Below are 283371 nucleotides of genomic sequence, written 5' to 3' on the forward strand. Positions count from 1 at the left end.
CACCCCGGGTCACCCGGCACACACCAGAACAATAGCCACTCACCGGCAACTTTTTTATAAATGATAAAAAAAACAACACATCCAACTTAAAGACCCCCTCCAGCCATGTTTTAAAGTATATAAAAATAATCTGCTATTCCTAATTTTGTTTACCCCCCAAAAAGTTCTTCTGCAGACACACCCGCCGTCCTCTCGTGTCTCCGCTTCCTTTGCCTCACATCTGCATATTCGTCAGCGAGCGATCCGTCTTCTGTACTTGCGACGTACCAAATGTGGTTTGGAATTGCACAGCAGTCTCCTACTCCAGGAGAGGAATGTGAAAACACTTCTATAGTCACCAAATCTGTTCAGATACAAATGCCTATAGTCAATGTCGGTCATTTTAGAGGACAGGAAATTAATAAAAACACAGTTTTGAGTGGAGGGGGACTTTAAACTACGTGGGACTCGCTCTCTTCACAGGCTTTTTAACCGGGGGGTGATGGCCACCTCCAGCCTCACAAGGACATTTGTCTTGTAGACACATAGAGGAGTGGAGGCTGAGAGGGAAATCAAATTTCAAATTCTCGTTAACTTTTAGCTTTTGAAGATTGGACTTTTTCGTTTCTTTGTTTCTAGAGTTCAGAATGCGACTATTTTAAAGATCCTCTTGAAAGACACGTTTGCACATCAAGCGCTATAAGAATGGCGAGCCGACTATACTCTTCCTTCTTCAACTGCTCTTCCAACTCCACGGGGCCTTGTATTTATAGCTCTCGCACAGCCAGTTTTGCGCAAATTCAAATCAAATGCAGATATAGAAAAATGAAGAAGGGGAAAAGAGGGGGAGGAGACAAAACAAACGCGTGTCCATGGAAAAAGCTGGTCCTGCTCAGCTCTGTGGCCTCGCGCCCAGTTTACCAGTGCCCACAAACATTAAGTTCCTTATTTGATTTTCTGTCTGCTGCTTTTTCCTTCCTCTCTTTTTGAACAGCGCCATGTCCAACGCAAAACAAAGACTTCATTCTTAGCTTGTGTGTGTGTGGTGAGAGATGAAACACACGCATCTTATTTCAACTGTCATCCCTGTTTATATTAATACCCACACATCCCATATGTCCCTCTCACGTTTCTCTATGTGCATACCCTCGAATGATCCCTGTGTAAGAGTTTGTTCCTCCGCCCACCTCCCATGTCACTCTAACCCCATCGCCACGCCCACCGTCTCCATGGCTACGGGGATTACCACAGAGCAGTGATGACTTTGCCAGATGCGCATGTGTGGCCGCCATGGAAATAGTTTGGGTGTGGTTGCCATGGCTACGGGGGATACATTGAACCATACAATGTGTAATTACGTACGGAGCGCAGCTACAGTAGCCCTTGTATCCATGGAAACAGTGCAGCATGCTGCGTGTGTCACCGGAGATTTGGAGTCAACCCGCTTCCTGGCAACTGACCGGACAGACGGACTCATTCACAGACGCAGTCCTCATGCAAAACAGATTCATGGTCATGCACTGAGGCTCGTGCTCAGAGCCTGAGTGCTCCAACGCGGAAAATTGTGGACAAAATTGTGATAGTAGAAACTGTTCCCCCCGGGTGTAAAACAATTTAGAGATAAATACATGGTGCAAAAGGCTTTAAATAGAAAAGGAATTTGTGAACATGTTTCTACTCAAGGGGCCACTTGCAATCGTCCCTGTTGTCTTAGCTTGTGTGTGTAGTTTCAATTACTCACGTGTAATAAATAGATCTGTGGGTCAAATGTTTCTTTGACAGCACTGAGGAATGATGGTCCTTTTGAACCGTCAAAAAGCAGCCTGAACTGTCCCTCAGGCTACTAAACCTTCAACGAGACACAATGCAGTGGTGTGCCGTCTGCGCTCCTGGTGGTAGCTGTCTGGGCGTGTGGTTTGTCTAAACGATGTTTGGTTTCTCTCCCATGTTTGAGTGGAAATGCTTAAACTAGATAAAGGGAGACAGTGCTGTGAGTGTTATGCAACTTGGCCAAATGGCTGACTACTACTTACAGCATGAACTCATCTGCAAGAGCTTATGGCGAAGGCACTTCTTAGACTAAGTGTTTGCACCTAGATTAAACCATTATGCGCGGGACGAAACAGAGGTGACAGCAATCCTTATCGAACTTTATCTCTTGAATAATTCAATCTAAACCGCACGTGAGGAATTCATCATATTTTGAAAAGTGAAAAAATGTTTTCCTTCTCTCCGGGGTTCTCCGGCTTCCTCCCACAGTCCAAAGACATGCAGAATGGGGTTAGGTTAATTGGAGACTCTGAATCGACCGTAGGTGTGAATGTGAGAGTGAATGGTTGTTTGTCTCTGTATGTGGCCCTGCGATAGGCTGGCGACCTGTCCAGGGTGAACCCCGCCTCTCGCCCAATGTTAGCTGGGATTGGCTCCACCCCCCCCCCCCAATGCGACCCTTAAATGGATAAAGCGGTAGACGATTGATGGACGGAAAAATGTTTTCCTAGTTTTTTGGGGCAGCACAGTGGTGCAGTGTTTGCACTGTCACCTCACAGCGAGTTTGCGTGCTCTCCCCACGCTTGAAATGGGTTTTCCCGACTATTACACATCATTACCATACAGAGGGAGTCAATTACTGGTAGTTTAAAGCTTGATCAAAGGGGGACTGGTCAAACTGCACAGTTAAGTTTGACTATGCCATCACAGTGATTGTGATAGATGGACAGATGGATAAGAAATCGCTCCGTCCCACACATTCTACTTTGTGTCATATTGAAGTAGTAGCAGTGCAACTCTCGTACGGACCGTAAACTGAAAAGCGTCCACCCCCGTGGAGCCCCAGAACAATAGCAGCAGTGTGTTTCGAATGCCAGCGCTTTACATCCACACGGCTCCGTGGTGCCGAGAACGAGAGCGCGGAAAAGACAAGTCACAGGAAAAACATTGGAGTCGAGCCTGGAAAAGTGAGTGTTTGGGGGTGTGTAGTGAGGGAGAAAGAGCTCAGAGGTGGATTTTAGAACCTGGTCGGGATAAGTGACACTTACGTCAACAAGTGGTATTTGTCAGGCTGATTAAACTCCAGCTTTAGCTGAAATCATGACACAGCTGGTTGGTGAAACCTATGGATGTAAAAGCAGCTGTGTAGGCCTTTGGTAAAAGACGCTGTATGTTGTGTGTTGGCTTTAAGAGGGACAGTGTGTCTACTTGTAGCTGTTTCCGTCTCTTCCTCCGTGTGTGTGTGTGTGTGTGTGTGTGTGTCTCAATAATTATGTGTTTGACCGCCCGTAATTGCAAGTGTCAGGTTAAATCTGAAAATGGTACAAGCATATCTGCTCATAACCGGCACAGCTGTACACGCCGCGCGCTCTGCAGAGTGATTCGTAGTCGGACAACGCTATTGACTAATGTGTGAGAGATCCATTCATAAAAACATACCCTCATCCTATCTTTAGGACGGAAACACACGGACATGTCTGCAGATGACAAATGAATCAAGGCTTTTAGCTTTTGTGCAAGTGAGGAGGTGCGAGTCATGGAGACCCTGCCAGGTGAGGTGGGGCTTCTTGTGTGGATTGACCTCACTATGTAAAGTGCCTTGAGACAATGTATGTTGTGATACGGCGCTATACAAATAAAATTGAATTGAATCGGAGGGTAAAACAGTCGCGGTCGACAGCGTTTGTGACAAGCCCTGCAACAGCAAGACTTTTCACTGAGAACCAAAAAGATGTCATGTTAAGATATTTGATTAAAGACGCAGCAGACAACTTTCATGTTGCTTGCAAAAATCAAGATGGCGCCGGCAAAAATGCAAAATTCGAGGCTTCAAAGCAGCAGTTCACACACCAATGGGTGGCGGGAGAATAACAGGGTGAAACCAAGGCCTTATAGGGACCACTGTAAGTGTGGATGGTTTGGTTTTACTTTCTCCATTACACTTTACAATCAGTCTTAACATCGTACTGACGAGTTTTGGCCAAAAAGTTGTTTATTTCTGCTTTTACTTAAACTGCAAAACAAATTTAAAGTACAGACACTCATCAGGACTTGAATATTCGACATTTTCAACTATACTTGTGCACATTTTAATTTGCGTGTGCGCGTTTGTTTGTGAGTGAGTCAAACAGTCCAACATTTTCACAGAAAGCATCATGTACAATAAATAGACACACACCTCCAGGCATCACATAGTGACCGCCTCTATGAGGTCGCCAGTCGTTTCTGTGAAGTGACCCCCGGGGCGTTCGCTCAGCACCTCCTCGTTGAGTCAAGAGTGTTTTTTCTTCGGCAGAAAGATGTATGCCTCTGCGGCACGTTGCCCTGGAAACCATGTGTTTTGGTCGCCGTCTGCTGCAGAGACACAGATAAAGATCAGATCTTTGGACAGTCAAGCCCAAGGAGCGACATTCCTCCCACTCCTTCTGCTGTAGCGCCACCCTCCCCGCGTCCGCTGGCATTAAGTGATTGACATGAAAGCATCACATGACTCCACATTGCAATTATGGATTTCAGCATATTTCACTCTGAAGTAAGACTCACATGGCTAGAGGAGGACTACATCATTCTGCTTTTCTTTGGTCAGTGTATTATTGTAATTTGTTGCTTCTGGAGTCGTAATTACAACAGTGTGACTATGAGTCACTCCAACATGTCCTTGTGATCTCCCCGACAAAAAAATTCCAGACTTTGGTAATCGAGTGGATCTTGTGAAAAAATGACATAATGTAGTGAAGGGGTAAAACAAATCGTCGTGTCTTGTGAACTGCTGTTCAACTCGTTGCCTCATTGACCTCCAGTGATGCCGCATGTCGATCCCAAAGAATGTTGTTCTGCAATAAACAAGCATGTATGGTCACAAAGAAGGGGATTAGCGCCAGGACAAATTGTATGAGACAAGGATTATAGCCACGAAGAGCCAGGTATTTATTTTTTCTGTGCGCAACATTATCCTGCAGACAGCCTCCAGCCAGCAGACAGCAGATTAGTGCCGTGCTGAGCGGCACAAGAGCATGTGAAAAGCCTCAGCTCCACAACGTGTTTCCTTTTTTTTTTCACACAGTTTTTCACCATCTCGGATGTGAACTCGGGGGAGCAGGGTGGCTCTCTCGCCGGTGAGCAGAGGGAGTGGGTGAACAGAAGAAAAGAAGTAAAAAAAAAAATCAGCTTAAACTCCTTTTTTTTCCACTCTTCTCTTGTGTGTCATCAAACACACCGTTGTTCTGTAGTGGCCCATAGTACACAGCATATAAGTGCATATTCATGTCCCACCTTGGGACTTGTTTGCCTTGGCCTTTGTATCATGGGTGTGTCTGTGTTTCAACTCGCACACAAGCGTAGGATATACAACGCCTGATTGCAGTGTTTAAGTTGGGCCCACTCTAATGTTTGGCTGCAGATGGAGGCCTTCTTCATGTTGGTGTAGTGTGGGGTAATTTGGGTTTAAAGACAAAATGGAGGCCCCCTTAGTGTGGGTGGCACGGGTGGGACCAGTTGCATGACAGTCTGGACCAGCTCTTATCTTCTGTACACTGCAGTGAATTAGGTCATCATAGCCTATATTGAGGGGGGCCATGAGCGATTCTGGAGAAAGCTGGATTCTCTCTTTGTTGTTGTTGGGAGACGGACACGCCAAGCCCCTGAGTCATAGCGCTTGTCGCGAGCGCGTCTCTCTCAATGTGTCGGGGAGTGATGCTTACAAACTGCACACGGTGTTTTGTGGTGGGGTCCTCACCATTTTCTGGGGGGTTTTCAATTTCGGAACCCCTGTAAGTAGACATGCTTTGTTTTTAAATATTTTGAGTGAAAGCGTTAATTAAATGTGAATGCGAATAAGACCTGTTCATAATTTCTTCATATAATTTAATATGCATTGTTCCCCTTTTGCTTAAACCAGACCTCTGCTCCGTCCCAGTGCTGCGGCCAGAGCATGACAGCGCATGTTTGAGGGTTTTTCAGGATTCATGGACACCACTTTTCTGGCATTCCACACAAGAAAGTCTTGCAGTGTACTGGCGGTACAGTACGCTGCAGCCACGCAACACACCGTGGAACGCAAACTTGTACGACGTTTCACTGTGACGGTACGAATGTGAAAACGCTGTGTGTTAAAAAAAAACTAAAAATTCTGAAGGCTGAGTTCTGGGCTGCGGAGGCATTCTTCCTGACAAATCCTCCTCACTTAGAGAGCGGATAACGGAGCTATGAGAAAAATGCCGGGAAAGGTCAAGCAGAGCCCTCAGTCTGTTCACCATAAAAGCACAAGGCTCCGTTCTGAAAAATGCAGGAAGCACATGAGAGCGAGGGATCACTTTGGTAGCATGCTCCATGATCAGTCCAGCAGTTTGTAGCAAATTATTCAAAATCCCTACACAGCTGTTACGTGGCGATGGCTGTGTGTGTGTGTGTGTGTGTGTGTGTGTGTGTGTTTACCGCAGTGTGAGGAATTCATCGTGGTCGTGTGGCTAAACTCGTCGACTACCTGACGGGGAAAACTGTCGGGAAAAATGGGGGCATTTGGCGATTGGGGCTGAACTCCCAGTAGTTCTTTTCTTTTAAGACACGTGATTGAATGTCACGTTGTGATACATTATATATGCCATCTGGTGTGACAAAGGAGATCAAAGAATTAACATAAACAGAGGGGTAAAAAGGGCAGTTCGACGGCTATTGTGCTCCCGCTAAGGCGTGTCACTTTGGCACTGGGAGAGTGAGATGATCACCGATAAGCTGTCGTTTTTGTGGCCGGTGGAACATGAGCCTCATCAAACAGCCTTTAAGGAGATCGCTTTGGGGCACTTTTGATTCTTGCTCGTTCCCCTGTCCTGCTCAACATCACAATTTGTACTGTGCTTGCAACCAGGAGTCACGTTCCCAAGCGCGGAAACGTGGACGTGGACGTCTCAGCCACCGCATTCCTCCCCAAAAAGCCATAACTTGAAATGTGGTTTTAAAATTAGGCTTTTAACGGCTGCCAAAATAAGCACAACTGTACGTTGGCATGATGAAAGGGGAACAATAAATGAGAAACACAATGGTGTAGCCTAACAGGAGGCGCTCACGAAAGGGAAACGGAGCCGATGTGACTCACTCCCCCATGGCTACTGCTCGGTGAGGAAGAGAAAAAACGAAGTGGCAGACGCAAATTTGGAAAAAAAATCAACAGAGCATCTCCAAATCTAAGCCTCAAATCTGGATGTGAGCTTCCTGTCCTGACCGCGAGTGACTCATAAAGGGATGTTTTATGTGGAGCGGATAAGGTTCTGTGCCTGCCCTCTGTGCCAGAGTTCGCAGACTTTGATGCTGAAGTCTGATGATTTATAAACCAATGGTAATTACCTCACAAGCTAAACCATGAATAGGCTATATGCGATGGGATAAATGAGCAGACTCAGAATCGTTCAAAATAGAAAATCTTCTAAATGAAATGCAAAAATACCAAATAAACAAATAGAATTCAAAATAAACCAAGTCTACTGGAAATTCCGTCAACTTTCTTTCTACTCTTTTTTTTTTCACTTTGCAGTTGCTGGGAACAGTGGGCAAAGACTTGTGTCACCAAAGAGTCTTTGTCCAGAACCTGGTTTACTGCAGAGAGGAAAAGTTGCGGCCCGGGGGGCTTTTGTGAAAAGCAGGTATGATGGCAGAGGATTGGAATGTGCCAAAACTGGCAAATGGAGGAAAAGGAACACAAGGAGGAGGGAGAGAACATCATCAGGGATGGGAGGGAGGGTCAAGGCATGAGGCTGATATGTCAGGGGTGCCATGGCAACAGAATGGGGTGGTGATATAGGTGAGAGTTTGGAGGACTGAGGGGGAGAAGAATGGGCTCGAAAGTTTCTCTGGATGGAAAGCATTACGTGCATTGCACTCAAACTAATGTGCTCCTGTTCTGAGGCAAAGGAAATTAAAGAATGTCTACCATTTTGGGAAATTGAATATTTATTATCAAATCCACTTTCTTCCATTTTATGTGAAAACAGCTACCTCGCTGATCCCGCCGCTAAACCTAGCATAGCGTAGCACAAAGGCCGGGAAGAACAAGGGGCTAGTCCGCTCTCGCCAAAGGAGCGTCGCTGCATCTGAAGCTCGCTAACTTATGGAATACATCTTATTTGTGCAAATGAAGTGTATGAGGGCAGAGCCAGGTTAGGCGTTCCGCCCGTTCCCACTCTTGATGCTACGCCAACGGTCCCCTGTATCCTCCGGGTGAGAGTGCGCGGCATCAGTCTCTCCACATGGCTCTCTGAATGAAAAGGGGCGTTTCCCAAAGTCTCAATCTACCACCCAAAAGAGAGAACAAATGCCTCAGCATTGGCGGCGGCAGTGAATCACAGGCGACAGGGGGAGCTGCGGAGCGCCTCAGGAGAAACGGGAACTGAGCGTGAGAGAGAGAGAGAGCGAGACCTCCCAGCCTCACAAAACTGTCTCCCATGCAAACAGTGGGGTGGGGAATACAAGCGCGGATTATGGGATAAACAGAGGCAGTGAAATGAAGCGAAAGTGCAATAAAAAAAAGAGAGAGAGAGAGAGAGAGAGAGAGAGAGAGAGAGTCAGAGCCGAACAAGAGCTCCAGTGTGGAGGGGTGAGCCAGATTTATGGGTTTCAGGGAAGAATGTGAGGTGTCCAATTCCTCACTTGTCTTCTGCCCACAACCCATAATCCTGCTCGCAGGGGCCGACTGTGGAGGGGGAGGCCTTTTCACCTGAGCAGACTTGCCGTATGACCTTTACCCTCTTTGGGGCCAAAGCTTTGAACACACCGAAAAATAACGCTTTTGATTAGAGACACGGAAAGGGTGAACTCAGCCTCCTCGTCTGTAGACTCACTTTTTTGGACGCCTGTCTCTGCAGGGCGCGGGGTTTGTGCTGCTGGGCTGCATTCGCACCTGCGCTGGCACAACAGTGTTTGGCGAATTAATAGATAAGAGAGATAACTTTTATTATTATACCTGAGTTGCTTTATGATGACTTCAAAAGAAAAATCACAACCGCAAATCGTTTGTTTTGTATTATTAGATACTTCACACGGTGAAATAATCATGAGTAAATAGCAGTCAATTACCCTCGCTTACGCCCTTACTCCAGTTGTAATTCGTCTCATCATTTATTGCATAACTGCTGCATATTCACTTCCAGTGAACTACCACACCTGGTTCAAAAACTAAGTCGCACATTTGGAGTGAATTATTAGTGACTTGACCCACAGCAAGCGGGTCCATCAGGGAGTGGTCTTTGTAGTAGTGTGTGTGTCTGTGTGTGTGTGTGTGTGTGTGTGTGTGTTTGTGTGTGCTGGAGGGGCATTCAGGGGAAAAAAAACCTGCTGCTCTGAACTGTGCGGGTATTACCTAATCTATTTGTTATAGGAGGCAAATCGTCTTTGAAGTCTCTCCCATTGCTTCAACTGCAGCGGCACCTACAACCACATGTGTGTGCTCCACTGTACATGCGCATACTGTATGGACACAGATGCTGACACACAATAACAATGAGACTTGATCAAACTAGTCGGACGCAGAAAAGCAGTTTGACCACTCGACTCCTCTGCCCTGCTAGTGTGTGTGTGAGTGTGTGTGTGTGTGCGTGTGTGTGCGTGTGTGAGAGAGACCTGTCACATCCAGTCACACAGTTTAAAATGAAACACACCCACACACACGTGATAATCCTGTTTGATGAAAGATGTTAAGTTTGCCGACCAATAGGTTAAACCACCTGTTTGAAATGGCTCAACACTGGATTAATACATGTCCTCCTCGGGGGGACAAAAGGGAAATGTAAATTTTTACAATTTTAGTGTGAACACATGTTTAAGGTTAGGTGAATTTAAGTTTTGGAGACAAACACACAATAACAACATGATTAGGGCTGCAACTAATGCATACTTTCATCGATTCATTAATCGATTAATCTGTCGATTATTTCCTTTCGTTTAATTGATTTGTTGTTTCGTATTGCCCGAAACCTCAAGATGATGTTTTGTTTTGTCCACACACTCTGTCATAGAGGAAATGGTGATGAGGAAGAGGAAACAGGTTGACATCCAGGTTCATTTTCATGTTCAGATTCAGTGAGACAATTTCACCTTGAACTCAAAAATCAGTTGCTACTGAATAATGCTCAGAGAAAATGCATGGGGAAGACTGACACGTACTACACGGGGTGGAAGTTCATTGATACTTCAGCTATATTAATTTGTTCGGTGACTCGATGGAAGGGGAGTGGAAATTTTTCTTTTTGCGTTCTTAAGCCTCAACATGACCAGGTCGGGGGTTGAGGGGCCAACGTGCAGCCACAATGATTTATTTGACAGCCGGAGAGGCTGGGTTTTTCGTTGTGTAACCAAATTGCGTAGCTCTCGAGGCCCATCATTCTCCTCTTTAAGTCCTGGAAATACTACTTCTCAAGTACTGGGCGCCGCATCCACAGCGCATCAAAGGAATCCTGATGAGCAGCGGATTTGCCTTCAGTCCACATGGATCATTTTATAATATCTATAATATCATTTCCATCATGCATCATCCAAGGGAGTGATGACAGTTTATCAACGCCGGGTGTGTCACATGACTGCTGCTTACACTCCAACACCTATTGTGGTCTCTCTGCTGACAGTGTCAATTATTGATAGGGGTCTCCACCTGGTCTGTGTGTGTTAACAGCCTCACACCCTGCCATGAATTCATAAAAGCGCCTTACATAACATTGCATTTCAGTCTTGTCAAAAAATAATAATTTGAAAAAAAGATTAGTGTTGGTTCAAACGGGGAAAAACACACACACACACAAACACACACACTATGGTTTAAGAACATAAGTGGTGCAACAGTTTATCAAAGCATCCCATATTTTGTATATCTAACCATTTATGCCAACATCAGTATTGGGAAACCGATGCTGATAGCACTGGGGTTCAGTCGCAGTGCAACAGTTGGACTCAAGTCAATTGTGTTTGCACGTCAGTGTATTCAACATTTTGCAACCGAGTGGCTCTGCACTGTTGCAGCTGTGACGCTTATGCCCAATAGCGTGAGTTTGCTTTTCCACCAGACTTTTCTCTGCTTTCTCAAATACAAGCGCTGAAGACAGGATCCCCGGGCATGAACTCCCAATGGACGATTCTGCAGTTGGAAATGTATCGCAGGACGTAGAGTGTCCTTTGAGTGGCCATTTAAGAAATACAGGCTGCTGGATTAGCGTGTGGCATCCAATTATGTATTGTATGTGTATGGACTGTATTTATAAAGTGCTTTTCTAGTTTTATTGACCACTCAAAGCGCTTTTACAGTACAAGTCACATTCACACACACATTAATATAGTACTGCTATTTACGACGCAGAGCCATCAGAGATCATTTAGGGTTAAGTGTCATAATGCCAACTATAGGGAGGCGGGGATCGAACCGCCGACCATTTGTACTTAAAGGGGCGAGAAGCGGGGTACACCCTGGAATGGAAATGTGTGTAAGTAGGAAAGCAGCGTCTTCACTCTGACTAAGATAGGGACTGTTTTGATAATAATGATAATAATAATAACGAGGGGTCTTGACGTGATACACGTGCTTACCAAATACCATTCATATACGTCAAAGTCAAAGCTGGGGGAAAATGTGGTAAGGGGCTTCATTGAGTCATTTTGACACGCCCATGCCCATGACCCCTAAAATATAGAATTTTTCACACGTCCTGATGCGTTTACAACTTTTCCATCACTTTCAGGCCCTCAAATCAGCGATTTATTTGCATCATAATAATTGATCCGATTACTATATGTTGCCCCCTGTCAACGTCTGCCTGTGGCTCGTGCCCTAATATTAAGGTTGATGCATTTCAAAGACAGGATGTGGAATATTGTACATTTGTGTTTCGTGACACTGCTCCTCCAGTTTCCTCCTCGGAACAGTCAACCACCTAATAAACTTTCTTCTGCTTTTCAATGACATGACCTGATTTGCCAATTGGAACTCCGCCTCCGCCGACTCCACCACTGCGCTCACCCTGCTCCACATTGCGCGGTGCTGTATACTGTTCTGTACTGTGCACTCACGCCCCTTACAAACTGCCACAGCGGCCTAGAGCCACTTCTCATTCTCGGCTACCGGTGCGCAGAGCTCACGGCTGTTTGGTTGTTGCAAACCAGGTGGACGAGTTTCATGGCAGAGGTTGTGGCCTCAGGGAGAATACCTGGAGATATAGGAATACCTGGTAAGAAATGCCCCGCTCACAGTTTAGTACAGGGAGCAAGCTTTTAGTCTGTCTGGACAAGGGGAGGACAGAAGTTTTAAAGGCAAAGCAGAGTGGGGGGGGGGTAACGGTGTTGGCTGCAGCTGAGCAGGGAGGGGTCCAATGTGCAGACCTGTTATTTCCTACTCAGTCAGTATGCCATGTTGAGATAACAGTCAGACACTTTTTTTATCAGCATGTGGGAATGCACAGCTTATTTTTTCTGGAGGAAGGCATTGTTTCGGAAACCATTCACAACACCTTTCATGTTTCTTGCTCCCCCGCTGCTGATAACAACACTGATTCCGAGAACACACACACACACACACACACACACACACACACACAAACACACAGTGTCTGTACTTTAACCTTTGGGAGGAAGCTCAGTGACATAACGCCTTGCCCAGCCCCTCACCCTAACCCTCACTATCAAAACGGACTAAATGCAACTCTAAACATAATTCTAACCACAAGCCTCAAACCAATGATTCACCCTTTAACTTTGCCAAAACAATCGTCACTTCAAAGGTCAAAAAAGTCAAACTGGCCGTCACAACGTGTACACGAACAAGCACAATCACGAATGACCAAAGAGGCGGTTTCTGTGTTTCTTCCATTAGGTAAGCCCACATGGGCACAGGGAGCGGGGCCAAACATTACGCAACATAGGACAGCAAATCGGTAAATCCAAAGGAGGAGCGCAAAGCTCCGGGACGATTCAAGTGGGCTGGGATCAACGTGTTCCTCACCTGTGGCCTCTACCTGTGCACCAAACACCTGCACTATACTGCCCCCTTCTGCCACAGCTGCTGCTTTTCAATGTGGAGCCACCGACAACAGGGAAAATTGAATGTGTGTTCTCAAAAAAAAATTTAAATAAACGTATAGTTGCGCGCTGAATATAAATTAAAGCTGAAGTGATTGTGGTTAAATGTTGCAGGCACAAGTGAAAGATGTCGGTCCATTATTTCCTAGTATGGCAATGTGCAGCTGTGTGTTGAGCACAGTGGCAAAAGGAAATGCAGGCTTTGTGTGGCCCGGCTGCATTTTTTTGCATGTAATCCGATACTGTTATGTAAGGCCTCACTTGGGAGATTTGAGCATCACAGGAGCGAGATCCTGGGGATGTTAAGTCTATCAACGAGAGAATAGGCTGGATGTTTGCAGGAGTGAGCGACATTTCCTATTTTGAGGGGAAGTTTAAGGTTTATCCATTTTGGTCAATGAGTCAGCTGCTACGTCCTGTTTCCATGGAGACTGGTGCGTCCCCACCCCTTCATTTCATGGCCGATTGGCGCAGGCATCCATGACTAAGTACAAACATTCAGCTGCTGCTGAATGTCTGAAGGGCTCTCTCTTTGCAACTGACTAAACCATTGGTACATTACTGAGGGGTACCAGAGTTTTGTGTCGGCCCTGCAAAGCGCCAACAAAGCAAAAAACCAACTGACCCAATTTGCTTTTGGGCCAACGCAAAACTGGGTTTGCTTCATCCAGTAGCCAGTGGCTCCTTTTAAACTTGGATCACAATTTGTTCCTGATTGTTAGTAGCAGGTGTTTCCTTTGCAGTTGTGTCACATGCACATTGTTTCGTACCACTACAAATGTGACAGCAGCCAAGTTTCAATTCAAATGTTGTGCATATGTAAACTGACTTTCCAGAAAAATCCATGAGGGAAATTCTGATCGATGTGCATTTCCGTCCACTGTTACACTAATTCCAGGAGCTGGTTTATTGTTATACTCAGCTGGTGGCGCCAATTCTCCTGGTGGGATCCATTAAAACCTCTGCAGAAGAAGAAAGTGCAATCGAGGTGATGTAAGTGAAGGGGCGGCAGTTAAAAAGTTTGAAGACAGTGGAGGAAATTATTGAAATATGACATTTGTATGTGTTTCATGTAATAATATACTTATACCTGATGTTTTTTTAGCTTCTCCAGTAGAGCAGAAATGTGAGTGGATCTGTAAGTCACATGCTCCATGAGTGTCCCGATTTATCAACTAAATCTTTCACTTTGTCACCTCAAACTTTTATGAGTGGTTCTTAGTTTTATTTTTTCTGCTTCTTTTCAAATGAAATGAATGAAAATGTGAATGAAAAACCTATTTTCAAAGTGAACATTCAAAATAACCATATTATAGTGAAATATATGTCAAGCTCAGCAACCCAACAGTTATGTAAAAGACAACATTATCATGGGGGCGGAAAAAACCCATTGTACAAGGTTGCATTTCTACAGTATTGCATTGATATTATACTGATTCAAATCTGATCTATTTTATATTCAGTTTGTGTAAAACAATTTAAATACTACTGGGACATCTTTTGGCAATTCCTGTCTGGCATTACCAGCAAAGCTGAAATACAATAGTTACTGCATGATGATAGTTTTAAAGCCCCCACCCCCCCACCCCCCAGAAATCAAACCTTGAATCTAATGACAAATCTTATCTTCCTTCCTCCACATATCCCCTGACTGTACTGTGTCACCAGTCAGAAAGCTGTCCTTGTGCAGACACGTTCTTATCAGTCGTCTTTGTTTATGTACAAACAGCACATTTCTGTGGGGGAGACGGGCACGCGGAACAGGATCCGAGCACAGCTCTGCAGCTAAGAAGGTCAGGAAGAGATGGAAGGAGAAGGGGGGGTAAAGAGGGAGGGAGAGAGTAAAAGAAAACACACAGGGTTCAGGAAATCATTAGAGGACTCCCAATACTGCATACGAGATATGGATGGGATGAAGGCGGAGGAAGAGGGGGAGGACAGGATGGTCTGAAGAGGAATGGCCGTGGGAAGAACAAGTGAGCAGAGATAGAACATAACAGCAAAATGTCATCTGTAGTTACAGTTGGATGGGAGACGGTACTCTAGGTTGGAAGCGAATGAGACCAAGGGCAGATAAGAGGCCGGTAGCAGATGAAAGAGGACACAAAGTTGAGGAGCAGGTTGGTCCAGGAAAAGGTACCACAACAACTGAACTTAGAAATCCTATAGAGGAAAGAGAAGGTTTGCCAAGCATAGGGGAAGTGAGACAGTTTTGTGAGGGAAAGGAAGGACGGAGGCCCAAGTCTGGTAACTTCTGCATTCTTCCAATCGGTCCCTGGTCATCGGCAGCCCCTCCCAGGTTAAAGGTCTGGGGAAAAGACAAACAGACTAAGAGTCCACGCCCAGACATTAAACATGCAGTCAATAAGAAGACACACGCTCACACGAATGCAACACAGTGAAAGCTAACAGATCCACATGTGCAAACACAAGCGTAGGAATGGTTGCGTAGGCTTATGAATATACAGTATATATATCAGTATATAATCACAGTGGCCTGTATAATCATGTACTGGACATGCACACTGAACAATGAGCTATAGACCAAGAGAGAAAGTGTGAATTATTAAGTTGACGTGAAATTAAAATTCATTTTTGTTTTTATAAAAATCTGTATATCGTGTATCTCCCTGATGTTTGTCTTTACTTATTTGGCCAAATTGATAATATTGAAATATTTTTCGTCAGACATAATTCCTGCTACACTTTCGCTCAACTGACAAAACTATCAAAATATGCTTTGCACATTACAGTAAAACGTAGCGTCTAAAGCAAACTAAAATGAATAAGAAATAAAAACAAAACATATTGATACAAGTGTATGGTTGTTGTTTTTTTTACAAAATTTTCACTGTAATTTCATTGACATTGTATATCTGTGTTGGAAGGCGTTGGTGTTGAGGTGAACTTGCTCGCGGCGGTCATGACCGGCTGGTTGTTTGCCATCACTATTATCTGGTCTCTATCCGAGATCGCGTGCGCCAGCTGCATGTAGACATCTCCTTTGTATAATGACAAACAGCGCCGAGTGTGCAAAGCTGCCAAAACTCAGCAGGTGTCAGCACAAACGTTGAGCAACACCTAACTGTAGATGATAGCTATGCTAACTAGCTTCCACTTCCTGAGTGTAGGCCAAATAGCCTGTGAAAACTCACAATGGGGCACAATGGGGTCCTCCTCAACACAGTAAAGGGGAAGACAGTTTGGGAAAAAAAGGATAAAATAATGTCTTATATCAATGTTCAGAGGCTATACGGTATGAAGTGCTTCAGGGCAGTCGAGCGTTTCTCCTAGCAACACTGGCCCTTAAAATGTCAGTCAACCACTCCACTGCCATGGGAACCGCTAAGCTAAGGCACGGTGCAGACAAATATTTCCTGACAAGGTTTTATTTTTTTTAATCTTTTATCATTTTTACTTTTTGAAAACTGGAAAATATGTACAAACACAAAGTATCAACATTTTAGTTAACACTTCCTTTAACAAAAGGACGAAACAATTTTAGCTTGAGAGCGTCCAGCGGCTCACATTAAATATTCGGTATTCAGTGATGCAGCCACATTTACTTGTGCCCCACAGTGTTTCCATAGCATTACAGGAAGAAAAAAAACAGGGAGGGGCAACACAAAAGGTCAGCAAAGAGCCCACTGGCTGACTTCCCTACATGTCAACATATGGCTGCCAGACACACAAGAGTTCTCTCTGACCAGACATAGGCAGAGATCAGACATAGGCAGAGGCACTGAGGCGGTGCAGATTGTCACCGAGCATTTTCATACTCGCATGCTGCAGCTCGTGAACATATGCGATATTTATCAACTCGACAAATTGGCCCTTCCACCCCAGCTTTGTTTCTTTCCGCCGCCCCCTCTGTTACTCTCACTAGCTCTCTATGTGTGTGTGTGTGTGTGTGTCTGTGTGGGCCACAGTTGGAGGAATCGTGAAAAAAAACAAAGAGAGCAACGCTTTTCCCGCCATTTGGAAGGAATTAAAACCATACGTGGCCGCGGTGGTGTGGCGTGGAAAAACAGGATGGAAAAAGACAGACCGAGAAGGAGTGGAACACTGTAGGAAGACGTGATAGTTTCCAGACGGTGCATATGGTCGCTGTGGATGTTTGAAGGTGGCGAGGACAAGGAGGGGCTTCCTTGGTTTGGGGATACCCCCTTTTTAGAGGGATTTCCCTGAAGCGTCCTCCCTCCCTGCACGTTTCATTTTCTGTGCAATCTGTGCGGCGACGGCTGGTCACAGTGGAGGTTATTATATGGGAGGAATGAGTCAGCCACTGTACCTAAAATAGAGTCGTTAACTGATGGGACTGATAGACCCACATGCTTTGAGAAGCAATGTAAACAGGAGAAAAATAAGTGGGTTGTGATTCATCTTCCGGATTTTCGGGCTGTTTTAAAGTGTATTGTGTGATACGGCAAACCGGTTTCTCATGAATTGTACTCGATATGGTGTCTCGTGTAATATGCTTTAAAATTGTTCTTACTTTCAGACATTACACTTTGAGCAGACGCGCACGTAGCTGTTTCATGTTATCGCTGACAAGCATCGTGGCAACTGTCACGAAAGGGCAAGTAGATGTGGAATGTCACACCGTCCAAGAGAAAATAGACAAATAATTACTATTTGTCGACGTGAAAGACAAGGTGTGACATTGTGCCTCATTTGCAGCACCACACTCAAAAGTGCCGGACGAGGCCAATCTTGGGCTTCATTAGCTCTAAGGCCTGCAATGGCACAATACGACAAATACCAGCCAACTAGCCATTTTGGGCCGAGTTTGGTGTGAGGGAGGAATTGTTTTCTTTGCACACTATACATGTCGCTGCCGAAGGTGAGGATTTGTTTGAGCGAGGGGTTTTGGCTGGGAGTAGCATCATCATCATTATCATCATCGTCACTACCATCTGACATCAGATGCCTCACCAAATTCTAGCCATTGCCTTAGAGAGGTTATAATTGTTAGGTTCGACTTTATTCAGACTCGATGAGCAATCGATGAGCAATGTTTTGCTGAAACCACAAAGGGGCCACGTAGGGGAGTTCTGAGGCTGGCGAGCAGGTGAGCAGGGCCGAGGCATTGGTTGAGTTGTGCGTTGTGGAGCAGGGCTCTTAAGCCAGGCATACACTGTGCGATTACAGGCCGTTTTTGACCCGATTTCCGAGTCGCACGACTCTTTTTAGAGTCTGACGTTTTTTTCAGCTTCGCCGTGCGTCGTTTGCCGTGCTGTGTATATAGGGCTTGGGCAAGCAGCGATTATTGCTCCCAACCGGCGTTCAGATAAATTTCTTACATGTCAGAAAATGTGGCTCGGCCGACTTCAGCCCCTCGCACGGTTGAAGCAGAGCCATGAGTCGATTCCTCAAACTCGGTGCCTTTTTTCCTGGCTGCGCCTGCGTCAAGTGGCAACATGGTAAATTTGTCTTCAACGATAAGAAAGAAATAGTATATTAAATATAGTTATTAGTCAGTATGGAGGGCCCCTTCGCTGCTGCTAATTTACGTTAATTGGACATATAGTGCGTGCATGAGTCCTTATAAGCAGTCGCCTCTTCTTCGTGCCTCTTTTTTCAGGGTTCGGCACACAGATTACGCAAGTTTCTGTCTTGTCAGCGTTCTTCTTCCATGGTAAAAACAAACTTCTCTGCCCGAGAGGAGCTTTCCGCAGGTGCCAACGGGCATTTCACACGCACAGTGTGAGCGGTCAAGTCTTGGCTGACGGTCGGACCGTACAGTGTGAGCAAATAAATCCTGAGCTTTGGCTTCACATCGCAGGCGATTTACTCGGACAGTGTGAGTTGCAGTTTAACAACAGCATTTGTATGCCCAGCTTTAGACTTGGCTGAGGCAGACTCCAGGGATCCACAGGTTCACAGAAGAATCTATCCTGGACCGAAAACGTGATACTTCAAATCAGGGATGGGCAACTTTGATGATAGGGAGGGCCTCAAAAAAGTTATCCTCACTACCAGAGGGCCAGATTGTGACTGTGACTTCACCAGTAGGACACTGTAACCCCATCATTCTATTAGCCAATTTATAGCTACTAAATTAATGAAGACAACAAAATGTATGACGGCAATCAAAGTTTATTTTACCAACATCTCTGTTTCTCATATTCAAATGCATTTAGTAATGCTCCTTTTCAGAAAAAAAGCTGCCTAATCATGTGTCACAGAGTGGACTTGAACTCTTGACCTCTGGTGTGTGTAAAACAGACTTGCTATCAGGGAGCTAAACCCATAATGAAAGTTTAAACACATTGCCCACGCAGCACTCAACTAGAGCTCTGACCACCGCTACAGGTGCACAACAACTTCAAACATGCAAGAATTAAGTCCCCCTTCCAAGTATTTGTGGCCGGTGACGATTCTATCGGTCCAGTTTTCTTTTTTGGCCGCTCATGTCTCTCTTCGTCGTATGTAGTTGGCCTGAGACCAGACAAGACCGCAGTCGCTTGGCAATAGGCCTCTTGCATTTCGAGGGAGTGCCCTCCAACGATGGCGATCCGGTTCAAATGGGCCGCTCGCACCTGTGAAATCAGCAATTTATTGATATTTGAATTTTTCAAAATTTAATATTTTTCTATTTGGAAATTGACTGGTGGGCCGCCAGTTGCCCATCCCTGCTTCAAATAGAACAGGTTTCAGGCTAGACTGAGTGGCCCTGCACAATACCAGGTAGACAACAGGTAGCAATCAATGGCCGAAAGTTTGAAATGATCTAAGGTTCACCCTGGTCTAAAGTTTGATGTCAGCTATTAGTGTGGTGCCAGTGTTGAACTGAGCAAGGGTGCGTTTTGTCGCCGATGAACTTTTCATGTGTTGTCATCTTCGCGTGTTGCCCAAACGCGGACCCGTGTAATTGGCCTCACATTTAAAAAAGGCCCGCGCTGTGACCAGGAACACTTGCCTCTCACATCGCAAATCAATGGCCGATTCTTTCAAAGAGTCCAACTTGGCCCGTGTTCACATTCCTTGAGACCAGACAGTGGTCATTCTTCCCCTCCGCCTTCTTTTCATTCTTTTTTATCCTTGACTGAGACTGAGAGCGCTTCGGAGAACATTTTTCACACTGTGCCTGTCCACTCAAATGAGCCCATTGTGTCTGAAAAACATGCAGCCCGGCAGCTCAGGCGCAGGGGGGAGCGGGGTACAGTGCTGAAACACCAGACCCTGACTGCCGCTGTGCATTCTTGCACGCGCTTGTGAAATGTGGCGTGTCAGCTCCAAGGAGGCTTTGCCAAGGAGCTTCTATACAGGCCCACCATGCGTGCCCAGTGGGGTCGTAAAATAACAGCCCGAGCGGAGCGCCTTCCCAAAATGAACTCCCCGAATTTGGTTCCCGTCGCCATGGCAATACCATAAGAGCCCACTATGGAACTTTCTTTACCGAGGAGCGCCATGCGTCAGAGGGAGGGACTCTGGGAGCAATTACAGAGCGGGAATGTGGGTTGTGATGGGGCAGAGGAGGAGACGCAGTGGCTAAGGCTGTCTTCAGTGTGCGAAAAGAAAGAAACCGAGGGCTGATTTAGACGGCCTGCATTCACTGTTATTTGTGTGCGAGTGATATACAGTGCGTGTAATTCTCTGGTTCAATTATCACACAAAATGAATTCAAGTAAGGTCCCATGTGTCAGACACTGGCATTGCCCCGCTTTTAAAAATGCTACTCCCATCCGAAGCCCCCCCCTCACATACTGCTCTTCCATACTGACCCAACCCTCCACCCTACAGTATAATGCTCTTCCAGAACTTACACACCCTCCGTGAGCCTTCCCTGCAGCGTCCTTACAAATCCTTTTTTTCCTGGGAGTTAGTGTTCACACACGCTATTTCCGAGGAGAGCATACGTTCCCTATTCGGAACTCTTCCTACTTTACAGTTACATAAACGGACAAGAGCCCTGCTCCTCCCAGAATCCTCTGTAGAATATCTTCCCCATCTCCGCAGCCCACTCCCATTCCTGACATCTAAGTCAATCCACTCCACCCAGAATCGGCCCTAAACTCATCTAACCTTCGAAAGAGCTTGTCTGTGTAAAATGTAAAACCGCGACTAACAATATCTAAATCGTGATTACCTGTTCTGTCGTTCTGTATCAGCAGCTGAAAGCTCTTGCTTGAGGCTCCATGGAAAGATTGTGTTCGATAACTGTTTATAAATTTAGCTCAAGCTAACCAAACCACCATCCTTCCCTAACCATAGCCATGTTTTTTTTCTGCAGCAAGATCTCAGCTGCAGAAAAAACAAAAGTGTTTTTTTTTTGGGGACAAGTTATATTTCCTGTTCAGTTGGTTGAAATGCACGAGGGATATCATTCTTCCTGATAGAATATGCCTTTCTGGTGCCAAGAGCTCTTCATTCAGAGTCATAATCCTTCCGTCTTTAATTTAGTTTCAACTTCACCATTTCAGAAACCAGATGTTTACGGTTGCGCATTTTATTTATTTTTTATATGAACTTCCATGAAAACATTCAACCCATCCGTCAGCAGCGCACCTTTCATGTTATGTTTTCCAGTGCTCCACCCTGACCTCACTCCACCCAGACCGGTGACCTTTCACCTCACCTTTTGCGCGTGTGCGTCCGTCTCTGCTCCTCCTCTCCGGTGAACCTGGAGCCGGTCAACGGTGATGACACCCTGATAAAACCTGCGGCACCTACGTACTTATTTGGGTTTACAGCTGTCATGCTCTATTCTCCAAAGGAAATATTCGGCCCGCCCTTTTTCCATTTGCAGCCATTCATTAAAAAACCTGTTAAAAGCTTACCAAATACTTCTGGCTCATCGCGGCCACCTGTTCCCGTGAAATGGCACAGCCCCGGCTTCCTGAAATCAGGAACCAGCCGTTCTTTCAATCATCTTCAGACTCCATGCACCTTGTTTTGGTTTCACGGGAGCATGAGAAAAACACCCTCTGACATTGTGTCTACGCTTGTCATTTAATCTCACACACACACGCACACACACACACACTCGCAGGAACTGTGACACGAGCATTTCCCGACATCACATTGTGTCAAAACAGATGATTCAGCGCTGTCTGCATCGGGCCACTGCACCTTGTAGGAATGTTCCACACACCTGTCAATTATGCACCCCCCCCCCACCCCACTAACCCCCGCCCCACCTCCCCCCCGGTGAGTCACTGTGAACTGCTTTTCCGCAACGCCATCGCGAGCTGTACGGACGGGCCGCGCCGCATGTCCCCGCGTCCAGTCATAGGGTGTCGCTGTGTCTTCAGATGACACCTTTGACCGGGAGTAAACGAGTGACTGTGTGAGCGAGTGGCGGCCGAAGGCCTCTGTGATTTTAGTGGGAGAGCTGCTGAGGTCACCTGCAGAGGGTTGTCCTCCTACTGAATGAGGTGTTCAGTGACAAATAGCCAAGGGCTCGGTCAGCAGGTGACCCAGGGGTCAGATGCCGGACGATCCCATCCGCCAGGCCAATGGTCGTCCTTTGATTTAGCGCTGTCTGCGCGTGTTCCGTCCACTGAGGTCAGACCGAACAAGGACTGTACAGTCTCAATGAACTTTTTTTTTTCACCCCCAATAAAGAAGAGTTTCAACTCATGAACAGATCATCAAATGACTGTGAAAGAGTGTATTACCTCAGCGTTAGCTTTCAAACGCAACCAAACAGGACACGCATGCCCAAACAAGGAAAGTGACAAGTATTCAGGTGAATTTCACACTGACAGCATGAATACCATGTATAGACACGCTTTTGACCTCTTTCCCGACCCACATATCTGGCAAAAGTGAGAGTGCGGCCAGGCGGAGCATTTCCGACTGCAGGTGCGACTGTCTTGCAACTTCCCACACTCGTGATGCATACTGCTCCATGACATTATTGCATCCCACAGATAAGGTTGATACGGTTGGAGCAGGGTAAACAGAGGCCACGTCCAGCACGCCACACACTGACGCACGCTGCCACTCATTCTGACGTGCTTATCTGTTTTTCCAAACAGATATTTATCTACAAAGCAATACGTGAACATGCGTGTTTGTTTTTTTCCAAATCATACACTGAATCATAATTTGGTTTTCATTTGTCTTTGTAAACATCCAGATTCTCCTCGGTCAAAAATGCCCAGATGTGCCAAAGTGAGCAGACTTTTCACTTACAGTTTTTTCCCTCCAACTCGCCTGAAAATGATTGTTTGTTTTTTTTTACAGCAGGAAGTTGTGTATCCCGCTGTTCCTCGCAGTTTACAGTAAATGGTGTGCTCTTGCAGTAAAAAAACAAAGCCTAGTAAACATTCACAGTGAGTGAAAGTTAGTAGAAAAAGGGGGGGGGGGGGGGGGGGGAGACAAAAATAGATCATTCAAAAGGAGCGCTCCACTTCTGGCTGTATCTGTTCACACAATGATAACTTTTTTACACTTTGATGAAACTTGACTAATATGTACGGGGGGGGGGGGGGGGGAACAACCTGCGGTCTGACCCTTGAAGGAGCTGAGATAAGATTTTAGCTGGGAGGGGAAACCATGTGGTCGATGACTATCAGGGTAATGACAGACAAACATTCTTGACGTTGGGCCAGAACCTTGACGGTAAGTCCCATTTGGTGTCGTTGCCTGACAAAGGAAGGAATAATGTTTCACATCAAACACTTCGGAGGGATGTCTTCAGAACCAGACACCTTTTTTTTTTCCTTTCCATATTTGAAAACCATTACAGAAAAAATGGAGAAAAAAAAAAAAAAAAACTGAGAGAAATGAAACAACCCCTTTGTTCGCTGTGAGTTACAGCTGCAACCGTTTGTGTCTTAAAGTGCCTCGATGATCAGGAGTCAAAATGTCAAGGTAAAAACAAGGGTGGTTTTCCCAACATACTGAACATATATTTACATACAGTAGCTGACGTGCAATAATACCACGAAACCTGAGCAACGAGGAAAGACATTACTGCATTTCCAAACACCTGGAGGAAACGTGCTCTCTTTGCTGTCAGTCCCAGAGAAACAAAGGACATATCTCATTCCGTTCTTTTTACAATTGTTCTCTGGGTGTAAACTGAGAAGATGGATAACGATCTCACGTCTCTGCGTCAGCCGCCGAGCTGGAGCGGGGATGTGGTTAGCTTTGGGCAACAGGCATAATGGGCTTGAAGCAGCGGGGAAACCGCCATGCGGACCGTCTCTGAAGAATGCAAATATGCGTCCCAACACCTCTCATTGACACATTGAGTCCCGTTTATCGCATTGGTGCACAAAGCTTCGGTTTAAGGGGAGTCGTCGCTGCGACTACATGCGTTCTGGATGCTACACACGTCACTTTGTGGTGCCGATGGTCTTCATGAAATGGTTTAAGCCCATAAATGTCTCTAAATAGTCAAATCATTTAAGGGTTCTTTTCGAGAAATGTGATTATCGTTGACCTTTATGGATGTTTGGTAGGCTATAGCTTTTTTCATCCGCCAATGCGTTAGTGCCTAAAGCCTGTATTCTCTGGAATCACCAGCAGAGGGCGACTCACTGATCGCAAAATGAAGTCAGTTTCTATAGAAGCCTATGAGAAAATTACTTTACTTCTCACTTTACATTTTCCTGAGGAGTTTATGGACTCAATTGATCGACAGCTGACCCACCCCCAATTCTATGTTTGGTTGCAAAAAAAACAACATGGCGTTGTTCAAAATGTAAAACTCGAGGCTTTTCTCCCTCCAATTGCCTCACACTGACTTAGTCCAAGCAGGACTGACACTCCAGCCCGCAGCATTCTCCACTATGTATCTTACAGATCCAGCCCGTATGATGCCTTGATCCCATTATGTGCTCAATGCTGCTATCGTCGCTTTATCTTCATCTTTGTTTTCTTTGCTGGGCACGGCAGCTATCAGGGCCAGACCAAAACTCTGCAGTCACCACTGCCGCTCTTCCACAACAAAAACCCTGAATCCAGCCAGCCGTGAAGAAAAAAAGAAAAGAGAAAAGTACTTGTGCTGGTTCTGTCTGTGTTATGGGATGACAAGGATTGAGAAAGTCTGATATTCATCTTAAAATCGAGATCTTTTTTTCCCTCTCTGCAATTCCCCCTTGTTTGTTTTTTTATTCTCTTTATATTTGTCTCTCTCTTTGTCTGTCGCTAACACAGTATATACAACTGTCCTTGTAGACAGATTATATCATAACAAGAACTTATAAAAATAAGCTTAGATCCACTGGTCACCAGTGTCCTTATTATCATAAAACATGTTTCGAGGCAGCCTCTTATGAAGCCACTTTATTGCTGTGCTTGGCAGGGATGCCTTTTGTTTGCCCCGCTCAATGACAACAGGAGTTGTTTTGATTTCATCAGGAGCTCTTTATACTTTAATATCCTGCTGCATGTTCCTTCCCGAAAAACAAACAAGGAACCCTGTGCAGAGGATGAGACTGAACGTGAGAAACGCAGAACCGCAAAGCAGGAATTTTTACTGCAGACCAAGTTGTTGCGGACAGAGGAAAGCGTGGGCAGGCAGGAACATTTTGATTTCCAAATAATCTTGGGTAATAATCAAGTATTGTTGCCTGATGGGTTTGTACCTTGGAAAACTGAATCTGAGCTTTGATGGCAGACAGACAGACATGAAATCAAAAAAAAAAAGAAAAGAAAAGGAAAAGCAACACTGCAAATAAACCAAAAGGAAAGGAAAGGATAGATTCCCGTCCAACAACCAGTCGCTTCATAGGTACAGTGTGTGGAATGTGCTTGTGTTTAAAAAACCTGCAGGGGACTTCTGGAACGTGTTTACTGGATTTGGGAAAAGTCATTGTTCCTACATACCTACCAGGGAGACTGCGGAATTGTTCCTTTGTTTGGCCACATCCTCCATGGGAGGGGGACAATCGGACACCCATCCGGCTATGTCGAATAGATAACACACCGTACTCTACTTAACATCTGGAGCCACCTCACGCCTCACAGACACAGAGTTATCTGATTTCACTCTGACTTTTTGTCCAGGTTTATGCCCCATCCACACTTCAGGAAAAAAAGACACCACTGTGTGTTTCTGCATTTTTTTTTCCTCATGTCGGTTTTTTTTTATGTTGTAATTCATTTTGTTCTGCTTTAGATCTTCAGATATTTCAAACACTTCCATTAGTTACCATTAGTCGTTGTATATATATTCATATTGTATACAAATAAGGAAACCGATTTATGTAAATTCTTTAAAATCAAATATCATTAGGAAAGCTGTTTTCTGGCATTGGCATTAGTTTGCGATGCTCATGTGGTGCAATTCACTGTCTTTCCTGAAAGCGACTCCCGACGTCACGCTTTTCCAGGTGTGACATGAGCTGATCTCACACGCAGTGACTAGAAGCCATGATGACATCGATGACTGAACGCACCCTGAGACGTGTTTCAACTGAATTCTCCATTAGCGACGATTCCCTCCCAGAAATGTCGCGAGTCTCTTTAGGGTGGGGGGAGTGAAGCAACCGAGTCTAATGCGTCAAATGGAGAAATGTTCATCTATGCAACTTTATTTTGGTGGCCCTTGTCGGGGACAGCTGCCTGCCTCACCTCTCTGGAACAGAAAAACCCATTCTCACGGTATAGCGTCATAACCAAGTAACAATCTTCAAGGACGGTGGCTGGCGATCTTTATATTATCTTCTTTATCAATAATTCCCCTGAAGAGACTAAAACTGACGATGAATTCATTTTAACCAACACTGTCTGTGTAGCTGCCTCAGTGCCACTTCATTGTCTAAAAACTATTAAAACAAATAAAAGAAATGTATTGTTGGATTTAATATCTAAAAAAAAAAAGGACTGCTCTTTCAGTAAAGTCAAATTTAGCATCATTCATATCTAATGACAAAATGTCTAGTATTACTTTTCGAAATTCTGCAAATCTCCAAGTTGTTGAATCCCACTGCTTCCTCAGAATTTACCAACTTTGGAGGTTGCGGAGCACAAAGGCATGCTGTGAGCACTCCTGCGGTTTAGGCCTGTGGAAAAGAGGGAGGTGACTCGGGGACAGGGGGAGTGGTCTCAGGGGCGGACCTGAGGGCCCACAAGGTTTATATAGTGTAACAGCTTCCCTCTCCTCCTGCCTTGTGTCTGTGAGCTTCCATTTCAGCCCGCCCAGCCTGTGCCTCTCTCTTTCTCCCAGTCTCTCTCACTGAGTCTCACACTCTACAGCAACAATGAAAACCTCCAAGCAAACTACATACTCAATGCGCTCCTCCACCAGCGGCAGGCCTGCTGCTGTATCAGTGTCCCGTACCTCTGCTCCTGTCTACAGGGCCTCGTCCCTCCACGGCGGGGCCGGCGGAAGCCGCATCAGCATCTCCTCCGGCTTTCGCAGTGGTCTGGGAGCTGGAATGTCCGTGGGCTCCGGAGTAGGGGGCTTCTCCAACAGCGTCCAGGTGAGCTCCAGCGGGAACAGCGGCGACATCATGGGCAACGAGAAGTTCGCCATGCAGAACCTGAACGACCGTCTGGCCAACTACCTGGAGACGGTGAGGAACCTGGAGCAGGCCAACCAAAAGCTGGAGATTAAGATCAAGGAGGCCCTGGAGAAGAGCGGCCCCGACTTCAGAGACTACAGCAAGTACCAGGCCATCCTGGACGACCTGAGGAGAAAGGTGAGAAGGGGGGGCTGGGGGGCAGCGTGGTGAGGGCAGACAGGGGAATGTGCATTCATTAAATGTTGAACAAAAGCAGATGGAGGGAGGATAAAGGGAGGGAGGGTAAGGTGGATGGGTGAATTGAAAGATGAAGCCCAGGGTGAGTTATTAGAAGATATGATACAAGTGTGATTGAACAAGAAAGAAGTGAAACAGACTAATACAGCTTGAAGGCATTTGAACTCAACATAATATTTCCTGAACCCCTGAATTAAATGTCAGCCCATTTGTAGTTATTTTGGAGTTACTGAGTTTCTGTCGATTCCTACGAGGGGGGGGTTGATTCGGGTTTCGGCTGGTCCTCAGCACAAACAGTGCCCACCGTGGGCCTCGGGGGGGGGGGCTGAGGGCTGGACCGGAAACAATCTGAAGGAGGAATGTTGGAGCGACAGGAAAGCACACAGACAAATGACGAGAGTCCAGGGACTTTACCGGCTGTAGAAAGGTCAATTTCGCAGGCCCATACGTCACGACTTCAACTACCTTTTTCCTCTTTGTTGAGTATAATGCAAACAATATGTCAGTAGTCGGAGAATGGGACTGAACATACAGTGCAGTCATAACTACTGTGGATACACAGAACAGAAGCTGATAAGGAAAGGGAAAAGAAGGGTAACTCACTTAATGTGTGATCTATCAAGGTGGCGCTCATTAGGTCAGTGGCTTTTACAACAGATTAATCTGATAATACGACTAATGTCACACTTACCTGATACAGCTCATACAAATACATCTGGCACAGTTAATAAAGTGCAAGAAGATTTTGGAACTGAAAGAAAAATGAGGGCATCACACAACCGGGAAAATCTGTCAGTCATTCGTTCCAGTATTTGCCCCCATTCATTTCACCAACCATTCTTCAATGAAAACTCAAGTTTTCCAGTGTCATTTAAGTTAAGCACAGTTTTTTTTCTCCAAATGGAACGTCTCCACCAGGCCAGGGAAAAAACACCCAAATACTGTTCTCACTGTGGGAATGTGTGCATGCCCATGCAGCATACTGTATGTCTTTCTCTAATATTTTTCCGTGTGGGAGCGACACAAAATAACATCATCGAGGTCAGCTGACTCCTCTTTCCGGATAATTTGACACAAAATAAAATATGGAGGCAAAGAGAAAGGTAAAAATGCGTTTGGGGAAATTAGGTTTTATTTATTCTGCAAACAGCCGAGAGAACTCTGTTTATCCAAATAGCCCAGGGTCGGCAGAGCCCGGTTCTTCTTGTGGCTCGATGCAAAACAAAGACTCTCACGGCAGCATTTAAAACAGCACGCACAGTCTACAGCCCATGCAAAGTCACACATGCATGCACGATCACATGACTGAGCGAGCGTGCCCACACGCACGCACACACACACACACACACACACACACACACACACACACACACACACAACTGCCACCCCCAACCACCTACACCACCTTCCTCATGCAAATCACCTGCCCCCATCCGGCCCTGCTGACAGGACGGAACGTGTTCCTGGGCAGTGGAGGGACAGTTGCTGCCTGGCAGCCACTGATTGGCTCTTGGACTTTGTCACCTGGATGCCTCCCCGGCCGTCCATCCAGCCCTTATCTGTCCCACAGTGAGGGCTAAAGCAAATACCGCAGCCATCTGCTATTTGAAGCCACCCAAATTTACACACACAGAGACAGTGATCAGTTTTTCCTCCAACGCTGATCTTATTACTGCTCAAGTCAGTGTGACGAAGTGAAAGTGTGAAGTACACTAGAACTTCAGGGGGGAAAAAACATTTAAGCGAGTACAAATTTAATCTTCTTTTTCTTCAAACTGGTTGAACAGGTTAAACTGATGACTGTATCACTGTAAGCGTATGAACTCCCCTTCAAAGAATAGTTTGATGTTTTGGAAAATACACTCATGTCTGTATATCCCAAATGTGCAGATAAAGCCAGCAGCTGCTCAGCTTAGCTTAGCATCGAGACTAAAGCCTAGCTATGTCCAAAGGGGAATCGGCCTGTTCCACCACTTTTGTAGTTAACGCATTCAATCCCATTTGTTTCATTCGTTCAAAAACTTGGTAGATTATTATGACAGACTATCGACCAGGAACAGTGACTTTCTGATCTCTTGTTGTCACTGGGAGGTAACCAGCAGAGTCGTCAGTGGACGTGTTGCTCATCGTATTGCCAGGTTAGGCAAACCAGCTGCTGGAAGCTGAAGCTCTTGGTACGCGACAATCCCCACCACCCACTCCCGGCAAGAGGGCGGTCTCTTGCCGTTCAACGGCAAAGAAAACATTCATATTGGCCGTTTAGGGTATTACTACGTGGAAACAAAGCACAACTGACACCAAAATCCCCCTTCAGTCAGCTCTTTGGTTTGAATGTTTACCCAGCTGTTGGTTTTCTGTGCTTGGCCCCTGTCCCCAGTTTGAAATCTAAATGGCATCAATCTTTTGTTCCCGTTGCAGGTGTTTGATGCCAACTGTGACAATGCCCGCCTGGTTCTCAACATCGACAACGCTCGCCTGGCGGCTGACGACTTCAGAGTAAAGTGAGGCCCGCTCGCTGCACTGCTGAGGCTGTCAGACAGCCACGGGAACACCCCCGTTTTGCTGTTGAATGGGTAGCAGGATGAAAACATAGTGTAAAGAGACAGTCATTAGTCCTGTAGTCATAAATCATCACCTTTGCAGCATAGCCAGTGGGGGTTTGGCAGTTTGTCATGGCAAACACAGCTGGCTGCGAGAGTACAACCCATTCCTTGCGTATCAAATCTTGCTGCATTTAAACATAAAGGGGACATTTTGGGAGAGTATATATATATGTAGTTCTATTCTCAGTTAATGGACCAACCGATAGGACTGTTAACACACATGTTGTGATGAGTAGATTTCAATAGTTGGGCCAGTCTTTGTGTGTGCAGCCGCATTGGGCTCCTGAGTTATCCTCACCTCCCTGCCCTGTGCTGCTTAGATTCGAGTCTGAGCTGGCCATCCGCCAGTCTGTGGAGGCCGACATCGTCGGTCTGAGGAAGCTCATCGATGACACCAACATGAGCCGCATGAATCTGGAGAGCGAGATCGAGTCTCTGAAGGAGGAGCTCATCCACCTCAAGAAGAACCATGAAAACGTGAGTACGACAGCACTCGGATCCGAAAGCAGCACCCTGGGAGATTGAATATGAATGACTAAATAAGCAATAGTATTTTATTTAATTTTTTCATATTAACAAGGGGAAAAAAGTATTATAAGTGTCACTAAATTTGAAATTCTGAGATTAAATTTAAAATGCAGGAATATATACAAAGTAGTTGGAAAAAAATTTGATTTGAATTTCCTTCACATGTAACCAGCAACATCCTTCCATCTGTCCGTTGCTTTGTGGTTCTTGATGCACACAATGGAAATAATTTGTTACTTCACTCTCAGGGAATTTTGTCTCACAAATTTATGACTTTACAATCGTAGAGAATATTCGATTTTTTTCTCTCGTAAATTTAATACTTGAACTATTGCCCCCCGCTCTGACCCTTAAAGTCAAATATTAGACAAAGGTTGTGTTCATGTTGCTTCTGTGTTGACATTCTGAGTGCTCCCAAACAAAAAGCACTCTCTTGAACACTTCTAGACATTATTGAAGCAAACACTCACACCTTCGGAAGAGCTGGATAATTATTTGCTTAAAAGCACGTCTCAATAATCCCTTCAAAGGCAACCAGCGTGTGTGCTTAAGTTATATTTGCACTGTGTATTACACGCTATGCCACGACTGGAGACGACCCATCCTGACAGGGCGTTCTTGAAGACAAGTGTGAAAAAAAACTTTCAGTGGGAAGGGGGAGGTCTGTTGAGAAATCTGAAATATCTGTATGTGAATACTGTGGGAAGCCGCATCATAAAAATTGGTCCCATCCACTATAATTTACGTGCACGGGCAAAAACACTACCATTTGTTTACTGAAGGGAATTAAGTCTTTAAGGCCCCAGGCAAAAGTTACGAGGGACCCCCTGTATATTTACTTGACCATAACATGTGATTATGCTTGGAAGAGGCATGGAGTCACAGACAGGTCATGGTTCAAGTCGTTTGCGGTGCAAAGGAGTATTCTGTCCTTTTTGAAGTTCGTGCACAAGAATCAGAATAAAAATATAAAAGTTTGGATTTGTGATTGTGCGTATTGACCCCTCTATCCATTCTGGTGTCTTTAGGAAGTAATGGAGCTTCGTAACCAGATTGCTCAGTCAGGGGTCCGCGTGGACGTCGACGCTCCCAAGGGACAGGACCTGGCTCAGCTCATGACAGAAATTAGGGCCAAGTACGAGAAGATGGCGCTGAAGAACCAGGAGGAACTGAAGACATGGCACGAATCTCAGGTCAATGATTAAAAAAGGAAACCAGCGTCTGAAAGCAGGGAAGTTCCGCTCTAGTACAAAGTCCTAATTTGTGAACTGCAATCCTTATTTCAGATGGTAGAAGTGCAGACCCAGGTCAGCCACAACACAGAGGCCCTGAAGGGTGCCCAGACAGAGGTGAACGACCTGCGCAGACAGGTGCAGACCCTGGAGATCGACCTGGAGTCACAGAGGAGCCTGGTGAGAAGCTCTCTCTCTCAGCACGCACACTTCATTTACCTCAACGCGGGCCTATCTTAGCGCCCTGCCTATCTCAGCACTCATTTCAAGTCTATTGCATTTATTCTGTTGACACAAGCTTCACACTCTGGTGACCCGTCTCTATTGAGCTGTCAGCAGCCATGCCAAGTTCCCTGTAAAACTTTAACCCATCCCCCCCCCCCCCGTGCTTGTCTCGTGCTCACAGAAATTGTCTCTGGAGGGCACACTCAGGGACACAGAGATGCGTTACAACATGGAGATCGAGTCCCTCAACGTCGTCCTCCTGGGTCTGGAGGCGGAGCTCACGCAGCTGCGCAACAGCATCCAGCTGCAGACGCAGGAGTACGAGGCCCTGCTCAACATGAAGATGAAGCTGGAGGCCGAGATCGCACAATACAGACTGCTGCTGGACGGTGGAGACTTCAGGTAGGCAGATCAATGATGAAAAAGAAAAAAAAAGGAACTCTAGGCCACGTTTAACTCTGTTAGTAAAAGTGATGTGACTGTTTTTCTCGGTCATTTTGTTCAGGCTCCTGGACGCTCTGGAAGACCAGAAAACAGTGAAGACCAAAGTGATGACCGTCACACAGACCCTGGTGGATGGCAAGGTGGTGTCCTCCAGCACAGAGACCAAAAATGTTTGAGTGCCTTGAGGCAAACCCCTCAAACAATCCCTTTCATATGCATCATGTCACTAACATATGATCAGGCCAAAATTGTATTTCCATTCGGATCTCCTGACTTTCTTAGTCATACATCACTAACTCTCTCTAGCTGCGATTCGTTCGACTGTCTGGGTACAGTATGTTTGTCTGTATTCCACAGACTGATAAATGAAAAACAAAAAAAACTGGATGAGAGGAAAACGAAATCATCTTTTATTTATTTCATCACAATGTTATTTATGTGTTTGTCTACTGACCAGTGATCAGAATTCAGAATTAGAGAGCCCTGCCGAACTTTGTCAGAACAAAACTGATTCAAGACGCCGAGACTATTTCAAAGTCCAATGAGATGCAAAACATGTTTGTTTTTTTGGGTTTTTATATTTCATCATCTTTGGTTGTTGCCTGTTGTGCGGTGATGCTCAGACATTTCAATAAAGTCCGTTTTGGGAATGTTTTCTCTCGTTGTGAACATTGTGTTTGGTTTGAAACTGAAAAAATAATTTGTGTCACATGAATCAGATTCTATACTAGTAACACGACAAACATTATGAATGAATGGAACAAGCAAAATGACACATACTGACAGCAGATAGTAATAATAGAAATCAGTTCACACCCACTGAACTCTTGACTGCTTGATTGAAAGATAATGCCTCAGAGTTCATGTATAATAAGATTTATATCCTCTCCAATGTAATCACTGCACTGTTCCAAGACCTGCATTTAGTATTTTTAAGCTATGCTCATACCTCACTGTGGGGGAAAGAGCAACAACTCATTTGGTTCAGTGAGTCCAAAGTGCCAACACTGTGGGCCTTGGCAAACCAAAGTCCTGCAACAGCACACACGCTCAGACCAAGCGATTTACAAGAAACTGCACATTCCTGATTGGACAGGGTAATTCTCCTTTTTATGTCTTGGCTGTTCCGATGCAGGATAAAACGACTGATGCCATTATAATAAAATTTTGTTTGTATAGCTCCAAATCACAACACACATTATCCCGAGACACTTTAAACAGCGCGGTCGAGACCTCACAATATCACATTGAAACCCAACAGTTCCCACAATGAGCAAGCAAAACTCCCTTTTGACAGGAAGAAATCTCTAGTAGAACCGGACTCAGTTGTGATAAATCGTATTGGAAACCACAGTGCAGTATTTCGGCATCTTACGCACTCCCGAATGCTGGTTTATAGTCTCCCAGGTATCTGTTCCAGCACAGCCACAACCAGCCGTAAGCCTTTGCAGTTCTGGTCTGAATACCCAATTTAAGGATAAGGAGTTGGCCGGAGTAATTCTATATTCCTCAAATTGCCAACAGATTCCATTCAATACTTTCTGACTTCGCTAAGCTGCCTGTGGAAATGATCAGGTTGGTTCCAAGATGTAAATCCTTTTTTTTTTTTACAACAACAACAATGGGTCACGTAGACACACTTTTTGTTTGGTCACTCTATCGTTGTCCCCATTAGCCTTCACCCATCGTGCACCAAACGTGCATTTGCAGTGCTTCTCCTTTCTCTCCCATGTGGCTCTTTGAGCCGGTCACCACAGACTGTTATCTTTACTAGTGGATTTGTTGGGGCCTGCGGATTGACACACATTTGGTGCTGCGGTGAATTTTTGCAGCATCAGGGTGGTGCATGAATTGTGCTACAAAACAAAAACATTGGTCTTGCTCAGTATGATGGAAAGACAGTGTTACTTTTGTAACATTTCAAATGTTACCCTTGATACAGTTACTGCTCACAATCACTGTGAAATGTCGGCACACCTTTTTGGCTTTGACAGTGGGTGTTGGGGGGACAAAGTCTAGGCATAAAGGCTAAAGGTGAAAATGTAATATAGATAGGAGAGGCGTGGCAAACGGAAATATTGCTTCTCAGAGGAATATATATATAATGTCCCGGGAGTTTCCTCCGTCCTCCACTCTCAGCTGCCAAACTCCTCTGTGCCAGCCCAAACCTCGTCTCCCCCTGATTGATCAGCACACTTCTTTTAGCAATGGAGCACCAGATTAAACGACAGAGTTCTCAAATTCTCGGTGGCAATACAACACCCTTTCACAGACCTCATCTCATGGAGAGGGCTTATGCCCACAGCGTCAGCGGAGGGGCAGGCGGCCACGGGACCAGGATCTCCACCGCCACCTACGGCACACGGGTCGGCAGCAACTATGGCGGTGGGCACGACTACCAGTCCTTCCCCACTTCTGGAACCCTGGCCATTCAGAATGAGAAGGCTACCATGCAGCACCTGAACGACCGCCTTTCCAACTACCTGGAGACCGTCAGGAATCTGGAGAAAGCCAACAGCAAGTTAGAGATCAAAATCAGGGAGGTTATCGAAAAGAGAGGCCCCTTGGAGGGGAAGGACTTCAGCAAGCACAACACCATCATTGCAGATCTGAGGGCCAAGGTAAGTCAATAATCATGCCTTGTTTGTTCTGATATCTTCATGGAAAACATAAAAGGTAGATAAAAAAACATTGCTTTATATCATTTATTTCACAACAGAATGGGGAAAAAACTGCAAAAAGAAATGTATAATGAAAACATTTGTAAATCTGGGTTGGCTTCAGTGTCTTCAAGCAAAGGAAGTGTCAGTGGTCATATAGCGGAAATGTCAATACATGTATTTTATGTTTTTTTATCAAATGGATGCCAAGCTCATGACACTGTCATAATTTTTGTTTTTTTATGAGAACATTTTTATCAGTCAGGTTGTCTTTCCTGTGACGGCCACATACTGCATGGGGCAAAAGTCATTCCAGTCGGAACCACCTCATCAACTGTTGGCACCTTCCGCACTCCAAAGTGCTCATGCATCTCTCTGACGGACTCATTTCACAACATTTATTACCTGTAACCTGATTCTTATCTTTATGTCCAAATCAAGCCAGGATAGATAGTACTTTGTTTTGTTATGAGTTACAGTGTGTTATCAAGGCTAATCTTTCACCTGCACAATTTATCAAGGTGGAAATTACAGTTTGCTGTCCGTCAAAATTGATTGTGGGAAAATAGAATCGTGCCACGAGTCTGCTTGTATTTCACGGACTAAAATAAACAAAACGTTTTTCCCTTCTCACAGATACTCGCCAGTATCAAGGATAACTCGCATCTCGCCATCTCTCTTGACAATGCACGCCTCGCTTCAGAAGACTTCAGAGTCAAGTGAGCGCTTAGCTTTGTATGCAAAATTAAAACTGACTTTCCATCATGCACGAGCATATCTGATATACAGTATGCGTCCCTCAGGATGGAGTACGAGATGTCCATGCGTCAAGTAGTGGAGGCTGATGTTTCCAGACTGAGGAAGCTTCTGGACGACACCAACATGATTCGCCTGCACCTGGAGGGCGACATTGAGTCTCTGAAGGAAGAGCTGATCCACCTGAAGAAGAATCATGAGGCGGTGAGGAACATTAGGCAGAGAGTAATTGCATGATAGTAATTGGTTTACGTCTAATCCCAGTTGGAAAAGGGGAAAAGATATTTGATAATCCCAATACTCTTAGGAATATGAATACACTGCATTATTGAAATCTATTTAATTCTTTAACAGTGCACAGGATAGCCCCACTAACTCTGGAAATCACCCCCTGACTATTTCCTCCTCCGCAGGAAGTTGCAGACTTGCGTGACCAGATCACCCAAGGTGGCGTCCACGTCGACGTTGACGCTCCTAAGGGACAAGACCTAGCCAGGGTCATGGAGGAGATGAGGGCTCAGTATGAGAAGATGGCGCTGAAGAACCAGGAGGAGCTCAAAGCATGGCATGAATCCCAGGTACTTTGGCAGTGCATACTGTATTTGGGGCTGACCAGCTGTATTTGAAAAGTATCGTTCATCTGTACTACAAATATTTCATCTTGTTTCCAGGTCACAGAGATTCGGGTCCAAGTGACTCAGAGTTCAGAAGCTCTGAAGGACGCCACGACTCAAATGAGTGAAACTAGGAGGACATATCAGGCAATGGACATTGAACTGCAGTCTGCACTTAGTCTGGTAAGAGCCTTTGTCCAAGTGGTTACAGTGTCCCATTCAAGCCAAGAATATCCACTCCATTTTTCTCATAGAAGCTGGGTATGCGTGCTTGAAGCTACCATGTGGACTATTCTTTGAGACTTGTTAGTTGTTTCCAGGCTTTGTGTTGAGTTAGGCTAAACAACTGTCTCCTATATCTGACTTGACTGATACCAATCTCCTCATCTATCTCTCAACAAGGCAGCCGGACTTAAATAACAATGTCATTGTGTTTCTGTGCTGCATCAATTTCGGTAATCAAACTTGGTTTTCACGCCTTCACAGAAAGCGTCCCTGGAGGCCACCCTCCATGACATCAACATGCGTTACAACATCGAACTGGAGAAATACAACGCCGTCATCCTGAGGCTGCAGGAGGAGCTGACGCATATCCGCGCGGACATCCAGAACAGCACAAGAGAGTACGAGCACCTGCTCAACATCAAGGTGAAACTGGAGGCCGAGATCGCCGAGTACAGGAGGCTGCTGGATGGCGAAGCGCCCTTAAAGTGAGTATGTGGAGGGACGGCAGGTGGCCAAACAATCAGTGCTCTGTAGCAGCTTTGTTCGTCCAAGGGCATCTCTTTCAAATCCGATTCAAATCAGCTTCATGGAAACATGAGGTGACATTGATATAGAAAGTAAAAGTACTGCATCGGCTTCAATTCAATGCTCTTCCAGTCACTTACATTTCAATTGTGTGGTGTGATTATGACTCCATTTGTTTTAGTTTTATTATAACCCAGGCCAAAGTTGAGCTAATTGTACTCTTTTGTTAAAAAAAATTTTTTCCAGACTGGAGGATGCAATTGATCAGAAGGTCAAGACCCAAGTGGTGACTATCACTCAGACCGTGGTGGACGGCAAAGTGGTGTCAGAGAACAAGGATGTTAAATCCAGTGAAAAGGTTTTCAAATAGACACCTAATTAGAAAACTGAAAAGAATAAAAAAACTTGCAAAATAAATAAAATGAACAACTAACCGACCATCACGCCTGTGACTGATTTTTGTTTGCCGTTTTTTGCTTTGTGTTGGGGAAGGAAGCAATATTTACAACACACAAAGCAACCTATGCACTATCCACAGACATGTATTCCTCCATATCTTGTATTATTTCCTATTCATCATTCATGTCGTTTGACATTGTGGTTTAATATGTATCCGATTTCTTGCCATGGATTAGATTAGAGGGCTGATGCCGGTGTCATGCCACAATACGAAGCAACAGCCAGCAGTTAGCTTAGCTTAGCTTAGCGTGAAGACTGGAAACGGGTACAGTCCACCCAAATGTAAAAAAAAATCACCTAATAGAACCTTCAAAGCTCACGGTTATCTCTTCTGTATTCATGCACACAAAAACCCAGTGTGTAAAAAAGTCACTTTTTTACAGAGGGACTATTTCTTGGTGGGGAGCAGTGACCTCACGCAGTTGCCTGGCAACCTCACAACGATGACAGGTTTCCATGAAGACACTGTCCCTACCCAAGAAATAGTCCCTCACAGAACTCCCTGTGGAACCAAAACTTCAGACAGGCGAAGCTTTTTCCTCATGCAGGTTTCAATCTCGCTACTCTAAGCAGAGTATGGCAGCCAAAATAAAATAAGCTGTTTAAGATTTATTTTTTAAAAAAAGCCGAAAATGAGTTTTATATATAAAAATATCACTCCTGCTTGCACACATACTTTTAAGACAGCTCCCCCCTGTTGTGCATATACACATTGAAGGATGTCTGACCTCTTGCCATCGTCCTCCCACACACCCAAGTCTGCAGTCAGTTCAGGAAATTCTTTCAGCTTCTGAGAAATTCACATTTTGACCTGAAGTTGTTTAGCCTCGTCCCGTTATAGGCAGAGCACCCGCATTCCCATGCCATGTCCCGGCGAACCAGCTCAGTCTGTTTCTCTGCCTTCTGTTTATTTACAGGCGCATTAGACAGCCATATTTTGACACACATCGCCTCCTTGGTCACAGTCGAATCACTGCATAACTTAACGTTAAAGGGAGATGTGGGGAGATTGAGGGTTTCTCAACTGCGGCTGACAACAAATAATAGTTTCCCAATTGGTGGCAGTTAACTCTGTAATATTTTGGTGCCTCCAGCCGCTATAAAGCCGTGCAGCCAGACATTTCATATTCTTGCCACGCTGAGAGATGGTGGGCAGACAAATCAGAGAGAGAGAGGGGGGGGGGGGGGGGGGGGGGGGGGGGGGGTGAGTGATGACAGGACTGAGGCAAAGGGGGGCAAAGATAGAAAGAGCATATCTCTACTCCACCGCATGCCTGTGATTCCTCGGAGGGCCCCCAAAGAGGCCTGGGAGAACAATACCTTTCTGTGTTACCACCCAAAAACAGTGAAGCGGACTGGGGAAGGACTCCTAAATCCTTCCTCTCCAATTGATAACTAAAGTTTTTTTCAAGGTTTCCTCGAAATGTCGCAAACGCACGAGCAAAGACGCCGCAAATGCCGGCGACAGCTTCGCTCCTACTGTAGCCTGATAGTTTCATTTCACTTCATTCTCGTTCAGCCCGACAGTGTGTTCGCGTCAGACGACGTCCTGTTGGACTTGAGGGTTTGTATTGTTTTGTCTTGCACTAACCAATGAGTAGTGAGTGATGCTGACTCCCCATGCTCTTTTCCCTTGACAAGTCGCAAATTAACATTTCAAAGAAATATAGAAAAAAGGCTGTGAGTCAAATGACAAAGACACCGACCCCCTTCATAAAAGAAGATTTCGTTTCCTGGGAATTAGGGTGAAAAAAAAGTGAGGGGTCCTCATTTCATATTCGAGGACTTGACTAGACATGAAGTTGATGTTTTCAGCGCTATTTTAGTTTCACGTGGTTTGGCTGTAGAAGCGCCATATTAGTTTCAGATGGAAAAATCTCAGCGTGGAATTTCTCCCCCACTACTCAGTGCAGTCAGAGGGTATCACTTTACAAGCCAGTATGGACGGTATATATGCATACGGATGTTTGAGGACAGACTTGAAAAGTTCTGAGCCTTAATAAAACTGAATATGCAGCTGGTGTGTGTGGGACACGCGTAAACCACACAGACATTATCATTACTGTAAGTGTATTTCAAGGCTGGCGACGTGCGCGTGTGACGGCCCATGTGTTTTGTCACCGATGTCGCAACCTGTGAATACGTTCGACGTGTTATAGATCAACTCCACACGTACCAAGTGTTGCAAGCCCATTGCATCACCCGGAGCTCTGAAATCCAGCCAACCGCCTCCCTTGTCGTTTGACAGAATTGCAGACCCATTTTGTCCTGCGTTTACAGGAACAGGCCTATCGCGGGGTTATCAGCAGAGATAATGGGCTCGAATGAGCCATCTTGAAAAACGTAGGAGTTCGTTTGTTTCTCAGAGTCGAGGATCGCTCGGTCAAGTCAGGTCAGAGGCCTGCAGCACAAACAGCCGCAGGCTCGTTCCTCTCTCCTCCCTTTTCCATAGTAAAACCGTTAACTGGCTTGACATAGATGAGCCATGAATCATGTCTGGCTCTCCCTCTGTCACATGAACACACATTCTTGATCTTTCCCTCTACCCCACACATCTGCTGGGTGTATCGGGGCGTGAGTCAGTCAGTCACCCAGCCCTCCTGACACAGCGGGCCGGTTCCCAGTGGGAGCAAAAGAGGGGGCGGGGCGGGGGGGGGGACACACACACATCACTTTTCCTTCCAAAAAAGTGTGTGCAGGACACATGACAACAGCAGTGGAGGCGGAATAGAAGTAATATGAAAGAAAGGGGCACGTAATGGATGAGAAACAAGAGAGGTCAAGAGAAAGGAGACGAGATGTTGGGTAAAACAACCAGCCCATTGACTGGAGCCGCAGACGATTCTCAACTCTAATTTGCAGAGTAAGCACTCCGTTTCGGGACACACGCTGCCCGCGGGAAGTGTTCCTAATCAAAACCTGCAGTCAGAATCCAAACAGTGTCGACTAAATTGCTCTGCATGGCCAAAGACTGACTCACCAAGGGGAAGCATTGGGTGTCTCTTGAGTCAACACGCTAATATTACCGTCTGAAAGTGAAGAAAGAGTTGACAAGAGAGCGCAAACGGGAGTGTGGGAGAGCAGAGATTGGGAAGGAGCAGGCGCAGATGGAGTAAGGACAGAACCGGGCAGTGTGCCACCATCCAGCCACCGCTTTCACTTTCCAGCCCAGTTTGGCGGGGAGAGAGCTGGAAGTCCGAGGCCAGCCTTCCCAAACTGAACCGGCTGAACCTTTTTCTTTTTTTCTTTCTTTTTTTTTTCTTTCCGGGGGTGACTCATTCGTCTGGTTTCCGTGGAAACTAACCACTAGAACTTGGTGACCAGAAAGTCGCCCACGGGAGTAGGATGATTGTGGCCTATATCCTCTGCTAAAAATACATAACAGCGCAGCTCTCTGGTGTGGACGAATGCAGCGTGGAACAAAAAGGCATAAAAGCGTCCATCTTTAGGCCAAGACTTCACGAAGAAGCAGAGGGGGTTCTTTTTCCCCTTCCAGACGAGTGAGCTCTTTTGATTCACACGCGCACTTGAACCGCGTTATCTGAATCACTTTCGTTAACCTTGACATTCTCTGAATGAGTAACCAACTCACATTCCAGAGCAAAGGGCACATGATTAAAGCTGCCAGTGAAACTGTGCTTCTGTGAAGATACAGTATCAAACTAAAATGTATACGTTTCCATGCGGCTGTGTTGCAGACCATGGCCCCAGTGCAGCCGGTCCATACAGGATATTTGCTGGATGACATTTTGGTGGTTTTACTGACTCATAAATAATGTGCCGTAGAATAACTTCAAAGTGATTCTTCAAAACCTTAAATGTTGGTGCCGAAGGAACTGTGACTCATTCCCTTGGGAGCCGTTATTATCATACTTATCTTAAAAATGCTGCATTTGCAGCAGTAGTTTTTCCTCTTTCACCAAAATGAAGAAGGGGCAGAGTGTGGGCTGTTACGAGGGAGAGTTGTAAAATAGGCTTTGTGGAGTTTTGAGCAGCACTCTGTGGCAACAAGGAGCTATAAACTCCGCGAGGCCACAGACCCGACTCCACCCTGACTTTCCCCTCTAACCTCACACACACCCTCCCGTCCTCAGGCTTCCATGGCGGCCCCTGGTCGCGAGTGACAGAGCGCACAATCCCACATTTCACGTGAATAGAAACCGTCGCTGTCTGTTGAGAAAAAAAAAACATACTGTAATCATCCTCGTCCACTGCGTGCCCAGCGGTCTGCAACCGCGCACTGATTGGATGGTACCAGCTGTCAATCACGCTCTATCCATGCTCCAATTTTTTTACAAAATGAACATCATGCTGTATTGTCCTTGAAACTAGAGATTGAGACCTTCAACTCCCTGGGAGATGTTTACAGACCTTCATTAATCAAGTGAGTTCTTTTCTCATAGACTTCTACAGAATCGGACTTCTTTTTGTGCAACCAGTTTGTCGCCATCTGCTGGTCATTCCAGAGAATGCAGGCCACCGGCTCCTCCGCAACGGCTTCATTTGCCGGATGCTTCATGGCCAGTTGCTCGCCATGTCGTGATAATGAATATGCTTACACCAAAAAGTCACATGAATCCGCCGTATGTGCCCGTGCCTTTTATCACTGGCGAAAAACGTGAGACCAGACTCAATGACACGACAGCGGCATATGCATCTCTGTGGTTTTCTGAGGGGAAAACTGCGAAGATGCACTGATCCCTGAACAGACAAGAGCAGCTAACAACACCTTGACTAACAACAGCCAACAACAGACCTTAGTTGAATGTCGACACGGATATTGATTCGAGTTAAAGCTGTTTAAGGCAACTCATGCGGTTTTCACGATAAAATGGCGACGCGATTTACGGCACAACAGGAACTGTGTGTCACCTTATTGTGCAACCAAAAACAAGGACGAAAATAGCGTTCTGTATATCTATCACCAAGTGATGGAGATGGCAGATGGTGGAACAGCCTAATTGACAAAAAAAAAAACAGCTCTACAAAACAAAAGAAACCAAAGCAGGTGAAGAATTTGGGTGATGGGTAAAGGAGATGAAAGAAGAGAGAACCTCCACTATTTGGAGAGAGCCCCGGGAATTGAGAGGCTTCATAGTTTGCTTTCTTTCTATACCCAGTCACTCCCATATACTCTCTCAAACAAATCAAATCAAAATGAAATTTGATTTGAATTATATGGATATACTCAGTGTCAACTCGGGACAATGATGAAAATGTTTGGTCGACGAAATGAGATTTAGATGACTTTAACATGTTTATTTAGTATGTGCCTCTTTGTTTCCCTATTAAATATCTCATAATCCGCTTACTGCAGGATGCGGTTGGAAAAGGTCTCTAATTATAGAGATGGTTTGGGAGATTATTTTTTATTTTATCTTTTTGAAAGGAGGAATTCCATCACAGGAAGGGAGTGTCTACATGTGAAGAGCTCCCATGGTTGGGAATGACCCTCTGTCAAAACAGTGTGCACACACAAACCCAAAAGAGACACGCAGGCACACCTGCATACTTGCATACAAAAAAAAAAAAAAGGCCTGTGTAACACAATGCTGACAGAGCTTTGGCTTGTTTCTACAGGCGAACTCTAAACAAAGTGTGTGTGAGAAAGAGGAACACGAGGGGTGCGACCCGAGAGATAAAGATGTTACTGTTTCTTCAAAATCGTGTTCACGATCCACTGAGACTTGGTTGAGTGCTCGCGACAAAAGTTCCGGCCCACATCGTTGTCATGGCTAGTGGTAACTGAAGCGCCGACTTCGTCGCCGATGGAACCCGACACCGCGTCTCTGCGGTCAAACTGAAGTCCATCCATCCATCCATCACACCCTCACTGCTGCGCTGAGATTTCCAGACAACCGCCTGGTTTGACATTAAAAAAATGTAATTTCAAACAGTATAAAAAAACCAAAAACATTTTTCTAGAGGTCAAAGAGAAGTAGTCAATTATTGACTTTGTGAATGAGTACCAACGCCTGCATGCAAGTTATAATGATTTGTGCAAAAGAAAAAAGGTCAAAGTACTCAACCACGGAGAATTAATACCCCACGACAAAGCTGTTTCTAGCCTATTTTGGCTCAGTGGTTTGGTTGTCTCGTAATCCCCCCCCCCCCCCCCCCCCCCCCCCCCCCCCCCCCACACACACACACACACATGTGAAACGAAAGACCAAGATCTTATTCCTCAGGAGTTGATGAAGACCAACCAACAGCCAGCTGATCAGAACCTACAGTAGCTCTATTTGTGGCCTTTTAGTGTCCCCCCCCCCCCTCCTCTCTTACCCAACAGTGGATTGCATCTTCAAAAAGGTGCTTTCGTAATCAACTCATTTCCACAAAATCGGCCATTTCACTCAGCGCTTCGCCCGACATGGCAGGTTCCCATGGCAGGTCGGGGCAGTGGGACTTTCTGTCCCCTATGCACGTTTTGACACAAACACCAAAGACGAGTGAATGACTGGAAGAAGAAAAAAAACAAACACCCACACACTTTTTCTCAGGACAGTTATGTCGAAATAGTCAGGAGGATTCATCCTCTGGGGACCATGAGCGTGCCATGTGAAGATAAACCATCCAATAGTTGTCAGAACATTGGAACAAGGGAGGCAGATTTTTTCCAGTGAAATGACTCAAAGAACTATAAAGAGAAACTGAAACAAGAAACATAGCAATTTCACACGTGCACACACATAAGTACATGATATCAAAATATGCATGTAAATTGACAGCTGGACAACAAGCAGTATCTATATGTACGTCAAATGTTGGGTACTAGATTGGTGGTCTTTAACTGTGGGTCTAAGAAGAGCCTGTTGTTCTGCATCTGACCATTAAGACAGGCAGGGATTTCCCCCCTTCTGGTTTACATATCCCCACCTCTGCTGAAATATTTTTATACGAACGATAAAATCCAAAAGGGACCCCCCCACCGTCAACATCTCGCGTTCGTGAGACAATAGATGATTTACCCAAGGATCCTGGATTCCATCAGCCTTGATCACTCCGAGGCTTTTCAGAATGTCACCAAGAAGGAACATTTAGGAGGCGCATTTCATTCTAGCATGGTTTTTTTTAATCTTTTTGCCCGTGTCGCTGTGGCCCAGCCAGTCGAGTGCGCGCAGTGCAGCGTGTGTCGTGTGCGTCCCTTGGCAGAGCGCCCGTGTCCCATGCGGAGGTCGGGGGTGCGAAGCCTCCCCGGGCGGGACACATGATAGGGTCACAAATCGCACCGTGATGACAGGTAGAATGTGTGCACAGCTACACAGCAGGAAGTCAGGTCGGCTCCCATGTCAGTGTGTTGAAGCGCACAGTACACCTGAGCGGCATTATGAGGCCTGGCGGATGGCGGTGGTCCGAGCAAGATGAGAGAGTTGGTTCAGCGGGGTGTTCCCCCCTTCGCTGTGAAGATCATTGGTCCTGAAAGAAAACAAAAAACAGCATTCGTTTCAATGGGAGGTTTTCTCTTTTCGAAGCTTTTGACTTGCCCATATATTCCCCAAGAAGAAAAAAAGCCACTGGGGGTTCACCTGACATCATTGTTTACCCCGGATGTTTTTGAGGGGGGGGGTCAGAAGGTCTTCTTAGTGAGAACAAGCTCAAAGACACAGAGAAAATGAGAAGCTGTTAATCTCACTTGGGGGGTGGTTGTACAGTTGTGGGTCAAAGGTGAGGTTCACACGGGGGGCCCCTGTTGCGCTGTGTTTACTGGGTTGCCATGGTAACACAGTGACAAGAGAAAGGTTGTATGCTAAACATTGCAGCACATAATGTATTTGGGGTTTTGTTTAGAAGAAAAAAAAAAAGGCAAGCGCCGGCTGCTAAACGCCACACGGACTATTTCTCTCTGTCACCCTTCCAAAGGAATCCTCGACATGTGTCTGTGCAATTGATTACATTTCAGTGTACTTTTGCGTCTGCATTTGTATCTAATTGTGCATGACGGTCCATCCGCAGTGCTAACAGATGACGTTCGGTGTCTGTCATCGCACCGACACATCCCCGTGACCGGGGGGCATGACGAAACTGCCTCAGTCAGTTGCAGACCAGTCGTGCAGAACACCTTCTGAACTCCTGAGGTAGACTCTCACACATACTCACAAAAGTTCACCTGGCCCTGAACTAGTAGTAACTCCGAAATTCTACCATCTGCACGTGTCCATCTGGGATTGTGAATTAGAGTTTGTACTTTTTCTGTTTTGGACTATCAGCGCTCGGTGGTCAACTTCCACCCTTTTCCCCTATTCTTTAGCACATCCTCTGCGGTGGAAGGGTTGTCCCCAAGGGAACCACTTTTAGCAATGACTAACAGACAGGAAGTGCCTCAGTCTGTTCCTTCCTTATGTAAGTGCTCGACAGGATTTGCCGCTGGATTTCGGCAAGTACTACAAGGCAGCACAGTCCACTCTGGCTTGACTCTCATCTCCGAGACAAATGCACAGTTAATAAGTAAATAATGGGAATGTGTCGGGTCAAGCCGCTTTGCACGGCTGTTCATGTGTTGCAAAAATTAGCACGTCACTCCCCCTTGTGTCTGTGTAGTTGCAGAAAGAACCGGCGACGTTTGGTCATATCTGTTTCCCAGTGTTTGCCAAAGACATTACCCGGCACACAAGAAAGCAAATAAAATTCTTCAGATGCCAAAGGCCTCGGGGTAAGATAGAATCTTCTGTTTTATAAATCTTGATTTAATTATCAGGATCTAAACTATTTCCTTGATCTCCAATCTCCAAGGCGGCCCCGCTAAGACAGCCAGTGCATGCCGATGAATTGTGCGAGTGGCAGGTCAAGCAGCATTAATGCAGTTTAGCGCTGAGTCTACAGAGTTCTTCCCAGCAGCTGGCTTATTTGGCCTGTTATTGCTGTGATATGACCAAAAAAGGCCTTTCACTGCTCGCTGCTACTGGGAATCCGGCATTTATCTCTCACCCACAAGGGGTTGGACTGTTGCAAAACGCTGCTGAGGGTCAACACACGCGCTCCGGTAGAAACGGTGACAAACGAGGCGAGACTGGAACGGTCCGACCGAAGGCAACAGTGGTTTTTATTTTGTGCCATCAACATGCCGGCATGTGAAGTTTAGATAAGTGATGATACCGTTCACACCCGACGAACACAGCTCATGTGATCATTAACGCGTCCATCTGATGCAGTGCTGGTATGTGGGAACCACAAATACTGAAGAGTTATTTTATCTGTCTAGGCAAACATTTACAGTCAGAAACCGATTACAGTAACACTGAAAGAGTTACAGGCTTAGATGTGGCAATAATCGAAACCAGGCTCATAAACGCTCCTCTGGTCAATGCCCTCTCTAATCACACCGTGCAAACAAGTCCTTAATAAACCGAGGAAACGACCTCAGAAGAGTGTGAGAGGCTGCGGCTGAGGCAGAGTGAGAGGAAATGGATTTCATAAGGGGACTGCTTGATCTCAGCCTCTTGAAGGAGTATCCAACTTTTTAGTCTTGGCCCAGGAGACGTGCTCTTACGTAAGCAGGCGAAAGAGCGTTCCGGTCTTCCTGTGGAATTTGGGGCCAACTCTGTGCTTCTGAACACAGACAGGACTGAGGCTATGTAAGGGAGACTCCCCCAGCGATCTCATTTCACAGGCATCCTGTATTTATTCGGTCAAGTGAGCACGCCGTGTTGACCCTTTGATGTTTTTCGTCCTTGCTTTCACCTAATCTGGGGACGTTTGGCACCCCCGCCGACTCGCGGCGCCTCATCCCCGTCCGCGCTCAATTTAGGCTGCGTTGGGTAACATCAAGGCTTCCTTATAAGAGCAGAGAGGAGAGTCCAGCCCCGTGGCGCTCACCAATGGCTGGGTGCGAGAGGAGCGGCCCAGTATTTAGTTCACGTCTGACGCAAAAATATGACCTGGACTGTGAAACAGATGTGACAGCAGTAGCACTTCGGCTGTCTCGTTCGGTGCAGACTGACCCGCCATCTGACGCATTTCGAACAGACATGTTCCCAAAACCAGAACCTGATGTGATGTCCGGCAAAAAAGAAACCGCAAAAACACGTCATAGTAGTTCTGTCTGTTTTCAGCTCGTCTGTTCGTCCACTACTTAGTCCAGACTGAAATATCCTAGTAAACATTAACTATTTTGACATGGCATTGTATTGTATAGACATTCCTGGTCCCCAGGGGATGGATCCTAATAACCTAGATGACCCCCTGACCTGACCTTTCATCACGAGGTTGGCATTTGTAGTATACTTTACCATATCTCTACAACTAAAGCATTGATTGTGATTATTGGTCAAAGCAATGTGAGCACACTGACATGTTAGATGAAACATGCTAACAACAAAGCTTAATGTTGTGGTTGTCATGTTAGCCCCACTGTTCGTAATCCTGCATTAATTGTTTTTTTAATTTTTGGGGGGGGCGGGGGGGCAAATGGGGGACGGGGAAACAAGCTTTAAACACAACACTTCTCCTTATTATTACCTATCACTAGAGATTGATCTTAAAATAATTGGCTTTTTTGATCTGAGGAGTTCATTTTGTGCTCTGTTTTTCATTTCTATCAACTCCTGGGGGGGAATATTAGCACACTATTTAGCTGCCAAATGTTTCAAATTGTTTACCAGCTGGTCACCAACTATATCTGCCAGCAGCTCAGGTGCTGAGCAGGTTGTGTATAATCAGCTTCATCAGAGTTTCCCTCTCCCCCCCCCCCCCCGAAAAACAGCTGCCTGCTGTGGCTGAGAATGACCCTGAGAGTGTTAAAAGTGAATCAAAACAGCAAAATCATAAAACCAAATATGCTAAAAAGCTGTGTAGAGCTGAGAGGAACTACTACATTTGAGGATGAATCTCTCTGGGGTTTGTCACTATAATTGTATGTTGTGATCCTTTAAAATACTTGTAGAGCTTCACAGAGTTGCTATGTGTTGCTACTTCTTTTTCCTTGAACAACAGTATAAGAATGAAAACCCTCGCTGACTGCTTGCCTCAGTGTGCCTTGTCAGCTGTTGATTGCGGTGAAGGTCTTATCCCCATGTCTTGTTTTGAATTCATTCACATCCATCACTCGAATGGATCTTCAAAACATATCTTTTAAACTGCATGATGGAAATCCTTTAAATCCCAAAATTGCCACACACACCTTTCCCTTATCCCGTGACTCGCGGAGAAGAACAACACATTTCTTCTTTAGCCTTGAGTCCCACAGTTTCATGGGACCTCGCCCAAACTCAGACCGACAACCCACCTAATCGCAAAGCAATCTGGACGCTGGGAGCTAGATAATGCCGACCCCACCTTCAACTTAAATCACCATCTGCTGTTTCTAGACTCAACAACAGGCCTGGGTTTGTCAGACAACATCGAAAAATGGGCCACAAAAGTCGTGCTCAAGCGGGCAACCAACCGTGACTTCACCCAATGGTCTGTGAGCTTCCATTTTGAAGCCTGGATTGCAACATTTTGGCCAGCGCCAAGAGCTCGTCCACTGTACGTCCTCCTACACCTGTGGCCTGCACCCATTGGACGGTACCAGTTGTGAACGGCGCTGTGTCAACGCCCCAATGCACACTGTGCGTTATCGTCTATTTTACTCTAAATGAGACCAGAATTCACTACATGAATATCACGCTGTATTGGAGAAGATTTGAAACTAGAGATTGAGACCATAAACTACTCCGGAAAATGTTTCCTGACGTTACAAATCAAGTGCCAAGTGGAGTCATTTTCTCAAAGACTTTAATAGAAACAGACTTCATTTTGCGACCAGTGGAGTCGCCCTCTACTGGTCTTTCGAGAGCTTACAGGTTTTAGCCACTTTTACATTGTCTTCCCTTCTCAGACCCGGTGACTACGACCATTGTTTTTTTTATTGTTTATGGTTGTACTATTTTATATTTTGGCCACAAAATTAAGATTGATGAATGAGATTTAAAAAGATTATTCGGGCCCACAGCTTGTTAAATGAGGTGAGCATTGCGTACACCAGTCTGAAAGAGAGTGTTTGCTTGTCACTTAATGAAATAACAACATAAATGTTTCAGAAATCTTTTCCAAACAATGATGTCAGTTGGTGTAACCCCGTACCTTCCTCCCAATGACATCACTATATAATACTTTAAGCCTGCAAGCTTTCTCTGACCTGAGGGGTTCACACGGTATGTGTGTTCACAGGTGATGTAATCCAAAAACATGGCAATGGTCTTATCAGCAGCAAAAATATTGCACTACTAATTTCTGGGAATAATACAATATTTTTACAGGCTTTGGAGTTTTTTCTTGCTGTAGTCAGGAACGGTGGGGTACTTAGACTCAATTCACAGATAGATAAATGCAAAACTATAAACCGGACAACTAAATCCTCTATGCATGTCTTTCGTCATTTCAAGCAGAATATGAGCCAAACTGACATTTCCGTGAGCCGGACCTCTGGAAAACCTCATGAGAGCTGTTTGCTTGCCAAGTTTGTGAAGCGAGGCAGCGAAAGGAGTGTGAGACGCGGAGGGATCGAGTTTGAGGAAGTGTTGAGACGAGGGGAGTTGCAATTATGGTAGCCGTTAATTAAAATGACTTGGTGCCACCGTCAGCCTTTCACTTGAACCGCTTCATGTAAGGCGGAATGAGACGGCAAACAAGCGTCTCTGCGGGGAATCACTGTCAAGCTATAGGCAGCATTTTGGCACGATGTTGTCGGAGCACGTGCACGGTCTATAGATTCGAAACAGCATCTCTGAAGTTCATTAATCGACACCCTATGTGGTTTTAAGCTACGTCAGCAGCATGCAAAAGATCAAGACACGGCTTACGTTGGCAATAACAAAGATGCGAATGATACAGTGGAATAAGACAACTTATCAGACAACTGGCTTAAACTTTGAAGCGAAAAATAGACAACTTTTTGGTTTATAGTTGTCCTTATGATGATAAACCTGATTGCACGGTGTAATGGCGATAGAAAAACCACACTATCTGTGCTCATATCAGTCCTACAAGTATTGCTTTCGCTATGTTACTCTGTTGGCCACCAGGACGCGCTTTTCGCGTAAAAATGGCGACCCGGTTTACGGCAAAAAGAAACTGCTTCGCCCGTTGCATGGCCAAAATAAGGAAGAGAATAGCGTTCTCCTGGTATCTATCCCCAGTGACGGCAAATGGCAGAGGGCGGAACAGCCGAACTGACGAGACAACTCAACCTCAGCATAGTTGAAGACTCAGAGGAACAAAATGGGGCGGAAAAAATGAGCGCGATAGAAAAAAAGAAGAGGGAAGCTCGGGCTACCATTCACTCCACGTAGGAGCGTCGGTGTGCAAACTTCTGTCATCTCCTGCGTTATCCCCAAAGTGTTGTTGACAACTTCCTCAGGAGCCGACTCTGAGGAAAGGTACCCGTGTCAAGACCCAGAGTTATAGATTCTTGGATTTCTGGGGTACCTTTCCTTTAAAATATTGGTTCCAAGGGGTTGAAGCTGACCCCCTCATCATATGGTTCTGGGAAGAAGAAAAGTTGAATTTGTCCTATTTTTGCTCAGAGATGAATAAAAGATACCAACCAGGAAAGGTACCCGTGTCAAGACCCAGAGTTATAGATTCGTGGATTTCTGCAGAAGTGTTCGATACCGTTGAACGCTTAAATCTGTGAGGTTTTACAATACCACGAAAACACTCCATACTAACTGACAGTTATGTATCCTCGGCACACAGCACTGTCTGTTTGTCTGGGCCTTGACCTGAACTGTTTTGATCCAATTTGCTCAAATCCGTCAAAAGTCGAAGTCTTTGACCTTGCGTGTGTTTGTCATCAGATCAATATACACTGAAAGTACATGTAGTACCTCGATACACTTTCATACTGTAAGACGTAAACTGTTCCTCGGTGATGATAAGCAACTCGACATGCGTGTGATAGCATGGGGAACGATGGACAAAATGCAGCCCAGGAGCAGAATCTCTCGAGTGCGTGTCTAGTTCCGTTTGTCATCCTGTCAGAGCTTGCAGTAACTCATATTCTTGCATTCATAGGTTTCCTGTTTATGACTCCAAAACGAATGGATGGCTCTCTCGCACATTTGGGCTGCGGCGACAAATCAGGTGTCTGGTCATTCTGCGCCTGTGCATGTCACGGACGCGTCTGTTTGCATTATGAAATGCTGACACGGGTGTCTTCTGTGGGGCAGAAGACACCCGAAAGGTATGTAGGGACACCCGCAAGTCTCTTCACACAGATAATCTCTACCATCACACTGGAAGTAAGGCAATAGGAGCCTTCCAGGGGCAGGATGTAAAGTGTTTATACCAGCTGGACGAAGTCACATAATACAAAGATCATGCTGTATCCTTACAACCATAAATCTAATGCCAAGATTTTTCAGAGAGCCTTCAGAACAATTTAGCCTCCTTTGTTCTGAATTCGGTCCGTTCTGTAAAATGACGCAGACAATAGGGTTCTTTCACTGCTCGGTGAAAGAACAGAGTGGAGCCTGACTTGCTCAGAGGGGGTGATGTGGTTGGATGAATCTGAATTTCTGGAAGTCCTGCAGTTGGAGTTCAGCAGAGAGCCTTTCTGAACGTGTCCCTGCTGAGGAATCTAAGCGAGCAGACTGCCAACGACCACATAGTGGCCGGACTCAAATCAAACCTCTAAAGGGATGATCACATCTGCGGCCAGTCACCGCGGGACCTGGCGCCTTCATAAACACTCAGTACATTCAATTAAAGTGCAGTTTTTGCCACTGATGGAGAAAAAGGTCAGATCAAGACATTTTTTCAATCCAGATTTGCATTAATATGGGCTATGTTGGATGTTTCTGCACCTCGAGTTACATCCAACAGCGACATTTTGTGCCAATGCACATGGTTGTCAACTCATGATGTTTGTCTTAAGCGCCAACATCTAACCCTTGATCATGCTGCAGTATGCAGATATTGTACGTGTCTTGGACTCTCCTTTTACACCAGATTGACACAAAAGTTGCATGTTAGTATTGCGTCCTTGCAGCCAGGCCTTAATGGAAAAATATCTGTCTCTTTAGCCACTAAATGCTCTGCTAATGCTCACCAGCTATAGTTGTGACTTTGTCATCTGGACACGAGGATGACGACGGTGATGAGAATGACGCTAAACACTTAAAGGGGCAATACGCGATTCAGGAGAAAACTTTTCTCTCTCGGTTGTTGTTGTGATTTACCTGCTCTGGCCGGGATGCAAACCTGGTCCTCGGTATGGGAGTCTGACGCGCGTCTCTTAAAGTGTCAACGAGTGATGTTTACAAACTGCGTTCGCGGTGTTGTGTGGTGCGGTCCGCACCATACGTTTGTTTTTCCGATTTACAGAGCCTGGGCTGTGCTGGAATCACTTACTGCCCCTTTAAGTTGCAGGCAAACCAAAACCTGTGAGCTGTAAAATGCTCAAAACAAAACATAAAAACAGGGGAAATGAAAAGCATCAGAGGGGCGATGCATACCCTGTTTGCATTGTGAGCTACCATATATGCACTACATTTACTTTATTTGTCCCATCACAGTTTCATTATCATCCCCAAAAATGTTTTATACAACATAATGTTAGGTGGCGATGGAGCAGGGCCCAAATGCAGAGTGCAAAGTATTTTCATAAAGGCAAACAAAAAGAGACTTACAGTCTTTCAGGTAATCAAAAGAAAAAACAACAACAATCCACAATGGAAAAAAAAACACTACACCCCTGTGCAACGAAGCAGGATTTGCGGTTATCGCCATGACTTAAGCTTTAACTGTGGGCATTCCGTCCTACGAAGCGGGTTCTCTTCTTATCGGCATAAATCACCATGGTAACTTATGATGAACGGCTAACCGCTCGGGAGCAGGTCATGTTCCCGATACGAGATCGAAACATGTCAACTGCCCCACTACTGACCAATCAGATCACTGGAAACCAGCGTCATCATTCACAGGATCCCGTCGGGATAATAGGAGTTTAGAGTAACGCGACAAATAATAAAGCGCTCATTAATATTAGAGCTTAATTTGAATTCATTAAAGATGATTTGATTCCCGAAAGTTTCATTTTAATAAATTTTTCTATCACTGCGGTTCGGAACAACACGAGGAGACTGTGACGATAAATAGTAACTAAAACTAAATACTATCTCCACACTCTGATCAATATTCCTCATGATCATAGTTCGGTCTGATTAACTTCATCACACATGAACGTCTCCTCTGCTCCGCTTCAGCAGCAGAAACATCCTGACATCTTTTCAAAGTTTAACGTGAAAGGGCTTAACGTCACTTAGTGTGCTAAAGCAGCGATCAATAATCAGCACATTTCTCAGAGATATGCTTTATCATAAACTCTTACACCTGTGAAAAAGATCTGACCCGAAATCCTATAATTATGGACGTCATCTTACATTAGGCATTTTCCCAATATAAGAAGGAAAAGGCTTGATGTGCTTAATGTAAGATAACATCCATAATTATAGGATTTCAGGCTTTTGTTTTTTTATTTTTGTTGTTTGATATATTATGTTTTCATTTCACTTTGTGGAATGCCACTTTTACATGTCACTTTCAGCCTTTCTTTTTTCGTATCATATTAAAAACTTTATTTATGGTTCTGACGATGTCGCTGGTAATTAAAATCTTTCCATGCCTTTTGGAGTGTGTTGTGTCCACACACACACACACACACACACACACACACACAGGCTTTGCTGGTGTGCAGGGTAATAACGGTGTTGGGTGATAATTCCCTGACTCTCTTACAATACATTTTGTCTTTTGATCCAATACCCGACAACTGCTTCACTATCAATACTTTATTTCAAGTCTGTTTGCCACGATTACACACAACGCCGGAGCCGACGCGGGGACAGCTGCTGCACTTCCTGCCGCCTCCCATTCAACCTCTGACACGCAGCTCAACACGTTTTTTGTTCCCATTGTTATCACCTCAGGTAACAGACACTGTCATTCATTGTGTGGCTTTCATGAGAAGATCTAAGATGCAGAGCAGCCGATGATGTGAACTTGCCAGCTTTCAAAATTAGACGCTGTTGTTGAAATGGTCCGGGGTTGGTATTTATTGGGCAGGTGATGACTGAAGCTTTTGTCACGAACACGCCCACGGGTGCCTTTTAAAAAAATCAGATTGACTGTCTCGGGCTCAAATGTATATGCGGTGCCCTGGAATTGTGTCGCTGCGTGAGAGGCTTCTGCTGAAGTTCCATTCTGGAAAGGGAGCAGCGGGGGGGGGGGGGAAAATTACAGAGTCTCAAAACCACTCCGGGAAAGTTTTTCCGCCGAAGATGTAGGCACACAGCCTCCATACACACACGTGGTCTATTCATAGCCCATAATGTGAGTCCATCAAATCCTGAACCCGCACTTCCAAGTGTTTTTGGGGGTCGGTCATCTCACAAGCAGATGAAAGATAAAGACGCAAGGACAAGTATGAGCTCTGGATTCAGCTGGGGCTGGATAAACATAACAGTCACAATGTATTACATTTCACAACCAATGCAGCATACGCTGATTTGATTGTATTTGTGTGTGTGTGCGTGTTCTGGAAGTCTTGTTAACTAGCGCAGCACTGAGAGAGAGAAAGTTAAAGTGCTATTTGTCTCGTCACCAGGAACTCGAACAGAAAACTTTAGAGTTCCACCACTGCTCATATCAGACCAGAGTCCAGTGTCCGGGAGCACAGCGACAAAGCCGTCCTCTGTGCAGTGTACATCACAGAGTGATTAATGAGTTTGGCTTGGGCCATTAAAACACACCCATCTGTATTTGTGTCAAAGCTCCTTTTCTCTCTCTCTCTCTCGCTCTCTCTCTCAGCAAATGTCAAATAGGCCGTGAACAAAGACGTCATTTCACGTTCGACACCGGCGAGGAACTCCGGCGTGCGTTTTGTGCTTTCAAGCGTTGTCATGACAATGCAAAATGAATGGGAAGTACAGTACACGTGACCGTCCTGACTGCAGTTGCGAAACACATCAGTTAACTCGGGGTGAATAATGGATTGCTTTCTCAGTCCAGTGCAGTTTTTTTTTTTTTTTTTTTTTTCCGGCACAGTTAAATTAACTTCCCCCTTTTTTTTTTTCTCTTTTTTTCTCTCTCTCTCTTGTGATGACTGATAACTCAACAGTGTATGATTAGCCAGACAGAAACTGTGAAGGTCAGGAGTGAGTGCTGAGCGGAGTCCGGCCATGCCAAGGAAGAATCTTGGATTATGAAAATCGTACGGAACCGACGAGTCCGCAGTAGTTCAGGCGGCTGCTGCTGGAATGTCCGGGGGAGTCACTGTTGTCAAAACAATGATTGAACTGTTTGGGAGTTACCAAGACTTTCAGGTTTTGGGTTTTGATGACCAGCAGGGAAAGAAAAAAGAACGCGAGGGGAGTAAGAAAATCCTCCTTAGCTGGCGTTCCTTTTGGCCTGTCTCCGGTTCACCCTCATGTTCACACAGATTACCGGCCCCTATAAACACGATTTTGTAGATCTCCCCATTCAGACAGAGACGCATGCTCCTGTGCGCGGACAGCCTGTCCTTCATGAGCCCCGCCGCACAAGCCGCTGCCACAGAGATGATGGTTCGGTTTTGGGCAAAACAGAGCCGTCGCTGAAACCGGTCGGATGCGCCGACGGATGTGTGACACTGGCGTGACGGATTTATTAATATACCGGTGCAGGCGCGCGTGCAGACAGCCGACATAATCATCATGTGCTAGAAAATGAAATGAACCCGACGAACATGTGACAGTGACTCAGCAGGCTGCCTGATCTCGGCCCAGTGTCACGTCAGTTGCAGGGCAAAGCCAAAGCGGCCATACTCTATTTCCTATCACGGTGGCAATAGTTTTAAGAAACCGGAGCATGTCAGCATTACGCACAAATGAGATGTGGCGACATGGCCGTCGTCAATGTTTAATACATTTGTCACGACGCGCTGAATTCATTCAATGGCTACAGCGAATGAAAGGGAGAGATTTGTCAGCACGAGCGGGGTCCCTTCATCCCGCCGAAAGCCTGGCCCACACTGCTCCCTAGTGATAGTTGGGTAAAAATGGCCAATTATCATCAGAATGTGGAGAGGATGCGAGTTCAGCCGGTGGACGTCACTGTTGTGCACTTCCTGCTGTTTTCCCAGCATATGGTTTTTTTTTGGGGGGGGGAGGGGGTGGGAGGGGTCATATTAGGATGGAAAACCCCTCTTTGGTTGAGTGCTCACAGCACGGGACAAACAGAGATGCCAGACGGCGGCACAGTCACAAGACACCAATGTTGGAATCCAGCGCTGCAAAATACACCGTAGAGAAAAATGACCATTTCCCGAGCTAAAATGAAATCTGACCAAGAGTACATGGACTGTGTTTACATATCCCTTTTCTAGCCTCATTGACCACTCAAAGCACAAGTCCCATTCACCCATTCACACACTGCCGGGAGTGTCTCGCCCAAGGACACATCGGCACGCGGACTATGGGGGAAGCGGGGATCGAGCCACCAACCTACGGGTTAGTGGACTACCAGACTACCTCTACCTCCTGAGCAAAGAGTTCCTTATCTTGGAAACAGTGGTTGTCGAAACGACACCACTAGGTCCTGTAGCGGAAGCGTTTGATTTATTTATCCAAGTATCTTCCTTAGTAAAGTTGTCATGGACCATTTGGTGAAATTGTCACCTTCAGTTTTCAAGGTCAACGATGAACTTCTCCTCCTTCGGGACACCACGGAATAGAAAGTGCTCTATATAATAAAAAAAAGTGGAAATCGGAATATCTCTAGCTATGTAATTTCTTCTGCCGAGGACGAGGCATGGAGAAAAGATTTAACAATCAGAAAGTGATCATGTGTGTACTGGAATGGGCTGTTGAAATACAATGTGGTTTCGAAATTACTGGGTTTGTGATTTAAAGAATTTCATAATATACATCTTTTTTATCCTTTCCAATCCTGTCTGACGAAGAAGGACCTTTTTCTATTTTTTTTAAACTGATCTTTTTTTGTGTGAAATGAATAATCAAACGGAAAAAGAAGAGAAAAAAGTCTACAACATGCACAAAATTCAAAAGATTACTAATTGTGTCTCCATCTACTTGAAATTCAGTCCTGCAGACAAACTCTGCCATAGATGCTCGGCTCTCTCCTCCTCAAGGGCCGTCGAGGATTACAGGAACCCGAGAATGCAATGCTGCTCTGCGCCGAGTGGCAAGTACAACGTTCTGCCACAAGGTGGAGATCGTGTAATTTCTAAGTATAAATCAAGTACGGTACGCGTACACTGTCTATTTGAGCTTTACAAGAGGACCATCAGAATGCATAACATTAATATTATGCCTACATTAGATAGCGACAGTGGAAATATGACGTGGTGGGGAATGACATGCAGGAAAGATTTCCCAGAAAGACTCGAACCAAGGGTGTTACACTTCATGGTTGGCATCTTGACACCTAACCCCTGTTCCCAGGGCCTGAAGACAACGTTTACGGAAATTTTGCAAGACGTGAAGTATACGTGGGCATAAACCAGGCAGGGAGGTTCAAACCATGAACAGAAGATGAAATAGGAAGTGTTGTATCCAGTTTTTTAGGAGCCCTTTAAAGATTGTTTTCAAAATTTGGAGCTCTTTAAAACCAGCTCAATTCACGTACTTCCCTAATCACACAAGCTTATTTTGCGCTATAAGGACCCAGGTCGTGCACTTAGCCAGGGAAGAGTCAACGGTGGAAAACTCTGGACACTTCTCGCCCTTCACTGTCGGTGGCCATATATCGGCTGCGCACCGCAAAGCTGAAGGACCACCGATCCATTTTCAAAACTTGTGAAAAAGGCAGCCAAAGTAAGAAGGACTGCGCCATATATTTTTCCATGATGCAAAATGAAAAGCGAGCGAAGAAGCCAGCAGATTCTTTGATGGGTGACAATAGCTGGCAAATGTCGACACCGCCCTGTTCGCGTCAGAGGGTATATTGTGTACACAGCTCAGTTTACATGTCAATCTGGGCGCAGACTATTGGCATTTCGGTGCCAGTAGCACTATACCGGGGTCGAATGCTATGGCTGCCTGAATGCTGGATGTTTCCAGTACACTGGATCTTGCAGTGGAAATTCTCTGACACCTATTGTCCAGATGACCTGTTGAACCTTTAGATTACCTTAAATTGTCTTGCGTCTTCTAAGCATCCCGTTCCGACACGTGTTGACCGCAACTGCTGATAGACTTCGATAGCTATGATCAGTTCAGACAGTTTTACTTCCCCTGATTTTTTCACCCCAACCCGGTTCTGCCAGAGGTTTGATGAGTCAAGTGTCTCGTGCTAGAGGTGCTGATAAGTGTGATAAGTACCACAATGAATTAATGGATTGTCAGGACACTTGGTACACTGGTTTCCAAAATGAACGTCCTTCCGCATGAATAGTAATCACTTTGGTGAACCGTCAACTTTTCATCAAGCTCCATCACCATGCCATATTTACATTTTTCCCCGAATGCTTCGATTTTTGAATAAATAAATCTGGATAAGACAACACATCTGGCTGACCGTGTGCAAAACATGCTGCTCCACGGTAACAACTTCAGCGTTGTGTCACATGTCTGGCCTGTGGTTTACAATCATTATAACTATGTTTTGTTCCAACCTGTTTTTTAAGTTACCAACTGTAATTCTTAGAGTTGGGGTCAGGGTTAAGGCTAGGGTTATAGCTCAGTCAATAATGGAAAAACGACATCAACTACAACAGGAAAACATCCTCAAGGCACATCTGCTGTACATTGTAACAACAGAGCAATTCTCAGAAACAACACACTAACTGGAGCGATACAAGAGAAACTGACTTTTTATATCTGCTACAATCCACGCTGCCCAACTAAGGATTTAAAATAATGTTTATGTTTAACCACTAGAGGGCATAACAGGCTTTCTGAATGGGGCTGGGACGGACAGAAACTTTCTTTTCAAGTTTGAATCCACTTCGAAGGCAAAGACATATTGTTAATGATCAGCTACTTGTGGTTTCAACATGAAATTAATTTCAGTCCCCGGCCAGATTGCAGTCAGATAGCTTATACTTTTACCCAACAACATATGGTCCCCCAACATTCTCTAACGGTCCATGGTGCTCATAAGAACAAGTTTGTCATATACCACTAGACAGCCATGGGAATTTTCAGAGTCACTCCTCGTCATCTCAGCATGAGGCTGTGTCGAAGAGGCCCACATTAACCAAAATGGACGTGAGGAACTTTTACTCACTCATTCACTGAAGGGAAGGGTCATCTCTTGAATGTCACCCCTCAAAATCCTGCAAAGATTCGGTCATCAGTGTAGAATCCTCTTCTTTTTTTTTTTACTTTTGTACCAGCATTTGATTTCATTTCAGATCCTGGTATGAACGTCTTGTTGAATTGCCTAGATGCAGTGAAGGTACAGAGTGGAGGGTATTGGGGTTTGGAGGTGGACGGAGTCATCGCCGATCATGCTCCTGTACATCCTCTGGGAGGTGACACAATAGCATTACAAGACTCAAATCAGGGCCCATCTCAGTACATTACCAACATTGAGGGCGTTTTCACACTTGAAAATAGGTCCGAACCAAAGCTTGTGTTTTTGGTACATTGTATACATTTGATCCCGTTGGTTTTGGTTTCCCATTGCAATTCTGCGAGCGCACCAAAGAACTTAACATGACACACTGTACCTGCGTCTTGTCGTTATCACCAACGTGAGCTGCGTTTGCCCACACTCGACTTTGATTGGTCTGTAGACGGGCGTGACCTCTCATATCCTCACTCTCCCCTCCTCTCAAAAAAAGAAGTTATACATTTCCGCATTGTAACGCATCCGTTTTCAAGTTGTTTTGCGTCGGACCAAATTGCAATGTCATAGTCTCTCCTCATCCTCTTCCCATGTGCTACCACGGCTGTAATCGGCCCGCAAACTGTTTTCACGCTGCCAACAAAGCGAACCACGGCTCAGGTCGATCCAGACTGAGACCACCTCTTTTGGATGAGATTGGACCAAGTTTTGTCCCAACGGGTCCAGACCGTGGTCCGAGGCACCTTTTACATTCATGGTTTCGAACCAAACAGGGTGGGTGTGAAAGCGCCTTGAGTTGTGTTTTTAACTGCAGGAACTTTCCCCAGGAACTAGAAACCTTCCTGCGAACCCTTTATTTAGACCAGGGTCTAAAGTTCCAGGTAAATCTTTTCATCCCCCAAAAAGACCCTGCTCGGTGGGTAGTACTTTGGGGTGAGGCTTTGCGGTGCTGAAAATGCCTGATTGGTCAAGTTCTCCTGCATTTTATTTAAGCCAGTCAATCTGCACAATAACTAATACAATGTGTTTCCTTACTTTAGTTCTTCCAGGTCTTTTGAGTACACCTGTTGTTTGGCGCTTCTCCCTATTCCAGCATTGACTCGATCCCATTTGCAAAAAAAAGTAAATCACGATCAACAGCAGCACGATTTGAATCTCCTCCACGTCTACTGTTGTTGCAGTGTTGCTCAATTTAAATAGTCATCATCGTTGACTACTCTCCTGCATTGGCGCCGCCTGATGGACCGGAGTGCAGCAGCTTTGCTGTAGCCGTCAGTTGATAATACATCAGCTGCCTAATTTGCCTGATCTCCCTTGGACAGTGGAAACACAGGCCAACGACGGTCTGCAGGAACCTTTCAGTGCCTTGAAAAGTTGCATGTACTTTTGGTTGAAACGTGGCTCCAGTAAGAGTTTCCTCAGAACAGATGTATCATCATTCATTTCCCAGAAAACTGTGGACTGGTTTAGGGCCATGGACACATTTTTGTCTCTGAGGAATGGGAGCCTCATCTATTCCACACGTCCCTCCTCCAAGGAATTGTTTGGCATGTGCTTCCAGCTATACTTAGTAGCTTAGATTAGGTTTTTGTGTATTAGTGACAGCCAAAGAAGGTAGTGCCACAATGAAGGACCATACAGACATTAATTAAGTTTTCTCCCATTTATTACAAATGGCATTTACTCAATACCAACCGATGTATTCTGCTAAAACAGACAATGGGTTCCTCACTAAAAAATCACTCAGTCCTGCTTTTTACTGTTTATACAGTCAAATGTTGGCGTGTTCATGTATTTTTATGTACATATTGATTTGCCATGCAGCATCATGATTTTGAGAATGTAATTTCATCATTGACCTTTGGAAAAAGTATTCTTAACAGAATGAATTAAGCTCAAAGGTCAACTTATTGTTGTAGTTTTTTCAAAGCTTTTCCTCAGCATATGGAGCAAATGGTTCAGGCGTCATCCTGTATGCAAGACATCTGATCGCATGACCTGGGTCAACTCCATTCACTGTAGTAAGCTGTGAGATGTGGTCAAAAGCTCTGGAACCAAAAGATAATAAGCACACATTCAAGTTAAGGTAATAAAAAAAAAAAGATCTACAAACATAATGTTCATTGAGATGTATCAATATCAAACATCTCTTCTCTTTACAAATTGATTCTCAATACGCAGAAACTGATGGAATTAATTAGAATTTTTTATATGACTGGAGGGGTTCTTTAAATATGAATGTAGGAAAAAGCAAAAGCACAGTAATATTTCCTTAAAGCTACAGTGTGTTATATTTAGAAGAATGTATTCACATAAATTGGATATATTGTCCATCATTTTGTGTTCGTATATGTATAATCACCTGCAACAAAGAACCGATTTTGTTTTCCTTTTCAACTTTGAATTAGTTAAATATAGTTACATTAGGGGGACCCGACCTCCGTGTATGTCGCCATGTTTCCTACGTCGCGTTGTGCTCGCTTGTGCTGCGTTTCGGTTCCACTGTGACTCGGGAGGTCGGAAAAAAATCACCTACCCGACTTCTGGGGTCCGAGTTCCGAGATGTAATGGAACGCAGCATTAAATACAGATGCAGCAAACGGTCCCGAATACATCGCATTCGCATTGAACTTCCAACGGTGCGGGAAACCGGAAATGGAATTAGCGGGGCGCCACCGTAAAGTGTCCCCTCCTGTCCGGTGCTCAGTTGGTTGTGGTGTGCAACTTTACCACCAGATGGCGCCAGAAAAGTACCAAAATGACACACTGGGGCTTTAAGGCTGTAAACTGTGCCGTGAGATTTGAGATTGAGATTTATGCAGCACTCGACCACTGTACTGTCTCCTGCTGTAGAGGTACAAGTCTACATCCTGAACGTTTACCGGAGGCCACTTTTTACTCGGCCCTTTTGTTTTCTGACGAGACGAGGCAATGCCGCGCTTGACTCAATCTGCTATCTGTCCAGAGAATTTGGAAATGCCACATTTCCAGCCTGGCTTGACCCCCCCCCCCCCCCCCCCCCCCCCATCTTTTCCACCCCGTTTCCGGCTTTTGTGTTCACCGCGAGCGCTGTGTGTCAAATCTGTCGTCGATCCCATAGACGGACGGACGGACTGTAAATCCCTCCGAGCTCAGTGCAAAAGCAACAAGGTCGCCTCACCTGGTGAATGAAAAAGTTAAGGTCTGCGCACACCACATCTTTTCGGAGCTTTCCCTTTCCTATTTAGCCTGAGTTTTTTCAGCTTTGGACTTTTTGAAGGCTTCTACTTCACGAACCGGCTGGCACGGCTCAATTATTTCCCTCCAATAACAATGGACCTTTTTGTTACTTTTCCTGTTCCTAAGGCCGTGTTGTTACCTGGGCACCGTGCCACAGAGGGCACTGCGTGTCACATGGTCATCCTGTCTGTCCCCCTCGAGCCCAACACTGTGCCCCGTGCATATCCCTTTACTGGATATATGTTCAAATCTTGATCAATCACAGTCTAGCTCCATCCACCCCCGCGTTGGTCACTGTCGACAAAGGGAAGCTATAGAATTGAATGAGCCTCATCCTTGAAATGTGCCCGCTGGAGGGCGGACAAAACTCCGACGCGAGCCCCGACAAGCGCAAAAACGATGAATCAAACGTCCGCGCGCGACATCGGAACGGCCTCGTCCTGTCCGTCGGACGCCGTGGGCCTCACGCCTGATGAGATGTGAGCTCAACCAGCGCGCACACACCCTTGGCGAGGAAGAGCTCGGTTGGTCTGTGGCCTGGCAAACATGCTAGTGCTGTGCACATCTGAAACACACACACACACACACACACACACCCAGTGAAACTGTGGTGTATTCCAAGACTGACCCGCAAAGGCAGATGCTTGGACACAGCAAGGGGAGCAAAGGGAGAAAATATGTGAAGTATGTTTACAACCTCCGACGTCGATGGAAGTCTTTAACTCCAGATTTGTGGAAATGAGTCTTCAGTGAAAAGACGCTCCGGTGTCACACAAGGAGACTTGGGCAGCGTCATCTGCCGTCACAGCCGTGTCTATTTTCGCCGCCGCGCTGTTTCTTCACTGTTCGTTTCTTCAATCCTCTGCTCTTTCTCTCCGGTTGTCCCTATTTGGACTTGGTCTATCTTGTCTCCCCGAACTCTCCTCTTGGATCTGTTACCCTGTCTCTCGCTCCGTTCCTCCTCGTCAACATCTCCCGCCCTTCCAGAAATCTGTCACTAATCTTCACTGATCCAGACTGAAAGCGATTTCTGCCAAGTCTCCTCCGCAAGTGCCAAATATTCCTCCGCGTCGTAGCCAAAAGAGACTTTTGATTAGAGATCAGAATCGGGCTCTTGCTTTTCCTTCACTACCATATTTTCTAATCGGACGAAATTGTATTTCTTTTGGCTTTGAAATTAGCCGTAGATAATGGCCGCAAACGGCCGCCTGTCCATAACCCATACTGTCCAGAAACATAACTCGGATCGCGGCAAGGACCTGAGTTGAGTAGAAGGAGTTCATTTCAACGGCATGTAAAAACATGCAGGAGGGGGGCTGGTTGTGAAAAAAAACAGTTCGTGTCTGAGAGCTTGCGTGAAAGATACACATAGAGGGGAAGGGAACCGGCGGAAAGCAAGAGGGGGTTGGGGTCAACTGGAGGGATGGGTGGGTGGTAGGGCATGGAGAGGGAGGAAAGGAAGGACACCTGGAAGGCTTGTCTGGGGCAACGTGCCTGCAACAACAAGACCGCTCCGCCAGTGGTTTCAAGTCTGAAGGGAGAAAAAAAAAGAAGCGGGAGTCACGGGGAGAAAGAAGAAAACAAATGAGGGGAGAGTGGAAACGTAGAGAGTAAATACAAAGCAGGGAGAGGGGGGGGTGGGGGGGGGCTTTTGGAGACTCATCAAGAATTTGCCTTTTAAGGGGTACAGTCTCACTCTCCCACCCAGGCCCTGCAGAGGCTTGAATAAACAACAGCAAGAAAGACTGCGAGGAACAGAGTCACGAGCAATGTCCGAGTCAGCCACGCTCGGCGAGCAGCGTTCTCCTCACGCAGACAGAGGTCACCCAAACAGTGACGAGGACGCGCGTCTGACGCCCCTCCAGAGCGCGCCTCGCGTCCATTGTTGTGTGTCCTAGGCTCGGACCCTGCGGTGAAAGAGACCCTGTCACACGAGTTCAGCAAACAGGCTCTTTGCGTCGTGAAACAAGGGCAGGCTCGGTCCGCTCGGAATCCCTGGCTCTTCTTTTTTTTTTCCTTCCGCGCAGCATCCTCAACAGCTGTCGTCACTTGTTGCGTTTTTTTCTCGGTTGTTTCGCTGGACAATACCGGCGATGCGCTGCACCAGCTCAGGGGGAGAAGCGCCTGCGTCTGGCAGCAGGAAACGGAGGGGAGCTGAGGAGGAGAGATGGGTGGGGGTGAGAACAGAGAGGGAATTGTATATGTAAGAGTGAGGCAACACTAGTCGAGGCAGGAGGAGAGGGAGAGAGGGAGAGACGCGCTCATGGGGCGGGTGGACGGGGAAAGGAGAGAGAGAAAAAGGCCGAAGACGGAGGAGAAGAAATGCAGAGGAGCTTGACGACGGGATGGGAAGATGAGTCCTCGAGCGCCGGCGCGAGGGTCAAGTGCGTGAGTCCAGAGACAGAGGATGTAGTGGGTGTGGCCGACTGGCACAAAGAAAAAACAGAGAGGAAAAAGTCAAAGTTGTGGATTCCTCAGAAAGTTGGGCAGTTTGTCATTGTGTGAAACAAAGACGAGCAGTGAGGGGGGGGGGGGGACGTCCACATGTGACTGCAGCAGGACGGAGTTGGAGAGAGAGGTGTTTTTAAAGTGTGTCTAGAAAGGAAGGGGGGGGTCGGGGGAGGGGGGGGGCAGTGAGAGAGCATGTGTATCCTTCCCTGTGTCCCTGTAGCAGCATTGAACAAGAGCCAGGAAAAGGGGAAGGGCCTCCTCCTCCTCCTCCTCCTCCTCCTCTTCTCCAGCTGACAAAAACAGCTGCCCAGGAGCCCCCGGCTGGAGCCTGTTCAGAGGACGAGGGGGGAGACGGACGGCGCGAGGGAGAGAGGAGGAGGACCGGAGGACCGGTGGAGAGAAAAGAAAAGAGAGGAGGAGGACCGCGTCCCCCCCAGAGTCACCGGACACCGTCCACCTACATGGGTTGCGTCCTGAGCTCGGACGGGTGCGGGGAGGAAGAGGTGCAACCGCTGCCGGTGGCCCGAGACCCGTCTCTGAAGAGACGGAGCCTGGAGAGGAGTGAGAGTGGCAGGATGAGGCTGACAAAGGTCGGTGGGCTTCACGCGAGCGCGAGATTTGGAACATTTCTAGACGTAAACATGTTTCACGATAGCCGAGCGAGCATGATGTTGGCATGCGCCAGCTGTAGTCCAGGTACTGGACATTATATTTCTTCTTCATCTAATCCGTAGTGATGTACAGTGACTATTGTGGAATTGCTGCACAAAGCAAATTTTCTCTTTAATATTAGAATTTACACCTGTTTTTTTTTGGCACATTACTTTTCCCCGAATGTAATTCATCACAATCAGTTTTGGCTGTTCAATACAAATATTCAACATTTTGTTCAATTTTTTTTTTTTTCTTGCATGTGACAATCAAGCAACTCTTTATTGAACTGGACGTAACGACAACAATGCAATATAGAAAACAAGCTAAGCTATCCCGCCGGGCTAATGCAGGCTAACAAGGCCCGACAAAACGGATCGGAACTGTGCAACAACTAGAAACCAAACAAAAAGCCGGCGACTACATCATATTAAGTTGCTTACTCAGACTCACCCTGGGTCCGGGTCTTCAGATCCCGGGATCTGTCGCTCGCATCTTCACCCAGCGGACAGGATGGCTCGACGAGGGCAAAGTGACAAAAATGAGGCGAATGTTTGACCTCTTTTTTTTTTTTGCCAGAAAGTAGGAAAGTTTATCTTCTTTCACTCGAGGTAACTGTCTAAGCAAACAGACTCCTATATAGCGAGGAATATATGTATGTGATGGGGCTGACAACGTGGTACCGACGACGCGATAAGGAGGTCATTCATTGGTTCGCTTCGCGCGCATGCATATTGTCCCGGCGGACAATCGGTGTAGCATCCCATGCATGTTATAGTATAAAGATTTTGTATTAGTTTTAATGCTGCGTTTAACTTTAATCGGTGTTAGGGGTTAGGGTTTGTTGTTGAACGGCTCTGATGTCTGTAGTTCATCAAACACTTGATTGACATTTAGTCTGAGCTCAAAGTTATCAGTTAAGTGCAGTTGCAGGTGGATTCCTAACTGGCGTCTCTCTGACCTACATTCGCTTCCTGGAAACTTATTCTAACCTACCCCCTACCTCTAACCTTTACCTTAACCTAAATCCAGCATAACCTTATCCTTACGTTAAAACATGTAGTGATTTACAGTATGGAGACTCTATTTTTGTCCCCATAAGGAGGGCAAGTCGCCATTAGTGAAAACAGATTTCGATCCCCACAACATGAGTGATGTAGACCACACATGCATCCAGTTCAATGGATATTTCAAAGTTGACGTTTCCAGTTAAACGACTGAAGAACGTCATCTATTCCTTCATCCAAATTCATGCCAACGATATGGATCTGTTGCCGGCATTTCCATCACTGGGGCTAAGCTTCGACTTTTTTGGGGGGGGGCACCAGGCACAAAGTTTAGTGCCAGCTCTTCCGGGAGCCAGCTTCAGACAAGACGATGGCATCGAGTGATGTGAACATGCCAGCACTTCTGTAGAGCACTCTGCATCTCTGCCTGAGGCCTGCAGGTCGAGGCTACATTAGCCGCTGCTAGTTGCTGCTGGCTTAACACGCGCACATCTCAAAAGATTGTTGGCGGTCGAAGTTGAACTGTGGGTAATGCAGACAGCAGTTTGTGCGTGTGTGTGTGTGTGTTTGTGTGTGTGTGTGTGTGTGTGTGTCTGTGTGTGTGTGTGTGTGTGGCGTGCAGGCTAAAGGATGATGTGGATGACGTTGGCATCTCCTCGCCGAGGCCACATCTGTGCAGATACAGTGTCATTGTTGCGATGGCCTCAGCATCATGGTGTAACCAGGCGCAGGCTTGTTGGCTCGGAGCGATGTCAAAGTTCCACGAGCCATCCAGAGAACACGGAGTACCTCATTGTCCTCTGTCCCACACTGTACATGATCACATGCAAGCTCCAGACTCTGTGGCTTTTTTTAATCCAGATGTGTGAACTGTCAGGCTTGTTTGCGTGCATTTCTTCTGAACGTGAAGGTGGATGTTTTCCAAGTGAGTGCGTGTGTGTGTGTGTGTGTGTGTGTGTGTGTGCATGCATGCATGCTTGGCTGCACTAACTGTCCCAGTTGGTCCGTATCACATGCTGAGCAGCGTGGGAATGTTGAGCCCTCTGGACTACGTCATCGGGCAGTGACTGACCCCAGCACATGGGTGTGGGAACCCGCTGGATCCCACTCATTATCCAAGAGAAGGAGATGTTGTCTACTCTATATATGGTTGTCCTTGTTTCCATGGACCTGCGGACAATCATAGGTGTTACAGTTTTAAATGCTATGGCACAGATACGATTAAGGTTTTGAATGTCTTTACATCCTGGCAGGAGCTATGCACATGCATTCCTCATCAGACTAGTGCCAAGGACTTACTGGAAACACTTGGCAGCAGAAAACGATGTTCCACATGCTGCTCACAGTGTGATTACATAATTTGCTTCGTATTATGTCAGTAACCGAAGAGAGGGATGTTTTATTAAAAAATTGTTATCGTTTAATCGTTAACGGATCACTTCAACAACATATAACATTAACCGATTCTGCACCTTTTGACCATATTTGCAGAGGGAAAACTGTGGTTTGAAACACATCTTTCATGCAGCGCTGGACTCCGTTTTGACTCTGTGCCATTGATGATTTTGTGAGTATTGGCGTTTTGAAAGTATTCCACAGCTCATCATTGGACCGGATAGCCTTCTCCTCTCGGTTTCATATTCTCAGCCATCTTACACCGGCCAAAATGTGCTCAGTGCGCTCAAAACACCCTCGTCCGCGCCAAATTTGTCTCCCTGTCCAGCGCTCCTCGGGACAGTTGTTGATGGAGATTAGCGGAGCGTCAATAAACAACCCTCTCGAAATGGAATCTTGAAATAAACCGGCAGCGAGAGCCAACAGCTCATGTGGACAAACCAAACTAGGCGAGCCTCGGACAGACAGAAACTGCCGCCTTGGTTGTATCCTTGTTGTAAAAAAAGACTTCATAGTAAGCATGCATTTAACGTGGCAGTAAACGATTCTGTAGCAATACACGTTTTGTAAAAATCTGCGATTATTTCCCCACGGTCCGCTTGCTGTCGCTATTCTGTGTGCGCGGGAAAACCCCCCAGATTTTTTACGGCTCAGCCCTGGCTCAATAGATCGGGGGCGGGGGGGGGGGGGGGGGATGGTGCGGACCACACCACACAACAATGCGAGTGCAGTTTGTAAACGTCCCTCGTCGACAACTCTGGAGACGTGCTGGCGGTTGGTCTGGTGGTTAGCGAGAGAAACAAGCTTTCTCCAAAATCACTTACTGCCCCTTTAACTCACCGACACACACAGCCAAGTGTTCAAGTAGACGAGCGTCTTTAATTAAATCACTTGAGCCAAGTGTTCAAGTAGACGAGCGTCTTTAATTAAATCACTTGGCAGGCAAATTGAATTTGAAACATATTCTCCCTCACCTCCCATTGCCAGGGAATGGCTGCAATGTCAGCCCGTCAATCCGTTCATGCGGGGCACTTTGGTCCTGACTGAACTATATCTCAGCAGAAATTCAGCAGAGATATCCATGGAGCCAGGAGGTGAGTTTGATGTTCCTTCTGACATCAACTCTAACACCAGCAGCAGGTGATCCTGTCAAATATCTTTACATGTAATGGACGTATTGGCACAAAGGTTGAATGGTTCCTAGATAACGTACCCTAACGGTGTTGGTGATCCCCTGACCTTTTGCACAACTATTGGATGGATTGCCATGAAATTTGTGATGTCCGGTCGGACGTCAGGCGACGGAAGTGTCCGTAGCTGTTCTGAACGAACGACATCAATGGCGGAATGGTATCCCAACACTGGAGGGGAGTCACTTGTTAGAAAAGAGCTGTCTAACAAATGAAAAACGAGGGCTTGAGAGAGAGAGTACCCGGTCGATCCCTGCGGGAACTGGGTGTGACGTCAAATTGTTGATTTTGGAAAGTGGAAGAAATGGTCGGATTCAGCTCCCCCAGGTCAGAGATGTGTGAGGGGAGGGGGTTTCCAAAGCTGTTTGATCATGGCAGTTGCTTGTAAAGCTGTCAATTAAGAAATGTCATTCTGCAGTTTGTCGCCAACAGAACGACAGCGGTTCTACATGTGTTTGTCTCACTCCTCCGAAATTCCCCATGAACAACAAAGTTTAGATTGACCATGACCAATACTGAGGCCTTTAACCACAGGGATCCACTACAGACACACACCCGACACAGGAAGGAACACTGACCGGTTAGGGTTAAATATAGGCCCCCCAACATCCAGAATAGAATAGGATAGAAGTTCTTCACACAACCATGTGTGTTAGGGGAAAGGTGGATTCCTACGTAAAGCCCAGGCTCAGGGGGTGGCTGTCGTAGACGGGATTCCTGTGGCTTGAAAAGAGCGATCTGTCCCGGACCCCGAGCGGGACTTGGGGGAGCGCTTGTTGTTGTGTGTCAGCGGACACGCAGATGAAAGCCGATCGCGGGTAAAGGGAAAGACATAAACCATTTCCTCCCTCAGTAATTCTCTAAAACCCCACGACAAACCCCTGCACCGCCCTCAAAAGAAACACCTCGCCCAGCGAACTGTCCAGCGAGCATTTTCTTTTTCTTACACACACACCAAAAAAAACATCCGTTTTGTTGAAAGGTTTTTGAAAAATGTCTTCTGGGACTTAACGGCGTTGGCAGACATTGAGGATTTTTATTGAACTCAACGGCACAATTACCGAAATGCTTACATGTATTCGCGTCCCCAGTATCGCTCTGTCACCCCCTCTCTTCCCACTGCTCGTTCGCTCCTTCGACAGCTGCTCCTTATCAGCCGTTGGCTTAGCGCTGTCTTGCACAATCCTCCATCAAGCCGCACAGCCCCCTTTTCCAGCCGCCTCCTCTTCCTCCTCCTCCTCCTCCTCCCCTCATTTCCTCTTGGCCTGGGTTCCCACTCTGTCCACCTCTTTCTCATCTACCTCCAAAGATCCAAGCCCCTTCCTTGAGACTCTAAACTCTGTGTTGAAGACAGTCTAGACAGAAACACACCTGCCCCCCCCCCCCCCCCCCCCCCCCCCCCCCCCACCCCCTGTGATATTTCATCCAGTTTTAAGCACCTTGCATCACGGACTAGACTGCGGTCACCGGCTGTCGGGTCAAAGTGCGGAGGAAAATCGTTCTGCACATTCACCGCCTTGAAGAAGCGTCAAATTCTCAAATTAACCCTTTGAAACGTTTCCTCTTTTATCCCCCCATCTTTTCCTTTAATCCACTGCAACTTTGCATCCAACTCTCTCCTCACCTCCATCTTTCTTCCAATGTGACCATCCCCCCACTTTACTCACCGACTCAACCCCTCATTCCAATCCCAAGCACCAGCTTCCTGTCTCTCGTGGTCCCCCCGTATTTTGTTAGTCTCACACGTGACCCCTCCCTGCCCCTCCTATTACCTCTTTTTTTTACCTCACTACTTTTCTCCCCACGTCTTAATCCACCCCCCCCCCCCATTAGTCCTCATTTCTTTTCTGCACCATGAGCCGGAAATTCCTAGGTTATGAGCAAAAGCAATAGACCACATTACTGCACATGTTGTTTGGCAGGGGGGGATTACGGCATACATCATGATTTGACAGTCACGTTCTGCACTGATTGGTGGGGATGTGCTGCGCGGCCTCCGCTCCTCCTTGTCAATCTGACACATATGGAAGTGACTAAGAGACCGAGGCAGCAGACAGAAATAATGCTCTGTGCATTAGCAGTCTGAGGCTGGGGGGATAACACGGGCTAGCTTTTTAAGACGGGCAACTCAAAAGGAATTCACCTTCATGGGCATACTTAAATCTTTGCTTGGTTTAATTATAGAGGATCAGCTCAACCTGCAAGTCTCTTTTTTTCCCCCCCTTTAAAATTTGAAAAATGAAATGGTGCCCTGTGTATTTTCCGCTCTCTTCACGCAAGAAATACCTGAGACTCATGAGCTGAGGAAAAAGTGATGTGAAAAAGTCACAGACAAGCGATTAGGATTAGCATCACCGGGCCCATTTCTCTTATTTCGCCACTAGGTGCTGCCACTTACACACTAGTGCCCCTCAGCAGCAGCAGCAGCAGCGTCAACACAGATGTTTGTTAGGGCACATCTGTGTGTTGGAGGTGCAGAGCAAGTAGACAGGGACACTGACCACACAACGCCGAAGACGAGGGACTGATGACTGTGTTTCCCAACCAGGCTGTACCTCAGTGGGTACTTCTGCAGTAACCAGGGGAGAGGCAACGTGGAAAGATTGCGAAGTAGGTTGCGTCAGGTTTATTTGGGGAAAAAAAAAAGTGGGGGGAAAAGTAAACAGTTTGTTCCCACAAACAGAAACACACGTGATTTCCAACTGTTGAGCTGCTGATCTCAGGAGTACTTAAATTGCTTCCCTCTGTCAGAAGGCAGAGGTCAGTGACCCCGCAACACCTGATCACACGGCGTGGCCTTCAGGGGTGCTCGACGGAGAAGAAGTAAGAATAATGGTCAGCGTGTGAAACATCTGGCGTCTGCCTACCCCGGATGGGGGCAGCACAAATACAAACTCGAGTGAATGCACTGGAGGAAAAAGAATTTACGAGTAACGCAAGTATCCTTTTATACACTCGCAAACACACAGTTTAAATTAGATGAACAGTTAGAACATGACACGTGGTGGAGTTTAAAGAGGGCATGAAGTGTACTCTAAACCTGCACCATGCACATGTAGTTGTTTTTGTCACAGCTATTAACACTGTAAACTATCAAAGTGACTGTATAATATGAGGCTAAAGTGTGAAAAATATCACGGGGTCCATCATTAGGAGCCATGAAAAGGTGCCACACTGGTACAAAATCACCCAGCGCACAGTCTTGCGCTGATCACCTCGATGACAGACTTCAGTCGGAATATTCCAGTGGTCCGTTCCAGCCAATCCGGATCGAGTGCCCCTCGCGCTCCCCTCCGGGAGGCGACCAATCGCGGGACGGGAGCGCAGTAATAGTACTCCGTACATGCTCCGAGCTGCGTGTGGGCCCCGCCCCGCGGGAGGGGAGGACCGGAGTAAAGAAAACAAGTTATCTCATAGAGTCGCAAGCCATGTTACCGACGGCCTCCCCGAGAGCGAGGGGCTGCGTCTGAAGACCCTGCGGATATGATTAGCGGGAAAATGAGCAAGGTAAGGCTGTGGAGTGAGGGGGGGGGGGACGGACGGACGTGTGGTCTGCTGTGATTTGTGCGCGGATTCAGTGATTCAGTGTGGCGCCTGCGTGGGGACCGGACGGATGGTTCATGATGCCGTGACTTTTGCGTGCGCGTCTTTGGTCTGCGCTGTTGCGCACTTTGTGGATTTCTATTAGAAAAAAACGCGTATTTCCGTTGGCCACAGACTGTATAAAAAAAGTCCAAAACAGACTTTGCAATCATGTCAAATGTCGTGTGCGCTCGTGTGTCCACTCTGGTGAAGGATTATTTGCAGTTACAGCAGTGGGTCATTTGCATTTGTGGAGACGGCTCACTGCATGTGTGTGCGCTCTTCATACAGAGCTTTTCATAGGACCTCACCCTGTGTGTGTTTGGACAAATTTTTCTTGCGCCGATCCCACATTTACGCACTCACTAACGTTTTACGCGCGTTGTCCTGTCCTGTCCTGTGGTGCAGTGTAGTGCGCAGTCGTGACGGAAAGGGCGCAGCGAGTTGCGGTGACTTGTTGCCCCCCCCCCCCGACAAGTCGCCCGATGTGTCGCACTTGGTGTAACTGACAAGGACATGCTCCGAATGGGGTCACACGATGCACTGAGCACCAACAACCCCCACCCCCTCCGTTGTTAGTGCGTCAGAGCCAGCCACCTAGAGTGTCGGGTGATTCTCACGAAAGCGCGCGCGCAAAGGGTTCCCACGGGCAGGTGAGAAGGGTGACAGGTGTTTCGTTTCTGGTGTGTCTGATTTGCGGCGCTCCCTGCCCTGTAGATCCAGCGCAGTGCTGCGAACCGGAGAGGCAGTTAGGATCGGTTGCCCCCTCGCTCATACATCGACCCTCCTGCAGTGTGATGAGACCCGACGTTCGCCTTCAACTGAGTAACGCGTCATTTGGTTAAAAATGACATGCCTTGTTAGTGTGTGTGTGTGTGTGTGTCACCTTCCTTCCTTGTGGACTGCCTAACAAACACGTGACCCTGAACTTAACCAGGACCTAGGGGAAGAAATTTTGCCTCATTAGGAACAGACTTTGAACAGGCATGATGGCCCAACAAGGTGGTTAGCACTTTTCGCCTCACAGCAAGAAGTTTCTGGGTTCGGATCCCGGCTCAAACCAACCAGGGCCTTTCTGTGTGGAGTGTGCATGTTCTCCCCGTGTATGCGTGGGTTTCTCTCCGGGTTCTCCGGCTTCCTCCCACAGTCCAGAGACATGCAGAATGGGGTCAGGTTCATTGGAGACTCTGAATTGGCCGTAGTTGTGAAAGTGAGAGTGAATGGTTGTCTGTCTCTGTATGTGGCCCTGCGATAGGCTGTCCAGGGTGTACCCCGCCTCTTGCCCAATGTCAGCTGGGATTGGTCTCCATGCGCCCCCCCCCCCCCCCCCCCCCCGCGACCCTTAACAGGATAAAGCGGAAGACGATTGATGGATGGATGGGCGGGGGACGTGTACAGTTATCCCAAAGGTCACGTTAAGAGCACAAGCTGACCAATATGTGTGAACAAAAATCTCGTGTGTGTGTGTGTGTGTGTGTGTGTGTGTGTGTGTGTGTGTGTGTGTGTGTGTGTGTGTGTGTGTGTGTGGACACTGATTAATGACTTTTGCCAAAATGCCAATTAGTGTTGGCTCCATATCATGATCCCGTGTCAGAGTTCCTACCAACAACACCCCCCCCCCCCCAACACCCCCGGTCGCACCGTGAGGAAAACAGCTCCGGATTAACACCTAGATAACATTGTCCAGCCTCCTCCAACCTTTCCTTTAGCTGATAACAGTGTTGCGTTCATTAGCGTTTTTTGTCCAATGTGAACTAAATGTAATTTAGATAAGTGTTGGCCAGCCTGCATGTTCATCAGATTGAATGGAGAGCTTGTGATTAAAAAAAAAAGAAAAAAAGAAATGTTCTGGGAAAACTTTTGGGAAATTCAATTTATCAACGCACCTTTTCCACCAAGACACCCCCCCCCCCCCAAAAAAACAACCCAAAACCAAAACCAAAACAAAACACTGTTACCTTTGAGCAAGGCACTGAAGCCAGCTGCTCAGTGACTGGCAGTACAATGCAACAGTTGTGTTCAGTGTACAGCAGGTATTCTATATTTGTAATTATTGGGTGTAACTGAGAAGTTTGATGGCACACATGATGCTTGTGTTTACTTGGGAGACCCCCCCCCCCCCCGTTTGCCGCCAAGCCGGGAGAGGCTGAAACAGAGGCTGGCTCACATTCCCTTGTGCCAGATGCAGTTACTCCGTCGACAAATCTACAGTAGCAGTTATTCACTCTTACCTGGAAAATCTCCCACCATTCAAAACCCAGACAGATGCGTCTGAATCCCCTCGACCCGGGGCAGACACAGCGACAGGGTTTCATTGGCATGTGCTTGACACGGCAAGTGGGATCAGATCTGGTCCAATAGGAGCACGCGAAACCATCGCTCAATCATCATCCCTGGATGATGTCATCCACTTACAGATGCCGCCTCGTAGTAAATGGGTAACATTATGAGGCCAAAACAGATGGTGCATTTTGTGAGTGAATATGAAAAACTGCAGCAAGGGGTGTTGGTGGCCCTGCTGGAGCAAAAAGACCATCCTGTGTGTGTGTGTGTGTGTGTGTGTGTGTGTGTGTGTGTGTGTGTATGTGTGTGTGTGTGTGCGCGTGTGTGTGTGTGTGTGTTTTTCTGTTTGCAGCAGGAGTCCAAGGGAACGGAAGTGTAACATGGCGGCACACTGACCTCACTCCAGGAACAGGCAGTCTCTGTTCCCTCCACTGCCTGTCCCACCCTTTGGACACATGTGTGCACTTACAAACACACACACACACACACACACACACACACACACTCACACACAAACACACACACTGGCCCAGATGCCAACAAATGATGCAGGAACCCAGATATGAGACTTTGCGGGACTCTCTCAACGTAGGGTGGGATTTAAGTACACAACAAGTCACAAACACACCACTGAATGGCTGTGTGTGTGCGTGTGTGTGATGTTGCTCATTGCAAAATTATAATTTTTTGGGGGGTTGTTGTCCATTTCTGATGGATATTAAACTTCCCCCGCAAAGCGAAAGGAGAATCAGGTCATTGCCACTGAAAACTGCGGGTCAAGTCTGTAAATTCCTTTCGAGCACCCGAGAGTGTTTCCTGCTCATCGCAGAAGACGGAGTATGTGATCGTCAGTCGGGAAAACCTTGCTTTGCGTTCGCACCATTTGCTCAGCAGATGCGGTTTGACCTGCGAAACAGTTCATCTCTATTCGTCACGGAGCTGAAAACGATCGACCGATATGTCAGCTGACACTAAATCTGCAACTGTTTTGATCATCGCCAGCAAATGTGAGAGTAGACTACATATCTTAAGTTTTTAAGAGTTTCAATGGTAATTTTCTGCATTTGATAGACCAAATAATTAAAAGGAAACCAGGGATTTTGAGCCGTGTGAGGGCCTGAAATTAAAACAATCTGAGTATGTGACATTATAAAGAGCTCAGTAGATTATACCTCATCTCTGCTTAAGACTAGTAGCTCGAGGCTGGCAGCATAATACACCCAAATCTGTACAGTCAAGTGAATCAAGTCAAGGTGCATTGTGGGTAATGTACGGTGCCAAGGTTTTGACAGGGAAGACGAATGTGATGCTGAATTGATTTAAATATACTTTTTCTTTTTTAATTGTCAATCATGAGTGTGAGCGCCACGCCAGTGATGGACAGAGGAAAAGCGAAGATGGTTGATTTCATGCACTTTGGTTTCGGATTATAGGTTCGTCAAAGGACAGCTTGATATGATATTCAATATTCATTTCCACCAGTGCATCACGGCAGAATACGCTCTGAAACACCTGCCACCACTGGCAGTGTGGTGTGGTTGTGCCTGGCCTGTGAAATCATGATCCAAAGAGCTGGAGACAAAGTCCCATTGTGAGCTACGGTCGCAGAGATTTCCTAATGACAAAGTCAGTAAGAAAAACTTTCCCCTCAAGGGCACTTTCGCTCAAGTTCCCCTCGCTGACCATCTGCAGGCAGAAGCCGAGGTCAGTGCCCAGTCAGTGATGAGCCACTCCCCTACAATGCCCATCATTGTCCAAATATCAAGACTATATTTAGAAAGAAACAAGGGGGCGGAGGTTAAAGAGTTTCCAAGGCCGCGTATGTTGTGTTTGTGCTCGAATGCCTCTCTTTCTCTGCGTATTTGTTTTAACATTTGTATCCATAAATCTCGGGCCTGTGTGCATCACTTGTGTGTGCGCGTCCGACCCCTCCCTCGCTCAATCCAGCTACTGTTCCGCGACGGGAGGCAGATGTGCTGCGACGAAGGGGCGGGATCATCGGTTAGAAAGCATCTCTTTGACTCCAGAAGCCTCTGGTTCCCTTTTTTTTTTCTTCTGCCGGGAGTCTAAAAATGTTATAAAAAGGGCTTCTTGTGCGTAGCACACGTCGCCTTGGCGGAGGTGGGGTCTGTCCTGGCACCCGGGGGGGGGGGGGGCGGGGGGGCACGGGGCACGGCGAGAGGAGAAGGGGGAAGGCTTTTCTCTTTCCACCGACTGTCCGAGGGGATACACGTCTGCACGTGAGTCAATGTGTGTGCCTGAGTGTTTTCTTCCCGAGGTCGCAGGTGGCCGCTTGCAGCTCGTGTCGCTGATGTGGAAAATTTGGGCCTCGGCCGACGGAGGCTTTGTTCGAACTGACGGCTTGTCCACCGCTGTTTGTCAGTGATTGGCAGACGGATCTGGTGGGGTCGGACTGTGTGGTTGAGGAAATGTGCATCTGCAGTGTGAGCGAATAAAACACTTTCTGCCAAGTGCGCCAATGGACTTGAGTCCGTTACACCCTGTTCTGTTCCCAGCTCTTTTGCCGCAGGCGGCAGAAGTGTGACTTTCTTTATTCGCTCGAGAGTGCCGGAAAAAGCGAGCAACACGTTCTACCGCGTGAAAATGTTTTTTATCCAGCACAGCAGTGACAGTAATTACTGTCCCGGGGACCGGGTTTTAGCATCACAGGTTTGTTTTTCAGTGCTCACACACACACACACACACACACACACACACACGCATGCACACACGCACACACACACTGAGACTCTGCCAGCTGTTTTGTGCTTCCTCTGTTGGGATCTGCCTTTAAAGTTGTGAACCTCCTCCCCTGCGGTTTCCTCCGCTGGACTCCCAAGTTGAGTGCAGTCGCGTGTTTTCAGTAGATTTCGGTTCCCCAAGATTCTTTCCCTAAAATAATCTGTGGATACATTTATACTTTGTGGGACAATCTTCGTCACAATATGGGACTCGTGAAATTATAGTTACTGCCTCAAGTTCAGGCTGCTGAACTACGAAAACTCTGTGTCTCATATTCTTGCCATAATTGCACACGTTAATGTTCGCTGCTCTACTGTGCCGGAGCTGATTGTGAATGTGTAAATGCGCCTATTTTTTTTTTTTTTTCCCACCAGTGTAACGGCAACTGCAGTCTTTTTTTATTGCGCCGTCAACGCAGTCATGGAACACAGACGTCGCATAAATGTTTACAGAAAAAGTGAAAATAGCGATAAAGGAAGAGAATGAAGATGTTTGAATAGGGTCGAGATAAAAAAAAAGAAAAAGGCAATGTTAAAAAAGGAAATCTGTCTTAAGACTTTATTTAAAATGGTTCGACGTCTTCATACAGTGTCACCCTGTTTTAGGGGTCGGCAATGTCACAGCTTCACTTTCACTGCAGTCGCCACAGCCGCCCCCAAATTCTGGGCTTCACGTGTACTAGTGTCAATTGTGAAACGGAAACAAAAGACTTTTGTCGCATCAGTAAAAGAATGAGAGCTCAACATTATCGGTGGCAGCGGGTTCCGTTGTCCTCCACGTAGAAGGTGGACACCGCACCGGTGACGATTCACCCTCCGGTTGCCTCGCATGAGCTGGAGCGCAGCAGCTTATACGGGTGTCAGATAGGAGACCCTGTGCAGCGTTCAGTGGCAGAGTCCCGTATCGCCGTCTGACCACGATTGCCTGTGGTCGGACCATAGTGGTCTTGATTGTGTCTGCAGCAGGAGGAATTCTGCCAACACCTCTTCCGCGTGTTTATCTCTCAGCCCACATCACCATTGTGGTTGAGCTGACAGTAACTGGTTGCTTTTTTTAAACCTCACCGTGGGCTCCGTGTGCACACACACACGCCGACACACACACACACACACACTCACGCATACTTCACTAGGTTATTGCAAAAGTTCCTAGAGGAGAATGTGGGCATACCATAGACAGAATCCTCAAAAACACATGCAAGAAGGAGCTGGAAGTCCATATGACGAACTCGACCAATGCGACCGTTTCCTAAGAAAGTGAGACAGGAAGATGCTTCAGTTTTATTTGATTTACCAACCTTGTAAAGGTAAGGGTGTTGGTTAGGGTTAAGGTGACATAGCACAGAATCAGCACGATTACTTTACAGAATACAAGCAAATCCATTTGAATACGCAAACTTGGACCCACCAGGTCCACTGCTGACCTTTGCGACCTTTAAATCGACAATCATGGTCGTTTTTTGGTGGAGGACAGTCTGTACTTTTGTGACAGTGTGTGTCGTAGTCCATATCTAACATGCTTGGTCAGGAGGCATAAATGTCAAGGCAGAACTAACGAGCAAGGGCTACATGGACTAGTTAAACTGGTCATGAGACCAGGGGCGGTTGTTATGTTTGGGGTTCAGGAATGGGTGCACATGTACTCGCCGCAAAGGAGGAGAGCCAAATCAAGGACTCCATCCGAATGGGATCAAGATAAGACAAGACAACATGAAAGTTAATCAAACCCGTGTGGATCGTGTTCCTTTCACTGTGAGAAAAAGCGTAAACGGGAACACGCCAAAGTCATACCGAGTGGAACAAAAATAACGAAGCTCCCGACGTGAAACAATACACAGCTTCCCAAGGCAAAGGCTGCGCAGTTTTTTTTTTGTTAGAGGGGGACGCCAATCCCCCTGACCGCACCGCGTTGCATAACAAGACACCGGGCCCGCCGCCGGCCCCCGCGCCACCCAGCCGGCCCGCCTCCACCGTCCAAGGTGCTGCGGTCATAGTACACTTGTACTGGCGCGGGCCAGCAGCCGCCGCGCGCAGCTGGCAGAGGGTGATGCCAGGCAGGCAGCTGTCCAAACACTGGCCGGTCCCGAGAAGCAAAGAGTCCGAGCGGTGGGATAATGGAAAACGTGTGCAAACAGCCGCCTTTCTTTGTTACCGAGGAGGAAAAGCACACACCGAGGAAACAAAAAGAAAACCCCTTTGTGCGTTTCTATCCGTTCAATCATACAGAGCTATGGAAACACAGATTCAGAGTAGCCTCTTTTTTTTCATGCCGACGATGTTGATGGGGTGTGTTTACTTCGCTCCCATATTTTCTCTTAAAATGCTTTAACAGAGAAAGACCTTCTGGCCCAAATCCCATCCTTATGACTGGATAACTTTCCAGCTTCCAGAATATGCGTGCTGCCTCTCAACATGACATTGCACATATTGGTGTCCCCCCCCCCCCCCCCCCCCCCCCCCCCGCCCTCCCTTTGTCTTCTATTATGTATCCATGCATGAAAACATGCAAAGCAATCCCCGTACTTAGCCCGTTCTTGTGTTCAAAGCCTCCTTGGAGTCATGTCAGGCCCAGTCATCTGTGGATCTGATCCCATGTTGGGAAACAGAGAGGCACTGGCTGGGAAGAGCTACCACACAAACTCACACACACACACACACACACACACACACACACACACACACAAGACATACTGTATGAACATGAAAGGGTAAAGTGGTAGATCTCTTTTTCTTTCTACTTCTCTTTTAAGAGAAGTCCAACACATTTGCTCTTTTTTAGGTCCCAAACCTTCACACACACACACACACACACACACACACACAGGCACGCAATATATATGGATTATCATGGGTTATGGGCGGGAACCACAAGGATTATTACTGGAAGACAGTTACACAACCAGAACAGAGGTTTAAGAGGCAGAGCGAGTAGAGAGTGGACGGTGCCATAGTTGTACACATGCTGAAAGCCTTTCCCCTGAATCCTGCTCCACTCTGCCTGTCTGAGGAGGGATTAGAATTATTCCTTTGTATTGACAGTAAACATATTGATATGCAGTTTAGAGGAAAAATGTGTTCATGGTAATCTGTAGAATATTTAACCATTACTGACAATGACACTCTCCAGTGACAACGCAGAATCCTGTATTTTCCTATGCTGTCTAAAACTTCTCGCATTTACTGCAGATCTTGCATAGGTTCGACCCTTAATTAATAATAGGGTTTACGTTATCATATCATATTATTGATCCGTCTTATTATGCCTGCCATGCAATTGTGAAGCACACATCTCTCTGTGCGGTGAGTGGTAGAGAGGCCGAACAACAGTTTGTCACCCAAACGGCGGCTGTTCACCGTGTGAGAAAGCAAAAGCTGCCTCTGCACATCATGCACTGCCATCCTGAACGTTTCCCAGACTTAACCCTGTATGTGTGAACGCAACTTTCCGAATCGGTTGAAGCAGACACAACAGATAAGACAACAGACCTGTAAATGAACACTGGCAAAATCTGTGTAGTGACCGATTGAGCTTGCAAACAGCACTGCACGTCGTAAAAGTACTCTGGCATATCACTGTTCCATAAACGGTTTTCAACTCCATTCCTCAATTTCACACGTTGACCATATGCAAGGTTCTGACCAAGTCTTATGTGGAAAGAGTTGAGAAGTCATGTTTTCACGCCATCAGAAGAAAGTGTGTAGATGGTTCGACAGAGAACAATCAACCTCTGCCAAGTTAAACCCCAACTGAGCTGCTAACTAATTCAATTTTTCATTTTCTGTGTGTGTACGTGTGCAGGCGGGCAAAGGAGAGCCCCACGTCTTCAAGGAGAAGACCTTCAAGAAGAAGCGCCAGTGCAGCGTGTGTCGTCAGAACGTGGACCACGTGGGCTCCTTCTGCAGAGGTAAATGTCTCGTGTGCTGTTGTTCTGCGTGTTGCAAGTGTTGGCAACTGAGTTTGCGTGGATGGGTTTACAAGAATATTTCAGTTGACAAAAAAAGTCTGGCTGAAAGTGCAGCCCCTCCAGACGACACGATGACTGAGCAAAGAACACCAGCCGCACACGGGATGCACGACACAGTATTCAAGGGCATTGATAGAAGATGTGGTTTGAGTTTAACTGTGCAGTCGTACGGTTGGAGGATACAAAGATTTAAACTATGGTTGTGAGGTCCAACTTGTTGATTCTATTTGTCTCTCTTTCTTTTTTTCCCCTTACCCCTGATTCCCTACTCTCATTCTTCTAAGTGTGCAAGACAGCCACCCACAGGAAGTGCGAGGTCAAGGTAAGAATCAAGCTCTGCCCGTCGCTTCTAAACGTGGTCTTAAGATGAAAAGAATTAACCAGTTGTATCGTCATGGACAGTGATTTCATCAGCTGGGATAGAGGAACCGATTTCTGATGTCAACCTACATTTGTTGGTTCTAAAAGTGAAAATACACAGTTATTCGGCACAGAAAAAGGTGGATTTTTCTGTTAATGTGCATTTCCAATTTACTCTGGCAAAAAAAAAAACTAAGTGCAGATTGGCTGAGGAGGAGAAGCTCATGTATCGGTAAAGAACAATACTTGTCTCTGTTCTCTGGACCAGGGTTTAATGACATGAGTGGAGAATTAGTGCCACTAACTGCAAATTTGGAAAGATTAACTTTAATTTTCCGAGATTTCTGAGAATTTTGTTAAAAATTTGCTCTACATTTGGATGGGCACACACTCACCGAGACCTAAGGGATGTCTCATTAAATAAGGTCAAATTATAAATGTGATAAACAAACTTTAAAAAAAAAAATGCAGCCAATACATTATGCATCAAACACACTACAGCGAAACATAGTGTGAATCTCTGTGTAAGACTTGAAACGATTAAATCCTTAACTATAGATGATATAAATATCCATGTATAACAGGCATATTGGACATATTTGCCACTAAAACAATATTATCTAGTCACAATGAGGCTTTGAAAGCACTTACATTTTTTGGGGTAGAGTGCAACATATTTAAAAAATGTAATTTCATTACATCAATAACTTTATGCAAATTAAAGTTGAATTATTTGAAGTCAGAAATGTAAATGTCTTCTGCTCTCGAGCAGGTTAAAGTCAAGTCTTCACCAGCCACCAGCATGACCCCGCTAATACAAGGTTAAGCCTAAATGCAGACCTGTTAAGCTTCAAGAGACGGGGCCCTGGGAGAGGGACGCCCTTATTAGAAGATATTGATGAAACTGCATTGGACTTTAGGAATAATATAGAAATTTGCATCTGAGTTGTTTGATATATTGTCATGCTGATGTCTAATGCAGTGGCTCCGTGAAGGCACAAGTCTCGGGATCTCTGCTCGTACGAAGGCCGCTCAGTTGCATTCCTTGGAAAGAGCCCTAAGCTTTGCTGCAGCCCCACACTGCTGGCTCTGTGAAAGGGTCATTGATGGAGGGATGGCATGATGAATAGACAGAGGGATGCAGACGGGTGGAGAATGCCAGCCATGGCCAGAGAGACGGAGAAGGAGGCAGGGGCCGAAAGCAGGGAGCCTTGGCACCAGGCGAAGGGGAGAAAGCCAAGGGCAGAGGCACGTGGCAAAGACGAGACTCATTCCTCCAGCTTCCCTACTGTCCTCTTGTCTTTTATCTGGGATGAGGCGAGCCCCGAGGATGAGTTCAGAGATGAAAGCGTGGCTTTGAAATGGTGCGTGCAATAAAAAAAACTACTAGAATCGGTCTTTTCAGAAGAACTTGAGGCTTGTCTTTGATCTTGCATGGTGTTTATGAGTTGGTTCGCTTCTGCATGGACACATTGATCTTTGTACGATACACGGACCAGCAACAACATTCGGACCTCCTCCCCAGTATTGTGTAGGTCGACCTTTTGCAGCCAAAACAGCTCTGGCCCGTCGGAGAAGGGCCACCTTCGACGGGTGCCCTGTGGTGTTGGGACTCTGGTAGCGGATCCTTTGGGTCCTGTTGGTTTTGCGCCTGGGGGCCTTCGAGCATCTGGCTTCTTCGCGTATGCCACATGCTTGATGATGGGATTTGTGATCTGGGGAGTTTGAAGTGAGGGGGCACATCGTCCTGCAGGGTGAGGCCGCTGCTGGCAGGGGAGTTTCATTAGGGGAGGTCTGCTTGGGCGTTTGGTCTGCAGCAACAAGTTTTAGTCTTGGTGGTTTGTGTCAAAGTAACACCCAGAATCAATGTCCACTTCACCTGTCAGTGGTGTTAATGTTGAGGGTGAAGGTGGACAGGGAATAATTGATAATAATAATATATATATATATATATACAGTATATATATAAATAATCTCCCACTGTCTTCTGTAAAGTATCAGTATGATAGATACCACTCTCTTGTGGTCTATTTTGTCCCTTAAGTGTAGATATTTAAGAAATGTTGCAAGGGAGCTCAACAAAGCATTTTACAAAAATACTGAATAATGCGCATTAATTGTTGAGATTGATTACAAAGCGGAGCAGGGTGTTGTTTGATCGCCTTGCTGTAACTGTCTGATGCGCGGCTGTTGACTGGTAGCTAAACAGTCGGATATCCATCGCCGCTGCCCAGGAAGGGAGAGGTCAGATAAGGCAGGGCGTGGGGGTCTGGCTGCTGTGTCTGCCCCAGCTGTTATCTAACCCCATATGGCATCAATCTCTGATACTTTGAAATCTAAAATGCATACTGATTTACTTATGGTAGAGACCTGGTCCATGTATAGATATAAATAACGGATATCAGCTGTCTGCCTGCCGAGCCTATTTGCTTCGCCTTCCTTCTCTAAATACACGCTGTGTGTACGGCCTTGTTTGTGCTAAACAGCTTTGTGACTTGTGTTAACAGCGTTATTAGTTCAAGGTGTTGCCCTCGCTTGCTCTTGATCCACATTTGGCAGTTATTACCTAAAAACCTTGTGTTTGCATCGACCACGTCTGCCCCCATGTTCACATGCGCAAGCACGCACATCTGGAGGTCTGCCCTCCGTCATCTGTAAACCATCCTGTTCTCACCGAGCTTTCCATTTACCCTGGCTGATATTGCCGTAAGCTTTGCGACAAATCATCTCGTCACTTCACCGTTCAGTATCCTTTCAGTACATATGCTCCGGTTCTCTGGAAAACGGCCCCAAAACTTCCTACCCCAGAGGGAATTGCTGTGTCATAATTTGCGTACTTCCATGCACTTACACTTGCTATTATGAGTGCAAAACTGAGACCAAACACACGATTGTGGCATCAAGCAGTTCTGTGGAAGCCTGGACACTTGTCAACCTCGACGGTTGCCATCTTGGCTACGTAACAAAGGAGGGTAGCAGAAAATGTGGCGATCTTCATTTCTGGTAAGCGCAGAACAGTATTTGATTTGAGAGTCCTATGAAAACTCAGGCCCTATGCCAGTAAGAACATAGTGTACATGTTAGTGTACTAATAAAAGTATCCTTATTGAGGCAGGGATAGATTGATAATAATAGACAGTTTATGTTTTTTTTCTTTTGGTCGTTCTCTGTCATCCTGTTCCCAGCTCTTTACAAAAAAGGTCAACAGCCTCCAGCTGGCCCATCTCTATTCTATTTAACTCACGCGCACACACACACACACACACACACACACACACACACATAGGCGGCCATAAAGAGTTTTATTTCAGCATGTTCTTCTCTCAGAACAGTTGCTCCTTATCTTTGATCCCAAGTGGAAAATTTCATCCACAGGGAATCGGGGTGGGGGGCTTTGGGAGTGGGACTGGTGGGGGCCCAGGGGCAAAGCGATGGAGGGAAGGTTGGGGCGAAGACAGAGAAATAGGGAGGTTGAAGGAGCGCAACAGTTGGAGCAGGAAGGATCAAAATGAGTGAAATGCAGCCTGTGACGAGTTGATCATCCTTTCGGCCTAATTAGGCAAGAACAGTCATTTCCTTTAGACTTTAGCTTAATTCATAAGAGATAAAAACCTAGAATTATCATGCGAGACAATGTTTGGTATCGGACCAACCAACTAGCGATGATGGAGCTGCTTAAGCCAACATCACTGTTGGCTTCACACGGTGACAGGAGCTCCTTCACAGCCCGAAACCCCCCCCACACACACAAATTTTTCCGATTTTAATTTTGGCCTAATCCATTACAACTTTCGTGAATGTGAAAAGGATTATAACTTGAGCTTCCGGAGCAGCCATTCCCAAGTAATCTGCAGCAAAGCAGCGCCGTTGGTTGCTCGTTGACCGTCACCTGATTGACTGACGAGCCAAAGCTGTCCTACACATGTCGTACGCCGGCAGCTCAGAGCTGTTCATCACAGTAATGACAAAAATCCCCCCGCTTCCCCTCCGCGTGTCAGGATTCCTCGTTGGCTGTGGTCCTCGCCAGGCCTCTCGTCTGCTCAACATGTCTGACAAGATCTTTCCTGTACATGGGACCAAGCTGCCAACTGTTTGAGCTGTCTGCTCCCCTTTTTTTTTTTTTTTTTTTTACAAGAAGAGGATGTACAAGCAAGGACAGATAGACAGAACGGAAGGGGGGGGGGGGGGGGGCGGGGGGGGGCTGCTGGGGATGAGAGGAAGAGCAACATGACCCGCCTGATGTTTCTCTTAACATGAAAGCCTTTCATCGGGACAGTTGTGGTCAGAGTCCTGCTGCCCAGAGCCTCTTTATTTTTAGTGAAGAAAGTGCACTGTAGATGAAAGACTTGTCTTCCTTTCCTAGAGCCATGTTCCTCCTCCTGGCCCTGACACATGCGGTACATTTGATGTTTGTCTGGCTAGCGTCCTTATTAGTAATTCGTTAATTCCCGCGCTGTATTGTTGTTTCGTTCTTGTGCCTTTACAAAGCTGACCCTTACTTGCAAACAGCAGCGACAAGACCATAGGAAGTTATGTGGAGATGGAATGATGCAGTACTGGCACCACAGCTGACCCCCCCGGCATCCCCCCTCACCCTGCAAATGGAAACCTCCTCGTCGAATCTACGCCTGGTTGCAGTGATGTTGCGATAGGAATATATCACTTGCTGCTGTAAAAAAACATCAGCCATGCGTTCGTTTTTGGACGTTTCCAGTGCCGAGGCTGTAAGACTTACAGAAAAGCAAAAAGTGAAAACAAACGGTTTGCTGTAAGCAACCCTCCTAAAGGTTTACTGAAATCAATCATGAGCAATCTCTGGTTAGAGCTTCGTGGCCTTGAGCCCAGACCTCTGGCCCCCCCCCCCCGCAGGCCGAGCAATTCACAGAATACTCATGTAGTCGGTGAGTCATTCAGCATAACAGGATCCAACTATCAGTTTTAACATTACCAGGACCTGGGCTGTCTCTTCTGACTAAAGGAGTCGCCACGTTATCACAGACAGCTCTGCTAATTGCCGAGATAGGCCGGCATGTTTAAGTAAAGTCTTAAGTCTAAGTATTACCCATATGTGAGGACCTAAATCTTTGCGCACAGTCACATTGTGGGGACTTGTAATTGTTCGGCCTCATCGATGCTGCCGTCACGTACGAAAAGGAGTTACGTCCGTGTCAGATGTAACCGTCACTGCCCCGTGGTTGTTGAGCAAAAAAAAAAGAAGAGTTTTCTAAAAACGTGACAACAAACAACAAGAGGTTCTGATAATGTTGAAATGTCTTCCTCGTGTCCTGTGGTCGTCTCGCTTCAGCTTCTAGCGACACGATTTCCAGTAGTACTGCACCCGTTTCGTCCCTTCTGTGAGCTTTCAGAAGACGTGCACAAATACGGATGAAATGCACGCAGAGTGCAGACAGGATGCTCAAAAGAAGCATGTCCCTGTATTGTAAATTGTCAAATTTAACATGAATACATTTTTTAAGGTTAGGGCACGGCTAGGTTTTGGTTCAGGATTTGAGTTTGAGCTTTGTGTGTGTGTGTGTGTGCGTGTGTGTGTGTGTGTGCGTGCGTGCGTGCGTGCGTGCGTGCTTGCGTGCGTGTGTGTGCGTGCGTGTGTATTCCGTCTGCCTTTAATTTAACGGGAAGAGACTGTCTGGATATATCTCTGGTACCAGGGACTTTGAATCTTGACACCCACTCTTGTGCAGGACATGAGTCACAGATTTGAACGATATCCACTGTTACTGTTAATTCTGACTGGGCATTTCACATTATGACAAATCCACAGGAAAAAAAAAGAAAAGATTATTTATATCAAGTTGGAAGAAAAAAGGGTCCTGAGTGCTCCAATCACAAAATCTGCGTCAAGCGATCAACACTTAAACTGCCTTTAACTATTTACGTAGATCTAACCAAGTATAACATCTGGCTCCACCAGATGTATGCATGTGAGTAATGGGTTATTCCCGTCTCCTTGCCTCTTCATCTTGTGTCCCGTCAGTCCCTTAAATTCCCCTCCAGCGGCCTCAATGAGACGATAAGCAGAGAAATGAAAGGATATCAGACAGACAATCAAGAACTTCACCACGGCGTCGCCTTGTTTGTGATTTGTGGTGTAGAAGATGGGGACCTAAGGCGAATTGCTGACAATGCACAATGCCTGTTTGAGGAATGTGACTGCATTTTTGTGAAAATGGTAAACAGCGTTTAGGCCGAAGGATGCTGCAAATACAGCAAGAGGAGGGGATCTTGTGCTTTTGGGACTTGCGTAACTCCCTGCGAGTCATGTCATGAGTGACAGACAGAGAAGCAGCTCAACCGCAGTGGGCTGAGACGGAGGGAAGTACTGGAGATCTGTAATAATGCCCTGTGTTTGTTGGTTCACAGGAGGTTTTTCCATTGTTGATCTCTCCCCAACTCATCCCAGCCCATGTCTTCCTGCTTTGTGTATTTATACCCACGTTTATTTTCGTCCGGATTCTAGCTTTCAGCCCGTGTTGGGCTTCGGAGAAGGGTGAAGATGGGAACTGTGTGTGTGTGTGTGTGTGTGTGTGTGTGTGTGTGTGTGTGTGTGTTTTCGGCCTTCAGCGTGTACCTCAGAAAAAACCTGTGTACGAGGTACACAGGAGGGGCATTCCCTGTTTGTGTTTTCCATCTGCATAATCTCGTTGTACATCTCGCAGTCGGTATGCTCGACAATGTTGACGCACAGCGCCATAGCAGGGACTCGCTGCCTCGCCTCGGTCATTAGAGCTCCGCCACGGCGACCCATGTGAGCCGGGATATCTTCGGCCTCCCTCTCAGCTGCTTGGAGCGAGAACAACACAGCGAGAGACAGAGAGACTCTTCTTTCCCTTTGGGGTCAAAAGCAAGTGTGGGAACAAGAGACAAAGAGGAAGAGAAGAGAACACGCTGAACAGTGAGAAAAATGTGCCAAAAAAACAGCAAAGCACTAAACGTGTGAAAGGGGACTCCTAAGTCTCTGGGATAGACATATTTCACCTATAGGTGTTGTTTTTGCTTAGTTATGGCCTTGAAGTCCCCGAGAGGCAGGCCGGGCGCTTTCTGGTTTTCTCATGAAGTCCACCTTGTCATGATTAAGCGGCATTAGACATGTGGGGCACATTTGAAGGATAGTTATACGACTGAGCCAGGTTACTCTCAAAAGTGCCATAAAACGAGTCCCGTGGGTCTGTGCGAAAGAAAGACCATCTGCATTTGGACGGTCAGACATCCATGAAAAAGAAGAAGAGTTAGTCTAAACAACCTAATATGAAGTTGAAGGCAGGAGACACTTCATTGCAAGAGTGTAAAAGGCTGTGCGGTGGTAACTATCGCAGAAATCCTCTCCAAGCCCAAAATCGATCAAAATCATTTCCCTTTGGGTGACATTCCAGTTCAACAGCAGTGAACAAGCATGTAAGAAAGTGGGATATCTATCCATCTATCAGTCTTGTGAACACCTAATCCCTCAAAGCAGGCTTTGCAACGGTGTTAAGTACTGTAGAGTCTTTAGTATAGGGGTAGATGCATGTGCAATTGAACAAAAACAGTCCCAACACACTTCCATTTGAGATTAGTGTGGAAAGAAACCCTCCCTGGTACTCCCTATCCTCCTCAGAATGGGCTGTAATTGGCTCAGACAGTTTACATTTATTCCTTTGCACGTTCATCTATACGGAATTTGAACTATGGCAGAAAACAGGTGGAAGGCGTAAAGATATACCGACTTGCTCAAACTCTTGACAAGCATTCGCGCCATTGCCTCGAGGGCAGTTTGAGGGTGGCAGAAGTAACTGTTGCTCATACAACATGTTCCAGTCGGTGTCGCAGTGGCTGGTGAACTTGCTTTGGTCCTTTTTTTTCACATGTCTGTACCACTTTCTTGAGTCAGTTGTCTGCAAGTGCTTCACTGATGCTGACATACCTGTCGTTCTAATATTCTAAGACGTCATCGTACTCTGTTCACTCCCAACGCCCGCTGCCGTCTTGCCCGTAGCTCGCTCGCCGATGCGGACGGTGAAAGCGCGCAAGTTCACAGCAAAACCTCGGCTTTCATTTCCGATACGTTGCGGCTTTCATCACTGCCCTCTGATTGGCTCCCCCAGGGGGGGCTGAAGGAATGGGGGGACTGTTAAGCCTGAGGCGAACCATCAAAGGCATCGCTGCAGAAGTTCTGTTTTCGTATGTAATCAAGGAGCAGTTGCGGTTTGGTCAGGATCTCGAAACAGTTCGGTCACAGAGGTAGTAACCATTATGTCTGAGTACATTTCCAAGTGAACTATCAATTCCTGCTGCAGGAATGTGGGACATAGTTTGATTGTGCAACAGTTTTTACGGACGGGCAGTGTACAGAAAAGTCACGTCTACAGCATGACGTTACCCGTACGACCCATGTGGAGGCATCAAGTAAAAATCCAGCTCTTCACAGAAAATAATGGGCATGTCATATGCAGCTGGTATGTGTTGACCAAAATTTTCAAAGGAGGGTTTAATATAGATTCATAAGTCATTCATTCTGTCAACATTACGAGGGCACTTGCAACCTTTTGAAAAACAGAATGAACATATTACCAATGATAATATAATAATCTTATATTATTATATTCTGCATCACTCTAACACACAGTGTCACAGGCCGTCGCGAAACATTTGTGTGTTCTCGGTAATAACATACCACGGCTGCTCCCACACCCCACAGTTATTCCTCTCTGAGCCGACAGCTCTTAAGCCATGCGTTGAGAGGAGAGAGACGTGCATTATCCATTAGCCATCGTCTTCTGCTTTGATGGCTCAGAGAGCATGCGAAGAGCTGGAGGAGCCGGGGGCCGCGGCGGCAAACCAAAACAGGAGGGGGAGAGGACAGAGGGCTGGCCGGCGGAGATGGAGGGAAGAGGGCAGGCGAAAAGGGAGGAAAGGAGGGGTGCGGCAAGGTCAGATGGGGGAGAGGGCTGTGGGGGTCGGGGCTTCCTGAGCGCCGCCAGCTGGACCCACCTGGGAGGAGGCGGTGGAGGGGAAGGGAGGGGCCGCCTTTTACTGAGAGTGAAGGAGAGGCTGGGGCAAAAGTGTCAAGGGTAGGAATAATTACCAAAACAGAAGTAAAATTCATTGCTTCTGTTTGGTCGTTTTGATCAAATTAGTCACCATGAAGTCCTGCTGGAGCTCTTGTGCTACTTCAGTGTTTGTTTCGTATTACGATCAGTTTCGACATGCAGCCGGCACTTGTATCCAGAGCAAGTAAGAACAAGCAAGCTCGTCGTGGTCCTTTGTCTCTTTCAAGGATATTTGGTTACTGATGGACCTGTGACCTTCCAGTTTTAAGACTCTTCAGTGCCTTGGAGGAGGGAGAACACTAGTGGAGGTTCAAACGGACGAGTACAGAGAATGAAAAGATTTCAAGAAAACTGTAGGTGGGTGTTAGGAGAGGCGAGGGGAAGACAAACAGGAAGGGTTTTTTTTAGTAACAGATTAGAGAAGAAAAGGAAGGGCAGATAGAGAAAGAGGAAATACGAGGATCGAGAGAAGAAGCGGGGGAGAGAGGATAAACAAGGGAGTGATTAGGAGAAAATGGAGAGAGGCTAGAAAGGGAAAGAAATGAAATGAGCTAGACAGTAGAAGCAAAAAATACAAAACAGCAGAATAGAAGAAAAGCAACAGGGATGGAAACTTGAAGGAGCAAGGGCGAGGGCAGAAATTAACGTACAGATAGAAAAGAGGGCAAGATGAGAGGGAAAAGTGCACAAGAGGGATGAAAAGAGAAGGAGAAAGATGGGTGGAGGTCTTTGAGCAGGAAGTTTGTGCGTAAGTGTTGGCCTGAGGAGATGGAATCTGGTGCGGTGTGTTTGTTCTGGCTTATGGGCTGCCCTCTGCAGGCCCCTCCACCGGGCGCTCGGAAAGAGCGATGTAGAGGAATAAATGGAGGAAGAGAGGGAAAGAACAGAAATATGAATGGGACAATGTGAAAAGCGTCAACCGCAGGTAAAGCCCGATTCATGCTGTGTTCAGAAAGGGGTGCACAGTCAACATTTGGTAACTATGGTCGTAACAACTGGAAATTTGACACAGCGTGGACTGTTTCCAGGATTGGCTGAGTGGGGAGAAAACCAAGTGGATGATTCAAGCAGCAGGTTTTGATTTTTCCTCGTTGAAGCTTTAGTTGTGTTGCTGCGCTTTCCAGCAATACCACCAGATTTCATTGGGAGATGTGCGGGTTTGTCTGTCAGTGCGCGCGTCAAGCTCCACAAAGCAAGAATGAAGTGTGAGCTGGCTCGATGACTTACAGTGCTTGCCAAGCGTCTCAGTTTTTCCAGGATCCCCACATCTTACATTGTCCGTTTCGTTGGCTCCCAAATTCATCGCCCTCACAGTCGCAAGGTCTAAACCTAATGTACCACTTTTGGGAGATTTAGATTTTGTATGGTGAGGCTGTCCTTGGGACCCATTAAAACATTTAAATTGTCTTCTTATTCTTCAAGTTTTTCGCAACTTCGCATACCTACCACCATTAATTGATCTGTAGATGTATGGAGCAATAATTTGCCTCGACTAAGACACTCGACACCTTGTCTGCTCACTTATTACAAGATGTCCTGCAAAAAACCTTGGGCTAAATACCTTTTACAAATGTAAAAGGAAAGAAGGAAAATAAAAGGTGTTTGACTGTGACAGGAAGGAAGTAATTGCTTGGCGTGATCGCTGGAAATTTGGAGTTGTTCAGCTGAAGGACAGAAGTAGGGTACGGGACCCCAAAATCAGATCCAGCCGTGCCACATTTTAACAGCTTTGGCCCAACTGGGAGCCACATTTTATATCTTGGCAGATGAGTTTCATATGTCGCTGCAGAGTCAAATTCAGTTTCTCTTTTTAAACAGGGACATTTAGATGTGCAATTCTTACACAATGCATCGTTTCACATACTCTGATTCAAGAAGAAAAAAAAGTTGACACATTTAAATGAAATTGACCTACTTTAGCCCAGGGGAATAAGGGAAATCAGAGCCTCGCCCAGCCCAAACCTATCTGGTCATGGATTGGGTTCAGGCCGCGAATGAAAAGTAACCACGACACGGGATAAGATTTGAGATCCATTTCCCTACGGAGATGGAAATTAACAGTACTTCTCAGAGTGACTCATACAGAAACATTGTCCAGTTAGTCATTTGATAGCCAATGAACAACCTGGACCTGTTTCCCCCGACTTTTGTCAAAACAACGGCACGTCTCGATTTAGCTCATTATCTGTTCCTCTGTCTTCCTGTTGATGTCTGTGGTTGCGTATAAGCAACGGTAAGAGACGGAGCTGGATTCTTGGGGAAGAAGGAAAGATTAGCACTCAGTGTACAACACACACACACTGCAGTGACACACCCCCCTCCCCCCCAGGTTCAGGGCCTGTGTAACTTCCCTTTTGTGCACAATGAGATACACGGGTCCTTGCCCTTTTCCTGTATCCAAATAAACAGTCCAAAAATGGGCTGTGCAGCGGGAACACTGCCTTTGTGTGTGTGTGTGTACACGCGTGTGTGTCCATGTGTTGCGTGCATTACGTAAGCATGACTCTGGCCTTCATTAGGGCTGCTGTTCGGCTCCTGTCTTCCTTTGGTCACAGTTCACTGACCTGCAGGCCCATAACAGACATGGGAATCGGAAGTGCCACCCGGCGTGTTTCTGTCTCGGTGCTCCTCCAACTGTGTATTTGGCTTCACATACTCTACGTTACGTGCTCTTGGACACCTTTCTTATGTTTACTTTGTTCTTATGTGTATCTAAGTAGAGAAAACTGTTTGTTCCCAGTTCATCATCATCATTTGTCTCTTTGTCGCTTTCCTCTGGCCTCAACAAGTTGCATTGGTGAGCTGTCTGATTGTGGTGGAGCGCTATCTTGATCTGACGCGGGCTGACTTCCTAGCAGTTGCTGACAGACTGAGACACACGGTTTAAATATCGGTTTAAACATCGCCTTGGTTCCCCTCGATATAATCTCCACGGGTGAACATGAATTATACTATTTTTGAAGCCTAAATGTAACCATCAGTTAAAGGTTAAGAGCTTATGTTCAGTTTAAACTACACCACGCGCAGGACTTCAACCGCCATTTTCAAAACACAAAGCTTAAAACCAGTAGGTTATTTACTCATGTATTTTTTGTCGTAAAACAAAACATGAAAATGTCTTGAGCTTAAAAAACAACAAAACAAAAGCCTATGTTAGGCATCTAACAAAAATCCATTGAAAAACATCCACTGACTTTAAAAAAAAAGTTGTACAGTTTTATGGGGTCTTTTATGGGCCGGACCAGCTAAGCTAGCATGGGAGTGACAAGCTAACATGGCTGAGTCAGATTTTAAACGTGGAAAAACAACAAAACATTGTTTTTTTTTCTTTTTGAGGTGTTGAATTGAAAATGTCTCTATACATTACTTACTTTTGGGCATCATAATTTTCCATTTAGCATGGCATGCTAGTTTTTTTCTGTTCTTCGTCAGCAAAAGACATAGCCTAGCTTACTAAGGCTAACCGTCTCTCAGCTGCAACTGCATATGAATCTAACAGGCTGATGTGAAGTGACTGATATTAATCCTCTCATCTAACTCTTAGCGAGAGAGCAAATTCATTGTATTTTCCCCGCAATGTTAAAACAAGATCTTTTATGTGAACTTCAGCCAACCTGCTTTTTATTTCGAGGCTCTTTTATTAACTCGGTTGACCTTGATCCGTGTCTCAAACTATGCCAGTCCTTGGCTCGGGATAATCCTTGAAAAGTCCTTGAATTTAACTTTTGTGTAAGAAGGTGTGAGAACCTTGTCTCCATCTATTTGTCTGAATAATCATCCCTTTTAGCGGTGACCCTGTCCTCGCAGGCATCTGTCTTGTATTCAGATGTGGCTGTCTTTTGTGTGTTCCAGGTGACCTCTGCATGCATCCCAGTGCCTCCCAATGATCTGGTGAGTCCGCCTCCGTCATCCGTTTCTTTCCCTCGAGAGCAGTCTGCGAACAAGACTCGTTTTCCCACTCAGCCTATCCGTAGCCGCGAGGTACGGCTTGCCGAAAACCGCCGCGCGGTTCGCTCTCGTTGAATTCCTCTTGGGGAGCCGATGCCCTCGGCCCACTTTGAGCTCGGTTCATTCCAGGAGCACTGCGGCATTCCGGTCCTGAAGCAGAAGGAAAAAATGTTGATGTTGCTATAGGAAGTAGTGATGTTTATCCATTAGAGAGTATGTTTGTTTAATTAACTCTCCTTTCCTTCCTCTGCATCCCCTCCTCCTCCCCCTTGGCTTTCTCCCCTCTCTCACCTCCTTCCAACCTCCTCCCCTTTGCCCCACTTCCTCTCACCATCCATCTCTTCACACCCTCCTCTCCCCTCTCCTCTGTCCTGTCACCGCGCCTTCCTCGCATCCAGCAGCGCAGAGGGACTGCGCCTTCGCGACACACCCAACACCTGGTGAGCACACTTTCACCTCCATCCTCCACTCCTTGTCCGTCATCCTAAGCCTCAACCTTTTTTCTATGCATCTTTTTTCGTTTCCGCTGTCTGTCCCTTTGTGTGTCCCCAGCGCCATGCTCTCCGTCTTGGAAACGTCCGGACATGTCGGGGGGGTGGGGGAGACGTTTGTGGCTTCAGCGAATCCGATTTAGCACATGCTAAACAAACCAAAGTTAGAGCAATGCCAGACACGAGTCTCTGTGAAAATAAAACAAGTCCTAAGGCTTGTGACTTCTGAGGACTGTGGTGTTCATTACATGCCATGAAGCCCTTCAAAATTTGATGCAGTATGATGCAGAGCTTGACGGTGCAGACGATGAAATCCTACATAAAAAAGGGGTCCTGCATGGAAAGAGTTTGTCCACTGGAGAGCATGAACGTTGCCAGTAAAATGTCACGACCGAGGATGATGGGAATGTCATTATCTATGGCCCTCGATGAGAAGTCGGGGGAGGACCAAAACCACTAGGACAGACGAGGCTTCTTCTCCTGGGGACCACGAATGTCCGCGCCCAAATTTGTGTTGGAGAAAGGAAAGGTTATTAGGAGCCGTCCTCCGTCTAATACCCGATGAGACTTGTCAGAAGAAGAAGATGCGGACCACCTTATATATACGTGGATTTTTTTTTTAGTCATTAGGAAAGTGGTCAGTGATTATGGATAAGTTTGAATCAGTCTTTGTTTTTATTTCGCAGGGGTCCACCAAGTCCCTGACCTACACCAAGCAGAGAAACACCCTGCCAAGGTAAAGGTCGTCTGAGTCATTTCTCGCACGGTAGTGTGTGCAACCGAAGCCCTTTTCTATAGATATCTTTTAATACCAATGAAAATCTTCCTGCTTCCTCACTGGCACTGCATAGTGCTGCGCTCTTTGTCTCTGCCCTCTTGCACTTGTTCCCCAGACTAAGGGCCGCCTCCCCGTCATTCTTTCCGTAAGGTTTAGTGTCAACTACGTGACGGAGCGAGTTGGCTTTTGATCCGGCCCACATGTCACACGCGGTATCCAGTTTCTCTCCGGTTCTTCCCTCCTTTCGCCATGCGTCCCGCCAGGAGTTTCACTGAAGTGTACGGCGGAGCACGGTCGCGCTGAGCTGCCACAACCCATCAGAATTAACGCTCACATCGTGACCCGTGTCCACCTTTCCCTCTGTGTCTCTCTGCATGACCACCCGACCCTTGCTCCCTCTATCCGTTTCCTCTCTCCCCTTTCCCACCATTTGCTGTTTCTGCAGGAGTTTCAGTGTGGACCGGGTGATGGAGAGAGTGATGGAGCGCCACTACGACTTTGACCTGACCTACATCACGGAGAGGATCATCTCCGTCTTCTTCCCCCCGAAGCTGGAGGAGCAGAGGTACCGGCTCAATCTGAAGGAGGTGGCGGCCATGCTGAAGTCCAAGCATCAAGACAAATTCCTGGTGAGGGAAGAGAAATGCATCGTGCTCTGTGAGCTGAGACTGACAGTAATTACAGTGGCTTTCATGGTCTGTGGTGTTTGCTGCGGCAGTGATTTTTACCTCCGTCCTTAGAGTATTCGGCTTGAGTCAGCTGAAGATGCTTTTTGCACAATAGACAACAGAGACAATGTGTTTCAACACAAGGCATCCAGATGCAACAAAGTACACTTAGCAACCCACAAATTAGCAGTGTGTGTTTTTTGTTTTTTTTCTGTCACACCCATAATAAAATAACTGAAATTATAACTGGCTGCAGCGATAAACATCTCCTTGGTTTCAGCTCCTGAATCTCTCCGAGAGGCGCCACGATATCTCCAGAATAAATCCGAAGGTAGAACTTTTCCTCCTTGTAATCCTGGTAACTCTGTGTTGATAATTAATTTGGCAACCTTTAGTTTAATCTCCGTCGAATCATGTGATCTTTCGCTGCGTCTCTCCCACCGACCACCAGGTTCATGACTTTGGCTGGCCTGACCTCCACGCCCCACCGCTGGATAAGATCTGTGCCATATGCAAGGCCATGGAGACGTGGCTGACCTCTGACCCCCAGCACGTGGTGGTCCTGCACTGCAAGGTCAGAGTTCAGGGGGCCAGACGTTTTTTTCCCGGTTGGGCGTCCCGTTGTTTCCCAAGCTCTAAAATGGGCAGATCAGAAAGTAGTGTAGGGTTTTGGTGCTGTGAAGTTGCAGAAAATGTAGATTTAGAAGGAGTGCTGCACATTTCATATCAATGGCAGTTATATTAGTAGGAAGGGATATTCAAAGTAAATTAAGCACAAAATTGTAATACCCACTTAATGCCAAACAAACATATTGCTCACTAACAGGACCATTGACCATGTTTGCGGCTGACAACCACTTTTGCTGTTTGATAGCAGCGGTGGAAGTAGTATTCAGACCTCCTTCTTGAGTAAAAGTACGCAATATCACACTGTAAGAATACAGTACAATACAATTGCGTACAATTGAAAGTACTGCATTCAAAATTCTATCACGTAAAGGTACAGATGTGTTACCAGCAAACTAAAAGTACTCTTTGTTGTCATTGCATTGTGAGGTAAATGTTTATTAATTTTTGAAATAGTGGGATAGATAAAGTAGCCCAAATTGAAAATACTCAAATAAAGTACATATGCATCATGGTACTTGGTTGCCAGATAACTGGAAAAGCCAGTAAAATAGTATGTCGCAATGTTTTAGTTAACGTTACACGCTGTAATTGCTATTTTGGTAAAAAAAAAACAATGATCACGTAACACATAAAAATTTCTTCCACATGCTTTTACAAGCAGTTCTACTTTTTCCATTGACTATTTCTTTTGTAAAATTGCAACACATTGAATTACGATATCACCGTTTACACATAACTAGACGAAAACCAGAGTGTAGTACAGTTGTCGAGTGTATCATATAATTGAATAAGCTGCTTGGACCCTTGCCAGAAAGTTAACAGCACAATTGAGATCAAACTCAATGTCAACATGTTCAATGTTTAACGTCCACACTGCTAAGCGTCGGTTAGTGTTTCATTTATGTCATCATTTTATGAAAGCGCTGGCAAATTGAGCTTCCCCAACAGTGCCAAGCAGCGACCAGCAACACCGAGGGCGACCGAGCTCCCACGGCTTGTCTGGATGTTTTATTTATTGGTTTTGGTCAGGCGAATTTAAATACTAAAACCAGACTGCTTCTGCGGTCTGCTGACTTTCCAGAACATTCCAGCTACAGGCATTTTTTTCTTTCTTCCCCAGCTGCAGATCACGCCAGGGGATTGGAATAAACAAGTTTTTATTTATTTTTTTGTATGGTCAATGAGGAATCTTTCACCGAGAGATAGATTGAGCAGAACGAGCTTTAATTTGTGCTCAGTGTGTAGGCGCAGCCTCCGTACTGGTACAGTATCTGGAGGGGTCACGTTCGGAACTCGAGGCTAGAATGTCTTTGGAATGTGTCAGAAACAACGGAGCACCCGGTGTGAAAAAAACACCACAGGGAGCTTTTTAATTTGATCTCAAACTGCTTGTCCACATCTTTCCTCTGTGTGTCCCTGCCTTCTCTCCATCAGTCTCCCTTTCAAACTGTCTTACACACTAATCAGCTGTCTCAGTGCAAACCACAGTGCCTGGGGATGCAATCGGGGACATGGTATAGCGTAGCGGGTCACAGGGCTGACTTCTGAGGAGGTCGGGGTTCGACCCCCTTAATGCTACCTGCCTCGATGATTGTGTGTGTCGCATGTGGTGATTTTGTCCCTGCTCCCTCTCCTTCCTACAGGGCAACAAAGGGAAAACAGGTGTGATTATTGCGGCCTACATGCACTACAGCAAGATCTCCGCGGGGTGAGTGTGTGTCTGTGTGTGTGTGTGTGTGTGTGTGTGTGTGTTTGGTGTGTGTGTGTGTTAGACATCCAAAGCCACAATATGACATTTTTATGTTCATGAGAATATCCACACATGGAACACATTGAAAAAAAAATTAACTAATGTGCAAAAACATACTTTTATTTCCATCTGACCACTCAGATGTGCTTTCCAAATATGTTTTTTGTTTTTTTTTTAATTCACCACAACATGTATGTGCCGTGGTTGATGTGTTTTTGAACTCAAGTGTTGTGTATGCAGCACAATGATTTCCATTCAGACTTTGTTGATAAGTCATTTGATAAATTAAGCCCTGTGGATTTTGCACAGGAACAGTGGAAACTGGTTTATCCTGTGGCCAATGCCAGCTGTATCCTCTCCATCTACTTTCTGGCATCTAGAGAGTCTGGTGCGAGTCCCATGATGGAAATTGTTGGCTGAAAAAGCGTGTGTGTGTGTGTGTGTCTGTGTGTGTGCGTTTATGTGCAGGGCGGACCAGGCTCTCAGTACTCTCGCCATGAGGAAGTTCTGTGAAGATAAGGTGTCCTCTTCCCTCCAGCCATCCCAAAACAGGTAGAGACCACGGGGGGTGATCTGAGGGGAAATTGGGTGGGGGTGCAGGGGTGGGGGTGGTTGAGGGTATCCCACATCATGGCAGAAGTTATTAAATGCATCCCCCTTGCATCCTTTTTTAAGAAAGACAACGCAGCTTTTAGCTGCAAGCTCTCCGTATGTACAACTGCTGACTTACCTCAGGTTCAGGAGGGAAGACACTTTGAATTGTCACAGATGTAATAATAAGATTAATGATGGCTGAATTCCGCTAAATTGCATCAGTTTCAGGGTCCCGGTATTGTCCATGCTGACTCTGTCACACAGTCACGGTTTACTGGGACATTTGAATAGAACAGAGCCACTGTAAATGTTATCGGAAACACCTGCGCGGTACAAAAAACCAAGACACTGAGAAAGTTCAACAGTGTAAATTATTATACATCATGCAAAGTGGGCTACTTCTGTAATGAGACACTTTTCCATCATCTGTTATTCACTGCACATCATTTTTACTTGACAACATCAATGTCAAACCACAACTTTGTTTGTTCACTTGTGTACAGATTAAAGAAATTAGCTATAATATATAGCAGAGGTACAGGTATACGGATTTTATTAACTTTGGACAGAGCCATGCTGACTGTTTCCCCATTTCCAATCTTAATGTGAAGCCGAGCTAACCACCCACTGACTCTAGCTGCATAGTGTACACTCTGCAAGACAGGGGGTTAGCACATTTCCCCAAACGACTGAATTATTTTTGATTGCTCTTTCCAAAATAACAAAAGATAGTCATACAAGATAATCTCAACCTACGTGTGTTCTTCTTACTCCCCATTTTAATCCCCCTTATTTTATCATAAGGATCTCTCTCACTCCTTTCCTCCTCCTTCTTTCAGGTATATCTACTACTTTGGGGGCCTTCTGTCCGGGGCGATCAAGATGAACAGCAGCCCGCTCTTCCTCCACCAAGTTCTCATCCCATCGCTCCCTAACTTCCAGGGTGAAGGAGGTGTGTGTGTGTGTGTGTGTGTGTGTGTATGTGTGTGTGTGAGTGTGTGTGCGTGTGTGTTAGTCTTCACCAAAGCACAAAACCAATATTTGTCGGTTCCAAATTTACTGTATCTACATAGATACGTGCACATTCCCCTTCTTTCATTGTCCCTCACTGCTCAGTCTTCTCCGCTATGAAGAGTGTTGTCCGATTTGTTGTGACACATTTCCACAAGCAGTTTGTTACCAGACAAAATGGCAAAACCATCCTGGGTGCCACTTCTCTTCCAACTATCACATACGATTTGTTCCCAACTCAAAATCTCACAGCGTAAGTCTAATCAACAAAGGAACAATGAAACGCCAGTTTCCATTTAATGATCTGTTATTTCATACTTTTATCTTCAAGTCTTTTGTCATGTGAACCCCAAAATTCCCCATGCATCAGGCATATATTAATTTCCACCTTACGAAAAAGATTTTGGTTTCTATATTATTTCAAAAGAATTATATTACATGTTCTATTCATGACATTGAGTATAGAATAAGTCAACATAAAAAAAAGCAGCACATTCAGATGAAAAATAATAAACCAGAAGGGCACTCGGAAAAGCGTACCTCCACACCCTATCTCGCCATGTTAAAGAGGGTGAATCAAAATTCCCTGATCCGCCCATTTTGTCCGGATCCACTCTTGAATTGAATGGATTCTTTCTTGGGTCATGCCCCACCCCTCCACAAAATTTCATGGAAATCTGTTCTGTAGTTTTTTTGTGTTATCCTGCTAACTAACAAAAAAAAAAGAAGAGACAAACAAACGCTGATGAACCCATGACCTCCTGGGCGGATGTAATCGATTAAAAAGAATGCTGCCTGTTGAAATGGCTCGTGTGCCTCATGCGCATGTGTCATGTTCAAATGGAGACAGGCCGACTGACAGCTGTTCCAGCTGTGACATCGTCATCAGAAAATTTCGCAGATCGCGCCGCAGAGGAAAACATGCGGCAGAAGCGTCGCCGAAAAACATGTTTCCTCAATTCCTTTCCCAGACCGAGACGCGAGGCGGGGGAAACTGCAGGTGCACTTAAGGGACTGATCTGACTGTGCCCCTGTATGCAGATAAAAAATGTGTACGCCATGTGATGTTTGTCTTGGCGTGGTGCTCTGACGGGCTTCCCCACTGAATCACAGCCGCCCTAGTAGACGCGCCCCCCCCTCCCCCGTCCTAAACACACTCTGTTTATCTTTAATCAGATGATCAAGTCCAGGAGGAGGGGGGTGGCAGTCAGCACATTCCCTTCACATTCTTTGCTACTTCTTAATTTGTCCCCCGTCTCTCTCGTTCTCTCTCCAGGTTACTACCCCTTCTTGAAGATCTACCAGGCCATGCAGTTGGTCTACACGTCAGGCATATAGTGAGTCTCTCCTGCTGTCACATGGCCAACTGATAGCAGAGACTAGCCGGGGCCTATTTGTTGGCACACGGGTGTTTTCCTTTCATGAGCTGCGGTTGCAGCATCGTCACAGAGTAATTAAACAGACAGGATTCAATGCAATTACACAAAGGACTACTTTATTCTTCGAATCCAGCTTTGAACTAATATCGTCCAGCTTTTTCTTGTTTGCCTCAAGGACTTTCCAAGAGGATAAATGTGAATAGGGGCCATTGTCAAGAGAAAAACATCTTGAGGAAGGCGCTAGAAAGGATCATTCACGCAAAACGCATGGTCACAATTTGTATATGCATCATCACGGTGACATCATGCAAACAGATCCAACAAATCGATCCATCAAGCTGAGGCCGTTTGTCCATCTCCTGGCATCTCGCCTGCATTCCTCGTCTGTGTTTTCACCTCTCTAACAGACTTGTTTGTGTCCTCTGCGTTGTCTGCAGTGACCTTCAAGGCACTGGCGGCAGGCGGCTGTGTGTGACCATCGAACCGGCACTTCTGCTCAAGGGTGACATCATGGTGAGTCATATGGGAAAGAAATGACTGAACCCCCTGACATGGGTGGGGTTGTAATAGTGCCTTAATGACTTTATTTATTTCTTAGCAAACAGGGAAAAACAAGGCCGTACTACATACACTACTGAAATTTAGTGAAGCGGCCACGCCTCGTTTCTGAAATCTACATTTTGGTCTGGGATAAAAAAGTTGTTAACAAGCAATCATAATTTGTCTGTTTTGTGCAGTCAGACATTTCGATAGTGTAGGCGACACTCATTTTGGAACTCAAAGCCTTAAATTTGCTCACGCGACCCCTCATTATCCCACATCATGTATGCATTGTCTGATCTGCCGTCTCGTCCCCCACTCTCTGCCGCCCTCTGCAGGTCAAATGCTACCACAGGCGAGCCCAGAGCGCTGACAGAGACACGGTGTTCAGGCTGCAGTTCCACACGTGCACCGTTCACGGATCCCAGCTCTGGTTTGGCAAAGGGGAGCTGGACGGAGCTTGTACCGGTACATTTTTATTTAGGTGGCCGAAACAGCTGCTCGAGAGATTGAGAATCACAGGGGACAGAGGCGGTGAGGCTGCGGAGTATTTGCCAAAATGCATGAAGTTGAAGGAACGCGGGAAATGATTCAAGAGGAGGCAACTTAAGCAAGACAAAGCAAGGCACACTCTGTACCTATTCTGTATTGGTACTGCAGTATTCTGGTAAGAATGACCTCTTATCAGAGCGGGCTGGGCCTGGCAATGTTGGCGCCCTAGGTGGCATTTTTGATCGGACTTAAAATTCCCGTGTGGGAAACGGATGCTAATCTCGCCCCACATCTGATGAATGTGTGAACAGGCGACTGTTTGGAAACACTTTGCAATATCAATGTGGTGAGTGCTGAAACAGCATGTAACCGTACCGCCAGTGGACAGGGGTCATAAGGTCGGCAAACTGACTAACATTGGCCACCATAGACCACAGGTCGTAGCAGACCAAGGCTTTTGGCTTAAACCCCAGAGTGTGTTGAACTGCAGCAAGGGAGTTCAACTGCTTATTTGTAAGAGGAAGACTGGGCTAATTCCTTTTTACATTCATAGTCTCACTTTAAATGCACTAGAACAAATTAGTGTTTATTGCTGCCCCAAAGCCCACGGTGGATTTCTGCCTGTTTTTTGCGTTTTTATTCTGGATGATTTTACATTTTCATTCAGGAAAAAGAGTTGCTAATTGTGGTGGGATAATCGCCACACGCTCCCATTGGATGAAATGGCAGCTCTTTAAATTGACATTGTGGGAACGTATTCACAGTGGTTTGGGCTCCTAATGCCGTGGTTGAATAAATCCCTCAGTAATAGCAGCGTGATCCTCATCCCAGATGTAATAACAGCTCTCTGGAGGCAAGTATAGTGACAATGAGTTGTAGTGCATGCCAGGGTGTCTAACTATTCCGAGAGAGTAACGCAGGCCTAGTGAGCGCTGATGCATTCCTCAAGTCCGTAATGAATACTCTCATTACTTCATTTCCTTCCTCAGTTTCACTTTCTCTAAAAATGACAGAACCCGTGTAGCTTGGGAGGCTGATGTCTGTGACGCATGCTGTCGCCAATCCACTGAACCAAGCGTTACATACGTACATAAACACACCATTGTGGGTTTTAGCATATACGTGATGTATCGGAACAGGAACCGATTGATCACTGGTATGCTTTCAGAAGTCGGAGCCTCGCGTGGAGATTACACTTTTGTTTGTGGGCTTTAATGTAGAGAGAATTCTAAACTTCCATGAGTCAGATCATTTTAACATGTTTTATGCCTATTTATGTTGTTTTTTCTTCCGTCCTCCCTAGATGAGCGTTTTCCGTCTGATGCCACAGTAGAGTTTGTCTTCTCCTCTGGACCTGAGAGGATGAAAGGTTTGTTCACTCCACTTCAAATTCTTCTTCTTTTAGTATTTGCCAAAAAAGTTAAAGACACATTGATGGAGGTGATCTGTTGGAGGCTTGATTAAGGGAAGAAAACAAATGCAGATGAATGGTCTTTCCTCAGGCCGTGAGTATCAGAAGAACGACCCGGCCGTCACAGTCGACTACAACACCGCCGACCCATTGGTTCGCTGGGATTCCTATGAGAACTTTAACCAGCGATACCAGGACAGTCTGGAGGGTAACACGCCGACTGTTTTCTTTATAATCAGCTTGATCTGTTGAACAATGTTCGACAGGCCTAAAATATATATGTGTCTGAGAACTGATTTTGTGTCTTTTCATTTTTGTCTTAGATATTGCCCACACCAGAGGCCCTGTAGATGGCAGCCTCTATGCTCAGATAAAGAAGCGCCGAGGGGGCGGCTCGGGTTCCCTCACCTCGACTAATGGCAGCAGCCCAGGGGGCCTCCTTCCTGACGATAGAACGGATCGTCTCGCCTGTCAAGGTTCTGACTCCGTTCACTTGAACCAATCGTCTGTCCATCCTGACCGCCAGGACGAGCCCACTCGTCCGCCGCCTCCAACCAGACAGGAACAAGAAGACCTCGAACGGCTCCTGGGAGGCATTGAGGGAAACCGCGATGGAGAGCGGGAGACCGCCATCTTGGATGATGGGGACTCTTTGCCCTCGGAGCGGACCGGAACGCTGAGGCTCAGTCGGTCATGTTCCTGCCGGGATGGTTACCGGTCCCAGCGCTGTGCCGAGCCTGGCTGTGACCGCACCCTGCTCATGCCGAACGGCTACTGCCTTGATCGGGCTCCGGGCACCAACGGCCACCACGGCGCGACCCCTTCTGCCAGCCCGAACCCAGCTGCTCCTCTGTCACACATGGATCTGTGCCAGCACTACAGTCCCCACTCCCACCTGTCCCTGCCCCCTCCAGATTTGGTGTGGGACCGCCAGAGTGGCCCGCCGCATTACTTGCACCGCTCCTTCTCGGAGGCTCCCTCATCTCGCCATATCTGCCCATACCCGTCACCAGACCTTACCCCTCACTCTCACAACCCCCCACATCACCACCCTCTTTCTGCCCCGGGCCACCTCTGCTGTCGAGAGGACGACTACAGCCCCTACCATCACCCTCCTCCACCTCACAGCCACCACCACGCCCACGCGCACCACCCCAAATCCTCCACCAGCCCTACCTACCACGATATAATGCTATTGGATGGTCTGCCGCCCCCTGGCTGCCATTGCAGAGACTGCACTATCAGGAGAGATGACTATCACAGCCTGAGGCTGGACCGAGGTGACAGCTTCCACTGGGACAGAGAGCCGGAGCTTCAGCAGAGGGAGGTGGGGCTGAGGAGAGCCAGGGAGGCAGAGATGCCCCGAGGGTCTGAGCAACACTGGGAGAGGGATCCCGGGCCCAGGCGAGGCAGAGAGCTGTCCCTCCACTGGGAGCGAGACAGGGAGGCGGAGCTGCAGTGGGAGCGGGACCGAGAGGCCGAATATTGGCACAGGAGAGCCACCGTAGCCGCCTATGGCCCACAGGGTCAAGATCTGCCTGCGTTCACATTCGACCCGTTGCCATCGGGCCACCCGGCCTATCCAGAGGCGTCGAGATCTCACGCTCACTCTCACCTGGATCTGAAGTACAGCAGCAGCAGCAGTGGTTACCAAACCCCCCGGCAGGTGTGCCCCTACTCGCCGTACCAGCCCTCGCCGTCCGAAAGCAGGGGCTACGCCTCGGGTTACCAGTCCGAGTCCACGTCCCCGCTGCCTCCTTCCTCCTCCATGACGGGGCCCTGCGGCCATAGCAACGGGCCGGCAGAGCATAACCACAATCACCACCACCATCACCACCCAGACTCACAGCAGTCATACAGCTCTGACTCACACACTGGTGAGTCACGGCAAAGCACAGACACTCACACATGATTTCTTGTAATGGGAAACAGGAGTGGATAAATCATCAACAATCAACAATAGCATCCGCTGAAAATTGTGGATAAATCATCAACAATCAACAATAGCATCCGCTGAAAATTTGTGCTTACCGAGACAGATGCCAAACACATTACTCACAAATTGCCTCTTCTCGCCAGTCGCCAGCCTCAGCTGACACTGCAGGTTATGGATGTCCAAATTTTTGTAAACGTTTTCCATGTCCCTCTCCTTCCTCAGACGGCCTTCGGAGTTCCGGTGAAAGTGTGGGCTGGAGGGACCACATCACACACGGGTCCTTCAAGAGGGTCCACAGAGACGCCCACGCCGCCTGCTCCACGCCGTCCGACATGTCCGGACCGCCCACTCCCGTCCACAGCAGCAGCCCTCTACGCACGGAGGAGAGGTATTCAACCTTTACTCCTTTACTTGACAGGGTTTTGTCAAGGATAAAAACAAAGGTTGCGGCTGTTTCAAGTGTCCAAGAGTTGTGGCCGTTCTATGCTGATATTATCTGATACTAATCATGACTATAAAGATTCAGGGAGGGGGACAGAGTGGACATTTTTGAAGAAAAAAAATTCAACATCACGGTATGTGACAGTAATACTCGTGTCTGTCCATTTAAGCCCCAGTCCCGGAGGGAGGGAGTACGAGATCCGGACCACAGACATCATCAGTGACTACGAGGCCTCGCAGCCCCAGGACGGACACTGTCGAGCTGATAGTATCGTTCAGGCATCCCCGGTAAACCACAACAGTAGCACGGAGCCGTCGTCCGCCAAAGACACGTCGCAGTCACACGCGCCTGCACAAGCAGAACCCCGCAACCACTGCGCAGCACCAACAGACCCGTCCCCTGCCACCCCCCACCCGCTGCACTGTGGCCCAGATGTGCCCTCAGTGGGTACGCCATCGACATCCAACCAGGGACACTGCCAGGCTCCTTCATCCCCTGTTCGTGCTCCGCCCGGCCCAGAGACACACCCCCAGCCTGGCGCTCTCACACTCCGGACCCCCCACCCTTCAGAGGCCGCTGCTCTGCCTTCCGCCGTGGCACAGCCGGTGTCCCAGCCCCGGCCCCAGAGCCAAAGCCAAGCCACTGGCTCTGCAGGGCCGACCCCGACAGCCGTGAACGGATCTTCCCCGACCATGGAAGCTCACCCGGAAGCCGCGAAACCCACCAACACCCAAACCCCTGCGTCCCCCACCTCAGCTTCATCGTCGTCATCATCCCCCAAGCCCGCATCCAGCAGCATGGAAGGTTCCCCCGTCTCTGATGCCCCGGTTCCCGGCTTCGCCACCCTGGGTAGGCGGTTGATGTTGAGTGGCTCTGACCCCCAACATCCGCACCACACCCAGCAGCACGGACCCCCGCATCACCACTACCCGGCCATGGAGCACAGTGCTGCTCTGGACACGAACAAGAGGCACTGCTACTCGGCTCACTCTCAGCAGCCTCACCCGTCCTCCTACTCCAACTACTCCACCATCTCCATCCCCCTTCCTCACCCTCAACCTCCTTTGCCAGAGAAACGCCACCCGCCCGCCCCCTTGGGTTCGCCCGCCGACGGGGTCGGGACTCTGAGGCCGGCCGTGGGCCATGCGCCTTCCGCCGCCACCCAGCATCAGCACCACGTCACCTTCTCCCCTACCGTGGGGGAAATCGCGCCCCCCGCGGCCCACGACGATGCCCCGACCTCTGTGGAGCCCGAGACCGCGAGCAGGGTCAGCGTGAAGTTTGTCCAGGACAGCTCGAGGTTCTGGTACAAGCCTGGTATCACCAGAGAGCAAGGTGGGGTCTGACAGAGTAACGCTCTCTATTTCCTTTTTTCCTAACTTTTACAATTGTAAAGTTTTTATTGAGAATTACAGAAGATAGCATTCCCTAATGTTTCGGTTGTGCCGTAGCAATCGCAGCTCTGAAGGAGAGAGAGCCAGGAACCTTCCTGATCAGGGATAGCAACTCTTTCCAGGGAGCTTACGGTTTGGCCCTGAAGGTGGCCACGCCTCCGGCCAATGTCAACAGCCACAGCAGCAAAGGTTAAATCTACTGTTCACGTTCTATATATATATATACATGTATCATTTTTACATGTTTGTTTCTTCTGTTCGGCAGCAGCGGGCACAACGTTGCTACCGGACAGTTTTGCGCATTCAGCAGTTGCAGTTTGTCCTCGGCGGACGATGATATTCGCAGCGCGTTAACGGTAAATCTCTCTGGTTACAGCGGGCGACCCTCTGGAGCAGCTGGTCCGACACTTCCTCATAGAAACGGGCCCTCGAGGAGTCAAGATTAAAGGGTGTCAGAACGAGCCCTACTTTGGTAGGTTGTGTCCTTCGCCCACCTCCGGGGAAAATATTCATGTTTGATGTTTGACAAATGGGGCACAGGAGAGAGAGAACTGTGTTACGTATGCAACCTGTTAATATTGGCGGATGTAAGAAATTTGTTCCTGTTACCTGTTATCCACAGGGAGTCTGTCTGCACTGGTCTACCAACACTCTATCACACCCATTTCGTTGCCGTGCGCTCTGAAGATTTCAGAAAAAGGTTGGTTCAAATGTGAATATTTTCATTGTTAATAAATCGCCCTGACAGTCATTGTTTTGATTATCAAAGTGGCTATTAAAATTCCCTAAAACCAAAGGGGATTGATCAACTACTAATTGTTTGAGAGCTTTTTTTATAATTATTATAATATGATATAATGTAATCGGTGGTGAGTTACAGGAAATGCACTTGAAACCTTCCGGTGGCTGAGTTTGTGTTTTGTGTATCCGCGTCGCCTTCAGATCTGATAGGAGAGGTGCAGGAGGTGCAGCCGGTGAGCAACGTCAGCACGGCCGCTGACCTGCTGAAGCAAGGAGCGGGTGAGTGTGTCCGCCCTGCCACGCCTCTCCGATCCCCTCCGACTCAGCGTCCACATTCCACCTGTTACTGTGTGTGTGTGTGTGTGTGTGTGTGTGTGTGTGTGTGTGTGTGTGTGTGTGTGTGTGTGTGTGTGTGTGTGTGTGTGTGTGTGTGTGTGTGTGTGTGTACACGTCACGGAGGTGGAGTTCTTTACGTTGTCACGACCCGGCTCAGAGGAACACAATATGTGGAGACCACACATGACTCAATAAAGTAAAAGGGATTTATTGGACAAAACTAAATCAAACAAGTGGAAGAAACCAAAAAAACAGCAACACGACCAGAGTTCATCCAAATCAAATGACCCACAGAGGCGAGAGACAAGAGAGCTAGTCCTGTCACATCAAAAATGAATGTCAACAGCAGTCCAGCAAGTGTTGCTGCTTCCATTCTCACGTCTGATCTGGCAACCCAGCAGGAGACGGGCCTTTGGGGCCGTCAACAACGTTAACACTCTACCGCCTCTGAGTTTATCCTCAGAGGACACTGAGAACACACTGCACATACAGCACGAGAACCGCCACTGCCGATGTTATTACAAATAGAAATATATTCATAAAAAAGATTGAATGGAGGTGGAAATGATGCTGCACCTAATAACTCTTACACATACAATGGTGTGAGTTTGATTTAAAATGGTCCGCAGCCTTCACGTCTTCCAACATCTCATTAGTCAACACATCGCTCACCTCTCTCTCTCTTTCGGCCCCCCCCAAACCCCAGCCTGTAACGTCCTCTACCTGAACTCCGTGGAGACCGAGTCCCTGACCGGCCCCCAGGCCATCGCAAAGGCCACGGACGCCACCCTGGGCCGCAACCCGCGTCCCGCCGCCACCGTTGTGCAGTTCAAGGTGACGTCGCAGGGCATCACACTCACCGACAGCCAGCGCCGGTAAGGAACTTCACCTTGGATTCAAATCTTAAAATAAACCAAAAAGACTATTTACTATTCACAACTTTTATCTTTCAGTACAAATAATTTACTCCTAATTTGACAATAATCTCACTCTAGTCTTCAGCAAAAGTCCCCAGCTTTCCTGGGAGAAAAAAAAAAATGAATGTTGAGCAATCAGCACTGACTGACTCTCTTTGGTTTTGCTCTTCGTTGCACGGCGTCCGTCTTCTTCCAGGGTCTTCTTCAGGAGACACTACCCAGTGAGCAGCGTGACCTTCAGCAGCGTCGACCCCAACAACAGGAGGTGGGGAAACCAAACGCCGGCTCCCGTTCGACTCTTGTAGCCGCAGTCGGAAGCGTAACTAACCCAAAACCCGCAGACACGGTCGATCGGTCATTCGTCGCCGTGAGCCCCTCTGCATGGATCCGTTCTTTCGGGAGCGCATTTGTTTGCCAGTGTGAGCGACGCATGAGCGGCTCGCGGCATGGCGACTGTCGGCTTCGTGATTGGCCGCTCTTTGCCTGTGTGTGTCTGAGTCCGGTTTCTCTCTCTCTCTCCTTCTCTCTCTCTGCTTTAGGTGGATTAACTCCAACCACACCACTGTTAAGTAAGTGTCAGTGTTTGGCGCCTCCGAGACATTGGGCCTCACGCAAGAACACGTGATCCCGTTCGTACCATGAGTTTGTACAAACAGGCCACGTCGGATTCATCAAACGCTTCTATCTTCAGGAGAGAAAAAAATGACGTGCATAAACAAGATGAATGTCACCTGTGCGTGTCTTATTGTATTATAATATCGAATTGCTAAATTAAACAGAATAATGTAAACATAACGAGGTGAAAAAAATAATATATATGTTTTTTATTTATTCATTTAATTTCAATATTGCTTCAAAGTGATGAAAAAACGACTCACAAGTGGAAAAACTTGGTTTGATTAACAGTAGACGAATTTACGTGACTCCCGCATTGAGGTTCTGTTGTTGCATGAGGCCCAATGAGTGTGTGCATGTTTGTGTTTTGCTCTTTTTTTTCAACTGAGAAGTCGTTGCATGGCCTCAGATTGCGTGTGAGCCTTGGCAAAAAATCATTCCAGTAAATTTCACTCTAAAATTTAAAAAACCCAAAAAACCCAGTCCAACATGAGCCCCCCCCCCATGTTACGTGACACCAATTCTTCCATTGCGGTTAATCCTGTTGGCTGTCACAGAGACGGTGGCACCACACTGGCTGAACACACTCGTGATATGTGACCGCCCCTTCCCTTCCTTTCATACAAAGTCGTCGTCTCACCATCCTTTTCTTTCTCTCCCTTCCTCTCAGGGTGTTTGGTTTCGTAGCGAAGAAGCCCGGCAGCCAGGCGGAGAACGTCTGCCACGTGTTCGCGGAGCTGGACCCCGAGCAGCCCGCCTCCGCCATCGTCAACTTCATCAACAAGGTCCTGCTGTCGCAGCGGCGGTAGACGGAGAAAAGGAAAAGGAGACTTTCGAGCGCGCGGCATCTTCTAAGTATTAACGGGGAGTTGAGCAGTTCGAAGATCCGCGCGTTCTCGGCGTCTACGGCCGTCGGCTGATGATGTGACAGAAGATGTTCTTGTTGTCATGTAAATACGTTAGTAAGGTGATTGGAAGTCATAGTCCATGATGCCTACTGATGGTTATATCATTTGTTCATTTGACACTCAGTCTGCATCTAAAACACACACACACACACACTAACACACGAGTTTTTCCAAAAAATACACTTTTCTAATATAGTAAAGAATGCAAAAAATCCCATAATGAAATTCAAACAAAGCCATGGTGCACAGTGTTACAGCTCCTCCAAGGACGAGGAGGCTTCAGAGGACCACTTCAAAAATGAATAAACACCTACATCTTACAGGGAGCTGTGTCGTGACGACAGACGTGCGGAGCAGGACTCATGACTCCTCGGATCTCCAGATCGAAACCCTCATATCTCGGCTGTAAAGTAACCCAGCCGTCATCATCTGTACATGGTTCACCATGAGACCACACTAACACAAGAGGGATTGTAGCTGCATATTGACTGCGCTCAGTTAATTGGCTCAGTGAATTGTGAACTCTAATTGTAACATTTGTGATGTCATCTGTGAGCTTTAACTCATTCGCAGTCTTTGTTGTTGTCTTCGTTGTGCGATTTGAAGGTGACATGTTATGAAAAAAAATCAGTTTTCCAGTGTTTGTGCACATAAATGTGTGAAAAAGGACCAACCCTTTTTTTTTGGGAGCTGGCTAAACCCTACGGCCTGGCTCTGAGCCACTGGTTGAGATTTCTCTCCCACTGTGATGTCACAGTCGGACTCTTTTGGGGGTAACCCCGCCTGCAATCTCAGAAGCTCCACTTCTCTGGTGAAGGGGCGTGACGTGTCCAGCACATGATGCCTTTTATAAAAATTAGAGCATGTAAACCTGTTCAAGTGGTGACCCAGATAGAAAAAATTTGAAGCTGAATATGAGCATAATATGTCACCTTTAAAAAAAATACCTAGACTAAAGGATTACAGGAATAGCAAATCAATAGATCATCACTTTATTTTTTCGTTATCATTCTAGACTACAGAACACGTTTGAAAATGGCAGTGTAGGCCTGTAGAACATTGTAGTGGTGAAATATCAGGTGTTGCTGCCAGTATCTCATGCCCCGTCAGCTTTAGGTTTGCCTCGTTCGTGCTCAGAGCTGAGCAGATGAACCGAGACTTAACTGAGCCAGTCGATATAACCAGCCCCCATGAGATACAGTATCCAGGATCATCAATGTCAGTGTCACCCTCAACAGAGCTGAACATGCGTCATGGCGCGGGCCCCCGGTGAGCGATGGTTAAATACAACTTCTATCAGCTCCATACAAGTGATGGAAGCAGCGTGTGCGTGTGTGTGTGTGTGTGTGTGTGTGTGTGTGTGTGTGTGTGTGTGTGTGCGTGTGCGTGCGTGTGTGTTTTTTTTCATAGACTAAGGTGTGTTGAGGGCAACAAAGCGCTGTAAAGTCAAACGTGGACCTGATAACTGCCCTTTTTCTTCTTTCTTTTTTTTAAACAGCAGGTGTTTATATTTTGTATCGTTTTAACTAAAGTGACTAAAAGGCCCTGACGGTGTAATTTAGTGTCTATATATATCGAGAGACGTTCAGGTGTCCAGATGTGCGTGCAGCATATTCTACAGCCACTCTTGCCTTCGACCACACCGCCGCCCCCCAGAGCAACACACACTCATCATAATCGACAATCATGTTTTTGTTGTTTTTTTTAGGGTGGGGGGGGGGGGTTTCTCTCACTCTCATACACTTAATTATCAGAACGGAGAGAGAGACAGTAACTCTCTAATGAAAGTAATCAGGAATGTGAGCTTTCAGCGAGGTTTGCACGTGAGCGAGAGGCGTGGGTGGGTGCGTGCGTGCGTGCGACAAGGGTGTTGGGGTGAATACGTCGGGGGAAGGTTTTGTTACGTCCACTTTTAAAGAAAAACGTATGTGAAAAGGGGGAACGAGCCGGACGTGCAGCGTTGAACCACACCGCTGCCGTGAGACGTTTGGTGTTCATCCACCGCTTCACATCAGTTACACGCATCTGTTATATGAATCAAAGACACAAAAACAATATTCACACATACTGTACGTTGTCAAAGAGTAAAACAGGTCAACTGTACTTAACCAAAGACAGAGCACTCATTGTATTAATAAGCTTTTTATCCAGTTATATTTTTGTACTTATTGCTTCTCGTATTTTTTACCATGCTTTTATTTAGTGTCGCCTCGTTTTGTTAGAAAAAACAAAAAACACTACTCGTACTACAGCGTTAATATATTGTGGTCTGTTCTCTTGTCGAACTCTATATATGATGTAGTAATATATTTTCACCTGCAGCTATAGGACCATGTATGAGACATTTTAAAATAAAGGAAACATTTGGTTTGAACAGAATAATATGCTATTTTGTATGCAAAAAAAAAAAATGAAGACTAGAAATAAACTGAAATGATGTGGTACCTGAAGTGGTTTTGGGTCAGTGTTTGTTTTGGGTTGAAGAACGATAATTTGACTTATTGATTAATCAACTGATTATTGTCTTAATGACTTCACATATCATAAAAGAGTAAAAAAAAAAAAAAAAGACTATTAGTCTCACCAACAGTCCAAAATCAAAAATTATTATTTTTAAAATGATCTCCAACAGAAAAAAATGTTGAATCCTCACATTTAAGCAGCTTTGGCATTTTTGCTTGAGAAATTGTCAATTGATCATCACGGTAGTTGCTGATTAATTTCTTGTGGCAAAAACATAAAACGGACAAACAAACAAGACAAAAAAATTCCTGAAAACACCGGTGGTCATTGTTAAATGTATTTATTCGCATTTCCTTTTAATATTTTTTTTCAAACTAGAACCAAGCACATTATTAAAAACCCTTGTAAAACTATTCATTCGTAAATTTACAAACTGTCCCTTAAAAAAGAAAAAATCATTAATGCTCTCGGCCGTCTTGTTTCCATGGTGACATCAACCTGGGGACGAACGACTCTACGCAGAGCCGACGCTGAAGCAGAAGTAGGAACTTGAACCACAAGCCAATGGAAATAACTGTTGAAATGTGTGATGTTTACTGGCTTGTTAGGTTGCCATGGATACACATGAGGTATGTCGGTGGGAAAATCTCCCAGTAGCTTCACCGGGGTCGTGAAGTGATGATTGCAAACCTTTTTAAACTCGGAGACTCGATTGGTTCAGGGAACCGAGGTTGGGTGACATCATCACGTGACCTCCGCTGATACATTAAATTAAATCCAACCTGAGAACAGAGTTCCTTTCTCTGAAACTTTGACCCCTACTCTTAAAAGTCAGTGTGATTAGACTTGATGAGACGACAGCACCGAGAAATAACTTTATCATTTCATTTAAAATCCATCTGTGATGTGTTAAATGTGTCAACCTCAGACACAGCTTAATAAACGCAGCAAAAAAAGTCAGTAACAGGAGTAACAGGAAGTAGTCGCTGAATGATCCCTTGCATTAAATCAAAGTAGAAGCGGCAGGCCGCCTCCTTCTCTTCTCCTTCTTTTTGGAGAAAAGTCAGGAGCCATAGCTCGACGTACTGTTACGGTGTCGAGTCATTTGAGATGTGTTACAGCAGTAGCAGACAGACAAAACACTGCACGTGTTCGCTAAAGCTTTGGCACGTCACTGTCAGCTGGGAATATGGGGCGTTCCCTTTTAAAGAGGGCTTCCTCCAACATTTGTCCCGTTGCTGCCACAGAGCGCTCCGTGGCAACGGGCTTCTTTTGTCACCAGGAGAACCTCTGACTCATTGTCGTCACGTCTGAAACGGCAAAGCTGCACTTCGGAAATTGTGTGTTACACACGATGAGTTCAGGCACACTCGTAAAAAAAAAGAGGCTGCTGGGGCAGGAGATGTTCCAACTCCAGGAATTAAAGCCGTACTGACCTTGTAATAAAAGAGGTAATGGAAGCCGTTTTTCCCCCTTGGTGATGCCTAACAACAACAACAACAACCACCACCACCACAAAAACCACTCGTCCGTACACGCGCACGCACGCATCCATCCTGGAGTTTACCCCCGACACATCCTCCGTTGCCGTCCAGGGCTGTTCCACTCACAGCAGAGCGGGGGCGGAGGCGTGCGGCTGCTGAGCGGAGTTGGAGGACACGTGCCCGAGGTGCCGGGGCGCCTGGTGGCGTGTGGTGTTGGAGCCGCAGTCTATGTAGCGGTACGTCTCCAGGCTGTTCTGGGACGTCCGCACCATGTACGAGGTTTTCACCGACGTTCTGAAAAACAATGAATGTTAAATGTGAAGGTCAACGTGACACTGGAGAGCTGCTCGTCTAGCTGAAGGCTGATAACAGAAGGTGATGATGGTGCGTTTACTCCAGTACTGCGATTAAAAGGGCAGTAAGCGAATTTGGACCGCTGGCACGTCTCTTAACGTGTCGACGAGTGATGTTTAAAAACTGCACTCCCAGTGTTGTGAGGTGCGGTCTGCACCATTTTTTTGTTTTCAATCTACAGACCCAGGGCTGAGTCGAAAAAACCCAGGAATTATTCGCTGATTTTTACAAAACACGTTTTGCTTTAGAATCGCTTACTGCCCCTTTAAGTTACAGTAATGAAGTACTTATACTTGAGTTGAGTGTTTCTATTGCTGCTACTCCGCTACATTTCGAAGATTAAATATTGTAGTTTCTACTCCACTAGATTTATTTGTATATTTATCAGCTTCTAAAATTATGAATTTTTCAGTTTAAAAACACTCTCACTCTTCTACGACTAAACTTTTTTTAAACCACCTGATTTGAGTTCAAAAACAGTATCAACACACTGTAACAGTATCAACATTATACCACGTTGCCAAGGTAGTTAACCATGTAAATAATGCTGGTCAGACTTTAAAGCACCTGCGTTAATAATCCTATAATATACAGCAAATAATTAAAGCTGCAGTATTTTATGTCTGTACTTTTACTTGAGTTAGATTTTTAATGAAGGACTTTCATATGTAATCGAGTTGTTTTTTACGCTGTTGTATCAGTACGTTTACTTAAGTAAAGCATCTGAATACTTTTTCCAGGTCTGTGATGATGAAAGTAAAAAATGACAGAATAAACGGGACAAAAAGAAAAACGCAATAAAAAGCTGAACGCATTTTCTCCAGGTTACCAGTTACTGTACTTACTGCACAAATATGACAATGTTGTGGACCTTGATGCTGGGCATGGTGCAGAAGGCACTGAAAAGCAGAAAAGGGTTCCCTTGTTACAATTTTCGGAAAGGCCTTATAAACACACTAGATAAACAGTTAATCAGTCATAATCATTGGTCCGCTCATTTCCTGTGTAATTTACGTGTCGATTTATTGCTTTCACAGAAAACTTCTTGAGTGTATTGATTTTAAGTTTGCAGATCAGAGATGATTTACATCCCAACTCTGTGAAAACTCTAGCATGTCTTCAGTGATTTGTCTCTGCTTGGTTCTTTGAGACTACAAATTGTCAAGAGCTGCAACAGTAAACCGATTAATCGATTAGTAATCAACTACTAAATTAATCGCCAACTATTTTGATAATCAATTGATTGTTTCAAGTTGTTTCTATGAAAAGAAAAGTCAAAATCCTCTGTTAATAAATGTGAATATTTTCTGGTTTTTCCTCTATGACACTGAACTAAATATGTTTTGTGTGTGGGCAAAACAAAACATCATCTTTGGGTTTGGGAAACATGACATTTTTCACCATTTTATGACATTTAATGGACCAAACAACTTTAATCGATAATGAAAAAATAACCGTTAGTTGCAGCCCTACAAGTGTGTAATTGAAGAAAAGCCTGGGCTACAACTGGATGTGTCCAAATGAGCATTAAAGGGATAGTTCAGGGATTTTGAAGTGGGGATGTATGAGTTACTTATCCATAGTTAATATGTGACCTTATGGAGATGGTGATCAGCGATGTCATTTAACGGAATTTGGAGGGGAAATGGAAGAAGCGTAAGTCTGAGTCGCACTGTTGCAGAGGGGACCACCGAAAAACGTCTTTTTCGCCACATTTTTAAATGCTTACCTAAAAAATATATCAGTTCAATTGTACACTAAAGGATGTATTTTTTCCACTGCTTCAGTTTTCCAACAGACAGCAGTTTAAGTTTGCACTTTTTTTTCCAGGCGTACTTTCCATGTATTACTGTGCCAACTCAGCTTTGAGTCAAACAGCTGATTTGCGGATTGATACTCTGCCGGCGCGAGTTGAAACAACACATCCTTTAGTGTACAATTGAACGGCTATTTTTTTTTTTAAGGTAAGCATTTAAAAATGCGGCGAAAAAGAAGTTTTTCGGTGGTCACCTCTGCAACAGTGCGACTTTCGCTACTTCCATTTCCCCTCCAAACTGTGTTAAATGACATCGCTGATCACCATCTCCATAAGGTCACATTAACTATGCATAAGTTACTCATACAACCCCACTTCAAAATCACTGAACTATCCCTTTAAGAACATAGACATGGTAGTTGCATTGTGGGAATTGTAGGATCAGGTGTTTTTGGAGCGTGACCATTACTGGGGACTCAAGTGGGGAAATGTAATTTACTAAATCACTGGAGGATCGGTGCGAATTCACTCTGCAGACTCATCAGTAAGCTCCTGTGTTTTTTACAGGACGCCGACGAAGCTGCAGAGGGAACGTTTAGGAGAAGAATCAACACTTACTAGACGTACGGAGCGCTGCTGCCGATCTCCACACTCACTGTGTAATTCACCTGCAGAAGATTGACACAACAGCAAAGAGCAAAGGGATATTATCTGAAACATATACAAGGTTTCCCATGTTGTTGTTATTGTCAGCAAAGTTCATAGAAACAGTAAAAGTATAATGTATCATTTCACAATATTTCCATAGAAAATAATTAAATTAATATAAAAAAAATTGATTTTCATTTATTTAGCCAATTTTCTTTCACCATTGCATAAATTAAGTAGCCTACATGTGCTTTTTTGTCTTGAGGGCAAAAAACAATTTCAAAAGTACAATTTATAAATATTTATTTACACTGAACATTATTTTTTTACATTCCAGCAGACATTTTACCCACAAAGCACGAATATAAATAAAATTTTATAAAGAAACTTTAATTAAATAAGTTTATTTGCGCCCCATTTTTTGGTAAAAATTATTCTGTCTTTCACTAATTCGGCTAATTTTGGTGGCCGGACATTCGGTGCATCTCAGCACCATGAACAAGTTCTTTTTACTAAACAGGCAAGACTAAAAATGGGTCAAAAATATAGTCTATCGTCTAAAAAATAAGTGGCTGAATAATTTACTGCTGAGCTCTGACTTTTTCTTTTCTTTCTTTTTTTTTTTTAACAAATGTTACTCAAACAGAAGGAAATTTGATCGTGGGGACGATTGTCAGCTGATTCAGAGAGCAAAGGTATCACCACGAACGAACATGTCAGCAAGAGACACGTTGGGCTCACTGATGTGTATTTGATAGTTTCTGGACAACAATGCAGATCAATGGTCCAGAGGAACAAGGCTCAGGCTTCAGACGAGCAGACGGGCACAATACTTTTTGCTGGGATCGATTCTTTTGTTGGTTTTAGCCTTTCATGGGGAACACAGTCCGTCACCAGACACATCCTCTACGTTCAGTCGGCATTTAAACCTTCAGCATTTTGAGTTTGTGCCGTTCGGAGCTTGTTTTTAAAAACAGGTGATGAAACAGAGACGACATCCTGCAGCTGACTCGCCTACTGCATGTGTGACAGATGATGCATATGTTTACTTACTGAACTCTGTACCAGGAAGGAGCCTCAGTGATTATTTATATCTACACGGGAAAATATCTACTGTCAAATCTATACGACCTGTTGTATAATGATGTGAAGGTCTGGCGTTTGCCGTTACCTGACGCTGGCTGAGTGGAAGGATGGTGGTGGCGTTGTTGAGCTGCTGAGTTCCGATCACCGTCTTCATGTAAAGGACCTGGCAGCTCACGCTCTGCACCAGCACCGAGAAGAAGTTTGGGTTGCTGAAGTTCAGCGTGCTCTGAGGAAGAAAAAAAAACAAGACACAGTCGACACGGTGAAAGAAAAGGAGGGGAAACTGTTGAGCAACAGGCTTTTGTGACCTGCTAGGTTTGTTCATATGAAATGCCGGAGCCAGGAAAGATACAAAAAACTTTAGACAACTGTACAAACTGACTGAAACAGTTTTTGTCAACGCACTGATCACTTCAACTCTACTTTGGATTTGAAAAAAACTAAACTTTACGGTTTCTCATACCGCGGCGTCACCCATTGCTTTGTGAGCTGCTGTTTTGAGGCTTTAGTATTTTGACCAGCGCCAGGACCCGGGGGGTGGGGCCTGACTGAAAGCTCGTCTACTGCACGTCCACCTACTCCTTTGACCTGCACCTATTGGACGGTACTAGCTGTCAATCACGCTGTATCCGTGCATGTATTTAGTGCTTTATTGCCTATATTTTTTCTTTGATTGGGACCATAATTTACAAAATGAACATCATTCTGTATTGAAGAAGACTTGACACTAGAAATTGAACCATAAACTTCTCAGGAAAATGTTTACTGATGTTATAAATCAAGTGGTGAATCATTTTTCTCATAGGCTGCTACAGAAACGGACTTGTTTTTGCAAACAGGGAGTCGCCCTCTGCTGTTCATTCCAGAGAATACAGGCTTTAGGCAGAGTGTGTGTTAAATTGTGGCATTGTCTGCAAAATGAAGAGAGAAAAAACCTACCGTCATGTTCATCAGGACCTTCTTATTGACGTGGTCAAACTGAACGGTCACCGAGCGGATCCCGCTATCCACCACGACCACCAGGCGAGGGAAGAGGAAGAAGGCAACGAGCGACGACGCCAGGAGGCACAGCACAACTGACAAGACCACGTACAGCTTCCTGCGAAAGAGAAAACGTTTTTGTGTGTTGTCGGGCAAGGATTAAATGTTCAGGGGATTCATAAGTGTAACTGCACACGTACAATGTGCTTCAGCTAATTAATACAAACAGGTTTAATCTTTTTGTGTCCATATGTGTCCATTCAACGTTCAAACTGCTGTTGGGGAAACTAAGTGAACCCTACGATTTAGTAACCGGTCGGATGCCCTTTGGCAGCAAAACTCTCTAACAGGAAACTTCCAGTAGCTGCAGATCAGACTTGGAAAAACCTCCAGGTGGAATTTGGACCTTTGTTCAACAGACATATTCTTAGGACGTCCGTGCGAACGACTCTCTGTCATTCCACCGCATCTCTGTTTGGGGCCCCCGACTGGGGCCACTCCCGACCGATGGATTTTCTTTATCTGAAGTCGTTCACTCAGAGATTTGGGCTCAAATTGTTCCACAGCCACTCAGACATTTTCCTATGAGGTATCCTGGATAAAGCTGGGAATTCAGTTTCCCCTCGATGATGATGATGATGATGACGACGACACTCCCACGTCCACCACCCTACTTTCACCTTAGGGATGAAGATTTCATGTTGGCATGCAGTGCCCCGTGCACACCGTACAGTAAATGGTGCTGCGTCCTCTTCCCAAACAAAGTCAAACTTAGTTTCATGTGTCCTAACGAACACTCTCCCCGTAACTGTTCTTTGGCAAACCTCAGGCGGCAGCCTCGTCCGCGCCCCCGCGGTTTGGTCGACAGACCGTAGATTGTGTTGGTGGGTTTTTTTCCCACGGACCCGGATGAAGATCTGTCCACACGAATGCGGACGGTTGAACGAAAAGACTTCGCCTGCGTCTCGGTTAACTCACGTTCTCTGGGGCTGCAGCCTTTGGTCGCTGTACGGGATCAAGGCCACCAGCTCGTTGACTTGATCTGTCGGGAAAAGGGACAAGCAGGGTCATGTGTTTTCCTCCCGCAAGCTGCATGCACACGTTAGTCTGTCGACTATCTCCTCTGAATGGATCGAGTTGTTTGGTCCATAAAATGTCAATTTGTGCACATTTTGCAGATTGGTGTTTGCCAAAGAGCCCCAAGAGGATGTTTTGTTTTGTCCACACGACAACTGTGCTTAGTTTACTGTCACGGGGGAGCAAAGAAAGCAGGAAATATTCATATTTAAGAAGCGGAAATGTTGACACTTGAACCGATTAATCGATTATCAGAATAGCTGGCGATTCATTTTACTAGTTGAACTTAATCGATGAACTGTCGCAACTCTGGCCTCACTGGAAAACCTCAACTCCGGCCAACTCTCACCTGACGGGATCCGCCCGGTGCCCTGACAGGTCGCACACGTGATGCTGTCCCGCCCGGTGAACTCCACGTACGGGAACTGGGCTATGTCCTCCCGCCGGACGAGCCCGTCCAGGGAGTCGTCGCGCCGCACGGAGCTCTGCCCCTCCGGCAGCAGCGACAGGCTGCTGCCGCTGCGGGACCACCGCGTCCCCATGGTGCTCCCCCGCCCCCCCGGACCCGCAGCGGGTCCGCGCAGGTGGGTGAGGAGGACGCGCCGTTCGGCCAAGAGGTGGGAAGAAGAAGAAGAAGAAGAAGAAGAAGAGAAATAAAGTATGAGCCGGCAGACTGTTAGTGATGAAGCCCCTCGTCCGCCATCGGGGGGACACTGATTGATTCGCTGACGCGTGCAGCTTTGTGAACAACGCAGTGCACGCGACAGGTCTCCGAGCTAACTGCGGCTACTCGGGCTACAAGTTAGCCGTCAGCCGTCAGCCGCCACTGGCCGTCGCCGCCTTGGCAGCGTCGGTCGTCTTCCGTTGCACGAACTTCACTCACCCCTCAACAGACGGCGAAATGAGTCGGCAGCGGCGCCATCGCCATGTCGTTACTTGTTTACACCGACGCTCGCTGCGCGCTCCCCGTCGCGGCGACACATCGACTCCGCCCGCTCCGCCGGGCTGCCTTCACGTACCCTGGGTCCCGCCGCGCTGCCTTCACGTACCCTGGGTCCCGCCGCGCTGCCTTCAAGTACCCTGGGTCCCGCCGCGCTGCCTTCACGTACCCTGGGTCCCGCCGCCGCCGATCCGAGCTCTAAATAATCCAACTGCTCCGGCGCTCTACGGCGCATCCAAGCGGTTTATATACAGCTTCGAATTAGTCGTAGAAACTTAACACAGTGGGCCAGACATGCAGTTGCGTTTGGCTATCCATTCTATGTACAGTAGCAAGCAATTACTCCACCATAAATTGTTGACATTGAATTGAATAAACAATTCTCGGTTCGTCCCCACTGTAAAAAATAATTTTCTGCTCTGTATATCGTATTTATATACCTTTTTTATTGAATGGTATTATTTTATATATATATATATATATATATATATATATATATATATATATTTTTTTTACATACTAACCCTTTTTGTAAATTTCTTTCTCTATTCTTCTGTCCACTTGGCTGCTGTAATGCCCAAATTTCCCCATTGTGGGACGAATAAAGGTATATCTTCGCGTATTTTATCTTATCTTAGAGTATATTTTTATGATAGTTAAATAGTAAAGTTAGGTCTAAGTACAATAATAAATAAAAACAAATGCAGCCGGACCAGCAGCTTGTATTTGATATATTCACAAGAGCAGCAGAATTATAGTAAATTCTGCTTTAATCTGATATTTTACATTGGGTAAAATATATCTTACATTAGGTACTATCCATTTAAATCAATAAAGTATTTTTTATAACAATTAAATAGTATAGTTCGGTCCAAGTGTCACAGGTTTAAAGGAGCAGGACCCAAATGAAGGTAAGAAGGGACAAAAAGAGTATTTAATAACTCGAACTCTCCAAACCTCAAATCCAAAACTCCAAAATAAACTACAACGGCATAATAGAATTCATGAAACTCAGCTATGGATTTTGGTTTTTGGTGTGCCACCCCGAGATTTTCAGTGAAAAATGTCTGGGGGCGCCACTGCGTCGTCCATGTCGATTTTGTTTTATGCCGGTGGCATTTGAGACATTTGCTCGTCAGCTCTTAAAGCCATACAATTACACGCATTATTGCTAAGACCGTGAAGGCAGCATTTTGAGGCCCCCGCCCCGTTGAGCGTAAGACAGTTGAGGAGCGTGTTGCTGCCATCTACTGTTTATGGATGCAAACAACACGATCACATTGGAGTTAAACACACCAGGAATAACAACAAAACATGACGACGTTTATTCTTTTTCCTCCTCAACACCAGTTTCAATTTACATTTCCCCTCTACAGATGTTTTCCCCGTTCCACCAGTTGCTTCAAGTTAGATAAAACAGTTCCTTATACGCAACAAGTACTTTCTGAGCATACTAATGCAATCACATTCGCTGGTATTGTTAGTCATTATGTCCAGTGAGCCTCCTCTTCAACTCAGAATTCTCCCTCTGCAGTATTTTATTCTGAGGAAGAGGAGAGAAGAGAGGAGACAGATGCTTAAAAAAACGCACTACTGAAGTTGGTAAGAGTTGGTATTAATTCCCTCCAAGTTACGATATTAAAAATACACTGGAAACATATTCAGAATAAAACTCAGACAAAAGTTTCAACCATAACAAAGTGATGTGAGGCGGAACTAACCTTGTGTCTGAGCGCCTCCACTATCAGGTCTCGTCCTCCCCTGGTGCTCTCCTCCTTTTTCGATGCCTGGAAGGCATCCCCAATAAGTGACACCAGCACAGGAGACTGGGGGAAAAACACCTCTCATTCATCACACTATTTACCAGTGGCTATATCCATGGCCTCCTTTTCTACTCAAACAGAAATAATACGTCCCCGAGAGTGCGTAGCGTCTGTTTCGCTCTCCCGGGGAATACTCACAAACTTCTTGCTCTGGAACAGATAGCAGTGGTGCACGTCTGCTGCAGGGTGTCTGGCCACGAAGCCGAAGACCTTGCGGGAGGATGGCAGGAGGGCGCAGAAGGAAACCGTGGAGAGGGGGCACGTGTACAACGGGAACTGAGGACAGGAGAGATGAGTGAGAAGAGGTGAAGCGTCGAGTCAAGGCCAAAGAAGGCAAGAGGGCTGCTGTCACGAAACACTTTTTGCCACACACCTTGGTTTTGCTTTCCAGTACGTCTATCCCACTCAGGGACAGGAAGAGATGGACTTTGCTCTTCTTGGCCACCTTCTCTGAGGAGTATTGTTCAGGCGTCTAGGGAGGAGAGGGGGAAAGACGCCATCATGTCATGCTGGTCGCTGCATCTCTCTGGACAACATGAAGGAGTCCAGAAGAATTCGAAAAATCCGCTAAATCTAGTTTCATGGTGCAGCCATACTAGGTATACTGAAGGAAAACCACCAGGTTCATTAAGATTCATCCTCTGGGCACCATGAATGGCTCTACTACACGGCATAGCAATCCTTCCAACAGATGCTGGGACGCTGACAAAGATCCCCAAAGATCACCTTCATGGCCAATGTCATTAGGATTCATCCCCCAGGTACCATGACTGGCCTGTGTCAGCCGATATTGAGATATTTCAGTCCGTGACCAAAGTAGCGGACAGGCTGACACTGCCATGCGGCTAGCAGAGTTAAACATGAAGTACAGGAGTGCAGCTGTAACAGTAATTACGGACCTCGAGTAGCTGGGCTGCCTCGCTCAGGATCGCTAGTCCATCAGGGCGAACGACCTCCACTCGCCCAAGAAACTGCAGTTTGGAGAGAGTAACGTGGATGACAGGTGTCGTAAGCAAGATGACTTTAATACAGAATGGATGCTGTACACACAGTGTGTTTATGTACATTTGGTTTACACTGCAACAAGACGGAGTCAGATTACACAAAGCACATTTGCTATTTCATTGTGTCTCACCGCTAACCTTATTCCGCTCCTTCAGACTTTGAAGATTCAAAACTCTGTACTCACCCTCAACTTAAAGGAGATCTCATTGTCGTCTTCCGAAGTGTCGCTCATCGCGACGCGGCTGGCAACCAGGGGCTGCTCTTTGTCACAGAAACATCAGGACATGAACAGCTACCATTCAGAGCCGCAGAAGTATTCGTATCAACTCGGTAACGGAACAAACGCGAGTTTAATCTCACCCCTTTTGGTGAACCGTCTTCTTACTGCATCACAAAAGGATGGGTGTAAAGTCTACTGGAGTTAATAAGCAACCTGCACGTCTTCCTTATTGCCCCTTATCAGATAACCAGGCGGCCTGTGCTACGAGGCAAGTTCAACATACCCAGGATATGATTTTTGTTATCAGGCTTTAACCCAACAGTGGCCATCATGATATCTGTATAAGCAGCTCGGCCCTGATAGACCAGACATTCATTCTGGTATGTTAATGTACTGTCTATTCTCTAATGTGGTCATTTTTTAAACTTGATTACTATAATAAGTACGTAATATACTTTAATATCAATACTGAATATCAATAACATGAATTGCGTAGATTTCTTACTATGTTGAATACTTAGCTGAGAAAGTGAAAACAAGAAACTGAACATTAAAAACAAACAAAAGGTTTTCATGCATAAATGGGGGGAGGGGAAGCAGCCTCTAAAAAGATTGAATGCATTCTGTTTACCTAAACCTTGCTCTCCGAAAAGGATTTTAAAGACAGGTGTGACCCTCAGTATTTACATGTGTGCAGTGAAGGTGACACGAATCAGAATATAACATTTGCACATCACCTTTTCTGAAACTTTCAGGAAAAGTATTAATAAAGAAGGAACGTAATGCAAAGAATCAGTCGCTGTCTGAAACCAGCCACTGTTACACAGCCTAGCGTACTTCCTGCCGACGACCTCAGAGGTTAAAGGTTGAAAACCACATTGAGACGTGGGACTTCAGTGAATAAGCGAGACTTGTTCCCGAGTCAAAGAGGACGCTGCAGCTTCTGGCCTCATGGTTGTTTAAGCTTTCGCAGCAACAAACATCGCTCACAAAACAAATACATTATGAGCATCAGGTCTCATCAATGTATTCTTATTTGACTGGCCTGCCCTCTTAAGATTGTTTTGTCAATCCATTCACCTGTGCTTAAAAGTTAAAACGTTGGATTCTTAAGCGTTGAAATAACGAAGCACAAAAAGAATATTTAAGACCGCAGGAAGCTTGAGTGTAGCTTCTCTCTGAGGGCATTTCTAGTTAACCTCTGGAGCTGACTGGTCAAATGTCAAGACAAGGTCAAAATATGAATGCAACTAAGAGGGTTAGAGAGTCAAAATATACCTCATGATATACCCCATTATACAATATCATATGATAAGTGTCATCAAGAATGACTCAGAAAATGATTTCCTGTATTGTTCGAGGTATCTCTGCTTCCCAGAGAACAATGGGTAAGACATGTTTACTGACATGAAACTATCAAAGATGTGATGTCTCGACACTATGAAACTATCGACTTATGTCATTGCAGCAAATTGTAATATGTTACTCATATATAACCTAACCAACTGTACGAAAGGGGTAGAACGGAAGTTCTATGAAACCTCACTCCACTTTACATCATCCAGAGCTCGACTGGTGACCTGGCATAGTGGATATTTTCCTGGTGGGCCGATGCTCCTTGTGGCCAATATAAGTTGATTTAATTTAATGATTTTCTTTTGAAATGACTCCTGAAGTGACCTTGATAAGCCAGTAACCTCGCTTTGTTGGACAAACAGGCCTTAGGCTGCCTGGAAGACTCTTGGACACAATCTGATGACCAATCAAAGGACTGAAGTGGAGTGTCTTTTACAACAGATATGAAGTAAAAATGGTGTGAATTTATATATACACACATCAAACTTTAAAGGCAAGGAGACTCATAGAAAGAAACAGAAATCCACGCACACAAAAGAACTTCCATGTCACCTGTATTTATTCGTTTACAGTGAGTGCCACTTCATCAATGCTCAATCGTAGATACGTCTTTAGATTAGCAAGTCAATACAATGTCAGTGTCTCAACCATATGCTGGTGAGCAGCATTATGGTCGACAGTGACATCAAGCAACAATGGTCGAAAATGATGATTGTGGTCAGAGACGCGATGAAGGCAATCCTAAAGCAGACAGTTAAAACACCTGGTCGTTTTTTCTTTTCTTTTTTTTCTCCCAATGATTTACATTTTAGTCAAGAATTTAGAGTCACTTCAGACATGAAGTCACGACAGAAGAGATGATGTTTTTTGTCTCAACAAAAGCAGAAGACTCCAGATTCGAGACAGCAATTGAGCCGTTGTACCAACTACCAAACATTACATAGAAACCAAACAACATTAGATCCCGACAAAGCCGTGCACCTTCACGCCACACCAGTCGCAGAATCGACCGACTGCTGTGGACTTGTGGACAAATGTCAGTGCTGCACCTGAGCACATCAACATGCTCTGTCCGCTCAGATGGCTCCAAGTAGTTTTATCAGTTTGATTTAGGTTTCCGTGTTTGCTGCAGACGTGGGAAATGTGACACGAAAGGGGGTCAGCGGACTCTGACGTGGACTGTGAATAGGTGAGAGCACAGAGTGACCTTTCTTCGGTGTGCTTTATGAGAATGAGGGGGCGACACAGCGGAGATGACCAGAACACCATCCTGACAGATAGACACAGATTGGATAGAGCCGGGACTTCAGTAAAACATGAAAGACGTAGTCTCCATTTTCCAACCATAACCATTTCAGTTTAGGAGAAATGGCATCGCTGACCCCAGAACCCGGGGCGCTAGTCCATCAGTTCCTATCTGTGCGGGAGGTGAGCGTCACTGTGGTGTTGCGCTGGAGCCTACGATTCGTTGACGGACATGCTCTCCATGGCGATAGGCAGGTTCTGGTTTCCTCCTCCCTGCTTCTTCTTCTTCCCCCCTCCTTCCTGCTGCTTCTTTGCTTTTTTAGCCACCTCCTGATCGATCGGAGCGGGCTTGACAAACTTGATGATCTCTGTCAAACCTGCAGGACGGGAAAAAATTCTATATTATTTTTTATAAAGAAATCCCACACAGAAAAATTCCTCAAAACTTAGCAAAATACTTAAAAGGAACAGTAGGACATTTTAGAAAATATGTTGTTTCATTTCCTTGCCCAGAGGTAGATGAAAACACAAACACTAACTATGTTTAGCATAAAGACTGGAGGCAGGGTCGCAGAAGTAGCCAGGCTCTGTCAAACGCTTAATAATTAACACATTTTATCTCAAACGGTTGTTTTTACATTTCACTTTTTGGACAAATTAAACAAGTGGAGACAAGAATGTGTCACACATGTGCTGGTTTCTCCCCTAAACTTTAGTGGAAGTGCTTTGCTAACTGTAATTTATGAATGTAGTATCAGTCTTTTCATCTTAATCTTAATCAAATGTCAAACTTGAGCTTCCTTTCAGAGGGTTAAAACTAAAACCATTTGTTTCTGTCAACAGCTACAATACGCATTTCAAGTCAACTTCAGGGAAATGTTGTTGTAGTGTACCAGCACATTGAAACATAGCTGTTCTCAACAGGAACAGTTCAACCTCTTCAAATATGCAAGCGAAAAATCTATTGTCCAAAATTTAAACCTTAGCAGTAGAAATTGACTCAGTAACACCAAGTGGCCACAATGAAGCGAGACTGATACTGGATAATTGAGGCAGATGTTCATATTCATTTTAAAAAAACACAAAAAACACCCAATATCATTGGTTAATGCTAATGTATATAAATGCACACACACACAAATCATTTTAAAATGCATTTTTCCTTTTTTAAATTGTGACCAAGATTCAGTGTGACATTTTACACACAGTCGGCAGTGCCATCTGGTGGACAAACTATGTAATGCTGACACTTGACCTCAAACCCAGTTTGGCATTTCTTATTTATCGATGAACACACTGATGCACTGATACAGTTAGCTGACATCAGCCAATATATGGGCCTGGCTGATTTATGTGACGACCTCTACATAATGGAGGGTCACACACTCACCTTGGACTCAAATTCCAGATCGAAATGCCTAACAACAGCTAATCTGTAGTCTGTGTGAGCAAACCCTTCTCTGGGCGGATGTTGAGAATTCAGCTCAGCTTACCAGGAGGCATGAAATCCCTGAGCTTCTCCGGAATGACGATGCCTTCCTCGGTTTGGTAGTTCTCCAGGATGGCGCACATCACGCGGGTGGTGGCGCACATGGTGGCGTTCAACATGTGCACATACTCTGCCTGCGCAGCAAACAGAGAGAGGAAGAGTGTGTAGAGCGTGGGGACAACACGTCTATCAAGGGAAGTCAATGACATTCTGTTGCTACCTAGAAGCACACGAAGAATTCATTCTATCTCACAGGAAGCTGCAGCACAAGAAGAGTTTTCCTGCTTCTGTCTCCCTGTATTTCTGGTATCAGGTGGGTGGGGCAGGGACTGTGTGTGAACCGGTAACCCCTGGGCCCCGTGTTCCCAGAGTGTAATAGTGCATTTTGCGTGGTGTCGGAATAATCAGAAAAAATGAGTTTTCGCAACAACTCGGAAAGTCTTTGGAAAAGTTGGTAAACAATTTGCCAAAGTTGTTGACCCCATATAAAGGAACATAGAATAAGGAGATGTTTGATGGTGAGAAACTCTTGATCAATTTTTTTGCTAACATTTAATTTGTAATATGGTATTAAATTGTAATGGTTCGTTACAGTACAGACAGAGTGACCTAGTATGAATACAAATATTTATCATTAGTAATATTCTTTGATTTTCGTTATTATGCATTAATTGGAAAGAGGTGTCAGTGCGCTGTTTTGTTTGTAGCACCAATGTGTTTTCTACATACTCATGCACATCCTATACTGGTGACAGACACTCCATTGATTTAATTTATACAACCTCAGCTAAATTCAATTCAACTGCTCAAAATGGCATCTCTTGTTTTTGTCACGGACTTACGAGACATTTTTCGAAAGTTATTAAGTCCATTTTGTAAGTATAGTGGAGTAAAATGTTTTTTTCCTTTCTGGAGAAAGTCTCAGCTCGATGGCAACAGCAGCTGCGGCTGTCTCATTAGCATCTTGTGAGGCCTGTTAACGTTAACACATGCGTTGGAACCGAGAACTCACCTTGTCCATCATCTTTTTGGTCTGTCCATAGCGGATGCGGAGGCGGCGGGCCTGGTAGTCGGTGCAGTTCGAGCAGGAGACCAGCTCTCTATATGCACCGGAGCCGGGGAACCAGGCCTCCAGGTCCAGCTTCTTACTGGCTGCGTGATTCAGGGCACCTGCAATGACATGCACCAGGACGTGGTTACAGTTCTAACAGCAGCTGGTGTTTAAGCCCTGTCCGGTGACTTCAGAACGGCAGACAGGTTTCACGACGTGAAGCAAACGAGAAAAAAAAAACAACTGAAAACAAGGAGTGTTGTGAACTAACAACTAGTGATTATCATTATCACAAATTGTCAAGGTTGAGTTTGTTGTATTGAATATTTCTGACTGGTAAAACAGGTAAAACCAGGAATTGCACCTTCTAATCACCTAAGATTTCAATGCAATATAATGCCACTGAACATTGTTTTCATGTTAGTATATTATGTACATACCTCTGTATTTTATCACTCTTATTATTTATTTTTTCTTCTGTTTATTGCCTTTTTCTTTGTCATCCCCTTTTTCAACCTGTGCACATGCATGTGTTCTTTAAACAACACAGAAACACACCTGAAACTAAACATTATTTGTTATGGGATTTTTTTTTTTTTGCAGCTTCTCAAACAGGGGCCCTTTTTCTCTTTCTTAAATTTCCTTTTCACATCGCACTCAAAGAAAAAACTGACTCTTGACTCGTTGTCTTGTGAAGTCACTTGTGATTCAATAAAGTAAATAATAAATCAAAAAATATAATTATAAAATAAAGAAAGAAAGAAACTATGTCGACATTACGGATCTATTTTGTCTATTCTTGACCATTGTTGAGAGGCGGTGTTCAAGCAAACCAAAGCAATAAAAACACACGTGTGCATGTGTGTGTGCGTGTCACACCTACCAGAGACAATGTTGACAATGCGATAAGGAATTCCCAGTGTCTGGTAGAACTCTTCTGCCGTCCCGATCATCTCATCAAACATCTCCCAGGATTTGCCATCGTGTGGGGAGGAATAGACAAACTGCTCGATCTAGAGGGACAGAAAGAATAAAACTACATAAATAAAGTCTACAATTATAAACATACCAGAAGAAAAATTAGTCGACATAACTGAATGCTTTAAACTGGATTATAAAAATTGTGTTTATCAAACAGTTTTTGGATGCTGATGAAAATAATCTGAAAAATGATGAGGAAATGTGACTTTATTTATTGTAACTGTATTCCACCAACTATGACTTCTGACCTTTTCGAACTGGTGCACCCTGAAGATGCCGCGGGTGTCTCGGCCGTGAGAGCCCACTTCCTGTCTGAAGCAGGTGGAGAAGCCGGCGTAGCGGATGGGCAGGTCCTCGGGTTTGAGCCACTCCTCCCTCAGGAAGGCGGCGATGGGCTGTTCAGAGGTGGCGATGAGGTACTTCTCGTCGATGGAGTTGTCGTCCGACTTCTCGCTGCCTTTACCGATGACCTGATGTTAACACGTACAGAACAGAGGTTATGGGGTGGGGTATTTGAACTATGGACAGAAATCCATTGACCTAGCGAACTGTGAATGAGGCCACACTTCTGCAGGTTTGGGCTCAGAAACTTTCGTAAAAAAAAAAAGTACTTTAAAAGCTAAAATATAGTGTATGCACCAGATATATTCATATCATAAAACAAATGCAGGTTGGTTGGTTAAATTTTAGGACAGTTTACTCTGAATGACTCAAGAAGCAAAAATAAATGAATCTAATTATCCTGCAAGACAGAATATCCTTCCTCGCAGTTGAGGTTTTCACAACATCTTGAAAAAAAAAGGGTGAAGAAGTCAGTGGACATTTTCTCAAACCTTGTAAAGCTCGTCGTCGAACTGGCTGAGCTGGGCGACTTCCTGCATGACCTCTTTCCTCATGAAGAAGGGCGTGTAGAGCATGGTGTAATTCTTGCTGTACAGGAGCCTTAAGGCGTAGTTGATGAGAGCCTGCTCCAGGAAAACCAGCGGCCCCTGGACGACAACGTGGGAGAGGAAAACAACTCAACGGCCGGTCTCTGGGGGGGAGGGCTCGATGCTTGTGCTCGTGTGCGCCGGTTTACTTGTGTGTGATATCCATACATGTGCCAGATCTCACCTTCAAAAAGTAACCTCTGCTCCCGGCCACCACGGCTCCCCTCTCCCCATCAAAGCCATCGATCATGACCACTAGGTCGACATGGGAGTACTTCTTCTGCACAGTGCAGTCGCCCCAGGTGCGCTCCACCTTGTTGTCTGCATCCTGTCGGGAGGAATAAAGAAGGAAATATATGTTTACCTATTATGTGGTTGGAAGAAGCCAATTCGTTTATTGCTAAAAACATTTTTTACATTCATTTTGATAAAGCAAAAATTCACGTGTCTGGTTCCTGATTCGCATACATGAGGATTGGCTACTTGTTCACTGTAAACTGGATATCATTGAGTCAGACGCTCCTTTTTAATTCTTTTTTTTTCCTTGTTGTTTTGTATGTCCAGATTCATTTTTGAAGACAGATTCATTTCTCCAGTCATGGACAAATCTGCGGAGGGATGTTCTGCTGTTCTTCACAAGGTGATGTCTCCCTCCCACCCTCCCTCCCTCTCCTCGGGGGCGTGTGGCCTACAGTGCTCCGTCGCTGTGTCTTGGAATGTCAAAATAAAAGCCCTCGCAGAGTTGTGTAATTGCGACTTCATGACATTTCATAAAATTCTGTGGGAGCGGCGGCAATGAAATGAACGTAGAGGAAACCCTGAATTCCCATGAAATCCCACGTTAACCGAACCGGCCTCACCTCGTCGTTGCTGATGGGCACAGACGGGTGCAGGACATTGCCGATCTCCCGCAGGTACTCAAAGCGCTCCGCCTCCAGCCTTATCCTCTCGCTGTCCGTTTTCTCCAATGCCTCGTCCACCAACAAACGCACCTTCTTGATCTGGGTTACTGTCAGGGCCTGACAAGAAAGCAGAGGCAGAGAAAGGAGTCAAAAGATTTGTGGGACGTACGTTTTCACCTTTTGCTCCCACAAATTCACATAACGACGTTTGAACAAAAAAATACAAAGAAATGCCGCCATTCAGGTGGCGTTAGTGCTGAGGGCGCAAGGCTCCCATACCGAAAGTGTTTCCGCTGTCAGGGACTCCAGGTTCTGCGCTTCTTCGGGTACGGACTCGTCCTCCCCAACCGGTTCCTTCTTCTGCATGTACAACATGGAAATGTACATGAGAATGCAAATAAAAGGGTTCAAATTCCATCTTTTAAGTTTGACCAGTGTGCGCGCACACACACTGACTGACTGACTGTTGCTCTCTCTCTTCAGTCATTTGGCTTCACGGTGCTTCCGTACCTTCATTTTCTCCCCAATGCTCTTGCTGCAAAGGTTCTTTGCTTTGTTGAGGTTGTCTGCAGTGAAGCGGCCTGTGAGGGGGGCACATCACAATTAGTCAGGTGTGTGTGTGTGTGTGTGTGTGTGGGTGAGTGAGTGAGTGAGTGACAGCTGCAGTAGTGGGGCTGGTAACCTGGTGAGTCATTCAGTCAACAAAAACCATGATCAAATCGTAAACGATCGGGGCATGTAATGCACTGATCGGACCGACACCGTGTCTGCGGCCACCCTGCAGGCTGAGGTTGACGCGACGTGTTGCCTGCTGGGATTGCATCAGATTGCGACGTCGCTGCCCGGCATCGCTAAGCTAACGCAGCCCGAACGCCGGCCGACAGCCGTGGGAACGCGTGGTTGTGACGGGTGCTCGGTATCCATCTATTAAAAAACCCTGAAACTTAGTAACTTCCATTTATCTACGTCGGGGAAACCCCACTCCCCACACCTCGGCTCATTAGAACTCGCTGAATGGCGCTAGCTGTGCTAACAGTTAGCCCCAACGCTGCTCGCTAGCGCCTTCCTGTTGTGCGGGCAGAACACCAGACCCCATTTACATCTGGCCTTACACTGCTGGTTTAACTCACTGACAAACATTCACAACTTGGGAAAACGTACGTAATGTGTATACTGCCACAAGAACTGTCCTTGATTGATGCGGCATGCAGAGGACCTTCATTTACTATTTCAACCGTCAGCTTTCTGAAGTTATTCGCGGTCCACTGCAGTGGAGCAGGCGCTTCGCCGCCGCGGTGGCGGCGGGTGATGCTGAACAAGCAAACAAGCAAATTCATTCCCCAAAAGTGTTTTCGCCAGACTAGTTGTAGCATTTCTGTGTGCGGAATGAAAGAGCGGGTCATAAAAGCATGACAAGTCCTCCGAAGTCCCGGGCTGGGTGTGACAGTTGGCCGTCTGCGAACACCAACAGTGAGAATTGCCAAGATTTTGAATGGAGTTGGGCGTGAATACCGTTGAGCTAACGTTAGCCACCGCGCTAACGTTAGCTACTATGACCGACACAGCAGCAGTGACGCGGCGCTTACATTTTCTCCACTCGGAATCTGCGGCGACCAGCTTGTCCACGAGTGTCACGTCCTTAAACCGCTTCCTTTGGATCTCGCGGACGGCTTCGGGGTCGCCGCCTTTGTCCGTCCGAAACCGGTCCAAGTCGAGCACCATGTTTCCACGCTGTCTGTCAGAGAGAGGCTGAGCGAGCTCCTCAAACGATGACGGCTACAACCGGGTTGCCAGATCTTGGTGCGCAACCGCCAAAGCCGTAAACACAGCTTTGAATTGATACATGATTGAACAAATATATGTATATTTTTTATGAATTTAAAATGAAAAAACCCCTGTGCAGCCATGTTTACTCGGATGAAGCTGCTGTTTATTCAAAATTAGTTTTTAACTAAAAAGGGTGGAGGTTTTTCTGCCACCCTGGCAACTTACATCAGCAAAACCTCATGGAAAGCGTCCCAAGAAATGGCAACATTTGTCCCCATCACTTAAAAAAAACAAACAAAAAAACAAAACCTAAGTTGTTTAGAATGTTCAGCAAAAAGCTTATGATGAATGGCACATAATGACAAATAATCTAATCCCTCTGTGGGGCGTGTTGACCCTGGAGTGCCAGGGTGAACGTCCATGTTTCCGCAACCAGCCACAATAATGTACATATTACAGGTAATGTCATATAGTCAGTGTAAAAGTACCCAGATGAGCTCAGGTTAAAGCTCAATAGGTAGAGGCGTTATGATTTTGAAACCCAGACCTTCAACATGGGAAAAGACAGGAAAGGAAAAATAGAAAGAAAATGGAAGAACAAAAGGGTGGAGAACACAGATTTGATAGGGCCCTGTAAGGAAAATAAAGTGAGGGGACTCATGCTACAAATGTGCACAATCTCATAATATGAAACAGGACAAGTTGATCAACAAACGTCATCCTGCTGCCGCTGCGGTGTGTGTAGCTTATTACCCCTCTCATAACTTAACATATGTTACAAAACAAAATTAATAAAAAGACTCCATTAAGCTTTTTTGGGGGTTTATTTGATAGGGACAATGAAAGCACATTAATGTTTATAAGTACAGTATGCCAGAGTTAGCAAAAACCCTAATTTATATATGTTGTTCCTATAAGCATGTTTAAAAAAATGTGAGACAATACAGGCGAACAATTACAGACACTAGTATACAAATACACAAGTCGTATATGACAAAACACATATCTCTCAAACCCAATTAAAAGTGGTTACACTTCTGGTTTGCCATGAGCACCAATTTCTGGGCCTTATACATGAGCAGTCTCAGTCCCCATTGCTATGCCTGTGTATGTAGGTTTCCCTCATTGTAAGCCGTAGGCCAATCAAACATTACTTCCCTTTTCTGACAGCACAGTTAGTCCAAATGTGGTGCAGCTAAATGGCACCATACAGTCTCTTACAGTAGTGGCCCTAGTGCTGTTGCCAGTGTCAGTTTTTTAATTGAAATAATAATCAAGGACGTGGAGCAAGTCCACGCAGAATCTTACACATGAAATAAGCATACTTAAAATGTATGAAGTTTTCAAAATCCAATTGTTTGTCTGGTGCATTGCTTATTGTTATACCTGTTAGTGACCAGTTAACGAAGCAGTTGTGAATATATGTGAAAAAGAATCATGGAGTGCAAGAACATCCTGGCAGCTTTTGCTGTGAAAAATAAATTGTTAAATTTTACTTTGTTCGAACATTTACATCCAAAGGTTAAGGTCCAATGTGACCACTTGAACTCATTTACAATGTCAAGCTCTTCCCCTCTCAGGAACTAATGAGCAACAATTTTGCCCAGGTTTTCAGAGATGACGGTGGCCACAGAAGTTTGAGTTGTAAGAAAAGCTAATGAAATTAAATTTTAGTCATGAGTTTTGTCTTTGTGATTTAATATTAGGTCGGAGCAAATATTGATATTAAGAACCGCCTCATCTTTTTCTTTGCCTTTGTATTCCCTACAATATATTATCACCCTCAGGCGGCAGACATGTTGCTGTTGCCTAGCAACTGTATTTTCGCGACTTTACTACTTGATTGCCAAGCACGATGTAACCACAAGTTGTTCACGAGTTCCATTTGGTGGCAGCAACTAACAAATACACACACACAAACACACACACAGGGAAACACAAGGAAGGAAACAAAGACTGATTCTAGCTAAGCAACATATAACATTATTAACGTATTCCTGAAGTTGTTTCAGTTTCGTCATTTTTTGGCCAGTTGTATTCAATATTGCTATCGTTGTCAGATTATATGAAATCTAATAAGGGTCACTTTTTTCATTTGAGGTTGTGAAATGATGTTGAAGTTGTTCGTCAACTTTTGTGTGAATGTGTGAAAATGTTTTGTGCAGGAACATTTTTCAACATTGAGATTTCAAAGAGTGTAAGAGACAGACACACATTTCCGATCTGTGCATATACCACTGAAGTTACTTGCTTAAGTAAGCAAAAATCATGACCCTTTTTTAACTGACTATGATTGGCTAACTCCTTCCAGGCGTGTGCCAACTGCTGACGTTGACCTAACCAATGCAAACTGGTGCCAAAAACATGACGAGTCCGCTAGCAGAGCCACTACTTGTGACTTTGTTGTGCATGTTATGCTGAGTATTGTCATTGTTCCCTAAAAAAAATGTCATGAACACTCATCATTAGAAAAGCAGTTTTAACTTTACTTTGTCGGATGATTACATGCACTGAGTAACAATTATATTTAACACAAATACAACATAAAATACAACAAAAAATGCAATACAATAAAACAAATACAATACAAAATACAATTAAAATGATAGATCAAATTAATCCATTCTTATATAAGCACATGTATAAATAAAATATAAGCATAAACGCTACATGTTCAATATACTCTTCAACGTACGGAATAACTTCAATGACTCATTTATGAGACAAATGTGATTTTTATGTGTAGTGCTGATACTACATCCCTTCATTTCACTGTGACTCTTTAATTGACACAAAATGAGAAGGAAAAAGTCACAGAAATGTACAGAAGATGTCAAACACACTTAGATCTAATGACCATCACACAGATTACGGTACATTCTTCTTACAAATCCTTCCTCTACATGGAGGAACACAGAGGAACACTCTTAACACATTTAAGAGGTCAAAGTGCACGGCTGCTGCTACTGTAGTACAGCTGAGGCACAGGTGGTTGGTGGGTTGACTGCTTGAGGGCACATCAGCAGGGACTGTGGGTCTAATGGTGCGTTTGTCGGACAATGTGAAAGAAGAACGGGCAAATATTCGCGCGAATGACGCAAACGAGCGCAAATGTTTCAGCGACCAAACTTGTGCGAGCCAAGCGTCCGATGTGAACGCACCATGCTACCCACCCTCCTGCTGTAAGCACCCAACTTCTCCTGCCTGCCCATATACAAAAATCAGCATGTTTTTGGCCACAATGAACTTCTATCTTCTGGCCAACCTGGGCTGAGAACATATTATTCCCCCTCTTATACAGTCTGAGGTCTTTTGGCTCTCATTGCCATTCCTGCCTCATAGATAGCCCACTGCAGAGCCGCTCCAGCCGGCAACTTGGCATAGCCTTCCTCTGAGATGTTGTTTATCTTCAGGTAACCCCCGGGCCTGTGCAGAGCCACTCCATGGAGGTGGGAGAAGAGCAGCGGCAAGTCGCTCGTCAGGGCGTAGTGAGATGCCAGCCTCAGCTCAGTGGGGATGTCCGTTTCCTCAGAGTACTCAAAAATGGCTGCCATGTATTTGGACAGGTCCCGGCCCCTGGCTTTTGCCCGGCCCACCTCCTCTCCAACGAGTCGGGCGGCTGCGTGGGAGCTGAAGGCGTGGGGCCCAAAGTTCAGCCCCTTGTCTGCCTCCTCACCTTCATCATCGCCTTCTGGCTCTGGAGGCTCGTGTCTGTGGTTCAGGCCCCGGGAACAGATCACCAAGACGAAGTCGCTCTCCCGGATCTGCCGGCAGTGCCAGCCCATGCTGCCCTCCTCGGCCACGCCCAGAGAGTCCCACAGGTCCAGGCACACCTGGGAAGAGAAAAGAGTACAGTTTTATGACAAAATGATCGGACTCCAATGGTCCTTTGACAACTGAGACGTAAGCCTTTGAATGTCATGTCCACTACCTGAGTGGCCATGTGCTGCTGTATGAAGGCCCCTAACTGCATGACAGCTTTGACGTGAGCGGGGCCATCAAAGCTGCTGTAGCAAATCAGAAGACGAGGAGGGGTAAGCCTGCTTCTGGGTAAGGATACCATTTCCTCCTGACTCGCGATCTCTTGATGTTGTCTGATATTATCTTAAGTGGACGGTCAAAAGAGAAACCTCGTTACATGTCACTCACTGCAGACCAACGATCCAAGGAAGGTTGTTCACATGGACAAATGTTATCATGGTTTATGACGTTCTCCTCGTGATATATTTGGTTTGTCCTTGCACCTGGTCTCACGTGAACGCTCTTCATCTGCAGCCTAGGCCTTCCCCTGACGAGCGCAGCCAGTAGGACCACAAGTATGGCTGCCACAGCCAGGCACAGTGGAAGAATCAAGACCCGGGGGGGAGTGACATGGCGCGTCGTGGCATCTTCTGAGGGAGGGAAGAGTATGTGAATACACAAATACCTCGAGAAATAGTTTTATGGGAAATTTGCTTTGCTGCTGAGCAGTACCTTTCTGGATGCGCAGGACCCGGACATTGAAAGATTTCCTCACTGCATCCACTTCGTTAGCTGCAATCTGTGACACAAGAAACGTGGAGTTCATCCTTGGACTTGGAAATTGTAGTTTGACAAGATAATCTTAAATGTTTTTTTAAGCCAATGCAGAGGTGCAGAGTAACAATCTGTAAACATCACCTTATAAAGTAAAGGTGTGATTAACACGTTAGCCAACAGTTGCCTGTTTCACCAACAGACACAGAGCAACATTAGCTTTTATTTGGAGTTGTTTTTTCTGGTAGGGCTGCAACTAACGATTATTTTCATCTGTTGATTATTTTCTCGATTAAACGATTAGTTGTTGGTCCATAAAATGTCATAAAGTAGTGAAAAGTGTTGATCGTGTTTCCCAAACCTTCTAGATGATGTTTTATTTTGTCCACACACCGAAGATATTTAGTTTACTGTCACAGAGGAGCAACGAAACCAGAAAATATGCACATCAAGAAGCTGAAATCAGAGACTTTTTACTTTTTTTTCATAACAACTACTTGAACCGATTAATCGATTATCAAAATAGTTGGCGATTACTTTAGTAATCGATTACTAATCGACTGATCGATTAACTGTTGCAGCTCTAGCTTTTTGGCCATCGGATGTATATGTGCAGAAATAGTCGTTCTCCTTTTAGGTCTGCTTTGGTCTCCATCAACTCCTAAAAAGAAATGACGTACGTCTGAGGCCGACAACACGATGAGAATGAGGCGAACAACGACGCAACATCTCATGTATTTTCTTTGATTTGACACACTTTTAAAGCATTCAAATGCTGCATCTTCAATCGGGTTAGGGTTCATTGTCATTGCAGACTAAGGTAAATATCAAACAGCAACTTTTTATTACCTATCAAAGTGAAGAATATATTGGTATCCAAAATAAACGAATAATCACTACATTTCTTTAACGTCAACGTAGTTGGCGCAGGAGTCTAACCTTTCGTTTTTCCGACGCATGATAATATCTGCCACTGACCAGAGGAAAGGGGAAAACTCCGGGGCAGAAGGTGCTGATTATGCACAATAACACGTTGGATGTAAAAAAAAAAAAATGGAAAAAAAGGTAATCTGAATAGTCCTTTTATTTTAACTCAAGGACAGCTTCAACTGTGGAAAGCTCCAGAAGCGGGCCTTTAATTTGACCTTGAGTTAACTTCTTCTACAACAAGAAATGTTGTGTCAGGGCAAAGAAAGCATAGCACTCTTTCTTTTTTAAACTGGCATTCTACATACACATTACATATCGTCAAACACATTTCATTATAGTATTACGGTAGATGTTTTGTAATCTATGTCAAGTGTAGATGATGATTAGAATCCCCTTGTATTTTACCTCACATGTGTAATTGGTTCCTTCTTGAAGGCCATCCAGCTGATAGGTGTGGTGGGTTCTGTTTTCGGAGGACTTCTAAGGAAGATGAATCGATGGTCAACGCGATTATGAAGGTCACTTAATTATCAAGTATCTCTGTAATATGGATAACACAAGGAAGAGATTAAAGTGAAAACAAAGTCCAAACCACTCACGGGCGTGATGTCTGTGTATTTCTTCATTCCGTTAGCGTAGCAAAGGGAGAAGTAGCTTCTGATGCCCAGGTTTGGGGGGGCCAGGTTAAAGGTCACATTGATGGCAGCCCCCTCCTGCTGGACCTCAACGTGTTCTGGGTACCAGTCTACCAGCAGGCCAGAGAAAATATCGCCATTGACATAAGGCTGATCGTAAGAAAAACAACTAGAAATATTTCAGTTTTTTTTAGGAAGTATGAGAACTCTCACCCTTTTTGCACCGCTCAAGGCCGTTCTTCTCTGCACATGCTGCAGAAACATTAAGTGCATATTACCATACCTTTGGTTTGACAGAAGTCTTAAGGTAATGTGCATGAAGAAAAGGACTGTGTTTAGAAAGCAGACAAGCTTGCTGATGATATTAATATACATTTCACTATAGCACTAATACTAACCCAAGAGAAGGTCAGATTTATACTTTAAAAGTTACCCTGAGGCAACGACAAACTCTACTCCTACTGTGTGTGTGTGTGTGTGTGTGTGTGTGTGGGGGGGGGGGGGTTCTTAGATAATACATAGCCTACAGCTTAAAGGGGGGTCTTACAGCGTGTGGAGAAGGTCTGGCTGTGGTAGAACCTCTCCCATTCCTCAGGCACCGGCAGAGCCATGACGGTAACGGCATACTGGGTCCCAAGGGAAAGGCCGGGGAAAGGGTCCGACTTGTACACCTACAGAGTAAAGCAGCAGTCACAGCCGGGGTTTTGCTCAGTGTATAAGCAATATAAGTGCAGGGATTCAGGGCCTTAACGATAAATTGCTATTTGTGACATTGATATCTTTTTCAAGACTATTAAGACATGGACCATTTATTTCTGCTATATGTCTTCCTATAAATAAAGGTTACGGTGTTTATGCTTTGCACTTTTCAAAGATTTTTTTCAAAGATGTTGTGTATTTTTCCCGTTGTTGTGAGCGTGTCCGCTGTTGACGGATGCGCTTTCACGTGGAATGTGAAGTCCGTCGGGACAAGCTTGTGACGAAAGGCAAAATCAATTATCAGAAAGGTGAGCGGGGCCCGTCCTACCCTTTGAGCATGTGTAGCCGGAAGCGAGAGGTTACGGTGGAAGAGAAAGAGCTGACAGGCGATGGTAGACCCGCCCAGCGCCTGGAGGGACACCTGAAATCCTCGCAGGAAGGCGATTCCTGCAGTAAACACAAAACGTGAAATCATTGGAACAAAGTGACATGACATATATACTCCAACATCAAGCGCATTCAGTAGGTGTGCCGCACCAGTTCAGTGCACGGTCAATCAAGCGTATAACACGAAAGTGTCTTCACCCCACTCATAGATGGAGTCTTTTATTTTTTTTTTACCATTCATTAACTAATTTATTATGCGACCTGAAATGAATCTTGTTCATGTCAAACCCTGACGTGGTAAATTACTCGGGCGTGAACTCACGTCTGTCGTGATGAATGAGCCGCTAAACTGGCTGGAATTTTAAAGGCCGGCCGAACCTCTGCGTGCCCTCAACTCGATGTGAAGTCGAGGCATGTGTCCTCATGAGAAGCGCATAGGGAGACTGGTTTTTCGAGAAAACACAGTAACGCAGGGAGACCCGAGTGTACAGCGGTTAGTCCCCCATGAACATACCATAGTAGCTGGGCTTCCAGGAGACAACAATAGTGTCGGACGAGGGCTTGGGCTCGTGTACAGATTCGACCTTCACGTCGTTTGGCGCTTGGACGTAGTGCCGACAGATTTGCGGGTCTTCTTCTCCAAGTAGCTCGAAACATGGCCACGGGATACAACCTGAGGAGAAAACGGATACATACATACGATGCATATGCACAAGTCAACGTCAAATACTTTTCTATGACACAAATGGGATGGCTAAACTGCTGAAATAATGATTTGCGCCTGCTTTTAGCCCAAAAAAAGAGATACTTTTTATTTCGATTTTGGTAAACAAAGTATGGATTATATTGTATTATATTATCATTCTGCTAATGCATGACTGGTCAAAAGGACTTTTTCGGTGTAACATCTAATGTAGCAGCTCTGCTATCTACTCACGTGGGCGTTAATATATCCCACACTCACAAAAACAGTCTCCCGTGAAAACAAAATGTCGTTCTTACTTACAGAATGGTTTCACTTTGATTGAAAAGGTGCAAATCTAACCGAAATGGATGTCTATTATTTCTACCCCTTATATTGAAAACCTAAAGGAAATTTGCAGAATCCTTTATTTATTTATTTTTTTACCCCATGAACGTTTTGAAGCTGCAGCTCCACAGGCCGCCGTTCAACCTGGACTACCTCGCGAGCGCCAACTAGTGGTGAGAGTGGAAACTCTCCCTGTATGTTAGGAATTCACTGTTGGCGCTAAGCACAAAGGAGAGCTGAGGCTGATGGGAATGTCCAATGGATGTACCGATATGTATTAGTAACTATAGAGGCAGTGTCCGGGATCACCAAAGTCAGTGTTGTGCATCCTAAGGGGATCATGAATGAATGTGCACTTCACTGCAATCCAGCCACATGATTGGTTGATGCTGGACAAATATTTGACACGGGAGGACTCGCCGTGGGATGACTTTTGTTCTTTATGACCTTCGTGTTGCAAACATGTTGTGCGCTGTCCTAGCCTGTGTCGTAACCCTAATAAGAAGAGCACACAGCGTGACATCTCGCGCATTTCTACGCTAATGCCTCGAAGCATGTAGTTTCAGGTGAAGTGCATGCAGGATAGAGACATTGAGTACAAAGGCAACAACATCTCGGACAGATGCCAGAACATGTTTGAGCGTTTTAACGCGGTTTCTGTCTGTAATTTGTCCATAGTCACGCCGAATGCAGACACCTGCAGGGTGGGTCCGTCAGGATCACACTTACTTCCGAACGCTTGGATGGAGTTAAAACCCAGCGCCTGCTTGATATCACTCCTGGTTATTCGGCAGTATTCACATCCTGCTCCTCCCTGCAGGGGAGAAAGCAACAATGAAATCAGACCAAAAGCAGCTACGCGTTCGCCTTTTCTTGAATATCGCTGTTAAATTGTGTCTATTCCGCGTAAGGTGAACAACCAAAATAAATTAATCGGGGGGGAAAAGGACAAGGGTTAGGGGTTAAATGTTATATGTATATGAACAGTATAGAAGTCTTAAGAAGTTCGATTTGATATTAAGTCAACACAAGCTCAGGACTGTGTACGTTCACTGCTCAGCTGCCAAGAGAAAGGAGGACTGGATCAGACCCAAGAAGTTGAAATAGCACACTCTGCTCACCAAAGTGGGAACTTAGGAATCAAGCTCTGCAACAAAGTAATGAGCAAAGTCATAAAGGCTGTGGAAGGTCGATTCGCTGTGTGTAAATGCTTTTTTCAAAAGTCAGGGATATACGCTTCGCTCAGAGTCACGCTTTCTGCTCTATGGCCTTCAACTGTGGCTGGTGTAACAAGAAAACGTGAGCTTCAGGGGAAGTGAGATGTTCGGAGAGAACCCAGGAAATTTGTTTTATTATTTTTCAATACTTTTAGTTTTTATTATCTTAAAAAAAAAAAAAAACCAACTTATTTGCCTTTGTTGTGTTGTTCCCTACCTCTGTTGATTTGACTCTCTCCCTCTCCGCGCGGTAAAGTGCTGTGTTGACAGTAAAGTTGAGCCGAGGACAGTCTCCTCCCATCTGCTGCTATTTTATACTTTTATTGCAACAAATAAACTAGCCAGCGTATGTTCACGACCTTGCAGTTATTCTTATTTCTCCCATTTATGCTGCAGTGACATAATTCGAACGATAAGAGGACAAAGATTAAGTTCACGTTCATGCTTAATGACATATCTCCTATAACTCATGAGTGAAAATAAGTTTGACAGAGTGTAGTAAATATAAGTTTGTCTGCTCCTCCTCTATATACATGTACACTAAGTATGTGCTTGTTTGTTTACCCAGGATCCTCTCTGTGCTTTCGTAGATTCATTTGTTACTCTCATTCTATATAATATATAAAGAGTTCATTTATTGCCTCATACAGTATCTCTTCGCCTTAACGCAGCGTCTTCTTCTATCCGTCTCCTAATATTCTAACTTTCGTTTATTCGTTCCATTTCTTGAGGTTTTTATGTGTCATTGCTTCTGTCATTTCTGAACTGACAGACCTGAGGGTTTTAGCCAAATCGTAGTATTTTTTTTTTTCCCCAGGGGCTGAGATTCTAAGACTTGTATAAGACGCTGGTCCGTTTCGTGCAGCAGCTCCGGTGGTATTTTTCCCAAGAAACGTTTGTACAGTATTAATTGTTTTTTTCCCCTAAAGATTCTTGTAAATCACATAAATAACAAAAATTGTCCTCTCAAATAATACAAGATATAACACAAACACTCGAATCCCAACTGTCATATATTATGAGGGAATGTCCACATTTTAAGTAATAAAAAAAAACAAAAAAACAAAAAAACAAAAAAACAGGAGCGGAATCAACGTGGGAATTTACAATATGATGAGCCAAGTGCAGAACAAACACTAGTCTCCAAACATCTGCACATACTTACATCCTTTGCTCAAAGGGCCTGTGAGGACGAACATCGTGAATCCCACTTAAATCATACTGACCAGGGAACATGTAGCACTCATTATGTAAGATGTGGTTCTATTTAACAGTGGAATGGAAATACTCAAGTAAAGTACAAAACTGTACAATAGTTGGGTACTTCTGCCTGCCGTAGATGTATGGCGCTAGAACAGTGACAGTAAACTGAGGTATTCAAAATAAAAATTGTTAACAAAGAAAGTTTTGGCACTGAAAAAATGTTCAACCGAAAAATAAAACACTAACATTAAAAAATTATAATCTCACAATCATATTATATTATTTCATTTTGATATTTGTATGCATTATGAAGCGTTTTTCATTTTCAATGTTTACATTTTCTCTTGTGCCAATTTTTTATAATTTTGAATACCTCAGTTTACTGTCACTGTTCCATAAAGATGCCGCATGTGTGTACATCAAAGATTTCCGCACAACATCCGTTTGACTCCGTTCCAACTGCTCTAGGAGACAGGGGACAGTCATTGTTTCAACACAGAAACCTTTCTGACATTACTGCTGACTTTTCAGATCACGTTTTTACTTTTTTATTTCATTTTTATATGCATTTTCACAGGTTTCAGTTCCACCAAGGGACGGTGTCCCCTCTCATCCTCTCAAATGGTTTCATTTAGGCCCAGAGGTAAAAACTATCCGTGACCACAGTAGACTAACAGGTGGAAAAAATGAGAGAGAGAAACATTTAAACTGCCTCAGGCGTGCGCGTTCGTGCGTGCTTGTGTGCGGGTGCTCACACAGTGGTAGTTAAACTGTCAGGTAAGGTAATGGCAGTCAGAAAGACTAAATACTCAATAGCACGCACACCGACAACACGACAACACAGTCAGCATGCTCAGCATGCATGCCACGCATGACGAGTCGTCCACTCACACACTGGAAATGTGAGCGACACAAAGGAAGACAAAAGGACGGCACCGGTTCAAATAATATTTCTGATATGAAACTCTTGTGGTTGCACATGAAAGGAGTGGGTGACGTTGCCGTGCTGACAAAAGTGACAGTCGACCTTTTGGGAAAATTAAAAAAATAAAATGAGGGGATCGGCGTGTAAACGCACGCAAGCTAAACTATTTAGAGTTTAATAACACATGCTTCGTTCTCTGTGGATTTTCCTGTTTATGAACGAAACAACTCTGGGGAAAACAAGGCTCAAAGGCTGCCAGGGTTCCATAATCTACTGCCTGGTGGGACCTCAAACCTGAGGAAGACCAGGCTCCACCTCGAGTCCCCAGGGGAGACATTTAGTCGGATTTTGCGGGGTTGGGCGATGAATCCACCGCGGAGATACTGGACGGACACTCTTCCAAAGCTTTTTGCAAATAAACCTTTTCTCTGTGGAGATTAAGTTGGGCCGTTTTCAGTGGGCTGTAAATATTGAGTCGCATGTTCCAGATCCCAGGAGTCGAGGGAGTGAGAAACTACCGCGCGAACCCTCAAAACGAAGCCTTTTTCTTTCCGCTCGCCCTCGTGTCGTGTTGCGAATAATTTGGAGGCACATTCAGCGTGTGTGTGTGTGTGTGTGTGTGTGTGTGTGTGTGTGTGTGTGTGTGTGTGTGTGCGTGTGCGAGTTCCAAGTCTTCTTGACCACTCAGATTTTGACCTCGCTAACCCTTCAGGGACCCCACCACTTTCACGCTTCAAGGTTAAAAACGGGGTCAATCAAGATATTTGTTTTCGTTCTCCTCTCGTTTTTTGCTGTAATTCACATGGTAAGAGCAGAGAGCTGGAGGACGTCTCAGGATCTATCTGAAGACAGGTTTACGACAACATCATTTATTACAATGGTATTTTTTCCCCTTCTTATGTTCACATTAATATGCCCAAATACTGTGTAAGACATTGATGGAATTTCAAAACATGCTTCATGAAAATGAACCGTGTGTAGAATTTAGGAGATGCACAGTAAGTCAACAATTAAGGAATCCAGTGAATCTAGCAATCCACCTCACATTAGACAAGAAAGCACAAACACGATGTTCCGGTTCGAGTGCAGGTGTGAAGTGAACTCCTCTTTCAATGTACACAACTAACTCTGCAAACAAACCGATGTGCAAACCGATGCAGCAACAGATAGAGAGAGAGGCAGCATGTCTGACGGCAGAGCAGAGACAAATCCCCCCCAAAAAAACTCACATGGGGGACGTTGGTGTAGACAAAATGTAGGTACATATGTACATATGTGAAGCGTGCAGCACAGAGCAGAGCGCGTGGAAGTGGTTGGAGTGGGTCGGAGATTACCTGGCGGATGCAGTCCAGGTTGCAGTCCTGAGGGGTGACGGCTGCGGCCGGGACATCATCCTCCTGGGCCCAGAGGGACTGAGCGAGTGCCCCGAGCTGGCACACGACTAGAGCTGCCCTCCACATGCTGCCGCCGCCAGCATCCCACTGTGAGCACCGCCGGCCCCGAGCGCACACACTCAACCTATTCACGCACTGGAGCGCACGGCAGTACGGCGTCTCCGCTCGGTGTGAAAAGTGTCAGCGACGCCGAGTGAATGACAGGAACTTGGGTTGAGGAGGAGGGAGGAGGGAGGAGGAAGACAGGGAGGGGAGGGGTGTCTTGGGGCTATGGGTGGAGGTGCAGCCCCGCCACTCAGCTCGCTCTACATGTTTTAACAGTCATGCAGATTTAGGAGCAGGAGGCACATGGCAGCCCGAGCCAAGAATTCTTTTTTTTTTCACATTCAACACAAAGCCGAAGGACGAACATCTCAGCCAAGACAATTTTATTCCGCACGGACACTTCAACATGTTGAGCGGCTTTACACTCTGTTTTCACATAGGAAACGTTTCGTTCGCAAGTCAAATACATTCGGGAAAACTAGTATTTTTAATTTTTTCATATACCAAGTCGTGAATCAATAGTTGACAAAGTCTTGATAGAGCACAGATGAAGTAACGTATAACAGAGAAAAAATAAGAGGGAAATTTAAGGGCCAGTAAGCGATTCTGGAGAAAGCCTGTTTCTCTCTTTGTTGTTGTTTTTGTGATTTTACTGCCCTGGCCGGGCGGCGAACCCGCGATCACCGGTATGGGGGACCAACACGCTACCCACTAGTGTTGCAACAGTTAATCGATTAATCGATTAGTAATCGACTACTAAATTAATCGCCAACTCGGTATCGCACAATCGGTAGTTTTTATGAAAAGAAAAGTCAAAATTCTCAGATTTTCTTCTTATGTGTGAATATTTTCTAGTTTCTTTGCTCCTCTGTGACAGTAAACTAAATATCTTTGGTGTGTGGAAAAAACAAAACATCATCTCAGGGTTGGGGAAACATGATCGACATTTCTCACCATTTTATGACATTTGATGGACCAAACAACTAATTGTTAAATCGAGAAAATAAACGACAGATTAATCGATAATGGAGTTGCAGCTGACAGACGGTGAGGAAATATTCATTGGTTTTTACAAAACCTGTATTGCTTTAGAATCGCTTACTGCCCCTTTAACAACAAAAGGTTTCCAGAGACGGGAGGAGACGGGACGTTTCATCGAATCTGAAAAACAAGGAAACACAACGTTAGGTAACTACTCCACAAGGAGAAACCACGTCGTTGTTCAAACTAAATAGTACACAAAACTATTTGATTACGGTAAATAGCAAAGTTAACGTCCAAGTGTTCCTGTTTCATCCAGCCTTTCATCCCCTCTTCTGGAAGTCATCTGGTCCAATTTGCTGTGCAACGCTAATGGATCGCAGCTCTTCTGTTATAGTCTAGCTATAGAGAACCGTGCCAGGCAGCGGGGTGGAATGACGGTAGGATACGCAATACCAACAATACCGTGCATTGAGTAGAAAGTAGTAAGCTGTAGGTGCCAAGTTTAATCAAAAGTTTTGTTACGAGTCCAGATGCGACGACGTGTTCATCAGCCATATATACTTAGCCTGTGGGGCTGTTTCCACAGAAAACCTTCCCCTGGCAACTCAAATACACTTGGGCAAAGCAGACATGACAGCTTCCCAAAAGTGAAGCCAAATGATCTGGACCACCCCATAAACCCGCCCCCTCCATGTTACTGGATGTCCAAGTAGTTGTTTTTTTCCACGTCATGATCAACAGCTGAGACTGCCTTGCGATTGGTCGAATGGGAGTAGTGGCGGGACGTCATGCTATGTATCATGGCCTGTTGCACATGAGATGCATTAAATGACTGTCACGAACACCGCGACTACAAATTGCCACGTAAAATTATGTCACGCACCGGCATAAGACTTGCTGTGAAGTTTAAAATTCTCCCAATAGAAACCATTAATGAATAGTTAAGATTAAAGAATGTTTTAATACAGACATAGGTTGCAGGGACGACTAGAATCATCATACTTGTGTGATTGTATACATCAAAGGGTTAAATTGTGCATTCAAGAAGTGCTTTAGAGACGATCTAAAAATATCACGATATATATATCATGTATCGCGATATAACAAAAATATATCGCAATATTATTTATAGGCCATATCGTCCAGAACGGTAGTTCCAGCTTGACAAAGATGGACACTTTTGTTTTCCTATTTGTAATTCTCACTTGACCTCTCACTTTCAGTCTTGACCTGAGCAGCTACTCATCCTCTGTTTCAGAACGCCAGGATTACGTCTTTGCGTTTGTCCCGCACGTCGCACAAACTGCGTTGCTTCACTCGCGTCGTGGTAAACTGCTCTCTTGTTTCTCAGATGCATGAGTATGGACGGGGGAATTGACAAAACTACTATTGTAATTATAGCAGCTTCAATCACAACGTTAAATCTGTTGAGCAAAACCTTTGGCCACAGTGGCAACGGTTTAAAAAGTTGGAAACAAACAATTAATCATGACCATAAAGAGAGCTAACTTCCTGCTGCCATTTTAAAGACATCAGTATTATTTTGGCTACTGCTGATTATGCTGCGTTCCATTATACCCCTGAACTCGGAGCTCGGAAGTCGGGGGTGGTGAATTTCCTACGACCTTCCGGCTCGAAATTCAGACTCAGAGGGAAGTTTCAGTTGCAATTTCCGACTCGGAGGTCGGTCATTCCAAGTTCCCGAGATTATAATGGAACGATAACCCTGAGTTCTGAGCTCCAAGTTCCGAATGTACAATGGAACGCGGCATTAATCCTGCACCAAGTGGTTTTCTGGCCGCTCCACAAAACTGTAAATACAAAACATTACACCACAACAGAGCAACGCTATCACTTAGTTTCACCAGCTCCACAGGGAAACGTCTGTCTCTTTAGCAGCTACATGCTCCATAGTGTTCACCAGCCAGTGGGTAACCGCGCTGACTAACTTTGGTTAGATGACAGGTAGTAAGTAACAGTCGCATGGCAGCAGCCCCCTATCACACGGCTGTGTTCTGCTCTGACATTGTGTAAGAACTATGTCAGGATGTTTCTTTTTAGTATTGTGCAACATACTGTCACTGTTTATCATAATTGTTTTTGAATTAAAAACAGCTGCCTGCTGCCGGATCAACAACGTTGATTCATTATGGTCGTGAAATTAAAATAAATACAAAAAAAACAAATCAAAGGTTTCCTTCAACTGATCAGATTGACAATCAGATTAAACTTGAATGATGCCTTCAGGGAAACTTGGGTAATATTTCCACCAAAAACTATGTTTGTAAAAAAAAAAAAGAGGAAAAATAAAAAAATTCTCACCGTGTATTTGTCCCATTTCTTCTCAGGATCATATGGCTCCCAGCGACTCGCAGGGAAGATGTGCTTGTTCTTCTCGTACCAGCTCCGCAGCACCACTTTACCTGCGTGAGACTTTGGGGCAAAAGAGCACAACTCGGTCAACTTTGACAAAACCTCGCAGAGGCCGCAACCTATTATAATTCTGCTGGGGGTGGGGGGGTGGGGGGGGTGGGGGGGCAAGGAGGTTGTGGCTTGTTTCCATTTTCTTAGAACAGTCACAAACATCTTGGGTGGCGTTAAACCCCGGCTGCAGGGACAGTGGCCCTGTGAAGACGGGGGACGATTGTAGTGAATAGGATTTTGAAAACTGTAGGCAGGTAGTGGAAGTGGGGTGCGGGGACACAAGGTGAATGATAAGCTTACAGCTCTTCCTCGCAAACAGCAAGTGACGTAGCGTGACGAGGCAGTAGGAGGGGCGAGATGGCTTTTTGCACCCCTCGTCTCCCTCATTCATTTTTTGTGATATGTTTAATCACCACTATTTAAGTCGTTGCTTTACAATAAATACGCCGTAATTGTTAAGCCGTCAGTTAGTGAGACAATCCGGCCAGCACTTAGCGATTTTTTTCAAACAGGCCTGTTCGCCGGATGCGTGGGGCAGGTGAGGACTGAAACACGGTTACATCCAGTGACACTGACGTGGCTTTTGAACGCAGGATCTGTCCCATCGTGATGGGCGGGGTTCCCCGGACGTCTTATCCCATGCGCTCAAACGTGATTTTCATATCTTGAGTTGTTGTGTCCAGTGAGTTTTAAACCACAAACTGCTTGTCATTTTAGTCATCATTAAGTTAATGTGGGGTCCTATTCATAATTTTTTTTAACCTTTATTTACACAGGTAATATCATTGAGACACAGGGTCTCAGGGAGACCTGTTTGGGACATAAAACAACAATCAGTTACAGACAGACAGCGAGACAGATTTAACAATAGTGTATAGTGTATCCACAATATGTATATGTATATAGATAAGGATATGTTAATGTTTCTCCTGTATTTGCTTTACAAAAAAAACAACCTCACCTCATCTTTCTCTACAGTGGCGTCGTTCACAAGTCGAATATCGTCATGGACGTCAAAGCTGAAAAGAGGACCTGTGGGATAAACCGTACAGTAAGTTAAAAACCATCGTTCCACATGAAGTGCAGAAACAGTGACTCAGCACCTAAGGGGTTTAACATCTGCAAACAAACCAAGACACAAGGTGTCCATGTTCACTTACCGGATTTGCCTCTGGCTTTGGTCACGATGAAGTCATAAAAACTGTGGTGCTGAAGGAGACAAAGGACATAAAGTATAATTATGATGATTCTACATGCCACAGCTGCAGGGCAAATTTAAAACACATAATTTAATCTGATGGCAGGAACCATGACTCACAAGGACAGAGATAAAAAAAACAAAAAACAGAAGAGCTTCACATAATATTTGAATGTTGTTACAATTATAAAAGAACGCCTCTTCTGGCGGCATCTGGTGGTAAAGTTGCTAACTGCAACCAACTGAGCGTCCGACAGGGACACTTTATGGTGGCGCACCGCCTATTTCTTTTCTTGTTTCCCGCAGCCCTGGAAATTCTACACGAATGCGACGTATTCTGGACGATTCTCTGCAGCCGTTTGTGAACCAATTGTGATACTATGATATTTTCAGAGACAATTATCCATCCATCCATTGTCTACCACAGGCACACTACCAGAGAGGCGGGGTAAACCCTGGACAGGTCACCAGCCTATGGCAGGGCCACATACAGAGACAATCAACCATTCACTCTCACATTCACGGTCAATTTAGAGTCTTCAATTTACCAGACCCCATTCTGCATGTCTTTGGACTGTGGGAGGAAGCCAGAGAACCCGGAGAGAACCCACGCATACACGGGGAGAACATGCAAACTCCACACAGAAAGGCCCTGGTTGGTTTGAACCGGGATTCAAACCCAGAACCTTCTTGCTGTGAGTCGAAAGTGCTATCCACTACACCACCGTGCAGCCCTAGAGACAATTATCATGAAGTGAAAATCTCATTCCATAGCACCTCTGCTAGTGGTAAATAACCCACTGATGCAAAACCTCAAAAGACACCACACCACACTTTGATATCGCCGCAACCAGGTAAATTCCTAGTTAAACTGCACATTAACAATAACACACAATGGCCGTTAGGGTTAGGGGTTGGTAACCTCTGTGTCAGTTTATTAGGTACACCTGGATAAAGCTGAAGTAATGCAGCAGTCCTGCCTCAACCAGTTTTTAATATTTTGCTTTTTATGTGATCAGTTTTTGATTGTTGGCTGTCCGTCCCATATGAAGAGTATAGACCAAATATTAGAAACACCTCTCAGTAAAACTCAATGGAGAATGTTCTCCCGAGTTGAACTCCCAAGTACGTTGGGAGTTCACGAGTACAACATGAGTACATACTTGCGTTCCTTGATATTGAGAATCGGCCAATGATAATATTTGTATAAGCTGGTTATTAATCTCACACACGCACACTCACCAACACACCTAGGCCAAAACACGTCTATTTCTAATAACGTATTAAAAGTGTTGAACACAGTTTCCCTTGGTCATCAGTGCACACAGTACAGTACTCACATGAGGGATTATCAGGTCCTCTTTGATGTACATCAGCTGCTCGACCCCAGCAGACCTGCACACAGGAGAGGAGAAGCTGAGTCTTGGTTCACTGACTTCCAGGAGGAAAACTAAATTCTCACTGTACTCATTTCTCCGGTTTAAAGGGGCAAAGCGATTCTGGAGGAAAGCTTGTCTCTCTCTCTTTGTTGTTGTTGTTGTTGTTGTTGTGATTTTACTGCTCTGGCCGGGCCGCGAGCCAGGGACCCCGGGTGTGAGAATGACGCACTAACCATGAGGCCAAAACTACGGCGTTGCAGCACATCTCCTAAGGTGTCGACGAGTGATGTTTACAAACTGCACTCGCAGTGTTGTGTGGTGAGGTCCGCACCATTTTTTTTGTTTTTCTTTAACACAGAGCTGAGCCGAAAAACCAAGATTTTTTTTTCCGCCGCACACACAGAACCGACAGCTAGCAGGCGGTGAGGAAATATTAGCTGATTTTTACAAAACGTGTATTGCTTTAGAATCGCTTACTGCCCCTTTAAAGCCTCTATTGCAGGAGTATTCAATTAAAATTCAGGGAGGTCCAGTTGGAGAAATTTTCCTCAAGCAAAGGTCCGGAACCATAATGTCTAACTTTATGATTCAGTGCCATATTGAAGAAGCTTGGTTGTATCAACATCTAGCCTGATTATCAATAACTGACTGTCAAATCGAATAAAGAAAAAAGACCTGCAATTCAATAACATTTCAACAATGTTAACTGTCAGGTTTCATATTGAACTGGAGCAATTATCAATAACAAGTTCTCTAATAATGTTCTCTTCTCACTTCAAGTAAAGTAAGAACAAAACATATAATGTTGAAAATGTGCATCTTAGCAGTCTCAGAACACAAAACATGGGTGGAGAAATCAGAACATTGAAATACAATGTTCTCTCACACTCATGCAATCATCTGTGAGTGTGTGTGTAGGGTGCAATTCATAAAAAGGCGTTGGGGGGCCACTCAATCATGTGTCACAGGATGGCTTCGAACCTCCGACCACCGGCATGGGAGACGGGCGCACTACCAGAGAACTAAAACTTATGACAGCTAGCTTTAGCAAGGCGACAAACACACACACACACCCCCACCCCCCCCTGGATCTGGACTGCGGTCCGCCTTTTAGTGACCCCTGCTCTATTGTGTGTGTGTGTGTGTGTGTGTGTGTGTGTGTGTGTGTGTGTGTGTGTGTGTGTGTGTGTGTGTGTGTGTGTGTGTGTGTGTGTGGGCAGCTGATAAACCTCTATAGCCGCTTTCAGACAGTGACAAAAATGTCAGAGTGAGCCCATGTGAGAATCTCCACAGGAATGGACGTGATGACTGTAAACAGGAATCTCTGCTCTCCACAGCATAACGACTAATGAATAAACTAATGAGTAAAACACCCACTGTTCCAAGGTCAAGAATCATCTCCAGTACATGATATAACAACAAAAGGCCAAACACAAAAACTCTCAAAACAGTGTCATCTTTCTTGGTGACAATTTTTCTTTTTTTACTGGAGTAAATTTTTTGTAGTTCCTGACTGGTCTGTCTTCCTGCGCTGTCAAACAACAGGAGGAAGTGTGGGAAAGAAGGAAGAATACTTGGATTTGCGAATTAAGAATTAGTTGAATTCTTTCACATATAAATACTCATAGATCATGTTTAGCTGACAATTCTTTCCTTTTTTTTTGCGTGCCTCACCTGAGCTCACTGAAGTCCTTCCTGAGGACTTCCAGGGCCCTCTGCAGGAAGTTCTGGATGGTATTACCCTTCTTCATCTGTGGGGGAAAGACACAAGGATTTTTGGGAATGTGTACTGGTGTGTGTTCCCATAAATCATCTTTGTAATCAATCTTCTATACGGACTGGGCACTGCAGCACAGCAGAAAGTGGTGACCTGCCAAAACCCTCATGAGCTAGTGTTGAAGCTCTTCATTCTTTACCTTGACCGTCTTACGATGCCCAGAGCCATCCCAGTAGCTGAATGTGATCTCAATCTCCTCACCTAAGGACACACGCACACAGACACACACAGACACACAGACACACAAAGTGGAGATGATACACTATAAAAACGATCAAAATGATCACAGCTATCAGTTCTATATTACATTAAAATGTGCTGAAAATGTTACCACAATACTGATACTCCCATTGAATTCATTTATATTATTCATCGTTGTGTTTACAAAGTTATTATTGTAACTCACTCTTAATCTTCTCCTGTTTGAGCTCCCACTCCTGCCGGAGTTCCTCTCGGAGACGATTCTCTTCCTCCTGAAGAGTCGACAAAATGAGAGTTTATGATCAAGAACCGTGTTACACTTTGCTTGACAGATTCGACTTATAGCAAAATGTGTACTCCTGTAATAGACTGTATGAAGAGCATGAAAACACCATGCTCTGTATAAAGAGCCTCAGCCCCGTAACCTCAGGTACATGGCTGAGGTTTTGTTGCTCTCACCTCTGCAGCATGTGAGCAACAATTATAAAGAAATCTGTTTGTTCTTTTCAAATACATAAGGCGTGGACAGTTATGAAAGTATATCTGGTTCAGTCTGGTATGTGCTGGTTATTTATGGCCCCAATCATGACTTGATTTGTGTCCAGGTTCCTGCTGTTCAGACTTGTTTACTAGATCTGTCGCTTCTCATCCGCCTGCAGTGTGTTTTGCAACTCGTCCCGTCGTCACACAGCACAGGAATGAAAACCAAAAACCTCACAGAGAGAAAAAACTAAGTTGCTGACCTCACCTCTCTGTCTCGATCAGGAAGGAAACTTGTGTCCACGTCTGGATTTTTCCCCAGCTTCTTCTTAGCTGGAAGATCTAAGACACCAAAAGTCACAACTATCACACAGACTCCCTGACTTATAACTTTGTTTGATCGGTGCAAAATTAATGTATTACCCAAAATGTAAAACTTTAATATCGAAGTGTGGCCTTAAAATATGGATCCACATTAAACAAATCATTCTGTATATGATATATGATATATGTAAAGTGTTTAATTCAACAGTTAGAGCGAAGCATTCACACAAAACACAGAGGAGCTACAGTGTAGAGCCGAAAAACTGATTCTCAGTTCTGTTTCCTGTTCAGTTTGTGCTCCGATATCCCAGAATTCACTACTCACAGTCCTGATCCTCATCCTCAGTTTCCTCTTCCTCTTCTCCTTCGTCTTCAGGATTGAAGGACAAACTGGCTATTTTCCTCTTCTGCTCCTCCTTCCTCTTCTTCTCTTTCTGCTTCTCTAGTTTGCTGCAAATGAGGGGAGGTAAAAAACAACATGAATAACAAACTACCACAGTGTGTTTTCAATGAGCACTACCTTTTCGTTTTTACTGTTATGCTGCGTTCCAGACATCTTAGACATCTTCATTTTCCAACATCCTAATAAAAAATGGCAAAAGGAATGCCACAAGGAAAGTCACCGACCGTGGAGACGTTACACTATGAATCACAAACCATCAACTGAAAAGCGACGTAATGTATATTTTCCTGTATTTTATTAAAATGATACACACTATCATATAATTAAAAACTACTGTTCTTAAGGTAAACTGATGTCAAAATATGATGTTATCAGGTAGCTGGTTACAGTAAACAAACTCTGCTTCATTTATGGATGGAAGGAATATGCACTGGTGACAGTTCAATTAGCATTTCTCTCTTCCTGCACGTGGAGCTCAGATTCTGCCTTGAGTTGTGGAGCCTGCAGCGATAGCACCTGGTGAAAGGCTGCCCCTGTGCTCCTGGCTCCGATACACTTATGCCGAGTTCAAACTACACGATTTTCCGCCCGCCGACAAATCCTGGAGCTCTCGAGCAAAATCGGAGGAAAGTCTGCGTGAAATCGGGGCTCGCAAATTACCACTCGATCCAGCTGCTTCATTGCGGAACCACATATTAACACGTCGTTATTTATCTGCGTCCACACAAAGCGGAGAAAGCGTCGGCCCCAACTCCTTCCTGTTTCTGACCTTTCAACATAAGAGTATTCTGCAATAAATTGAAAACCACGGTTTCTCTTTGACGTCCATCTTGAAAGTGAGAAACGATTCCTGTTTTGCATGTGTATCGCACATTTTCCTGTCTCACTTTCCGTGTTTGTTTTGGAGACATTTCTCCTGGTGAAGGATCGCGGTGAATGACTTAAAGCCTGCGACTACAAGGCAGCATGTCGTGTAGTATGCACAGCACAGCGATTATTTACCTCTTCGTGTAATCGTGTAGTGTGCCCGAGGCATTAGTGTGACCAGTCAGTCTGGACACCACCCAGAGTTTTCAATCATTTTTAAATTGGTTTTGAGCTTCCTGGGAACATTTCAAAGTAAAAAAACAACAACTTCAAAGCCAAAGCTGGTTCCCTGTATGCGTAGATATGAGATCACTCATCAATCCAGCACCAGCGGTAGAGGATAATATGTTTTAAAGCAATTGCAGCTACTCTCCGGCAGCAGATGAAACTGTACTGGATGAAGGGAGAGATTTGTTTGAGGGTGCGCCGCAGCAGCAACTCACAGCATGAGCTCCTTGGACTGCTCCTTCTTGGCCAGCTGCTTCTCTCGCTCCTTCACCAGCGCCTCCTGCTTGGCCTTCATGTCATTCAGTGTCACCAGACCTGATCGAAACACATACAACTGGTCAGGCGAGAGGATAGAACAGATCTTTATTGTCTTCAGGAAAAACAACAAAAGACTGTTTGGAGCTCTTCAGTGTGCACCAGTAAGACAATATATATATATATATATATACATATATATATATTATACACACAAATGGTTATGAATCACAGGAGTTCAAATAATAAAGTGCATGTGAGTAGACAGTCCGTTCCTCACAGTGTTTGTGTGCGCACTTTGGGGGTGAGGGGCAGTAAAGTGCTCAGTCAGAGTAACATTGATAGATCTAGAGCTGCAACAGGTAATCGATTAGTAATCGACATCTAAATGAATCGCCAACTCTTTCATAATCGGTCCAAGTACTTCTCATGAAGAAAACATTTTCCCGGTTTTACGGCACGTCATGGACCAAACAACTCATCGAGAAATTGAGAAAAAGAATCCGTCAGTTGCATGATGAATGATGAAGTTGCATGACGAATGAATGAATGTATGATGAACTCAGATCCTATAAAGTAGGTGCACACATGTTCATTGCGTGGCTGCTTTCTCTCGAGCGCAGATGTGTAACTTTGCAGCTGAAAACCTTCACTCTTTTCGACACAAACATCGTCATCGACTACAACTTCATGAGTCAGTCCATGTGTTTCTTCGTTGTCATTGCTTTTGGTGGTGGGGGTCCGTGTGCAAACAGCAGTGCAGATACCTACCAACCGTGCTGGACTTGAGCTCTGCCTCCACGGCATCATAGTGGGCTGAGAACTTCTTGTCGATGTTGGACTTGACCATGTTGTCCTGTTGGAAGAACAAAGACACGGCAGACAGCGCGAATGAAAAGTCTTTTCATTTTCATCTCCTGTAACTGTAAAAGGCGGGAAAGTGCACAGCAGAATCACTTCGTTTCACACGTCAACGTTTATGCTCCCGTCTGTGCCAGTGGCCCCTTCACTGACCCTGCGGGTCGCTGGTCCACAGAGCCCTTCACGCCAACACTTTTCCCGTCTCTTACAGTAACTTAATGTTATTGGACACACATTGGAGACGGAGATCTGTGTGAACTCGCTGTGATACCGTGTACCTGGTGTGATAAGTAAGCGCGAAACAGTTGCAAACCTCAGCAATCTTCTGCTTCAGCTGTTCGAGTTGCTCTCGTTCTTTTTCTCGTTTCTTCATCAGCTGCATGGCTCTGCCCGCCTCGCTGGCGGCTCCTTTGTACTGCGCCATTCCGCCTCCTCGGTGTGTCACACTCGCTCACGCGAAGTTTTAAGACACAAACGGCGAAAATAGAAGTTTAAAACTGAAGCAAAAAAAAACGAAGCGGATTTGTTCTGCGGACCTGTGCGAAGGCAAATCTCCTCGCACTTCACAACAACAAAAATGGCGGCGACGAAGTGCATGCTGGGTACTTGTGACGCCTTCGCGTACCTCCGGAAAACAGACACGACCGAGCAGGGACCGCGTGGTGATGTAAAACAATTCAAATGCAGTGTAACAATGGGAAAGACACGGAATGACTGACTATGATTGATCTCACTCAAACCCAAACATGACTTGCAGCAAAACCTAGAAACAGCAAATGTTTCGAGTTCAAATTGAATGTAATTACAATAATAATACATTTTTAATTCACTTGTGAACAAGTGATTTGAAAAGGATTTACTGATTTAACTTGATAGACCACAGGTGTCATTAATCAAATTAGACAGTTAGATAGATAGATAGATATACACATATAAACTCAAACATACAAACCAAAAATTATATAAATTAAATATGATAGAAATATATTAAAGCGAACTGTAGTGGTGCAAAAAGTAGCTGGCAGGAGCCAGTAACCAACTGACTGAAGTTACATATTAATTAAGGCTCGTTACCATTTAATGTCAAAATGGATTCTATTAAGGTCTACTCAAAAAACAATACAAAAATGCTCAAGGATTTAAGCATTTTTTCCTCTTAATCAATTATAATTTTATTATTTGTTTGAAACAGTTATCTCAGAATGACATCTGAAGTCAGTGTAAAAGGAAAGGTAATAATAATGATAATAAGCTTTACGTATAGAAAACATCCAACAGCAACACTTGCAGAAATGTGCCAATTCAAATACAAACAAAGACAAGATGCATAGTAAAAAAAAATTTTTTTTAAAAACCTCTCACTCTCTTCCAGTCCAGTATTGTAGTCAACTTACTAAATTCTGAGTCTGAGTCAAGTCTCAATTCCCCAGCGTTCGAGTCAGAGTCCAATCATATAAGAAGCGCCCCAGTGAAGCCAGATTACTTGAGTCGGGTGTCGGTGTCATTGTGGTTAAATTTGATGTGAAACATTTGAAAGGAAAGCACAGGAGTCTCTTTATGTATCGTCGTATTAGCTGACTGTATGCACATGAATCTGCATGTAGGCCGTTGAACACAGGTGCCTGCCCTTGCATGAAATTTGATAATTATAGAGTATTAATACAGCTACCAATGTCTTCTTGTTATTTCTTCTCGTTAAAGAAACTAATAAAAAAAAAAGTCTGACTCCTCGTCGAGTCACAAGTCCTGGACTCGAGCGCCACGACACTGACTCGGTCACACACTTGCCGCGTCCTACACGCGGGCAGCCTCTTTGTCCCCCGTTGGATGCCAGTCCTTGTTAGACAGCGAAATGGCAATTTGACTGCAGCAGAGGGCGAGAGACGCACAAAAGGGCGAGATGAACATGTTCACGGAGCACACGCACAGGGAGCGCAGGCATGGAAGGAAGGTGTTGCTCAGCTGTATGCAAGGCACCACGAACCTAAAGAGTGAGACAGAGAGAGAAAGAGTGTCAAACTGTCTCTCACTGTCAGGACTGACTAGATATTGTGGGGGGGGGGGAAAGAAAGGGAGTCATTTTGGCAAGATAAATCAAAGTGAAGCCCGTGTCACCAAAGGTCAAGTTAGGAGTTGGGAGCTGTGCTGTTTTTGAGGTGTGTGTGTGCATGTGCGTGTGTGCGTGTGCGTGTGTGTGTGTGTGTGTGTGAGATGAGAGAGGTCGCACACAGAGTAACGTTTCTAGATAACAAATCCCTGAAGCTTTGAAAGGCCTAAACATGAAAAGTGGTAAACCCTCTTTACCGACAGAAAATGTTTGGAATTCTCAGCATGTTAGCTTTCTTACACTTTTAATCACTGGAGGAAGCCCTGGGCTATTTTGCATATCTATTGCGCCGGGGTGGTCATGTGACGAGTACTCATAGTGAAATTATCACTTTATTATCATTTAATAACTTTACTGTTTCATACTCTAAGCAGTTGCTTGAGGTCAGATTGAATAATCAAAAAGGGGTCATTTTCCATCCCAACAGTTATCCTCCTGTCACATGGCAGAATAGATCTTATTTGGTCTCATCTGGTTTTATCAGCGGAACAGTTTGGTTCCCCCGATCGCCTGTGTGTGTGTGTTTCCAGTCTCCCTGCTAAGCTAAGTTAATCACCTCTTGGCTATTTCATTTGTAGCATGTATCCATACATCCATCGTCTACCGATTTATCCATTTAAGGGTCGCGTGGGAGGATGGAGCCAATCCCAGCTAACATTCGGCAAGAGGCGGAGTACACCCTGGACAGGTTGCCAGCCTATCGCAGGGCCACATACAGAGACGGACAACCATTCACTCTCACATTCACACCTATGGTCCATTAAGAGTCTCCAATGAACCTAACCCCATTCTGCATTTCTCTGGACTGTGGGAGGAAGCCGGAGAACCTGGAGAGAACCCACGCATACACGGGGAGAACATGCAAACTCCACACAGAAAAGCCTGGTTGGTTTGAACTGGGAAATATATATATGTGTGTGTGTGTGTGTGTGTGTGTGTGTGTGTGTGTGTGTGTGTATATATATATATATATATATATATATATATATATATATATATATATATATGTGTGTGTGTGTGTGTATGTATATATATATGTCTATGTGTATATAGACATATATATAGATTTAGAAAAAAAATTGTATTCCAAAAATATCCTAAATGTGCCTTTTGTGTGACTGAATTGAGGCTGTTATTGGCTAAAATATCCACATGGTGAAATGTTAGCTGTTTAGCTGGTGGCTGTAACAACAGGCTAAATGTAACCTTGGAAGACACCATGTATTTGTCACCTTCGGGGTTCAAATGACTAATTGTATGTAACTGAAAGACATGTACACGCCACATCTGTCATGTTGTAGAGTATAAGCTACAACTCTGTATTGGGTCTGTTCTCCCCCACAGGCAAGAGGAGGAGGTATTTGATGGACGGGTGATCTAGGTGTTTCAGGTACCGTACATACCTGCTGTGACATAATCGCAGATTAGTGTCGAGCTGGACAAACAACATGCCTGAACGTTTACACCATCAAGGACCAGTGCAAGCGCCATTTTTCTGCCCTGCACACTATCATCCGGTATGGATCTAGATCTAGTTTCCTTGATTGTGTTGGGAGATGTTGAGATGAGGATGAAAAATATGAGGGGCAAAGAAAAAAAGGTGTCTCTTATGTTTGCACCAGCGTACCACACGTGCAGACAAGCGAGAATGGCCAGGAAGACGCCACAGAGGAGAGCGAAGGGCACTGCGAGCAGCAAGGTGAGGCCGCGGTACGTCCAGGAGCGAGTCTTCTCAAAGCCGGTGACGCTGTAAAGCCACACTTTGTCTATGCTGCGCGGCGCAGCGGGCTCTGCCAGCACATCGCTGACCTCCACCTAGACAGACAGGGAACAAGACAGTGGGTGGCACAAGTCAAGTCAAGTCCAATCAGTTTAGTTATAGAGCAAAAAAAATATTATTTTACTTATTCATCTAATGTGGGCATAATCAAAAATTACATCCTGGCCCCACAGATCATTGACCACACCACTAGGTGAATTTGCAGCATCAATGCTGGAGAAATATTTTTGACCATGCAACATTTGACATCATCAAGACAACTGTGAAGTGGCTGGTCAAGGTCCTCCTAGTAGTTTTAAGGTGAAAAAAGTGTCAGTATATTGTTTTGTGTGTTATTATATGTGATTATGTATTAAATAGGTATGTAAATAATGCAACAGAAAGTTCCGACAAAATTGAAATAATACAAATGAACAGCATCATGTCCAGTCTAAAGTCTAAAGAAAGAATAAGCTGTGGTGCGAGTAAATAAAAGTACTGCATTCAAAAGCACCCTTATAAAAAATACATGGGTATGTTCTACAATACATAGTGATTTTGGAGATTTTGTTTCCTCTAACCACTGCCAATTTAGAAAAAGAAATAGAGTAATTATTTTTTAACTTCCTTGAGCCTCAGACAGTGATTTAAATTTCCCCAGCTGAGGGATTTAGAGTGGACATCACCATTTTAGACAATCTAAAACATGATACGGAGAAGAAGCTTTTGTATTGTATTTTGTATTCTATTTTATTATTTTATCATGTGTTTTATTTTATGTAAAATCTTACTGTGAAAAGCAACTTTGGCTATCAGTTGAATGTAGTGCTGCTAAGTACAAGTACCTCAACACTGCACTTCAGTGCTGTGGAGCCTCCTTAAATGCCACATTGTTGGGATTAAAAAATAAAAAAAAGACAGTGAGCAAGATATAAGAAAATTAATTTTGACATTGACCGGTTGTTTTTAACTACCGTTGGTTAAAGGATGATGTCATATCACCATTAACTAGGGAGGTGTTTATTATGGATTACATACTGATCCCAAATATCAAACGCCAAAAGCATCTTGAAGCAGGAATAAACTAACTTTTGGCTTAAACCTGTCATTATGATGTTAAAAACCAATTGTACAGTGTAATGGCGGTAGAAAAAGGACACCCATCACTCCTCCGCCTGACAGGAAACATTGATTTTCATTCATTGCAAACAATATCACAATGCCTTGATGGATAAAGTCAACCTGTAGATGCTTGTTGATGCCATAAGGGTCCCTGTTGACCGGACAGGTGGGTGTGGGTGTAGCAGGGGCCGTGGGAGGTGTCGGAGGTTTGGATGCAAACTCCGGAGGAGGAGGAGGAGGGGGAGTGCTCATCTGCTCCCCTCCTCCGTCATCTTCATCGCTGTCGTCGTCGATCTTACACTCCACCAGACAGTCGTCGCTCACCATCATCATCCTCACTATGCAGGAGGAAGCACACGCGTGAAGATAGTGTACCATACAGCAGGCAGTCACATAAACTGGGAGACCTGCATTCTCATCCTGCTTTTAACTTTAACAGTTAAACTGTAAAACCAATACACACACACTCTCACACACACACACACACACACACACACACACACACACACACACACACACACAGATTGGAGGCGTGCAAAGTGCAACAGCAGGCTAAGAACTGGCTCTACCACCTGTTCTTCAGCCCCCAAATAAGAAGCCATACCAAAATCTGTAAATAGCAACTGGTAATTTTAAATTCCAAATGAAACACTGAAGATGTTCTCTATCCCTGTTCGAATGTATGTGTTCTTTCTACGGGGAACAGGGCAGTTCATAATCTTAGTTAGTATTCCTGAATTTTGGTGGGGACTTTCCCATTTGTAATGATGGCAGTATTGCTGCCTTGGAGTAATGGGAGAAATGACAGCTGACTAATAGTCTTGAACGTTTCATTCCAAATCATTTCATCAACTTGCATGTATCAGGCGAACAGTATGAAACAGGTGCTGCACGGAGCAATTCGTATACCACATCCACGTTTGGGAGAGCAGCAACTGCATGAAACGATCAATCATGTGCGACCTACCTTGTTTAAATTGCTGTCTTTGTCCTGTGTCAGTGGCAGGGGAGCCCTGCAGAGAGTGCTAATCTAAAATGTCAGTGAGATCATTCGGCCGCTTAATCACAAATGTCCCTCAGAGCTGATCTGGCATATGAGAAGTCATGCAGACGCGAGTGCGCGCACAAACACACAACACACACACACACACAGTATTTGACACCGACTTAGAGAGGCACAAGTGCTAATGTGGTACAGTGACTCTGTGTGTGTGTACGTTTGCGTGCGCGTATGTGTGTGTGTGTGTGTGTGTGTGTGTATTTGGGGGCTTTGGAAGGGGTTATTTTTGGAGGAGGAGTGGATGGGTCTAAAAGATTACGTTACAGCCCTGGGGTGCCGTCTTAAAACGGAAACTCAAACAATAAGGGACACACATACCAATAACCCGGTGGACTAGATTCATTAATCTGAGTGCTGATTACTTGCGTCTGACCTGGTGATGGGGCAGAATGTGGCAGAGGCAGATCTCGAACTGCTCACGTGGTTGGCAACAGGTTGCGGCGGAGTGGCTCAGGAGGGCGGTCGTGGCAGGCAGTGGGTCTCTGACTCCATCTGTCTCTTTCTGATTCTGTCTGCTGCTTCACAGGGCAGACTTACTGCATATAACAATCAATATGTGATATCATTTCTATGTTTAAGTTTTGGTCAAAGAGATTTCTTGTATGGTTGGAGCACGTTCAGTAAACAGCACTTTGTGTGCAGACCTGTGTTTGGATCTACTTAATAAATGACTTTTCTAACATATGATTTTTCTTAAACAAATCAATCTTCCGGCACTGACACAATAGTTTTAAAGCAATACTCGCCACAAGGTCTTAACCAAATGCATTCCTTGAATGAATAAAACTGTTTAAGCTTAATCTTTCCTCAACCACCGTTTTGGGCAATGACCCTTTACAACAAAGCTACATAGACTCATGTCCTCTTGGTCTCATCACTTATAACATTGCACATTTTGAGCAGTTCCCGTCTTAGATTGTTTCATTTGAAGAGATAATAGAAGAATGGACAAAGAAAACTTTCCTTTATTTTGTGACATGGAACCAAAGACTAGAGAAAAGTCAGACAATATATCCAATCTTACCCATTAGAGCCCCTTGGCTTCTGGGTCGTGAATCATTGAGCGTTATAAACTTAAACGTGATGACTCGACAACTTTTGTTTGACGCTGCAACAGAAAACTTGGACCTTGATAACCTTCATTTAGATCAGGAAATTAGTAAATGGCACAGGCTGGGCAAGGGGGGACAGACAACGTTCGTGCGCCTAGTGGTTCCAGGTTGTATTACTGTTTGGTCACTTGTAAAGATGCTGCAGTAGCTAGAAGCCGGTAAGGACACGGGCACACTTACTCAGAGCTCCATGAGGAAGTTGTCAACACCACTTTGGAGATAATGGAGTAGAATAAATAAGTAAGTTCACTGAAGTAGAAAGACGTAAAACTGTCATTTCTGAAGCCTCGCAACTCCATGGAGTGAATATCCATCAGAGGTTCACTCTCGTGTAATCTATTTTTTCTATCACTCTCCTTCTTTGACTGCTTCTGTTTTTGTAGAGATGCCTTGTGTATTTGGCTGTTCCGCCGTCTGCCATTTCCATCACTAGGGGATAGCTACCAAGAGAACGCAATTCACATCCTTGTTTTGGTTGCGCAATGGGTAAAAATCGAGTCGTCATTTTCCAAGAGAATAACATGGTGCAATCAGTTTTCACATCATAATGACAAGCTTAAGCCGAAAAATGTGATTACTTTATTTTAAATCACATTTGTGCTCGAAAAACTGAAAACAGACTGATTATTGAATCCAGTTTAGCAGCGGCAACTCTCAAGACTGACTTGGTTTGGATTCAATTTTAACTGAAGAAGCTCCGACTTTGCCTCCAGATGGAGCAGCACTCCACGAGTGAGTGAATTTGATTGTCAGTTTGATCGTGCTCTTTCTACCAGTAAAGACCTATTTCAGTGTTGACAGCTTAGTCATGACTAAATATTGCATTCATTTTTTTCAGTTTCAATAGACTTAAAACCCCTCGAAAAAAACTCTTCATCACTTAATCACCTTTATTGTATTCATTTTTTTTTTTTTTACCACACATACAATTTGACACAGTAAATTTTGTGACATCATCAGACAGTGATCCAGGATATCAGGGTGTTTTAGTCACGGAAGCAGAATCAATATTATAAAAACTGATTCTACCTCTATGTTTTCGATACTGAAGCACGACAGAGGAGAGATGCCATAGGTATAAACATTTCAAATGCTTTTGGAGTCAACAAAATTGTACACCTCACTACAAAAATCCTAAAACATACATTTGAATGGGACCTGTAAATAGTGCTAGATAATGTATATAGTCGGGGGGGCCAAAATGTGTAGATGAATGAAACAAGAGTTTTGATCATGGCTCCAAAATGACTCCATTGCGTTCACAGTTTAGACCAACAATTTAACCCTCTTTGAAATGGGGGCCATTTTGGCTCTTGAGGCTAGGGCACAGTTTCCAGTTGCAAAAGTCAACCAAAGCCCTAAGTGAAAAAACTCTGACTTATTCCTTCAAAGCCAAACCTGAGTTAGCCCGTCTCTAACTCTGCAAAAGCCCTGAGATTTGGCCTGTGCATCAGGCCATGTATCACATTTGAAGGGGAATCTGTGTTTCATGTGTATGTGTGTGTGTGTGTGTGTGTGTGTGTGTCTGCTAACACTACATGCTGCTATTACTGACCTCACTGCTTAGTTTTACCAGCTAGCATCTATAGTGTCCCACAGTGTTCAGTATTAAATACATAAATAGATAATTATGAAATAAATAAGCACTTGAAAAACTTCATAATATGGAACAATTACTTGCCAAACAATTTAAGGAGTTATTGAAATTGGGCTCATGTGAAATGTGATGCCATCTTTTTTTTTCATTTCACATTAGTTATGTGAAGTAAATTAGTAATTTCAATACCCTTTAAAAAAAATCTGTTTTTATGGTATACATGTATTTTTCCAACTAACACTTCCTGCCATTTTCCACCATACTGATGGTGTCATCATGACCTCACCTTTCAGCCAATCACATGCCCCCTGATCTCTTCTACAACTAGCAAGATTAACTCACTGCTACCAGATTTAGCCAGTTAGCCCCTGTTAGCCACAGCAACAACAAGCACAATGTAATCAACCAAGTAGCTGTTGCAGTAAGCAAATCAGTACAAAGACACAGGAAACTCCTTCTGCCATGCAGCGTCCGCATTTGTAAGCCTGTTAGGGTGAACCGTGGGGCTGGGCTGTCCTCCCCATGTCACCGATGTCGTACTGCCATTTCCCTAATTTTACCCTGAGCCTATTTGCTGGTCATTTGCTGCCATCCCCATTTTCCTGGGCCCTGTGGCGGATGCCTTCGATGGACCACCTCTTCCTACAGTCTGCGCAGTCACCCTAGAGGCTGGTTTTGGAGGTAAGCGCTCACCATCAGACCACTGTTACTTGGCTGGACGATCTCAAACGGGGCAGGGAACTTGCCGGCCTCCAAGTACGCCAACTGGGCCAAATCCAGGAATTGGACAGAACAGGGCCAGGACACCTATCCCTTCTGCTCAGCAGTGAGTTCAAAGGAGATCTCATCCGACCTGAAGACCACCAATCCAAATTGTGCTGCTGGGATGACCAAGTAATTCTGGATTTGGGAGTAGACTCTCATCCATAAAATCCAATGGGCACTGTGGATTACAATGATAGGTCTATGGACTAGCATGTACTTTAGGAAATGCTCTGTTAGAGGGGACCTATCACTGTGGCACTAAAGTGATGGGTCAGATCCAGTTGCTGTGGCATAATTCCCCCTTTAGATAGTGCCTTATTCTCTTCGGAACATTTTTCGCTGCTTGGTCCATATTGGTTACGGCCTTGATTGCAAGAGAGAAAGAGCAGACAGCGGGCAGATGATCCTGGTGGTCAATGTTTCCATCAAGCAAGGCAACTTACTACCAAAATACACTGAGGTGACCATCTGGAGTAGAGGTCAGACTGGTGCGATTGGACCATGTGAGCGTGGCCGCCAACTCCTCCTTCATCTCATCAGATTCCTCTGACTTCAAATCTACCTTGATACAAGATAGGAATTCATTTGTGCGCTGATCTATTGCCTCTAGTATTTCATCCACACACTTGTCAGCGAAGTGCTGAGTGCTTTCTCTGCAAGTTGACCACTGCATGCTATTTATAACATTGGCATTGTTACATAGCTAACAAGTGCTCAGTACATTTGGAAGTAGCAGTAGAGGAGCATGCTAGATTAAGAGGCAGGGGATGCGATTGACTGAGAGATTAACAGAGCAGTGACAACACCCCTGTTATGGAGAGTGACATGAAAAAAGTTGACATGGAATAAAATGTCATTGTGTAAAAAAAGACTTTTGAAAAAAGGAGATTTTGAAACACAAACATACAGAAAAATGATATTCAATAAAATTGTTATGTAAATTAACGATGAAATAACCGAGTTAAATAATAATAATTTTCGATCAATTTATACATTTTTTAACAAAATTGAATATCATATCATTCATTTCATATTGTCTTATCTATTTAATATTAAACACTTTAGGTATCATCTTTCTGGATCAGATTTTGTGAATAGAATATGCAGAGTTTAAACTTACAGGTATTTGAAGTGAAATAAATGTGAAGATTTAGAAGAATGAGTTAAGAATAAGATGTGAAGGCACTCCTAGACACAGGCCCCAGATCAGTTTTGTTATTCAAAGTAGAGCAAACATTATAGCGAGAGCTGATCTCAGACCTGCCACTAGGGGGCAGCTTAAGTCTTTTGTTGATTCTGATGTATCATGGCAACCACTTGTTAAAGTCAGTCTGGTGATATCACTGGCGATGTCACATCCCTGATTCTCCAAAACTTGCGAAAGCCTGGTGAACAAAACCAGACCAGGACCAAAGAAGAGCGAAACCAGCCGGAAAACAGACACACAGGACGTACAGTAACACGGCACCAAGACTAGTGGCACTATGAGATGACAAAGACGCAAATATTGTACACGTGTCAAAAAAATAAATCAGGATCTTCACTGAATGCATCATCGTCATCAGTGTAAACACCATCATCATCTTTAAACAATAAATCAACGATTCCTGTCATCCTCTCTTCTCTGTCAGTCCACCGGTCTGAAAAGCGCCCGTCCTCTGAGGCCGAATCCAACTTTTTTGGCGGCGGGGGCAGCTTGAGGATGGGGGGAAGAGGAGGAGGAGGAGGAGGAAGAGGGAGCAGGGGCTGCAGGGGCGGCGAGGGCGGGTGGCTGGAGAGGAGGCTGGCGTGACAGGAGCTCCTTGAACACGGAGTTCATCTGACGGCTGATCACCTCCTGAAGGAGCAAGAGGGGGAGAGGTAAACACGAGACATGCAAGATGATGAAAATGTGGCCTCAGTGACCCATGTTCAGTAAAGCCTGTCCTTTACGACACCTCCTACAATTACTGTATATACTGTCAATGTTATGATACAATATCACGAGCAGCTGCCTATTACACACCCTGTAGTTACACAGCAACAGTCCTATATTCACTCTACTTTTGGTTCAGTTTTTGGTCTCCACACAAATATCTGTCCTTTTAGTTGCTAAATGCTCCACTACGTTCCCCTGCTCATTCCCTAACCGACAGGGCGCTTTCACACCTACAGTACCCTGTTTGGTCCAGACCTTCTGACTTTCTGACAAAAATTGCAGGCGTGAAACGTCCCTCGGCCCACGGCCCTGACCAGTGGACCAGAATTCGATCCGAGCAAAAGAGGCGGTCTCGCTCCGGATCAAACGGAACCATTGTTTGTTAGCAGTGTGAAAACAGTTTTTGGCAAGGTTTGGACTTTCGGAGCAATTACAGGAAGTTGAGGCAGCTAGCTACTGAGCTACCCGCCAATAAGACCAATCAAAGTCAAGTATAGGGAAACGCAGACCACGTAGGTGATTACAACAGGACGTGGGTATGTCACGTAAAGTTCTGTAGTGCCAAAACTAACCGAATGAAACGCATACAATACAGAGTTTCTCAACTGCACAAGGAGCTTCATGGACTATAGAGCTCATACAGAGGGGTACTGATGGGACTGACAACAAGGTGACTTTGGACAGATTATAATGACATTTCTCATAAGCGCTCCCGTATGATTCATGCACTGTGACAGGAGGGCACTGTCACATTTGAAGCAATCGTGGGGAAGGTGATGGGCAAATCTGGACCGATGTCCGGGTGTGTTCTCAAATGAGCGCTTTAATCTTTCAGATATTAAATAAACAGTTTCACCATGATGCAGAGCCAAATTGACTTGTCAAATTCTTACCTTTAGACACAAAACATTCTATGTTTCTGTCTCTAATTCAGTGATGCTGTCGGAAAACATAGTAAACCTGCTTGTCAGAACACAGCCAAGATTGATTGCTAAAGAAATGCCGTTAAAACTGAATCACGCAATGTAATTTAATCTAAGGACTCGCAGTTGCAATATGTCCACCAGAAGGTCTGCCATAAATGATTTAATGGGATGATCTACTAACCTTGTCAACTGGTGTTCTCTCTGCCTGGACAAACGGCGGTCGGTCTAGTGGTCTGAGGCCGCCCTGTCTCACAGTGTCCAAAGTGTGTCTTCTCTCCTGAGACCTGATAGACATTCAGAAAGGTAAAGGACGCGAAACAGACTCAACATGTTCATCAAAGTGAACGGTATAGCTGGATGCCCATGTCAACGGCGATGAGAGCAGAGCGTCCAGCGTCCCTTCGCCTCTTTTAGCTGTTGCCAATGAGTAAAACAAAAGTGACAACCCACAGAGACGTCACCCGTTTGTTTGTGAACTGCTGTTTTGAAGCCTCAAGCTTCGCGTTTTGACCAGCGCCATGTTGGGGGGGTTTTTGCAACCACAAGTAGAATTGGGGTTAGGTCTGACTGAGAGCTCGTACACTGCACGTCTACACCTGTAACCATGCACCAATTGGACGGACCAGCTGTCAGTCACGCTGTGTCCACGCCCCAAAGCATATCATCAATTTTTACTCTACATGAGACCACGTTTTAGAAAAATGAACATCGTGCTGTATTGAAGGAGACTTGAAACTAGCGATTGAGACCATAAACTGTTCAGGGAAAATGTTTACGGATGTTATAAATCAATCGAAAAGTAGAGTCATTTTCTCATAGACTTCTATTTGAACTGACTTCTTTCTGCAACCCGTAGAGTCGCCCTCTGCTTGTGGTTCCAGAGATTACAGGCTTCAGGCACTTCAACATTGGCTTAATTCTACTACGTCCATTTTCATATACAGTCTGTGGTAAAAAACGTTCCAATTTTCACTCTTCTCCGGTTTCTTGCTCGTTCACTTTCTCTCTTCCATTTCGTCGTTTGCCCTGACAGCATCCCATTTGGTTTCTTTACTGGCTCTGCTGGGCACACCAGAGTCACGTGGGTTGAATTGTAGCCTATGTAGACCTCATATTAACCCCCTTTCTCTCAAAAAGACATAAATCTCTTCGGATTTGAGTGGTGAATCAATCATGGGTTATTTTCATGCCACACAGTCCATGCATTGTGAATGAGGTGCACGTATGTCAGTCTTACACTGGGAGGTGTCGTGTTGCGGGAGAGGTTGGCGGCTTTCGACTGGGGCTCCCCTCACTCCCCCTCTGTCTTCCAGGCAACGAAGCACTATCACTGTTCACCCTCATCCTGTCGGCATACACAGACCCTATGTAGGTTTGTGTTGCATTCATGTGTTTCAGCATTTTTTCCTCTGTGCAATATCCAATGTGGTGCAATGTGGAAGAGCATGTAACTGTCTGTCTGTGTGAATTTTACAGTCTGCATCTATTGCCTGCATTTTTTTTTTGATATTAAAGCATTCATACGCAGTGTGTGTGTGCGTACCGAGTTGTGTTCTCCGTCTGTGGATCTTCTACTGCCAGGTTTCCAGTGCTGCCTCCTCCTCCTTCCTCTCTTTTCCCTCGTTCTGACCTGAGAAGGCGAGAGATATGCTCAGCATATATTTTATTACAGAAAGTGTAACCAGTACAAGTTTAAATATAGGTTGAAGATCAAGTGTGTGTTTTTATAGGGAATCTTTTCTTCACAAAATGGGGCACAAATGCATAGTGGGTGGACAAATAAACGAAAACTGACACAATGCAGAGCAGAGGCTCTACATGTAGATGGCAATACATGTATACCTTGTAAAACAGTTAAGCTGAAGTAATTTCAAATGTAGTTATTTTTTTAAATATGATTTGTATTTTATCTTTAACAATAATTACTATGGCCACAGTTAACTGTGGACACTGGTATATATGAATTACGTAATATTTACAGCTTAAACACCTACAAACCCTTGCTGGCCTAGAGCTGTGACAACCAGTGCTTCCCAATCTTTATCCTAAAGATAACCATCTCCTGGCTATAGTGTCACATTTAATGGCCGACAGACAGAGTGGTAACAATGTTCTCATCTAACTTCACTAAAGAAAGTTAGCTGACACACACACACACACATTCAATTTCTGGCCTTTTGTTCATCACAATTTTGGACTCTGTGGTTCTTACAAATAAATCCTTACTCCTTACGTCACACCAGGGTGTCAAGGTGCATAATTTGACAAAACAAAGATCCTGGGTGACAAATGCAAGCAGTCTGGCGCTCAAATAATAAATGGGAAGCCAATACAGCGAGCTCTGGCATCTAAGACCCACAATTTACGTGTCAAACTGGGAGGGAGGTTTTCCGGATCTGTTTAAAGTCATCAGGGAAGATCATTTAGGCTTCACACTCTTCTGAATGCCCAGTAAAAGCAGAAACCTCACTCACCCTTCCGGCACGCTGATGTACTTGTGAGGGATTAGGCCCTTGACCCCTCCCGCTTCGCCTCTCCACCAATCGGAGGAGGCCTTGCTGTGGAGGATGAGAAGCTCTCCTTGCTTGAATGACAGCTCAGCTGGAGATCTCGCCACGTAGTCAAACAGAGCCAATGCTTCCCACTCTGCACACACACACACACACACACACACACACACACACACACACACACACACAATTGTCATTTTGTTATTATTAATTTACCCCTAATAATCCATGTACGCATGATTCAAAGTGGTAATTCATAATCTAAATAAGTATTGGTACTGCGTTTATGTGAAGTATAGTTTTTGACACTGTTTCACGTGTATCTGCATGTGTGTCTCTGTGTGACATGGCTGTGGTACCCCAACTGGATACCACAGCCATGTCCCCAATTGCAAAACTGTGATTTGGGGTCAGTGGTTGAGGTTAGGGTAATGTCCTGCAAAAGTCCCAAATGTGACCCGTGACCACATATTTGTGTGTGTGTGTGTGTGTGTACAGTATGGAATGTGCTCACCATCCTCACTGGGCAGAGGCTCGGTCTCTCCGTCTCCCTCCTCTGTGATTGGTTCACTGCAGAAAAGCAGAAAAAAGAAAGTCGATGGTCATGTACAGTTCCTCTTCTGTTTGACACACACCAACTGTCATGCTACAGTCTTGCCTTATAAAGTGGACTTAAGACCGCTGCGAGATTTCTCAGATGACCCTAACATCTCATTGTTGTACACAGAAACAAGGGTCCAAATCACTGATAATGCTCTGTCAAATGTCAAAAAAATGAATTATATAGAGCCAATATAATTCATGAACATCTATATTATAGATGTCCATGAAGAGAACAGTAAGTTTAATTGAATTCCCCAAAAGCTGATCTTGGGGTTGTCAGGGGTTTTCATGGACACTGTCGATAATTCTGGGGGTTTGCGTTCAATTTAATGAGCAATCAGCTTAAAAGTATTAGGCAGTTGTTGCACAAAGCGTTGTAAGCTGCACAGAAAATGCCTTTGGTGTTGCATGAAATTCTGTTTCAAGAGGATAAGCCACAAAAATGGGGGCTAAGAGGAAGCTGCTCTAATTATCAACAAATCTCTGGAGCAATGTGAGGCTATTGCTCAGTCATTCACGCAGTGCAAGTCGTCCGTGGACAGAAATGAGTCAGGGCACAGATAATATTTTGTTTAAACATAAACAAGGGAAGTCTGATCACATATTTTGAGCTGGATTAATTCAACCATTTAATGCATTAACACCTTTTCACGCTAAATTGACTAAATGTAGTAGACACAATAATATTTAAAAAATAACCTTTTTTAATAATTTTTCTTACTAGCCACAATCAGTTGATGAAAGAAATTAAAAATAACGTAAACTAGCTAAACTTGTAAGCATATTGTCAGCTAAAAAATGCTTTAACTTCTGCTGCTTTCACACTGTTAGCAGAATGGGAAGAGCAAGAACAACGAGATATGTTCAAGCTTTTAATTACATGTTGGTTTGCGCTCGGTTTGCCCAAATGCTACCTTGGTATTCAGCAACCTTAATCAGCTTCATTTCATTGAGTTATGTATTTGCAACAGCTCATTTCCCAAGTGAAACCAGATGGAAAACCAACAGGCCTAGCCCCTAACCCTAACCCTAACCCTAACCCACAAGAACCTTTCCCGCCAAACAATGTAACGTGAATCTAGTATTCACTGACAACACCCGCAGCCGAAAAACAACCTTTTCATATTCATATTGCCTTTTTCTATATTATTTGCTGATGTCGTTTTGGGGGTCCACATTATCGGACTCATATTTGCAGCGACAAAAATTGCAAACAGCAGTTCATCAAGGCAAATGCGACGTTTATCTCGTCTCTCACCAGTACTCCTGCTCCAGGGTCATGTGCTTCTCGTAGACAGGGCCCGGCAACTCTGATTGGCCGGGGAAGATGACGTCGTGTTGGAGGATCATGGTTTTGACGAGGTCATTAACCTGTGGCTGCCTAGCAACGGCGTCATCAGAGTCCAGCCCCCTCAGCAGGCTCGGGCCGAAGCAAACGGCAAGGTTGTAGGGCTGCATCATGTTCTCATCGCTGTACTGAGACACGCTGGGGAAAAAACAGCCGCGCAATTTACTTGTGTTAAACTTTTATGACCGTAGCAGATATTTCAGGTATAAGAATATCCCACACTATGTCATGTTGCAGCTTACTGATTGAGGAACGCGAAAAGGTAACGCATCACGATGAGGAGAGGCCGCGGGAAGGTGGAGACGGTCGCTTTAACCTGGGCAGCTTTCTCCGTCTCTCCCTCAATTTCTGATCATGATCGAGAGGAAAGAGAAAAAGAACAAGGTGACCAGTCTCAAAGAAACGATGTGTCAAGGTACCCCCCAGAGGAGAGGGATGGGCTGGTTTCGATTGATTTGTAAATCTAGATATTTATGGGGAGTAAACAACCTGCAGGCAGGTATGGGAAAACAGAGGTGGGCATATGCCTACAGGGATAACTGTAACAGCGAAAGATATAATATCGGGGAGCAAACAAGACAGTGAGATGCACCAGGAATAAGGGGGTAAAAGTTACACCACCTTGAATCAACAGTACATGGTTTCTTTTTTTTATGTAGCTGCACCGCTACTTCATTAGTGAAGTAGCGGTGCAGCCACTGCGTGAGGCTCCTCCTGAAGTTGGACAAAGCTATGTTAGAATTAGCTGATTTATTCAAACGCAAACAAATCGACCCGCGCCCGGTGAGAGTGAGCTCAACCGAGGCAAGCACCTAGAATTGGGCACCTGGAAGACCAAAATGTTGTAATGTAAAACGCTACGAAACTGAAAAAAGACACAAAAAAACGAGTGAAAAAGAAAAGCCGGATCTGAAGACAGAAATACACGCACACAGATGCAGCTACTGAAGTTACAAAAAGGGGTCTTACGGACACACTCCAGCAGCTGGGAGTAGCTGTCGTAAGGGAAGAGAGGAGGCTCGAGGCCCCTGAAGTAAAGCTTCAATACACCAGCCACGGAGTCCAGGTCACACTCACTGTCTGACAGAGGATCATCTCCTACAGGGAATTAAAAACAGACATGTGCGATGGATTTACCAGTGTGCCAACACCGGCTTGTTGACATATGGTTACATGCATTTTTCAAAAGTTAGGCTGCCCGGAGCAGATCAGGACATACTTGGGATCACTATTGTAGCCCATGATATCTTAGACATAATCATCTTATATTACTTGTTCCCTTTTTTAAAACTGACTATAGCCAATATTTCTTTAATAACAGCAGCTAAAATGGCTACCTCCATTCAACAGCTCAGCTTTACAACCCGCAACATGAGTGTTTTGTTTTTACTCTCACCCTTCTTAGTGTCAGTTTTGGCTGCAGCAAATTGACAACTGCCGGTTTAAACAAGGCGCAACCCAACATGATGTCACCCATAGGTTGGTGAGCTGCCGTTTTGAAGCCTGGAGTTTAGTATTTTGATCAGCGCCATCTTGCTTTTTTTGGAACCAGAAGTAACCATATTTGGAAGATCATTTGGGTAGCCGCCAATCACGATGTATCCACGCCCAAATGTATACGGTGCTTTATCGTCTATTTTACTCCAAATGGGACCATCAATTACAAAATGAAGATCATGCCGTATTAAAGGAAGACTTGAAACGAGAGATTGAGACCATGATCTCCTCGGGAAATGGTTTACTGACGTTATAAATAAAGTGAGAAGTACAGTGATTTTCTAATAGACTTCTATAGAAACTGACTTAATTTTGCTATCAGTGAAGACGCCCTCTGCTGGTGATTCCAGAGAATACAGGTTTCAATCACTGCCGTCGTTGCTTCACTTTCCGGACATGGAGACTACGTCCATTTTTATACACAGTCTATGTTTTAAACTTGTAATAAGAAATAACACCAGACAGGTAGATAAAACAAGAATAAGACAAAGGAACACAAGGAGAGAAAAATTAGAACGATAAAACAGATAATCATTCTAAGTAATGTATTACTCACTGTAATTGGTTACAATATATGTGATGTTAGTTTTGTGTTTTACACCATTTTCATTGGGTGGATATGTGTAACTCTCAAGCCACATAAATAATAAAAGTAGATGTTATTATCTCGTTTTATTTTGAAATCACGCCGCCCAACATTTCAAGTCAAAATTGTTACAGAGTAAAAACAAAGGTCATATGATGAAGTTATATTTAACAGCGAGACCAGAGAGTTGGAACTAGAGTGGATTGTGAAGGACACAGCGGTGCTCAAGACTCACACAGCGATGTAAAGAATGGTGTGTTCAACAAATGACTATTTGTTCCAAGTCATCATAGAGATGAGAGCATTAAATATTACTGCGTTGCCTATAGCAACATTATGTTTTGTGTGTGATTGTTCACTGTAGCCCCTGCGGAGGTGATTGTTGTTTATACATCTGCGCCTTTTTGTGCTGCTTGATTATGCTGTCAATTTTTATCCAGCTTATTATCATTACATAAAGTCTATGGACACCTGCAGTGGAGTCAATATTATACACATTATTATCAATTATCACTTACATGCAATACGGTAAATCACTTACCTCTCTCAAATGCATCTCTAATGAGGTTGACCTCCCTCTGTGACCCAGGAACTCTGAATATTCCTTCATGGTGGAGGCCTGAAAAGCACACACGCACACACGCACACACACACAGGCGTGCGCACACGCACAAACGTATGTTTAATGTCCAGAGATGCCTCACACATAAACACAAACATGTCTCCTTCTCAGGGTCCAAAGCTCTCTCAGCTCAGCTCAGGGCAACATCGTGAAATACTGACTCACCGTGAAGGTTTATGAAACGAATGCAGCTTTCAACCACCACAGGAATCTGCTGCCCAGAGCTCTGGAGAAGAGGAAAAGCGCGATTAAAGGAGGGGAGAGGAGAGTGTTAGTGACAGAGGGAGAGCGATGGTTGATATTCAGTAGCAAACAGCCCCGGGGAGGTAACGTGTGCGAAGGAAGATGGTGTGTGAGGAAAACAGCCAATAAACTGAAGACTAGGCGTGAACATAGCAGGGGAACACCGCAGAGTCTGCAATAAAAATCAATGTTTGTTTTTTGTTTTTTTCCAGATTTATACAAGGTGCAAGTGAAATGCTCAGTGTCACTGGCAGTGCCGCTATATTGTTGCACAGGAACATGTAACAACAACAACAACAAATGTAACCTTGTACCATTGATAACTGCTGCGGCAGTAACATTATGATGATGGAAGGTGATTATAGAACTACTCAGAGTTCCCAAAATATCCAAATATTCCTTGCTATGACCCTGGTCACTTTGGGGGGCGGCACAGTGGCCTGCAGCCACAGACGGGGGGGGGGGGGGTTCAGTACCTGTGTCCGAGACATTCTCCTCCTTCGTCTGCACCGAGCCAAGCGCAGCAGAGTAGAGACGGAGGAAAAAAGCAGAGATTAGAAGAGAGGGAATGGAGATGTAGAGGCAAGTGGGAAGAGGCGCACATAAGCACAAGACGCGCACACCCACACTCGATGGAGGAGTCGAGAGAGGAGGCAGCAAAGAGGCCAGTTTAGTTTTAATCCCCTTCGCAAGAGGGGAAGAGATAAAAGGAGGGTATGGACTGAAAGGAGAGAAAGCCAGCTATAAGCTATAAGCATGACCGTACACACGAAGGCAGCTGGAGGTACACTGGGGGATGTGTGCCCCCATTCTTTTTTATCAGTGTGGCGGGATTCTTTCTAAATCATGTCTTTTGGAGGGCTGAGCAGCAGCGCAGCGCAGTGCAGTGCAGTGCAAGCAAATAAAAAGGAGGTTACAGCAAAGGTCTGTTTCAAAGGCGTTTCTCTTTCATTACAATTGTTATTATTATTATTATTTGCATTTGTGAGCGTGTGCGCGAGTGTTACCTGTATGTAGGACAGTATGTCTGTGGTGAAGAGTGTGTGGCAGAATTGGGAAACAGGTCTGGACTTCCGAACACGCACTGACCGAGCACATTGCATTCTGTGAAATATAATGAATAAAACGCATGATGCCATTTCACGTGTGGATATTGATGCTCAGGATCTTCTGATGTGGCTAATGCCGCCCATTGCTACGGTCAGTAGTCAGTAACAATGTAAGTATTTCCACCCTCCAAAAACAAAAGAAATCTCGAAATGACATTTTGGTTTAAATTTGGTGTCTGTCCTCTTCCCCTCGTCCTCTCGGCTCTCTCCACGTCTCTACGCCGCTCTCTCGGTCATAGTCGCTCATTATTCTCGGCCGTGTGAATGCATTTTTTTTTACCTGGAAGGGTCACTGTCAACCGCCTCAGCTGGAAGAGAGAGACAAAAAAGACAAGTGGGGCAAGTTAAGGCTCCGTGCTGCAGAGAATGAGCGGCAACGTTGGACAGATTTTGCACATGTAACTCCGTGTACAGCTCTTGGGGAGGACGCCGGATTGTGTGAAAAAAGCCTCTTGTGCCTCCAGAAGGAGCTGTGTCAAGTCTGCTTGAGGCTAGTGGCTCAGCCACTTCTAGCATTGTGGGTAATGTAGGTGCCAGGTTTTCGCAAGCAAGAAGAATGAGTGTGGGGGATTTAATCTCTGGTTCAGCTGTATTGATTTTGATCAATTTTTGTTAACTGTGCATTGTGAGTCTGGCAAAGTTATAGGAGTGCTCATGTTAATTCTTCATGATGTTGTTCATTAGAAAACATCATGTTCATGCTTTTAATTGTACTATTATCACCCAGATCATTCCATTTATTCACGATGATGATGATGATGATTATTATTATTATGCTTTATTGTTAATATTATTATTTACATTTGCGGATTGGGGGTGTGGGTGGGAGAGGGTGAGCGTAGTGGATGTATTTATGTGTTTGTATTTGTCACTTTAATGTATTATGTAATTTTAGTTTCTCTTGCCTGTTTTGTTGTATGAATTTTGTATCTGTGTAATAGGAACCCATGGAAACTGAGATTCTGCATCTGAGAGGGCTATCCTTAAATAAATTCAATTCAAACAAACTCTGCGTGGCCAAAACCAGCGGCGTCATTTGCAGATGTAAACAGCCTTACCCGTCCTGTAACACTACCTTTCTGTATGGCATCGTGTAGAAGGTCATGTTTGGCTTGAAGTTTGGAGGTCAGAGAACTGCTGGAGAGGAACTCCTTCACTTTCTAAAAAAAGAAAATAAAAGAAAAAGCAAGAGTACATACACTGTATATATTATTATATATTCAATAACAATTGACAGATAATTTTGAGTATTGAAATTCTCCCCAGGAAACCCAGAAACATTACACCACTGCTAAAAGCATAATAAATTATTATAATCAGTTAAAGAGTATGGAATTCCAATAACTTAATCATGCACATCATTTCAGATATGGACGGCTCTAATTGGTCAATAGTTGTTTTGATATACAGCTGATTTTTTTTCCAACTGATCAGCCCCCAGCATTTACTCACTGTAAAGTAGTAGGTCTCTGTCTCCTGCTGATTGGCTCGACGCTTGGCAAGGGTAAGCTTTGGGGCAGCGCTTCCTACTCCGGGGGGCTCGTGTGATAGGCTGCTGGGAACGTCGGGGGAGGGGTTACAGTCGCTGTCGCACATACTGTCCAGCAGGGCTGTGAGCGTGGCTTTAAGTGTTTTACTGATCTGAGGAAGGGGAGGCAAAAATGTTGATTTGGTGATTCGGTTAAATCAGTTGTTAGATAGTGTGTCAACTTTTCTATTTAAGTGGTAATAATTAGCTGACCTCCTCTGTTTCCAAGGTAACGGCGGCAAGTCGAGACTGAAGCTGTTGGAATCTGGTCTCCATCTCGTACCTCACCTGGCTCTCCGCGCTAACCTCACACACCTAAGACGCACAAAGAGGCACAGGGTGGGATTTAAAGTCGACTTCAAGCATGCATATTAGATTAAGAGCAATTCACGCAAACTGTAACATTAATGTAAAATAAGCAACAAGGTTGTTATAAACCTATCGCTGACATTGTAAATTAAGCAGCATAGATTTAATAGTTGCAGAGAATTGAGTGCGCGTCAGGTCCACTCCAACATTTACCCACTGACCTAAAGTAAACATGTCCACGGGGTTGCATTCAATCTCAAAAAGAATGACTGTAAGCAAACATGTTTGACTGTTTGCTAAACCCAAGCCTTCTTAGACAGTCAAGATTGCAGCTTGTAGCAAACAGTGCCAGGATTGTCATTTCTAGCTGATGATAATCTTTTTATGTCGGGTGAAATACTGACGCTAGAATGATTCTATTAGCTTCGTGAAAACCCCATTAAAAGGGGCTTGACATACTGTATGCACAATATGCAAAAGCTACATGTCCCAGGCAAAAGGTCCTCACCATTACAACAACAAAAAAGTGATATTATTACATATAATATTGTAAGGAATGTGTTGTTATATGTTGGTTTTTGGTTTCGGAACTGTTCTATAAAAGACACCCTCCTGCAAACTCTCAAGAAATTGAATATCACTTAAGTACTACAGTCACAAACACAGCATGAGGTCAGAAGATAATTATCACATATCAAACAAACAACCAAGACATAGAGGCTAAAAAAATGGTCACCAGCTTGTGAAATGATCACATGTGCATTAGGCAAACACATTTTTGTGTGCTTGACTAAACAGTGGATGCATTACCTGTGAATGTAACACAAAGCTACTGGCACAGAAACCATACACCACTTCCACAGGTACAGTGACTTCACCTGGTCTCCCTCATGTGGGTGGTAGTTGAATCGGAACGGAAGGCAGAAGGCGGCGTCGTGTTGCTGCAGTAACGCATCTCTGTCGCCGCCCTGGTCCAGGGACGTCACAGCTGCCTCCAGCTGCTTCAGCCCCGTCTCCTCTGTCTTCTGGATGCGCCACCTGCTGGCCAGGTAGCACCTCATCACCCGCTCCACAGACAGATGGAAACCGAGATCGCAGCACTGCCGGGAGGGAAGGAGGGAGAGAAAGAAGAGGATGGTAGGAAGGAAAAGTAGGAAATGGGGTGGAAGGGAGGACAGAGAGAGAGAGAGAAAAAAAAAACAGGAAGGGATAAGGTGTGCAGGCAAATGTTGGGGCAGGAGAAGGTGAGGAAAGAATTACAAAAAATAATAATGTGGTGTGGGAGGAAAGAAGTGTAGGAGAGAGGAGGCTTCCCGTAAAATCTTAGCTTTTGTTGAGAAAATAACAGGAAAGAGCAACACAAAAGAGTGTCTCAGAACTACTGAATCGTTTTCATGCACACACACACACACACACACACACACACACACACACACACACACACACACACACACAGCTCAAACCGCATGTTTCTTACGTCGATGAGAGTGCTCACGTCCTGCAGGTAGTACTTGTTCATGGCTGCGTTGGCTGCTGCTAGATTCAGAAGGTAGTCGTTGCGAGCCTTGGTACACTTCAGCTGGGTCTCCTGCATTCGACCTTGCCTCTACACATGCACACACACGCACACGCACACGCACACGCACACGCACACACACACACACACACACACACACATACGCACATGCACACACACACAAACAAGTCAGAGGAGAAAACACACATAAGAACACAAAATCATGTGTTGATTACAGACAACACGTTATGATACCATGTGCCCACGACCATAACATAAAATATGAAACATCTCATGAAATAAAAATTGTACGAAGGAGGCTTTACACAGGAACACACTGAGACAAAACAAGTACAGGAAGTGGTTGGTTATTCTGTTGAGAACCCAATTCACAACTTCCTGTCACCTCTTCTCTCTTTGTCGAACACACACACACACACCGCACCTTCTCCATTAATCTCTCCATCTTCTTGACGGAACTCCGCCTCTGTCCTCCCGATTGGCCGAGGCCGAGCTCGGCCGACTTGCCGGTGTGTCTCTCCTCCAACCGCTCGGCTTCCTTCAGCTTCCCCTCGGCTATCATGCAGTCCGTGTGGTACTGGTTGTATGTCTTCACAGCCTTTAATCAGCGCACGGGTCACATAGCACAAACGCTGAGTTAGCATTGTCAGCGCACGATTTTTAATTCACAATCTTGTATGTTGCATGCAGGGCAATGAAATCAAGCGCTCACCGTCTGGAGCTCAGTGGTGACCTTCAGCAGCTCATCCTGCATCTGGATTCCAACTTCTTTGCTCTTCAATTTTCAAGAAAGTAAATGTGAGCCAAAAACATTCAACGCTTTTCTAAGTTTAAAGGAAAAACAACTTTTGGTGAGAAGATTGATACCGCTCTCACTTTTCATATGCTAAGCTACCTCACCCTACCTGCAGGCGATTAGCTTAGCTTAGATCCATCACTTTAAGAGAAAGAAATCCATAATTTTGTTAATCTAATCACCTGACAATGGCATATCCCTTTTGAACAGTCGTCAGCATTGTGCATGTCTGCCAAATTATAAGTTATTAGCACAACTGGATGAGCAAAAGTTTAGCAGCAGCGTGGCTCAAAGGCCCTACGAGCTGTCATGTGTCTGCCTAACGGTAGCAGATAAATACCTTTTGCTTTATATTTGTCCCATTTTGTATTAACCAGGTCCTTTTTGTTTTGGATAACTCAGCTCCCGGTAAAAACCTCCTGAACAATGGATGCTGAAGGCATCCAAACCAGCGAAAGCTAACAGAACTTGTGGCAAAGACGAGAACTTCCAACACTACTCCAAGAAGTCACCGCTTTGATTTCATTGTTTCTATTGAGAGACCCCAAGGGGGCAACATATATCATGCGTCAAAATTCGAATAGAAATGAAGCAAACGAGAGACTAATGTATTAATTCATTTGAGAGATTCTACATTCGTTTTTGGACAACGCCTAGCTAGCCACCTCCAATTTTCACGCTCAGCCGAGCTAACCGCTGCGGTCTTCTCACCTTCACTATATTTCTCAATGTGTGAACTTTTACTTGTTCAGCTGCATTTCAGGAAGGAAATATATATATTTTTTAATTTAGCCACCATCAGTCGCACAGTTTTGCTTTTTAATGGTTGCGACAACAGATTCGATGTGGTGCCAACGGTGATTTCAGAGATGCTACTGAAAGGGACTAGCTTGGCGTCAGGCCTAACAACACTTCTGCCTCTCTGAGATTACTGTCGTGGCTTCTTTCAAACTGTGCTCAATTTTCATCTCGGAGAAGGTGCAGGGAGTGTGTCTGACAGCCAGTCATTTGAGCAGGAGGACTCGGTGTACCCTTTTTTAAAATGAATGAGACGGCAAACGCCACGGTAGCACCAAGACAGATAACAGGACAAAGACATGATCTAAATGATAACTGGTGAATGTGTTCCATCTTTCACGGCGGCAAACTAACAACTGGATACATATTCCAGTGTCGTGTTGAATTATCAAATAAACATGGCAGCGCTAAGAAAAAAAAGATCAAACTTTATGAATCAATGCATTTATAAATGTTTTTCACGTTTTCCATCTGAGCTAATGTGTGCTACGCAAACCACTGGAGCAGAAATATGCATCGACACTAGACATCAAATGAAAGACGGAGCGAATATCATATATTTCACAGAGAGACAGAGCAGCGGGAAAAGCGAGGCGCGCTCACACTACACTGCAAAACAACAAGTGTTCGGGGTCTCCGGCTGATGATCTGATTTTTTCGACTTCCAGGGGGCAGCTCTACCACATTCACCTTTGTTGTCACTCCGAATCGGCCAATATGCTCTGCGTTTATAATTGCTTAATCATTTATTACTTCTTATGCTTCCTTTAAACTGCAATAAAAGTTCAGCCACATCTGGTTGTCTCGACACTGTACAGACTCAGTATAATAGGTGACAATAGGGGGAGGGCCTCCTGTGACAGGAATGACAGCCTGCAAAATGAGGATTTTCAAAAATGCAAAAACAAAACCACCTCCCTGTGTTGAGCGGGTATGTGTTCAGTGTGTTTGTTCCTGCATCCTCCACTCACCCGTTTGTGCAGGCGGTGTGTGTCCTCCGTGCTGTGCGTGAGTCTCTGTGTGAGCGTGTTGCAGCAGGTGTCACCCAGTGCGGCGTGTTCCCGGCTCTCCAGACGAGTCTGAGTCAGCAGAACGGACCAGACCTGACACACCGACTGACCCCACTGCTCCTTCCTGGAGAACACAGCGGGACACCCCCACTGAGATGTGGCAAACCGCGACGCTTTCCCAGTCCCCCCCCCCCCCGAGAAAGGGGAAAGACACAGACGTGCCCTCGCGCACGCCGCACACACACACACACACACTTACTTCTTGGTCTTGTGGGTGAACCTCTCGGTGAGTTTGTCGAGGGCGCGCGCGTATTCGGCCTCAATGTCGCCGCGGCGCCGGAGGAACTCGGAGAGGTCTGAGAGCTGCTGCTGTTTCACATCCACCTGAGAGTCTAAAATCTTGATCTGGTCTGTCAGCTGGGCCCGCAGGTCTGACACAGAGTGACCGAGACGGACAGGGAGGAAGACACAGAGGAGGAAATGGAAGACGCTCAGGTAAATAGATGTTCTATCAGCCTGGACACATCCTGACGTGCAGACACAGCGGGTGACATGAGAACACACATGCACATACGTGGATGGACACAGTGGATTGTCCCCCCCCCCCCCCCCCCCCCCCTCTTTACAATGAAGGTCTTTGCTCCAGCCGTACATACTCTTGGTGCCAATAATAAAAAGATTCATACATTTTGGTCAAAGTCACCAAACAAACACGCAAGAAAGTTTGGAGGGAAGATAAACCACTTTTATATATTTCTATTAACCGGAGTAGCGTCTGGAACTGTGTCAAACTTCCCGCTGTAATTAACGATCATCATTTAGTGCATTGTAATTACATTGATGGAGAATATTCTACTCCTCAGACTTAATATAATTTCTAGTTGTTGGCATCCCCACAGAGCAAAGGACCTTCGGGTGGTTGTTTTAAGGACATATCAATACACTGTTTGGGCATACCAAGAAGACAGTCTCTCTGTTTTGGAGAGTGATAAGCACTGGTATGGATAATATTATATTTAGTATTTACTGATGATTCCCTGCTCAATGCAGAGTTGTACTACTCGAGTCCCTCGACTTGGACTTGAGCATCGATGACTCATTTTGTGCACGCGTAGGCACTTGTGCGCACCAGTCTACATGCAGATGAATGTGCGTGGCACTTAACAGCAGCGCGGCACATTTTGCAAAAACTGCATCAGACTTTGTCAGTGTTCCCGAACTTTCGATTTGCAGTCCACAGGTGCGTAAATATGTCACCCTCCGTCGCGTCTGCGCACAACCCGCGGCGCACACAATGGTGTACATCCGCGGCGCGCACTTAACAGTAACGTTAACTTAACATAGGTCCAATTTAAGGGGAATAAAAGTATCAAAATATCAAACTATTGGGTCGGTCACATTTCTATACATATGAATAAAACATCTAATAGTTGATCATAATTTACATGCATAATACATAATTTAATGCAAACATTTAATAACCGATGCATCTCCCATCCCTAGTGCATACCATCCTTGTGCGCTTTTAAAGATTTTGCATCAACTTCAACATTGATGACTCCGCCTCAGGTAAGTGGGGACGGGACTCAGACTCAACTCGGACTCTACTCTGTTGACTCGGACTTGGACTCAGATTCGAGCACTGGGGACTCGAGAATCGACTCAGACTCGAGGTTTACTGACTCAACTACAACACTGGCTAATGGATCATAAAACAAATTTGTATCATCTCCCTTCATATAATGCATACCGGGGTTGGCTGTGGCTTAGGAGGTAGAGAGCGTGCAATACACTGATCTGAAGGAAAGTGGTTCGATCCCTGGCAGCTCCGGGCCGTGGGCAAGAGTGTGAACCCCAAATCCCCCGATAGCTGCCATCAGTGTGTGTGATAGAGAAGTTGTGTCATGTAATGTTCGGTGCTTGTATATAAAACGCCTGCTCCTGCTTGCAGATGAACGCACACAGGCACACAGGGTATGTGTGGATCCAATTAGAGAAAATATAGCAATGTTATTTCTAATCACACATTTCATCTGAAGAAAATCTCCCTTTCGAGAAGATTTTCACAAAATGCTGGCACACTGACAAATCTTTACATATACACGTACAACTAAAAAAAGTGATGTGGCCCGACGTAGCACTTTGATTTGAAAAAGCAAGAACCAAATCTCTCGAATAACACCGCCTTCGCTTCGGCCGCTCACCTCTCTTTCTTTGTGATTTATTTTTTATTTTCTATTCCTCACTCCCTTCCCCCTCCCAAACCACTCTTTAGTCTTTTTCTGCGTCTCTGTGTGAGTACACTGCCCTGGGCTGACTGGATGTGAGGAGACAGCATCGCTAATACTGACTATAAATACATCCCTGTAGTACAGTACAGAGAGCCAGCCAGCCACAGCGAGAACGCTCCAAAACACAGCACATGATACGCACACGCACATACACACGCGCGCGCACACACACGCACACGCACACGCACACACACACACACACACACACACAGCTTGTCTCAGGTAAAATCCTTGTAATGCCCAGCATGGGTTATGTCCATATTTCCTTTTTGATTAAAGTCTCCTTTACAGACTGAAAAGGTTTTCTGACCTGTTGACACCAGGGAGCTCTTTGTCATCGAGCTGCAAGCTGAGGTGATTTTTCTCAGTTCCTGACAACGTGGGACATTTTTCCTAGCACATATGCATTCAGTGAGAGAGAGAGAGAGAGAGAGAGAGTGCACGGCTGGATGAGTGTGCAGAGCGACTGCTAACATTCACGCATGAATGCACGTGTGCTCTCTTTTACATGAATTTGCGCACGCAAGTTAGTGCACATGCACCAACAGAGGTGTGATAGAGGGCTGAGACATACACAGAGACAAGCGCGCTCGCGCACGCACACACACACACACACACACACACACACACACACACACACACACACACACACACACACACACACACACACACACACACACACACACACACACAGAGTGACTTACCTTTCATCTGCAATTCATACTCGGCCAGACTCCCCTTCTCCCTCCTCAGCTTTCCATGTGATGTCATCATCTTTGACCCCTTGACTCTCGTCTGTCACTTGGACCTTACGACCCGGACCCGGATTCCTCTTGCGTCCTCGCAGTCTCCCCTCCCGAAGCGCCCCGCTCTGGCTCTGTAGTCTGTGACCTTTCAGCCCTGACCCCTTGGCCTTGCTGCTCTACAGCTGCATGCAGCGCATCGGCATCAGCGTCGATCGGCCGCACTCGGCAGGGATGTCAGTCGGGTCAATGTGTCCATGGAATCCCCTGGGTTTCTGGCACGAATGCTGATCCATAGGTGATCTTGCCTGCGCAGCAGAATCAAGGGGAAAAATGGAGCGAAGAGTAAGATAATCATGAGGGAAGAACTGGACAGCCAGCATCAGAGGGAGAACGAGTCAAATGAAGAGGACAAATGAGGCCAGAGCGGTGAGACAGAGGGGCAGTGACACCAGACGGGGAGATGTAATAGGAGGGACAGTGCGATGGAGGCAGAGCGCAGAATGGACAGGAAGAGGCCAGAGTGATGGGGATGTGAGAGAAGAAGGATGAAGGCTGGGGGATGGGAAGAAGAAAGGTGATGAGTAACAGCAGTAATGAAGGACACGCAGTGCCTTGAGGTCGGGGGTTGGGGTTGTATATTAAGGTTATGGTCAAATACACAAGCACATGTCTCGGATGAATTCTTTTTTAAACACATTGCACCAAGCGTAACAAGAAAAAAGGTCAAAGATGCGACTCTAGCGTCACAGTATGACTAAGTAAACGCCGTCTGGAGAACCACAACGATGACCTGCGATCGGCTTTGCATCTCGCCCTCACGGCGTGTTGATGTATTTACAATTCCTGAGAGCTGCTTTCCGGGTTACCCTCGCTGTTTACGCATGCTCAAGTGGAACACCACCAATTGATTGAAAGACATTAAACCCTTTTTGAGAAGTGATACTCGGTGGGTTACTCAACATCGAAACACAGGACTTTCCCAGACAAGGGAACAATCGTGTGCATCAATTCGGCACGGCGGCTGGTTCTGCCCACGAAACCTCAGCTGCTGTTACTGTTCAACGGCAGCACCCTAAATGCATCCAAAATGTACCCTCAAGTTTAAATTGTATTCACTTAAGCAATAGACTGTATTGTCATTCACTTTAACACTGTAATCTTGAGGACTGTCTGCACACTCTGTGATTGGATGTTTCGTACCAAAAATCCCATTTGAGTCTCCCATGTTTTTCTGTGCAGTCTTTAACTTCACAACACGGATCTCTATTGTTTAAACAGATGTTTGCAAAACAAATGCTTATCAAGTTGTAAAGGCAGTGTGACTGTATACAAAGTCACTGTATGTGCAAACGTGTTGTGGAGACACGTCCATGTGGGGCTAGAAACAACAAAGTATTGATTGAACTCAAGGTCATTGAAACCTTGGTGCTGAAAAAAGCACTGGTACTGGCATTGAAAAATAAAACAGGCATTCAAAAATATAATCTTGTTATTTTATTTTGTTTATATATTTTTGGGATGATGATTTTCTCCAGTTTTCTTTAGTTAAAAAAAAACTTTTTCTTAATGTTTTCTTAAAAGTCTACGTTTAACAGGCTTTATGTAAGTTAGCCAACCACAGGTCATATTATATAGGTTTTGCACAGTTCCCGTGCTTAGCTACCCTTAACCGCATGTGACAAGAATGAGCTAACACTAACAAAAACATCTATCATTCAACCACAGGTGTCATTTACGCTGGGGACATGTCCCCACCACTTTTTGAAATGGCCAATTTTGCACAAAAAACAAAAAAAGAGTACAATTTTGCACAAAATGTTCTGAAAAAGAGCGTGCACAAAGAAATGAAATGAATGAGAACACTTTGAGAAAAGGTTTATTTGCACAAAAGAACATGTACAATCTCAGTTCACACTTTGTGGGTGTATTTCTATGTGACACATTTAATATTAGTAAACTTTGAATAGAAAATAGAAAAGCCAACATCGCTCCCACTTTACAGCAGCAGGGCACAGGCACTGCAATAGTTGTCCCAAAAAGTGATTGGCCTACGGATTGTCGAATGACCCAAAAGCATGATCAGAAACTTTAACATTCTTGACACAGTTTCTACTTGTCCATGTTTTCCATTCTCTCTCTGTGAACATGACAAACAGCTGGAATCAAGCTGGGAAAGCTTAAAAGCTTAATATGTTTGCAAAAGGTTTTCAAACATATTAAGTAGTATTAAGTAATTAAATAATATGAAGTCATGAATTCATGCCATTGACTTCAGCTTTTTGTTTTCAATGCAGATCTTAATTCTCAAGGGCAATACTTAGTGTCACTGTTCCAGATCCATCCATCCATACGGGTTCCAAAGGAAATCATACAAAGAACCCAGGTTTCCAATTAGAGACACTCAGAGGCAGAGCTTGACAGAAAGGCTTCCATCGCTACTTCGCTCACTGCTAATGTTCTAAAGGTGGTACCATGGATTTTTGGGGGTGGAACAACATGGACTGCAAAAATGGACCAGTGGTCAAACAACGTGAAGGGAATACTTGCCTCGCTCTCTGTCCGAACACACCAAAATGATTCAACTGGGACACGGATGAACCAGGACAGGATGAACCAGAATAGCTCCTGGGTTTTTTTTTATGGACGGGGGCGTACTGAAACAGGATCTTTATTAATGTCTTTGGATCCAGAATTTTGAGGACAAAAGGTGCGGCTAAAATCGAGATATCTCCCCTGCTGCGTCGCTTTCCACAATTCTGTTTAAAATCTGTCCCTCCCACGTTGTCCAACATCTTGGAAGTGGAATCTTGAACTGACTGTATTTAATTAGGTTGCTCAAACTCTTGAATGCTAATGAAAGAGAATGCCCACTTTTGAAGACTTTTTTTTTTGAAGAATGATGATTTAATTTCTGCACTGCTGTGACAGGAGATGCAGAGGAGTCAGTTAGCCTCCATTGAAAAGGTTTAGCCATTTAGCCCAGCATGCACATGACTAAGTGCGCACATCGCATTAGACAAGGGAATTTACATGGATGTTTGCTCGTCAGCGTAAACTGTACCGAGGTGGCACACACATTGTTATCTGGACACGCACACACACACACACACACACACACACACACACACACACACACACACACACACAGTTCTGTTTCCTAATTTTCAGAGGACATTACATTGAGTTACATTAATTTCCTGGAGACTTGCTCTGACCTTAACCATAACCACTAATGGCCTAACCCTAAACCTAACCCCAACCTAACCTTAAAACATGTCTTCTTCTGAAAATATAAGGATTTACTTGATGGGGACTTGCTTTTTGGCCCCTAAGGAAGGCAAGTCCCCATAAAGTGACTTCGTTATCAGATCAAGGTACCCACAAGACACACACACACACACACACACACGCAAACTTCAAACTTCACTTCCCACATCCTGTGTCAGTTTCTCAGTTTTCAGAAGTCTGTGTCAAAGTGTGCTGCTTTCACTGCAACGTCACTTGTCAGTCAGCTTCAAGCAATAGGTTTAAGTTTGATCAAAACTCACGACAGTGACTGGAGCAAAAGATATGACCATAAAAACACACCCACTCTCAGACTAATGTGACTCATTGTGGCCTAACACATTCAACAACATGCGGTCTTTCTGCTGGTTTAGTGGGATCCCCTGTAAAGAACAGTACTGAGGGGAAACCTAAGATTGTCAACGAAGGCTGTCAATGAAAGCGTAACGGTGTTGTTTCACAGCACCATACGGTACACAGGTGTACAGTGCAACACAGAAATGGTCTGGACATGTTGCATGTTATCCTCTGTTATCATAACCAAAACCAATCACTCATGACTTAACGTTTGCTTTTGGGCCTGTGCTTTCATTTCCTCCTCCAAAGCCGTGTCGTGGAAGTGATCCAGACATTGTTAGAAGTGATGGTTTCAGACTGAACCGGCAGAGAGAAAGTGCAGCAACAGAACGAAAAACGGATTCCCACAAAGGGGACCTTGGAGGCTCCACAGGCCTTCATCAATGTGCAACCTTAACCTGCAGAGAACAAAGCCAATGTACACGATCTGAGAAAGGGAGAGGATGGGGTTGTGAGAGATTCAGCAAATAGGAAAACACAAAAAGGGGAGGGGGGGGGGGGGGAATATAGGGGCAGTCTTTCACACTTAAAGTCAAGGTCATTGAAAAGAGAAAGTCATGTGATTTACATGGTGAATATAAAGTAGGTTACAGACAAGAGAGGATGTATGTGGTGCAGCGTTATAGATCCTTATTGGAACTGAGGGGATTTCCAGTTAATTTCTTTTTGAAGAAAATGAAGCTCTTAGCAGAAGTAATACAGGATACAAGAGGGACATTGTGTTTGATGTATGGCCAACATCATACGGGGATTTCCTCACACTACTTGGGAGCCAACCACACTCTGGTACATTGCCCCTGTAACTAACAGTTATCTAGTGTCACATTTCTTGCAGAGAAAACATTTCTCGCAGAGCGATGTTGTCTCTCAACAGCTGCACATTGCGACTAGAAAATCATCCCCCATCCACCAGGACAAGGCCAAACCGCGGCTAATGCAGTGTCAAATGTCAAAGAGGAAAAGGGGAAAACATGGGTGTCAACGGGGACCCTCAGTCAGATGATCTCACATCCAGACACAGTTGACTTTTGGCAAATGCGAGGTTTGAGCTGAGCTGTAACGGCGTGCACGGGAGCTGAGGTACCGTCTTTTTTCAGAGCACAATGATCACGGATAAGCGTCGAACGCGATCTTACGCTGATCGGTGCTGCCAGACGTGCTACAGCTGTGTGTTCAGTGCTAGGGAAGGCAAGTCAGGTAGAGTCAGGGGAGACACTCAGTCTGCGCGACAGGCTGATTGGAGAGGCCCTCGTGGACAGGGACGTGATTGTGAAAATGTGGCACTTATTGCAAGTATTTTTTTGGGCTCCAGGTCGAGAGAAACAGATGTCATTGGAAAAGTCTATTTATCAGAGTGCCGAGTAAAAGAATTACTTTAAACTGTCAAATGCGCAACAAAGAGGAAAGATGTTGAGAATGATTCATTCTGTATGCGTACCATGTTACAGAGTGGGTTGCAGGTTAAGTATAATGGAAATATCAATCAACCACTGACATGGAACTTCTGTTTTACAGACATCGCCATGACCAGAGGTTGTTTCAGCAGGCGATTCAAACAGTTTTTATTTTAATCACATTCTACTGTAAAGTAACAGTCGCTGCTCTCCGTCTCTATGTATTTTTTTTCTTCTTTCTCTTTTTCATCATGTTATTTGTATGGACAGAGACGGTTCTAAAGTATGTTGGGGCCCTAGGCAAAAAATCACAGGGGGCCCTTCGAACCAGCGTTCATCACCTAAAGTTATAAATTATCTGACACAAAAATTTCAGGGGACAATGTAACATAGTTCCAATACAGATGATTAAACTTGTGTGCGGGAGCCTGCACTATGGCTACTAAGGTTTTTACATTTAGAGCGAAATGAAGATTTCAGTTTCATAAAAACCACAGGCCTACTACACTCACCAAACACCAGTGTAAACAAAAGAGATAATGTGATGCTAGTGGAAGTTACGTTATTCAAGTGTCTCTCCACCACAGTTAAGGCTAGACTAGCAACATTTAGTTGTAAGGGCCCGAGCGCCGACAGCCTGGACAGGCCCCTCCTGACCTGGGGGCGTATGGACACTTCACTTAAAGGTGACATAGTATGCTCATGTTCAGGTTAATCATTTTAATATGGGTTACCACTTGAAAAGGTTTACATGCTCTAACGTTCAGAAAAGGCATCAGTGTTCTCATACTGCCAGTTCCTGCAGCTCCTCTTTTCACCCTCTGTCTAAAACGCCTGGATTCCTTTTAAGCCCCGCCTCCCGATAAACCCCAGTCTGTTGTGATTGGTCAATTGCTTTCAAAATGTGTGGGATCCACAGAAACACACAATTATGTGCACAGACACTGAAAAAGCAAAGAAAAACGAATTATGTCATCTTCATTTAAAAATCACCTCATTTAAGGAGCACCCATCGATTAAACACGTAAAGGTGAGTTCACCTGTCACCTGAAGTATTACGCATATCATTAAAATAGCTGTATAATGTATTGTTCCAAAGCCAACTCCAGCTTGCAATGGGATGAGAGGCAGAGTAAACCTATCACAGGGCTGACAAATAGATACAGACAACCATTCGCACTCAAATTCACACCTATGGGCAAAGTGGAGTTTTAAAGGTGAAGCATCCGGGGGAAAACCTGCGTGGGCACAGGGAGAAAAACTCCACTCAGACAGGCCCCAGACGCGCCAGGCTGCAATCCCAGCACCGGTGCCAACCACTGCACCGCTGTGCCGCACTGCTGGCACAAGATTAACCAACAAATCTGTCCCATTGGTAATTTTGTGAGTTCAATACGAATCCAGTTGATACTTGTATATTGCCTTCTCAGCATTCACATGTTATATAACTAATATCAGGCCATATTAATGAACATATAATGCAACCTTAGATAGTGTCACAAACACTGTCACTTGAGTACAGTGTGAGAAAGTTTAGCCTGAAGCCGTGCAGCTGGTGGTTCCCGCGCGGCGGTAACTGTAGCTCTATGTGTTCAGCGCTAAAACTTGGCTGCTGCTGGCACCAGCTCTTGTGCAAACTTGCACTTCCCTTCCCGAACTCCAGATTGTTTGCCAAAGCACTCTGGAGAGACTGCATGGGAGCGTTGGGGCTCACCAGCACTGGTTCACGCACCAGCGACTCAGGAGTGATAGCCACAGCCTGCTGATTCGTTCTGCCCGTTCAGGTTGGAGAGACCCGCTGCTGCAGCTTCAGTTACACCCCTCTCGGTGCCCGTTTGTGTTCATTATTGTTAGGGTTTTGTTTTAAATACTAGTCGTGTGCTGGCGGCCGTGCCTCAGGAGCTAGAGCACGTCGTTCACTAATCCAGAAGGTCGATGGTTTCGATCCCCAGCTCCTCCAGTTCACGTGCCACAATGTCCTAGGGAAACTGACACTGAAACCTTAATTACCCCTGCCGGCTGCATCGGCTATGTATGAATGGTGTGTGATTGAAAAAAAAGCGCTGTATATAGATGTGCAATAATATATTGCCCTTTGAGTGGTCAATAGGACAAGATAAGTGCAATGTAAGTACAGACCAAGTTTCCAATAATTCTGCAATGTGGAAATGCTTGAATCACTGAGCCAACTGACTAAATAGCACTCGAACATCGAGGGCCTAGATCCGACACAACTTTTACTGAGCAGCCACAAACAAATGACAAAATGCAAAAACTTTGTAGAACAGAAGATCGGATGGTGAACAGCAATAAATTCAAGGACTCAGTGGGGTCCAAAAAAATCTGCACGACCAATCGGACTCTGAGCCTTCGCTTTCTGATGGGGAAGCTTGCTGCCTGCAGAAGCCTCCGAAGCGGATCTACTCTGAAGCCTACCGAAGCCAGATGACACGTCAGGCTCATTCATTGGCTGCGGAAAAAACCCCAAATCTGAACGCAGCTCATGCTGCCACCCCGACTGCACCACAACAGGTAGAGCACTTTCATTTGGAACACGCCGCAAGATTTAGGGCGATGCAAGATTATCCATGCAAGGTAGCAAAATCCAAAATTCCCTCATATCACTGACAAAGTTTGCTCCTTGCCAGAGCTCTTTCCACGCTGTGCTTGTGCAGCGGCTGCCGCAGCAAACAGGAAGCCAATGTCGCTGCGGGCCTTCGCTCTCGTACGATCTGCAGAGAACTTCTCTGTACCTGCAAATCTCTCCCAACGTTTTCAGACGCAGTTCAATCCTGGAACTGTACATGATGCGTCGCCACAGTGTGGCTCAGGTACTATACATATAGTACAAGGGTTTACATTAGCAAAAGGCTGATAACTAATAGCTTTTGGCAATCGCATAATGAGTCTATTTTACACTGTGTAAAAGATCCCTTTCAGTTTCTGGCAAAGGGCACAGAAAAACGTTCCACCGCCGTCCAAATTGCTCAGGACCCAGCCATGGTCGAGTTTCAAGTCGAGGATCATTTACAGGTAATGTTTGTGCAATGCATACCTGTTGGTCCTGGCGGAGGGCAAACAAAAAAAAAAAAAGAAGAGATGAATCAAAAAGTGAAATGAAAACAGCTGCCGACAGCCGGGTACTGTGAGTCGGCGAGAGGCTCGTCAGGCTGCCCACATCCTCTCCTCTGGCCACTGCTGAATCCTTCAATTCACCACCGACGTTTTCACTTGGAACTTTCTATGAAGGACTTAATTAGGGGGGTCCATTTAGCTTTGGCTGTACTGCCTATTTTTTTTAAAACTATAGTTTCTACTGTACTTCAGGGTGTTGGGAGTAAATCTCGGAGCTGGAAGGAAATCAGCCACGTGTAGTCAAATACTGCGCGTGACTACAATTTTGTGGTACCTAGCCAGAGTGAACCCATTTTATTCTGTCTTACATTTGTGGTTATACGCAAATATTGTGGTTTCTACTTAATATGTTACCCTACACCAAATATAGCCAATAACTAGTTGATCAATATATATCAAGCAGTGAAAAGTACACCTACCTTTATCAGATGCAGTATCACATTGATGCTTTGGACATTCATAATTCAAATACAGTAATATAACATCTGTTATTCAGAAATGGGCAATTCTGCGAAATGAGTACTTTGACCTTTGACCTCACAGGGACTCACTCACAGCAGTTTCCCAGTGTGGTGGTTTCTAGGTAAAAGATCTCACTCCCTTTCCCTAGGCTACGAAAGTGATCGCCAAGCGATTGTAGACAGTGCTCGCATTGTTTCATATTTGGTTCTCGTAATGTCCCGTTCCCCTCATGTGATGTGTTTTTGCCCGCCACAGCCCACAGGTGAACCGCTGCTCCCCCCGGGGGGGGGGGGGGGGGGGGGGGGGGGGGGGGGGGGGGGGGATTAGATCAGAATCACGATCATTACGTGTTTTCCTCACTGGTTGTTGCTGTTGTTTTTCACACTGAAGAGTCTGTGTTGAAAACGACTGATTTCACACTTGTTGGATGCGGCGGCGGCAACGTGGCCGCGCTTGGTTTTGAGGTCACGAGGTTTCGCCTCTTGGACCAGGCTGGCACCGCTTTCCTGGAGGCCAAGTCTTTCAGAAAAAGACATGTACTTGATCATTTCGACATTGCCCACAGAGCTGCACGCCTCGGCACAGCCTCCACCGTGAGGTCAGGGTATGTTTACCGTAGTCGGGGCATCCTGAACTTCGAGAGCTCTGCTGTCACACTGTGGACACCAGCAGCACAATGGGAACGCCACACTACTTCTGATGGGGCCAACTGACCCGTCAGGAGCGCAGGTGATCGGCGGCAGGAGGGAGGGAGTTACTGCTCCGACGGCACCAGGAGCGTTGAGTTATGTTTACTATGGCTGGGAAATAACCCCCCCCCCCCCCTCCCCCCTATATGGTCAACGGACTGTTGCGGCGCTCCACACAATGGCCACAGACGCAAACACCTCACAGTGTGATTGCACGAGCGCACGAGACGGAGGCGCGCACGAGAGCGTCAACGCCGCAAATGGTGCACACATGTTACATAATTGATACCCCCCCCCCACAACACATCCATTTGTCCACTTAGGAAACCCCGAGGTAAACGAGGGTCCCTTCTAAAACGCCGAACTATATATAAACACGCAGACACGTTCACTTTAGTTACGCATGTACACACGCGCGCGCGCGCACTCACTCTCTCTCACGCGCGCACACAAGCAAACACGGGATTTCATCATTGGATCCGTGAGCAGCGTGACAGCCATACGTACCTCACTTTGTGGTCCTCTGCTGTCTCTTTCTATCAGTTCCTCAGCCCTCCTCCGCTCTTCTCATCCCTCGTTCTCTCTCTCTCTCTCTCTCTCTCTCACACACACACACACACACACACGCACAGAGTAATGTGTGTCTGAATCTGACAGATTTCTCCCTCAGCTCAGTTCCCTCCTCTCCCTCATTTCTCAGGCACACACACTCAATAACAGCCCTCCCTCCTCGCTTTCTTTCTTCCCTCTTCTGCCAAATAGCCTCTTACTCTCTCCCTCTCTCTCTCTGCCTCTCTCCTCCCTCTCCGCGTTGTGAAGCATTGGGGAAGCCACAGCCCAAGCCACGCCCCCCCCCCCCCCCCTCCCCGCGCTCCCCCTCCTCTGGGCTGCTATAAATACCGCTGCTGCTATGAATATACCGTCTTTCTCCCTCAGCATCCCCTCGCTCCCATCTCCATCCATCTCCATCCCTCCAGCCTGCGCTGCCCTCCCTCCATCCCTCCGTCTCTTTCTCTCCCTCCTCAAAAGATGTGTTGGGTTTTTTCTCCCTCTCTTCCTGATGACCTTGCATTATTCGCCCTTACAACACCACATCACATGACGGGACCGTTTCTCCTCACACACACATGCTCATGCAAGATGCAACCGTTATCACACACACACACACACACACGTGTAAAAGACCCACGGAAACACTACCGTAACCAAGTATTTGGTAAGATGAGTCTGCTGTGCTTCCTGTCTGTTGCAAACGGATGCTGTGGTTTTTCTTCCTCCCCGACAGGTTGCGAAAAAACACACGCTGACAAAAAAGAGATGTGTATCAACCCCAGATCAAATTGGACCTCCCAAATGAATTTGACTCGCATCACTTATTGTATTAACACCCGCCCGAGCAGGAGTCAACGGGGTGTCGTGTTTTGATGGATGCCCCCGCCGTAAAAATGCAATGGTTATTACGACTATGAAATCCACCCTTGTAAAGCTGAACGAAAAGATGGGGGCGAACGAGCGTCTTTTCTCGCAGCATCCCTCATCTCCTGGCTCCGTCTTTAATGCACGTCGTGCATTGGACTCATCAGACACTGAGGTTGATTTGTGGCGCTGAGTGCAGCCCAGTAAACCCGCTGCATGATTCATGAATCAGAGATGACCTCAGTTTTCCTCTCAGCGTGCTTTTTCTTCGCTGTACATGGACACACCTGATGCCTTCAGCATGTCAGGCTTCAGTCACCCGCGTGGTTGTGCGTCTTTGCAGCACAGTAGCCATCTGAAGACATGAGGCAGCGTCGTGTCTCGTGCTCGCTTCCTCGTTGCCAGCGATATTGTCTGGGAGTGAGGTTACTGACATCTGGTGCAGGCGCGGCTACGTGCACCCAGGGTACACTTAGAGAGAATCCAATCTTCGCACCGCGCGCTTTATGGTATGTCACGGACGTAATTAATCCTCGGATTCATAAAGGGGACCGCCAAAAAATGCGAGCAGCACAAAGACAGAGGAAGCGCTCGACCTGACTGGGTACATTCCGATTGATGTGATCGTGCCCGTGATCCTGGTAGTGACAGAATACCACAGGGTGCATATGGGCATATGAATTACCATATGAGGCAGAACAGTCCTGTGCAATGCCTCATATACTTCCATAATGTCAGGTGTTGTTTTTTTGGGGGGGGGCCTGTTGTTCTGGTAGTAACTTTCTTGATGCTGATATGGGTAAAAAAAAAACTGGTGCACTTCTTAAAATGTTAATAAAAGGTTTGATCAAGTGTTGATTGCAATATCAATTCATTTTTATATCCTGTAATAAATATTTTGATGACAGAAATGCTTGAATATCACAGTCAGTCTGGTTTTATTTCCATTCATGGTAAAAAGGAGATGATAATGTTTCCTCAAACTGTTTGATGCTCAGCAGGCAATTATGAGTCACCAGCTCAGGATCAGTATGAGCATTTGTATTTGTGTGTGCGCGCGTGTGTGTGTGTGTGTGTGTGTGAAGGATTAAGTGTGTGAGAGGAGGGTTGTGTTGCTGACGGCCAAACTGAAACTACTGGGTGTGCTGGAGAGGATGTTCTGATGTGTTTCAAAGCTGTTTCCACTTCGCCACCGTCAGCGCCAGGGCCGATTTCAGGTCCCCCGCCGAGTGTGTGTGTGTCGTCAGTGAGCTCGTGAGGGCCTTGTGCAGCTCCTCCGGGGCGACCAGGTTGAGGCGCAGCAGCGAGTCGACCAGCTGGGAGCGAGCGTTGCCGATGAATGCGTGCGACAGGAAAGACCCAAGGCCTTTCCCGCCTCTCAGGGTGTAGAGCGGGACTCTGACCATTCCCAGAACCTAGTGGGGGGGAGAAAGAAGGGAGAGGGGGGGGGGGGGGGGGGCAATGGCTGTTGCATTCATTTCCTGGAGACTTACTCTGTAACCACAACTGCTTGCCTAACCCTAGCCCAGGGCTGGGGAAGCTCCAGTCTCCGGGACATATATGGCACCACAAGACAAAGTGATCTGGCCTCTGAGACAATTTCATATATACAGCAACCATGATGCTACCGCTGCCGCTAGTTTACGCTATGACAGCCAGAAATATTCTGTGGTGCAGGACACAGATCCTCCACACCAGACTCCATAACTCAACCCCCCCCCCCAAAAAAAACCCCACACAAAAACATAACAGCAATTCACTTATTACAATCATTCCACAATAATCATAAAATCAGCTTTATAATTATTCAGAATACTGTTGACAAGAAGGGATCCAATCTGTTTTCAACAGTGTTAACTGGAGGAGCCTGCACCACATACTCGGGGAGCTCCTTCCATGCTTTTACAACACAAAGTGAGAAGAAGTTAGGGGTTGGACAGTATGAACGGTACCGAAAGTACACCGGTATGAATTTGCCCTAGGGTATGGATTTTGACTATACAGTGCTGACCGGTAGAGGGAGCCCTCACACTACCAGAAAGAAGAAGCAGAAGAAGATTGGCCGCAGCCTTCCGCGCCATCTACTGGAAAAGGCAAGTATGTTTTGAAACGAAGAAATGACTAAAAGCGCTGCACATATCGAGAGGTATGTCTGCGACCGACAACACGGTACCAACAACCAGATAAGAAGGAGCTCGTTCCTTGGTCCCTTGGCTTGCGCATGTGTGTTGTCACGTCTCCACGAGTTCAAAAGATGCTCACACTTTTACAATTTTACAGTTTAATTACGGTCACGGTTAGGGTTGTGGTTAGTCGTCGTTGTACACTAACATCAGAGGACAACTTCTTCGGAACCTACCAAAACAACAGCACTGACATATAGAAAACTCACTACATCTATCAAAGGAACTGTAAAAGGAAAGGGAAAACGAATGCGCCCATCACTCTGGTTGCCAACCGCCATTGAAAAACGGCGAGTGTACAACCAATCACGTTGCGGTCGCTTAGCTGGTTGTGGACCAAGAACACGGCCTCAACCATAGCTCCATATCGAAGGGGAAGAGCAGCTGGTCAAAAAGACCGGTGCAACTTTAATTATGTGAACATGGATCGGGTTTAGAAAGTCAGACATCGGGCAGAAAAACGATATTCTGCAAACTATGTCGCACGACAGCGGTTGCAAGCCCACTTTTATATCGCCTCAAATCAAAACACGTTCTGGAATCTGAGGAAAGCAGAAAGAATGCGTCCCGCGCAAACGCCAAGTGAATCGTTTGCGCAGTGGTCGTGGGAAAAAAGAGCTGGCTCTGCAAATCAGACGTCACCTTCCCAAGCATTTTCCAAAGGCTGCCCTTACGAGAAAAGAAGAGCCAGCAATGAGGCCAAATACGCATGCACACTGACATGTTGTTCTTGCAGTCAGTTGTTTTTTATTTTCACTTTGTGCAGCTTTATTTTATCGTATTTTGTGAAAAAGTGTTTTGCAGTGATGTTACTTGAGAAAAGGTTGTCAATTTTTTTCTACTATTGCAAGTTTTGCACAATAAATGTTCTTAAAACACCTGTCCTATGTGAAATATGTCCTAGTGGTACAGTGAAGAGTGCAGTAATAGCTGCCATGCAGTTGCCAAACCATTGTTTTACCCCTTCAGAAGCATTTACATTGAAATATTTTGAAAAACGAAAATACCGTGATTTGTACCGTTACCGTTTGTGCTCCAAATTATACCGAGGTTATACATTTTAGGTCATATTGCCCAGCCCTAGAAGTATTTTTTTTCTCTTTGCAGAGAGACACCTTGTTATTATGCTGTTGTTTTGTCCTTGCTAAAACAAGCAGTGGGTGGCCTCAACATCTTCATCGTCTTGACCATCTCACATCAGACGCCTCAGCAAAGAGAAGCATTTTCTAAAATGCTTTTATAGCGAATCCCAGCCGTCACTTTAGAAATGTTAGTGTGATTGTTTGTGTGTGTTCAGTAATTTAGTGTTGCCCATGAAGGTATTTTTTATTAAAAAAACTGAAATGGCCCTCGATAGGAAAAAGCCCTAACACTAAGCCTAACTTTTAAACAGTGACCCAAAGATCAGCTTTTCCCCCAGCTGTACACGGACACACAAACACACACACACACGAATTACCTCATGTCCGTGATCTGTTGCTGTGGATGCAGCTGCTCTCTCCACCTCCCTAATTTGCTCCTCCTCCATCTTCTTCACATAGAAGTGAGTGATAAGACGAGAGGAGGAGGAGGAGGAGGAGGAGGAGGAGGATGATGATGAATCAGGGGCATGGCAAGAGCCCACATGGTCTTCCACGGACACAGGAAGAGCCACGCCCAGCTCCTCCAACAGCTCCCTGCTAAGGCCCGCCTCCAGCGTCTCCTTTGATGGGTTGACTAGCCTGAAGTGTGTGTCCATGTGTGGGTGTGTGTGTGTGTGTGGGGGGGGGGGGGGCAGATAAGACAATAGATAAACAATGTCAGCTGTACTGTTCTCCTGAGACTTCCTCAGCGCAGAGGGAATTAATTAAGCGAACTGAAAAGCTCACAGAGTTTCAAAGGGCAACACTCGTTTTTGCAGATTTGCAGCTGCCTCAAGTCACGTGAAAGTCACACGGCATTGGAATTTGATCTAAAACCAACACTGACACGTATTAGTGTGGATGTAGCCCAAGTCTCACGTCAAGGAAAAGTGGTAATGGTCGGACCATTCCTGGACACTGTAGTGCCAGAGGCAATACACTGGCATTCACTGGCGCCCCTTAGGGGACTTCATTACAACATTTTTATAATATTACGATAAAATAATGATTTATTGTTTCAAATCTGACCTTGTTAAACTTCTCTCAACATTTGGTCTGGGTCACGTCATCGACGTCACCTGTCCGTGCAGGGAATTGGACATTTTGAGCTGCGAGGTCGGCAGATGTGAGTCAGCTGACTGTCAACTGAGAGTGGACATTAAAGGGCCATTGTGCTAAAGGAAGGGCATGATGAACACTCGGATGTGCGACTAAAGCAATCGACCTGGTCATGAGGTCGGCAGCTGTTGTTCTTCTTCTGTTGTTCACCTGATGGGGAAGACGGTCTGAAAGTCCTGTCAGAGGAACAACCACGCTTATGTCGTCAAGTAAAGAGATTTGACTCATCACATCAAGTGTCTGCAGTTCTTCAGAGAATTCTCCGCTGCCAATATCCAGGGGAGAATTTACAACATTAGTCAGAAACTTTTTATAGAAACTGGTCCCTGGATTTAATCAAAATGCCTGCACTGGGCCTGATCTCCACTCGGTGAATGTTTTGGGGATATTCTTACTTTCCTTCAATTTCCTGGTGTAGATCACTGTGTATCATCTTTTATACCTACTGACTTACTGATTATAGGACTGGAGCTCAGGGAGGGTGCACCAGTGCACATAGTGTCCACATCCCTTTATCCTTACCTGATTCAAATCAAATTCTGTTTAGGGCCCCATATAGGCTAGTGTCGGCTCTGCATAGGGATACGAGCAGGTGAAACACAGGGGTTCACGAAATGAGTTTCAGCTAGTAGGTTAATACGACGCCATCATTTTAAAACAACGGTAAAAAAAAAAACATATATTCATGCCCGTCCATACAAACACACCATAAAAACGCATATATCACGTGGCCATTCATTTTGCACTGAGCATGCACGTGCCAGTGTAAACAGGAAGCAGTCTATCTATTCTGCAGTCAGTTGCTTACTTACAGAAAATACCACAAACGACAAACAATCATGAAAAATAAGAGGAGGGTGGACGACAAGGTGGAACTTTTGCCGACGGCGAGTGTTCACCGACACGTTGCCTTCACCGCGGGTAGTCGAGTCGTGACTGATGAGAAATAAGCGACAAATCAGGAGGTGAATGCGGGTGATAGCGTCATCGTTTTTTTTTGTTTTTTTTTAAACCTGTTTGTATTTTGCACGTCCGGACTACAACATAACTAAAAGAACTAGACTGCTAAACACCTCAAACGGGGCCATCAGCGATCCAAACATCTGCTGCTCAAACGTGAAAAAACCATCGAAAAATAACCCAATCATTGAACCACCGACCACTGCTGTGCATTTGTGTCGTACATGTGCGTTGATTTCTTGGTATAAAAACTGCAAAAAACAGTATGCTAAGATAGTAATACTATTTGGAACCCACTGTGTACAAGTGGTATGTAGTGGAGCCAAACCGATATGGATTTTTGGAGGCTGGTGCAAATACCTATATTAGGTATTACCTGTGCGCACGAAAAGCCTAAAACAATGCGGCGGCAGGAGAGACTCACCCGCCGGGGAAACCCAACAGACCATCAAAGCGCATCTGCATCTGTGGGTAATGACAGAGGCTGTTAAAGACTCACACATGAATGCGTCCGCATCCACAAAACGCAGACAAACACACAGAGGGCAGAGACGCTTCGACACAAACAGGAGAGTGTTTTAATGTGAACAGACAGAAGCATTAGAAGCAAAGTTGACATTTTTCACATACACACTGCTCTCCCTCACCAGTATGATATGTCTGATGGGAAATTTCCCAAACAGCTGAGTTTTCGTGTCAGAGTAGAGCATCACATGGCAGGCGTGCATGCAGGCCGTGCACGCCAACGCCTCCGCCCTCGACAGCTGTCCGCTCGCCATCTACAAGTATACCCACAAACACAGTGCAAAAAAAACCGCAGAGCTTTCTGATCACTGTCATGTGGTGCCGGTGACATCATTCGAATACATAATAGCACTCTCTGTTTGTCACTCTCAGTCCGTAAAATGCCGAAGCCACAGACCTGACTGGAACCTAGTGATCAGTCTGGAGGCCTGTGGGCTGGTCTGCAGAATAACCTCAGGAAGGTTACTCAGAAGCAGGAAGCTCAGAGGATGAGCTTTAGCTCCCTCTGTTGGCGAGGAGCAGGCTGACAATTAAGAGAGCGAATCCCTGCCCTGGTAACTTGTTTTAGTGGTTTTTCCTTTTATATATTAATTCTTATCTTCTCTTATTTTTATCAACAATTCATAGTGCTTTAAACCCTAAAAAAAAGCCTCAGTGGCGAGTTAGCTCTTTCTTGGATTCAATGTAAAAATGCCATACTATTCAATTCTATTTCAGCAAATAATATTTTTAATCATCATTCAATCCCAAAAAATGTATAACAGGTTGTCGAGATATCATTCAGTAATCTGTACACCTGTCACCGAAAATGATTTTGCTGTTATGCCATTCCTAAAGATGCGATGGTGTTCTTTAAGGGAGACACTGAACCATCTCTGCTTTTTTGTTGCGATAATTTTTCTTTGAATGACAACATAGAAAAAATATTTATTTTGGAAAGGATGAATCCGATCCCTCTTTCGGGAAGACACCATCACCACTACATCATTCAATCATTTACAGGGGAAGGAAAAAAAATCTCAAATATCTCACTTGAGGAGAGTTTGGATGTTTGGGCTTCAAGATATTTGAGTAAGGAAAAACCCAGATGTGTTTGTATTCAGCCTTCTCCATCAATGATATCCTTGCTCCTTTCTCTGACCTCAATGCTGGAACTCCTCTTCCCTTGTTTTGGAGCTGACATTACACCTTTTACCATGTATACTGACATTATACAGTTTTTTTAGTTTGTTTGGTTTTTTTTGTTATAAGATTTTTAAGATTAAATGTGTCATTTCGGTTAATTTTCAATCACTATATAATCATTTGTTGTTTGGATTTTATGATATCTATCATCAGTCCAGGACCAAACTAGCATTACATTATAGGAAATTGTACACGTTAACATGTTTTTATTTATACATTTTTTACACCTATTTATTTATTTATACATTTGTACATTCATTTATTGATTTACTTCGGTATTTCTACTATTCCTTTATTTTTCTGTGTCTATATGTTAATTGGGTGGGCGGGCTTAACTCATTCTAAAGCCTGATTGGTCACAGCGTGGATGTGCATGGTCATGATCCTGTTTTTCAATAGTTCTGGTACTGGTCAAACAACGTCACTCATACGCTACTATAGAAAGTGAGGAACACCACTCAAACGTGCACCAGACCAGTTACCTGCCACAGGAACGACTCTTCTTCACAGCCTGCCGTCTCGCTCCCCGCGCACGGCTTCACTCGTCGCTGGAGCTGGACTTTTGCCGGTTTCAGTGACGTTTTGAGCCCTGATTGGCTGAACTACAGCAGGGGCTGTGCTGTAGCCGGTAGTCAGACCGCACCGACCAATCGGTGGCGAGCGGCGGGAGGAAGTACAGCATCTCCTTTTTTTTTGCTCCACTACCTCACAGGTGGAGGATACAACGACGCCCCGAAAGGACACACTTGTTCGACTGACAGCAGACAGAGCCGCGGGTCCTGCGACACCTTTGAGACATAAAAACGCTGACTGACACCGAGGAGACCCGCTAGCCCGAAGGTAGGTAGCCCTCCGCGTTAGCTGCGACCACCAGCCACGGGATACACTTCATGTCTGTGTGGCGTCTCTCAGTATAAGCAGCATAATAACTTATGTCTGTGTGTGTCTCTCTCCCTCTCTCTTCCTCTCTGCCTCTGTGTGTTTGTTTCAATACATCCACCATCTGTTTGTCATCCTTGTCCGTCCAACCCTCCCCACAGACACCAGCCTGTGTTCATCTGAGGACAGATACTTACTAGCAGAACTAGCTTGGAACGTGAGTGGAGCGTTCCTGTGGCTATACCTCCACTTTCATGCACGTGTGATCGGATTGGTGAATGTGTCCATGGATCTGTTAATGTGTTCTTTGATCTGTAGACGGTTACATGGGTCTATAAATGTGTAGAAACATCTGTAGATGTGTCCATATGTCTATTAATGTGTAGAAACATCTGTAGATGTGTCCATTTGTCTATTAATGTGTAGGAACATATGTAGATGTGTCCATAGGTCTATTAATGTGTAGACACATCTGTAAATGTGTACATGGATGTGTAAATGTGCGGACGGACGCGTAAGTGTGCAGTATAATTTACTATACTCTATAAACTAAGTTACAGAATTGGAACCTGCTATGATTTCTTAATAATAATAATAATAATAATATATATTTTAACAACAGTAGAGGAAATACACCACTTTAAGAATGAGAGCCTCTTATTTCCTCTTTCATCATATGACTTCTTTTGCGGAATTTGATACTGTCTTCTCGACTGTTCTCCAATTCTCAGCAGAATCAGAATGGCCCAGGGGATTCCAGATGACGTGATGATGAATGCTGCGCTGATAAAAGACCTGGTAGACGTGGCAAAAGATGCGGCGCTTCAGCAGGGTGTCCTAATGCGGATCCAAGAGACTCCAAACTCATCTGAGGTGACCAGCGGAAACACAGGCATATGTTTCAGTTTACCTGCACTGGATAGGATGCTCTACCTAGCGTAATATTAAAGTAGCATGAAGCTAATTGTGCCTGTTACGGAGACCTTTTTTTTGCATGATTTAACGCAAATGCGGGCTTTGACCAAATAAGGGATGGCTGCCTCTGGCAGGAGAACAACTATGTATTTACATGCTTTTTGTGCTTTGAGCCGCAGCCATTGAGAGAGAGAGAGAGAGAGAGAGAGAGAGAGAGAGAGAGAGAGAGAGAGAGAGAGAGCACACATACTTCCATTCCAGTGGGTCGTTGAGCCTTGACTGTGGAAACAGGCCTGCTCGATGTGAAGTCATGTCAGGAATTTGTTCTGCTTTACTCCAAATGCTCACCTAAATCACACGCCTTGCGCAGTGGCCATTGTTATTTTTTTTTTGCGAATACTGATTTGCAGTCAGCCTTCTTTTCTCACATTTTATTATGTGTTTTTCCAGATGGTGACCTACACTTCATTCACACTCTTCCCCACACCTGTGCCAAAAGCTCCGTTCCTCCAGGCTCTGGCTTTACAAACGCACTACAACACCCTGGTTGACAAGATCAGCCAGGACCCAGACTTTCTGCAAGACGCTCTTGCTAGGTAGTATTTGCGCTTGCTATAATGATGGTCTCCTCAGTAGTTTGAAAATACTAAATTGGGTCTCTCTAAATGTGGGTGTGTCCCCATATAACCTCTGATAACATACATCATTGGAAAGTAAGTTATGGTTGAGAAGTTGTTGTCAGTATTTCAACAGTGTGATGTTCTTTGTTTTATAGCACCATTGCAGTGGATGATTTTACTGCGAGGTTGTTCAGGATCCACCAACAGATCCTGAAGGAGGGAAGGTCCCAGGTACGTCATCTTGCTGCTGCCAGAAATATAAATATTTGACGTTTAATTACTTTGTTATCCGTGGTCTTTGGCATCAGAGGCATTGTTGTTTACCCATTAAAACAGAACTTATCCTTCTTGGAATTACCCCGTCCTGTGTAGGGCTGTGTATCGATCGTGCTAGTTCGATACTTTTGAAACGGTGCCACAACCAATACCTTTTACTTTAATAAAAGCACAAACCATACGCCCACATTGCAGGTTTTGGGCTGTAATAAGCACCCCTGACGTTCCACGTTTCCACATTCGATAAAATTATGTAACTATACGGTGTGATGCCATATTGTTAAGATTGATATGAGGAGGCACATTTGAAAACAGGCGTTTGATTGGGCTTCGTCTGAATGGAAATCCAACTGGATTTACCATGACTGAAATGCAAGTATTCCGCTCCATCCTATGGCCTGCAAACTCTTTTTTTTGTTTTGTTTTGTTTTCTAACTCATTTGCATCTGCATCTTTACAAATGGAAATGTAGCAGGATCCCCTATATATTTACTGCATTTGTCTCACTCTCCACCATCTTTGTTTGTGTTGTCTTAGTGCTCATTTCCTACCTGCTTCTATGCCAAGTGGAAGCACTCAAATATTTTCTCGACTAAGCAATAATAGCTTCGTTATAAAATGTCAGAAAATTTATATTTGTGGATTGGTCAAATTTTTTTTTATTGATGGGTGGTGTTTCTTTGCCTTCCTCTCAGTCTATTGTGTTGGGTCTCAATCGGTCTGACTACATGCTGGACCAGGGAGAGGATGGGAAGTCGTCTTTAAAGCAGATCGAGATCAACACTTTTGCTGCTAGTTTTGGGGGTCACTCATCACGCACGACAGATTTACACCGGTAAGTCAGGTCTCAGCTTGTCCCTCACAGATTGTAATCTATTTCGTGTTCGCTTTTTAGCGATTTAGCCAGATTTGTTCCACTTTCAACCTTTTCATCAGGATACAATACTTTCCCTTAGCCTGGAAACCAGAGCAATCAATTCCTGTTATCATTTGCTGTGAATAAAAGAAAAGTGTCCTTCATCTTGCTTGACAGAACAATCCTTAAGGTGGCCGGCCTGCTGGAGGACAGCCAGCGCATCCCAGACAATAACCCTGCTGCTGGTCTGGCTGGGGCAGTTGCCAAAGCCTGGGAGCTCTATGGATCAGAGAGGTGAGAATTAAGCTTTTGGGCAGTTACACATTTTTGTTGTGCTTAAGCATCTTCAATTTGAAATCAAATAATTAACACTACCTTGAAGTACAGAGTCTGTAACTGTAACTTGAGAATGTCCGAAAAACTATAAAGGAGGTAAAAGTCCATTTAACACAGTGCCCTTATTGCAAGGGTTTAAAAGTTATTGAAAAGGTGGCAATGGAATGTTTCTTCAGCAAACCTCCGTTCAGTTTGTGCACAAAAGCTGAGAGTTGCCATTTAGATCGAGGTGGACTTGTCCCTCAACACGAGGAGTGAACAGGCGACCATGAGGGAACGTTCTTAAATGGCAACCAAGGAAAACTAGAAATTGGCAAGTGCGCTGGTATCCGCTCACTTGAGGTGGTTTTTGCCTTTTTCGAAAAAGAGATAATGCACAAAATGCGAGACTACTTTGCCGAATAAGTTCTGACGTAGCGGACAATCATCTTGCATAACTGATCAGCTGTACGTGCTGGAGTCTTCCTCCGAGCTATGGTTACGCGTGACCCGTCGTCTTATTGCCCTTGTTGCCGCTGTGTGCATCAGAATAACAATCAGACAGTGTAACATATTGACAATACTAACTGAATTGAAAGTACTATGATAAGCTGCTCAATTGGAAAGTAACTCCTGCAGACCTCTGTCCATGTTTCCTCTCTCCGTTCACAAGCGTACATCATGTCGTATGCGTAAATTGCCCAGGCAACTGTTTATTTTCTTTTTCGGTTAGCAACCTCTTCTTCTACTGCTCTATTACAGTCGTGTTACATAGGCCTGCGTAGCCTTTAGTGTCATCTTCTGACAAAACTGCTCTTGTGTATTCGCTCCAAACCAGTTGACAGAAACGCACGGAATTTTCTCTGGGTTTTTTTCGTGAACTTTCAAAATTCGCTTGACATTTAGATGGAAACATAGCTAATAAATGTTGTTGCCTTGACAAGCACACATGTCTGTAGCTAACTATAGCCAGATCCCAGGTTTTTATCATCAATGAGCATGACTCCAAATACTTGCTGGACCGTACATCCACTGAATAAATCCTAATGAGACTACAGGGATTGCCTAACGACCGTTGTGACTTTATTACATTTACTTTTGTTTAGATCAAGTGCAGCATAATTGACCATACGTAATCTTGGTGGAATATTTCACACCTCTGCTTTTTTAAATAGCAGCTGTACCATACCAGCAGCATAAACTGACATTAGATGGAATCTAGAAGCCAGTGTATCAAGAACTGTTGATAAAAATGCTTCCTGTTGAATACAACTGCAACAAAGATCAGATGACTGTCCAGAATAATGTTAAATGGTGAAGGTGTTTTACTTGGGTTATTTTTGTCATTACAGAGCAGTCGTCATGTTCTTGGTGGAAGACAACCAAAGGAATGTCTTTGACCAGCGATTTATTGAGTATGAGCTGTGGAAGAGGTAATGTGTTGGTACTGGATAGCTTTAGTTTGAGTAGTAAGCCATGCCCCGATAACTTCAGCCAACATTTGATATGAAATTAATGACATTTTAATGAAAGGTGTATCTACATCACAGTCCTTGATTTCCCCGTTGCCCCGTGGCCATTTGAAATTTCTCTTTGTTCTGGGTGTTTTGTGCCCCTGTGCCTTGATTCACATATGTCCCTCCCTTTAGCTGAAATGGCTTCCTGTATTTCAATTGTGTGCAAAGAGTTTGGCCATCATCCAGTTGGAAGTGAACCTTTGGAAAGCCCACTAGGTAGGTTATTTTCAATGCGTTTCAGAAACGTCCCCACAACAAGAAAGCGGTTTGAAGACGTTTGTAAATCAGGATCCCTTGATCAGGACAAGAGGCTTTTTGTGTAAGTCTGTTTCTGCTAGTTACATTTACCTTAATGAATTGTATTTTATTCAATATAAGATATGTGCCTTCCATACGTAGCAGTAAGAGATAATTATAAGTTTTAATTACTGTGGATTGTTGTCTCTCTACTTTCAGCGATGGCCTAGAGGTTGCTGTGGTGTACTTCAGGAATGGCTACATGCCTCAGAACTACGTTTCTGAACAGGTCTTTCTTTATTCCTAGTTTTTAGTTGGTGACTATGTGAAGTGGAGTCAATATGGTAAACTTCAGTTTTGCTTTTTAGAGCTAAGTTAGTAACAGACATGGAGGAGTAAAAAACCGGCTGCATGTAGGTCTGCCATCTGAAACAACCATGTATCAACCTGTGCAACAGACATGAAGCAGTTATTCCCACGCAGAGTAAAATTGCTTTTGTGGTTATATAATAATAATTTGTCAGGAATGTTGACCAAGAGAAAGCAGGACAAAAAGGAAACCAATGCTGATTGTCTCAAATATAAGATTTCAAAAGGGTCTGTTATAATGTTCACTTAAATGTGAAGAAAGCAATTGTTCTCCTTGACATATAGCTGGGTCATGACATTATTTTTTTTGCAAACAGTGGCCAGTTAAGTAGATTTGATTTATTTATGAAGGACATCAAACTATATGGTACCCTGGAAAACCATATCATGATGTGTGATGTGTCCAGAATCAGAAATGTGTTTTTTATTTTAATTTTGTACTCTAGTATTGGGATGCCCGTCTTCTGATGGAGCGCTCGATGGCTGTGAAATGTCCAGACATCAGCACCCACCTGGCTGGAACCAAGAAGGTCCAGCAGGTGCTCGCAAAGCCTGGAGTTCTGGAGAAGTTCTTCCCCGACCAGCCTCAGGTAGCGGAGCAGATCAGAGCAACGTTCGCTGGCCTCTACACTTTAGACATGGTAAGAGAATCACACATGCTATCTGCCCACTTTCCTGAATTCATCTATTTTTGTACATTTGTCACAATTAAATCTTTTATCAGCTATTAAAAACATCTTTTCCCGATGTGAAAGAGTAATAGCCCCCATCAGTTTCTAAATCAACTAATTACCCAAATTTCATTGATAATGACACTCAGGCTGAACTATTGCCAGACCTGTTCAACTAAACATCACTTGAATAGATCCCGTTTGCCAATGTGAAGGAGACTAAAAGTTCTCAAAATGCTTCACATGATGCCACAAACTAAAGAAGTTTAAAAACAAATGCGAAACAGAGGTCATTTAAATCTTTCAGTCTGGGAAGGATTACAGAGCCATAACTATAAGGCTCTGGGCCTCCAGCGAGCCATGGTGGGAGCCATTATCTACGAATGGAGAAAACCTGGAACAGCGGTGAACCTTACCAGGCGTGGCCAGCCGGCCAAAATCCCTCCAGGGGCGCTTTGACGACTCATCCAGGAAGTCACAAATGAACCCAGATGAACATATAAAGAACTGCAGGTATCACTGGCCTCCATGAATTCTGCTCTCAGTTCATGACCTACAGCTCAAGTGCTGTTGGGTTATGAAGGCTCAACTGAATAAAATACAGGCCTTGAAGTGGCCTCGTCAAAGTCTTGAATCTAATTCAGATGCTGTGGCAAGACATGGTTTTTTCGCAAATGCAGTTGTTGCTACAGAGGTCAGCACGACCAGTTTTTTGAGGGGCAATTACTTTCTCACATGGGTGATTTAGGTTTTTCTGTCTGTAATTCTTTACCTTCAGTAAATGGAACGATCATTTGAAAGCTGCAATTTTTGTCCATTTACATTGTCTTTAAGAAGTTGGATCAGTGGCATTTCACAGAACTGTTCAAAAAACCAGAGATGACTACATCATGTTTATTATTTTTTTGTCAGTGCCTTAGCACCACCATGTGGTGGTCATGTTCATCTTTTGGTCCTGAAAATGTGTACAGAAGGTGTCAAAGTGTACAGAAGATATCAAAGTGAAATATTTGCATTTTTCTCTGCTAATATCGTATTTCCTCTCCTGATTTCCTTTTCCCTATTTCTCTGATGCTGCCACTGCCTTCAGGGCCCAGATGGTGACAAAACTGTAGCGATGGCTTTGGCCGCACCAGACCGGTTTGTCCTGAAGCCTCAGCGAGAAGGAGGAGGTACGATTTCACGACATCTTTGCACTACTTCCATTTCCCCCTCCAAACTCCGTTAAATGACATCGCTGATCACCATCTCCATGAGGTAACATTAACTATGCATAAGTAACTCATACAACCCCACTTCAAAATCACTGAACTATCCCTTTAAACCACTGACTCGTTAGTCACCACTTCTTAAACCATGGCAGTGTGTACCACAATGTACACGCAACACAATCCCATCAAGCTAGTAGGAACTAGCATTCAGTTATTGTCCACAGTTGGCCACAATGATTTTTCAAGAAGAACCCCAAGTCAAGTTTTCTTGACCTTCAAAATCTAGAAGAGGCAAGTGAATACATTTTTGCTCTAGAAAATTACTGGTCAAAACAAGTAAAATAACCAATGCACAAGCTAAGTCAATGAATTAGATTCTCTGTGCAGACAAGTTTAAAGCTGCAGTGTGTAATATTAGAAGAACTTATTAACAGAAAGTCAATATATTGTCCATAACTATGTGTTCATATATGTATAATCACCCGCAACAAAGAACCAATGTTTTTTCGTCAACTTTGAATGAGTTAAATATAGTTACAGGAGGTGGACCCGGCCTCCGTGTAAGTCGCCATGTTTGCTACGTCGTGTTGAATATGGTTGCCCAAAAGGGACAAACAGTAAACGCATATACAGGTTGAATTTTCAGCGCTGCCGGAAAACCGGAAGAGGAATCAGGGTTGCGCCACCGTAAAGTGTCCCCGTCGGTCGACAGTGCAAGCTAACAAATTTGAGATGCCAGAGTTTGGGAAATGGAGGATCATACCTATTATTTAATGGAAGAGAATGCAAGAGCTGACCGGCAACCACAGAACACGAGGGTAACCACTGGCGTGGCGCTGCCCAGATGGAGATCGCCAATGAGGTTTTCAAAGTCACGCCGAGGTGGCTTCTTCCCTGGACAGGTAATCAAACTACCAGTTTACATACAATGTTTCATAGTTTTAACTAGAGCATGGCCGAGGTCCAAAGAACAAACGCAAGTAACTTTGTTCCAGTATCGATGTTGACAAATATATATCTAACTGATGCTATGAGAGCTAATTAGCAGAACATCATATTGCATGTGTAAAGCTAGAACAAATTAACATGACCTGCTCTATTTGCATCTCAAAGCCATGGATATATGTAGCACCTTTGTTTGCGTTCAAATTTTATCTGGGGAATGGGGGAAGGAAACCATCAGACAAAGGGTCACAGAAACCTAATTATCGTGCAGAACAACACAAGGTTGCGAGACCTGTTTACAGTCGCTTTACATTATGCAAAGGAGATGCAATTTCCTTGACAAACAAAGGACCATCTTCTATCATTTTGCATACGGTGTGTTATCATCAGTTTTGACTTCACTGTTGTTGTGCATTGTTGTAAAAAAAAATTTACACACATTACATCATGTTCTGCATCCACAGAATTGGTGGAGCATTAAAGAGAGCACCATCCATTGATCGACTTTTGGCAACACTCACTGCAGGCAAACATTTGTGTGTTTTATACTTGAGGCATTCCCATCACTTAGACCTTTTTACAAAAACTGTTTAATGTGAGTTTCTTTTGGGATGAACAACTGATACTATTTTAATGGTTGATAGTTAATTACAGATTCAGACAAGAGGACCCTTCGTCTGGATGACCCCTACAAGAGGGGTCGATGTCGTCACTAGTCTGTAGAGGTCTATTGTATGTGATTTATTGTAGCATATTTCCTTACCCTGCAACTCATACTCTAGGTGAAATATTACCATAAACGTTTCACAAAAAAACATGAAAACTATAAAATAGTGTGTATAAATGTGCAATGGCTCAGAATGTTTTCTAGGGATAAGCTTTTCCATGAGCTGCAGATTTGGATAGATCCTGATGTGAAGATTAAAGGATGGGCAAATGTATTTCTGTAATAATAAAGAAATCTATATCCCAAGTTACTTTGTCTGTCAATTTGTACATTCAATGTTTGATTTCAAGATTATGCTGTTTGTTGTAATGAAAGGCGGGGGTTTGCAACTTCACCACCAGATGCCGCCAGAATTCACACACTAGCTTTAAATTGGAAGTCTCAGGTCTTGATTGTTTTATATTCTCACGGATTAGTTTTTTGTCGCTGTGAATAATCATCTGTCAATTGCAGTGTACCTTAAAGGGATAGTTCAGTGATTTTGAAGTGGGGATGTATGAGGTGTAGTTAATATGTTACCTTATGGCAATGGTGATCAGCGCTGTCATTTTATGGAGTTTGGAGGAGAAGTGGATAAAGCGAAAGTCGGAGTTCCACTGTTGCAGAGGGGACCACCGAAAATGCTTACCTTACAATCGTAGCGTACAATCCGTTCAATTGTACGCTAAAGGATGTATTTTTTTCACTGCTTTAGTTTGCCACCGGACAGTTTGCACTTTTTTTTCAAGCGTACTTCGGCCATGTATTACTACACCAACTCGCCCCAGTGCAGAGAATCAGCTGGTTGACTCAGAGCTACCGCGGTTGATTCAAGAGACACGAGAAAACAAAAATTTGTGCTTGTGAAAGCGATGAAGACATGCCATTCACCTTGGACGTAAGAGGATACCTTTATGAGCACGAACAGTTCATTTGCTGAGTGATACGCTGGTTCTCTCCACCGGCGCGAGCTGGCACATTAATACATGTCCGAAGTACGCCTGAAAAAAAAAAGTGCAAAAATAAACGACTGTCTGGCGGCACACTAAAGCAGTGAAATAATCCGTTATTTAACATACAATTGAACAGATTTTTTTTTTTTAGGTAAGCATGTGAAAAAAAATGTGTTCTCAGCGTCTCCTACTGTCAAACACCAGTCCCAATTTGAACTGTCACAGACAAGTGGAGGGCTCCTTGATGTTTCCCTTTAACTGGCCCATGAGAATTCTCTATATGTTCATTTTCTTCATGGCTTGTCGACACATCATTATGATGCTGTTTTCCCAGGTAACAACATCTATGGATCAGAGATCTGCGAGGTCCTGGAGGGAATGAAGGAGGGTACAGAGAGAATGGCCTATATTCTGATGGATAAAATCCTCCCCACCCCCTCAAAGAACTACCTGCTGATACGAGACGCTCCCCTCCAGATCAGCAACTGTCTCAGTGAACTGGGAGCGTTTGGAGCTTATGTCAGGTATGTATTCACTATTTCACTGGTATGAAATACGTCGTGTGCATGGATTGGTTTCAGATTGGACTTTTTAATGAAACCGTTTGTTCTTTCATTTATCCAATTCAACATCAACTGCTGCTTATTATGGCGGAGCATGTGCTGCTAAGATACAGTAGATAGAGCTTCTTAAAGGATAAAAGTATAATACTGAATATGTATTTTGATATTTCACTCACTGCCAATAAGTACAGTGAAGACTCTTGGTCTCTGTAACCCTTCTCTGCAGTATTAGCCAAGACCAAGTCCATAATGCTTGTTCTGAAAAGTTCAACCAAAGCTAATGATCTGACTGAAGCATTAGTTGTCTAATAATTTACGAATGACGTTGACATGATATGACAGTGGACATTATTAACATTTCATCTTTAAGGCTGCACCAGTTGATGGCAGAAGCTTTCAGTAAGAATCTCAGATTGCAGCCATTTCTATACGTTTTGGTCAGGAATACACTAAATCTGCATTATATTCCCTTATATGCATGAGACCTTAAATAACAACATGCCTCAGGTTAAAAACCTTTTATCAATAATGGTTTTATAAGTTAACTAACATCAGCTACGTTAGCAAAATCCTCTATTTCCCACTGTCTCTACACTGCATGAATACTACTAATCTAAAACACGTTCTTCTACATTTACACATTGTAGGTTTGAGAATTAAACCCAATACTTGTTTCTTTTGGAAAAGGTGAAGTCAAGTTTACACATTTATTTACTCATTCATAGTCTTTACGAGAAAATATATTCCTGGAATTTGCAGTTTTACGCATGAAACTTACCGTTTGCAGTGTATAAGTGTGTTTATTTCCTTAAGTTTATTTAACCTTCACACGTGTGTAAGATGACACCCACACATGTTCACAGCTGCTGAGGACAGAATTAACATTAAAATGAGAGTTTATGAGAAAATGACAAATATCATCTATGATGTAACCATGAAATACAGTGATGTTATATTGTACCACACACAATAATCAGGCTCAACATGTTAAACAAACACAGTCTGAGCCAGAGCACGTGGGGGTTAAATGCATTTCTACAAGGGCACCTCAGATGTGGAAACCTCATTCTTGAACTTGACCTATCATCAGATGATAAAAATGGTGAAATATAAAGTGTATTTTGTCTTTGTGATATAATTTCTCTCCGTTTGTTTACAGACGAGGTAAAGACACGGTGATGAATGAGTGTGTGGGCCACCTGCTCAGGACCAAGGGTTCCGAGCACTCGGACGGAGGTGTGGCCGCGGGAGTGGCTGTGCTGGACAATCCTCTCCTCTTCTGAGGGTTCACACTTTTTTCCCCGCTGGGCTTTCAACAGAAAGGAAAAAATGCACAAATGGTAAAACGGCAAAATCAAGGTTGAACTTTTCGAGTCGCCCTGTAACGGTACAGTATGAAAATACTGTCCCACATACATATCATGAATCATTGTCTGAAAGGGGATTTATCAGTTTTTTACCAAGTATGTTGAAATTGCGTGTGTGCTGCTCTCAAATAACACTGAAGGACCAAAGAAATGTATCAGATTTGAGGTCAATAAGAGATTATTAGTATTTTGGGGTTTGCAGAAAGTTGAGTCGAGGAGGCCCGATATGTCCTACATAATTCCCCCCCTTTTGAGGATCTTCTAATTCTCAAAACACTGCTTCATTAATCATCATTAAACATATGAGTACATAAACAATAATCCATTAAACATTAAACCATATTACTGAATTCCGCAGTTCTTCAAACATATATAACTGTAATGAAAGGGAGAATTTGAACATAACATGTTCAGTTCAGTAACACGTTTGAATTCCTTAATTCTCAATAAATGCTGACAACTTCATTTATTTCAAATGAAGACAGGGCCTTTTTAGGTGCAAAATTTCCTTCTTTTATTGTCTATGATTAAAAAAAACCCACTAACAACACAGGGTGTGATACTACTCCACATTTACAACCTTCAATGCTCTCTTTTTTTTTTCTTCCTCAGACCCTTCGAGAACGTGATCCATGATTAAACATTTTCATATTTTAAAAAAATGAGCCAGACCATAATCACTCTTCTTTTCTGCAGCATCTCTCTCACAGCCAGCAGTTTCACATTAGCAACACGGTGAACTGAGGCCGCCATCTTGTGGCTCTTATGTGTCACTACAACATTTCAGTTCTTTTGGGTCCTTCCAATCCTGTGTAGGCTTCTGGGTTACTGGCGGGTGTGTCAAAAACAACAACACATATTACATGTTACATCATTTTTCAGTACAGTTCACCACAACTGCAGCTTCCAAACAGCCCTCTGACCGTTTTATTGTAGGAAAGCCCAGGTTAACAGGGAAACACTCTGGACCACTGATTTAAGAATTAAAGAAATGAAAGTGTCCTTAAAAAAATGGCTTGTTTTTGCTGTTAGTTTGATTTTACTATTTTCTTTTTATCACTTCAACTATGCTGAATACTGTGTTTTTGAAACAGACCACTTCAAACATTGTGACGTTTTGCTGTGATTTTTTTTACCCTGGGATACATAAACAAAAGCAGTGGCTAAAATGACCCCAAACATTTTATGTTGATTGGTGCTTTAACAGCCACCACATCTGAGTTGTAGAGTTGAAATTTAGTTATGCAGAAAGTAATGATGCTACTGCTGTATAATTACTTCTATAATCTGTCACAATAATAACAGTGAGTATATTTTAAAAATCAAATCAGCAGCTTTTGCTCACAGGAGATGTTGCTCGTCAGTGACAGTGGATTAAAACTGGGTCATTTGAATTAATTAGAATCAATAGTATTTCTAGGTGAAAGAAAAAGTTTAATATCTCATGCAAATTTCAAATTGACACTCCTCTGCTGGGCTTCACATACTGTGGATCATTTATAAGTAATTTACACACATCTTATTGTGACCTCCCATTATGAATTCTAGGCTATATACTGTGACTGTAACACATGAAGAGAAATTATTAATATATGATGAAGATGATTAATAAAAACACACTGTCTTGTCTTTGATGCTTTGCATGAATTATTATTAGTATTCTCTGCCCAGAAAACAGACTCCACATGTCTAGAAACAGTGTTGAATTGGCTTGACTCCTCCTTCCTCCAGCAGCCTATTACAGCAAAGTACAACGATGACTACATCAGTTGTGGGTTTCTTAGTAACAAATACCAGTAAGAACAGTTCCCAATAAGTATATTTCAGACACTGAGACACTACAGTCTTCACGACTCGACAGTCTGACATTAAACGTTACAGTGACCATTATGAATTCAAATGTGATTCAGCAATTATTTAGTTGTAGAGTAAATTCTAGTGTGTCAGACCCTTTGGACCAAAGAATATCAACGTTCAGTCAAAAAAATAAACCATTTACCTGTTAATTTCTTTCTTTCTTTATTTCATTACCTGAGCATAAAGTAACTTAAGTGGAATGGAATCATTTAGAGTCCTGTTCGCCAGACTCTGCTAAAATGGAATAATTGATGGAGTGGATGCTGAATCAGGAAGACGGAAACCGAAAGTATTTATTCTAAGAGTTCAATATTGAGGAGACTTCCGGTTCGCCACACAGATCAACAGGTTCACAGCGTTCCGTGGACCCAAGATAGTCTCCCCATCCCCGGTCTCTGTAGTGTATTTAGTTTAAAGTAATGTCGTCATCTCCCCGCGACTATGAGGCCTCGAGGGAGACGTCCGCTGCTCAATGATTGTTTTGGCTTGCCATAGATGACTTGACCTCGCTTGTTGCCGGAGAAGAATCCTCCAAAGAGTTTTCTCAGGAAGGATGGACGGAAATTCCTTAACACTAAGATCACACTAAAGGTTCTCCACTGTGAGTCAAAGTGGTGATTCAAAAGTAGAAATATCCTAATCTGAAAAAAATGTCTTTAAATAAATGTGAACGCAGCATTTTGCCTCTGTAGTTGGTTGGTTTTGTGCACAGGGGTGTATTATTTCCATTATGGATTCAGCTCCAGGGGCCGGCCGTAAATATTACGCCTGGTCAGTCCAAATCTAACTTGTTCAAACTTTTTTTGTTAAATGATTCAAAACTAAATTACATTGCAAATAATACCATGACAATAAGTGTCATAACATGTCACTCTATTAAATATCTTAATAATGATAAAGGCGACTACTCGTCTTTATCATTATCATTATTATTAGCTATCACATAATATATTTAATTTATATGACAAGTAATCCTGCTACGTAGGCCCATGGTGTTTCTTACCTTGAACCTGTTTGCTCCCAGTGGGCAGATGCAAGTAAAAGAGCAATGCAAAAGGGAGTTTTGTGTCTTGCTGCTGCAGGTAGTTTCAAAAATTACATTTCATTTGCCACCGTGTGTGACATAATGTGCATTTCCCTGCGTAGCCTGTTTTGCCCCTTAACAGCATATTTCTATGGCCATGCTGTGTGAAATAATTCTGGACATAGTCAGCATTTTTCTGAATTCATATGTCAGTCATGGTGGTCAGGTTCTCTGGCACCATTTACTCTCTCAGAAGGGTAACTATCGTAAACTAAGTTTTTTTTTTTTGATCTTTCAGTTGGATCAGTGTCTGTTCTGAAGCTCTTATGGTTCTGCTGTCAGAGGTGACTTTTTCCCCCCAACTCCTGATAATGAAAGGCCTTGTGTGGGGGCACCACTTTTGACCCTTCTTACCTTTTCTCTCAACTAATTAACGGCCACGCGAGACGCTCCTGTGGAATTCACATTTCAGACTTAATCCCCCCCCCCCAAATAATTTCAAAAATGTCCTACGGTGTCTGATTTAGATCATTTAATTGATCGGTCAAACCCAGAGCCGTTTAATTTGAGTCGCGACAACGGAAGTCCCAAATGGTTGCACGTCAATTGACTCATGTAGACTTCATGTAGTTCCCGGAAGTTCTTGACGCACAATTCAAATCCATTATTCAGAGCGACAGAAGTGCAAAGTAAAATCATTTCTTTCTAAAATGCCTCATTGCGCATGTTGATTGGATTCAGACGTGCTGATAATATACGATCTGATTATTTATTCCCACGACTTCCATTGTTACAATCAGCAACAGGGCTGTGGCAGGAGTTCCCGCGGTGACAGAAACGCCGCCGAGCTGCATTGCGGGTTCAGTTGCGTGTGGGGGTAGGAGCTGAGAAAAGGCACGGCGAGGTTGCCAATCAACAAAAGTGATGCAACTTCGGTGGAAATCTGAGTCGCCTCTGCCGACACGACGTGTCGCTTCACGTTGGCTCCTTCGGGGGAAAACGACTCGCCCGCCAACCACACGGGACTCGAGGCCAGCGTCCCGGAGTCTCCGCTGCCCATGGTGACAGGAAAGGGGGAGGAAAATGGGGGGGGGGGGAGCTCTGGTCAGACTTTGTTAATCGAAAGCCTCGAGTCACGATTCGTGCAGGAGGCCTCGGTCCAGTTCTGCCCCATCCGGCTTTTAGCGGTTTTGTGGCCGGTCCACATTTCAGAAACAGTCATTCGAAAGGGTGGAGAGATTTCACCGAAGCTCAACCATCAATCAAGGATCTGCCGCTGTCAAAACAATACCAGGGAAAAATTCCTTTCTCCTGAGCAGTCTAACACGTTCACCTCAGTGAGGCAGCCTGAATCTCTGGCTGTTCTATCCAGACATGAACCTCGGACCACGGCCGAGTCAGACTCCCTTCACACCAGCGAGAAAAAGTACTCCGGGACGTTCGGTGGCGTCTGCGTCTCGCCAAAAGTCACAAGAACGCCCTTTCATTTACTTCACACGTTGGCGCGCGCGTATTGTTAGGACACCGGGGGAGTGCAGTGTGGAATTTGGTGTGCGATTTGGGGGGGGGTGGACACGTTCAGTACTGACAAAACTTTGAAGGGCTCAGAGCGATCTGCTGAGTGACCGGAAGCTGGGCGGGTGAGCGCCGGGGGTCAAGGGGGCAAGGCCCTGTGACATCACAGTTCTGCAGAGGTCCTGGGGCAGCGTGAACCAAAAGCAGCTGCTGAATCCCGGCTGCGTATTTGTCGGTTCACTGGCCGTACTTACAGAGCCCCTATACCTTATTTATTATGACAAAGGCCAGGGAATCTCAATTTCGACAATATGGGCCTTGTAAGAACAAGGGGGGGGAACAGCGCCCTGACATCTGTGCAGTGGTGGTGCGGGTCAGCGTCTCTTCCCAGGCCAGCCTGAGGCCTGAGTTCGGCTTGTCCACTTCTACGGCTGCGGTGTGTCCTCTTCCCCAGCATCACGCGCTATTTCGGATTCACAACGAAAAACTGCCAAACGCTCGACTCCATAATCGTGGCGGTCGTGTCAGATTACTAATATGCGCCTCTCGTATTGCTCGATGACGCGACTCTTTCATGGCGGACGCACTGCGCAGGACCCTAATCTTCCTTTGAGCCCTTTTTGAAAAAAGCTGCAGGCAAAGACCACAAGACGGAAAAATTGGCCCGCGTTCAAATGGCCACGGCACTTGTTCACAACAATTTGAAAACCCATTTTCAATACCCGTATTCTCTTTTCCTTTGTTTGCTTTTTGGTTTCTGAATTTAAAATTTGAATGCACTAAAAAGAAGTCGCATTTGCCACACACCTCAACATTTGAGTTCCAGTACTAACACAATCGGGACTTAGAACGCAACATAACAAATCTGTCACGCAGTAGAGCCAAGAGCAACTGTCTCTATAAATGTAACCAAGGACCACTAAATTGCACACACTCATTGATTTCAGTCCCTAAAATATGCCAGTTATTTTTTTCTATCAAGATCCATGAATTATTCCCTTGGAAATAAGAGAAAATTAATATATATATCCCAATTTCTGCATCTGCTGCTTTGTCCTGATCTCTCCCTAAATGAAATGGGTTGTTTCTTATGTTTGGGCCTAATAAGATCAATAAAAACGTGGGGTAGAGATTATTATTATTATTATTATTATTATTATTAGAGAAAGAGGAAAGAAGAGCTTGATAGGCAAGAAGATCCTCAGGGCACTTGGATGTGCGCCACTGTCTTTCAGCTGCTCGCACGGAGGTTCTTGGAGATCCGGATTTTTAAAAGCCTGGGACGTTTCTTTTTCGGCAAAGTTCCCATAAGATATGACATTGCTTAACTCTTTTTGGGCACAGGAATTGCTTTCTTGTCGGGGCCAATCAGAGTAGAGAACAGATTCATCCTGCAAAGAACCGTTCGGTATATAAGAGGCTACGATTCTGCGTCGGGTCAACTGCACCGTCCCATTTTGACTTTTTAACTGTTCAAAAGGTAAGAATCTGTCACCTCTCTCCTACTGCTGTCTGTAACGCTGTCGTACTGTAACTGTCTGAGATGCATCATTTGTATTGGAATTTAAAAGGAAAGGTAATATTTCTTCACACTGTGCACACAAATGTATTATCTTGTGCACAAACACAATATGTATAAAAATGTCCTCCTCCTCATGGAATGATTTAACACTCAACAGCCTCTTTATGTGGACAAATCAAATTATCATAATCAGGTATTATATCAATTGCCAACCGCAGTATTATAAATGATGTATAATGATTATTTTGAAGCCCTCTTTGCTGTTTCCTTTGCTTCCTGTTTCAACAAAAAATAAATGTCAGAGAAGAAAGTCCACAACAAAGACCAGCTTCCGAGCTGAGATGGATCCGCGTGTGGTGAAGTGGGGACTATGTGAGTATCAAACCGAATCTCACGCACTCATGATAGATATTAAACCACTAAATGTCTATTTTTTTTCAATGTTTTATCCTCTGAGAAAGAAAAACGCGATCTGCCCCTTTTTTTTGGATCCACACTGAAATTTGATGGATTCTTTCTTGACCCATGTCCCTTCCTTCCATCCAAGCAGACCGTCTCCTCTGAATTTGTTGTTCAGTGAGTGTCTACAATTTGGTTTGAGTCCTTGTGGAACGGACCTCCTTGATCCTTCCCCTTTACAGTTCCTGTGGTCTGGTGCAGTGATGAATCATGCGTTTGATTTTTTTCTCTACATGGTGGAATGGGGAGTTGCCATACTTCACTAGAATTGGGGATTTTTTCAGTGCAAACCCCACAGAGTTCTCGACTGTGTTTAATTTGCAGACTTGAAAATCCTTCGCTTGATGGACTAATTACACACTGCTATTATACTGTGTACAGTAAAATGTGTAAACTGTACAATTATTCATATTGCAGATGTCTGAATAAATGAGCAGTTGTAACTTTGTAACTACAGATCGTTATCAATGCACAATGTCCAAGATGAACTGAATATTCAAATTTGATCTCAACGTAAACCGTGTGTCAAAAATGTTTTTAATAAGCACTAGGCCAACTCATTAATGTGTGATCGCCAATCAAAAATCTTGCTCGATATGTTTAGACAAGAACGACAATGTAATATTGTTCTATATTTGTGTTTTCTCCTCTCCCAAGGTCAAGAAGGTTTAAAATCCTTTGACATGAGTTTTTTTTCCGTTTCTCCAGTTGTGGTCAGTGTGCTGCTGCTCACACTGCACCAGAGTCAGGCTTCTCCCTTCAACCTGAAGAAAGAACTGTCTGATTGTCTGGAGGACGCAGACTACGATAACTTGCTGCAAACCGCGCGGAGCGGCCTCCCGCTCCATGACACACAAGGTCGTCATGTTGCCATTGTTGGAGCGGGCATGGCCGGACTGACGGCTGCAAAGCTGCTGCGAGAAGCAGGACACCAGGTACGTGCAGCAGGTTGCTGCTGTATTTATGTAGTTGACAACTGGGGGGACACAGAAGCACTAAACAGCTCATTTGAACACCTCACTTGTCTTAGCAAAAAGATTATTCATCAACTCCACACTGTACAGAACCGAGCTGCAGGTTTCTGGCCGCATTACTCCTGTTTTAGTTTCTTTACACTCCCAGTGTTTTCGAACTGATCACTTTTAATCCTCAGGGGCTTTCTGCCAATCACACTTTGAGTACAGTACGAGCCACCCAGGGATTTTGGATCCTTTAATATTAGCGTCAACCGAACAAACAAACCCAACTAATCGCATTGACTTCCTTGCCGGAGTTAAAGAGTATCCCTTCTGTCATCAAATCAGGAATCCAACACTTGTGGCTAACCACATTATTCATCTGTCTGAACAAGGTCCCCATATTAGAAGTTAGTGATCGTGTGTAGACCTACAGGAATGAGAGCGAGGGCTGGTGCGCCGCATTCACAGTAGTGTTTACATTTATAAACATACCAATAACATAAGTAGGAATTACATTTCATTAAAATTGAATGTTCTGCAGACGACACAAAGTTATACATGTCATTTTCCCCTTTCTCTTCGATTCATTGACATGAATAAACTCGAATAGGGCAGTCATTTTGAATCATTTAAACTAAATGACATAGAAGTCATTGACTTGTACAGCAAAGTACATGTTGACTTTGAACAAACTATTGTTCAATGTTGTCTACCGACAATAAGAAACACAAACAAAACCGAACTACTAACATAAACTTCATCTTTTATTATCAAATCAGGAATCAGACACTTGGCTAACCACATTATTTATCCGTCTGAACAAGGTCACCATTTTAGAAGCTAGTGATCGTGTGGGAGGACGTGTGGAGACCTACAGGAATGAGAGCGCGGGCTGGTACGCCGAATTGGGAGCAATGAGGATCCCAAGTTCTCACGAGTGAGTAAAAATATCTTTAATTAATGAATTCATTTCTTTTAATGAATGTCTGCTCTGCTGCATTACCTACATGACATGCTCTCGTTAGCAATAATGTCCGAGTGAGCCCGTGTGAGAATACAGCTGAGGAATCTGTGGAGGATTCAAAGTGAGCGAGCGGGTGCCTCCTGCTCCTCTACCCAGACGCCACAGAATGTGAATTTTTTTTCTTTCTTTTGGGCGGGAATGAGTCTGTCTCTGATCTTTCTCTTGCTTCGTTTTGCCGTGTGAGAACAGCTAACTCTGGAAAACGTCCGGCTACAATTCTGTGGACATTTTCCAGAGTTTGTGTCTGAAAAAACGCTTCCGACAGGTAATGTTTTGGGAGTGCACGGTGCAAATATACCGTCTGTGTATTGGCCAAATACAAACAGTCTTCCACTCCACTCACCAATTTGCGTGACTGAGCTAAAATGACCGAATAGGCATGGACATGCAACACACCAAGTGTCTAGCTCAAGAGGACACGACAATCGCCATCTTAGCTCAAATTTCAGGAATTACCCAGTCAAGAGCTCATGCCCTTGTGTCTCAACAGAATCGTGCTCTGGTTTGCTGAACTATTTGGACTCGGGCTCAATGATTTCATCATGCATGACCCAAACACTTTTTACCTGGTCAATGGGCAACGAGAACGGACAAGTGCAGTGGATGCAAACCCTGATATCCTGAAGTATAAACTGCTGGAAAATGAGATGGGGAGGTCGGCCGACGAGCTGCTAAATAAGGCTCTGCAGAAGGTATAGTAGAAAGAGACGATGAGGGAGGGAGGGCGACACAGAACCTGGACTGATAACTAGAATCCTGCTGCTTTAGCAAAACTTCACATGAAGTCTATGGTCACGGAAGAAAACTGCAAAACTTCCCACATATTGAAGCTCAGTTTGTGACTACTCTCACTATCATGTCTATGTCACTTTTCTTTTATGTAGGTGAGAGATGAAGTGATGAATAACGGCTGTTTGGCTGCGCTGAGAAAATATGACCGTTATTCTGTGAAGGTAAAGCACAATGTGATCTCATGGAAAACTGTAAAGTGAGAATACTGTGTGTTGAATAAATTGATTGTGTAAATCACTGTTGATCTTAGAGCATTACAAAGAGCATGGATTACCCATTCACAACTGTCGACCAACATGGAACCTTATTTCACAGGAGTATCTGAAAGAAGAAGGAGGTCTGAGTTCCGAAGCGGTGAGAATGATTGGAGACCTGCTTAACGAACAGAGTCTAATGTTCACGGCACTGAGTGAGATGATCTACCAACAGACTGAAATCGGTGACGAAGTCAAGTGAGAACTGAATTACAATTATAAATATTTGACTTAGGCATAATGTTTCTATCACAGTAAAATTAAGTAAAGTAACATTTTTCACAGTAGTGTTTACATTTATAAACATACCAATTACATAAGTGGGAATTACATTTCATTAAAATTTAATTTTCTTAACTTCTTTGCAGACGACACAACGTTGTACATGTAATTTTCCCCTTTCTCTTCGATTCATTGACCGAATTGCTTGCTACAAGAATTCATGCAAAGAAATTCATTTTTATTTCTGTTTTGAAGGTACTCTGAAATAACAGGTGGTTCAGATCTTCTTCCCAGTGCTTTTGAGAAACACCTCAAAGACCTCAACGTGGACATTCACCTCAACTCCAAGGTCAAGCGTATCAGCCGTTCATCTACAGGAGTTACTGTATCATACCAGAAAGAGTCCTCTTTGATGCACCTTGAGGCAGACGTCGTCCTGGTAACAACCACAACCAAAGCAGCCCTTTTCATGGACTTCGATCCACCACTCTCCATTAAAAAGATGGAGGCCCTGACGACAGTCCACTATGAAAGCTCCACTAAAGTCCTCCTTACCTTCAGTGAAAAGTTCTGGGAGGCAGACGGCATCCAAGGAGGAAAGAGCATCACCGGCGGGCCATCTCGTTACATTTATTACCCCAGTCACAGTTTCCCAAACGAGAAAATCGGCGTCCTCCTGGCCTCCTATACCTGCTCTGATGACTCCCTTCTCTTCCTTGGAGCAAGTGACGAAGACGTCAAAGAGTTGGTTCTCAGAGATTTGGCGCTGATCCATGGCAAGGACGTTAGTTCTCTCTGCACAGGGGTGGTGGTGAAGAAGTGGAGCTTGGATCCTTACAGCCTGGGCGCCTTCACCCTCTTGACACCCTACCAACATTTAGAGTATTCTAAGGAGCTATTTAAAAGAGAAGGCAGGGTGCACTTTGCTGGTGAACACACAGGCTTCCCTCATGCCTGGATCGAGACGTCAATGAAAACTGCAATCAGAGCTGCTATTAACATCAACAAATTCCTGCTCGAAAAATCTGAAGAAACCCAAAACCGAGACGAGCTCTAGGCTATCAAATCAGGATCAATCAGCATCATCATAGTATTACATGTTAGTGTCAATGTCCAGTGATGCATCTTGTGATTATTTTCATTTTTCATCCATAGATTATTTTCACAATTAGTTGATTATTTACCAAGTAGAACAAAATGCTCATCACAACTTTACAAAACACATTGTTTGATTTGTCTTACCAACGCTCCAAAATCCAACAATATTTTATTATTATAAATAACAATTTAGTTAGAAACAGCAAAGTTTACCCTGAAAAATCTCAATGGATCATTTAACAAAATAGTTCAATATTGTTTCATTACAGTAACATAAAATAGGTCATTGTCATTTATAAACCTGACCTTCAGAAATTTAAAGACAATTAATCTTGCGTCTCTCTGATCACACTGCAAAATCACTTTTTCTCTAGCTCTATCAATTGCAAACCTTTATTTTACATCTGTCAGGATATTTAACCTTTTCACAAGTCACTCAGTCAGGATACAAACATGACAAAAAAAATAACCTAACTGAACCCGAAGACATGTCAAGACTTGTCCAAATGCAGAATTGACCAATGCGCACACACGTACGCAAACACACAAACCCACACACACTTGTTTGTTGTGTAAAATATGTGTTGAAAGAGAAAGGTATAAAAGATATAGTGTGTGAGCAGCCCAACATTGCAAAAAGGAAGAAATCTTTAGGAACGAGAGGGATTGGCCTATGGAGAATAACCACCACAAAGATGAATGTAGATTGTAATTTGGATTTCAAGAGTTTTTTGCTCACTCTGCTGAAATGGAGTAACGACTTTGAATGGATTTTTGGACCGTGGACGGGGTTGTGATTTCATCTAAGAGACTTGTGGAACGGTGGAACTGGCCAGGAGACCTGAGCTTCTCCCTCTCCCTCTCAAATCATCTATAATACCTTCAGCTCTTTCTGCTTAGCAATTTAATACCAAATGAATGTTCTTCAATGATTTCAATTTCACATATATTTTGAATTTAAACTGATTGAGCTGTATGCTTGTCCTCGCTAAAGCTTTTAATAAATATCTAAACTGCAGTTAAAGTAGAAGTTGTGGACATTGCATTATTGTATCTTTCATGGTAGTAAAAAGTTTGAAGTTTGTGCTTTTCAACATCTTAAAAGGTTTTTATAGGTTCCTCTAGCCTAATAAATGAACACTTATTTGGGTCTTAGTTCTAGCCACTAACTATCCTTGCACCATACCAAGTGGCAACATCATTAAGAGGAGAGCTGCCATTATTAGGCGTGGCTGGTATTAGTCACTGGCCAGGGACTACTCAGTCGGTTGCATTAGGTTGCAGGGTAGATGTAAGGAGGTAGGCATTTAGAGGCAAGGTGTATCACTTCCAGCTTTAACAGTCCTTAATTTGGTTTATACTCAATGGGTCTAGGGACCGGACCCTTCTAGACAGAGAGCCTGACCAGTACCACCTCTATAGGGGTTATGCATAGGTCCTTTGTAGGGTCTGTATATTCTCATGTTTTATCTAATTCCATAACAATTCTTTACTGTCTGAAGTTATATTATACTTCAACCTACACTCTTTGTGTATGAGTGACATCTAGTGTTAAAATTGCCGATTGAAACATAATACCCTTCCACACACCTCTCCTCCTCCAAGTGTATATGAGAACCTATGGTGGCTTCAGATAACGCTGAAACCAGGGTTTGGTTAGTCTGTTCTGGGCTACTGTTAAAAACATATGGTCTCCATAGACCATATTACACGGTGTCCATCCTCTTACATCTCAATCAACAGATTCATTTGATCCAGGTTGCAGGTCAAGTAGATGTGACATTTAACCGCTCTCCAACTGTTCTGCAACTGAGGAGACAACGGATAGTCAAAATCATTAGCTACTGTTAGACAACAGCAAACATTTAAATTTAACCACTTGGTAGCTAACATTGCTGTTTAATGCAGTTATATGATAGGCATTTTTATCCTGAAATATCAACCCACAGCTTGGATAATTCTTTTTTTAGATAGGTAAACTTTACTGCATGTAACCAAGCTAGCAGTGTAACGTTAGCTTTCATGGTGTCATTTATTTGAAACCCAGAAATGTTCTGCTTAAATCTGTAATGTACTGACTGACAAAACTTTGAAGGGCTCACAGCGATCTGCTGAGTGACCGGAAGCTGGGCGGGTGAGCGCCGGGGGTCAAGGGGGCAAGGCCCTGTGACATCACATTTCTGCAGAGGTCCTGGGGCAGCGTAAACCAAAAACAGCTGCTGAATGCAGGCTGCGTATTTGTCGGTTCACTGGCCGTACTTACAGAGCCCCTATACCTTATTTATTATGACAAAGGCCAGGGAATCTCAATTTCGACAATATGGGCCTTGTAAGAACAAGCGGTCGAACAGCGCCCTGACATCTGTACAGTGGTGGTGCGGGTCAGCGTCTCTTCCCAGGCCAGCCTGAGGCCTGAGTTCGGCTTGTCCACTTCTGCGGCTGCGGTGTGTCCTCTTCCCCAGCATTACGCGCTATTTCGGATTCACAACGAAAACTGCCAAATGCTTGACTACATAATCGTGGTGGTTGTGTCAGATTACTAATATGCGCCTCTCGTATTGCTCGATGACGCAACCCTTTCATGGCGGACGCACTGCGCAGGACCCTAATCTTCCTTTGAGCACTTTTTTGAAAAAAGCTGCAGGCAAAGACCACAAGACGGAAAAATTGGCCCACGTTCAAAAGGGCACGGCACTTGTTCACAACAATTTGAAAACCCGTTTTCAATACCCGTATTCTCTTTTCCTTTGTTTGCTTTTTGGTTTCTGAATTTAAAATTTGAATGCACTGAAAAGAAGTCGCATTTGCCACACACCTCAACATTTGAGTTCCAGTACTAACACAATCGGGACTTAGAACGCAACATAACAAATCTGTCACGCAGTAGAGCCAAGAGCAACTGTCTCTATAATTGTAACCAAGGACCACTAAATTGCACACACTCATTGATTTCAGTCCCTAAAATATGCCAGTTATTTTTTTCTATCAAGATCCATGAATTATTCCCTTGGAAATAAGTGAAAATTAATATACATATCTCAATTTCTGCATCTGCTGCTTTGTCCTGATCTCTCCCTAAATGAAATGGGTTGTTTCTTATGTTTGGGCCTAATAAGATCAATAAAAACGTGGGGTAGAGATTATTATTATTATTATTATTATTATTATTAGAGAAAGAGGAAAGAAGAGCTTGATAGGCAAGAAGATCCTCAGGGCACTTGGATGTGCGCCACTGTCTTTCAGCTGCTCGCACGGAGGTTCTGGGAGATCCGGATTTTTAAAAGCCTGGGACGTTTCTTTTTTTTCAAAGTTCCCATAAGATATGACAGTGCTTAATTATTTTTGGGCACAGGAATTGCTTTCTTGTCGGGGCCAATCAGAGTAGAGAATAGATTCCACCTGCAAAGAACCGTTCGGTATATAAGAGGCTACGATTCTGCGTCGGGTCAACTGCACCGTCCCATTTTGACTTTTTAACTGTTCAAAAGGTAAGAATCTGTCATCTCTCTCCTACTGCTGTCTGTAACGCTGTCGTACTGTAACTGTCTGAGATGCATCATTTGTATTGGAATTTAAAAGGAAAGGTAATATTTCTTCACACTGTGCACACAAATGTATTATCTTGTGCACAAACACAATATGTATAAAAATGTCCTCCTCCTCATGGAATGATTTAACACTCAACAGCCTCTTTATGTGGACAAATCAAATTATCATAATCAGGTATTATATCAATTGCCAACCGCAGTATTATAAACGATGTATTCATTCGACAACGTTTCCACTAATGCATCGATTTTCTGTGGCTTCAGTTGATCATAATATCTATTAATATCTCTGGTGCATCCTGTCAGTTACATACACGTGTGATTGATAAAACTGAATTACTTCTCAGTAATGTCACTTGTTTACCCTGCAGTGATGACCCCACCTTATTTCTGGTTGGTCGTGAATCTTGTTTGGACGTAAGTTCTGTTGGATCCAAACATGTTTGTGTGTCAGCAGGGCCGCAGGAGATGCGCCTCCCTGGCATCTCCGTCTAATCTAATCCTCCTGCATCGCTCTTTATTGCGTCACACTTGTCTCCTATTTTTGAAGCCCTCTTTGCTGTTTCCTTCTCTTCCTATGTCAGAGAAGAAAGTCCACAACAAAGACCAGCTTCCGAGCTGAGATGGATCCGCGTGTGGTGAAGTGGGGACTATGTGAGTATCAAACCAAATCTCACGCACTCATGATAGATATTAAACCACTAAATGTCTATTTTTTTTCAATGTTTTATCCTCTGAGAAAGAAAAACGCGATCTGCCCCTTTTTTTTGGATCCACACTGAAATTTGATGGATTCTTTCTTGACCCATGTCCCTTCCTTCCATCCAAGCAGACCGTCTCCTCTGAATTTGTTGTTCAGTGAGTGTCTACAATTTGGTTTGAGTCCTTGTGGAACGGACCTCCTTGATCCTTCCCCTTTACAGTTCCTGTGGTCTGGTGCAGTGATGAATCATGTGTTTGATTTTTTTCTCTACATGGTGGAATGGGGAGTTGCCATACTTCACTAGAATTGAGGAATTTTTCAGTGTAATTTGCAGAATTGAAAATCCTTCGCTTGATGGACTAATTACACACTGCTATTATACTGTGTACAGTAAAATGTGTAAACTGTACAATTATTCATATTGCAGATGTCTGAATAAATGAGCAGTTGTAACTTTGTAACTACAGATCGTTATCAATGCACAATGTCCAAGATGAACTGAATATTCAAATTTGATCTCAACGTAAACCGTGTGTCAAAAATGTTTTTAATAAGCTCTAGGCCAACTCATTAATGTGTGATCGCCAATTAAAAATCTTGCTCGATATGTTTAGACAAGAACGACAATGTAATATTGTTCTATATTTCTGTTTTCTCCTCTCCCAAGGTCAAGAAGGTTTAAAATCCTTTGACATGAGTTTTTTTTCCGTTTCTCCAGTTGTGGTCAGTGTGCTGCTGCTCACACTGCACCAGAGTCAGGCTTCTCCCTTCAACCTGAAGAAAGAACTGTCTGATTGTCTGGAGGACGCAGACTACGATAACCTGCTGCAAACCGCGCGGAGCGGCCTCCCGCTCCATGACACACAAGGTCGTCATGTTGCCATTGTTGGAGCGGGCATGGCCGGACTGACGGCTGCAAAGCTGCTGCGAGAAGCAGGACACCAGGTACGTGCAGCAGGTTGCTGCTGTATTTATGTAGTTGACAACTGGGGGGACACAGAAGCACTAAAACAGCTCATTTGAACACCTCACTTGTCTTAGCAAAAAGATTATTCATCAACTCCACACTGTACAGAACCGAGCTGCAGGTTTCTGGCCGCATTACTCCTGTTTTAGTTTCTTTACACTCCCAGTGTTTTCGAACTGATCACTTTTAATCCTCAGGGGCTTTCTGCCAATCACACTTTGAGTACAGTACGAGCCACCCAGGGATTTTGGATCCTGTAATATTAGCGTCAACCGAACAAACAAACCCAACGAATCGCATTGACTTCCTTGCCGGAGTTAAAAAATATCCCTTCTGTCATCAAATCAGGAATCCGACACTTGTGGCTAACCACATTATTCATCTGTCTGAACAAGGTCCCCATATTAGAAGTTAGTGATCGTGTGTAGACCTACAGGAATGAGAGCGAGGGCTGGTGCGCCGAATTCACAGTAGTGTTTACATTTATAAACATACCAATAACATAAGTAGGAATTACATTTCATTAAAATTGAATGTTCTGCAGACGACACAAAGTTATACATGTCATTTTCCCCTTTCTCTTCGATTCATTGACGTGAATAAACTCGAATAGGGCAGTCATTTTGAATCATTTAAACTAAATGACATAGAAGTCATTGACTTGTTGACTTTGAACAAACTATTGTTCAATGTTGTCTACCGACAATAAGAAACACAAACAAAACCGAACTACTAACATAAACTTCATCTTTTATTATCAAATCAGGAATCAGACACTTGGCTAACCACATTATTTATCCGTCTGAACAAGGTCACCATTTTAGAAGCTAGTGATCGTGTGGGAGGACGTGTGGAGACCTACAGGAATGAGAGCGCGGGCTGGTACGCCGAATTGGGAGCAATGAGGATCCCAAGTTCTCACGAGTGAGTAAAAATATCTTTAATTAATGAATTCATTTCTTTTAATGAATGTCTGCTCTGCTGCATTACCTACATGACATGCTCTCGTTAGCAATAATGTCCGAGTGAGCCCGTGTGAGAATACAGCTGAGGAATCTGTGGAGGATTCATAGTGAGCGAGCGGGTGCCTCCTGCTCCTCTACCCAGACGGGAATGAGTCTGTCTCTGATCTTTCTCTTGCTTCGTTTTGCCGTGTGAGAACAGCTAACTCTGGAAAACGTCCGGCTACAATTCTGTGGACATTTTCCAGAGTTTGTGTCTGAAAAAACGCTTCCGACAGGTAATGTTTTGGGAGTGCACGGTGCAACTACACCGTCTGTGTATTGGCCAAATACAAACAGTCTTCCACTCCACTCACCAATTTGCGTGACTGAGCTAAAATGACAGAATAGGCATGGACATGCAACACACCAAGTGTCTAGCTCAAGAGGACACGACAATCGCCATCTTAGCTCAAATTTCAGGAATTACCCAGTCAAGAGCTCATGCCCTTGTGTCTCAACAGAATCGTGCTCTGGTTTGTTGAACTATTTGGACTCGGACTCAATGATTTCATCATGCATGACCCAAACACTTTTTACCTGGTCAATGGGCAACGAGAACGGACAAGTGCAGTGGATGCAAACCCTGATATCCTGAAGTATAAACTGCTGGAAAATGAGATGGGGAGGTCGGCCGACGAGCTGCTAAATAAGGCTCTGCAGAAGGTATAGTAGAAAGAGACGATGAGGGAGGGAGGGCGACACAGAACCTGGACTGATAACTAGAATCCTGCTGCTTTAGCAAAACTTCACATGAAGTCTATGGTCACGGAAGAAAACTGCAAAACTTCCCACATATTGAAGCTCAGTTTGTGACTACTCTCACTATCATGTCTATGTCACTTTTCTTTTATGTAGGTGAGAGATGAAGTGACGAATAACGGCTGTTTTGCTGCGCTGAAAAAATATGACCGTTATTCTGTGAAGGTAAAGCACAATGTGATCCCACGGAAAAAAGGAAAGTGAGAATACTGTGTGTTGAATACATTGATTGTGTAAATCACTGTTGATCTTAGAGCATTACAAATAGCATGGATTACCCATTCAAAACTGTCGACCAACATGGAACCTTATTTAACAGGAGTATCTGAAAGAAGAAGGAGGTCTGAGTTCCGAAGCGGTGAGAATGATTGGAGACCTGCTTAACGAACAGAGTCTAATGTTCACGGCACTGAGTGAGATGATCTACCTACAGACTGAAATCGGTGGCGAAGTCAAGTGAGAACTGAATTACAATTATAAATATTTGACTTAAGAATTTTCACTTTAGTCTTTACATCTTGTGTAATTGATAAATTTAACCTTTAACTTCTTTGCAGACGACACAAAGTTATACATGTAATTTTCCCCTTTCTCTTCGATTCATTGACTGAATTGCTTGCTACAAGAATTCATGCAAAGAAATTCATTTTTATTTCTGTTTTGAAGGTACTCTGAAATAACAGGTGGTTCAGATCTTCTTCCCAGTGCTTTTGAGAAACACCTCAGTGGCCTCAACGTGGACATTCACCTCAACTCCAAGGTCAAGCGTATCAGCCGGTCATCTACAGGAGTTACTGTATCATACCAGAAAGAGTCCTCTTTGATGCACCTTGAGGCAGACGTCATCCTGGTAACAACCACAACCAAAGCAGCCCTTTTCATGGACTTCGATCCACCACTCTCCATTAAAAAGATGGAGGCCCTGACGACAGTCCACTATGAAAGCTCCACTAAAGTCCTCCTTACCTTCAGTGAAAAGTTCTGGGAGGCGGACGGCATCCAAGGAGGAAAGAGCATCACCGGCAGGCCATCTCGTTACATTTATTACCCCAGTCACAGTTTCCCAAACGAGAAAATCGGCGTCCTCCTGGCCTCCTATACCTGGTCTGATGACTCCCTTCTCTTCCTTGGAGCAAGTGACGAAGACGTCAAAGAGTTGGTTCTGAGAGATTTGGCGCTGATCCATGGCAAGGACGTTAGTTCTCTCTGCACAGGGGTGGTGGTGAAGAAGTGGAGCTTGGATCCTTACAGCCTGGGCGCCTTCACCCTCTTCACACCCTACCAACATTTAGAGTATTCTAAGGAGCTATTTAAAAGAGAAGGCAGGGTGCACTTTGCTGGTGAACACACAGGCTTCCCTCATGCCTGGATCGAGACGTCAATGAAAACTGCAATCAGAGCTGCTATTAACATCAACAAATTCCTTCTCGAAAAATCTGAAGAAACCCAAAACTGAGACAAGCTCTAGGCTATCAAATCAGGATCAATCAGCATCATCATAGTATTACATGTTAGTGTCAATGTCCAGTGATGCATCTTGTGATTATTTTCATTTTTCATCCATAGATTATTTTCACAATTAGTTGATTATTTACCAAGTAGAACAAAATGCTCATCACAACTTTACAAAACACAGTGATGTCTTCACATTGTTTGATTTGTCTTACCAACGCTCCAAAATCCATCAATATTTTATTATTATAAATAACAATTTAGTTAGAAACAGCAAAGTTTACCCTGAAAAATCTCAATGGATCATTTAACAAAATAGTTCAATATTGTTTCATTACAGTAACATAAAATAGGTCATTGTCATTTATAAACCTGACCTTCAGAAATTTAAAGACAATTAATCTTGTGTCTCTCTGATCACACTGCAAAATCACTTTTTCTCTAGCTCCATCAATTGCAAACCTTTATTTTACATCTGTCAGGATATTTAACCTTTTCACAAGTCACTCACACACACAAAAAAAATAACCTAACTGAACCCGAAGACATGTCAAGACTTGTCCAAATGCAGAATTGACCAATGCGCACACACGTATGCAAACACACAAACCCACACACACTTGTTTGGTGTGTAAAATATGTGTTGAAAGAGAAAGGTATAAAAGATATAGTGTGTGAGCAGCCCAACATTGCAAAAAGGAAGAAATCTTTAGGAACGAGAGGGATTGGCCTATGGAGAATAACCACCACAAAGATGAATGTAGATTGTAATTTGGATTTCAAGAGTTTTTTGCTCACTCTGCTGAAATGGAGTAACGACTTTGAATGGATTTTTGGACCGTGGACGGGGTTGTGATTTCATCTAAGAGACTTGTGGAACGGTGGAACTGGCCAGGAGACCTGAGCTTCTCCCTCTCCCTCTCAAATCATCTATAATACCTTCAGCTCTTTCTGCTTAGCAATTTAATACCAAATGAACGTTCTTCAATGATTTCAATTTCACATATATTTTGAATTTAAACTGATTGAGCTGTATGCTTGTCCTCGCTAAAGCTTTTAATAAATATCTAAACTGCAGTTAAAGTAGAAGTTGTGGACATTGCATTATTGTTTCTTTCATGGTAGTAAAAAGTTTGAAGTTTGTGCTTTTCAACATCTTAAAAGGTTTTTATAGGTTCCTCTAGCCTAATAAATTAACACTTATTTGGGTCTTAGTTCTAGCCACTAACTATCCTTGCACCATACCAAGTGGCAACATCATTAAGAGGAGAGCTGCCATTATTAGGCGTGGCTGGTATTAGTCACTGGCCAGGGGCTATTCAGTCAGTTGCATTAGGTTGCAGGGTAGATGTAAGGAGGTAGGCATTTAGAGGCAAGGTGTATCACTTCCAGCTTTAACAGTCCTTAATTTGGTTTATACTCAATGGGTCTAGGGACCGGACCCTTCTAGACAGAGAGCCTGACCAGTACCACCTCTAGAGGGGTTTTGCATATTGCATTTACATTACAATTTTATTTTTCCAAGAGGGGGATATCTGTAGTCAAAATCCTTTTCCTTGCTTCCAGAAGTTGTAAATGTTCTGCTCTGTGTTGGTGGACATTGGTCTGATGCAGGACAAGCTAACACTTTCCACTGAACAGAGGAACAAGGTCCTGCAACTCTGGAATGCTGTGGAGGACATATCTGTGGGACGGCTGGACTGGGAGATGCTCTTCCAGTGCTGTCCTCCCTCTGTGTCTTGGTGTTCTCCAGATTGCGTTCAGAGTATGGGGCTTGGGGACTTCGGGGATGGAGATGATTAAAATAGGGGGATTTATGTAGGTAGTTAGGGGGGAATTGATCTGACTACTACGGCCCACAGCGTGGCTGGCCCAGTTTCTTCCCCACCCGTTTTGTTAATTTTGGCTGGGAACTCCATTCCGGTTTTGTTCTCCATTTAATCTCTGTGAGTATGGAAGAATAAAAGTATATTATTTATTGACTTTTTTTGTCGTCGTGTCATGTGTAATGACATGTCCCGGTCTCCGGTCGAGCTTTGTGGTATTTAGGGAGGCCCTAACAAGGACAATGACAATCAGCCACAGCACTTCAACCAGCTGTACCGAACACACTTGGGCAACACCTTCTACTACCGCACAAAGAGGGATGATCTTGTTGATGCTGTTGTGGTTCAAAGGCTGAAGCGCTATGCACCAGCATAACATGACATCAGTTCTCAGCACAACAGACTGATGTACAAGCTGATGAAACCATTGTGGTTCCGTTCACCTCAGAGTTCTCGCAGCAGTCCTGAGAAGAGCCCCATCTTGAAATCTTATGAACAAATCCAGCACCGGATTTTGGTGGAGGATCCAGTTTTGGCAGGTATTCCTCTACCAAAAATGATTGTGAATGGATTGTAAATTATTCCATCACATTGAAGACTGTCAATAGTTTTTCTTGTACATATTGTAAATGGTCTTAATTTAAGTAAGAAATGTTGTTTGCCTGTAAATTATTGCATGCCATTGTTGATTATTATCTTTTTATAGTGTAACGATATTGTAACGATTCTTCACTGAAGCTGTTTACTTGTGAATGGAATGATAAATGGACTGTATTTATATAGTCCTTTTCTAGTCATATAGACCACTCAAAGCGCTTTACAGGAAAGTCACATTCACCCATTCATACAGCCCTGCCATTTACCGCGCATTTTTCTGTCACATTCATACACTGTCGGAAGAGCCGTAAGAGGCAAGATAGGGTTAAGTGTCTTGCCCAAGGACACAACGGCATGTAGACTGGGCAACCCCTTCGGGTTGGTGGACGAACGACACTACGCCCTGAACCACAGCCGCCCCTGCAATTAAATAAATACCTGCATCTCAATGGACATAGTGAAGTCTTCATTTTAGGTTGTTTACCTGTAAATAATTGCATATCATTGGCAAACCCTAATAGCTTGATTTTTCGTTCATATTGTTAAGTCTTAATTTAAGCTTTTCATTTTTCCATTTCATTGGACACGGGGGTAATCAATCTGTTTTGTGTTAATAGTTTTTACGTTCATATTGTTCATGTTTTGTTTCTTGTGATCCCATTTATTTATTTATTCAATACAATGTTACTAAACAAACAGTGTTTTGTGGAACTTCAGTCAATGAATGCTACAATGAGAGCATAAATACAACAATACCTGAACATTTTGCACATATAGAAACATTTAAGTAGCTACAATTAGCAACAGAAATACTGAACTAATATTAATAAGCCACCCCGTGGTCCAAAAGGGATTCAGATAGCAAGTGAAACAGTTTATAGATGGCATGTAGAAAGAGACAATACACTTGAAAAAACAATCTGCATAAAATGTGCAGTAACATTAATTAAGGGCGTGAGTTTTGTAGACTTTGCTTCTTCTAATATACATGTGACTGTTGATATAGCAGTAAACTCCAATGGCTTTAAGAAATATCAAAGTAAATTGATGGTGAAAATATCTCACGGCCAATATCACACACATGGAATAAATTGGATGAGGTCAACAGTCTCAGCAACATTTGTTTGGATGGCTTGGAGGGCTGCATCCTTAATTCTCCTGTGGTTTCCTTTGTCCCTCACCAAAGAATGAATCTCAACTGCATCATTTCAGGTCAAGGGAGAGTCTCACCTGTAATCATATACAAAGATAATCTTAAAGATCTATGAACATCTTGTTCCTGGTAATAATATCTGAAAATAAATGTATTGATCCTTAGCTCTATCATTAATCATAACATTGATATACATTATGGCAACACACGAATATAAACGTTAAAATGGAATTAGTGTCAATTGTCAAGACGAAAAGAGGAAGAAGAACATGGAGGATTTTGTTACCAAGAGGCTTGAGATGATGCATCAGGAGAGGCAGCGGTTCTTGCAGAAGTATCAAGAGGACAAGGAGAGGGAGTGTGAGGAGTGAGTGAGGCATGTCTCCACACAAAGATGTCTTGATATCAGAGCTGATGGGAATTAAGGACATATTCACACTTGAAAATCCAGTCCAAGGTCTGAAACCAACACTTGTGTTTTTGTTACATTGTATACATTTGATCCAGTTAGTTTTGGTTTCACATTGCAATTCTGTGAGCACACTAAAGTACTTTTTGGTGAGTATGTAGGTCATAACGACAGGACATAGGTATGTCCTGTCGTTATGACCTACGTGGGCTGCATTTTCCTATACTTAATTTTGACTGGTTTCTAGACACGTGTGTCTGACGTCGGCTTGTTGTCAATTCGGCAATAAGCCTTTGTTGGACACAGCTATGTCTACCAAGTCTGAAGGTTTGAAGACAAAAGATACACAAACTGCTGAATCGTTTTTATCGAAAGACACGTCAGAAACAATCAAAGATGTTAACCTGGCCCTAACAGCACTTCAGCAGAAGCTTTGCAAACATTTTGTACAGATAACCATAGTAAGAGGGACGGGAAGAACATGCCTTGTTCTCCTCACCCTTCTCATGGGGGGAATCATTTGATGCTCTAACTGTAAAGCGAGAAGAATGTGGGGAGCTGAATGAAAATCCTACACGCATCCACAATCCAATACCCTACACACATCCACATGAACACTAGTGATGTTACTGATTTTCACACCTCATACTTGTATTTAGTTCAAACTTATATTTAGATTTGGTAATAAATAACTTGCATTGTTGGCATTTTGTGTCTCCTCCCAGTTTTGTCTTGACCTAGAGCCAGGTTTATGACAAAGTGGGGGCTCGTCCAGCTTTTGATGGCGTTTGTGCAATGTAAATTACCTGTAACATTTGTGGATTAGTGTGAATTGCAGCCTTTTGGACTATAGCCTTCCACCTATTGCCTCATCCATGGGAGAGAACCACTTCCAGGTCGCAGCAGTGGACTGCCCTGATTCAGTCCCACTCCCTGTCGGTGGCTTCCTGAGCTCCTGCAAACATTGTAATTTATGTAGAGCACAATTCTGTTCTTATTGATATTTACAACAGAGGAAACACTCAAAGTTAATAGTAACTGATCTATCTACACTTTATCAATGATATCACTACAGTCTACAGTCGAATTCAAACCTTGTATGTTTTCATCAGGTTCTCACACTTCTTAGCTGCTCTAGCAGGAGTTATGGGGCCAGCCAGGTCCATCTCTTTCAGCACAGCTCTGCATACTTTAATACAAAGTATATTGAAACACAACTGCATCAAGCAGAATGGTGTAATATATTGATAGACCGTGATTAAGTAGTTTTACTTTACTTAAGTCTACACATTGAGGATTTGACATCACTCATGACATGACATGACTCACTCCCATCCTGTTGCTGAGGCAAAGCGCTTTCCGGAGAAGAGGTGGTCCTTCTCTCTCCTCAGGCGAATTCAATTTGCCACATCCTCATCGGTCCCACCGCTTCACTCACACCACTGTCCTCCTGGCCATTGTCCTCCTCATTGCTGCAGTCCCCCTCAGAGTCCGAGCCAAGCAAAGTGTCCAGCACAGACCTGGATGTGTTCTTCTGCTGGGGACTGGCTGAGTGCCCCTGCTCAATCCCTGCCAGCTTGGCTCTTTTGATATCAAGCGCAAGAGCCTGAATTCTTACTTGCACCTTCAGAGCATCTTCGGGCGACAGAAACTTCAGCTTGTGAAAGCGGGGGTCGAGGGCTGCAGCAATGATGGACCCATTTTGTCCGCCCTCTCTGAAAGCTGACTCAGACTCCCACCTTGATTTTATCTGTTGTTCTGCAGCAATCTGGAACGAGTTCACAGCAGCAGACTCGTATGTTGTTTTCTTGGTGGACTTCTGCAGACCCTCTATCAGTGGAGGTAGAACAGAGATGGTAACGTAGGCCTCTCCACTAAGAAAAACAGTGGCCTGTTCAAGAGGCTTGAGGACCTGCTCCAATTCCTCCAGTAAAGTCCACTGGTCATTTTTCAGATCCAGGTAGTGCTTCCCACGCTGTGTGACTTCTGGGTCTGAAAGGGTTGCGACCACCGGCCACCGCTGTTCTAAAAGTCGATTCACCATATAGTAGGAACTGTTCAATCTCACAGGTACATCTTGGATCAGTGTATGCTCAGCTGTACCCCATTGTTTTTGTTTCTGTTTAAGCTTACTGCTAGCCAGCTCACTCTTCTTGAAATGCTTTACAAGGCACCGTGCAGCCCCGAGTGTCTTGTCAATCATGGGATTCTTCTCCAAGGCATGGTTGACCACCAACTGAAGTGTATGGCCAGCACAATGATGTGACGCTACCTCATGTTTGTCCTGTAGGATGCGAAGAGCTGCCACAACATTGGCAGCGCTATCATGCCCAATCGCCAGTACATTATCTTGAAGAGAGATATCGAGTTTCTCTGCCACCAGTTCCACCCAGGAGGCAATATTTCCAGCAGTGTGGCGCTCCTCAAGTGGCATTGTAGTTAAGCTGAATGAGCTCAGCTCCCAATTTTCATTCATAAAATGGCAGGTGACACCTAAGTATGCCTCAGTGGCAACACTTGTCCAAGCATCAGTAGTCAGTGAGAGTTTGGATGTGCATTTTTTTTGTTCAATTTTTACTTTGTCCATGGTAGACGCATACTTCCTCTCCATCAAAAAAGTGAAGTGGTGCCTGGATGGAAGTCTGTATCCTGAATGGAAGGTGTTTACCATTTCACGGAATCCTTCACCCTCAACAATAGCAAGGGGCCTCATGTCCTTTACAATGATTGAGATAATGCTGTCTGTATACACACTAGCCTCCTGGGGTGTGCAAAGTCTCGGGTTCTTTTCATGAAAAAATCCTCCACACTGCTTTGCCTACTCCTGTAAAGACAAAAAACATAAAAGCATATGAATATTCACAATAGCAAATCAGAAATATAACTAATAATTCAGTCTACACCATTTTGCCTGTTGATATTAGTATACTACAGCCATCCCAGAGGCTCAACTTCAAAAAGAAAATAAATTATCAGATGACTAATGCATGTTAAGCCTACTTGGAACTGGTTGCTTGATCGTGAAATTTCAACAGTCAACGGCTACATCACACGACAGCCTAGCAGACAGAAAAGTTGTCTTATTTGTGTCATATTCTATCAAGTGACAACGGGGTATAAATCACACGTCCGGTGTAAGCAAACAGATTAGAAACATGTCCGGACTGGTAGCACAAAGAACTTTAAACGATACTTAACGTTTGTAGCGATGCATTTATAGACAACAAATCACAAGTAACGTAACGTTTACTACTAAATCACATTCTGTATCAATGCTTGATAATCGAACATATTACAGGGTGGGAAAGGGGAGAAAGTCAAAAGAACTTATGGTGTTTTGCTGCCATCCTGACACAGGGCTCCAGGGTGCTTCCTTTTTAAATGCTCATTCATTGTTGTGGTACTCGTATGGTAAGCCAGCTGGATTTTGCACAATCTGCAAATTACCTCATCACCTGACGGGTTTAGTGTGAAAAATCCCAGACTTTTGAATGCCGTGCTTGTGTTTTTTTTGTATGCTCGGTGTTCGTGCTGCAGCTCGCGCTGCTGCCAGTGTTTTTTAATACATAATTATAGGCTACATCACGACAAATGGTTACAATTTCTACATGTTATTAAACTCACTATAAATCAGGCATCACGTCCTGCGCCTGCCTGTAGTCTGTTCCCTACACTGGAAAAGGAAAGTAGCTATTGGCTGTCCATAAAGTCGCTAAATTACGTCATCGCCTTATTTGCATATTGGCCATGTGCATGTAATTGTAACGGACGGTGTAGGAGAGAGGAATCACGTCATGGGAGGGACAAAGGGGATTAAAAAACACCCTAAATAAGTTTAGAACTACAAATTAACTTTCTTCTGTCGATTCTTGTTTTTTTTTATGTCCCAATAAATGCAGTGATTTATTTTAGACAAAGAAAATTTTACATTTACATCTCGCCCTGACTGTAAACCAAGGCGGGATCAGCCAGCGGCGACTTTGCTAGACGCGGAGGGGTGAACATCATCTCCTGCTCCGACTGCAGCTGGGTGTGACTGCTGCGCTGCCTAGTGCTTTGCGACGGGGAGGGACCCACGGCAGCACCCGCTGCTCGTTAAGAAGAGTAAAAACGATAGATGCTTTCACGTCAGAGTCTCCAAAAGTCTCCAGTAACACCAGCAAAAGTTCCTAGATTTGTAGCTAGTCACTTTTTTGAAAAAGGGTCGCTGGAGGTGTCTGAATACTCACCAAATATAGCGACAAATCGCTAAGTTGGCAACACTGCTGCCAAGTGTCAGGATAAAAGAATCATGTGTTGAGCCATGCAAGCGTGACACAATGTTTGTGAGGGTCATGTTGGAGTCACATATGACTTGCACATTAATTGAATGCACATGCTTTCTATTCACATAAACAAATTCGTCAATTTGATGACGTAATATAGGCAAACACGTTTCTTCATGCCTGTTTTGGTATGAACATCTGCAGCATTAGAACTAGTAACGAGGACATAGAGTGTAACGATTGTGCGAGAGCCCTTAATGGCTGTATTTCCAGACTTTGACATTTTATGATATATGCACAGTATTTAAGGATAATATTTAGTTTATTTACACTGTTCTGCAGTTATTTAATGGTAGTGTATTTGATGCTATCCTTTATTCCATACAGTTGAGCCTTCTCCTCCTCCTGCGCTCCCGTAGTGGACAATGTGACGGTGAGACAGCCCTGATTAAATATTACAACGAATTTTGATTTTAGATTTGAGTAGGATTTTACAAGGTGTTTATGAAACAATTATCACTCAGTAAAAGCGCAAATAACACTGCTGAATTTAATCTTCATGACAACGTGCATCTAACGTATGATATTGACTGAAATTAAAAGTGTGTGAGGCATCAATATGATCGTTCTTCTCACATTTACTTCATACAACCTGACTTCAGTTCACTACCTCACCATCTGTGTCGCCTATTCCCCTTGTCTCCGGAATGTGCATACCCCGTACGCACGGGTCAGAGTTTGCTTACAGGTGTGCACATTCTCCTGTCAAGTTAAATTTTCATAGATCAAAACCTTTGCGTGGGAAGTGGCGTACGCACATTTACAACCCGGTTTTGTGCGTACACAACGTTTATAAATGAGACCCCAGATGGTTTGTCTTTACAATCGATCGGGATTGGCAAACCCATTTTTTGTACCAGGCTGTACACATGTTTAATTCTGCTGTAAAGTTGGGCATTTTAACATGGGGCTCTATGGGGATTTTCTCCTTTTTTGGAGCCAGCCTCAAGCGGGCATTTAGTGAACTGTAGTTTATAGCACTTCCGCATAGGCTTCATTTCTCAGCCTCAGAGTTGGCCCCTTGGTTTTAACCAAAGGAACCCAGGATGAGAGGAGTGGTAGAAGTGCGTGGCGTCCCGACACTACATGCACTCAGCCTGTATGCGCTGTAGCCGCTCGGCTTAGGAGAAGCGTGCACGTCCCAGTTCCATCCTGTTGTCTCTTGCTTAAATAGCTTTTAACCCAATTCAATACTATCCTCCGGACACCATACTTTTCTAATTTATTGAAAAAAATTCATGGTTAATTGTATCAAAAGCTTTTTTTTATAACAACGAATACCCCTACTGCATTTTGTTTGGTGTTTAATGGCATTTGTAATGTCTTCAATTGATTAAATCAATGCCAGTGAAGTTGATAATCAGTTTGATAATAAATTGAGGCAGGGAGAGCAGCAATTAAAACACCCAAAGCAACCATACCTACTTTTCCACACGCACACGTGAAAAGCCTGGGTTAGGGAGAGCACACCTCCCCATCCTTCTATGAGCCTTCATGGAAAATGAGGCAAAGATAACAAAGCTATGACGCCTTAATTAGCTTATCAGCAAACCTCCCTGCCTTTCCTGGCGCATAAGTGGAAGATTTAAGGAAGGGAGAGCAACCTTCCCCCATCCATATGTTAACAAAGAGAGTCTGAGGCAGGGAGAGCAGCAGCAAGGACCTTTACCAAACTCTGCTATGCAACCGTCCTGAACCTCTGCAACCACATGGAAGTGCTAGAAGCAAATCCATTAGGCTACCATAACATGGAACTGGGATAATTGCACTTAAATGAAGTTGCATAGCTGAAATTGATAGAGGAAAACCCGAGCAATTAAGCCTCAATATTTATTTTGAGCCAGCAGTTTCATAGAGCACTCAAAGCTTTTTGAGCATCTAAGATTACCTTAGTTTTGGCCGGAGGCAACGTTCGTAAGCAGTTGAAAATCAGCAACCCACGGCCTTGAGCATTGATATGGTAGCTATGGAGGATGCTGTTGTTGCTGCTCCTATGCGGAGCAAATGAGCAGTTTAGCGAACTGGCGGCAGCCCTCAGTATTCGGAGAAATCACTGTGGTGAACCAGGTTCCGGAACGTTCATTTATTTCTTCTTCCTTTCTTTTTATTTCTTTCTTGTTCTTCTTTCTTGTTCTTCATTTGTTTTTCTTTCTTTCTTCTTCATTTCTTCCTTCATTTCTTCATCTATTAAGGCCAGCGCGCTTTATTAATATTATTATTCTCTTTGTGCGTTGCACTCTTTTTGCGCTGCCAAGCTGTAAATGAAAAGTCCCCAAATTTCCACGCTTGCAAGAAATGGGATGTAATTTGTGTAAAATTGTCTTGTGCATGTGTTACCGGCACCAGAACTAGGGAAAATCTGAACCAGCAGCAAGGGTTACACAGGCTAGGGAGTACTGCCTAACCAAGAAATATACGTGGCCGCAGCGCTAACAAGATGGTGCAACTTTGACATGTTTGCCAGTGACTTGAACGTGGCACGAGTCTGGTACCACTTCCATTACGAAGTACTAACTCATGGCTGGCAAATACTCTTTAACAATTTCTTGGAACATATTTGTACTCTTGTACCGGACGCCGGAATCCGTTACATACACTTACAAAGCTCAACGTGTGAAACTGACTTTCACGAAAAGAACTACACGGCATGACGATGCACGTCGAGGCAATTAGCTTAAAATATGAAGCTAAATACATTTAATACATCTCAAAATAATGCTTAAACATTACGAACACTTGCAACAACATTCACATTATACCAATAGATAGAAAACAAGAGTTTAAGAGCCCGATGAAAGTTTCTGATCATGTCTGCATCCAGAATGTGGGAGCGTGGTACCCAGGACCTCTCCTCTGGGCCAAAACCCTCCCAGTCGATGAGATATGGTAGACCTCTCCAACGGCGCTGCACATCCAATATCTTGTGTACTGTGTAGGACGGGTGGTCATCAATGAGCCGGGGGGAGGAGGGGGAATGGTCGGAGGGCTGAGCGGACTCTTGACAACTAATAAAGCCGCTCGACAGGGTAGTGTGAAGGGTGATTTGGAAGCCACACACCCTGATGACTCTGTAGATCCAGAAATAGCTGAGTAGGAAAAACTTAAAAGCTAATTATGAGGCTTTGGGTAGGAAGTTAATTGAGTTAAAGACAACCCCTACAATGCAACCCACATCTACCTCTACTCCTATACGGCCACCACACTCCAGCGCTAATAGGCATCTCACTGTGGGCCCAAAGCAGTGTATGCCTGACAGTCTGGTCTCCCTCAGAGACTTATCATTCCTCTAGCGTAGAGAATTTAAAGTACATGGGGGCCAGGTTGGGGACAATGCATCAGATATCAGCTACCATGGACTATGCAAGCAGATTGATGAGGGGCTTAAGATAAATCATGCAGAAGTGGAGATCATCCAAGGGGTGCTTCCCATCATCAAATCAGGACAGTTTAAGGACATGTTGGTTAACAAAAATGACTTCACCCTTGCTGAGCTTAAAAGCTGCATGCGCTCACACCTGAGTGAAAAGAGTGGTAGTGAGTTATTCAGGAGTTGATGAGCACTAAAAAACATGAGTCTGAGCGCCCTCAACTGTTCCTATACAGAATGATAGGACTGAAACAGAAGGTTATGTTTGCATCCAGACAAGATAACATGGATATTGAGTACGAGCACCGCACAATTCATTATGTATTTTTGCGTACCATCCATCAGGGCCTTCTCCCCAGGTACAGTGATATTCAAAATGAACTCAAGCCTTTCCTATCTGATTATGCAATTTCAGATGAAGCACTGATAAGACAGGTAAACAAAGTCTCTAGTGAGGAAAGTGAAAGACAGCAAAGACTGGGACATTTTCCCCACCAAAAGGTAACACATGCTCACAGTGCAAAACTAGAGTCTGATAAGGGAATGGAGAGATCACCTGACAACAAGAACAAGAACTAAAATACAGCAATAGAGGAACTGAATGCAAATGTGGATGCACTAACTAAACTGGTAGAGTCCTTCACAGCAGCCCAGGTCTTAGAGCAGACATGCAAATGTGCCCCCAGTCATCAAAGGCCAAGACAAGCTGTAAAACAATATGGTTGCCCTAAATGTTTGGAAAAAGGTTTTCGCTCCTGCAACCACTGCTTCATATGTGGGGAGACAGGCCACAGGGCACTAGGATGTCTCATGGGTGGGCAAGTACGGAACACTAACCAGCCATCTGCTGGTGCCCATTCACTAAGTAGCAGTGGACAGCAGTGTCCCACCAAGCCTGAGGTGATGGGTGTGAAAACAGACTGTGCAAACCCCCCACTCATAAACAAAGTGACTATAGCGAACAAAAAAGTAGCTCAGCTACTGGGAAAAAAATGCAAAAACAAATGCTACATCCACAGTTATGCAGTGGACTGTTTGTTGGAGACTGGTGCCCAAGTGAGTCTCCTCGACCGTCAGTGGGTTAAGACTTACCTTCCCGAACATAAGCTACGGCCATTAGCTGAACTGACAGGACAAAAGGCCCTCAGTGTGCTGGCTGTCAACGGCCAACCATTGCCTTATGATGGATGGGTGGGAGTGATGGTGAGTCTCCCAGACAACAGTGACCCAAACTGTGTTTCAATGTAATTGAGCAGCTGATTATTGGACCAAAGGAGAATGTAGATTTCGTGCCAACCATTGTGAACCTCCTCTGTATCGATTATCGTCTCCTGAACCAGCGCACCATTCCAGATCGACATCTCTTACCGAGTATCCAAGACATCACAGATACATTGGGTGGGTACAGTTGGTTTTCCATTCTTAAACAGTGGAACGCGTACCACCAGGGGTTCATGCAGAGGGGTCGCGCCACCTAACTGCATTCATCACCCCCTGGGGTCTCTATGAGTGGGTGTGTACTGGTAACTGATGGCTTTAGCCTTGTACATTTTGCACATTTGGGTTTGTATTAATTTCACCTTTAACAAATGGCTTAACTTTGCACATTAAGAAAGACAATTTGCACTTTGTTAACAGTTTTTGCACTTTATTGGCGAGACTTGCACAGAACATTTTGCACATTGCATTTGCACATTTTATATAAATTACGTTTGGATAATTTATTGAAGTTACATACCATGTTTATTATGTTTGTCATTGTTAACTTCTGGCAGGTGCTATTGTGGGTGATCAGCTTCACATGGAAAGAGTGAAGCTGGTTAGACTTTTGAAAACAGTGTTATTGCAAATCGTATGATCACAATTGAGTGTTATTAGCTTAAATGTGTATATGTGTAAAATATCATTAGATAAGAGTGCTAGTGCATTAGTAAGCTGACTTTGTTAAAATGTATATTCACACTCACCTGTCCTTTGTCTGCTCCAGGGCGTTCGCCAAAAAGAGTCCCCAAGGGTACAGCACCCATTTAAAGGTTCCGGGAGGGACCAAGTGGGAGGATTGGAGAGGGGGATTTGGTAGCTGGGTGTATTTTCTATTTATCGTAATTATGGGTTGTCATTATATTTGTTAGGGGGAAGGAAGTGAAACAGAGTTTATTTTGTTTAAATATTATTTAATTGCTTCCTTGAATATTGTACACTGGTTAAGCCAGGAGAGAAGAAATTCATCGCCATCTGTTAGTGTTTCAATCCAAGATGGGTACCAGTGACACAGTATAAAGTGCGCCACTTTCCATCTGTCTGTGCTGCTGGTCAGACCTCACTTGAGTGCTGTGATGACTATATGAGGATAAAGCTCCACCTGGCGGGTAAACCTTCCATGATCGTCGTCTCTGCCTTTTTGTTTCACCCAGCTGCTAAATGGTCGTTCTATCAGGGTGCGAATACCTTTCTGGACTGACCAATGCACCTGCTGCATTTCAACGTAGTATGGATGAAATGCTCACTCCACTACGAGATGAGTGTTGTATTCCATATTTGGACAACATACTTTGCTACGCAAGGACATTGAGCACCACGCGGAAGGACTGAAAAAGTAGTAGAGCCCTTCAGAGTCATGGAGTCAAACTCAGGCCCGCAAAGTGTGAACTGTTCAAACGGGAAGTGAGATATGTTGGCCAGTTAGTTTCAGCTGAAGGTGTGCGCATTGATCCCAAAGGAATGAAACACCTGCTCTGTTGGAGATGTGTGTACGATTGTCGGCTTTTTGGCATCCTATCGCTCATATATCCAAGATTTCTCCAGGATTGCACAACCCATCTATGAGCTCTTGCAACCAAGCAGGAACAGGGGAACTGCAGCCTCAGGGGAGACATGGAGGGCAGAAAGGAAAGGGTACACAATTACCATCCCGAACTGCAGTCAAGTGGACTGAGAAACAACAGGAAACATTGTGTGAATTGATTGATATGATTGACAGAGAACAGCCTGCAGACCGAACGCAACTGATGTGCCATGTCTCTACTTTTCGTGCACAAAACAGGTCTAAGGCTTGTAACACTGGCACAGTAGATGGAGAGGGATTGGGGCGAAGAAAGCTGGCAGTTGGTTCCCGAGCTGTTCTCTCAACCCGTTGCTCTCGGAGACAGTTGTCGAGGCGTGAGATGAGGTTCACCAGAGAGTTGAGATCACTTGGTTCATTCAGGGTTGCTAGCTGATCCTTCAGCTGCTCTCTCATCCCACTGGAACTCGATAGAGTAATCTGCCACCTTCCTGGTTCCCTGTCTTAAGCTCAGCAGGCGGTTAGAGGCAGAACCCATGAAGCTTGGGTGATCAAACACACCTCAAATTTGTTCAGTGAAATTATGAAATAATTTGTATCACAACATACATTGTCTCAAGGCACTTTACATAGTGAGGTCAATATTACAATATTACAGGGAAACCCCAACAAATCCCACAATGAGCAAAGCACTTTGTGACGGTGGAGAGAAAAAACTCCCTTTTAACTGGAAGAAATCTCTGACAGAACCAGACTCAGTTGTGGGCGGTCATCTGTCTCGACCGGTTGGGGTGAGGAGAGAGAGGAGGAAGAGAGGAGAGGTGGGCAGAAAGAGGGTGGGAGGAGAGACAGTAGGAGAGAAGAGAGAGAGAGGACAGTTGTTCAACCGCCGCTGTAATCTCTACCAGACTGATACTTATAATTAAAAAATACAATTATGTTGTTGTTATTATTAGTGATGATATTAATATTAATATTAATAATAACAATAATAATGACGGGTTTGGGTCCTGCAGCTCTGGGGTCAGAGATACACTAGGAGAGATAGAAAACACAAACAGGGTTAGTGACATGTACTGTAAACATATCGGGGGATAAGGGGGTTGTATAACAGTTGCTTTAATTTCTACCAGACTGATACTTATAATTAGTGAAAACTGATACTTATAAATACAATGATGTTATTAATAATAATAATAGTAATAATAATAATGACGGGTTTGGATCCTGCAGCTCTGGGGTCAGATGTACTAGGGGAGAGAGAAAACAGAGTTGGTGACATGTAATGTAGATACATGGGGGCAGAGAGAGAGAGAGAGAGAGAGAGATATCGAAAAAAGTGGGAGAAGGAGAGAGATATAAAGAGAGAGAAAGAGGGAGAAGGAGAGAACGGGAGAGGGAGAAAGATGCTCATGATATAAGTTCCCCCAGCAGTCTAGGCCTATAACAGCATAATAAAGAAATGGTTTATTAAACACCTGAGCAGTTCTAACTATAAGCTTTATCAAAAAGGAATGTTTTAAGTTTAACTTTAAATGTAGACAGGGTATCTGCCTCCCTGACACAAACTGGGAGCTGGTTCCAGAGGAGAGGAGCCTGGTGGCTGAAGGCTCTGCCTCCCATTCTACTTTTACAGACTCTGGGAACCACAAGTAGTCCTGCATTTACAGAGCAAAGGAATCTATTGGGATAATATGAAACTATGAGCTCTGTAAGATATGTTGGAGCTTGATTATTAAGGGCCTTGTAGGTTAGGAGCAGTATTTTGAATTCTATTCTGAATTTTACAGGAAGCCAATGCAGAGATTCTAACACTGGAGAAATATGATCTCTTTTTCTAGTTCCTGTCAGAACTCGTGCTGCAGCATTTTGGATTAGCTGGAGGCTTTTCACAGACTTATTGGGGCATCATAGCAGTAATAAATTACGGTAGTCCAGTCTAGAAGTAACAAATGCATGGACTAGTTTTTCAGCATCCTTTTGAGATAGGATGTTTCTAATGTTCTTGATATTGCGCAGGTGAAAGAAGGCTGTCCTAGAGACTTGTTTTATGTGTGAGTCAAAGGACATGTCCTGGTCAAAGGTAACTCCAAGGTTTCTCACAGTAGAGCTGGAGGCCAAGGTAATGCCATCCAAGGTAACTATATGATCAGATAATGTTTCTCTGAGGTGTTTAGGGACGAGTATAATGACCTCAGTTTTTTCTGAATTTAGAAGTAAAAAATTATAATTCATCCAGGCCTTTATGTCTTTAAGACAGTCCTAAAGTTTGTCTACCTGATTAGTTTCATCTGGCTTTATAGATAAATACAGCTGGGCATCATCAGCGTAGCAATGGAAATTGATGTGGCGGTTTTTTTTATAATATTGCCTAAAGGAAGCATATATAAAGAGAAAAGTATCGGTCCCAGTACAGAACCTTGTGGTACTCCATGTCTCACTTTTGTATGAATGGAAGATTTGTTATTAACGTTAACAAACTGAAATCTATCAGATAAGTAGGACTTAATGCAGCCATAAATTAATTTACATATGAAAGTGATGTTGTGATATCAAATTAATTATAAACATCCAAAATACGAATTATTCATCACCATTAATAAGTTGAATTTCACTTACAAAACACAAATGGATCTCATGTCATAAAAGATTTAATTTATTTTGAATCCATTATAGACACAGATCATATTTACTGTACTAGTAAAGTTGTCTGGGCGACGTACCCTATCGAGGTATTATTAGTAAATCTATGGAACACACCGTTGTCTCGGTTGGCAACGTCTTTACTGTCGCTGCTCCACAGCTGATCAGCTGTTGATTCAACGCTGAACCTAACGCGTGTCCAGCACTGCGCTTTCTTGTTGTACACACACACACACACTTCATGACTTATTAGCAGGATTAGTAAGATGTCTCCAGCAGTGGAGAGCAGCTTTATATATAAAATGTCAGAAATTAGTTATCTGAAAATAATTCAGATATGACAAAAGTAAAAGTGTTCAGGGTGAAATTTTATTTTACCTGTCACCTGGATTTCAATTTCGAATACTTGTATTAGCCTACTTGCAAACTTGTAATCTAACATTAACCGATTATTATTTTTGACAGCTACAACTCACTCATCACAACCTCTCGAATCTGCCACTTCAACTTCACAAGTGACGAATCTGAGCCTTGACTTTTGCAACAATTCTTGCAGTCAGCATGTTGCAAAACTGATCTGCACTTGTAGCTGAGATATGAAAACTGAAAGTCTCCGCTTATCGTTATGACACTCAGGAGGTTGGTTAATGGCACCTGTCAGTCTGAGGTTTTTTTAAACTCCATTACAACATCTCCTGTGTGAGGGCTGTCCTGAGTACTTGTGCTTTTAGAGGAAGGGAGTCTTAGGATTGGCTGCCTGAGGGGACTCCTGTCTTTATTTGGCTCTACTGCTGAAAAGGTGTAGCTAGTCTAAGCAACCTGTCATTGTGGATGTTTAGCATCTTCCATACCTTACAGGTGTTGACTTTTGTTGACTTTTCAACACACTAACCCTTTTATACTGTCTCACTGCAATAACACAAAGTCCTCTGACTGTTCTCCAACTCTCAGCAGAATCAGAATGGTACATGGGATACCAGATGAGGTGATGATGAATATTACACTGATAAAAGACCTGGCAGATGTGGCAAAAGATGCAGCGCTTCAGCAGGGTGTCATATTGAGAATGCACGAGACTCCAAACTCATCTGAGGTGAGAAATGGAAACACAGACATACAGTATGTTTTAGTTGACCGGCACTGAATATGACATTATGTAAGGATCATTACAACAGGGGGAAATGTTTGAATGACAAAAAGCTAGACAGATATAACCAGCAGTGTTATGTATTCAGAGTTTCATGAAACAGTGATGTCAGTTTACTTGAACAGTTGGCTATGTGACAGAATATTCAATATGGCTTTGAATATACAACTAGCAGTTGAGTTATTAAATGCAGTAAAGATTGCAATCATTGCACATTCACGAAAAGATGTTGCTTGGCTTTGTCAGAATTGTACTTTATTGAAAAACCCAAACTGGATTTGTTGAGCCAGTAATAGACTTAAGTGATTCCATATCAGAGCCATGACTGTTAAAAAGGCTGTGTTCATTTTTTTTTAACCATGTTTGGAATTTGTTGTTGAATTCCAAATGCTCACTTACCTCACACGCCATGTGCAGTGGCCGTTGCTTTAATATTGTTTTTATGACAGCATTCTTGGGTTTTTTTTAGATTGTGACCTACGTTCCAGTCTCACTCTTCCCCACGCCTATGCCTAAAGCTGTGTTCTTCCAGGCTCTGGCTTTACAAACTCACTACAACACCCTGGTTGACAAGATCAGCCAGGATCCAGACTTTCTGCAAGATGCTCTTGCTAGGTAGTATTTGAGCTTGCTATAATGATGGTCTCCTCAGTAGTCTGAGTGGGACTGTCTCTATATAATATCTGCTAACATACGTAATTGAAGTAAGCTGATGGTTTAAATAAGTTGTCAGTATTTCAACAGTGTGATGTACTTTGTTTTACAGCACCATTGCAGTGGATGATTTCACTGCAAGGTTGTTCAGGATCCACCAAGAGATCCTGAAAGAAGGAAGGTCTCAGGTACGTCAGGATACTGTAAGCTTTTTGGTTTGGCTGTCAGCATTTGAGCAGGACCAAGAATCTTCTCTGTACTGTATGTTTTGAATAAACTAATATTTAGGTAAGGAAAACTGAGGCTCATCGAGTTCATTATCTTATTCAACACTGCACACTGAAAAGAAGTTCAGCCATTTTTCATTAGACACATGAAGTTTTTTCTTCATCACTTACAATTTAGAAAAACAACCACCAAGCAGTTTGGAATTTTTCTCAAGGTAATCTAAACTATCAGTCGATTAGGAGAATTGTTGCCAAACAACTCTCTGTCCATTAACTAATCCTCCACACAATATCATAGGCCATATGAGTTAAGTTTTGAGTTTTCACACAGCAGTCTGCATTCAATGCTAGGCTATGTGCCTTGGTCGTTGCTTTTTAATTGATGGATGGTGTTTCTTTACCTTTCCCTCAGAATATTGTGTTGGGTCTCAATCGGTCTGACTACATGCTGGACCAGAGAGAGGACGGGACATCATCTTTAAAGCAGATAGAGATAAACACCTTTGCTGCTAGTTTGGGGGGTCTCTCATCACGCATGCCAGATTTACACCGGTAAGTCAGTCGTTAGCTTGTCTCTCACAGATTGTAATATATTTCCTTTTTTGCTGTCCATAACTGTGATGGACAGATCACCTACAAGGACTCAAGAGGCGGTCAGATTTGATCCACTGTCCAGGCGTCGGTTAGCTCATTTGGTAGCACTGGCGCCCCACCGGAGGTTGGAATTCTCCTGCAGTGGCCATGGGTTCGACTCCGACCCTGGCCATTTGCTGAATGTCTTCCCCACTCTCTCCCCTTTCTCCTGTAATTGCTGTCAACTATCAATAAATGCCCAAAAAATATCTAAAAGATTTGAACTCCATCCAGATACTTTAACTTAGGCTGGAAACCAGAACAATCAGCTCCTGTTTACACATTCGGACTGATTTCCATCTGCCTTGAAACTGACTGGTCTAATTACAACCATTTATCTGAATTAGGCAGGTTTATTATAATGATTGACAGAAGGACGCTGCTGAAACGTTTTCATTGACCACACAGGAAGTTTGGTTGAAGGTCTACCACCACTAGAATTTAGAAAATGAACTTTGCAAATGACAGTGTGTTACCTTAATTAGATGAAGAAATATCCAACATTCATTATTTAACTATTGATCTTTTTCTGCAATTAAAAGAGAAGTGCCCAAAGTGTCCTTCATCTTGCTTGACAGACAAATCCTTCAGATGGCTGGCCAGCTGGAGGAGAGCCAGTTCATCCCAGGCAATAACACTGCTGCTGGTCTGGCTGGGGCAATTGCAAAAGCCTGGGAGCTCTATGGATCAGAGCGGTGAGAATTAAGTACAGACCAGACTGTATTTGGGCAGTTACACATTTTTGTGTGATTCAGCATCTTCAATTTGAAATCAAATAATGAATTCTACCTTAAAGTACAGAGTCTTTAACAGAGACTATATAAAAATGGGAGTAGTCACCGAGTGCGTTTAATCAAGCCAATGTGGAAGTGCTTGAAGCTATATAAGTGTATGGAGACATAATGATATTGAGGCAGATTCCCTGAACACTTTCTATGAATTTTGCTCTGAAGGTGTTTTACTGGGGTAATGTTTGTCATTACAGAGCAGTCGTCATGTTCTTGGTGGAAGACAACTCAAGAAATATCTTTGACCAGCGATACGTTGAGTGTGAACTGTGGAAGAGGTAAGGTGTTAGTACAAATAAACTATGTTTTAATAAGTTAACCATTCTCTAGTAACCTCAGCAAACATTATATTTGATATGAAAGTTATGCCATTTTAATGGAAAATATCTACATCAATGTTTTTGATTTCATCTGATGCCCTGTGCCTTGATTCACATTTTTTGATCCCTTAGTTTAACTGACCTCATTTTTGATAGTGTCATGAAGTTGGAAGTGAACCTCCGGAAAGCACACTAAACAGGAAGGTTATTCTCAATGCGTTTTCAGAAACATTCCCACAACAAGAAAGCGGTTTGACAATGTTTTTACAACAGGATCCCTTGATCAGGACAAGAGGCTTTTTGTGTAAGTCTATCTGTAATGTGAAATAATGTATATAAATGTATTATTGTATGAATTAAAACCATATGCCATACATCAGTACAGCAGTAAGAGATTAATTTCTGTGAATTAATGTCAATATCTTTTCAGTCATGACCTAGAGGTTGGAGTGGTGTACTTCAGGCATGGCTATATGCCTCAGCACTACCTTTCTGAAAAGGTCTTGAATCATTGATAGAGTATATGAGCTGCTGTGAAATATTTAGCAAACCATTGCTGGTTGTCTCAAATATAAGATAAAAAAAACGATGTTTTGATGGTCTCTACAATGTGAAGAAATCTAATAAAAATGGTCATCGCTCTCATACATAAAGATAAGCTGTCTTAATATAACAAGTATTTAACAGTACCCAGTTAACTACAACTCTTTATTAATGAAGTATATCAAATGATATGATTTCCTGACAAAACGTATTATGATGTGTAGAGAGAGATTGGAATCCAGAATTATATTTGTGTTTTTTAAAATTATATTTATTATAGTGTTGGGATGCCCGTCTTCTGATCGATCGCTCACTGGCTGTGAAATGTCCAGACATCAGCACCCACCTGGCTGGAACCAAGAAGGTCCAGCAGGTGCTCGCAAAGCCTGGAGTTCTGGAGAAGTTCTTCCCCGACCAGCCTCAGGTAGCGGAGCAGATCAGAGCAACGTTTGCTGGCCTCTACACTTTAGAGATGGTAAGAGAATCACACATGCTACATTTTTTGAACATTTGAGGTTGTATATAAAACCAGACGTGACTACATCATGCTTAGTATATTGGGTTAAATTGGGTGGATTAGAAAAGTTTTTTTTTTTTCAATTTAATGAAATAGAATAACTCAATTCTTTGGAGTGTTGGATATGTTCTGTGCCAATATTGTATGCCCTGTCCTCATATCCTTATTTATTTCTCTGTTTCTGCTGCCGCTGCCTTCAGGGCCCAGAGGGTGACAAAACAATAGCAAGGGCTTTGACCTCACCAGACCGGTTTGTCCTGAATCCTCAGCGAAAAGGAGGAGGTACGATTACACAAAAATCTTTACAAGTGAATTTTCCTCAAGCGTGAAATCCTAAAACCACTGCCTCGTTAGTCACCATTTCTTTAACCATGGCAGTGTGTACAACAGCTGCTGCTGTGAACAATGTAACAAAACACTAGGAACCTGTTCTACGAAGCAAGAGCAACATACCCAGGGTATCTTTACATTGTCTGGCTACTCTGAACCTTGCATTGGCCGCCCTGAATATCCTGTCTTTCAAAATTGGTTATCAATTTTCTCAGTTGACGTCAGGATTTTCCTAGTGTTTCAAGACAAGCCCACGCACAAGTCTTGACAGTTCGAAAGATATTGAGTCTTGAGCCAAACTTACAAATGCTTGAGGGTTAGTCACAAGTCTGTAAATCAACATGTCAACAATGTGTTTCAAGATTTTTGTTAATAGTTTACATATAATGGAACAGGAGTTTGATTTACTCTCCATGTGTAATATTTGAATTTGTCCTGGCAAAATTAAAGAATGCTACAAACGACATGTTTGTCTTTTAGGACATTCTTGTCCGGGACCACAAAATATGTGAGCAGAATATTATTACATTTATTCCGCTGAAACAAGAATTGTATTATCCCTCATTTACCACACAGACAGTTATTATCCATACTTTAACATCTAGAAGAAGCATGTGCATAAACTGTGAAGACAGGTTTGTTCCTGCTTATTTCTGGGTCAAAACAAAGCTCAAGTCAAATCCAAAGGCATTGCTTAGTCACTTAAACAAGTTGAGTCATTCCCATTAACTTTCCCATGAGAATTCTTTGTGTCCATTTCCTAATGGATTATCGACACATCATTATGATGCTGTTTTCCCAGGTAACAACATCTATGGATCAGAGATCTGCGATGTCCTGGAGGAAATAAAGGAGAGTACAGAGCGAATGGCCTATATTCTGATGGATAAAATCCTCCCCACCCCCTCAAAGAACTACCTGCTGATACAAGATTCTCCCCTCCAGATCACTAACTGTCTCAGTGAACTGGGAGCGTTTGGAGCTTATGTCAGGTATGTATTCACTATTTCACTTGTATAGAATATTTTGTTTGCATGGATTGGTTTCAGATGGTATTTTTTAAAGGAGAGATATTTTGCTTTTTCAGTTTTACTCTTCTTCCAGCATGTTATGTTTGTTTGTATGTAAAAAGGTATGCAAATTTTAAAAAGCCACAGGTCCGCTGTAAAGGGAGAAAACACGGCTCCTGAAGCCCCTCGTCAGTCATCTGGGTGATACTTCCATAACATGGTGACTCACCATCTTATGAACGTGCTTAAAGCTTGCTAGTCTAGCGGCTAGTCAGGCACACCCCCAGCAAAGCCAGGTAAAGCGAGAGAAGTTTTTACATGCGCTGGAAGCGATTGACCAACCACAACAGAGTGGGCCAGCTGACCAATCAGAGCAGACTGGGCTTCATTGGGAGGGAGGGGCCTTAAAGAGACAGTAGCTAAAACCAAGTGTTTCAGACAGAGGCTGGAAAGAGGAACTGCAGAAATGGACAGTATGAGGAAATCGAGTTGTTTAATGAACATTAGAACATGTAAACTCTTTTCAAGTGATAACCCACATTGAAATTTTGTATCTGAATATGAGCAGAATATGTCTCCTTTAATAAAACAGTTTGAGTTAGTGCAGACTCAACAGTCAAGGGGCCCTATGCAGTCCGGTGTGCATGCTAGTAACAGATGTGCAGCTAATGTTACAGCTGATGTCCAATAATAAATGCAGCAACGCCTCAGTTCCACACGAAAGTCTCCGTGTGTATGTTCATGGGGCTCTATGCATAGTCCACGTATAGCATGAAATGGCTGTGACTGTGGTAAACCAACTGAACCCTACCTGTCCAGCACAATATAGCAAACAAAGTTAGAGACTAGCTGGTGAACATAGTGGAGCATTTAGCAACTGAAGAGACGGGTATTTTCAAGAGTCTGCAGAGATCCAGACAGAAATAAATGGACACTAATATAAAAAATATTTCTGCTTATTGCCGTCACCTAATGTTTTCCAATTAACAGGTGCTTGTATAAACAAAGTTTAATAAAAAGTATTAATAATATGCCCTTGTAATCCTGCCTTGTTTACGTTAAATGTAGTTACATTTTTAATGTATGTATTATCTTTATTATACTTTCATCTGTTAATATTATCTTTTCATTTCATTTCTCTTTCATTTCATTGCTTACAGACGAGGTAAAGAGATGGTGATAAATGAGTGTGTGGGCCATCTTCTAAGGACCAAGAGTTCAGAACAGTTGGAAGGACATGTGTTAGTGGGACTGGCTGTGTTGGACAATCCTCTCCCCATCTGAGAATTTACACTCCATTCTTTTCCGTCTCTTTCCTCGTCGTCTTTCAAAAAACATGCACAGATGCAAAACAGTGAAATCAAAGTTGCTCTTTTGAGTCCCATTGTAACTCTGGCTGCTACAGCATGAAGCAGTTGACGTCATGTCCGTTGAAAATATGAGTGCTGCTCTCAAACACTCTCAGGGGCTTCAAAAAAAGTTATCAAAGTTCAAGTCATTGTGTTATTGAAAGGCATCATTTTTACACAACAACATGGTCAGTTCAGTAACACCTAAATTCTATAATTATCACTCAATGCTGAATCCTTAATTTATCACAAATGAAGACAGGACCAGTTCCTTGTTAGATGCCAACAAGTCCTCTGACATAGTTTGCCACCAAATCGGCCATTTCCTTAATTATCGCCAGATCAGCAGCTTTTGCTCACAAGAGATGTTGCTCGTCAGTGAAAGTGGATTAAAAACTGATCCATTTGAATTCATTAAAACCAGTAGTATTTCTATATGGAAGAGAAAAAGTTTACTATCTCATCTAAATTTCAAATTTACACTCGGACTGCTGTGGATCATTTATAAGTAATATACACACATGTTATTTTGACCTACCATTATGAATTCTAGGTTATATACCGTGACTGTAAAACATGGAGAGAAATGTGTAATATATGATGAAGGTAGTAAAAAAAAAACACATTGGTTTGAATAAATGATTATTATTATGAGTCCAGAAAACAGACTCCACATGTGAGTCAGTTGTCAAACCTTCTTTAATCGCCTTAACTCCTCCTTCCTCCAGCAGACTGTAACAGCAAGGTACAATGAGGACAACGTCATAGTGGGTCTGAACAAATTCCAGTGAGAACATTTAACAATAAGCATATTTCAGACACTGAGACACTACAGTCTTCATGACTGGACAGTCTGACATTAATTGTTATGTGTTTGGCTTACTTGCCAGAGAAAGAAGGGTTTGGTTCAAGAGAATTTGGGAACCAAAAATCTTTTTGGAATGTTTATTTAAAAACTTTCATATAAGAAAACTTATTAAAATGTTGTTTCAGTGTCTCAGTTGATCTATGAAACTTTCAGTGAGTGTTTTTTTAATTTATTTTCTTTTCTTAATTTGCCATTTCTTAATTTAAATTAAAGGGGCATCATTTTCTTAATCCTGAGACACTTTAAGGGAGAGCTGCTCACATTCTGATGGCAGGATCAGCACAGAGTTACTTAGTGCAAACTGAATATCTTTGCATTTTGAACTGCAAAGAATGAAGGAAACAAAAAGAGGAGTGGATCTATCTTTAGTCTTATTTGTGTTGAAAAATAACTACTTTTTGTTGTTAAATATAATGCAGCAGCTTTGCATTTTCGCAGGCTGAGCAGTAGGTGGCAGCATAACCAAAGGATTTTTTTTTACACTTCAGGCGATCAAGATTCCTTTATTGTTTTTTCATCTTTTATTATATCCCTTCTTTCTTTTACACACTTGTGCACAATGAGGATTGAATAATAGCAGTAATGATGTCAATAGTCATTATCCTATTTTTTCTAAATGTAAAAGCCCAACCTGTACTGGAGCACCAAATGTTTCTGTCTATGTTCATCAAGACAAAAGTATTTCACTGAATTTCCTTTTTCTCCTGTCTCTACGAATTACTGAAGATGTATCATGCAATGGCGGGCTCCCACAGATTGTGACAATAAGTTGGTTCTCCATCTCTTTAAATTTTCATAATCTCAACACTGATGAGCTTTCGCATCGAAGCGTCACACATTTTTTGCTCACGTTGAATTCTTTTCTGTCACCTGTCACTTAACGTTCATACCTTGCAGCCAATCAGAGATCAGACCCGAGTACAAATAAAGAGTAACATCTTATCCACTTCGTCCATTACAATCACGGAACTTATCCGTTACATAATATCCGATCCAGTACAACCCAGCCGCGCGATTTCTGTTGTTTTGTACACCTCCTGTTTTTCGTTCCGCGATTTCAAACTCTTGACATGAAAGTGTGACACATTCCAGTGAGCATCCCAGGTCATCACACAGAGATGAGGGTCATTGTCAGAGAGGCCCGTCAGCACCCGAGAATCTCCCACAGGAAACACTCCAGCATGCACTTCTTCTTGTTTTTTTTCTTTTTCTTTTACTGCCAGAGCAGCTAAAGAAAAGCACCTCTGTATTTTGTGGCCTGATGCCGTTATCCCAGGGAGAGGGTGAATGTAAGGTTAAAGATGTGAACATTGGCGATGAGCTCAGTTTACAAAGTTGGATCACCTCGATCAATCCAACGCCCGTGTTCAGTGTTGCATGATTATTATCTGAAGTTCAAATCTGCCTTCTCCTTTACTTTGGGCTGATGGGTCCATTCCTTCAATATTGTTTACAATATGATCGCGACCGTTTGCATGTGTAAATCATCTGCCAGTGTCATACTGAGGATTTATGCTCCTCATTTAACACTTTATTCGATGTGTGGTCGGGCGAGGCGGAGCAGTTCAGGAGAAATTGTGTAGAACTCCCTGAACTCGGCAACTCTCTGGTTTGTTTTTCCCTTCAAATCCCGCGACTCAGCTCTTAACCGCTCACAGTCCAGCTCGAGACCAAACGTTGGCGGTGTAATAAGCCGGTTACACAAGCGTTGGCCCAGTTAGCTGGTTGACCTGTCTCTCTTAAGTGTGAGTACAGGGAGTGTGTGTGGATTAGAGTGTGTGGATGTGGGTCATGTCAGGATGGAAGTGGGTCAGAGTCACCCTGCTCTTTTTCTCGTCTGCACCACAGTGGGGTGCAGACGAGGGGTTGGGGAGCAACGGCGTCAGCGGGATCTGGATATTTGCAAGTGTGTGTGTGTGTGTGTGTGTGTATGTGTGTGTGTGTGAAGTTGATCAATACACACCTTCTTGTAGGGAGACAGACAGACAGACTCTGCTTTATTGCTCCCACTTCCACTACATCCTAATAACAAGAATAGCTGGAAGTAAAATCACTGCTGTCAGTGGCTGGAACATGTCCCCCCCCCCAGCTCTCATTGTACCTTTGCCTCTTACATTCTCCGCTAAGACCACAACTCCCCATTTCCTGTTGCGGTATCCGTGTTGGGTTTCCTCTCAGAAAACGTCAATGAATGAAGCCAGCGGCTGATTAAAAATACCCCCTGTCCAGGAAAGTTTCAGATTTACCAGCATCGGACGCACAACTGCGCTAAAATGGTCTTATTGTTCCTGAGTAGAACAAACACCGCCTCCTACTCGTGCAGGTAACTTTATGCCAAAATGAAAACGGCTAAAATGTTTGGCAAAAAATGATTTTGTTTTTAGTGGCATAGCTCTAGGAATGGAAATTCATCGGTCCACCAACCTCATCCAAATATCTCAGCACTCATTGGACTGGTTGCCATGAAATTCTCTACACACATTCATGGTCCCCAGAGGCAGACTCTCACTGGCTTTGGTGAAACACATACTCTTCCATCAACATCACTATGGCATTTTTTATTTATTTATGAATTACTATGAAATTGTGCACAGACATTCATGTTCCCCAGGGGATGTATCTGACTTTGATGATCCCCTGAGTTTGCCACTGGTGCCACCATCGGGTCAAAGTTTTTTTCCTTACTCGGTGAAAGATCTCGACATCTACTGGATAGAAGACAGTATTGACAGTGAATTCTCTAGACATTCCTCGCGGGGTTAAGTTTCTCTCTACGCCTGCAGTGACTGCAAAGTAAAAAATGACAGTGATGGTTCATGGAGTTTTAGGGAAGGACAAAAATATATATATTCTTTTAAATATGTCAATGTCCGTGTTACCCGCTGCATCGTTCACTTTTCTGGTTTCGCGTCTGAACCGCTCATGTGAGGATTAAGAGTATGGTTCGCATGCACTTTGTCCGTGTAATCTACCTGACAGATTACACTGTTGTGTTCACGTGTGCAGTGATTTGACCTCAGACTAAGTGTTTTAGACTTACAGTTCCCCCTGATTATCACTGTCTGGGCGTACTGCGGTGCCTACTAACAATGTCTTACAGCGGGCGTGCATGTATTCATATTCGTACTGCAATATCATCACTCGGCCTGTTTGCAGGGTTTGTAGTTTATGAGCACCATTTGTTCTGTCAACAGCGTGTGATGATAATATCCTGTCTGCTGTTGAGAAAGGAACCAGAAACAGTCAGTACAGTGACAGACAATTTCAACACATTGGAACTCCCAGGACTCCAATGTACATTCCCGCTGCACCGCGCACGCTCACACACACACACACACACACACACACACTCACACACACACCCACACAGACACACTCACACACACACACACACACACACACACACACACAGGCCTAAAGACTCAAGGTCAGTTCCTGTTTTTGTACTTTTTCCAGTTCTTCATTACTACAAAATGCAGAGCGTATAATCCCGTTTCCTCCGCTATTAATGACTGATTAACCAACCACCTCGATGGAAAACTCAGGGACCACAGTCAGGGGCGCTTTGTAAAACGAATGGTCATGCGCTACTGACAGGCTCCTTACTCAGCAGTTACCCACTGCCTGGCTGGAGCCGCAGAGCGTGCACGCTCTGACGGCGTGCGGATGGGAAATTCATTAAACATTTCATTCACCGCTGGAAAATGGCCTGTTTAAAAACAGGAACTTAACAAAAACGTTTTTTTCTTTTTTTAAATGTACTTACTCAAATAGCTGTATCACCTTGAAAGCGCAGTAAAGAGTGAGAACATTGTGATCAGAATGAGTCCGTGAATAGAATAATCAACAGGACTGTAAATGCGTTTCAAAGGTTAAGCTAACAATGAAAACGCATATTTAATATATGTTTCTACTTATTCAATTCCACGTTGTTCAGGTGTCAGGTGTCAGAGGTGTCATCAAGCCCTAATGAAATAAAATAAAAAATGACACTGTTGTCCTTAGAGGACAAAAACGTGTGCAACTTTCATAACAAGTGGATTTTTAAAAAAAATAAAAACACAAAAAAAATTGCCCCATCTAGTGGAAAGTAGTAAAAAGTTCAATTTTTTAGGTCAATACTTCTGAATGAAAGTCCAGGCTGAGTGCTCTTTTCAAACAGTCTAAGCACATGACAAGTGCATTTGTGGCATTTCCGAAATCCATGTTTGCTAGTTCAGAAAAAAAAGGGTCTGGATGCTCCAGACAAACTTGTACCCATTCATAATTTTGGGGGCATAAAACGCAATGACCCAATCTGCCATTTCCCATTCTCTTTAAGAGCCGGGCCCACTTGCAGCTTGGCGAATTGCTAACATAAGGTTGGATGTTCAGGATAGAGAAACAGAACACTTCTCTGTTTTCACACAAGCACATCATCTGTGTGTGTAAGAAGTGAGCTCTTGTGCGTTGTGTACCCGCCTCTATAGAAAATAAAATATATTTTGTGCATCAAAATGACAGTGAGATACCGTGTCACTGCCTTTTCAGACCAGGTATTTGTTGGCGAAAAGTGATGAGACATCGCTTTCTAATCTGACAATGGGTTCTGACCACACCTCATTTGAAGACCAACCAAGCCATGGGTGCTCAGATGGGCGCACGTATGGTCATGTTAATCTAACACAGGCTGTGATATATTGTCTGGAATAGAACTGAAAACATAAACCTGTCTTGTGCCACTGGTGTTTTTCGAGTTCAGTGAAATATGTGCGCCGCAAACTCACTGCTTCAGCACGTTTATATAACAATAGAAAAAGAAAAAGAAGAAAATGACGCATCCCTGTATTTCTTCTCGTACCTAAATAGGTAACAGTCCCAAAATCACCATATGCAACGGGCTCATCTTCACCTGCACATTAGCGAATGGATCCGACTTTCTTTTTCTTTTTTTCAGAATTGGGTCATGTTAAGATGTTAGTTATTAAATAGTGAAGATCACGTTGATGTGGTCGTTGGTGCTCGGTAACTCTTGAACACCTCGCTCTTTTGTTTGGCCTGTCTTACACAGAGACCAATGCTCCTCTCATTATGAGCCAAGTAGAACAAGTAGTACGCTGTCTGTCAAGGTCGTCTTCGTTTATTGATCGCTGAGTTTCCTTTGGTTCATTTTCACATTTTTCAGAAACCTTGATTTAGCAATTGTTCTGTCAACACACACTCGGAACTCTGTTGTTTTTGTCCGGTGAAAGGAGCGCATTTGTTGGCTGAACATTGTATTCCCGCCTCTTTGTGTCTTCACCTGCACCACTTGGCCCAACACTGGCATTGTGACACACTGTCAACGAAACCAGTGTGCTGCACATGCATCGCTTTGACGCAACAGCTCAATAAAGAATCGCCACTGAGATAAGAGCTTCGGTGTGCCAACGTGTCATTTCCAAACACCCGCTCGCTGTAGGATCAAGGCCGCTGCTGCCTGTGCTAGCAGGCAGGAGAATGAGAGTTGCCACATCAGTCTTCTTTATTGTTTTTTCAGGAATGAGGAAGTGAGCGAGGGCAGCATCTTTACGGGAAGGCAGCGAGTGGGGGAGGGAGGGGCTAGTGGGAATGCACGTGGGTGGGGAGGTTATGACAAATATTTGTTGAGACATACAAGAGGAGCTGGCTGAGAAGAAAGGCAAAGTGCAACGGTGGAAATCCTTAATTACATTCGAGGCTGGGGAGTCGCATTTCTCAGTGTACTCACACTGTGGTTCATTCCTGAATGCTACTCTGTGTTCCTACTCGCAGCCTTTCATCTAACCCGCCAGGTTGTTGTGAAAGAACATTTCATACCACTGTCTTGTATGGTGAATTGGAAGGATTCTTCAGTCTGCGATTTTTTTTTTGTGTGTGTGTGTGTGTCTTGAGGCAAATAGAAAGTATGTCCTCTTTCTCAATGCCAGGAGAAGTTTGTAAAATATGTTCCAGATGAAAAAAAAGGTGCGAGGACACAAACACACCTCGCACACGCCGCAAGGCAGGACCGCGGAACACAGCATGGTTCACATATGTTTGTGTGCGTCTGTGGTTATAATTTTAGTTCCATATCTGGTGCTGCTGTGTCCATTTTCTCCGGCTCTGACGCGGAGGGAGAGCGGCCTGACCTTATCCCTTAAAGGACGTGGCAGCAGCCGGCGCACTGTGTAATGTGGTGAGTCAGTCGACGAATAGGAATGTGGCACTCCCCCCCTCCGGCATCTCCTGGAAACCTCGCTCAGGTTCTCACGGAGAGATGTGAGTTTGGAGGGGGGGGGCTGTGGGCGGGTTGACCCTCTGAAAGTTAACGCTAACCCGCGATTCCATTCCTAATCCATGGTCAAGAAGATACATATTTGCCCTAGTCTTGTGAGCAATCCTCCTTGCAGCAGATTAGCAATTACCCAAAACCAAGTAGGCACCTTTGACACCAAAAACACTCCGTTGACTCTCCCGCCAGGCTTTCTCCTGTTTACTGATCAAACACTCGGCCCAGTGTCATTAATATATAATCACTGTTTTGATTGAAACTCAGCCCTCATCCCTGCCCAGACTTTCCAAACTGGATGTGAAATTTGAAACTGGTCGACCTGGTCACAAGCCTGTTTGATTTGCCCTCCAGCCAATGCCTCTCCCTCAACCTCAAGCCTGACCTGTCCGGGACCAGGTGACAGAGAGGTTCACTTCCTACTGACATATTCCTCTGAGGATGCTAGTGATTGTCAGTGAAGCTCACAGGAAGAGTATTCTCTAAATGAAAACAAAACACTGTCATATGAGCCCCCCCCCCCCATTAATCTTGGATGTGTTACCATAGCAACCGGATTTAGTCGGTTACGTACATGCTGTGATCATTTCCTGGACAAGCAGCGACCGGGGGCAATGACTTCCTGGTATCCCTGCTGGTTATTTGTATATCTTAATGTCAATTTAATATCATGTTCATTAAGAAAATTTAGAGGTGCTCATAGACATACTTTTAGACTTTGGACAGGGCTAGTCTAGCAGTCTTTCCTTATGCCTTGCTAAGTTAATTGCCTCTGGACTTTGCCCAAGATGTTGTACTATTCCTTTAAGGTGAGACTTGCAGTTGTTGCACGTTTATAGAGAAAAGACGCAGAATGTCATGGCACAGGTCACGACATAAACTCGGACACACACCACCATGAATGCAGAGCATTCACCCCCTTTTTCCCTGTGATTTTGCCCCAAATTCGTGCTTCAGAACTTCCAAAAAACCTCCCCTTCCCATAACCTCTTGGATTCAGGGACCCATCACCTCCCCCTCCCACAGCCTATCAGCTGCTCAGGGAATTAGCCAAAGAGAAAGTCAGGGTCACCCCTGGCTCAGACAAGTTCCTCCCACTACCCTGGAAACCCAACAGGCATCCCGGAGGCAAACACAGAGCCACTGAGCTACCATAGTGAGTTCCTGGACTCCACACAGTTCCCAGCCAGGCCCTGGGAAAAATACTCAACTGAAAATGTTTTACCTAAGGCAAACAAAGAGAGAAGAGGCTGTTCAAGTGTGTTCAGTGGGAGGCTCCGATGGGCCTGTGTCAGCTCAGAACGAACTTGCTCCTTAGTTCGACTGTCCTATCTGTTATGTTCTTCTGGCAGATGGAGGAGGAAGGTTTAGCTCATCTCCAGTTGCTTGAATTCTGTTCCTTCTTTTTCCCACCTGGCCCTGATCCAAATTAATGTTTTCCTGTTCCAAATGCAGAACTCCCCGGTAAAAGAAAAATGGGATCAGATGTTCAAACACTCCTAGGTCATTCAAACTTATTTGAGAAAGAAAAACAGAGGCGTGCAAAATGCATATTATTAGTGAAACTGCTTGACTCCTGCTTCCTCTTTGGCTCACTACACTTATAGTAGTTGTGCTTGTACACAGTTGTCTTTGCAATGACGCATCAAAACTGGCATTTCAGGCACACTCACCTTCTGTTTACCTCCATGGAATTTGGTTTCGATCATCTGGCTAAGCCGTTAGCTTTCTTGTGATCTTTTCTCATGGGTCTTGTCCTGTTGGCTTTTGTTGTAACAAACGGCATGTGCCCAGACATAAATGATTAGTTTAGTAAGCATTATGTTATCATAAACTATAGATAATATGGCCAAAAATGCTAAAGTAAGATCTGACTTGTAATAAAAAAAGCTGGACAGTGTTGGAAGTCAGTTGTTGCAATTTTAAAATGTAAACCGACTGGACAGAAGGGAATGTCTCATGACTGAATATTTAATCGGAGAATAGACCTCCTCGCTCCCTCCGTGTCCAGGCTTGTCAGTCGAGGAGGTGCTACACGGTTGGGCATGGTCACAGCCCGTGGGATCCAGCACAGCCGTTGGCACAGCCGTGGCGAGGTGAGGCCCAGAGCCGTCTTCCCTCTCTCTGTCTCTCCCTCTCATCCTCTCTCATTATGAAGTCTGAGTCATTCACAAAAATGTAAAAAAAACAAAGTACACACAGTGCATAACTACCTTCATGTGGCTACAAGTTGAGGGAGAATAACTGCCAGCTTACTACAACTGAAACTCAGCGCTAGTTTATGCGGAAGACAAAGGAAAACATTTTTATTTACCGAGGTAATAAACAACACCACCATGGGAACATCAGTTGATGAACAACTGCTCGGCTATTGTGTTTTGCTTTCATTAATTTCACACTCGGCGGTTTCCACTTTGTCCCATTTGCAATTAACCTACAGATGTAATCCTCACAGAAAATACAATTATCATCATTGGCGCTCTGAGAATACTTTATTGCGCCAAACTGCAGCTGCTGACAGTTAAGACGACTTAGGAGCTAATATTGCAAATGCATATCTTGGGATTAATGACATATTTATAACTGAAACATATGATTGGGTTTATCAATTTCTAACAAAGGTGGTCAATCCCATTACACACATTACCATTTCGTCCTTTGTGTATCTGTAGTAGATGGGTAGGGCTAGCTCACAATGCAATGTAATACAGTGTACTTTCGTTTGTGTTGTAATCTAGAAGAAGATGAGCCTGTTTAATTGGCCTGTTCTGCTTCAGAAAAACAACAACACGTGCAACGGCAAACTGGGAGGAGAAAAAGGGTTGCAACAGGAGCACTTGCACAACATGGTGGTACTTGCAGAGCCGCGGCCCCGGCAATCTTGGCGCCCTATGCAAGATTTTCTAGCGGTGCCCCCCACCACCAAGGTGTTTACAGTACATGCCAACCCCTCCCCCCCCCACCCCACCCCATTATTTGAACAAGAAAAGAAACATTTTACAACGTAGAAATGTGCAATATATAATTATATACAATCGTAAAAGTATTAATGATGTATTAATTACGCATAATAAATAATTCCAGAAACTTTTGACAACTGTTAAGAATAATTTCCTCCTTTTTTCAACTCATTTTGCAGCCGCAACTCAAAGGCAGACCTACAGTCTTGGGTGGTGCTTAATGAGCTGATGGGCTGAGCGACAATTTGGATCCCAAAACTGCAGTCGACCAGACTCAATAAAGGTTTTAACAGATTTAATAGTCTTCCAAGCAATAGGGGGTGAGGATTGAGGGTGGCGATGTTGAGCAGTTAGGTAGAAGAGCAGGAGCAAGGCAACGTGAGTTCGCCGTTGGTTTCGTGAGTGAGTTCCAGGCTTGGGTTGAGTTCCGTGACATATACCTGGCACTGCCTGCCTCAGAAACTGGGTTAAACCGTCAGAGAAGGCAAAATCAGCTTTGGAGAATCACAGAACAAGATCTAAACAAACTGGCCGAGTGTTTAACCACGGTCGAAACAAACCAATCAGGTGGCGAGTAGTCGAAGAGTCAAAGGTTTGATGCAGGAGCGAGGAACTCGGGAAGACCACGCCCACTTTATGTTGGCGGCGCCCCCCATGGATGATGGCGCCCTTAGCATTCGCCTATACAGCCTACGCCAAGGGCCGGCTCGGGGCACTTGCGTGTTTAAGTTGTCTACTCTGGCCGACACTGCCTCGCAACAGTTGCCTCACGCCTCAACCCCAACCCTGTCAGACAGGCCCAGTACTAGAGAGATTGTAGCTTCGGAGAGCATCGACTCAGTTTGACACATTAGCTTTAGGTAAGTACCATGTGGGCATGTGACGATTGTTTCAAGAAAGAGTTGAACAACTGTGAAAATGTAAACTGTGGGATGAATTCTTCACTGGTAGCTTCTTAGCTATTACCGTCCCATATTGAATAGCTTCAAACTATTCCGGATTACAACGCTAGGTTTGACGACCAGCATGACAAAATCCTCTAAAAGCTGGTTTTCCACCACAGGGACCAGGGTCTAAATTGAGTTCCAGGGAAATCTTTTTTACCCCCAAAACCGTCCCTGCTTTGGGGGAATTACTTTACAAAAGTACATTTTGAGGCGAGAAGATGCCTGATTGGTTGAGTGCTCAGGCATTTGATTTCAGCGGGTTACCCTAGTCTAAGTCTAAGGTGTTTGGAATATGTTTTGTTAAAAGTCTATTTTTCCAGCGTTGACCTTGATAATCCCATTTGCATAGTAGTAAATCAGGATCAACAGCAGCACTACTGCCGCCTGGTGGACTGGAGTGAAACAGCTTGTTGTAGCCGTTTGCCGATCGTACGTCAGCAGGCTAATGTGCCTTTAGAAGTGGAAACAATGGCGAACAACTGTCTGCGGCAACCGTTCAGATCAGCGCCTGGGACTGAAAGTTCCTGGCACTTTTGGTTGAAGCACGGCTTTAGTATCTGTTGAGACCCGTAGATCATTTTCCACCCCTCTTTTAGATACTTTGTGGAGGATGGAGCTTCTTCTCAGAAAAGAAAATCATAAAACTGAGTATGTGGCTTTAAGTGTCTGACTCATGACACGCAAAGGCCAAACTAGTTAGGAGGTTGATAATGTTTGTCTGAAAATGGTCAGCTTCACATTCCTACTTTGAAACTGTGGTAACACAAATTTAAGCACAAGCTGAGTGAATGAGGCAAAGATATTATTAACAAATAACCAGCAGCTGGTGGCCATAGTTGTACATATCTTTACCACTGCGTCTTATGTGTGACTCATTCAACTCTGAAGAGATGGAAACGGTGAGTTCCGCATCAGTGGAAAGTAATTTTATTTTTTTTCAACCTAGCAAAAAGACGAGTTTATCTTAGAGCCTGAAATTCCCCCCGTGTGTTGTACACGAGGAGGCAGCTCATCTTGCACTTTACTGGAGCACCCTAACCTCACTTCTGCTGGAACAAGTGACACAGACACGGGCTGGCCACGATCCATTACTCACTCCACGTCTGTGAGTGAGCCTGTATTCTTGTATACTCGTGAGGTTTAGGGGGCAGACCACCATTTTTTACACAAGGAGATCGGGATGTTGCTCATTCTTTGAAAAAATGCTGTATAATGTCCCATAGGCTTGATTATAAATGGAGGTACGGAGCATGAAATGGGTATAGGTATTTGCCAGCCAGGGCAGTGGGGGTGGGAGCAGGTGTAAAAACATGGTGTGACACTAACTTGAATGAATTTTATTCATGCAGGGATTCGTTGGATATATAATTTTTTTAATTAGTTATATTTCCTCCTTTATTCGCTTTCTTGCCAGAAGTAAGATGAGAAGATTGATCCCGCTCAACTGTGTGGTTTGTTCACTGTGAACATAGAGCCAGCAAGTGGCCAACTTATCTTAGCATAAAGGCTGGTAGCAGGGGGAAGCCTGTATAAAAAGATTACCTCCAACTTTGATATAGTTGCGACTTTTATATTTATTTTGTGGATCGGTTAAAAGGTCAATTAGGTCCTCACAAGTTTTTTTTCCTTTGACCATTGCATTAATGTTTTTTGCATTCATTTAAAACATTTGGTTTTGTGTTTTACAAATTGAAATAAAGCATAACCTAACCCTTTTTGTTTTCACCACTTCATAGTTTAATGCATGTGTGTAAGCCCATTTCTCAATATCATAATTTACACTCTTAACCAAACCAATTTGATTTCCCGTCATCGTCGCTTAGCAAAGTGTGTGTTTGTGTAAGATTATGAATGTGTGTCTGTGCTTGTAGTGTATTCATCAAGCAGGCAGATAGGCAGAGGATCAACACATGCAGATGGAGGCAGACAGAGAGAGAGAGAGAGAGAGAGACAGGGGTGGGAATTGGGGGGGCTAAAGGAAGTTCCTGAGAACATTACCCAACAACGCTGTGTCTAACACTGTTACAGTTAGAGAACGGGGGTAGGAGGGTTATTGTGCAACAGCTCGGCTTTCAGTGTCTTTCTCATAAGAAGGTGTAGCACACGACTTGCGGGAACACGACGTAGATGAGCCAATCGGCGCTTATGAGTGAGAGGTCTCTGGCCACTAACGCCTGCCGAGAATGAGTAAGGCCCAGACGAGAACACTCTCTTGTGCTGTGATCCAAACAAATGACACTCATCGTTAACCATGAGGTCTCTCCAAGGAGACTCGAGTGAGTTATCACTGTGTCTTTTCTTTCCGAAAGCTAGACATAGGCTGGATTGTAAAATGTCTGTGGTAGCTGTTTCAGACCGCGTCCTATTTTCACGATGACTCAGTGTTGAACTAAGGCAGTCAAGTGAACTAGGAGGAGGGGGTGACTCATCGACAATCCATGCAAAAATACCCAACTCTGTATGCGACGCTGAAGACAGTTTGCATGATTAGTCCTTCCATGTGTGCAGGGGAAACTGTGGTCGACAAAACAATATGGACATTATCACAGTTTCTAGATAACGCTGGGCCCATCGGAAGCTTATGTTTAAATATAAGTCGGTTGCCCTTAACCCACGGCACAAAGGGAGTGGATGCAACGGCATGATGCTTGCTGCACCTTAAAGGAAAAAGACAGGTTTTATGTTTACCTCGTGCATTAAATTGAAGTTTTTTTTTTGTGAATTTTGGTCTCTGTATTAACAAGTGAACATTTCGTACGTTTTTTTTAATGCGAAGTTGTTTCCATTTGGCAGTTCCTTCAATGTCGTGTTTCAGGTTTTGGACATGCAAGTCACAATTTGCATAATTGCAGGTGGAACAAATAGTTTGTTAGCTTTAGAGCTGCTGCTATATGTAGACTTTGTTTTCATTTAGCTTTTGCTCAGTGACGACATGTCTCCCACTTTGCATCTCTGACTGAGTAAAAGCTCCAACTGACCTGGCTTTCTACTTTGAATGACTCGGGGCGTTCAAACCAGCAGAACGTCTTGGTTGCATTCTGGGACAACGCAACAGCACAAGCCAACAGGCCGAGTTAGATGTGACATGCAGTTTCCCCGAACGAAAGGGGAAATGAGCAGCGGCGTCGTTCGCAGAAACTAGCTGTGGTCTCCAGTAGACTGTTATCTCTTCAGGGAAAGCGTATTCTGTCTGAATCTCTGCAGAGAAAAGCCATTGCCAGATCAAATGATTACCAAGGGCCGACACAAGACTTTGAATTATTGGTAGAGATGATATTCTATTTGAAGGGCTGGTATTCCTTCGATGACCTCTGTCTGTTAATATCTGACGTGAAAGTAAAAAGACAGCGAGTTATGTGGAGCCACTGCGCAAGTTGATTTTGCATATTTGCCACTTGAAATGTGTTTCGAAGAATTCAACGTCATGTTAGATATACCTGGCATATCAGGGACAGGCTGAGTATGGTGCTCAAAGAGTGTTTCCACCCCGAGGTTGAATTAAGTGCTTTATCACAAATGAGTGATGTTGTATGTAGGCATGAATTGTGCTATTTACGCACCTTTACCAAAACTGAAACACGTGTTGATGACAGTTGACCTGTCTTCTGCAGAGATACTGCAGCATAACAAGATGAAGTCGTAAAAAAAAACATTTGCTCGAATGTTTTTGGTTCTTTATCACATACAAGTACCAAGTACTTGAAGTAAAACGAGATTGCTTGAATTAGTGTAGACATGCTACTTGCTTGATCCAAGTGGCAACCCACCATGACGTCAACTGTTGGTTTGTGAACTGCTGTTTTTGAAGGGCTCGAGTTTAGCATTTTGACCAGCACCATGTTGTTTTGGACGTAGAATTGGGGGTGGGTCTGACTGAGAAATCAACCACTGTGCGACCACCTACACCTGCAACCATGCACAACTGAACTGAACCTGTCAATCACGCCGTATCTATGCTTTACGGTGCTTTATCGTCTATTTGACTCTAAATGAGACTAAATAAACACCATGCTGTATTGAAGACGACTTGAAACCAGCAATTGAGACCATAAACTCCTAAGGCAAATGTTTATTGACGTTGTCAAGTGAGAAGTAGAGTCATTTTGTCATAGACTTCTATAGAAACGGACCTCCTTTTGCAACCAGGCAGTCGCAGGGAATACAGGCTTCAGGCACTTCAGCATTGGCTTCATTCTCCGTAATCCAGTGACTCTGTACATTTTGATATACAGTCCATGGGTTGATCGGATCACAAGCGGACACTGTCAAGTACTGTACATTAGTTCGCACCTGGCAATCAAAAAACCCACAAAAAGTTGAACATAGACTATTTGGTCATAAAAACAAAAACAAAAGGTTTGGACCTAATGATGGTGCTGCATGACAAGTTAAGGGACTAGCTGAATCAGGCTGTAAGCACAACATTGACCTTCTAACACCCTAAAATGCGATGTGATTGTTAGCAAACAGTTGCCTAGCCTCTCAAGCAGCCGCAGAGCACTTTGCTTTCATTTGGAGTCATGTTTTCTGACAACCTGGGAACATACAGCCATGTCTAGACCACTTTCCCATTCAAATGAAAGGGAACGTGGACGTCAGACTCAGATTAAATCTCCTCATTGTTCTTTTGGCCATTTCCACTAATGTGCGGGGGAACGCAACCAAATGCAGCACTGTGTGAAGGAGTGACTGTCTGCTGTCGGGTGAACTGAAAACAGCTACTTGCCGTGACACTGAGTGGACAGAGCAAGAGGCTGGAGGTGGGATGAGCTCAAAGGTGCTAAAAAGCTCCATAGAGCTGAGGAGATGTCACAGTGGCGGCATCTTGGCCCACATCTGCACTTGGCACTAAATGGGGCTGACAGGTGCTGCAGAGTTTCCACCCCCTTGTGTTTTGCTGCCGGGGCTGTTGTTCGTCTCGCAGTCGGTGGGGTCTCTCGATTTAGCCGCGAGGCCCGGAGTCCCACAGGAGCATCAGAGCCGATTAAACCTACAACTCCTATCTGTCCAGGAGAGGAGATCCATGATCGGCTGCTGCCCGTGGCACACTATCACTGCTCAAGTGCCTAGATCAACCCAGAAGAGCATTCTGCAGCCTGTCGGTCAGTCGCTCACATCCCAGCGCCGAACTGGAAGAAGGTGATCACTTTATCGCAATAACAGATGCTTTGGGGACCAGTGGTGTGAAGATCCTTCACTGTAAAGTAAAACTACCAATGTGAAATTACTAATACCAATGGGATTTTTATTGTTGTAGTTAGTCAATGTACAGCTGCTTATTTATTGAACAAGTTGCTATAACGGAGTGCCACCTGTGCCAAGCTTGAAAAGCTTATTTCACCTCTACCAGCCTATAAAAAACTGCCTTTGTGTTGCCATGTGCCCCTTGTTTCATCTGCTCATTTTATCCACCTAAAAGGGTTAGACAGGAAACCTGTTTAAAACTCGTGTAGCCTGTTTATCCAGTAGATTCTCAGTTTGTGTTTAAAATAATAGATCTATGGTGTCACCTTGATCTGAGTAGTGTGGCAATATGAAAAGGTACATTTTCAACATGACTATGTTAATCTACGCAGCATTATAAGCATACAAGGGAAACACAAAGAAGCCAAGTGTCGTAGTTAAAAAAAAATATTTATTGAAATTGTATAAAAATATTTTCTAACATAATTTACAATTCTAATTTGAATGGGTGGAAAAAAACAAAACACAACAATCCAAGCTGCAATCATGCAACCAGTAGTTTTTCCTCATTCACGCATCTCTGACACACACACACAAACATCCAACATTCAGAATTCACTCGCTCTCACAGCAGGCGACAGAGTAACAACACCAGTTACCATCAGTAGACGCTCATCGTTTACATACATTAAGATGGAAGTGCTTTCGGGACTAATTACAACGTTATTAACATTACATACACAAACACACGCCTGCTCTCTTAAAATTTCACGCCATAAATATGGTAAAAAAAAAAGGTCTTCTTGTTTTGTGTTTCTATTTTAAATAATCTGTGCCCTTCAGTGACTGTGGAATGAAATATATACGTACAGCCAAAATTCTCTGATAAATAAATAAATAAATTCTGTGACGACAAGTTTCATTAGGTGTGAGAGAGAGAAAAAAAGTCACAGCCATAATAAATATTGTTATTATTTACAATTCTTGTCCCCACAAAAAATTTAAGACCTGTGTGAGGCACTGTGTAAAGGAGAGCAGTGGAGGTTGTATTTCCGTGTGGTTTTTCAGTTTGCATTGTGGTGTGCGTTCGGGTAGGTGTGAACGACCGATTGCCAACGCCTTGTGTTTGTATACAGTACAACACGTGAAGGACAGGAAGCGGAGGTTGTAGAGTAGAGGTGGATGCTGTACTAAAGAGAGTGAGGTAAGTCCAGTGTTTTTTTATGACTTGTTTGCACAGGTTTTACAGCCAGAGCTATGAGGTTGTGTAGTTGCCAATGACATTGGAGTTGGCAGAAGTAGTGACCGTGGTTTTGCGAGTGGCATGGGCTTTACTGATCTAGGCCCATGAGAGGAAAAAAACAGCAATAAATGACATAAAGCCTTGGACAGAGTGAGGAGCTTAAAAGGCTCTAGAGAGGAACCTTTTAACAAATTCAAGTATTTTCAGGGTCCCCCAACAGACTCACAGAAGGCACTTTAAAGAAAACCCAACCCTCTTCGCCAACACCTCTGCTCATCCCACTCTGTGACGGCAAGAATTAGAAGGGAGAGAGAGCAGCGCACTGTGCTGCGAGGAGTTACGTAACTCACGACTGTCCACCTCCCGTTCAGTAGAACGGCGAGCAAATGTGCTATGATCGCTCGGCGCAGGTGTCTGCGCATACGGAGCTTGTCCTCCGGCGGACGGACAAATGACTGCCGCCCGGATCAGTGACCTTCTGACAACTGACATGGGCGGATGATTTGGAAAATCAAGCAGTCTCTCCGCCGGCGACGGCGGAGAGAGGTCTGGCCTGCCCGCGGGGCCGACGGTTCTGTCGTAGCCTCGGCCTCCTCTGCGTGCAGTCCTTTACACGCTCTCGTCTGTGCAGGGACAGCTCGCCTGTGTGCATTGCTTCAAGTCTGTTACACAAGTCCTTTTGTAATAGTCTCTTGCGTCAGTGGCGTCCAGCTCGGCCCAGTGTGAACTGCTTGACTCCTTCACCGGGCCGCGGCCACAGGGGTGGGCGCGAAGGCCGCGGGCTCGTGGCCAATGCTGTGCAGCCTGATCTCTGCGCTCGTCTTCTCCGTCTGCATTGTGGACGGAACCACGGTGGACGACGTGCTCTGCATCCACGCGTGGTTGACGATGTCCTCGAAGGACGGGCGGTCTGCCGGCCGAAGGGACAGACACCACTTGATCAGTTGCTGGCACTCTGAAGGAGGAGGGGGAGGACAACCAATGA

General features: G+C 44.5%; 17 protein-coding genes and 3 long non-coding RNA genes across 29 annotated transcripts in view; 8 read left to right on the forward strand and 12 right to left on the reverse strand.

Annotated features, from left to right (window-relative positions):
• Positions 1 to 19097: 19097 nt before the first annotated feature.
• On the reverse strand, positions 19098 to 21773 carry LOC118316379. The gene is made up of 2 exons (XR_004795181.2): positions 21596 to 21773; positions 19098 to 19556 (listed from the first exon to the last, which is right to left on the reverse strand). It is a non-coding gene; the product is annotated as an uncharacterized LOC118316379 (long non-coding RNA).
• Positions 21774 to 27067: 5294 nt separating this feature from the next.
• Positions 27068 to 33364, forward strand: LOC118316377 (keratin, type I cytoskeletal 18-like). Its single transcript, XM_035644141.2, has 7 exons — positions 27068 to 27617; positions 30096 to 30178; positions 30601 to 30757; positions 31837 to 32001; positions 32095 to 32220; positions 32447 to 32667; positions 32771 to 33364. The coding sequence occupies exons 1-7, from the start codon at positions 27177 to 27179 to the stop codon at positions 32883 to 32885; spliced, it is 1308 nt and encodes a 435-aa protein (XP_035500034.2). The 5' UTR covers positions 27068 to 27176; the 3' UTR covers positions 32886 to 33364.
• Positions 33365 to 34821: 1457 nt separating this feature from the next.
• Positions 34822 to 37927, forward strand: LOC118316378 (keratin, type I cytoskeletal 18). Its single transcript, XM_035644142.2, has 7 exons — positions 34822 to 35330; positions 36006 to 36088; positions 36173 to 36329; positions 36539 to 36703; positions 36797 to 36922; positions 37226 to 37449; positions 37736 to 37927. The coding sequence occupies exons 1-7, from the start codon at positions 34917 to 34919 to the stop codon at positions 37857 to 37859; spliced, it is 1293 nt and encodes a 430-aa protein (XP_035500035.1). The 5' UTR covers positions 34822 to 34916; the 3' UTR covers positions 37860 to 37927.
• A 23938-nt stretch (positions 37928 to 61865) lies between these two features.
• Positions 61866 to 62956, reverse strand: LOC118316344. Its single transcript, XR_004795175.2, has 2 exons — positions 62754 to 62956; positions 61866 to 62265 (listed from the first exon to the last, which is right to left on the reverse strand). It is a non-coding gene; the product is annotated as an uncharacterized LOC118316344 (long non-coding RNA).
• Positions 62957 to 66063: 3107 nt separating this feature from the next.
• On the forward strand, positions 66064 to 113730 carry tns2a (tensin 2a). Of its 6 annotated transcripts, none has more exons than XM_047330692.1 (28): positions 66064 to 66477; positions 82536 to 82641; positions 82986 to 83023; positions 95961 to 96089; positions 96455 to 96496; positions 97234 to 97283; positions 97771 to 97954; positions 98274 to 98324; positions 98445 to 98567; positions 100267 to 100331; positions 100842 to 100925; positions 101807 to 101919; positions 103255 to 103315; positions 103795 to 103870; positions 104236 to 104365; positions 105693 to 105758; positions 105892 to 106008; positions 106124 to 107677; positions 107959 to 108124; positions 108348 to 109513; positions 109630 to 109761; positions 109949 to 110044; positions 110195 to 110272; positions 110515 to 110592; positions 111356 to 111524; positions 111763 to 111831; positions 112106 to 112135; positions 112852 to 113730. In XM_047330692.1, the coding sequence occupies exons 1-28, from the start codon at positions 66349 to 66351 to the stop codon at positions 112988 to 112990; spliced, it is 5241 nt and encodes a 1746-aa protein (XP_047186648.1). In that variant the 5' UTR covers positions 66064 to 66348; the 3' UTR covers positions 112991 to 113730. The 6 variants fall into 6 exon arrangements, with proteins under 6 accessions (XP_047186648.1, XP_035499962.2, XP_047186650.1 ...); XM_035644069.2 differs by having other exon boundaries at positions 66065 to 66477; positions 95961 to 95999; XM_047330694.1 differs by having other exon boundaries at positions 66065 to 66477; positions 95961 to 95999; positions 96458 to 96496.
• Positions 113731 to 115876: 2146 nt separating this feature from the next.
• On the reverse strand, positions 115877 to 123972 carry tmem106c (transmembrane protein 106C). Its single transcript, XM_035644070.2, has 8 exons — positions 123822 to 123972; positions 123288 to 123549; positions 122840 to 122903; positions 121820 to 121979; positions 120966 to 121106; positions 119765 to 119814; positions 118236 to 118289; positions 115877 to 117330 (listed from the first exon to the last, which is right to left on the reverse strand). Exons 2-8 carry the CDS (start codon positions 123478 to 123480, stop codon positions 117159 to 117161), a joined length of 834 nt encoding a protein of 277 aa, XP_035499963.1. The 5' UTR covers positions 123481 to 123549; positions 123822 to 123972; the 3' UTR covers positions 115877 to 117158.
• Positions 123973 to 125180: 1208 nt separating this feature from the next.
• LOC118317518 (PTB domain-containing engulfment adapter protein 1) lies at positions 125181 to 127108 on the reverse strand. The gene is made up of 6 exons (XM_035646283.2): positions 126891 to 127108; positions 126601 to 126672; positions 126075 to 126173; positions 125840 to 125977; positions 125600 to 125704; positions 125181 to 125421 (listed from the first exon to the last, which is right to left on the reverse strand). The coding sequence occupies exons 1-6, from the start codon at positions 126936 to 126938 to the stop codon at positions 125359 to 125361; spliced, it is 525 nt and encodes a 174-aa protein (XP_035502176.1). The 5' UTR covers positions 126939 to 127108; the 3' UTR covers positions 125181 to 125358.
• A 1715-nt stretch (positions 127109 to 128823) lies between these two features.
• sars1 (seryl-tRNA synthetase 1) lies at positions 128824 to 136651 on the reverse strand. Its single transcript, XM_035645620.2, has 11 exons — positions 136466 to 136651; positions 135390 to 135460; positions 135159 to 135239; positions 134838 to 134996; positions 134162 to 134305; positions 133882 to 134037; positions 133297 to 133518; positions 132951 to 133080; positions 132029 to 132186; positions 131021 to 131150; positions 128824 to 129904 (listed from the first exon to the last, which is right to left on the reverse strand). Exons 1-11 carry the CDS (start codon positions 136599 to 136601, stop codon positions 129741 to 129743), a joined length of 1551 nt encoding a protein of 516 aa, XP_035501513.1. The 5' UTR covers positions 136602 to 136651; the 3' UTR covers positions 128824 to 129740.
• An 800-nt stretch (positions 136652 to 137451) lies between these two features.
• On the reverse strand, positions 137452 to 150470 carry si:ch211-207e14.4 (interleukin-17 receptor D). The gene is made up of 12 exons (XM_047331134.1): positions 149522 to 150470; positions 145572 to 145656; positions 144327 to 144485; positions 143754 to 143872; positions 143274 to 143397; positions 142940 to 142978; positions 142691 to 142836; positions 142497 to 142571; positions 141120 to 141186; positions 140891 to 141037; positions 140578 to 140750; positions 137452 to 140479 (listed from the first exon to the last, which is right to left on the reverse strand). The coding sequence occupies exons 1-12, from the start codon at positions 149645 to 149647 to the stop codon at positions 139940 to 139942; spliced, it is 1800 nt and encodes a 599-aa protein (XP_047187090.1). The 5' UTR covers positions 149648 to 150470; the 3' UTR covers positions 137452 to 139939.
• A 257-nt stretch (positions 150471 to 150727) lies between these two features.
• fam50a (family with sequence similarity 50 member A) lies at positions 150728 to 161597 on the reverse strand. The gene is made up of 13 exons (XM_035645546.2): positions 161321 to 161597; positions 160918 to 161002; positions 160107 to 160206; positions 158719 to 158843; positions 158338 to 158411; positions 157795 to 157861; positions 157528 to 157589; positions 157286 to 157362; positions 155573 to 155627; positions 154195 to 154243; positions 153996 to 154066; positions 152933 to 153043; positions 150728 to 150787 (listed from the first exon to the last, which is right to left on the reverse strand). Exons 1-13 carry the CDS (start codon positions 161429 to 161431, stop codon positions 150779 to 150781), a joined length of 996 nt encoding a protein of 331 aa, XP_035501439.1. The 5' UTR covers positions 161432 to 161597; the 3' UTR covers positions 150728 to 150778.
• A 569-nt stretch (positions 161598 to 162166) lies between these two features.
• On the reverse strand, positions 162167 to 167131 carry cav4b (caveolin 4b). The gene is made up of 4 exons (XM_035645077.2): positions 166963 to 167131; positions 166116 to 166333; positions 164742 to 164929; positions 162167 to 162991 (listed from the first exon to the last, which is right to left on the reverse strand). Exons 2-4 carry the CDS (start codon positions 166326 to 166328, stop codon positions 162802 to 162804), a joined length of 591 nt encoding a protein of 196 aa, XP_035500970.2. The 5' UTR covers positions 166329 to 166333; positions 166963 to 167131; the 3' UTR covers positions 162167 to 162801.
• Positions 167132 to 169039: 1908 nt separating this feature from the next.
• arhgap4b (Rho GTPase activating protein 4b) lies at positions 169040 to 200990 on the reverse strand. Of its 3 annotated transcripts, none has more exons than XM_035644660.2 (24): positions 200736 to 200989; positions 190865 to 191211; positions 188129 to 188300; positions 187831 to 187993; positions 185978 to 186040; positions 185690 to 185863; positions 185206 to 185334; positions 184607 to 184828; positions 183633 to 183734; positions 183344 to 183532; positions 182967 to 183051; positions 182172 to 182199; positions 181259 to 181286; positions 180705 to 180765; positions 180459 to 180536; positions 178804 to 178932; positions 178077 to 178182; positions 177745 to 177972; positions 176398 to 176453; positions 175848 to 176019; positions 174917 to 175003; positions 174611 to 174718; positions 173555 to 173657; positions 169040 to 172366 (listed from the first exon to the last, which is right to left on the reverse strand). In XM_035644660.2, the coding sequence occupies exons 2-24, from the start codon at positions 190932 to 190934 to the stop codon at positions 172157 to 172159; spliced, it is 2763 nt and encodes a 920-aa protein (XP_035500553.1). In that variant the 5' UTR covers positions 190935 to 191211; positions 200736 to 200989; the 3' UTR covers positions 169040 to 172156. The 3 variants fall into 3 exon arrangements, with proteins under 3 accessions (XP_035500553.1, XP_035500552.1, XP_035500554.1); XM_035644659.2 differs by lacking the exon at positions 181259 to 181286 and adding an exon at positions 181790 to 181886; XM_035644661.2 differs by lacking the exons at positions 174611 to 174718; positions 181259 to 181286 and adding an exon at positions 181790 to 181886 and having other exon boundaries at positions 200736 to 200990.
• Positions 200991 to 202565: 1575 nt separating this feature from the next.
• Positions 202566 to 209306, reverse strand: zgc:103759 (U8 snoRNA-decapping enzyme). Of its 2 annotated transcripts, none has more exons than XM_035644716.2 (5): positions 209220 to 209306; positions 207675 to 207806; positions 207452 to 207492; positions 205287 to 205548; positions 202566 to 203059 (listed from the first exon to the last, which is right to left on the reverse strand). In XM_035644716.2, exons 2-5 carry the CDS (start codon positions 207804 to 207806, stop codon positions 202814 to 202816), a joined length of 681 nt encoding a protein of 226 aa, XP_035500609.2. In that variant the 5' UTR covers positions 209220 to 209306; the 3' UTR covers positions 202566 to 202813. The 2 variants fall into 2 exon arrangements, with proteins under 2 accessions (XP_035500609.2, XP_035500611.2); XM_035644718.2 differs by lacking the exon at positions 209220 to 209306 and adding an exon at positions 207950 to 208084.
• A 101-nt stretch (positions 209307 to 209407) lies between these two features.
• LOC118316661 (glutathione synthetase) lies at positions 209408 to 222766 on the forward strand. 2 transcript variants are annotated; one of them, XM_035644714.2, is made up of 14 exons: positions 209408 to 209577; positions 209778 to 209833; positions 210348 to 210489; positions 210982 to 211127; positions 211307 to 211382; positions 212123 to 212262; positions 212461 to 212577; positions 213951 to 214031; positions 214357 to 214434; positions 214572 to 214641; positions 215168 to 215362; positions 216483 to 216564; positions 219542 to 219731; positions 220930 to 222766. In XM_035644714.2, the coding sequence occupies exons 3-14, from the start codon at positions 210358 to 210360 to the stop codon at positions 221051 to 221053; spliced, it is 1431 nt and encodes a 476-aa protein (XP_035500607.1). In that variant the 5' UTR covers positions 209408 to 209577; positions 209778 to 209833; positions 210348 to 210357; the 3' UTR covers positions 221054 to 222766. The 2 variants fall into 2 exon arrangements, with proteins under 2 accessions (XP_035500607.1, XP_035500608.1); XM_035644715.2 differs by having other exon boundaries at positions 210351 to 210489.
• Positions 216571 to 218521, forward strand: LOC118316663. Its single transcript, XR_004795241.2, has 2 exons — positions 216571 to 217505; positions 218013 to 218521. It is a non-coding gene; the product is annotated as an uncharacterized LOC118316663 (long non-coding RNA).
• Positions 222767 to 226918: 4152 nt separating the features above from the next.
• On the forward strand, positions 226919 to 232887 carry LOC118316658 (L-amino-acid oxidase-like). The gene is made up of 8 exons (XM_047331274.1): positions 226919 to 227013; positions 227358 to 227427; positions 228223 to 228449; positions 229298 to 229410; positions 229988 to 230189; positions 230382 to 230450; positions 230605 to 230741; positions 231021 to 232887. Exons 2-8 carry the CDS (start codon positions 227397 to 227399, stop codon positions 231820 to 231822), a joined length of 1581 nt encoding a protein of 526 aa, XP_047187230.1. The 5' UTR covers positions 226919 to 227013; positions 227358 to 227396; the 3' UTR covers positions 231823 to 232887.
• A 2381-nt stretch (positions 232888 to 235268) lies between these two features.
• Positions 235269 to 240812, forward strand: LOC118316660 (L-amino-acid oxidase-like). The gene is made up of 8 exons (XM_047331275.1): positions 235269 to 235351; positions 235996 to 236065; positions 236833 to 237059; positions 237893 to 238005; positions 238547 to 238748; positions 238941 to 239009; positions 239164 to 239300; positions 239511 to 240812. The coding sequence occupies exons 2-8, from the start codon at positions 236035 to 236037 to the stop codon at positions 240298 to 240300; spliced, it is 1569 nt and encodes a 522-aa protein (XP_047187231.1). The 5' UTR covers positions 235269 to 235351; positions 235996 to 236034; the 3' UTR covers positions 240301 to 240812.
• A 2582-nt stretch (positions 240813 to 243394) lies between these two features.
• On the reverse strand, positions 243395 to 247152 carry LOC118316825 (zinc finger BED domain-containing protein 4-like). The gene is made up of 5 exons (XM_035645050.2): positions 245611 to 247152; positions 245376 to 245470; positions 245088 to 245236; positions 244159 to 244283; positions 243395 to 243949 (listed from the first exon to the last, which is right to left on the reverse strand). The coding sequence occupies exon 1, from the start codon at positions 246992 to 246994 to the stop codon at positions 245669 to 245671; it is 1326 nt and encodes a 441-aa protein (XP_035500943.2). The 5' UTR covers positions 246995 to 247152; the 3' UTR covers positions 243395 to 243949; positions 244159 to 244283; positions 245088 to 245236; positions 245376 to 245470; positions 245611 to 245668.
• An 11178-nt stretch (positions 247153 to 258330) lies between these two features.
• LOC118316850 (glutathione synthetase-like) lies at positions 258331 to 265026 on the forward strand. Its single transcript, XM_035645089.2, has 12 exons — positions 258331 to 258491; positions 259015 to 259160; positions 259312 to 259387; positions 259839 to 259978; positions 260638 to 260754; positions 261045 to 261125; positions 261394 to 261471; positions 261598 to 261667; positions 261991 to 262185; positions 262428 to 262509; positions 263360 to 263549; positions 264728 to 265026. Exons 1-12 carry the CDS (start codon positions 258360 to 258362, stop codon positions 264849 to 264851), a joined length of 1431 nt encoding a protein of 476 aa, XP_035500982.2. The 5' UTR covers positions 258331 to 258359; the 3' UTR covers positions 264852 to 265026.
• A 16548-nt stretch (positions 265027 to 281574) lies between these two features.
• Positions 281575 to 283371, reverse strand: part of pim1 (Pim-1 proto-oncogene, serine/threonine kinase) — a 4015-nt gene continuing 2218 nt past the window's right edge. Inside the window, exon 6 of the mRNA XM_035645153.2 lies at positions 281575 to 283341. Coding sequence (XP_035501046.2) covers positions 283127 to 283341 — 215 coding nt within the window. The 3' untranslated portion in view covers positions 281575 to 283126. The remainder of the gene's footprint in view (positions 283342 to 283371) is intronic.

This window comes from Scophthalmus maximus, chromosome 3 (genome assembly GCF_022379125.1).
Source record: "Scophthalmus maximus strain ysfricsl-2021 chromosome 3, ASM2237912v1, whole genome shotgun sequence".
Lineage (NCBI taxonomy): Eukaryota > Metazoa > Chordata > Actinopteri > Pleuronectiformes > Scophthalmidae > Scophthalmus > Scophthalmus maximus.

What these genes read in the sequence shown, in the direction of transcription:
- LOC118316377 (XM_035644141.2), top strand. Translation starts at nt 27,177, where the DNA reads ATGAAAACCTCCAAGCAAACTACATACTCAATGCGCTCCTCCACCAGC. An exon ending in TGGACGACCTGAGGAGAAAG is followed by an intron (nt 27,618 to 30,095) that starts GTGAGAAGGGGG and finishes TTCCCGTTGCAG; the next exon opens with GTGTTTGATGCCAACTGTGA. An exon ending in TCAAGAAGAACCATGAAAAC is followed by an intron (nt 30,758 to 31,836) that starts GTGAGTACGACA and finishes TGGTGTCTTTAG; the next exon opens with GAAGTAATGGAGCTTCGTAA.
- LOC118316378 (XM_035644142.2), top strand. Translation starts at nt 34,917, where the DNA reads ATGGAGCACCAGATTAAACGACAGAGTTCTCAAATTCTCGGTGGCAAT. An exon ending in TCAGAAGACTTCAGAGTCAA is followed by an intron (nt 36,089 to 36,172) that starts GTGAGCGCTTAG and finishes TGCGTCCCTCAG; the next exon opens with GATGGAGTACGAGATGTCCA. An exon ending in AAGCATGGCATGAATCCCAG is followed by an intron (nt 36,704 to 36,796) that starts GTACTTTGGCAG and finishes TCTTGTTTCCAG; the next exon opens with GTCACAGAGATTCGGGTCCA.
- tns2a (XM_047330692.1), top strand. Translation starts at nt 66,349, where the DNA reads ATGGGTTGCGTCCTGAGCTCGGACGGGTGCGGGGAGGAAGAGGTGCAA. An exon ending in CAGAGAAACACCCTGCCAAG is followed by an intron (nt 97,284 to 97,770) that starts GTAAAGGTCGTC and finishes CTGTTTCTGCAG; the next exon opens with GAGTTTCAGTGTGGACCGGG. An exon ending in TCTGAAGATTTCAGAAAAAG is followed by an intron (nt 110,273 to 110,514) that starts GTTGGTTCAAAT and finishes CGTCGCCTTCAG; the next exon opens with ATCTGATAGGAGAGGTGCAG.
- tmem106c (XM_035644070.2), bottom strand. Translation starts at nt 123,480, where the DNA reads ATGGGGACGCGGTGGTCCCGCAGCGGCAGCAGCCTGTCGCTGCTGCCG. An exon ending in CACCGGGCGGATCCCGTCAG is followed by an intron (nt 122,904 to 123,287) that starts GTGAGAGTTGGC and finishes TTTTCCCGACAG; the next exon opens with ATCAAGTCAACGAGCTGGTG. An exon ending in AACATTGTCATATTTGTGCA is followed by an intron (nt 117,331 to 118,235) that starts GTAAGTACAGTA and finishes ATTGTTTTTCAG; the next exon opens with AACGTCGGTGAAAACCTCGT.
- LOC118317518 (XM_035646283.2), bottom strand. Translation starts at nt 126,938, where the DNA reads ATGAGCGACACTTCGGAAGACGACAATGAGATCTCCTTTAAGTTGAGG. An exon ending in AGGCAGCCCAGCTACTCGAG is followed by an intron (nt 126,174 to 126,600) that starts GTCCGTAATTAC and finishes TCTCCTCCCTAG; the next exon opens with ACGCCTGAACAATACTCCTC. An exon ending in TGGAGGCGCTCAGACACAAG is followed by an intron (nt 125,422 to 125,599) that starts GTTAGTTCCGCC and finishes CCTCTTCCTCAG; the next exon opens with AATAAAATACTGCAGAGGGA.
- sars1 (XM_035645620.2), bottom strand. Translation starts at nt 136,601, where the DNA reads ATGGTGCTCGACTTGGACCGGTTTCGGACGGACAAAGGCGGCGACCCC. An exon ending in TGCCCATCAGCAACGACGAG is followed by an intron (nt 134,306 to 134,837) that starts GTGAGGCCGGTT and finishes TCCTCCCGACAG; the next exon opens with GATGCAGACAACAAGGTGGA. An exon ending in CCAAAAAGATGATGGACAAG is followed by an intron (nt 131,151 to 132,028) that starts GTGAGTTCTCGG and finishes TTTGCTGCGCAG; the next exon opens with GCAGAGTATGTGCACATGTT.
- si:ch211-207e14.4 (XM_047331134.1), bottom strand. Translation starts at nt 149,647, where the DNA reads ATGTGGAGGGCAGCTCTAGTCGTGTGCCAGCTCGGGGCACTCGCTCAG. An exon ending in CTGGAAGCCCAGCTACTATG is followed by an intron (nt 143,873 to 144,326) that starts GTATGTTCATGG and finishes TGTTTACTGCAG; the next exon opens with GAATCGCCTTCCTGCGAGGA. An exon ending in AATACACAGACATCACGCCC is followed by an intron (nt 142,572 to 142,690) that starts GTGAGTGGTTTG and finishes CATCTTCCTTAG; the next exon opens with AAGTCCTCCGAAAACAGAAC.
- fam50a (XM_035645546.2), bottom strand. Translation starts at nt 161,431, where the DNA reads ATGGCGCAGTACAAAGGAGCCGCCAGCGAGGCGGGCAGAGCCATGCAG. An exon ending in TTCCTGATCGAGACAGAGAG is followed by an intron (nt 157,862 to 158,337) that starts GTGAGGTCAGCA and finishes TCGACTCTTCAG; the next exon opens with GAGGAAGAGAATCGTCTCCG. An exon ending in CCACTGTAGAGAAAGATGAG is followed by an intron (nt 153,044 to 153,995) that starts GTGAGGTTGTTT and finishes TTTGCCCCAAAG; the next exon opens with TCTCACGCAGGTAAAGTGGT.
- cav4b (XM_035645077.2), bottom strand. Translation starts at nt 166,328, where the DNA reads ATGATGATGGTGAGCGACGACTGTCTGGTGGAGTGTAAGATCGACGAC. An exon ending in GCATCAACAAGCATCTACAG is followed by an intron (nt 164,930 to 166,115) that starts GTTGACTTTATC and finishes CTGTCTGTCTAG; the next exon opens with GTGGAGGTCAGCGATGTGCT. An exon ending in CTCGCTTGTCTGCACGTGTG is followed by an intron (nt 162,992 to 164,741) that starts GTACGCTGGTGC and finishes CTCACTCTTTAG; the next exon opens with GTTCGTGGTGCCTTGCATAC.
- arhgap4b (XM_035644659.2), bottom strand. Translation starts at nt 190,934, where the DNA reads ATGATGACATCACATGGAAAGCTGAGGAGGGAGAAGGGGAGTCTGGCC. An exon ending in CTTTTCGCGTTCCTCAATCA is followed by an intron (nt 177,973 to 178,076) that starts GTAAGCTGCAAC and finishes TTTTTTCCCCAG; the next exon opens with CGTGTCTCAGTACAGCGATG. An exon ending in TACATCAGCGTGCCGGAAGG is followed by an intron (nt 175,004 to 175,847) that starts GTGAGTGAGGTT and finishes TCGCCTTCTCAG; the next exon opens with GTCAGAACGAGGGAAAAGAG.
- zgc:103759 (XM_035644716.2), bottom strand. Translation starts at nt 207,806, where the DNA reads ATGGCGAGCGGACAGCTGTCGAGGGCGGAGGCGTTGGCGTGCACGGCC. An exon ending in CCATCAGACATATCATACTG is followed by an intron (nt 207,493 to 207,674) that starts GTGAGGGAGAGC and finishes CATTACCCACAG; the next exon opens with ATGCAGATGCGCTTTGATGG. An exon ending in CAACAGATCACGGACATGAG is followed by an intron (nt 203,060 to 205,286) that starts GTAATTCGTGTG and finishes CCCCCCCACTAG; the next exon opens with GTTCTGGGAATGGTCAGAGT.
- LOC118316661 (XM_035644714.2), top strand. Translation starts at nt 210,358, where the DNA reads ATGGCCCAGGGGATTCCAGATGACGTGATGATGAATGCTGCGCTGATA. An exon ending in AGAACTACGTTTCTGAACAG is followed by an intron (nt 214,642 to 215,167) that starts GTCTTTCTTTAT and finishes TTTGTACTCTAG; the next exon opens with TATTGGGATGCCCGTCTTCT. An exon ending in GCGTTTGGAGCTTATGTCAG is followed by an intron (nt 219,732 to 220,929) that starts GTATGTATTCAC and finishes GTTTGTTTACAG; the next exon opens with ACGAGGTAAAGACACGGTGA.
- LOC118316658 (XM_047331274.1), top strand. Translation starts at nt 227,397, where the DNA reads ATGGATCCGCGTGTGGTGAAGTGGGGACTAT. An exon ending in TAAATAAGGCTCTGCAGAAG is followed by an intron (nt 230,190 to 230,381) that starts GTATAGTAGAAA and finishes TCTTTTATGTAG; the next exon opens with GTGAGAGATGAAGTGATGAA. An exon ending in GAAATCGGTGACGAAGTCAA is followed by an intron (nt 230,742 to 231,020) that starts GTGAGAACTGAA and finishes TCTGTTTTGAAG; the next exon opens with GTACTCTGAAATAACAGGTG.
- LOC118316660 (XM_047331275.1), top strand. Translation starts at nt 236,035, where the DNA reads ATGGATCCGCGTGTGGTGAAGTGGGGACTAT. An exon ending in TGTGGTGAAGTGGGGACTAT is followed by an intron (nt 236,066 to 236,832) that starts GTGAGTATCAAA and finishes CCGTTTCTCCAG; the next exon opens with TTGTGGTCAGTGTGCTGCTG. An exon ending in ATGACCGTTATTCTGTGAAG is followed by an intron (nt 239,010 to 239,163) that starts GTAAAGCACAAT and finishes CTTATTTAACAG; the next exon opens with GAGTATCTGAAAGAAGAAGG.
- LOC118316825 (XM_035645050.2), bottom strand. Translation starts at nt 246,994, where the DNA reads ATGAGGCCCCTTGCTATTGTTGAGGGTGAAGGATTCCGTGAAATGGTA.
- LOC118316850 (XM_035645089.2), top strand. Translation starts at nt 258,360, where the DNA reads ATGGTACATGGGATACCAGATGAGGTGATGATGAATATTACACTGATA. An exon ending in TGAAAGAAGGAAGGTCTCAG is followed by an intron (nt 259,388 to 259,838) that starts GTACGTCAGGAT and finishes CCTTTCCCTCAG; the next exon opens with AATATTGTGTTGGGTCTCAA. An exon ending in CGCATGCCAGATTTACACCG is followed by an intron (nt 259,979 to 260,637) that starts GTAAGTCAGTCG and finishes CTTGCTTGACAG; the next exon opens with ACAAATCCTTCAGATGGCTG.